The 230070-nt window shown below is 36.1% G+C and overlaps 27 protein-coding genes and 1 pseudogene across 46 annotated transcripts; 13 read left to right on the top strand and 15 right to left on the bottom strand.

Annotated features, from left to right (window-relative positions):
• Positions 1-764: 764 nt before the first annotated feature.
• Positions 765-2676, top strand: LOC110599637 (UDP-glucose iridoid glucosyltransferase). Its single transcript, XM_021736119.2, has 2 exons — positions 765-1522; positions 1650-2676. Exons 1-2 carry the CDS (start codon positions 1039-1041, stop codon positions 2519-2521), a joined length of 1356 nt encoding a protein of 451 aa, XP_021591811.1. The 5' UTR covers positions 765-1038; the 3' UTR covers positions 2522-2676.
• Positions 2677-2877: 201 nt separating this feature from the next.
• LOC110615770 (U3 small nucleolar ribonucleoprotein protein IMP3) lies at positions 2878-7172 on the bottom strand. The gene is made up of 5 exons (XM_021757867.2): positions 6856-7172; positions 4396-4537; positions 4191-4298; positions 3837-3911; positions 2878-3464 (listed from the first exon to the last, which is right to left on the bottom strand). Exons 2-5 carry the CDS (start codon positions 4527-4529, stop codon positions 3233-3235), a joined length of 549 nt encoding a protein of 182 aa, XP_021613559.1. The 5' UTR covers positions 4530-4537; positions 6856-7172; the 3' UTR covers positions 2878-3232.
• Positions 7173-8105: 933 nt separating this feature from the next.
• On the bottom strand, positions 8106-9611 carry LOC110620682 (lamin-like protein). Its single transcript, XM_021764500.2, has 2 exons — positions 9299-9611; positions 8106-8656 (listed from the first exon to the last, which is right to left on the bottom strand). Exons 1-2 carry the CDS (start codon positions 9495-9497, stop codon positions 8316-8318), a joined length of 540 nt encoding a protein of 179 aa, XP_021620192.1. The 5' UTR covers positions 9498-9611; the 3' UTR covers positions 8106-8315.
• A 1983-nt stretch (positions 9612-11594) lies between these two features.
• LOC110630502 (chorismate mutase 1, chloroplastic) lies at positions 11595-15981 on the bottom strand. The gene is made up of 6 exons (XM_021778028.2): positions 15579-15981; positions 14216-14438; positions 14058-14141; positions 13684-13827; positions 12127-12219; positions 11595-12025 (listed from the first exon to the last, which is right to left on the bottom strand). Exons 1-6 carry the CDS (start codon positions 15764-15766, stop codon positions 11789-11791), a joined length of 969 nt encoding a protein of 322 aa, XP_021633720.1. The 5' UTR covers positions 15767-15981; the 3' UTR covers positions 11595-11788.
• A 1759-nt stretch (positions 15982-17740) lies between these two features.
• Positions 17741-20652, top strand: LOC110620579 (pentatricopeptide repeat-containing protein At3g29230). The gene has a single exon (XM_021764376.2). It carries the CDS (start codon positions 17860-17862, stop codon positions 19672-19674), a length of 1815 nt encoding a protein of 604 aa, XP_021620068.1. The 5' UTR covers positions 17741-17859; the 3' UTR covers positions 19675-20652.
• Positions 20653-22286: 1634 nt separating this feature from the next.
• Positions 22287-23561, top strand: LOC110620920 (UPF0301 protein BF2109). The gene is made up of 2 exons (XM_021764870.2): positions 22287-22553; positions 22638-23561. Exons 1-2 carry the CDS (start codon positions 22409-22411, stop codon positions 23411-23413), a joined length of 921 nt encoding a protein of 306 aa, XP_021620562.1. The 5' UTR covers positions 22287-22408; the 3' UTR covers positions 23414-23561.
• Positions 23562-24779: 1218 nt separating this feature from the next.
• Positions 24780-27644, top strand: LOC110620883 (pentatricopeptide repeat-containing protein At4g21300). The gene has a single exon (XM_021764827.2). It carries the CDS (start codon positions 25001-25003, stop codon positions 27389-27391), a length of 2391 nt encoding a protein of 796 aa, XP_021620519.1. The 5' UTR covers positions 24780-25000; the 3' UTR covers positions 27392-27644.
• A 2476-nt stretch (positions 27645-30120) lies between these two features.
• On the top strand, positions 30121-34233 carry LOC110630493 (probable mitochondrial saccharopine dehydrogenase-like oxidoreductase At5g39410). Its single transcript, XM_021778018.2, has 3 exons — positions 30121-30643; positions 30749-31073; positions 33386-34233. Exons 1-3 carry the CDS (start codon positions 30294-30296, stop codon positions 34076-34078), a joined length of 1368 nt encoding a protein of 455 aa, XP_021633710.1. The 5' UTR covers positions 30121-30293; the 3' UTR covers positions 34079-34233.
• A 1201-nt stretch (positions 34234-35434) lies between these two features.
• LOC110630485 (probable ubiquitin conjugation factor E4) lies at positions 35435-43265 on the bottom strand. Its single transcript, XM_021778006.2, has 16 exons — positions 42278-43265; positions 40347-40551; positions 39968-40119; positions 39592-39871; positions 39245-39397; positions 38566-38769; positions 38358-38470; positions 38138-38252; positions 37580-37669; positions 37270-37473; positions 37091-37186; positions 36852-36974; positions 36611-36703; positions 36333-36497; positions 36069-36158; positions 35435-35961 (listed from the first exon to the last, which is right to left on the bottom strand). The coding sequence occupies exons 1-16, from the start codon at positions 43096-43098 to the stop codon at positions 35782-35784; spliced, it is 3084 nt and encodes a 1027-aa protein (XP_021633698.1). The 5' UTR covers positions 43099-43265; the 3' UTR covers positions 35435-35781.
• An 8966-nt stretch (positions 43266-52231) lies between these two features.
• LOC110619519 lies at positions 52232-56651 on the bottom strand (annotated as a pseudogene).
• Positions 56652-76110: 19459 nt separating this feature from the next.
• LOC110630465 lies at positions 76111-78651 on the top strand. Of its 3 annotated transcripts, none has more exons than XM_021777994.2 (2): positions 76111-76242; positions 77374-78651. In XM_021777994.2, exon 2 carries the CDS (start codon positions 77423-77425, stop codon positions 78215-78217), a length of 795 nt encoding a protein of 264 aa, XP_021633686.1. In that variant the 5' UTR covers positions 76111-76242; positions 77374-77422; the 3' UTR covers positions 78218-78651. The 3 variants fall into 3 exon arrangements, with proteins under 3 accessions (XP_021633686.1, XP_021633678.1, XP_021633671.1); XM_021777986.2 differs by having other exon boundaries at positions 76113-76242; positions 77359-78651; XM_021777979.2 differs by having other exon boundaries at positions 76125-76242; positions 77269-78651.
• Positions 78652-79914: 1263 nt separating this feature from the next.
• LOC110630441 lies at positions 79915-83762 on the top strand. 6 transcript variants are annotated; one of them, XM_021777959.2, is made up of 7 exons: positions 79950-80263; positions 80914-81082; positions 81209-81358; positions 82252-82510; positions 82592-82810; positions 82922-83064; positions 83269-83762. In XM_021777959.2, exons 3-7 carry the CDS (start codon positions 81284-81286, stop codon positions 83572-83574), a joined length of 1002 nt encoding a protein of 333 aa, XP_021633651.1. In that variant the 5' UTR covers positions 79950-80263; positions 80914-81082; positions 81209-81283; the 3' UTR covers positions 83575-83762. The 6 variants fall into 6 exon arrangements, with proteins under 6 accessions (XP_021633643.1, XP_021633651.1, XP_043812883.1 ...); XM_043956948.1 differs by having other exon boundaries at positions 80116-80263; positions 80914-81037; XM_021777951.2 differs by lacking the exon at positions 80914-81082 and having other exon boundaries at positions 79915-80263.
• A 2702-nt stretch (positions 83763-86464) lies between these two features.
• On the top strand, positions 86465-90289 carry LOC110630419. Of its 3 annotated transcripts, none has more exons than XM_021777925.2 (2): positions 86465-86668; positions 87889-90289. In XM_021777925.2, the coding sequence occupies exon 2, from the start codon at positions 87935-87937 to the stop codon at positions 89882-89884; it is 1950 nt and encodes a 649-aa protein (XP_021633617.1). In that variant the 5' UTR covers positions 86465-86668; positions 87889-87934; the 3' UTR covers positions 89885-90289. The 3 variants fall into 3 exon arrangements, with proteins under 3 accessions (XP_021633617.1, XP_021633633.1, XP_021633625.1); XM_021777941.2 differs by having other exon boundaries at positions 86465-86730; XM_021777933.2 differs by having other exon boundaries at positions 86465-86806.
• A 2784-nt stretch (positions 90290-93073) lies between these two features.
• On the top strand, positions 93074-97773 carry LOC110630396 (EID1-like F-box protein 2). 3 transcript variants are annotated; one of them, XM_021777883.2, is made up of 4 exons: positions 93074-93246; positions 93347-93404; positions 95161-95935; positions 96790-97773. In XM_021777883.2, exon 3 carries the CDS (start codon positions 95170-95172, stop codon positions 95914-95916), a length of 747 nt encoding a protein of 248 aa, XP_021633575.1. In that variant the 5' UTR covers positions 93074-93246; positions 93347-93404; positions 95161-95169; the 3' UTR covers positions 95917-95935; positions 96790-97773. The 3 variants fall into 3 exon arrangements, with proteins under 3 accessions (XP_021633575.1, XP_021633583.1, XP_021633592.1); XM_021777891.2 differs by having other exon boundaries at positions 93081-93264; XM_021777900.2 differs by having other exon boundaries at positions 93117-93268.
• Positions 97774-97897: 124 nt separating this feature from the next.
• On the bottom strand, positions 97898-101499 carry LOC110630415. Its single transcript, XM_021777913.2, has 6 exons — positions 100947-101499; positions 100710-100859; positions 99847-99920; positions 99674-99753; positions 98954-99105; positions 97898-98060 (listed from the first exon to the last, which is right to left on the bottom strand). Exons 1-6 carry the CDS (start codon positions 100948-100950, stop codon positions 98002-98004), a joined length of 519 nt encoding a protein of 172 aa, XP_021633605.1. The 5' UTR covers positions 100951-101499; the 3' UTR covers positions 97898-98001.
• A 148-nt stretch (positions 101500-101647) lies between these two features.
• LOC110630390 (chaperone protein ClpB3, chloroplastic) lies at positions 101648-107872 on the bottom strand. Its single transcript, XM_021777869.2, has 10 exons — positions 107389-107872; positions 107090-107308; positions 106556-106793; positions 105958-106153; positions 105599-105653; positions 105152-105302; positions 104596-104904; positions 103927-104192; positions 102739-103662; positions 101648-102346 (listed from the first exon to the last, which is right to left on the bottom strand). Exons 1-10 carry the CDS (start codon positions 107608-107610, stop codon positions 102020-102022), a joined length of 2907 nt encoding a protein of 968 aa, XP_021633561.1. The 5' UTR covers positions 107611-107872; the 3' UTR covers positions 101648-102019.
• A 3051-nt stretch (positions 107873-110923) lies between these two features.
• On the bottom strand, positions 110924-115072 carry LOC110630368 (membrane-anchored ubiquitin-fold protein 2). 2 transcript variants are annotated; one of them, XM_043956935.1, is made up of 6 exons: positions 114004-115072; positions 113854-113920; positions 113457-113719; positions 112108-112272; positions 111448-111531; positions 110924-111350 (listed from the first exon to the last, which is right to left on the bottom strand). In XM_043956935.1, exons 3-5 carry the CDS (start codon positions 113587-113589, stop codon positions 111476-111478), a joined length of 354 nt encoding a protein of 117 aa, XP_043812870.1. In that variant the 5' UTR covers positions 113590-113719; positions 113854-113920; positions 114004-115072; the 3' UTR covers positions 110924-111350; positions 111448-111475. The 2 variants fall into 2 exon arrangements, with proteins under 2 accessions (XP_043812870.1, XP_043812872.1); XM_043956937.1 differs by lacking the exon at positions 113854-113920.
• A 547-nt stretch (positions 115073-115619) lies between these two features.
• On the bottom strand, positions 115620-127162 carry LOC110630335 (probable galacturonosyltransferase 13). 4 transcript variants are annotated; one of them, XM_021777784.2, is made up of 6 exons: positions 126450-127161; positions 125169-125224; positions 124877-125035; positions 118035-118625; positions 117054-117356; positions 115620-116556 (listed from the first exon to the last, which is right to left on the bottom strand). In XM_021777784.2, the coding sequence occupies exons 1-6, from the start codon at positions 126664-126666 to the stop codon at positions 116272-116274; spliced, it is 1611 nt and encodes a 536-aa protein (XP_021633476.1). In that variant the 5' UTR covers positions 126667-127161; the 3' UTR covers positions 115620-116271. The 4 variants fall into 4 exon arrangements, with proteins under 4 accessions (XP_021633476.1, XP_021633485.1, XP_021633501.1 ...); XM_021777793.2 differs by having other exon boundaries at positions 124877-125032; XM_021777809.2 differs by lacking the exon at positions 117054-117356 and having other exon boundaries at positions 126450-127162.
• Positions 127163-148523: 21361 nt separating this feature from the next.
• LOC110619769 (pentatricopeptide repeat-containing protein At5g39350) lies at positions 148524-151514 on the bottom strand. Its single transcript, XM_021763320.2, has one exon. The coding sequence runs from the start codon at positions 151255-151257 to the stop codon at positions 149233-149235; it is 2025 nt and encodes a 674-aa protein (XP_021619012.1). The 5' UTR covers positions 151258-151514; the 3' UTR covers positions 148524-149232.
• A 1189-nt stretch (positions 151515-152703) lies between these two features.
• Positions 152704-154761, bottom strand: LOC110618620 (BAG family molecular chaperone regulator 8, chloroplastic). Its single transcript, XM_021761831.2, has 2 exons — positions 153911-154761; positions 152704-153823 (listed from the first exon to the last, which is right to left on the bottom strand). Exons 1-2 carry the CDS (start codon positions 154547-154549, stop codon positions 153014-153016), a joined length of 1449 nt encoding a protein of 482 aa, XP_021617523.1. The 5' UTR covers positions 154550-154761; the 3' UTR covers positions 152704-153013.
• Positions 154762-155048: 287 nt separating this feature from the next.
• On the bottom strand, positions 155049-158398 carry LOC110617038 (zinc finger RNA-binding protein). Its single transcript, XM_021759623.2, has 2 exons — positions 157875-158398; positions 155049-156163 (listed from the first exon to the last, which is right to left on the bottom strand). Exons 1-2 carry the CDS (start codon positions 158220-158222, stop codon positions 155606-155608), a joined length of 906 nt encoding a protein of 301 aa, XP_021615315.1. The 5' UTR covers positions 158223-158398; the 3' UTR covers positions 155049-155605.
• Positions 158399-160407: 2009 nt separating this feature from the next.
• Positions 160408-164738, bottom strand: LOC110630323. 2 transcript variants are annotated; one of them, XM_021777771.2, is made up of 3 exons: positions 164448-164738; positions 162914-163059; positions 160408-162464 (listed from the first exon to the last, which is right to left on the bottom strand). In XM_021777771.2, the coding sequence occupies exons 2-3, from the start codon at positions 163047-163049 to the stop codon at positions 161197-161199; spliced, it is 1404 nt and encodes a 467-aa protein (XP_021633463.1). In that variant the 5' UTR covers positions 163050-163059; positions 164448-164738; the 3' UTR covers positions 160408-161196. The 2 variants fall into 2 exon arrangements, with proteins under 2 accessions (XP_021633463.1, XP_021633456.1); XM_021777764.2 differs by having other exon boundaries at positions 164163-164737.
• Positions 164739-168686: 3948 nt separating this feature from the next.
• On the bottom strand, positions 168687-171559 carry LOC110630317 (UDP-glucose 6-dehydrogenase 1). The gene is made up of 2 exons (XM_021777752.2): positions 171404-171559; positions 168687-170452 (listed from the first exon to the last, which is right to left on the bottom strand). Exon 2 carries the CDS (start codon positions 170428-170430, stop codon positions 168988-168990), a length of 1443 nt encoding a protein of 480 aa, XP_021633444.1. The 5' UTR covers positions 170431-170452; positions 171404-171559; the 3' UTR covers positions 168687-168987.
• An 18000-nt stretch (positions 171560-189559) lies between these two features.
• LOC110622571 lies at positions 189560-192942 on the top strand. Its single transcript, XM_021767131.2, has 8 exons — positions 189560-190732; positions 190853-190898; positions 190980-191072; positions 191170-191289; positions 191533-191631; positions 192100-192159; positions 192244-192338; positions 192671-192942. The coding sequence occupies exons 1-8, from the start codon at positions 189750-189752 to the stop codon at positions 192783-192785; spliced, it is 1611 nt and encodes a 536-aa protein (XP_021622823.1). The 5' UTR covers positions 189560-189749; the 3' UTR covers positions 192786-192942.
• Positions 192943-194121: 1179 nt separating this feature from the next.
• Positions 194122-196633, top strand: LOC110614068 (40S ribosomal protein S19-3). Its single transcript, XM_021755533.2, has 4 exons — positions 194122-194341; positions 195169-195259; positions 195381-195564; positions 196311-196633. Exons 1-4 carry the CDS (start codon positions 194258-194260, stop codon positions 196381-196383), a joined length of 432 nt encoding a protein of 143 aa, XP_021611225.1. The 5' UTR covers positions 194122-194257; the 3' UTR covers positions 196384-196633.
• Positions 196634-198880: 2247 nt separating this feature from the next.
• On the top strand, positions 198881-204794 carry LOC110630301 (probable mitochondrial-processing peptidase subunit beta, mitochondrial). The gene is made up of 9 exons (XM_021777728.2): positions 198881-199631; positions 200033-200197; positions 200354-200491; positions 200588-200739; positions 201048-201156; positions 201731-201829; positions 202992-203057; positions 204271-204378; positions 204471-204794. The coding sequence occupies exons 1-9, from the start codon at positions 198972-198974 to the stop codon at positions 204555-204557; spliced, it is 1584 nt and encodes a 527-aa protein (XP_021633420.1). The 5' UTR covers positions 198881-198971; the 3' UTR covers positions 204558-204794.
• Positions 204795-205233: 439 nt separating this feature from the next.
• On the top strand, positions 205234-207731 carry LOC110630307 (biotin carboxyl carrier protein of acetyl-CoA carboxylase, chloroplastic). Of its 2 annotated transcripts, none has more exons than XM_043956899.1 (7): positions 205234-205663; positions 206386-206439; positions 206558-206691; positions 206805-207126; positions 207268-207339; positions 207422-207487; positions 207583-207731. In XM_043956899.1, the coding sequence occupies exons 1-7, from the start codon at positions 205535-205537 to the stop codon at positions 207604-207606; spliced, it is 801 nt and encodes a 266-aa protein (XP_043812834.1). In that variant the 5' UTR covers positions 205234-205534; the 3' UTR covers positions 207607-207731. The 2 variants fall into 2 exon arrangements, with proteins under 2 accessions (XP_043812834.1, XP_021633432.1); XM_021777740.2 differs by having other exon boundaries at positions 205240-205663; positions 206543-206691.
• A 400-nt stretch (positions 207732-208131) lies between these two features.
• On the bottom strand, positions 208132-224130 carry LOC110630284 (sister chromatid cohesion protein SCC2). 3 transcript variants are annotated; one of them, XM_021777696.2, is made up of 28 exons: positions 223622-224130; positions 221312-221421; positions 220251-220378; positions 220076-220169; positions 219737-219993; positions 218945-219049; positions 218665-218776; positions 218451-218547; positions 217836-218022; positions 217261-217692; positions 216628-217142; positions 216317-216527; positions 216194-216244; positions 215923-216081; positions 215598-215765; positions 214976-215275; positions 214749-214901; positions 213887-214056; positions 213026-213134; positions 211435-211596; positions 211253-211357; positions 210955-211188; positions 210196-210329; positions 209833-210123; positions 209323-209746; positions 208941-209033; positions 208710-208835; positions 208132-208615 (listed from the first exon to the last, which is right to left on the bottom strand). In XM_021777696.2, the coding sequence occupies exons 1-28, from the start codon at positions 223897-223899 to the stop codon at positions 208394-208396; spliced, it is 5427 nt and encodes a 1808-aa protein (XP_021633388.1). In that variant the 5' UTR covers positions 223900-224130; the 3' UTR covers positions 208132-208393. The 3 variants fall into 3 exon arrangements, with proteins under 3 accessions (XP_021633388.1, XP_021633398.1, XP_043812828.1); XM_021777706.2 differs by having other exon boundaries at positions 220251-220386; positions 221326-221421; positions 223622-224129; XM_043956893.1 differs by having other exon boundaries at positions 221326-221421; positions 223622-223668.
• Positions 224131-230070: the final 5940 nt, after the last annotated feature.

Below are 230070 nucleotides of genomic sequence, written 5' to 3'. Positions count from 1 at the left end.
ATTTCATAATAACCTTCATTTAGTCTCCATAATTTATAAAAAAAATTGAATAGTTAATAATTAAAAAAATATTCAGTTTAGTTTTTTAAAATAGAGAAAATAAATAGTATATATATTTTTAATAAAATAATTAAGTATTAGTTAAAATTAAAATAATAAAAATAAATGTACAATTAGCCTCGATTAAGAGTTTAAATTCAAGATATTTTAAATCCGCCATATTCAATATATTAGCCGTTTGACTAACGGTTAATTGTTTTAGCCGCGGTTAGTGATTAAATATCAATTTTTAGTAGTTAATTATTTATATATTATTTTAAAAAATTATCGATATAAAATAAATATTAAATTAACTATTAAATATGAAATAATAATAAAGAACAGAATATTTTCTCTTAAAAAATATATCTCATTATATAATTTATTTTATGTGAAAAAAGGTTTGAAATAGAAAGAATTTCAAATTTATTGCTTTGGCTGCAAAAATAAGAGTGATAATATTTAAAGCTGGATGCATGTAAGAATTATTCGATTCGAAACAAAAATATACAATGAATAATTGAGTCATTTTAACTTGAGATATAAATATGGAAAAAAAAAATAATTTCTAATAAGACGTTTAAACCAAAATCTGCTTGGCTTCTATCGTCTTTTTCTTTCTTTCTTTCTTTAATTTTTCTAAATTATTAAGTAAAATGAAATTTTTAGTTATAACTAATACAACGTGATTACATTATCATAATTCATAATGGGGTCCCTAATTAATTGTTTAAAGAGTAATAATGTCCATGCAATTTTGGGAGAAATTCAAGGAAGCTTGAGCTGGTCAGTAGGGAATGGTAAATCCGTTAATTTCTATCATCTTCTTACATGTTCTCTCAAGCTCCACTACTTCTCCAATGTCTATCACAATTTCATCAATGACTTCAAGCTATGCTTGTGTAACGATGAGCTCGTTGGATCTGACTTTGTATTCTTATTTTTCATATAAACTTCAGACTTCAAACCTTCACTTTCTACTCATGCAAGTCAGAAAAGATGGAAATCCAAGAATGGAGATTTCGCCGGCAATTGGTGCTGGTTCCATTGCCGCTCCAAGGGCACTTAAATCCAATGCTTCAGCTAGGAGCCATTCTTCACTCCAAGGGTTTCTCCATCACAATTGCTCATACCCATTTCAATTCTCCCAACCCTTCCGATCATCCTAACTTCATCTTCCTTCCCTTATCAGTTGGATTTTCTAGCTTCACTCCATTCCGTGATGACTTCATAGCCTTTCTCTCAATCCTAAATACTAACTTTGAAACCCCACTCCGAGAATTATTGACTCAGATGATTCAGAAGCAGGGCCAAGATGATAAGCTCCCATGCATTATCTATGACGGATTAATGTATTGTGTTGCAGAAATAACTCAATCTCTGAAGCTTCCAGGCATCGTCTTGCGCACTAGCTGTGCAGCTAATCTACTTGCATACTATGCTTTCCCTGGTCTCCGAAACGAAGGCTATCTTCCTGTGCAAGGTATAAATGTAATTAAGTGTGAGTTGTTAATGAAACAACAAAGTGAAATTTCATTTTTAAAATTCATGTTATATGCAACAAGTGAGCAATCTTGCAGACAACTTACACCATTTATGATCTCTACCAGATTCATCACTATTGAACATTGTGCCTGGATTTCATCCCCTCAGATTCAAGGATCTTCCGGCTCATAGCTTCAGCTTAGATGTGATGCTACAGTTGATGGCAACCTTACGCGATACAGGATCATCCTCAGCCATCATATGGAACACCATGGATTTCCTGGAGGAATCATCACTAGAGCAGATTCAAAAGCAATTTCAAATTCCAGTCTTCCCAATAGGCCCCATGCACAAGATCGTTACAGCCGCTTCTACCAGCTTGCAAGAAGAAGAAACCAGCTGCGTAAAATGGCTTGACAGACAATCTCAGAACACAGTTATCTACATAAGCTTGGGAAGTGTCGTTATCATAGATGCGGAAGAACTAGGTGAAATATCTTGGGGCCTGGCTAAAAGCAACCAGCCATTCTTGTGGGTAGTTAGACCTGGATCAATCCAAGGTTCAAACTGGATTGAACTATTGCCTGAAGGCTTCAGAGAAGCTATTGGAGAAAGAGGTTGCATCATAAAATGGGCACCTCAAAAGGAAGTTTTAGCACATGCTGCAGTGGGTGGGTTTTGGAGCCATTGCGGATGGAATTCAACTCTGGAGAGTATATCTGAAGGGGTTCCAATGATATGCAGACCGTGTTTCGGAGATCAAAGGGTTGTTGCAAGATATGTGATTCATGTATGGAGAGTAGGCTTGGCATTGGAGAACAAGTTGGAGAAAGGAGAGATAGAAAGAACTATTCGAAGCTTAATGGTTGACAGGGAAGGGGAGGAGATGAGACAAAGGGCAATGGACCTAAAGGAGATGGCTCAACTTAGCATAAACAAAGGTGGTTCTTGTTATAATTCCCTGAATGAGTTAGTAGAATTTATAGCATCTAGTTAATTGCGCAGCTAGCCTGTTGTATATTAAAATTGCCTTGAGGAATATTGTAATTCTAATAAAGCTAAAATCACATACATATATTTTGTTAATAATCTATAATTTTTCAGTGATACAAAATAATGTATAGTATCGAATAATGTTCTCGTGAACCTCAGATATCTTTATCGACTATCAATATCATTGTTCAACCCGAAAGTATTATCAAGAAGAATTGAAAAACAAAAATAAATAGGGAAACTTTTTTGTCAGCATCCATAAACCAAATGCCAATTAAACTCGCGGGAATAAACACTCATTTTCCATCCTCCTTTTGCAAACATTTGGCTTTAAAGGAACAGAACTACTTGCAAGCCAACTTACAAAACAGAAGTTTGAGAAGGACATATATAAAATACAATGTCACGTTCAGAAGCAGCAAAAAGCAAATTCTTGAGTATGTTTAATCTGTCATAAGATGCCATGGTGATTTCCTTTTTTTTTTTTTTCCCATCTTTCTTATGATCCGGAATAATGGTCAAGCCATTAAAATAATAAAGATCATTCATCGACAACACTTCAAAACTATATCAACTGAAAGCAACCTCATACATGAGAATCACAGATTGCGTAACACAAGTAATTTTGAAAAGAAGAGTACAGATCTGTCCATGAGATCACAAAATTTATAGCCCTGTCGCGGCAGATCATCATAATCACCCTAGAGGACTTTTTTCAGTTCATTACATCATAATCATCCAACTGGTCATTGTACTCGAGCACCTTTCTCTTTATCTTGGATGTATCTACCCAAGTTATGAAGTCTTCCATATTCCTCGTAACCAGGAATGCTGGGTCAGTAACTGTCTCTGGACCAACTCGAATGTGACCCTGCTCAATGTATGTAACGGCTTCTTTCAAATGTTCAGCAAACTTCAGTCGCACTAAAACAGTTGAAAGCCTTCGTCTACAATCAAACAACTAACAATTAGGAAAGTATACCAAAATAGAAGCGCAAGAGATATGGCAAAGAAGCAGGGTTACAATTGAATATAAGTTCATCTTTTAACAATTCAATAACCTTCCATTGTTACAATATTTTGAAGTTGCATTGTCACAAGAGCCTTGCTTCAAATCCTTGTATAAGTCAGTGATTTAATTTCACACCATCACGATTATCAATTATTTTCCTTTCAGCACAATGCTTTATGCACGCACAAAGGGGGTATGGATGTTGATACAAGTAATATAGCATGCGGGGTACATGTGTGGGACTATGTCTCTCTGTGTACAAGAGAGAGAGAGAGAAGAAAAGGGAGGAAGCAACGCATTTGTGCACCTGCAAAATGATGATACTGATAGGCGATCGCACAAAGCCAGACTTTTCCTGCTTGGTATCACTCCCATGTTATATCTGCCATTTGGAAAGAAGCAATAGAAATGTCAAATAACTCAATAATAATAATAAACATTAATCAATACATGCACTGAGATGGACAAAGCATATCTAAAAGAAACAAATTTTAGCAAACACAGTTGCGGGACATGTTATTAGTAAAATATTAGAAAATCAGCAATAAAGCATTCACAACTATGCCAACCAGCCACATTAACCAACCTCCATCAAACAAAGAGCACAAATTAACAACCCACCATATAAGTAGTTTAATAGAAGAAAAAAGAACAAACTCACAGTTTCTCCAAAAGCACATCGGTCATTTCAACTCGATAAGGGTCTCTAGGATCCATCTGCTTCAATATGTTGACCAACTTCTGCACCATCCGGCACAAACCCGAATACCTGCTTTTCCCATCATCCAAAATAATTACAAAATTACAAAATAAATAAATAAATCTAAAATAAACAGAACTAATTAAATAACCAAAAGGAAAATTACTTCTTGTAATCATCCCGCTCGACTATATGATAACGATGCATAACATTGGCTTCTCTGTGATCGCCCTCTCTCTTCCATTGCAAGAAATTTACCTTCTTCAGCAGCTTCTGCTCATGAAACTTTAGCTTCCTCATTCCTCAACCTGTGCAGTTCAGAAACCACAACAATTTAGAATTGTGCCCCAATAATAATAAAACCCCTAGTGAACAGCTGAAATAATGCATTTCAGCAAAGGCTATTTCAAGATTTTTTGCTTTGCTGTACCCAAAAGACTTGAACCCTAAAACAGATGGGCCTAGGGCTTAGCTTTGTTCAACAATTGGCTCACTTAATTTGAGTCTCATTGTCATTTGTCAGTACAATTGTTGAGAATGAGAATGAGAACACAAGGTTAGGTTCAAATTGCCACGTCAGGTATGACCTAAGCCCATTGAAAAATGTCAATCTAAACCTAGTCCAGCACATTCATTGAGCAAACACATTGGAGAAGATATAAAATATGATTCATTCATGGTTAATTAGTAGGCTTAAGGGTGAAGGACTACATCTAAATGAGGAAAGACCAAAATTTCATAATTAAAATTATTCCATCAAAATTCAATTAACATAAAAACTATTTAATGAAAGTTAGCATTTGCAGATGTTTCTAATTCTAAGTTGGCATTTGCTCAAAGATTGGTAAATGTAACATGCCGGTCTAAGAAAATGATAATGACAATAATAATAATGATAAAATAACAATAATAATAACAGTAGTAGTAGTAATAAATGTATATGTGTACATGTGTGTGTATCGCCTGATTCCAAAGAGCTATGAACCCAAACCCACTCACCCACAATGGATTACTCCTGTGCAACAGTGTTGAGGGGCAGGGGGATCTTTTATGCAGTAGAGAGAGCAGTGCTGAGCAGATGTGAGACTGAGGGGCATAGAAAGATTGGATGGCTATGATAAATAAATATATATATATACATATACATATATATCTATAGAGAGAGAGAGAGAAGGAGGAACAGATGGCAATAAGAGCACTGAGTGAATCGAGAACTAGAGTGACAGCAAGAGCAAGGACTAAGGTGCCAGAGAGTCAAGAGAGAGAGAGAGAGAGACCAGGGCCTTACTCTTAAAGAGTGAGATTGTCAGAAGAAGTTTATGTTAGATTTAGAAAATTTAACCTTCATAATTAACTAATATTTTAATCTAATGGAATACTTATAGTTCAAACATATAATTGATCTTTTTAGCGTAATTAATCAATAAATATAAACATTACAATAATAAGTGCATAGCTTATTATTCCTTCGGTCCCACAAAAACAGACTTGTTTTTTTATCAGTCTCTAATTATAGGCCACTTTGTTTTTTAAAATGGTAATTTATTTATTATCTTCCTAATATACACTTTCTTTAATGTGTAGTGAAAAAGTAAAATTTATTAGTCTTAAGAGTAATTTAACCACAGAGCAATATAATTGAAGGGTATAGCAGGAAAGGTAATATAAAATTTTAATACTTTAACAATACTAACTCTAGTGTATGTGAAAAAAAAATAATAACTAGGTCTGTTGTATAATAAAAAGGAATAGAAAATTGTGTGCTTTAGCTTTTTTGAATTTTGAGGTTTACGTTTCACCAAAGCCATTTGCATTATCTAATTTTCTAATGGAGCTTAAATGATACAGTTTCCTATCAAATTACTTGAACATGTAGTGGGTTTTGCTGGATCCAAAATATAGCATGACTCGGTCAATTATTTAAATAGGTTTATAATTCATATTTCCATACTTCCACCTTATGTTTTGGACATAGCATATATGCAGACAGTTACTATTTGGTCATTGTTTCACTATGTGTGTTTGAACTGTATAACTAGGGATAGCACTGGGTAGGTACCCACAAAATCCGAAACCCTTTACAAATACACTACTGAATCTATCCCAAATAGATTTAGAAATTAGATTTTACTGCCCATATCCGTCCCAAACCTGTTTCCCATTACAGGTATACTACCCAAACCTGATTAACTCATAAACACAACAGAAACAAAACAGAATTTCACACAAACCTCACATTAGCATTTCAATAAAATTCAGAAACCCATTTCAACAATCTCACAAAAACAACTCTTAAACCATTCACAATAGCCTTTATTTCAACATTTTGTCAATAAATCTCACAAATACAACCTCAGCACATTCAGATAAATCTTAGAATTTCCACAAATTTCAGAAACCTCCCATTAGCAATTCAAACCCATTTCAATGTCTTACATAAAACAACTACCAATCCATTCACAATAGGCTTCATTTCAAAAAGTTTTTAATAAATCTCACAAATACAACCCTCAGAACATTCACATAAATCTTCGCATTTCCACAAATTTCAGAAGCCCACATCAATAAATCTCACAAATTTTAGAAAGCACATATCTGAAACCACAATCTCAAAACCCATTCAAACCTGCAGTGACTGAGGACGTAGACGAAAGCGGCGAGGAGCAGCGGCGGCGTGACTTAGGACGAGGACCGGCGGCGAGGAGCAGCACCGGATGGCGGAAGGACTAGACCAGCGGACGCAGAAACAACGACCAGATGACGCGGCAGAGGAGAGCCACGACAGCAACCAGGACCAAAGACGCGGCTGTACCAGAGGAAGCGGGCGGAGGAACGTCGACCGCCTGACAGAGAAAAGAAGGGGCGTAGGGGGGTGGCGAGCGGCTGTGTTGAGAGTAGAGAGAAGAAAGTGACTAGGATGGGCGAATTAAGGGTTTAGTTTATGTAAGCTTTTTTTTTCTCATTAAAATTTTGTTTTTCTTATAGTTTATATTATTTAAAACATTTTATATTATATGTGTGTTAATTTATGCTATGTTTTTTACAATATGTCATATATTATACATGTATTAATTTATAATAATAAGAGTTTAAATTTTATCCTTTAAATTATGATTTTAAAAAAAATAAATAATATGGTTTGTAGTATTAAAAATATTTAATACAATATATCTAAATAAGAGTATTAACTTACTAGGATTAGAGTGAAAGAATAATATAAGTAATCTATATATAAATAGTAATAATGCATTAGCAACATCAAAATAAATAGTAAGTTATGAAATTTAAGATATAATATAATGAATAATATTACATTAAAAATATTAATTTGATAATTCCATCAAAATAAAAACTATTAATTCCAAACGGAAGAATTTGATAATTTTTTTTTTTTTGTGTTAATGGCCAATTTTGGTTTTATACTTTTGACAAGAAAAATAATGCATGTTTTTTGTTTGGTAAAGAAAAATCTTAATATAAAATACAACTATTTAATTCATAAATTTCTATAAAATATAACTCCTAAATTCTTACAAAATTTTATAAAAATATATACTTTTGATTTTAAAAATACAAGTATAAGGAAGGATTAATTAATAAATATAATTAATGATTAAAATTAATAAAATAATTAATTAATATTTTTTTTAAAAGATGTATTATTTATTATTTAAAATTAGATGACCGATTAATAAATTTTTTTATACCAATTTTTAATAATATAAACACTCAAATGGACAACAATTCCTACAAATGGAGAAATCATTTGAATGCATCATTTTAATTCCGTGATCAGTGGCCAATTCCTTGCATAAAATCTGATAACCTTGACCCACCACATGGTAGAGCCCACCATCCAAGAAATTGAGAAGCATAGGCACAAAGTAAGCGTTGAATTCTTTAATAAATACATGAAAGCAATCCTTAAATGTTTGATTCAGACAACATTTCTAAGGATGCAGATTAAATCAACACCATGCACAGATGAACTACCTTAGTCAACACAATCAATGAAGAAGAAAAAAAAAATGTGGAAGAACTCAATTTTCCTTCACAAATCCTCATAAGAAAGACTAGCAAATGCTGCTACCAGAAGTGGACAAATGCATCCCACAAAGCACCAGTAGCAAGAATAGCTGGGAGAACATACTGGCCTCTGAGATTGAAACTTGGAGAGCCACTCTTCTCATTCAGGGGGGCAGCTGTGGGAGGGGGAGGTGGGTTTTCAACATGAACAGCTACTTTCATTCCACCATAACAGAACCCTTTACCACTGATGAAGTAGTAGTTGCGAGTCACGTTCAGTGGAACCACGTCCCTGCCAGCTCCCCTAGTCCAGTTGTGAAGAGGATGATCGGAGTTGCAGGATTCATAATCTGTCTTGTTCACCTCTAGCACATTCATCTGGTTCCTATCATACACAAAAACTGGGAAAATGACTGAAATGAGATTTAACTTTAAGAAATTTTGAGCACTTAAACTGAGCATTCGGAAGGGCAATTCATATTTCTCCTTAATCAGCAAAGTGTATTCACAACTTTTAATGATTTGTGATAATGAAAGATGAATCTTAATGGGGTTTGACATAATTTCAGATAACAGGTTAATAAAATGATTCATTATTCTGTTTAGCAAAGGGAACCATAATGTTCTTTGCATTTTCCCGGCAGCAAACTCCGTTTCATTCAACGGATCTCATACAAAAGTGCACAAAGACACCAAAGATCTGATAATCTAACTAACCTACATCAAAATTCAGCATGTAAACTAACTTCTCCACTCAGAAACCTGCAATGAAATTCAAACTAGCAACCTAATCAAACTAACAAAGACACAGGAAAAGCTTGTGATTCTCAACTTTCAGCTCATTCCAAACACAACCCAGTAGCAGATCTATTCCAATTAACTCCAAAGCCAGTACAGATAAACTAAATTAAAAACCAAATCCTATCCTCAAGTATAAGTTCTGCAAGATAACAAACAGAGATAGAAGCACAAAGCTAGACAATAAGCACAGATCTGAAGCTAGGTACATAACGGAAGAAAAGAAGAGTCAGAAAAGAGCTTACAAAGCCAATCTCCATTATAGAAATGCTTATCCTTAGCCCAGATAGTGTAGTTAACATTAGTAGTCCAACCCATGTGAGCTCCAACAGTCCATCTAGTTGCAGACACTTCTGGCACCACAACAGTCATTAGCACCACCGCCAACACCACCACCATCAAGACAGGCGAGCCAAACCCACATCCTAGCTTCACCCGTTCCATCTCCTCCTTCTCTCCCTCTATCTGTAGCACGCTGCAAGCCGTTATGCTTTTGGGTTTTCGTGGATTGGTTTTATTTATTTATTATGGAGACAATAGAGCTGACGCTTATAAAGAAAAGGTTACTCGTCTATCTCTACCTATTTCTAATAAACTACTATGGATTATTTATTTTGAAAATCTTGCTGATGGGTTAAAGCAACCGAAATATCTCCATTAATTATTATTTTTTAATAAATATTCAAAAATTTTTAATATTTAATAAAATTTTTAATAAATTTTTAATTTTTTAAAAATTAATATAATTAAAATTTTAATAAAAAAATTATTTTTCTAAATATATGTATAAAAATAAGGTGAAGACTGAGAAAGTACAAAAAAAAAAAAAATGAAGCTGTGCAGAGGTGTTGAGGCCATGCTGTCGCTATTTAGCTTTTTAAGCTGTTCCTGTGATATTCCCTACTTTCCATTTTTGGCCCCTTTGTCTCCTTTCCTAGTACAGTATACTGTACCATGAAAATAAGTTTTTTCCAAAACTTTTTTCTTTCATTTTAATGGACATAAATTTAAAATAATTATACATTTACATGAACAATAATAAAATTTTAATATGTTTTTAAATTTAAAAATTTAATCAATTAAATTTTATTTTTATTTAAATAAAATCTTTAAATATTTTTATTTTATATGATTGATTTTATGTATTATATTACTTTTATATTATCAATTTATTCTTTTAATTACTTTTTTTCTAGGGAAATACTCGCTTTTTATGTATCTAAAATATAATAATTATAATGAATTCAAGATATCTTGAATTCATTATAGATTAGATTTAGACAATAATTATTATAAAAAGATTTATCTCAAATGTAAAATTTAGACAAATAGTTTAATTAGTGAATATTTTAACTTGGGTGAGCTAATGGAACATCCGAGCTCATATTAAAACAGATTTATTAGACTAAATATTTATATATAAATTTATAATTTTTTAATAAATAATACATAAATCTTGATAAATATATTTAATTTAAAAATTAATAAGCCCATTTCATAAGAAAAATAGAATTTTTGTAATTATGAAAAAAATTTTGTGTGAAGAGTCATACTCTTCTTTCTATTCTTTTTTCCCTCGTCCTCTAATAACACATAAACATCATTTTACTATAGCGTCAGCCAGAGCCGTACATACGGGCATACTTGTCTATCCATTCTCGTCGGACAGTCATTTAATTCTCCTCCGGCGCCGTATTGATAGGGTCGCAGTATAACTGGATCTCCTCTCTTATTTCCTGTCACGTTAAACGAACTAGACTTTTTTTTCTGTCCGAACTCTCAATCAGCTCGATATGCTTTAATCGGAGTTGGACTAATGATGCATAATCGTCATCCCACTACAGTATCACCCGTTTTTGTCATACAGAGCCGCACATACGGGCGTACCTATCTGTCCATCCTCGTCAGGCGGTCATTTAATTTCCTTCCCTTCACCCGTACTGATAGGGTCGCGGTATAACTCGTCAGGCGATCATTTAATTTCCCTCCGTCACCCGTGCTAGTAGGATCGAGTATAACTAGACCTCCTCTCCTACTTCCTGTCACGTTAAATAAGCTAAACTTTTTTTTGGCAAATCTGAACCCTCGGTTAGCTCGGCATACTTTATTCGCAAGGTGAATGGTGTGTTGTCCTCTCCTACTCCCTATCACATTAAATGAGTTGATTTTTTTTTGGCGAGTCAGATTCTCCGATCAGCTCAGCCTGCTTTAATCGCGAGTTAAATAGTGTGTGAACTTGCATAGTGAACTTTAATGAGTTTTGAACCTTCTACTGCCAGAGATCCAGCAATTATCAAAATTTATATTAAATAAATCATTTTAGCTTTCTAATCCAATTAAATAGTAATAATAAATATTGATTTTTTAATTATTTAAACGTATTTTTTAAAAAATATAAATTTCTTAAATAGATTTAGCTGTGGCAACCAATGGCTGACATAAAATTAAAATTTAATTGCTTTGAATTTAAAATCAAAATTAATTAAAATTATTTGATTAAAATAGAAGTTATACCATTTCAATTGAAAAAAAAAAAAAAAAAACCCACAAGCAAGTACACTTTTTCATGCATTGATAATGATTAATAAACAGCACCATCCTAGTGGAAACATATGCAACTGTTTAATGATATTTTACATAGCAATCGTGCATCTCTCTGTTATTTTGTAGCAAAAGCGTCAACCTGGCTGCTATCAAAAGAAACTCTATTTAATCATAAACAGCCATGGCAGAGTTTAATCTAACCTTCTCAACAAATACATAACTTGAACTTCTTTTGTCAATGGCATTATCCACTCCCCATATAAATGGGCAACCAAGCTTGGTTCTATTTTGTATGCTGGGTCATGCCTGTCATCCTCACTATATACCGTCACCTCTTGCCCGAAAGTCATAGCTTTCATCTCCACTCTCTTTGTTATTGCCTCTTCAACTTTCTTGTATGTCAGCAAATCCATCAATCTTTCTCTGTCCTGCAAATTTCACAAATTCCATCAAGATTGGCTGACTGCAACACATGAAACAATCATGGGAATATTTACAACGCTCACAAGAGGTGAGGTGTTGGGCATACCTGTGCTCTAATCGCAGCTTCATATGCATCTGGAGAGTCCCGAAATTTGGCTTCAGCTACAAACTTTCCATAGTGAATTCTTTTTGAGAGAACCTGCAATTATGACAATGCTCAGAGTATGAACTGTAATGAGCATTGCATCGACAAAATACCAACAATCGATGAATTGTGAGCAAGCACACACTTAAAAAAGAGAGAGAGAGTGAGCGAGCGAGATGGTTTTAGTGATCAGTTAACTTTTTTAACTCTCAAAACCTTGAGGTGAAGCACAAGTTGTTTTTTTTTTTTTTAAAAAAAAAAGCCAAAATAAAAAGAAAAATAATAAGCTACCCAGGACAGTTCTAACCAAAAAATTCTCTCTTTTTCTCTCTTGCTAACATAGCCAGCTCTCCTCTTCAATTTTAGGAAATAATAATAGAAAAATGTAGCCTAAAATTGTTTCAATTTTCTTTTCATAATTATTTAGCTTGGTATCATCGGTTGGAGTTTTGAAAAATTTAAATAGCAGACTTAAGACCCAGATGTACAACCTTTGTGCAGTAGCACAGTGCTGAACAATTGAAGCTTAATGAGATGCACAAATCACTATTGTGACATCTTTTACTTCATCTAATATTATAATTATTTTTCATATGTTAGACTTGCATTCAATCACACAAGCACTTCACCTCATAGCTCATACTTTGTGCTTAGACCTCATGACACCTTGGTTCTTAAGTCACATTGTGCTTCAAACGACATTGGATTCAGCAATTGAACGAGTTGCAGCATTACAATACCAGGTACAATGAACAGCTTTTAGAATTTAGTGCCAGCACCATACATTCCAATTTTGTGCACATCTACCATGTATGGAACAAAAATTCAACAACAATCTGTATGTACTTAACGAGATTATTAAGCTATGCCAGTTTACCTATAAGAAAACACCACAAAATGGATCCAGGAACAACAGGAAACAAACTTATGAGAAGAGTTCCTTTTGGAGATATAAATTCTTGAAACATGCCATAAAAACATGGGTTGTTATGGTATTAATTATGTTTTCTTACAATGTGTGAGAAAATGGAAGTGACAACCTTCTTACGACAGAGGAATAGTAGGAAGCTATGATGCATTTGTGGTCATAATAGGTCAAATGCAACGTCAATTACAAATATGAAACTTGCTCAAAATTATTTATGGCTTCAAAATACATGCAAAAAACACAAGCATATACACATTATACACATAAAGAGACATGGACACATGCATCAATGCATTTAAATGCACGAATTTTTATCCTTTCTAGAAGGAGCATGCTATATGCAACATGTTTCACTACCACTCATGATCTTGCATGGACAAAGCATGCAGTACAAAATGACCAAAAAGTATAAGAGAAACAGAAAATATCAAGACTTCTATCACACAAATTTGAAATCTCATACATCATTAGGGATAAAACAATTTGCATCAAGTTTGTGATAATCACAGAATATTCTCACTGACTGAGTTTCAAAGATGCCAAATATTAGACACAGTGATTACAAATACACAATAGTTAAAATGAATCACCTGCAGGCAGATTGTGTCACAAACGGCAGCAGATCCAGCATTGCCATCATTTCCATCCTTGACCAATCGTGGAAGAAGATCCCTGAAGTACATGTCCCAGACTCTCTTATTTATATTAATCGTATCAGCAACAGGATGTAGCACCTGTTTGACAAGAAAGGAACAAAATCAAAGAGGAAGGCAAAAAGTGAATAAACCAAATTCAAGAAGTAGCACTCATTCTATTAAAATCAATATGCCAGTACATTCTTATACTACCAGGAGATTATAAATTATTTGAAAGATTGTTAGATGGAGCTTGGTCCATGAACTAAGATAACAACAACCTTGACAGGAAACCACGTTGATTGTTTCTAAAGCATCTAATTTTGTACCTGTGGGTATTGCATAGGTGGCAATACTGGCTCTGGCAGGTCAGGGAAGAAAGGGTGCTCATCAGGGCTCTTGTATCTGCCAACCTAATGACCAGTTACAATTTAAGAAAATCAGCAAGACATTCCTACAGGAAGTCGAGAAGCATAAGTATAATTACCTGAGCATGAAGCTTTTCAGTTTCCTTGAGTATGAACTCTACTAAAGAGCCATGGAAACCATCCATTGCAAAAGCATCTGGGTCATAAGTATCAGCATTATAACAGTATTGTGATCTCTCTAAAAGGCTAAATATTATGCTATCTTCTTGTCGAATCAAGGAATGTCTAATATGTTCAAGGGTCAAATTCTGACTCTCATCAACCCTTTTCTTCTTTTCCAACCTACATAGCAAGAAAGCCTATTGTCAAAACTAGGAAGCTCATGGCCAATTAGTAATCGGTGTGCCAAAAGAATAAAAATAAAAAACTTCCAATGTATCGGCATCAATTTCAAAAACACAAACAATATAAGCTTCTGAAATTTAAAAAAAGGATATTGACCCAAACTAAAAAATGGAGGAGGAAAGACAACTCCTCTGCTCCTCTATTCTTCGAGGATTGGAAGGCGGGATGGCAATGCATGCCAGGAAGGCAGGATGGCAATGCATGCCATGCAGAAGCTCAGCTTCTGCTCTCATACCATGTTAAATTTAGATTAGACTTAACTCACCCAAAAAAGCTAACCTTATTTGAGTTAGGTCTAACTCACCCAAAACTAAACTAGCTCAAGGGGAGAAGTGCCTATAGCTCATATACCCTTTCCCAAACTGATGTGGGATTTAACAATATCAAACTAGAAGTTAAAGCTCGCAAGTGAAGGTCCAAGAATAAGTTTTATCACCTGTAGTAGGCCCCTCAAGTGAAACCTATTGAGCCTAGAGTATGGACTAGTACATCTACTCCTTATCATGTGTTGAATTTAATAAATAAGAGGAGCATCCCAAGATTCAAACTTTAGACCTTTTGATTAGGGAGGCTCGCTTAATTAATCCTAAAAGCACGGAGTTTAAAAGATCGAGTTTAGTAATGGAACTACTCAACTTAAAAGCTCGAACTTAGGGGGGTCCCAAAATGGGTTCCATAATCTCTTACAGTAGCATGCCTACTTTTGTTCTTTCGCAATTCATCGATCAATTGGCATGCATGATAATTTCCCTATCTGCTTTACTCAAATAAAATATGAAATAAAACAAAATCGTGTGCGTTCACAATCTTACTAATACTAAAGAACAGTCAACATGTTGAGGGAGGAAATATATTGCTGAATCAAGGGGCGAAAGGGGAAAAGGAGTTCATCATATACTACAACTAAAAGAAAACAGTACATTTCAAAATTGCCAAAGTAAGATATACCCATCTTAAAACAAACAGAAAGTAGACAACAGAGATATTGAAAACCAGAAAAGAAATATACAAGATAGCCACTAAGAGTTGCTAGGCCAATCGTAAAAAAATTAAGCAAAAAAAAAGGTTAATTTATACCCAATGGAAGAAGCAGATGCTGGAATAGATGGAATGCGGCTCCTTGGCAAGCTTAGCTGCGGAAATTTAAGAGGAAAATTCCCTGTTTTGGGAACAAAGCAGCAACTTGTCCTGAGAACCTTGGACACATGGGGAGAAGGCGCAAATACTGGGGAGGCAGGGGAAGCATTCAATAGCTTCGCCTCCATTGAAGAGTTGGTGCAAGGAAGAAGCAAGAATGGAGAAAGACGAGAGAAGAGGCGTGGAAAGAAAAGTCGGAGACGAGACAAATAAAGGTGGGAGCTTTGGTTTGGTGAGTGGGTGGGCGGTGGTGGGTTTGTGGTTGGTTAGGTGGCAAAGGAAAGTAAAACGGCATGCGGTGAGAGAGAATCTCTCTCCCTCTTTTCTGCATCGTCTAGACTTCATTGCCTTACCACCACAACAACTACAAAGTCTTTGGTTGCACTTCCAAGCTATTTGATTGGCCACTTTATTTATAATATAATATAATATAATATAATATAATATAATATAATAAATGTACGCTTATAATTAATTTTTATTAAATATAAAAAAAAATTTAAAAGATTTATTAAAAATAAAATTAAATAAGATTATAATGATAATTTAATATTAATAAATTATAAAAAATATGCACACAAGTTATAAAACAAAAAGAATATTTTTTAACTCATAAATAACAGTCAAATAACAATATAAAAAATAAATAACAACTCCAAAAATCACGAACATAGAAAAATCAAACATTGACCAACAAGTGGACTTAAATTATAATTTTGTATTTGCTTTAGTTTTAATATGAATAGTATACTAGTCAAACGTTACACAAATAATTATGAAATAATATTAAAAAATAATATTTAATATGTATTTTAATGAAAAATTAATTTGACGTCACATTTTGATAAATGTACGTTGACTGTTAGTGCCCAAACGACAAAAGAAAAGGTAAGTCCAGCCCAAGCTCCAGAGTCCCATCATCGTTTAAAGCTAATGGATCTCTAAACATAACAATTATAAAAAAAATTATAATTATGACTTATTTAGCCATTTAGTAAAATTAGAGAAATTTAATTAAAACATTAAGTTAAAATTATTTGATTTTTTTAAAAAATATAAAATTTAATTGGATTTATTATCGAAAAAATTCCTAATCGCAATTAAGTATGGTTTAGTTGCATGGTCTCTCTAGCTACTTATGATGAATCCCTTAATTGATGTTTTAATTCCAATCCCTTATCCTTAACCCATCAATATTTTTCAATAAAATTGGCAAAACTCAAATTATCAAAGAAATTTTAGTTTATTTAAGAAAATTTAATTTAATTTAATTTTAATTAAATTGATTTCATCAATTACTTTATAAAAATTTATCAAAAACTTGATGTATTGATGAATGCTCCATTCGTTGAATTATGAAAGTGTTTATAAAATGGTATAATTTAAAATTAGAGGTGATTATTATATATTTAGCTAAAATATTTATAAATGATTAATAGATATTTGATATATTTAGTAAAAAAATTTATAAATATATTTATTATTAAAATAAATAAAATAGATAGTGCAGTTTTAATTAAATGATATTAAAGTATTTAAATTATTTATAAGTATCAAAATAAAAAAAAAAGAAATTTCATCTTATTTTTTATTTTATATCTTTTTATAAAAATTAATTTATAAATTCAAAAAATATTATTTATACCTTAACTAGCTTATAAAACTAACTTTTCATCTATATTCCGCAAATTTAATCTGATAATAAGTGTATCTAAATAAATTTAAAAAATTTTAACTTCATAATTTTTAATTTTCATTTAAAAAAAATAACTTTTCACATTATTAACATTTTAAAAATCAGATTAAAATATAAATACAATAATAATAAATTTCATGAACAAAAACTAAAATTTGGGTAATTTTATTAATACAAATAGAAATTTAGTAGTTGTAATTTTGTTATAAAATTAGGATTAAATTCAAGAATTATAGTTGAAATTAAACTAAATATTGAAAAATCATCGTTTCGAACAGAATTATTATTATTAATTTTTAAATAGAATGGAAAATAGACATATTTGGTTAAAATGGTAATTCAATATTATTATGTTCGTTAAGTTATGGCATGATTGGGCCCGGCCCACATAATCAACGGAAAACTGTTAACCGACGGCCAGTTCGCCTTGGAAGTTCAAAACAATGAGACTTGAAACCCTGTCTTGTCTTAGCATCCTCGAACTTCTCAAACCCCTAATCTCTCCAACAATGCAAGCTCCATTTCATGTCTAAAACCCCACAAATGTCCGCACCAATTAGAGCCCCAACATGGGTTTCAACAAGAAGACTCTTTGAGCAAAGTCTTCAAGACCTCCACAAATGCACCAACTTAAATCAAATAAAGGAAGTTCACGCCCAAATAATCAAACGGTATCTTCACATAGACCTGTATGTAGCTCCCAAGCTCATATCTGCCTTCTCTCTTTGTCATCACATGACTTTAGCTGTTAATGTTTTTAACCAAATTCAAGACCCCAATGTTCATTTATATAATACTTTGATAAGAGCTCATGTTCAGAATTCGCAGCCTTCAATGGCTTTTGCTGCTTTCTTTGACATGCAAAAGAATGGTGTTTTTGCTGATAATTTTACATACCCTTTTCTTTTGAAGGCCTGTAATGGGCAGGCTTGGCTGCCTTTAGTGCAAATGATACATAGCCATGTGGAGAAATGTGGATTTTTCGGAGATTTATTTGTGCCTAATTCACTAATTGATAGTTACTCTAAGTGTGGTTCATTGGGCGTTAAGTCTGCAATGAAGTTATTTGTGGCGATGGACGAGAAAGATATTGTTTCATGGAATTCTATGATTGGTGGGTTGGTGAAGGCAGGGGATTTGAGTTCAGCTCGCAAGCTGTTCGATGAAATGCCTGTGAGAGATATGGTTAGCTGGAACACTATATTAGATGGGTATGCAAAGGCAGGAGAAATGAATGAAGCGTTTGAGTTGTTTCATAAAATGCCTGGGAGGAATGTCATCTCATGGTCGACTATGGTTTCAGGATATAGTAAAGCGGGAGATATGGAAATGGCGAAGTTGTTGTTTGACAAGATGCCAGTCAAGAATATAGTTCCTTGGACCATAATTATATCTGGGTTTGCTGAGAAAGGGCTTGTGAAGGAAGCAGCCAAATTGTATGATCAGATGGAAGTGACTGGACTGAGGCCCGATGATGGGACTCTTATCAGCATACTGGCTGCTTGTGCAGAGTCTGGTTCTCTTGGGTTGGGGAAAAGAGTTCATGCCTCCATTAAGAGGGCTAGGTTTAAGTGCACCATCAATGTTTCCAATGCATTGGTTGATATGTATGCAAAGTGTGGTAGCATTGACAATGCATTAAGTGTGTTTAATGGGATGTATAAGAGAGATCTAGTCACTTGGAATTGCATGCTTCAAGGGCTTGCCATGCATGGTCATGGCAAACAAGCACTTGAACTTTTCTCTAGAATGCAGCAAGAAGGGTTTAAGCCTGATAAAGTTACCTTAATTGGTGTTTTGTGTGCTTGTACTCATGCAGGCTTTGTTGATGAGGGCCTTTGTTATTTTAATACTATGGAAAGGGATTATGGGATTGTTCCTCACATCGAGCACTATGGTTGCATGATTGACCTTTTGGGTCGAGGGGGGCGTCTTAAGGAAGCTTTTAGGCTTGTGCAGAACATGCCAATGCAACCAAATGCTGTTATTTGGGGTACCCTTTTGGGGGCCTGCAGATTGCATAATGCTGTGGCACTAGCAGAGCTGGTACAAGATCGCCTGGTTACACATGAACCATCAGAACCGGGAAATTACTCTATGTTGTCAAATATTTTTGCTGCTGCAGGTGACTGGAATAGTGTTGCCAATATGAGGTTGCAAATGAAGAGCACTGGAGTTCAAAAAGCTTCAGGTGCTAGTTCTATTGAGCTGGATAATGAGGTTCATGAATTCACTGTATTTGACAAATCACACCCTAACTCAGATACAATTTATCAAATGATTGACAAATTGGGTCATGACTTAAAGCAAGTTGACTATGTTCTACAGATAGATTATTAGAATGTATGAGCTCAAGTAGTCAGGTGGTTAAGTTGCCATTATGTTGCAAGGTTTTTCTTGCTTGAAGTTGTAGGTAGGAATTTGAAGGACAGCATCCAAAATTGGCTGTACCTGTATAAACTTTAGTTGTGAATACATTCTTAGGTCAGAAATTGAAGGTGAGCTTTACCGAGTACATATCTGCACTTGAGCAGATAACTGTTGATAGAATTTATTATAGATAGCAAAATTTTCCCTCGCCAAGTTACATCTGCAGACTCAGATTTCAAGTGATAGCTCTTAGCTGCATCTCTGGAATTGATTGATCATCCATAAATCTGGAAGCAGCACCTACAAGGCCTTGCTATCTTCAACTCCCTTCCTTCTCTACTTTCAAATTAGCCGAAAGTCAATGGAGGATAAACATGTCAATTATTCCAGCTAGCTAGCCCCAGCCCCAGCCCCTGGCAGGATTTTTAGTAAAAAGAACTGTATGATGCACGCCCCTGCTAACGTCAATCAAGGAATGAGATCAATGGTGATAAATGCTGTGGGAACATTCTTGTGTAGCTCATTGTTCTTTGGTGGGCCATTGGGGGATGGATTACTTTGAGTAAGCACTAAGGCAGGTTGTGATGGTAACAAGGTGGCCAAGAGTGCGATTTTTATAGAAAAGAATGGATTGGTTAGATTGCAAGAGAGTACATATATTTTTGCAATACGATGGAGATGGTATCCGAGAGAAGGGGGGAGTGGGGTAGAGTGCTATCCGAGGAGAATGATAAATTGTTGCCAAGTTTTGCCCTCTGATGTAATTTATATTCTTAGAAAGAGACTGATGTTGGCTTCTGTGCTAATATGGGTTGTTTGGTGCCACCGTTCAGTTACTGAATTCTTTAGGATTTCCTGTTGGACGAGTCATTTGATCTCTAACCGTACTCAGGATTTTTGTAATTCAGATTTTCTTATGACGATAGTCTTCATGGATGAGAATTTTTCAAGTGCTCGGGATCTGTAATTTTACAAAGGAGGATCAAAGTGGCTTCCTCCTTTTTCCAGGAGTCGCAATATGACATTATGGAAATCCCTGCATTTGTTTGGTTTAAAATACACTACTTCCTAGTAAATATAGATATAATTGAATTTAATATATAAATTAACCTTTTAAGAAGTAAAATTACTAACACTCGGATTTCCAATTTTCGATTTTCAATTTAAAAAAGAAAAATTATTTTTAAGTGATAAAAAATAATAAAATTTATAATATAATTTTAAATATAATAAATTGATAAATTCAATATAAATTAAATAGGAAAGTGCAACTTACCAATTAAGTAAGTTATTTTTCTTGCATGAAGAAGATAGTTGTTAGAAAGTTGATTTAAAATGCAAACTGAATTAAGAGTTTTTTGGCACTTTTTAGGAGTGTCACTTCATTAGTTTATTTACCCTCGAATTACAGGAGCGGACATTAAAGAAAAGTTTATGATTACAATACAAGAATATACAATTCTCTGTAATTTTGCGCGACTTGAAGTAGTAAGAACTGAAAGCAAATTTCACTTTTCCAGCATTTGGATGGATCGGTTGGTTGCTTGTCTTCACATGAAGATCCCACAAAAAGATTGTGATAATGTTTAAATTTCTATCCACTCGACGATACATTGCACGTTTGTCAAACTTAAAAAATGTGGCATTTTAAGGTGCTTCTTCTAGTGCGAGGCTACGGTTCTATTAGTGATGGATTATGTTTTATAATTTTTCTGTTATTAAGTGGCTGCCTTGGCATAATGCTAGTGCTAGCAGATCACTGTGGATAATTACATTTAAGAAAAAAAAAATATAATATAAGATACATCTCAGATAGACACTAAAATGTAGTACTGCAAAATGTTAATGGGTGCTGAATTATTTTATTTTAATTTATTTTACTTTGCAATGGCATTATTTTTAACTGCGCAAATACAATATTAATGCAAAGTTTTGTATTAAAAAAAAAACGTTTTCATCCTTCTCCAATTCACACTATAATCACTTTAAATAAGAGATTTTTTTTAAAAAAAGATAACTTTTGTTTATTTATTTGTTATTGAGATGTTGAAAGGTACTAATTAATTTTTTTTTTCTTAAAAAAAAATCTTACATTATTATAAATTTAGATTTATATTATTTGGTCTTCCAAATACACAGGAAGGAATAAATCAAATCACCTCCCTACACATCTACTCCCTCTCCTTTTCTCCCTACTCTCATTTTCTCCCAGACAAAGCGTTATTAAATCTTCATACTTCTAATACCTATCAATAGCATCTCATAAACAATAGAACAGCAATCATAATATTTATCCTAAAAAACAACATATATCCAAAGCTACCCAATGACAGTATGCCAAATGGAGTAGCAGATATATGTCTGCACGTAGTTCAGTAAACAGTAAGTACAACTCACCGTTGAAGTTGAAGCAATAACTGGCTTCAAGAATGACACATCATTCAAAAGGTCTAAAGAAACCAAATCATTTCACATTCTCTCCTTTCCATTCATCATAGGTGTAGGCCATATCATATCCGTTGGCCATACTTTTCGTACTTTCCCAACTTGGATTGAACTGGATATGGCTCTGGGAATCAACTTGTGGTGCATATTAATCCTCACATTGGGCATATATTGGTGCCACCACCAGCCGTTTCTATCCATCACTCACACTTACTTCTTGCACTAGGGAAACAAGAAGAAGAAGAAGAAGAAGAAGAAAATGGAAACTTGCTTTCTCTCCTCCAACTCTTTTACCAAAACCATTGAGCTTGTCCCCTCCATCAAAGCTAGAGTATTCTCCTACCCCAAGAGAAGCCCTCCTCTGTTTCATTCCAAAAGAGTTGCTCTTTCATCTTCTATAACATGTAAGTTATTTTCTTTAATCATCTATTCTTTGCATCAGATATTCAATCAAACAGTCTTCATGTTAACTATTTTATCAAGTATAGGTTGTCATTTATCATCGTCGTCGTCATCGGCCGGTGATGAAAGTCAGCCTTACCTTGAAGCTGACTGGCGGTCATTCAGAGCAAGATTAGTGGCCAACGAGCAAGCATTTAGGTCCAGGATTGAGCCTTCATCAATGGTGGATCCTGATACTGTTGTGGAAACAGATTATCCTCCGCAAGTCAACATTGGGGAAAAATGGGCCCATCCTATCCATGAACCCGAAAAGGGCTGTCTACTAATAGCCACAGAAAAGCTTGATGGAGTCCACATCTTCGAACGAACGGTGATCCTTCTATTATCAACGGGGCTAGTGGGTCCATATGGGATCATACTAAATAGACCATCGCTTATGTCCATCAAGGAGATGAGATCAAGGGTGCTAGATGCTTCTGGGACGTTCTCTGATAGGCCATTATTTTTTGGTGGGCCATTGGTGGAAGGGTTATTTTTGGTGAGCCCTAAAGTGGGGTATGATGATGATAGGGTGGCCAAGAGTGGGGTTTTTGAGCAAGTAATGAAGGGATTATACTATGGGACTAAAGAGAGTGCTGGTTGTGCAGGTGAAATGGTGAAGAGAAATGTGGTTGGAATTGGGGATTTTAGGTTTTTTGATGGGTATTGTGGGTGGGAAAAGTGGCAATTGAGAGAAGAAATCAATGCTGGTTATTGGACAGTTGCAGCTTGTAGTCCAAGTGTAGTTGGGCTTCAAAATGAACCCACTCATGGACTCTGGGAAGAGATCCTTGGCCTCATGGGCCCAAAAAAAGTTTGGTGACACCATATGTTGTATAGGTCAGGGCTGAAAGAGGAGATTGTAAATAGTGTTCTCAATTTCTCACACCCATAACTGTTAGAAAAAGAGCATGAGATATAATTGTAATGTCACTTGTTATGTTAATAACATCTCTATTTCTTGGCTTTAATTTCAATCTTATCTTTCTACAGTATATTATTATATTTTTTGAGAATACAATTTTTTTCACTTAAAAAAGAGTGAATAACATGTTGCACTTATCGACTTAATTTTGTATTAAGTGCATTTGAATATATTTGAGAAATTTTATATTCTACTGTCTTAATCCTTAAAATTTCATTTTAATAATTTTTTTAGATAAATTACAGTTTAGTCCCTCTAGTTTAATAAAATATTTACTCTAGTTCTTATATTTTTAAAAACCTACAATTTAATCTTTCACATTTACAAAAACCGCAAAATAGTCCCTACCGTCAAATTTTCAGTTAACCTTAAATTTATTTTAATAAAAATAACTAAACTACCCTTTAAATAAAAAAATCCAATCAAACACTATTTTTCACTTCCAAATTAGCCCATCTCACTACCACTCCTTCCCGATTCTCTTTTTTCTTTTCTCCTCATCCTTCTCCTTTTTTTTTCCCGATTCTCTTCTTCCTTTCTCTCCTCATCATTCTTCTTCTTCTATGTTTGATTTCATGCAATTGGGCGAGATGGTAGTGGTGATTATACGAATATGGGTAAATCTAAAGAGCTTCTTCCTTCTCTCCTCATCTTTCTTCTTCTGTGTTTGATTTTATGCAATTGGGCGAGATGGTAGTGGTGATTATACAAATATTGGTAAATCTGAAGAGCTTCTTCCTTCTCTCCTCATCCTTCTTCTTCTTCTGTGTTTGATTTCATGCAATTGGGCGAGATGGTAGTGGTGATTATACGAATATGGGTCAATCTGAAGAGAAAAGAAGAACAATGATGATAATAAAATAGAGTAGGTAAGCGAGTAAGAGCAGCCGCAACTAAGAAGAAGAAGGAGAAGGAGAGGATTAGGAAGGAGAGGTAGTGGGATGGAGTGAATACTGTTTGATTGAGTTTTTTTACTTAAAGGTAAATAAATTGAAGGTTAACTGAAAATTTGACGGTAGGGACTATTTTGTAATTTTTTTAAATGTGAAAGATTAAATTGTAGGTTTTTAAAAATACAGGGACTAAAGTAAATATTTCATTAAACTAGATGGACTAAACTGTAATTTACCTTTTTAAAAAAAAAAAAAGAAACTGCTTCATATATTTAAAACTCTATTCGACAATAATTTTAAAATTATTTTTTAGTCAGTTTTCTACTAATGAAAAAACGCCGGACTCTGAACGCCGTCGTTTTCTACAAAAGATATATAGCAACGACTTTTAGCGGTAAACTTTAGAAATCGGTTGCTGGAGCTATATTAAGGCGAAAAAAACACCAAGTATTTCTGAACTTCAGTTTCTTTAGATTACTGGAAAAACAATGATTTCTCTTAGTAATATGAAATGCCATTTTACAATGCTTTATGTCTCTCGGATTGATCGTATCGCTTCAAAAACGAGTTTTCTTTTCTGCTTTACTTAAACATGAATTCATTCTTTAACCTGCCTGTCAAATCTTGTAAACGACTTCTCTGTACTTTTATCGGAGGTCCACTCTCCCATCCCATATCCATATCGGAGAAGTTCGCCTTTTGCTTAGAGAATTGCTCAGATATTCTCTCTCTAAAGAAGCTGCATGCTTCTATTTTTGTTTATGGACTCGGAGATGTCAGATTCTTGGGCTCTAAGCTTATAACTTGCTATGCGAAGTTTGATCTTTTAACTGAATCGAGATGGGTATTTGATAGAATCATCAATAACAGCCTCTTTCTTTGGAATTCACTTCTTGCTGGGTATTTTAGAGCTGGTCACTATAAAGAAGTTCAATGGCGGTATTTGAATTTGAGGCAAAGAAGTATATGTTTGGACAGTTCAGTGATTATAATTTGTTTGAAAAGTTGTATTGAATATGGTTGTTTAAATTTTGGAAAAGGTGTTCATTTGGATGCTTTTAAGTTTGGGTTAAACTCGAATTCCTTTGTGGGCTCTTCACTTATTGTGTTGTATGCGAATTATGGTGATATAGTTGATGCGTCTAAAGTGTTTGATGAAATAACGCAAAAAGATGTCGTTGTATATACATCGATGATAACTGGGTATGCCAAAATAGGTGATCACCGTGCTTATGGGGCTTTTCGGATTGCTGGCAATATGCAGCAAGAAAAGCTGGATCCTAATCGGGTGACTTTAGTGAGCTTACTTCAGGCAGCAGCACAGTTAGCATTGCTACACGAGGGTCGTTCGATCCATGGCTATGCCATTAGACGTGGAATTGGTTGCTCAGATGAGGTGCTCGAAACTAGTTTCACGGACATGTATATCAAATGCGGGGATCCCAAAAGTGCAGCCTGCATTTTTGGCAAAATGAATGTAAGAAACATAGGTTCTTGGAATGCAATGATTGCTGGTTATCACAAAATGGGGCAACCTTTGGAAGCACTGAATCTTTTCTATTTCATGGTGCAAGAAAACATCATGCCTGATCTGATTACATTAGCAAATGGGATTATGTGTTGTGCTGATTTGGCATATTTAAGAGAAGGGAAGAGCATCCATTGCTTTATCCTTCGAATGGGATTCCATCTTGATTTAGTGGCTATGACTGCCTTGATTGACATGTATTCTAAATGCAACTGCTTAGTCCAAGCCAGCAAATTATTTAACAAAACAGAACCAAGAGATGTTATATTGTGCAATGTGATGATGGAAGGTTATCTTCATAATGAATTTGCTAGTGAAGCCGTGAAGACTTTCAGTGAAATGGTTAGAGGCTGTATCAAGCCAAATATTGGTTCCTTCTTGAATGTACTTGGTGCATTATCTAATCTGAAAGACGGGAAACAAGGAAGGTGTGTCCATGGACATGTATTAAGACAAGGGTTTCACTTGAATGTAGAGGTTGCCAATCAAATCATTCACATGTATGCAAATTGTGGTTGTATATACTATGCAAGGCAAGTTTTCAACAGGTTAAGAAATAGGGACTTGGTGTCATGGACGTCTATGATGAGGGGTTATACACAACATGGGCAAGCTAATGAATCTATCTACTTGTTTAGGTTGTTACAAAGAGAACAGGTTGAGCATGATTCAGTTGCTCTGACTATTCTATTGCAGGCGTTTTGCCAGCTTGGGCATTTAAGCCTGGCAAAGGAAGTTCACTGTCATTTGTATCGTGCTCTTTTCAAGAGAGACATCCCCGTTACTAATTCTCTGATTACAACATATGCCAAGTGTGGAAAACTAAATATGGCGAGAAATATTTTTGAGAATGCAACTGAAAAATGTATAACATCATGGAATGCAATGGTTGCAGCATATGGAATGCATGGGGACTGTGTGAATGCTCTAAAACTGTTTGCATACATGAAGGAGGAAAACATAGAACCTGATGAGATAACTTTTACTTCCCTACTCACTGCTTGCAGCCACTCAGGCTTGGTGGAGGATGGTCTACATGTTTTTAGGTCCATGACTGAGGAATATTATATAAAACCATGTGAAGAGCATTTTAGCTGTTTGGTGGATTTACTAAGCAGAGGAGGACAGCTTGAAGAAGCTTATAATTTGATTAAATTCTTGCCATTGGGACAAAGAGCTCAGGCATTGGGAGCTTTGCTTGCTGCCTGCCGAGTACATCGTAATGCAGAGATAGGGTTGATGATAGGAAAAGACCTTCTGGATTTAGAACCTGAGAATGCTAGTGCTTATATATTGGTATCAAATTTGTATGCAGAATGTGGAAAATGGGATGATGCAGCCAAAATAAGATCTACGACCAAGGAGAAGGGTCTGAGAAGGACTCATGGATACAGTCTAATAGAGACAAATAAGCATGTGAAAGATGCGACCATTTCCCGGACTAGACTCTCTTAAATTTATAATTAAGATATAGATTTCTTTAAATACAAGTTCTTCATTTTTTCAATCCCCAGGATTAGTGGCACCTTTGATATTTCCATGTGCCATATGCTGCGGTTACGGGATGATGACTGCACGAATGAGCATACTAAAGTCTGTTTCGGGGTAAATTAGAGAGGTGGATTAATTTTTCGAATGACCTTTCCTATTATGATCCTAGAACAAATTATGAGTATATTAAAATTATGAGTATATTAATTTTTCGAATGACCTTTACTAGATTTTAAAGCCTTTAACCATGATCCTCTAGGTTTTATGAGGCCTTAAAGCTATAGCCATCACTTTCTTCCCATGTTATTCTTAAGTTAATTTTTTTTCTCTCTTTTTTTAGGTCTTCTACTATTATTTTTGGGTATGACATCTCCAGAGATACACATATTCTATTTTCGCCGAGTTTTGCCATCTTTGTTGCTGGTTTCCATTGTTATCACGGCCTCGATCTCCTCTACATGCGGGTTGTAGGGTAGATCAAAATGAAGCTTCCATTGGTGTTTTATTTATATTTGAAGTGATTTCCAAATTTTCTCTCCAGCTAAATCTCTTCCCTTTGCAGCAACAATCTCAAGACTAGTGGCATTTCCTAGGTGGTTTTCATCTTCTATTGATTCTCTTCCTTTGGATCAGGTGATAGCCATGGGTTCTACGGTCCTTTGTTTTAAGTTTGTAATCGGTTCTATTTGAGAGTGTTATCTGTTATATATGGGCCTGCTTCTGTAACCTTAATCCATCAACGGATAGAAATATAGCTTTTGATTAAAAAAATTAAGCCACATTCATCTGAAAATACTCTAACTTTATAAATATAAATTTTTATATTTATAGTTTAAATTTTTAATTTTAAATTAAAAAATTTCAATTTTTAAATTTGTTATAATTATAATAATTTTTAAATTAATTTTAATCATATTTAAATTAACTTACATAATATGTCATTATTTTTATTACATAAATAATTTAATTATTAACTGAAATTAAATTTTAATTAAGATTTTAAAACTCATAATTATATATTAAATTATATAATTAAAATACTTACTTCTCTCATACATAAATAAAAATTTTTGAGTAATCAGAAATTTAAGATTTTAATCAAAATTTAATTCAAATTAATCAAATTATTTATATGATAAAAATTAATTTAAAAGATTGTTATAATTATAATAAATCTAAAAATTAAAATTTTTTATTTAAAATTTAAAATTTATACTATAAATATAAAAATTCATAAAGTTTAAATTTTTTTAGCAAGAGGCCAAAAATTTAAAAAAAAGAGTTGAACTTTGTGATTTGACGGGAAAATGAAGTTGGAGCTGCTTTTGTATATTTTTTTGGAATGAACATACCACAAATAAGAACACACCTTTCACATTTTTGTCGTGGTAATGTTTCGGTCCATGTTAATGCTGCAAATCTATGAAAATTTGTAACTCGTTATCATTCACATTCATGCGGAACTTGGGGATTTTTTTTAATGAATTTTCAAAAATCATGTGCTTAACTTTTTAATTATTAATTATATATAAAACTTGATGTATTCACAATAAAAATATATTGTCATTGATTTTTATGTATAATCAAATGTTTAAAATGATAGTATTTAATTTGGTCCACAATTCACTGCTATTTATTAACTTTCAATCAATCCCCATTTATCGATTTATTAACTAGTTTACTAACATCGATTTATTAACTAGTTATTAACATAATCACTAATATTTTATTTAATCGTTTAATTATTTTAAATATAAAAATAAATAAGAAATAATATAAGTAATAATAGTAGCAATCCAATAAATTGACGCAAATAAAAAATATAAAAAAATACATATGTAAATAAAGAATTTTTAATCAGATCACAACAATTTAAAAAAAATGATCGTAGAAGAGACGATATTACATAGTCTTAACAACGATGATAAAATGATTTACAGTTGAATTAGTATGGTTTCAAGGCGTAGTGTCACAGCATAAACTATACTTTTGAAATCAAAAGTCAAGAAGTTCACTCTTAGAATGCAGATCCAGAACAACTACTCCTATTGAAGCAATAAAGACCTATAAAAATAAAGTAAATATAAAATTAAAATAAAATTATCACCGCCAAAAGTGGAGTAATAGATAACCTAAAAACTGATTAATAATTTTTCTATTCAAAGATAAAAGAGAAAAAACAAACAAATGAAAAGAAAACCAAAGAAAGAAAAACTCAAACAAAATCCGCAAACTCCCCTCATCACGTGCACAACATTCTCTTCCTTTTTCTACTTTTTCTATTTATGGTTATAAGATGGGAGCGAGATGGAATTGAAAATTGAAATAGCAGTGTTGGCGAGAGAGTACTGCCCACAATATAAAAACAAAAATAAACCACTGGTAGTTCAGAACTCCATTGCAAGTAATTAATAAAAGTAGTATCATAAAATTTATAATTATTAATTTATTACATTGTATCATTCATTATATTTTGAAATAAATACATAATTATTAATTTCCTATGTTTATATAATTTTGAAATAAATATTTATCGACTATCGAATTATATATTTATAGTTTAAAATTCTATTTGCTTGTAAAAGATAACTAATATTTTTTATGAACAAAAAATAACATCCGCTTTAGAAATCTTCTCAGCAGAGGTAAAAGTTTTTTTTTTTTTTTCTTAAAAAAAAAGTTTTAAAAAAACCTTTGAGATCCTCCGTCCCTCCTCCCAGCATTTCCTTGCTTTGCTTGTAATTTGTAAATGATGAGCCTCCACGCTTCCCGAACTCCCTAACTGGCACACATTTCTACACTCAACCGATCTCTCAAAACCCTAATAAATTTCTCAACTTTCCTCACCCTCTGTCTCACCAATTTCATGGAAGAAGCTCAATCCCTACCTCCATCTCCTCCTTATGACCTAGTAATCTTGGGAGCCTCAGGTTTCACTGGCAAATATGTTGTCAAAGAAGCCCTCAAGTTCCTCAAAGTCCCTTCTTCTCCCCTCAAATCCATTGCTCTAGCAGGTCGCAACCCAACTAAACTAGCCCATGCCCTCAATTGGGCTTCCCTTCCCAACACTTCTCCTCCCATCCCTATTCTTAAAGCCGACATCACCGACCCTTCTTCTATCCGTCATCTCTGCACACAAACCAAGCTCATTCTCAATTGCGTTGGCCCCTTTCGCCTCTATGGTGAGCCCGTTGTTGCTGCTTGTGCTCAGACTGGGTACGTTTTTAAACTATGTATTAGTGCTTTACTCTGTTTCTGTGTCACTGTGTTTTCATTTTCAATGCGTCTATGTCCTTTACTCTCTGCTTGAAATTCCGTTAGGTGTGATTACTTGGATATATGTGGAGAGCCTGAGTTTATGGAGAGAATGGAGATGAAGTTCCACGAGAATGCTATGGAGACCGGTTCTTTAGTGGTTTCGGCATGTGGGTTTGATTCGGTTCCTGCTGAATTGGGATGGATGTTTCATTCCAGGCAATGGGTGTCCCCGGCTGTACCAAACCAAATTGAGGCCTATTTGAGTTTGGAGTCAGAGAAAAGGATTGTTGGAAACTTTGGGACATATGAATCTGCAATTTTGGGAGTGTCTAATGTTGGAAAGTTGCAGGAGTTGAGGCGTTCAAGACCTAAAAGGGCAAAGCCAGTGGTAAGGGTTTATCTAGTTTAAGCATGGGGTTAATGCATATTAACTGTTAGAAATTGATAATATTATAAATGTTGTTTTTATTTTTTTATGCATGATGTATCTATCTTTGTGTATTATATTAGTGGGCTGTAGGCTGTAGCAGGTACAAAATGTTTTCATTCTGGTATTTGAAACTCAACTAATCGATTACATCCATTGTAGTTCGATTGGAGTGAGTGGATCATTATCCCAATGTTATCAAGGTGAGAGGCAACACTAAGATAACCTTAGGCGAGAGACAAGACGACGCCTTTTTTAAGTGCGGCACCATAATTTTATATATACATATATGCGTGTATGTATATATGTGTGTGTATGGATATATACATATACATATTTGTACTAATATTGTATTAATTCATCCTTAATTAGTTAGCATAATTATAAGATATATATTCCTAATTAGTTAGCTGAATTATAGGCATTCTTATATATAAATATATAATCTTTTTCAATATTGGAATATACTTGAATATTGGAAGTCAACTGTGTAGATATTATATTATTTCTTTCCTAATTAGTTAGTATAATTATAAGGATATACATCTCTAGTTAATTAGCCTGATTATGGGATATAAATCCCTAATTAATTGGCATAATTATGGGGATATATTCTCTAATAAGTACCTAGAATTTAGTTCTCCCATCAGTTGCTTCAAAAATAAATATGGATTAGGTTTTGGTCTCTATAAAGAAAAGGAAAAAAAGCCATGCATATTATTTTGGTCGTCTCTTGATGATCTAAGATCCAGAAGAGGGTAGAATTTTGGTATGTGTGAGTGAGTTTAGTCTGAATGGTTCACGCCTTCTTCCTTTATTCCTTTTTCCATTTGTCTTCTAGTGATGTAAAATCGCCACCTTGCTACAGTGCCAAATATCGCTATCATACAGAATCGTATGTACGGACGTATTACCCCCTTTCTCCATAGTCAGGTGGCTATTTAATTTCCTTCGACGCCCGTGCTGATAGGGTCTTGGACGTAGACGGGTCTGTTCTTGGATCCCTCTTTGTTGGGCCTAGGCCCCGGTCTACCCGGCCTGCCAAGCGTGGTCTGGGTCGCGTGCTAGTGGACAGACTTGCGTAGTGGGCTCTGATGGGTTACGGCCTGACTCTCCTACGAGGGCTCGACTTTGGCTCAGGTGACAGAGGCCCAACGATCATCACCTCACCTTGCCCCGTCCCTCGAGCCAGGTGAGAAAAGGTGCTTGCCTCTTGTAAGAGGCCTCGTCTCGCGCCTTTAATAACGCTACATTATCCTCTTTGAAGTTTAAAAAAATGGTCCTAGTGTAGGCTGAGATAGTGTGATTATTGTATTCCTATTTCTAACTGAATCTCTGAAACAGTTCTTATAACCTTTGCTTTAGTTTATCTTCTTGTTTCTATTTTCATTGCCGTAATGGACATTGTTGGTAACTGAGCGATTTTAACTTCGGCAATAATGCTGGAATTAGATGGTGTGTCAATGATAGCATCTCTATTCGAAGTCCAACATTTGAAATCTGTTTTTTAAACTTCTTATACTAACAATGAGTCCATGGTCTCTTTTTTGGTTGCTTTGCCTTTCTATGGTCCCAATAAGGTCGTAAATGGATTCTCGTCTTTGGTCGTTCTTGTGAGGAAAAGGGTTAAGAAAAAGTAGAGCATTTTGGTCAAAATCAGGTTGTGAAGGGCTTCTTGCCTTTGGTTATTGTGAGGAAAAGGTGAAAAAGTAATGACAATTTTCACATTCTCTTTTTCTTTTTCAACTATGAAAGAGAATCAAGTTTGAAATACCATGATAAACATAATAATGTGTTGTTAAACTGTTGCATGTGGTGGTAAAACTTTCACCAAGTAATCAAGTATAGTTATCTCATTAAGAGGTTATTCAATCCCTTGTTGAAAGGTATTGATTGCACTTAGGATTTCGGATTTCTCTAATCTTGAAACAAATTTACAATTTGATCGTCTTTAATTTCACATTCTTAGTCCAGTCTCTTTATCAAGATGGGTAAGGTTTTCGATGGTGTAGCAATATGAGTGGAGGGTATATTAGAAAAGACAATGCAAATTTTTAAAAAAAATATATATTAACTATATTTTCTTAATCAATGTGAACAAAATAAATAGGCTTATTTTTGTGGGACGGTGGTAGAAATTTTTTTTTTCAATGGAGTTGGATGTTTTTTTTCTACCTTTAAAATCCCCAGGAACTTTCTAATCGCATTTGTTTTTGCCTTCCTAGTTGGAATTGGACTGAACTATGTTTAATGATTTTCATTCGCATTTGCAGATTCCTGGACCCTTTCCTCCTAAAGGACCAATTATTGAACACCAAAAGGAGATTGGTCTTTGGGCTGTGAAGCTACCTTCAGCAGATTCTATTGTTGTTCGAAGAACTCTTGCAACTCTGACAGAAAACCCCCTCGGTCTTCCTGGAGTTAATGAGAGTGCTGAATGGATTTCAAAGAGAGAGGCTTTCTGGTCAATGATGAAGCCTGCTCATTTTGGGGTAAAACTAGCCTCTAAAACTCTATTGGGTGTCATTCGGTTTATAACAGTTGGCGTGTTCATGGGGCTGTTGGGTAGAAATGCTATTGGGAGATGGCTTCTATTTAAATTTCCATCTTTTTTTAGTCTTGGATGGTTTAGGAAGAAGGGCCCCTCAGAGGAGGAGGTGAGAAGTGCTACATTTAAAATGTGGTTCGTTGGACGTGGATTCAGTGATGGGAATCAAGTTTCACAGGCAAACATGAAACCAGACATGGAAATTGTAACAAGACTAATGGGACCTGAGATTGGCTATTTGACCACCCCAATAATCCTACTTCAATGTGCTCTTATCCTTCTAAGTGAACGTGAGAACCTGCCAAAGGGAGGAGTTTTGCCCCCAGGGATTGTATTTGGCCCTACTGATCTTCAAGAACGGCTTCAACATAATGGAATATCTTTCGATGTCATCGCAAAGAGAGCTCTTCCTGCTTAACTGATGCAGTCTTCATCTATGCTCTTAGGAAATATAATGAAACTTATGAACCGTTTTACACAAGAGTGATAATAAGAAGATACTTTTCTCGACTATTTTGTATGAAAAATGAAAATGCTATGAAATTATCTCAATTTGAATCTGGTTTTCCAATATATTGTCGCGTGATTGTTCCCGTTTGTTAATTTTATGATGTTTACATGTTATGTTTGTAGCTATTTAAACAAAGAGAACAGCTTTGCGCTTAAGAAGATACTTTATTCTCATCTACGAAATGTATGGGCCTGTAGGTACGATTCCAATTTCCAGATGCAAGACCAACAAAACTGGGATGTAAAACTTTCACATGAACTCAGATCTTCTCATCTTTTCTGCTGTTCCCATCCACTACAATCTCATCACACCCCCTCACCAAGTTCCTAATCCAATTCTCTCCTCAATATCATCACTGATTTTCATCTCTCCGTGTTAGGGGCCATGATATATGCCACTTAGCCTCCAACTGAATTTCACCCCCAATGAGTCAAAAGTTCAACTGCTGGGTGGAATAATACATCTTGTTTTAAGCCAGTACTTAGCCTCCAATCCCTTTCCCTTCGTTGTCTCCAATCCATTAACCCACTTCCAATATCTGATCCAAGCCGGCTTCATTTTCTCAATCAAATTTCTTACTCTTCACCATCCATAGAAACCCATAAAACCTCCTTGTCAACCCTTCACCCAACTCTTTGAGTTGCTCTCTTGACATGGCTTTTGCGGGTGATTCTTGCTCAATGTTCTCAAATGTATTTACTAGAATCCCACTTGACTCGCCATTTTCTTACCATTTTCCAAGAAATAGGTGTTGAAGGAGATCACAAGTTCAATAGCAGTTGTGAGGGAATCTATGACCTTGGAATCGGTTCAAGGGTTGGCATTTTAATTCCAGCTGAAGGGCCACATGAGCAAGTTAGAAACCCATAAAACCTCCTTGTCAACCCTTCACCCAACTCTTTGAGTTGCTCTCTTGACATGGCTTTTGCGGGTGATTCTTGCTCAATGTTCTCAAATGTATTTACTAGAATCCCACTTGACTCACCATTTTCTTACCATTTTCCAAGAAATAGGTGTTGAAGGAGATCACAAGTTCAATAGCAGTTGTGAGGGAATCTATGACCTTGGAATCGGTTCAAGGGTTGGCATTTTAATTCCAGCTGAAGGGCCACATGAGCAAGTTACGAGCCATGTTCGTCTTGGTGGTCGAAGCCGATGGATCTAATTCTCAACTTAAACATATGTGTACGTGCGTAAGCCTTAGTGCAATTGTTTTTTCAAGACAATGAAAAATTATAAATATTTAAAAACCGAAAAACCTTATTTTGGAAAATACAACAAAGTATTACTAGCAAAGATGGGTAACACCTGTTGCACAATGAAAGCAATTTACTCTTCCGAGTTCCAAGTTTGCTGTAAATAATAAAAAAAAATAACGAGTACTTAAAAGAGCTCGTGTTGGAACCAATTTTTGGCATTTTACATTTTACATTTTAGCAGTGGCAACTCTCCAAGGAAACAGCTCCAATAAGCTTCCATTAAAATATTATCTTGCCTCCCAGTTCATACAATGAAAACCTTAAAGCCACTGCTAATACTTCACGATTAACTTGCAATATCATTGATTTTCGTTTCACCACTCCAAATCCAATAATCTTAACAGCAACGGCCTAGTCAATTAACATGTCTCCAGTTGTCCTTTGTATTGTCGCTTTAGAGCTCTGCATGCTGAAGTCATCTCCGTGCCTTTTTAATTCTTGGGATCTAATGAATTCCTCAATTCTCACCTTCAGCTCAACATTTGGAATCAGCATATCCACGGTGAGATGGGAGCGGTTGAATGGATCAGTCTGCAGTTCAAATTAAATCAATTTGGATGACTGATAAATGTACAAGTACTCTTGTGATAAAAAAAAAACAAAATGAACATAAAAAAATGAAACAAGTGGAAATTTACAGTGTCACTAAGAAGATGCCTTTGAATGACAGGCCTGTCTACCGTGATTCTTGAGGAAGGTAAAATCACTGGATCCTTCATCAAAGTGTACTGCAAAACAGAAAAATATATGCACAAAAATATTATCGTCTTGTGTTAAACATCCTTAATTCACCGTCATCCTTCCTAAAAGGCAGAATCACAATCATGTCTCACTCACAAGCTGTTGGCCTTGACAGTTTCAGAGAAACAAACAAAGAAACAAAAAAAATACACTGGACATACTTGAATTGGGTCAAGGAATTCATCTGGTATCTCTCCAAGGGCAGCTTCAGTATCCATTGCCTCAGAAGCTGCCACTTTGGCTCTCGCACCAAGCTCAATGAATTCCTGTATAATTCTTCCGTCTTCACCAATCCTCCTAAGTACATCAGCTGCAGCACTAAATAACTAGAGCAGGCAAATAATGTCAGATTGTGTTCAAACAACAGATTCTCTCATCAACTCTGGATTCTAATTGCACATAAGAAGTTTGTGGAGAAGTTTCACAATAGTTGCACTACCTGCTCATTGTATGATCGACCATCCTTAGAGATAGCAGCTGGGAATATGTTTTCTGTATCACCCCTTGCCAGATGAACATAAACATGGACAATCTTCAAGTGAACCAAAAAAAAAAAAAGAAAGTAAATAGTGATACCAAAACAAAAATGCAAGCATCCAAGGATTAATAATTCACTACAGTAAATGCATACCAACACATGTCAATGGATTCAACAAAATTAATTATAGATGCATGCTAACCTGTTTAAGCAACTGCTTTGGGCGGAATTCATACTTTTCTGGGTCCTTGAGACTTAGAGATTTTCTTTGGGGACCTACAAGTTGTAACAAGAAGTAATTGAGCATGCTGGCCACTCTTTCAACCTGTAAACAGAGAAACATGCATTTAGCAAAAGAATGTAAGAAGGGAGTAACATTCAGCCATTCAACTGCAGGTTGATAGTCACATTAATAAGCAAGGTGGAGAAAAAAGAATGTACCATCTCAGGAAGTAGAAAAGGTGCAGTAATTTGCTCTGATGTAAATGCTAGCATGCTCACATCTTCATTTGCCAATTTCATATCAATTCGGATGATCTAAAACAAGAAACATTAACCTAAGTACTTTAGCTTTCTGAAAGCTTCTTCATAAAAATACATGCATGATCACATATACTGACATTCTCTTGGGAATGGAAAAGACGGGTCCTCTCCTGCCTCTCTTGAGCTGGTCTCCGCTCCCATTCTGTAGTGTTTGACATCTCAGCTTCCAACTCTTTCAGTTCAAGAATTTTGTTCAGACTTTCATCAAGAAGAAAGATGCTATCGTTTATCAGGAAGTTTAAGAAATTCAGATAGACACCCTTTTCCTCTTCCTTAGCAATCTGGAAGAAGACAAAATAGTGAGAGAGAGAGAGAGAGAGAGAGAGAAAGGATGCTTTCAGACTAAAGAGACATGAACTAGATATTTCCATGCCCCTGCTACTATACCTGTCTCCAAGCATTTCGATGACTAGGGACCTGCCATAGGTACTCAAGAAGTTCTGCAATATTATGTCGGATGTTAAACTTGTCATAAAACTGCACAAAATAGAAAACAGAGCAATTATTGTCCATAGAAACCAAAACTCCCAAATCTGACATTGAAGAAGATCATAGCATTGCTTGATGATTCAATTAGATAACAGAAAAGGATAAACTAAGAACTGGTCCCCATAAGAGGAATGAACAAAATGCCTAATCAGCATATGCAAGAAACTGCATAGATCATATTCCTCCTGACATATTACAATACCAGACAAAATCAAGGGAACCAGTCCACCGCTGCTGACTCTCTAGCTTGTTTGTCAAGACTATGGGCGATAAAAGGAAATGACTGCCTTTGGATTTAATTAATATCTAAAACAAATGCTTAAATCCAACAGTACAATAAACAACATTTACATAAATCAGCTAGTTGCAAAGAGTTAATGCTACAGTTCGCATCTTGCCAAGCATTGGAACTTGGAAACAATTGTCTCTCAGAATATCAAATGTTATGCAAATCACCTGGGTGTGAGAACCAGTAAACTCAATGTCAACATAAAGCTTCAAGAGGTTCCTGACAAGATACTCAAGGGACAATTGATGCCCTTCAAACAGAGTAGCTGTAGCAGATGAACCACTGCAATTACAAAAATAAAATGTTGTGACAACCGATATTTCCAGGTTCTAAATTGAATTGATAAGCAACAATCTATGTATGCAAAATGAAAAACATTAAAACCACCTTCTACGAGGCATCCAGCAGTTCAATACTTCAACCATCTTTGCTCTTAGATAAGGGTTTCTAATGTACGTTGGACTTGCCATGAACATGATAACGAAGTTCATAAAATCATCCTGCCAAGCAAGGATCACATGCAAAATTAGATGTGAAGTTGGGTGAAAATGCAAAAGGTATAATTCAGTATAAAGAGTTTTAACATAAATCCTACCAACAAGACCCCATCCAAAGCTTTTGGAATTCGGGAAGCAAATATAAGCAACTCCATGGCATCTTCCACAAAATGTTCAGGCAAGGATGCAAACTCCATAGAGCATGCTGGTGGCAGAGGCATTTTAAATCCACCAACCAGACCAACCAACCAAACCACCATTAACCGGTAGAAAGAAAGTGCACGCTGAATAAGTGCTTCATCCTTTTAAAAAGAATAGAAAGAAGACACCATCATAATCAGAAAGAAAAATTAGCCACTCAAATCGGTAATTTTCGTACACAAGGGATAAAAACATTGTTTAGAGGACAGTAAAGCAGGAAGGATGACAAAACACAAAGATGGTATGTATCCTGACAAAGTGCTACATAGGGCTTAAGAGTTGGCCTAAAACAAAGAGTCCAGTAATAAAGAAGAAAGTCATAACACAGCAACTTCCTTCACTGATCACACTCATTCAGTCTTCTTCCATAATATCAATATCACCCTTTAGCTCTTGGCACAATAATCCTCCACATGAGAGCCACATAAAAAATAAACAGGGGGCATTAGAAGATGTCATTGCCTAGCACATTTTGCGTGAATGTGTAGTGCACATATGTAGATGCATTTTGAAGAGGAGGTCAGGGGAGGGTTGGGGTGGAAGGGGAGTGAAAAATGGAGGGAGGAGACCAACTACCCTTAGTATCTGAGCTTCATAGCAGAGCTTTTCCTGTGAATACAACTCTAAATCTTTCTCAAGGCGAGCAATATCCAGCTGCAGTTGTGGAGAAGGTGACTGCTCTTGCATAGCTTTCAACGTGGAGAGAGTGTCTTCACACCTTGAAATGTCCTGTAATGATGTTTATTGGTAAAGATAAGTCTCTCACACACTCTCTCTCGCTCTCTCTCTCACAAACACAAACAAAAACATAAACGCAAACATACATGTATAAAGATGCAAAGCAGATCAAATGATATATAACAGAAAACCGACAATTACAAATGTGGCATGCACTGCCTAGGTATAACAGATGTATCCTTTACCTGAACTAGATGCTTAAAGTCTGAAAATGCTTTCAAAAGACCCAAGTTGAGCACTCTTGCAGTCATAAAGAAGCATTCACAAATAAATGTGTATTTAGCCTGTTTACCACTACTTGATGCAGGGTTATAAGCACCACTACCAGAACTGGTGGCTTCTTGAGATTGAAGCAAGCGACTTTCACCATCACTAGAATGAGCAGACACAACTGCTTTACCAGGATTTTCTTTATTAATCCACTCAGTAACTTCTTCTGATGATGCATGTAGAGCCGTCAACCCTCTACAATACATTGAAAATTAATGGAAAACTAAAAAATAGGACAGGAGGATAACCAATAATGTTTTGACAATTAAACTGAATTAATAAATGCATCACCTTATATCCAAACGATTACTATAGAACACATATTTTGGATCAATCTTATCTCTTTTTGTCAAATTTGGATCCAAAAATGGTTCACAAAGTCGAAGCATGACAGCACTTAGATTAACAAACATGCCTGAACTTGCACAAGATATAGGATCAACCTGTAACAAATGGAGAATAAAATGTCAGAGTAGGGATGGAGGGAAAACATTTGTATTATCTAAGGAATACTATTACATGCACGCCCAGGTTAGAAAGGGAAAAAAATTGCCTAATCAATAGCATTTTGATTTACAGGAATTATTATTGTCATAAATAATGCATGAGATAAAATTCTTGTTAAATTGTAAGCATTGCATAAATAATTCATGCATTAAAGAAAGTTTACCTGTATATGGGCTCTTGATGAATTTCTATTGATCACCTCAGCAAGATACTGAAGAACATTTTCACGGGTATCACTGTTTCTAAGCAAAGTGAGGAGAACCTTTTCTAGATCATCATATAGGTTATTCATAAGAGTCTTGATTGTGGTGAATGAAGATAACAAATCAGCTGGTCGACGAGTCGATACTTCAGAGAAGCACTGCTGTCTGGTGTTTTCAGAAGATCCAGGATCAATGAGATACTCTTATTTGGTAACAAGCCAAGAGCATTTGACAAAATTTTCTCAAATAAAACCCAGCATAAATGACAGGGTTCTATAACCTACATATCAGAATAACTTTTCTTTTTTGCACTCAAAATTGTAAAGGGCAAGAAGAGAATGATTAATGTATCTCATGATAAGAGAACATAACCTCAATTATGATTAAAGCATCTAAAAAAGCTCTTTAATAGCCCTAACTGGATATATCTAAGAAATGAAAGAGATCCTTTCACTAGTCACTTAAATTAAACCCCAAAAATTCTCAAGACAAAGGTGATTTTAAATAAACCAAAGAAAAGCACCCAATGTCAGCATCCCCAACATATGCCTCCCCCATAACAAAACCTATAAAGCAGAAACAGCGAGAAAGGAATTGGAGGGAAGAGGAAGGGAGTGGTTCACTATGTGTAAAGAAGAAAAGGCCTAAGCACTTCGCCAATCAAGCATTAGAAAGACTGCCGAGTTTGTGAAGAATAGTAGTTGCTCCTTGCCCCACCCCCCAAACCAATGAAGTGTAATGCAAGAGTTTTAAAGAGAAACTGAATTGGAAACTATCCAAGTTAAACCTTACCATCACCTCATTTCTGATAAACATCAATATATAGACCCACTTCACCAAATACAAAAACAATCAAGAAAATTATAACAAATACAAGAAACAAGGAACCTAACAGGAGGCTATGGTGCATTGCACCTAGGTTGAACAGGCAGATGCCAATGAAAATGAATAAGAAATGGCACAGTTATGCTTACAATCTATGAAGTAGGCATCAAATCTCAAAATGTTCCATGAAGACTATATTAGTCTTTGTTATGCTCCGCTAAGTTTACTTCGTCACAAAGTCATGGAAACAAACTACCAAAACGTCCAACCAGTCACATAAGAAGGCTATAATTTACTGAACACCTCAAGACCAGTAAAGCTCCTCCCAGGATTGCAATTCTAGAACAAACAGAGATGATGGACATACAACACCATTATTTATAGTGCCAATTTGAAACCCTAACTTAGTCTGGGTGGAATTAATTATTTCAAGGATAATATTTAGTAATATTCTAAAGGCAGGCAAGATAAAAACTTTACTATTGCATGAAATATGAGATGGAATCGATGCTCTAAGCTGTGTTGTGAGAGGCACCTAAACTAACTTATCACTGCAAGTAATATTGACTTGATTGACTAATGATTGATGAATATATAGCAAGGCAAGTAAATCTAATTAACATCATTACTGAACTTCTGCTTGGTAAGATTATTTCATTAAATCAAGAGCGTTTGTTGTGGCAGCATGTTCCATTTCAGAATTCAGTGCCACACCTCCATGTTAAGCAGCAAAATGAGGTCTGCCTTGACTTTATCTTATAGAGACCTTAAAATTAAAGGGGGGAAAATCCAAACCTTTGATCAAATTTACTAATATGTCCAATCCTAACTAATTTTGTCAAACGTAGACACAGTCTTTCAAATTGGTGAGGATTACATCAAATCAAAGCTAACTTCACTTGATACTTCCCTTCACTTATAGACATCACATGTCAAAATTCTATCCTCTTCTCAACAGCTATATATATATATATATATATATAGAGAGAGAGAGAGAGAGAGAGAGAGAGAGAAAGAGAGAGAGAGAGAGAGAGAGAGAGAGAGAAGAAGAAACTATTCTACTCACCCAACGTCTGGCTCGCTCTTGAAAATGGTGTGATCAGGCAATGCACTAACATGAAAAAAGGGGCCTAAAATACTGGTCATTTCGATAACTCTCCCATTTAAATAAGCCCCTTTAGGAATCCACCACGGATGATTCACAAGGGACTTAACACCCACAGGAAAAGTAAGTAGAAACAACAACGCCCTTAACGGCTGCTGAAAATTCCCCAGCACTGATACCTTTATAACATTCCCTCTCAAATCCTCGTAAAGCCCCTTCAATATTGGGTCCAAGCTATCAAAATCCCCTTCCTGAAACAAATCCTCCAAAAACCTCGGAGGCGGCGGCAGTGTTCCGCCGCTGTTAAACCCATCTACCGCAGCGAAAATGAGAGGCAGAAGCGGGGAGACATTGGGTTTTTTAGGATCAGAATTAAAAGGGAACATGTCCGGATTCCCTAAATGAATTCTACAATAGGAAATGAACAACTTCTTGGCTTGCTTAATTGAAGATTCCAATTCCAATTTGACATTTTTGTCCTTCATATTAGCAATTTTCTTCTCCTCTTCCGTAGCGCGGCGATAGCAGCCAAGGAGGTACTCGAACGGAGGCTCGACTCCGGGAAATTGTCCCGATAAGCGATCAATCAGAACGCGTTCCACCAAGTCGCGATTCATCTTCAAGTCTTTCCCTTCACTAAGGATCTCCGCTGCGGTCATCTCCAAGTAGATGATTCGAGAATCCGCAACCATGGAGTCGGTGAGGGAGACTAGCATGATTTTGCGGAGGATTATGTCCTCGATTTCCTCCAGGGATCTTTGGGGCTTATTAGAGGAGGCCATGGAAAGCAAATAACAAAATTATAGAGAAGAATGCCAAGAATAATCAAGAAGTGGTGATGATTTAGAAAATTTTCTCGGCAAATAAACAGGAAACAAGGGTTTAGGGGTGGCAGAGGGAGGAAGAAGAGCTGAAGGGAACTGCACGCAGTTGACCCCTTTTATAATGGTTTTCGTTTTTACACGCTCTTGTTGTCTTTGGGCTTATTATGCCCATTCTAATAAATATTTACATGCATGTAAATTATTTATAAATAAATTCTTTTATTTGTGTTTAAAACAAGTTTTATAAAAATATAAATTATAAATTTAATTTCGTTAGAATATAAGTAAAATTTTCCCTTGTATATTTTAAAAAGTTTTAGAAGGAAAATAAATCAAATTTAAATGATATTTAATGATCTGAGATCCAGAAAACAGGGTTTTATAAGGGTTTTGTAAAACTGGAAAAAGTTTAGACCTAGAGGAGAATATTTTTCTTTTTATATGTTTTCTTTTGTCCGCTAGTGACGCGTAATAGAATGTGTGTCATTGGGCCACCTGTTCCTGCTACGTTGATACGGACATACGAGGGGATCAGATCTCTATCCCATACGTAACGGCCCCTGATTCTCTCGGACGCGCATGCGGGTGGTCCCACAAGGCGGATGGGCTGAATTCCTTCCTGAGTCCGAGCTGGGCCGAGAGATAAGGTTAAGACTAGACCCCGAGGGAATCTGTTCATTAGGCCGGAAGAGCTGGGCCGGCCTAGGAAAACTTGATTGGAACCCAGTCTTTGAGCTGAGGGGGCTGGACCTGGTTCTTGGGGGGCTTAGAAGCCTTTAGACTATGAGTTGTCCTAATGGGCCCGGCTTTAGACTAGGGCGAAGAAAACCAGCGGTCATCAATTGCCCCTTTACTTTCTCGTCAGTTATTGCTCAACTGATGAGGGGGTAAATACCGAAAGTCATCATGACCGTACCGCCCAAGGACAAAACTGTTCAAAACATCTTTTCAGCTCTTTATTGTTTCAAATTTCACTTCCCGTCAGTCTCCCCAGAACGTTGGCTCTTCTCTGTTCTACTGCTCTCTTTGCTTTTCTCTGCTCATTTGCCCTAATCACTTTTCAGGTACGCCTCTTCTTTTACCATGGATAGTTCTAGTCTCCCCAATATCGTTAACCAGGAGTCTAACATCACCCCGTCTAACATTAGGAATTTCATCTCTAGGGAATACCTGGATACCCCTCTTTACCATATCTGGGCTCCTTACCGAAATGAGAGGATCGTTCTTCCTGATCCTTCTCCCCCTGGCTTAATCGACCCTCAAAGGGACGTCAGTTTAGTCTTCTTCATCAAACAGAGGGAATACAGTCTGTCCTTCCCCTTTTCTCCTTTCTTCAAAGAGGTCTTCCAGTATTTCGAGATCACCCCTCAAATGCTAACCCCTAACTCCGTTCTTTTCATGTCTTGCTTTGAATCTGTGTGTCTGAGCTGGGGGTTTACACCCACGGTTCACCTGTTCGTCAGCTTCTTCCGGCTAGTCAAAGCGAGCCAGAAATTTTATTATTTTGCCCCCGCGGAGGATTGTCCATTTTCACGGGCTACAAGGACTCCATCAAGGGCTGGGTAGAGGGTTTTCTGGTGGTAGAACTGAAGAAGCAGACAGGGTTGGCTTGGGAGCTCAACCTCCCCTGGGAGGGGGTCTCTCTGGGTTGTAACGACCTGCCCCAGCTGAGCCTTACCGAACAGGTCGGGTTTCTTCGTCTGACTTCTGTGGACAAGAAGTACGACGTCGAGAAGTGTATGTTTGCCTGTAATCTTAAAGATATCCAAGATGCGGGTATTGTGCTTTGTTCAGCCGTTTTGCCTTTTCTTTATGATTTATACTAGGGATTATGCTAACCTGTTCTGATTTTATATTTTTTGCAGCTTCTGATACCGAGATGGACCAAATTAAGCCTCCGAAGAACTTAGTTCTGTCTAGGGAGAGCATGAACGCTGCGCTGGACACCCTCCGAGCTGGGCGACGCGTCTCAGAGGCTACTGAAGAAGTGGCCTGGGTTATTTCTTCCAGGATGGTTAGCCAACCTCCTGCCCTAACTTTTTCTCGAGCTCCTAAGCCGAGCTCCCGAAGTACCAAATCTTCCAGGCCATCTAGCTATAGCAGGCCGAGCTCGGCCAGTCAATCTTCCCAGGCTCCAAGATCTACGCAAGTTGTTATTCCTAGGAAGGAGGGGACTCCCCCGATCACCGCTGGGTCGGTTGAGAACATCGAGCTGGCGAGGGAGGATCTGGCTATGCCTTCCGGGGGTATTTCTGAGGAGGTGCCTGGGACACACCCTGCCGACGTTAACGCCCCCGAGGGCGAGAAAGAGACCAGCCTGGCAGGGGGAGATATTCAGGGGGCCGTTACTGAAGCTGCCCCTGTCATTGAGGGAGTAGGACCCAGTCCAGTTGATGACGAGGCCGTAGTGGAGGAGGTCGGGAGTAAGCGTCCTCCTCCTTCTGATGCACCTGCCCCTGCTCCTAAGAGATCTCGTGCTTCACAAAGGCCTGCTCCAGCCTTGCCTGTTATTGAAAAAGAGAAGGCTTTTGTGGTGCCTCTACTGTCTGCCCCAGATAACGACATCCTGAATGCAGAGGACATCACTCACTAGTCCCCGGCAAGCGTGGTAGCTGAGTTAATCCGGGAGCGGATGTTTGGCGGGGTCATGAAAGCCTCAGACCCTCGCTTGCTTGCTCTCACTGGCCTTCTGGCCAGCTCCACTCATGAGCAGGCAGCATTCCGATCTCGCCTTCGGGGGGAGCTAGGAGATATTATCAGGGAGATGCTCCTTATGGTAAGTTGTCCTTTCCGATTTCTGTCCATACTTTAGTTTTCTTCATTTCTTTGTTCTGACAGTTTTCCCTCTTTGCTAGGTGATGGGCCTCTTCACGGAGGTAAATGCTCGTGACCACGCTCTCCAGGAGTCAGTAGATCGCCGGGTCGAGGAGGCACATTTGGAGGAAAACCTATCTGCCACCAGTGACGCCCGAAGCAATCTCGCCGCAGCTCGAGAGCATTCCAAGTCCTTACAGGCAGAGCTAACATATGCCCTGGATGCTCTCAAGAGAGCGGATGAGAAGGCAGCTGAAGCAGATATTCGTTGTAAAGAAGCCCTAAAACAGCTGTCTTCTCTGGAAGAGGTCCAAAGGGAGAGAGACGAGGTTTGCCACCAATATGAGGCTTTGAAGGCAGATTCTGAGGCAGCCCAGTTCCAATACAAGGCCGTGATGGCTCAGAGGGAGGAAGTCCTGGCTCGGGTAGTGGTCCTCGAGCAGGAGCTGGTCAAGCGGGCAGAAAGTTTTAAAGACCTGACCTTGGAGGCTGAGACAACAAGACTCCAAAATCAATATCTCAGCCAAGAGGTCGAGGCTCTGAAGAAGAGATGCTCAGCCCTGCTTGAGGATGCTAAACTGGCTGAAGATAGGGTTCAGCTGGAGTGCAAGGAGCATTTAAGGGAGTATAAGGAGTCCCCCGAGCTGAAGAAGGAGATCCAACAGGCCAATGAAGCTTATCTCCAAGATTATAAGAATTCTTCTGAGTTCAGAGCCGAGATGGCTGAGGCCTGCGAGAGACGACTTGCGGAATATAAGGCTTCTGACGAAATGAAGACAGCAGTATGGAATAAGGGCTTCCGTATGTTCGTTTCGGGTTTCAATCGAGGCTTGAGGGAGGCCAGACATAACCCGTCCTTCCCATTGGCTAAACTCCGAGCTAAAGAGGAGGATTCTGATGGTGAGGACGTGATTTATAGGGAGGACGCTAGACCTTTGCCAAAAAGGGCTTCTCGAGCTGCGGTTGGACCTTCTGAGGCAGACACCGAGCTAGATGGAGAAGATGTGGAGGTCCTCAAACCTGAGGGGGACGACGTCGGGCTTCAAGAGAAGGATGTAGAGTTGGGAGAGGAAGGCACTAGGCCTCAGGGGCAGGAGGTGGTGCTTTTTGTAGGTACTGGGGGGTTTGAGCGAGGGGAGGCCAGACCTCCCGTAGACAGCAATGTAAATATAGGTAGTGTGAATGATAATGATGTAAATGTAGATGATAATGCACCCAGGCATGTAAGTCCTTTAAGGACAGTTTTTCCTTCAGTAGAGTAGATTGTAAAGCAGGTTGTATTTACTTTTCTTTTAATGATATTTGATTTTTGTGTTTGGTATTTTGAATTATTTTGATTGTTATCTATTTCTCTGGCTTTATTCATATTTGAGCTGTTCTTACCTCCTCACCGGGCTACTTATTCTGTCTAATCAGTCTAATTTGTTTAATTTCAAAGATTGGCGAAGTAAACATTTAGGAGGTGTTTAATAAATCTTATAAGGAACTGCTTATATCGTTTCTCATTTCTTGCCCCTTAGTTAATCAGGGCTGAAAGCTTTAGCAAGAGACTTAGTCTCTGACTTATAAATTTATCTATTTTACTAAGGCATTCTTATTTGTAGGCTCTTTCCGAGCTGGACTAGCCGTACCCATGAGCTCTGTTTTTAATATTGGGCTAGACTCTCGACCTACGAATTTTTATGATTCTTGAAAGGACATCCTCATTTTTCTCTTATTACTTTGTTATTATGAGCTCGGGCATACAACCTTTGTTTAATAATAATAAGTCAGATCATGTACCTTTAAAGGTGATGAGCAGGGCTGGCCTTTTTGCCTTTACTTCTGATTTGATAAGAGCTGAAGCTGGGGTCTCATCTGCTCATGTCCTTGGATTTCTCCTCGAGTTGCCCCTGTTACCTCCTCAGCATTTATTACATGAGTGGTGAGGGGGTAAATCCCTAAACTTCATTTGGAATGGCGCTGCTTTATTTTAGACGATTTTACCTCTCTGTCTGGTAATGAGCTCGGATATCTGGTCCCTCTTGAGGTGATCCGTTGTCAGTTGGTGCGGTATGGGCTGTATGCCCCACTGGGAGGGGATTTTTTTTCTTTTCGAAATGAAGTCAATACTTAATTTTAAGCCTTATACGGTGTTACATACGGGCTGTGTTTTTGCTCCAGGAGATCTGACGAGATCCTGGCCGTTTTTGCTCTGGGGAGATATTGGTGATCCCGCCGGCCGTTTTTGCTCCAGGAGATCTTACGGGATCCTGGCCTTCTACCTCCCTGAGGTCTCTATGTCTCAGTGAGGTCTTCTAATGCCAGGAGATCTTGGGGATCCTGGGCTTCTACCTCCCTGAGGTCTGTATGTCTCAGTGAGGTCTTCTACCTCCCTGAGGTCTTCTGATGCCAGGAGATCTTGGGGATCCTGGGCTTCTATCTCCCTGAGGTCTCTATGTCTCGGTTAGGTCTTCTACCTCCCTAAGGTCTCTATGTCTCAATGAGGTCTTCTGATGTCAGGAGATCTTGGGGATCCTGGGTTTCTACCTCCCTGAGGTCTCTATGTCTCAGTGAGGTCTTCTACCTCCCTGAGGTCTCTATGTCTCAGTGAGGTCTTCTGATGTCAGGAGATCTTGGGGATCCTGGGCTTTTACCTCCCTGAGGTCTCTATGTCTCAGTGAGGTCTTCTACCTCTCTGAGGTCTCTATGTCTCAGTGAGGTCTTCTGGGATCTCTTTAGGTGCTGGATATTCCAGGCGCGAGGCTCAGGGTTTCCCTACACGTTTTTTATCTGATAGACTCCCGGTCCGACCACTTTCGGTGTTTTTTCGGCCCGAAAGACATGGCCTTATAGCAGTAGGTCCCATCTTCTGTTATGAATGAGGTATTCTCCTCATCTGACCTGTCCGTTGGGATTTGGTGATCACTAGACATTGTGTCTAAGGACGACATGTACTCAGAGCCGGCCATGGAGTCGACCATTTTATTAATATCAGGGAGGGGGTAACAATCTTTGGGGTATGCTTGATTGAGGTCAATGAAGTCTATACACATCCTATATTTTCCATTGGCCTTTTTTACTAATACAAGATTTGCTATCCACTGTGGGTACATAACCTTTCTAACAAATCCAACTGCTTCCGTTCCCATTCCCAGCTAAACAATCATGTTGATGGTCCCACTGGACCCATCATTCACTGGTCCGGCTCCCGTTCTCCTCGGTGCTTGGGTTGCCAGGTTAGGCTGAGGCCTCTGTCCCTCAGGTTTCTTCACGAAGTTCTTGAGGTGTCCTCTCTTTATCAGCCTCTCGATCTTAGCAATCAATTGGTAGCAGTTGTTGGTGTCATAACCATGTGTACGATGATACTGACAGTATTTGTCAGGATTTCGCTGATCTGCTTCAGTTCTCATAGGTTTAGGCCATTGTAGGAACTCCTTGTCCTGGATGGCCATGAGCACTTCGGCTCTAGAGGCATTGAGTGGGGTCGGCTTCTCTGGAACCCACGGGGGGAGTGGATTCTGTTATGAGATCCGAGGAGGGAGGGGTCTTTGGTCCCTTCGGTCCCAGGGCTGTCTGTAGGGCTCAGGCCTTCTGCCTTGTTTTTTCTCCTGCCTTTCCGGCCTCCTTTCTTCCGGGACTTTTCCCTTATCTGTCGTTCCTTTGGCGAACCTGCTCGTCACCAAGGCATCATCCTGCCTTATATATTTTTTCGCCCTCTTCATTAGCTCTGCTAGCGAGGTAGGAGGCTTCCTGCTCAACAAGCCGAAGAACTCGGGTGAGGTCGTCCCTTTCTGCATTGCCTCCACCGCTCTGCCCTCATCCAGCTCGGGAATCTGCAAGTCCTCCACATTGAAACGGGCAACGTATTCCCTGAGCGATTCTTCCTTTCTCTGCCTAACTGTCTCCAGATAGCTCGTCTTTCTGTCTGCAGGCACCCCGGCAATGAATCGACTGATGAAGCGAGTGGCCAGATCTCTGAAACTTCTGATACTTCCGGTCTCAAGGCTGTTAAACCACGCCCGTACTGGCCCTGAGAGCGTCGTAGGGAATACCTTGCACATCAAGGCATCCGATAGAGTTTGCAGCTCCATGAAGGTTTTATAGTTCAAGACGTGCTCTCTAGGGTTTCCAGCTCCGTCGTAGGCCGTCATCGGTGGCATCACAAACTTTTTGGGGACAATCTCCTGCTGTACCCCTTTTGAAAAAGGCGAAGAGGTAGGCAGGAGAGTTTGGCTGGGGTCCTTCGCCCCCAGCTCGGCGAGGAGCTGTTCTCTCATCTTTTGCAGCTTTTGGTCTACAATCTCCTCCTCCTGTTTGGATTTCTTCTCCAGGCAATACTCCTCCTCCCACGTTTCACTTCCTGTTCTTTTTGTTGTTCTGGCAGAATAACTGTCGGCCTCATCATTCTCAATCATGTCCTTCACCCTCCGTCCATGAACCCGAGCTTCCGGTTCTTCCACTTCTCCGGCTCTTCTCTCCCCTTCTCTGGTTTCTCGGCTGATGGTTTGGGGATGGTTGAAGGTGGGTTGAGGTTCAGTGGTCCGGGGCTCTTCTACCACTGATAACACATTTATTGGGGTACTGAGGCTCCGCTGTTGCATCATCTGCCCCAGCCAGTGGGCGGTGTTTTGTAGTTGGAGGGCCATGGTTTGGAGGTCTGGGTTGGACAAGGTAGCGACGGAAGCATTCCCTACCAAGCTTGGCGAGGGGTTGAAAGGGATTAGTGTTTGGTTGTTTGGTGTTGTAGGATTAGAAAAGGAGAACTGCTGCCCCTCTTGGGCAGAGCTCAGGTCATTTGGAGTGACGTTGTCTTCGTTGTGGTTAGCCATTGTGGATCTCAGTGGGTATTATAAGAGTGGAACTCCGGCGATAAAAAGATCTCCTTCGTTCCCCACAGACGGCGCCAGTTGATGATCTGAGATCCAGAAAATGGGGTTTTACAAGGGTTCTGTAAAACTGAAAAAAGTTTAGACCTAGAGGAGAATATTTCTCTTTTTATATGTTTCCTTTTGTCCGCTAGTGACGTGTAATAGAATGTGTGTCATTGGGCCACCTGTTCCTGCTATGTTGATACGGACGTACGAGGAGATCAGATCTCCGTCCCATGCGTAACGGCCCCTGAGTCTCCCGGACGCGCATGCGGGTGGTCCCACAAGGTGGATGGGCTGAATTCCTTCCTGAGTCCGAGCTGGGCCGGGAGATAAGATTAAGACTAGACCCCGAGGGAATCTGTTAATTGGGCCGAAAGAGTTGGGCCGGCCTGGGAAAAACTTGATTGGAACCCAGTCTTTGAGCTGAGGGGCTTAGAAGCCTTTAGACTATGAGCTGTCCTAATGGGCCCGGCTTTAGACTGAGGCGAAGAAAACCAGCGGTCATCAATATTCCTCTTATATTAAGATACATCTAATTGAGTTACAACAAACTTAATGACTATTAAATTAACTTTCTAAATTCAGATGTATTCATAGATGTGAAAATTTAAATATAAGTATTTGATCTAATAATTTTAAAATTTAAGCCAACTCTTTTAAAAAATAAAAATATTCAATCCAACAATTATATATAATAATTAATAACTTAATATAATATAATCGATTATATTCTAAAATTAAATTATATTTTAATCTTTTAATTTTAATATAATTAATAGATCAATCTCATAATTTTAAAATTAAATATTTAAATTTCACCATTATCGGTACATTCAAATTAAATTTCTTCCTTTTATTTTTATCATTAAAAATTATAAAAATATTTTTATAAACTTTTTTAAATGGATAAATTACATCTTAGTTCTTGAGTATTAATATAATTAATAAATCAATTTTTATATTTTTAAAATTATTCACTTAAATCTCTTTATAATTGGTCGTTCCTCATCTATTTTGATTATTCATTATTTATTTAAAAAAAAACTTAAATTTTCATTAATTTTTATATATAATATATTATTTAACTAATTTTTAACACTTTTAATTTTCAATTTTCATTTATTAAAATATTTTAATATTTATAAATTAAAAATTTTAAAAAAATATTTATAATTTCAGTTATTTTTAAATAGATTATAATTCTTTATAAAGAGTATTTTAGGAATAGATTGTAATTTCAAAAGAAATTTGACCATCCACCAGATTTGAAATAATGTCTATGATTGATTGAAATGTAATTTTAGAGAGATTAAATACAGAGATATTTAAAATTTTAATTTTTAAAAATTAAAATATAATTTATTCTAAAATTAATAACTCAAAAAAACGAATTTCAAAAGCAAGCAGATTCCATGGTACGACGATAACCATAAATAAAAATTTTATTATTACCTTGGGAAGAATGGGACAATTTTTTCCAATGCTCATATCATACAATAAAAAAATGGAAGTGTCTATCCCCAAGGTTTACCATGGAGAAATTTTGTGCGATAAGATTTACAATGGAAACAAGTGAAAGTGCATAAACAAGTTCTTATTCGAGGTGGTCATGTGGCCTGATTGACATGAACATTGCAGCATACTGGAGTAACCGACGGTCAGTGTCGCAAGTTTCTGCCGCAGGACTCACCAGACCTCTAGTCCTCGTCCTATATCGCCGCCAAGCAATTTGTACGTTCACAGCTGCCCATGTTCGCCAATTCGATGAATAATATCTCGCAGTTCTCTTAAGCCTTTCATTAGCAAATTTGTAACGGAAGTGATCTGTGATGTAACGAAGATGTTGAGCATCAAGACCATATGCTTCTGTGGATTCTACACAAACAAATGTAGCTGACGAGGCTGGAAGCCTGTCTATAAATGGGCGGCGAAGGCACCAAGAGAGCAGCTCATCACCCAGAAACCCTCCTGGTTCAAGCACACTTGTAGCAACAATGCCTTTGCTAAGGCTTTGGCTTCTCTTTATACGCCCACGGACGATGAACACCACCCTTTGCACAGGGTCTCCTTCTCTAATTATCTGCATCACAGGCCCATGAAAATTTGTCACACACTTGCAAGGAAGTGAAATAAAGATAAACTGAATCAGGTCTGCACCTTTTCATCTTTAGAGAACACGAGGCTTAACGCGATCACAGATGTTGTCCAGAATAAGGTCCTCCAAGTTTTGGAAGAGAGGCACCTGAAGGGAACGGTGGTCAACAAGATTGATATAGAGGATTAAAGGTTTCAATGGGAATGGTCATGTCTGTTACCTGCTTGATGAGGTCTAAGCAAAGGTGTCGTTTGATATCTCTTCGGAGTCCTTCAGGCAAGTCCTTGATTAATTCCATCTCATCATCTCCTCCCATGGCTGCCCATCTTTGTCGTTCGAAATGGCGAACTCTCTGCCTCAAACGAGACGGTAACTGTCTCCGCCTCATCCACCATTCCATATCTCTGCATCTCAGCTGCATTTTCCTCTTCTTTGCCATGACCGCATGCAGAAACACCTTCATTGATTACTACCATTAGTTTGAACCAAATGATAAAAAATTGATAACAAATTCAACATGCACAAGAAATGAAACTCACCTGGATATTCCCAATCAGCAAAGTGAAGAGCAACAAGCCACTAAGCACCATGCATATACTGAATATCACTTCTAGCCAATTGCTGGTAGGTTCAAGGTCATTGCCAAAGGTGCTGCAGATTAACAAGGACAAACTCATTAACTTCGGTTCTATTTTAGTTTTCATAGACAAAGAATTGCTAGAAATGGCTTTCAGTGTTATTTTATCAAATACCTGAGAGTCATTAAACCCCAGAATATGGGATAAAGTGTCTTGACAGCCAAAGAATTACTAGAAATGACAGGAAGAGCAGTCTTATAAATTCCATATTTGAATGGCCCCGAAATATCCAAGCACATTGGCTGTCTGAGATTGGTAGTAAAGTTACCACCACATGGATTTCCAATTGTGTTTGTGGGTATCAGAAACTGATAACAAATCTCCTCTGAGCAAGACAGAAAGAGATCACACTTTGGTTTTCTTTGACACTGCTGCCTGAGGCAGGAAGCAGCTCGTTGAATAGCAAGAGCATACCAACATCCTCCAGCAATCTGTAAACAAAACATATTTCCTTTTCATCCTAGAATTTGTCACACTTAGCAAAATATTTTCAGAAAAAGAAGAGGAAGATTGATGAACATACATGAGATGCAATGAAGTAGGCAATGAGATTGAGGCCAAAACCCCACCAAATAGTGCCGAAGATATAACCGGTGACCTTCTGCATTTTTCTCATCAGGTAAATGCAGTGATACACTTTAGGGAGGAATTGGAATATGAAGATCAATATCAGCATTGTCATTATCAGCTTAATCTGCTCTTCCCTGATCAATTTGGGAAGAACTAACCAGAATACAGCCTGCAAGGACAAAATGATTAAAACAAATTGAGAACTCAGCAGACAGAGATCACCAGCTTGCCATAAAATCAACAAAAGATTTGGCTGGTGGTTTCATGGTCCAATCAACTTAAGCTAGATAAACATTAAGTAGCTTTTCTTGTTCTATAATCAGAGGATTGGAATCTGCAATCTATTATTTCACACGTTACTATTTAAAACTAATAAGTATTTAAAATTTTAGATAATTATATATTTACTTAAAATATTTATAAGTGACTCATTATTATTTAGTAAAAAAGTAATTTATAAATATATTTACTATTAAAAATAATATTAAATAATATATGTAGTAAAATTTTAAATTAAATAAAATATAAAAATTTGTTTAGTTAAATCAACTTATAAATTTATTGTTTATAAGTAATAAAATAAAAAGTTGGTTCTTTATTTTTTTTTTACTTTGATTTTTAGTTTATAAGGTGAAATTATAAATTTAAAAAATAATATAAACAAATAAATATACTTATTTTTTAAAAAATTTATAATCTAATTTGACTAATTTATTTAGTTAAAACAAATCCTCTCTTACTTTTTTTTTTTAAATTTTAAATCACTTTACTTTTTTTAAATAGTAGTTTGTTTATTAGCTTTTTAAATATATTCTGATCCAATTGCAATAAAAAAACATAGAAGTTTTAATTTAGTAAATCAACGGTATAAGTGAAAGATATGTTATAAAATATTAAATCAACTTTTTGTTTTAATTATAAGCGTCTGTCCGTTTATGGAAAATAATTGTATTTGAAAGTATTTTTCATGAAAAATTATTTTTGTACAAAATATTTTTTATGAAAAATATTTTTAATAAAATAATTTATTTTTTATTATTTAATTATAATTTCAAAAATAAAATTTATTAACAAATTTTTATTTATAAAACTTAATAAAAAATCTTAACGTATGAAAAATAATTTTATCTTTTAGAAAAATATTTTTTAAAAAAAATAATTTATTTTTTAATCAGATAAAAAATATTTTTTATTAATTAAATTTTTTAATATTTTAAATATTATAAAATATAAAAAATATTTTTCGTAAAATAAATGAAATTTAAATATATAAATAATTATAAGCAATATTGTGAAAAAATATATATCTTTAAAATAATTTAAAACAAAAAAAAAAGAAGAAAAAAGACCTTTCATCTATTCATGCAATAATCAATAGCCGAAAAGACGAGCATGTGCTTTCCTCAGTACAAAACAAATAAAGCCATACACGACATTATCACCATGCACCTATCGCTTTTCATTTGTAGCCCCTCGAAAGCCCAAACTGGCGTTGACGTGGCAAACAATGACTGGACAAGTTTAAGTATGTAGAAACATTCAGGAAAACAAAACGGAGCTCAGCAAGTTCACTGACCTGTGGGACTGGCAGTATCACAAATACATCGAACCAGAACCCTCTCACGGACCGCACGTAATGGGAGGCGATGGCACCAGTGTCCCACACCAGTTTCCCACACCCAACCACCAGTGACTCCCGCGACACGTACGCCAACCTAAACTGCAACCAAAGGTGGCACAAATGCACAGCGTCCACGCACGTCCGAAGAACGGTTACTAATGCGGCTAACCCACCGTCCATGTACAGGCACGGAGCACCACCTCTCCCAATTGACAACGCATAGAAGAACAATGGATCAATCGCAAGGGCCATTCCACGTGCTAGGAGGAACGCGCGGTTCCAATTCTGGACGCGCTTGCTACGTGGGTCAAGGACGGTTCCAAACGGGCCTGTGGGTAGGCGTGATTGGGTCCGGGATGAGGGACACTTCTTGGGGGTTGGCCGGTTCTGAATAGGGACAAGAGAAGAACCGGCGGAGGCCTCCCATTCGGGCTGATGGTCGTGGTCGCAGCTGGTGGAATGGAAGACAGGGACACCAACCTGGGTGCAGGCATAACATTCTACAGAGTTAGTAATGGGATTGTCATCGAAGTTGACATTGCTGCTCTCGTTCTGGTTGTTCCTCCTGTAGCAAAGCAGTCCAATAATCCACCTACCATGTGCAATGAAGAACTCTTAATAAAATCAATTATTATCAAACTCACTCCACAGAAGAATTTATTCAGTTAAAATAAATAAATAAAGCATATATTCATACCTTGGCAGAGAGAAGTGGAAGTTGGGGTGAGAAGGCATGATTGGAAGAGTGGAACCATGGGAGAGAAGAAGGTCGTGAAGAGGAGGAGTTTGGGGAGAGAGAGAGAGAGTTGGTGAAGCGACGAGGGGAGAATTATGAGGGGGGATTATAATAGGAAGAAGTCTGTCAAGTAGCACATGAGGAGGCGAAGTACCAGCGGCATATACAAAAAATGGTGGAGGTGGGGTTGATGTGTCTGGTGAACCCCGGCGCTGGGTCCACCATATGCACCTTCAAATGGCGAATCATGCTAGTGCATGCAGTGAGCGCTCCGTCACCCTTCAGTTTGGACCACACACCTCCTTATCTCCTAACAGTGTGTTGATGGAGTGAACCAAGGATTTACAAAATAAACATAACCTGGCACTTATCACAACACGAAATTATAAATATAAATTAATATTACTTTAAAAACCCTAATATTATCTCATAATATATATACACACAAAAGACAATTGTTTCTGTATCAGCAAGCTAAGTACGAGCAAATGGAAAGTATACCCTCGACCTCGAGTATCCTTTTCACTACGTTCCACTCTTATGGATTTTCTGCTATTACTTTCTACCAAAATTTGCAACAGAAATTCGTAACAGAGAATTGGTAATTTAAGATAAAAATATAATTAAACTTTTATAGTGAAGACAAATTCAACGATTTTTTAACCATTACAGCTGAATTTGAACGCAACAGTGATCTATACAAGTATGCATCTCCTAAATCAAATCAGAAAAAAAATATATTTAGTTTTTAATTTTATTTTGTTATTTAAAAAATTAAAAAAATTGGATATAATTAATGAGTTACATAATGAAAAAAGCTTTTTATATTTACTATCAAAATAAAAATTTTATAATAAAAACATTAAAAATATTCAAATTCAAGACAAATTTTTATTTTTTTACGTGAAAAAAGATCGATTAGACAAATCTCAATTCATATTTTTCAAAAATAATTGAACACCAAGAGAATGAAATATGAAATAATTGAAATAGAAAGAGCCAAAAGGATCTATTGAATGGTCTTTTGTCCCTTCCAATAATGACTGTATAATTATAGGAGTACACGTGGAATATTCTAAACTATGTTCATTACACAAACGAAATTAAATTATTCTCTTTTCTAATCCTTACGTGGGTCTGTTTGCTGATGATTGGAACTATTGATTCCAAGAAAAATACTTTATTAAATAAATTTTTTAATTATTTAAATGGGATCCAATCAATGTAATTAAACACTAGATAACAAAACTAATTATCTTCCTTCACAGTTTTCTTTATAAAAATAATAAATTTAAAAATGTATGGACCATTTTTTTTTTTTTTGCATTCTTAATTTGCAATAAAAATATCATGAAAGCGTAATTAAAATATTTTTTACAACAACAATATTTGAAGAGCTACCATAAAATTATAAATATTTTACAATAAAATTATAATTAATATTAAAAAAATTATTAATAACAATAATTATATTGCAAAAAAAATTATTATGTATGCTCATAATTTTCATTGCTATAAAATTTTTACTACTGATTTTAATATTTATTGTAGTTAATTACTTCTCTATTAATTTAATAAGTACTATAAAAAAATAAATTATCAGTGCTGAAATTTCAGATGGATTTAAGTAACATAGTGTGCTCAAAATAAATTTTTTAAAATATTTTATTTAATATAATTCATTTTTGCAAAAAAAATAATTTTTTAAAATTAAAAAATAATTAAATTATTTCATTTAAATAAAAAATAATTAAATTGAATTCTTAAAAAAATTTTCGTTCCAACTAAGGATAAAATTATTATATGATGAAAGAAGAATGCATATATTCTCTATTTTTTTTATCGCAATTTTTTAAAGTAAAATGAATATTTACACTCATAGAATATCTTCAATGACAATTTTTTATAATGGAAAAGTAAGAATTCTTTTAATTTCTATCTAATCAATAATTTGAAAGAAAAATATATATACAATATCTTTTTTGTCCCATAAGTAAGGATTCAGAAAAAAAAAAAGTTTCCTGCCATGGTAGGAAACATTTACTCAAATCAGTTTATATGAAATTATGAATCCAAAAAATAAACACTTTTAAAAGACGACACTCACAAATTTAGTATGGTGATAAGTGTATTTGAGTAAACACTTTAAGTTCTATTCTCCCAATTCTCAATTTTCATTTAAAAAAATATATTTTTAAAATAGCGAGATTGATTAGAAACTTTGGAGAGAAAGGGGGAGTGGTTTTACTTGTCCTCTCTTAATAATAGAACCTTTGCTAGAGCCAAGTTCCATTTGTAGTTTTGCTTCAATTGTGCCCCTCATGTGTCCAACCACCTAAGCCAAATCCACACCCTTTGAGCACATCCTTCTTTTCATTATTATTATTATTATTGTAATTAATTAAGGTTAAATTTTATTCGCACAAAGAAGATCATCTATACTCCAATGCCTTACACTGCCTTCAACAACAATCGATCGAAGAAGATAATTGAGACAGATGCCAAATATGTCAAAATGGGTGAACTCATTTTAAATTTAGTAATATTTAAATTTATTATAATAAAGTTAACTAAATTAAATGTCACTATGTAGGTAATAATATCCAGAATATTCATATGAAGGAAGAAAATGAGCAGAGTCATGTACAATAGGACCCACTTCCTTTCGATTATTGAGAAGATTATATCTCTTTCTCTCCTTTTCTCACCTTGTGTGATCGAAATTAGAGGATCATAAGCGTATGTGATTGACGGTGAAAAGATTTATCAAATGTCTCCTGCAGCAATTTAATTGGCTAAATTTATAATTTATCCCATTATTTTTTTAAAAAAAAATTACTTTATTTTTTAATTTTATTTTTCTTCATATTTTCATTTCTCTTTTTCTTCGATATTTCATTAAATATATATTTTATAAAAATGGTGTGCGTAATTAATTAAAACTGTCTAAATCGAAAACAAGAAAACGATATCACTTATAACAAACAAGTTAGTTGCATAGCACGAAAATTTATTGAAGAAGTTGAAACTGCTGTTTTCTGTCATGAGCAGAACACGTGAAAAACCATTTCAGCAAAAAATGATTCTCCAGATCTTTCCATAATACTCCATGCTTGTGCATATATAGATATACCAATGCATTGTGAAATATATGAAAAATATGAGACAAAATTTCTCAATTTATATCTTTTGTATCTCTTTTAATTTTTGTTCAATATTCAATAATTTACTTTCATATTATAAGTGCATAGATCTTATTCAAATATTCGAAAGTTATAGGGTGAATATTCGAAATTCAAAACTTTCGTACCATATTTGGAATTCAAAATCAATACAGTTTTTTGAACTTTAGAGATCAGCATTCAAATACAATTTCAATAGTTTTGAACCTATTTGATGCTATGAGATCCCATATGAATTTGAGTTTTGGTAAGTTTGTCTTAATTTGATTATTTTTTTCTTTTTATTTCTGTTTTTTCTTATTTTTTTCGAGCATATTCTCATTGTTCTACACCCTGACCTTACGGCTACTTTCACGTGGATAGCCTAATCGTGGATATAAGATTTTAATTTCTCTTAGACGGCTATTTAATTTCTTTTGACCCTTTTAGAATATGATGCTTATTATTTTGGGCTTTTCTCATACACGAATATTAATGATCAATCAAGTCTGACTACCCATGAACTCTTTTGAGCCCTATTCAGTTCATAAAATCAAATCTTGATTAATCCGAATTTCATTTTACGTGAGTTTATATTATATTGATTTGAATTTTTTCCATATGAATCGCTGTGTGTCTAGCGATTCAGTATCCATTTATCATCACTATCATATGCCTATTTCAAATATACTTTCTATTTTAAATAACAATAATTTGTCCAAAATACAAGATTGCATATTACATTAAATATTTTGTAAGTCAAACAGGATTGATCAGAATTTCCTAATTACATCGGGAGTGAACATCTGATAACTATATGAAAATAATCTATTTTACGTTTATCATTTTTTAGAGTTATTATTGACTTAGTTACATGTCAAAAGTTTTGCCATCAAACCATATGATATTATTTTTATTTTTCATATCTAAATTCGTACGAAACATTTACAACATCAATAAAATTTTTTTTAAGAGATCAATAAGAATTAAATTATTTACAATTAAAACATTTTTAAAAAATATATATTTTTTTAAAAAAAGCGAAGGAACAAATTATACCAACTTACTCAATAGGCTCAATGTTAAATGAGGTTAGCCATAAACCAAAGACATTTATGATGGTGCCTTGTCCAAGTGACACGTAATTTATATTTTACCTAATTAATTAATTAAAGTGTAGGACAAGGCCATGCCCTTCAAAAAAATTTTCTACTTGCCATGACCCAATACATTTATTGCATATACATTTTTTGTTTCCTTCATTTCTTTATAATAAATTATATATATATTAAATAAAAATATATTAACATCTAAAAGAAGCGAATAACTTAGGTTAAATAAAAATTAAAAATAAATATATCTTTATGGAATCAAGATTATATTATTTTAGGGTATTATTAATGTGAAACAAAGCTTTGCAATGAACATTTTTTTTCTTTATGGGTAATGCTTAATTAATTTGTAATAAACATATATATTAGCTTTTGGCTTTGTTTTATTATAATTTTAAAAATCCTAATAGCTAAAGTTTGAAATTGTTACTCAAATTCATAATCCATTAGTTAGGAGCTCAAATGCCTAAATTTTAGTTGATAATTAAGAATTAAATATTTCTCACCACATCATTAATGATTAAACATATATAATTATGTGATTCCCACCAAAAATAGAGGAAATAAATAGTAATTGCATTATTATTGGAAATTATTTAGAGGAAAACATGAAATTGGCCTTGCTTGTATAGTTCAAGGATGAATTTGGAATTTTTGAGATTCTCATCTATAAATTTTAATTTCTTTTAATTGAATTATTAACAAATAATACAAAAAAAAAATAATACAAACTTGAAAAAAAAATTCAAATTGTTGATATGCATGAAAAGAGCAATAATTACGGTATATTATTAAGCGGTACCTCCCGGCTAAGTTTCGGTGTCGGAATTCCAACCTTTCCGTGGAATCTCCATTGGAGTCTGGAATTTTTGAATTGAAACCTCCTTAAAACGGTAAAATAAGGTTTTTTATAAAATGAATTTAAAAATTTTAAGGTTTTGAGTTAAAAGAAAAGAAAATAGTTTTGAAGGTAAACCCCAGTTTCGACCGCCGAACATTTAAGTTCGCCCGTCGAAGATAGTGCCGCCGCGGGACCTCCCCTTTCGGCCCCCGAAAATGGTTTATTCAGCCACCTATAAGAGGCCTTCAGCTTGAAAATGAGAGAATTTTTCTCTCCATTCTCGGGCAAAGGTGAGTTCTTGCCACCCTTTGATACTTTTGTGGTTTTTCTTTTAAATCTCTTAAGAAATTCATAAGTTTTGTCTTGTTTTTGAATATTTGAGCTTGAATCCAAATTTTTAAACCTTGGAGACCTCCGGAGACCGTTTTATCTCATTTTTAAGTTGGGGTTGTTGTCACCCTTTAGATCTCTAAGAGGTAAGCCTAGATCTTTACTTTTTCTATGTTTTAATCAAGTTTTAAGAGAGGGTTAAGGGTTAAAAATGCATGAAATAGTTAGATATAAAATTTTAGGGTTTGAGTTGGGTTGTTAATGAATATTTACTCTTATGAGATTTTTGTTATTGTTTATTGGGGATTAGGCTAGTTTGTATGCCCCTTATGCTTGATGAGTGAGCATGCATGTGTTTGAGGAGTTGGGTGTGAGGATTGGAGTGTTTTGGTGGCTATGTACATATAGCAGAATCGGGTTCTGCCTTGCTGGAGAATCCAGGTTCGGCTGCCGAAATAAGGTTCAGCCGCCGAACCTGCTAATGAAGGCAGCCTTTTGGCCACTTAATTTGCCCCCGAAAGCATGGACTTTCGGATCTGTGAAGGGGTTTCGGCCGTCAAACCCGCCTCCGAAAGTCCCTGACTTTCGGATCTGTGAAGAGTTTAGGCCGTCGAACCTGCCCCCGAAAGTCCCTGACTTTCGGATCTGTAAGGGACCTTCGACCGGAGAAAGTCCCCTGCCCAACCTTCTTTTACTTGTTTTGTATGCATGCTTTGGTATGTTTTAGGGGGTTTTGGGGAGTTGTTTAGAGTCATGTAATAGTTATGTTTGGTCCTTCATTTGAGTCCATCTATGTAGGACCGGACCTGGGAGACTGTAGAGCTCTGCAATGAGATAACTGCGTCAGTTTAGGCGAACGTCAGCCAGAGGTGAGTAGAACTAAACTAATCTATTGTTTTAAAATAATCAAATTTTTTAAGTATGTTTACGCATTACGAATGTCATATTTATGTATTAGGCTGTTGTATTAAAATTCACGAATATGATGCATTGCATTATTTACTGTTGATGTTGATGGATATTGAATGACCCACTAACCTTCTAGTATAATATGTTATGGCGGATATGGAAAGACCAGGACTTGCCCTTTCTATGCCCCTAGCATTATGGATATGTTATGCTATGTTTAAGCGAAAGTCCTGAGGAGATCCGTCAAGAGCCGGGCACATTGGATTATGTAGAGGGTTATTGGTGATAAGTCCATTTTGATGTGAATTGTTTGTGTTTGTGACGCATTTCATATGAGCATATGTTTATTAAATTGTTTTTATGTTTTGCTCACTAGACTCTTGTAGTTTATCCCTTTCTCCTAATTCCAGGTTTGCAGAATCAAAGATAGCAGGGAAATCGGCATAGTAGCTGGTAGAGCCTAATGTAATAGAATAGTTGTGGACATGTATTGTTTAATGGATTAAAATTGTATTTTGCCTTAGTTTTTATCTTTGTAATCCATGTTAACATGATCTTTATGTAAAAGTTTTAATTATGAGTTATATTTGAATCAAGCTTGAGGTATGTAATGTTCACCATACTAGAGCATTTGATGAGGCATCTAATAATGAGTTTTATGTTTCAGTTTTTGATACATATACAGGTTGAGCCATAATTCATAGAATGTTTATATTTATGTTGTCTTGTATTATCACGTATGAGATTTTATCAGGTATATAAGATGTATAGTAGGCTTGCTACGGACTCCGCAACTTTAAATCGATCTGAATTCGAGCGCCGGTAGCAATCCGGTTTCCGGATCGTTACACCTCACGGTTTTTTTAATAAATTATTTGGTGTTTAAAATTAAATAGTTGGATTAATTTAGATTTATATAGGATACCTCCATTAAAAAAATAAAATATTCCTTTTTAAATTTTAAAAATATTTTATATTTAAAATTTAAATTTGAAATCTTTAATTAAAAAAAAAAAAAACTGCTCTGTTTCATTTCACGCTTTGGAAGTGATGATGTCTCACGTTTTTTATGCTATTGCCGTGATAAGACAACATTTGTTTCCCTTTTGAAAATTTTTGCTTCCCTTTTACTCCATTTTCATTCTCTTTTCTTTCTTTTCAAGTAACTTGAAAAGAAGATTATATATAGGCTGCTTTCCTGTGATTTTAACTTAGATAGCTAGAAAAGACAATAACTTCAATCTATTTTCTTTAAGATTGAGATAATTAAATTTAAGATTTTTTAATTTAATTTTAATGCAATTAAAGACAATAACTTCAATCTATTTTCTTTAAGATTGAGATAATTAAATCTATTTTCTGTAACTGTCAACTGCTTACGCTTATCTTTTCTCATAATAAAATTTGTATTACACATAGAATATTTAATTGGGCGAGAACGATCCAACAATTCTCTAAGGACCCATGCACTTTGATATATTTATATCTTTTTTAAGACTTTTTGAAGGCACTGGATCCTCTTCCTTATCTTGGATTGTTGTTAATCATGCATTTTTAGAACAGTTGCCTCCTGAATCCTCTAGGAACCTTCCACTCATTTTCAACAACAGAAAAGAACGCACCCTTCCACATCAACCATACGTACATATATCCCATCAATTTCTTGGTAAATTATTAGATACTCCAGGTCTATTATCTCGAAATAGTATATTAAATTGATAGTATTAAAATAAATAATTAAAAGAAATAAAATTTATTAAATTCACTTCTCTTTAAATATAATTTTTAATAGTAATATAAATTTAGTGAGTAATTTTTACTTTTTTATTTTTCAAAATAGGAATTGAGAGTTGAGTGATTAGAACATGAAATCTCTCAGATTTACTTAAATGTACTTACCATTATTTTATGTTTGTGAGTGTTTATTTTTTTAATTATATATTTTAATATTATTAATTTGATGTATGGTCATTTTAGAGTAATTACTAACGTCTCTAATTTTAACCGATTATAATGTAAAAATATTAGATTAAACTCAAAATTCTTGTGATTTTGGGAATATTTTTTCCTTTTACCTAAAAGATGGTGACAATTTTCTTGAAGATTGGTGGGATTTTAGTTTTGTTTTTCTTTCGGCCGGATAGGGATCAGAAGGTGACAACCCAAGAAGATGAAAATGCATGCAGGTACTGGTGGCTAGCAGCTCAGCTCAGGCCCCATTAAACCTGTTTATTCACATGTTGTTTATCATTTTTTTCGTCAAAATTCACATGTAGACAGCTACATGGACATAATATAAATGTATTGCATTTTATGTAGATTCTATTTACATTTTAGACTAGAAATGCTCATACAAGAAGGACATCTTCTAGGTTGTCCCCATAAGCAAACTTTTAAATAGACATATATGAATATTTTGTAGTTTAGCTAATTATATTTCTTTTTCAGAAGTGACCAATTAATTGCTAGCTAATAGACAATAAATTTACAAGTTCATAATAATTACATTGGCAGGTAAGAAAGGAAAGAGCAAAGAAGCTTCTGCCCTTTTGGATAAAGAGCAACGAAATGAAAGACACGTGCATGCTGTTAATTAACTCTTATAATTAATCAAAGCATATAGTTAGTAATGGGTTAGTAATTCAATCAAGACACTACTACAATATTACAGACCTTTCTGGGTAAAAAGAAAAGCTATAAATTCAGACCAATCCAAAAGTCTAAAAACTTGATCCAAGAGAGATTCGATGGCTGTTGATTCTAGAAGCAGGTAACCAACCACCACAAAAATGCCATCCACAGTTGGGATAGTCTCCACAACTGAAGCCTACAAGGCAAGGCTGAGTATGGGATTATTTGAACAAGGCCAGAACTAAAGAGGGCCGGCAGGGAAGAAAAGAGAGAAAAAAAAAAAAAAGCAACCAACAGAACAAACAACCCTCGAATCAGGGAAAGGATCTCGATCTACTATAGAGTTAGATGTGGCCATGTGCCTACATAGAGTTTCAATAATAAAGGAAAAGGGGTGTTTATAGTATTTCATTCGCACGAGCCATAGCTCCATAAGCTGCAAGCACCCATCCATAGTGGGCTTGAAAAAAAAAAAGCACACCACCGAGAGTCTCCATTTGCAAGTAAAGAAGAAAGCACATCCACGAATACAAACCTAAGGAAATTTGGTAGATCTGAAAATACAAGGCCTCCTATGGATTTAGTTGCATGTATTATCATGGCTAGACAACTATATTTTTATCTGAATATCTAAAATAAATTTTATTTCAAATGAGAATCAGTTTAATAAATAATTATAAATTAATATATAATGTTTTATAGCTATTAAATTATAATGATATCAGAAAATTATTAATTAATTTATAAATTATGTAATTGATAAATTTAAAAACCTAATGATTTATTACTCAATTGTGTTGTGGAAATTTTAACTTTCTAACAAGAGAGAGACTAACTGGCCAAAAAAAAGTTTTTCCAAGGTTAAATTTCATGGGTCCTATAATTCATATGGGGTTGGATATAATACCACATGTATAATAATTACACTGAATAAGTTTTTAATATAATGGCAAACAAAATAATAATTTTAATTTATTTCACAACATAATTTATACATAAAAGATATTCTTCAAGGATATATATTATTTTACAATAAAATAATTTATTTTCTTTTATTTAGTTGCATTAGTAAGAAATAAAGTTTAATAACATTAATAATACACTTTTCAAAATCTAGAAAAATGAATGAAATTAAAGAAGTCATTTACTTTAAATGAGATAAAAAAGCTCAACAAGAATAATATGAACTTTCAATCAAAATTGATTTTCTACCCAGAAATTCAAAAAATAACATTATACATATAATTGTGCGCGTTGTAGGTCATGTGCATTCTTACTTAGTTTTTTTCTTGTTCCTTTCTTTTAATGACAGAAATATAAATTAGAAATTGGTGTAGTCGAAATAGAATTATGTTATAATTGATCAATTCTGTAAAAAAAAAATGTGAGGTGATTGACACTTACGCTATCCACTCCGACATTAAAGTATGTAAGAATTATGTATCTTTATTTTTATGATCGTTAACTTTTATACTGTAAGAAAATAGAGTTATTTATATAAATTCTTGAGAATCCGACATATGCTGGCTAATTGATTGGGAGTTGTAGGCATAAATGGAATCTGTTGGATTGTACCTGCTAATGCTAACTTTACGTGAAGACTCGATCCATTCAGGAGAGGGTGAGTCTTGATGAGAAACTAGGTGCTACAGTGTTCGAGTCTTGCTGTTCTCGGGTGAGACCGCATATCGGATTATCAAATTCTTACCATATAATCATATTTTATGGTGGCAGCTCATACCTTATTTTGGGTGATTGTTGTATAACATCAAAAGTCTCTCACTGGTCTTCGATTTTTCAGATTCAAAGATGACAGTTGTGTTCACAATCATGGACACGTCACCATATCTAGATTGACTTTCCACACTCGCTTCACTCTGTCTGCCCCTGATCATAAATGACGATTGCCTTGTGGCTATGGAATAAATAACGTGAAAATAATAAACCGAACTTAACACCCGATTATTACAACGACTCAAATATTTTATTAATCAAGACTATCACCCAGTCGTTGGCCTGGCGAATACCTGTCTCGAGGCGTTTTATAGCAGAAACTCGCATTTGCCTTTTCGGACTAGCACCCGAAAACTCAGCTGGCAGTTATCCGCTTTGTGGCGCTTTTTGGCAGAAAATTACCTCTGTCTTTTGGGCCTAATACTCGAAGACTCATATGGTCTCATCTCGTGGCCTTTTTTAGTGAAATTTGTCTGTCTTTTGGGACTAACACCCGAAGACTCGCCTGGCGATTACCTGCCTTGTGATTTTTTGCAAAAACTCGCTTTCTTTTGGAACTAATACTCGATCATGTGGCCTGACATAAAATGCCTTAAAAACTTTTTTGTGAAGCAGAACCAACATCCAGTTGTAACGACCCGAAAATCGGACCGCTACCGGCGCTAGGATCCAGATCGGCTTAAGGCCGCCGGGACCCGTAGCAAGCCAAACATTCATCCTGTAACCTGCTTAATTCCATACATGATCAACAACATACATAAAAATTTTGAACTTTTCTTTCCATTCAATCACCAAACTCAACCTGTGCATGCACTATTCATAAACATAAACATTAACCCCACCTTGGAGTCCTCATCAATGCTCCAATGGGGTGACATACATACATTAAGTTTGGTTTTTCAATAATCATCATTAAACATTTGAGATCATGTACTAAAAAGGGATTAACAACATACTATGGTCAAGCACAGCTCTAAACTTCCATAAACATTATTACATAACATTCAATACTATACTTTTACATTACATCATATTCATGTCCACATCTAGCTATTACATAAAACAAGACTCTACTCTTGCTGACCTCCTGGTCTACCCTGTACCTGCAAACCTGGGGGTTAAGGGAGAGGGGTGAGCTATAAAGCCCAGTGAGCAGAATAATTAAACATTCAATTTAAATTTCATGCTTTCATAAAATGCAACATATCACAAACAATTCACATTAAGGATGAACTTGTCACCAATAGCCCACTACTCATTCCAATAGTGTCAGGGGCGTAGACTGGGCCTCACTGGTCTTTCTCTTACATTACATTCATAACATAACATTCCAATATGTCAGGGGCGTAGAATGGGCCTCACTGGTCTTTCTCTTACATAGTGTCAGGGGCGTAGAATGGGCCTCACTAGTTTTCCATACCGTATCACATCATATCATAACGTAGTGCGGCTAAAGGATCATCCAACATTCATCCACATCAACAACATATTATGCAATGTAACATATTCGTGAATTCTAATGCAATCACCCTAGTATATCTTATGGCATTCATGATGCGTGTATCATGCTCAGAATTTATTTATTTACTTTGAAACGAAATAAGGTATTCCACTCACCTCTGGCTGAAGCTCTAACAGACTCAGAAGCAGCTGAACTCACTGCTGGGGTCCTCGGTTCCTCGGGTCCGAACCTATACAGGTGGACTCAAATGAGGGACCTAACATACATAAACATGACTCTAAAATACTCCCCAAAAACCCCTTAAAACACCTTAAAACAATCACATAAATCATGCAAAGGAGGGTTGAACAGGGCACTTTTGACGGCAGGTTCGGCGGCCGAAAGGCCCTCCAGAGCCGAAAGTCATGCACCTTTGGCGGCACTTTCGGCCGCCGAAGGTTCCCTTCAGAGACGAAACTCATGCATGTTCGGCGGCACCTTCGGCGGCCGAAACTCCCTTCCAGAGCCGAAAGTCCACTTTCGGGGGCAGGGTTCGGCAGCCGATACATGCTACCAAAGGCAGGTTCGGCGGCCGAAAGAGCCTTCGGCTGCCGAACCTGAGTTCTTCCCAAAGGGCAGAAACTCAGCTCAACATGCATAAACGTCTCCCAACTCATTCAATCATGCATTTTCCTATTCTACAACATGCATACTCAAGCATACAAGCTCCTAGGGGCTTCAAACTATCCTAAACCCTATCTACAACACATCAAACATGAATATCCAATATACATTGTTCATAAACGCACAATAAACCCATAAACTCCACATAAACCTACACATGCATTTCTACCCCAAGAAACTTCAAAAAACTTACTTAAAACATTAAAGGAACTATGGATCTACTCTTACCTCTTGAAGAACGAGAGGAGAGACAATCCAACTTGGAGATGGGAGAGATCTCAACTCTTTGGTCTCCAAGCTTCCAAAACTCTCTCTTTTGTTTAAATATCTTCAAATCAACATAAAGCTTGTTAAAACATGAAAGATCGAAGGAAAAACGTCTAAAATGAACCATGGGAGAGCAAGAACTCACCGTGGCCGAAAATGGGGAGAAAACTCGCCCGTTTCTGCCATGGAGCTCTTATATAGGGGCTGGCAGACCACCTTTCGGCAGCCTAAAGTGCCTCCAAAACTCATGCAAGTTCGGCGGCCGAACCTGCCCCCCTAAACCATCCCACGTTCGGCGGCCGAACCTGGAAATGTCTCCTTGGTCTTTTTCATTTAAAACTCAATTTCCTTTTTGCTTAAAACCGTAAAATACATTAAAACATTTATGAAAACATGCTTTTACCCTTCTAGAGGTTTCCGACATCCGAGATTCCACCGGGCGGTAGGAATTCCGATACCAGAGTCTAGCCGGGTATTACACCAGTCATGTAGTCTAGCGGATATCTGTCTGGTGGCCTTGGCATCAGATGCCTTGTTTAGCGGGGCTAACACCCGAATTATGGTATGGTGGAACCCGCCTTGTGGCCTGACATAAGATGCCTTGTTTAGCGGGACTAACACTCGGATTATAGTTGTAACGACCCGAAAATCCGGACCGCTACCGGCGCTAGGATCCAGATCGGCTTAAGGCCGCCGAGACCCGTAGCAAGCCTAACATACAGCCTGTGAACCTGCTTAATCCCATACATGATCAACAACATACATAAAAATTTAAAACTTTTCTTTTCATACATTCATTCTTTCATTCTTTTACCAAACTCAACCTGTACATGCACTATACATAGTCATAATCATAAACATTGACCCCTCTTTGGAATCTCATTAAAGCCCCAATGGGTGACATAACATGTGTTGAGTTGGTTTACATAAACATCATAAAACATCTAAGATCATGTATTAAAAGGGATAACAATATTCTATGGTCAAGCACACCTCTAACATCCATAAACATCATTACATTACATTTCTATACTGTACTTACACATGACTGTATTAAACATAACATCTCAACATTAATCATGTCCACACTATCTATTACATGACCATGACTTCATTACTCTTGCTGACCTCCTGGTCTACCCTGTACTTGCAAACCTGGGGGTTAAGGGAGAGGGGTGAGCTACAAGAGCCCAGTGAGCAGAATAATAAAATATTTAAAACACATGATAATATGGAATGCATCACATCACAATCATATCACATCAAGGATGAATTTGTCACCAATAGTCCTCTACATGGTCCAACTGTGCCAGGGGCGTAGAATGGGCCTCACTGGTCTTTCTCTTACATGGTGCCAGGGGCGTAGAATGGGCCTCACTGGTCTTCCATACCGTATCATCATCATATCGTAACATACGAGGACTAAAGGATCATTCAACATTCATCTGCATCATCAATATATTATGCAATGCAACATATTCGTGAATTCTAATGCAAACACCCTATTATATCTCATGGCATTCATGATGCGTGAATCATGCTAAAACTGATTTATTTACCTTAAAGCATAAAGAGTTATTCCACTCACCTCTGGCTAGCTCTGACAGACACAGAAGCAGCTGAACTCACTGCTGGGGTCCTCGGTTCCTCGGGTCCGAACCTACACAGGTGGATTCAAATGAGGGACCAAACATACATGAACATGACTCTAAAATACTCCCCAAAAACCCCCTTAAAACGCCTCAAAACATCCATGGAAAATATGCAAAGGAAGGCTGAACAGGGCACTTTCAGCTGCAGGTTCGGCGGCCGAAAGTCCCTCCAGAGCCGAAAGTCAGGCAGGTTCGGCGGCACCTTTGGCGCCCGAAAGTGCCCTCCAGAGACGAAAGTCCTCTTTCGGGGGCAAGGTTCAGCAGCCGAAAGGCTTGCCTCCCAGGCAGGTTCGGCGGCCGAAAATCCTTCGACTGCCGAACCTGGTTTCTGCCAAAGAGGGCAAAAACTCGGCTCCTCAACCTCAAATGCCTCCCAAACCTTCCAAACATGTATTTTCCTATTCTACAACATGCATACTCAAACATACAAGCTCCTAGGGGTTTCAAACCATAAAAAACCCCAACTACAACACATCAAACAACTCACATTGTTCATAAACATACATAAACCCATAAACATAACAATAACCTAAACATGCCTTTCTACCCCATAGATCTACTTAAAACTTACTTAAAACATGCAATGAGCTTAAGATCGGCTCTTACCTCTTGAAGATCGAGAGAAAGACGACCTAAACTTAGAAACCAAAGGAAAAGAGCTCCTGTGTCTTCCAAGCTTCAAAACTTGCTCATATGCTCAAAAACTTCAAAACAAAGTGAAAACTCATGAAAATCTTGAAAGATTTGAAGGAAGAAACTTAAGATCGGTGAGGGACGGCGGAGAGCTCACCTTGGCCAAAAATGGGGAGAAAAGCTCGCCCGTTTTCGGCTAAGGGACCCCTTTATAGGTGGCTGGCCAGGCCACATTCGGGAGCCGAACGTGCCTCCGCATGCATGCCATGTTCGGCGACCGAACATAAGGTTCGGCGGCCGAACCTGGACTTCCCTCACTTATGCTTTCGGGGGCCTAAAGCACTCCCGAAGTGCATGCATGTTCGGCGGCCGAGCTTGGGATTCGGCGGCCGAACCTGGGTCTTCCTCCAAGGCTATATTCATTCAAAACTTAACTTCCTTTTTACTTAAAATCATAAAATACATTAAAACATTTTATAAAAACATGGTTTTACCCTCCTAGATGTTTCCGACATCCGAGATCCCACCGGATGGTAGGGATTCCGATACCGGAGTCTAGCCGGGTATTACAATAGTATGGCAAAACCCACCTTGTGGCCTGACATCATATGTCTTGTTTAGCGGGACTAACACCTGGATTATGATATGACGAAACTTGCTTTGTGACCTAGTATCAGATATCTTGTTTAGTGGGACTAACACCTAGATTATAGCCTGGCGAAACCTACCTTGTGGTCTTGGCATAAAATGTCTTATTTAACGGGACTAACACCCAGATTATGGCTTGGTGGAACCCGCCTTGTTGTAGTGTTCTTGTCTCCATGCTTTTATCCGTATCCTCGCCTCTCAAGCTTTTGGTTTTACTTTTAACTCGTCCTATTGTCCTCTCTCAACGCTTGGACATCATCCAACCTGATGTATTTCTAGGTTTTGTTCATTAGCTATTAGTACATAGCAGTTAAATTCTTGATTAGGGAATCCATGAACTTGAGATTACGCATTTCTTTTTTCAATACTTCACATATTATCTCATGATTTAATTCTTCCACCTATATTGCTTCTGCATTGAACTGCGAGATAAAACTCCTTAAAGACTCGCCCTCTTCTTGGCAGATCTTTCGCAAGGTAGATGAGAGCTTTTTAGGAGATATACAAGCAATAAACTTGAATTTAAATAACATAGCGAATTGGGTAAAGTTCTGAATTGAACATGAACTCAGATGTTGGTACCATTTCTAGATCAAACCTGTGAGTGTTGACAGAAACACTTGGCACAGCACGAAATCGTTGATATCTTGAAGCTGCATTATCATCCTAAAGATTACCAGGTGACTTTTGAGATATGTTGTTCCATCGTATTTGTCCAAATTTAGAAGTTTGAACTTGGCGGAGATATCTTGCTAAGATTTCTTCTAGCAGGGACGAGACATCGTCCAACCCATGATCCTCCTCCTGCTCCTTCTAGTATCTCTGCATGGCCCATATCAGCTTTCAGTGGACATCCTTTGGAGCCTCGTCCAATGGCTTCTCTTCCTCCAGCTTTGCCTTCCCCCTAGACTGCGTTTGAATTGCCTCTGACCGAATCCGTGGGGTGTCAATTGAAGTTTTCTCCCTTATCATGGGAGACATGAAGGAGGCCTCCTCCCAAACTTTATACTACTCGAGAGTGGTCTGTAGCCTTGTTATGTATTGAAGAATCTACTCATTGTTTAGATTACTTAAATTAGCTTTATTGACCATTAATGGAGTGTTTAGTCCATTACTAAGAGTGGAGAAAATGATTACGCCCTTGTTGGCAGCAGTCTTAGCAGTAACTCATGAATTGTCAGCCATTTTAGCGAATAAAAAAGTTAAAATAACCCGTTTCTAATCCAATTGAACAAAGATAATCCGATGAATTTTTTGACAATGGAACCAAGTAACGTGGCCGAAATAGAGCTGTACTGTGATTAGTCAATACTGCAAAAAAGAAATATGAGGTGGTTGGCGCCTACAGCAGCTACTCTGATACTCAAGACAGTAAACTGAAAAATAGGATGAGTATAAGAAATTATTTAGAATTTAAGAGTAGTTGTGTAAAAATTACGTATTTTAATCTATAATTGTTAATTTTTATACTATAAGAAGATGAAGTTATTTATAGGATTTCCTGAGAATCTAATGGGTGTTAGCTAATTGATAAAAGATTCTATCGGCTAATTGATCAAGAATCCTGTAATTATAGGTGTAATGGAGATTTGCTAAATTGTTCCTGCTATGATAATTTTACGTGAAAACTCGACTCATTTATGAGAGGGCGAATTTTGATGAGGAACCGGGTCCTATGGTATTCGATTCTTTCTTTCCATGGGTAGAATCGCATATCGATTTATCATACTATTAGTACGTAATCCTATTAGCTCATATTTATTTAGGCAATTATTTTCCAACATCACAAAGTATTATAATATTTAAATAAAAATAAAATAATTAAATTTAAATATTACATTTCAAATAATAAAAAATAAAAAAATATTTAATTAATTTTATAAATTATACCATATTAAAATTTGTAAATTAAAAAAAAATTAATTTCAAAAACAAAAATTTTAACTTGAATTTTAAATTTTCAGAAACAAAGAAAATTAACATAATTTCTACATATCATTTTATTTTTTTAAAATGTGAAAAATTTTAATTTTATATAAATTAAAAAATAAAATATATTTTATATATTATTTTAATTCTTTTTAAAAACGTGAGTACTTTTAAATTTTATACAAACTAAAAAATTAAAATAATTTCTACATATTAATTTAATTTTTTAAAAAAATATGAATAATTTTAATTATATATATATATATAAATAATTTATATATATTAAAAAATGTGATTAATTTTAATTTTTAAAAATTAAAAAATAAAGATAAAACTAGAATTAAAATATATAGTTAAATATAAAATAATTCTTTATTAATTAATCAATAAAAACTATATAAATTAGATAAAATCTACAAATCAATCTAATATAAAAATTTAGTTTGCATTGAGTTGAATTAGTTGGACTAATTTATCAACACCTCTAATATTTAGCAATAAAATAAAAAATTATCAATTAGAAACAAATATTATTTTTCCCAAACAAAAATAAATAAATAAATAATAAGAAAAGCCTATTTTGGGTGAAGGAGTAGTTGTAAATCCCATATTAAAAGTATATTTATTCAAAACAACTCAAAAAATAAGCACCTTATTATCAAACATGACAGTCAGATGATGTACTTGATCAGCTGAAATTTCATATTATTTTTTTTATTCTTTAATTTTGATTAAGTGAATTTTTTTATTTTTTTCAATTTAAATATTATTTTAATGTTGTAATTATGAAATTGAACTATTTGAATGAATTTAAATTAGAATTTGTATATTTAAATTAATATATTAATATTTATCTTAAATTTATTGATAAGTCTCTGTATATGCATTTTCGAAATTAAATTGATAAAAGATTATCAATAACTTCAAATTTTATATTTAGACATTATGATATTTGGAGAACCTTCATTAAAAATGAAAAAAAAATTGACAAGAACCTTTGGTAAAAGCGATTTTGAATGTATCAAAGGCAATAACTTTTACAAGCATGAGTACATGTTAGAGATTGATGCTTCAGAACTACTTAGATCACTTGCCTTTTCATCATTAGCATGCATAATTGCTCAACTTAACTTCAATCTGAATCTTAATTTGGACAGGAATGTTAGAAATTAGAAATGTTAGTTTTGGCATGTCTTTGGTAATTGATGCATCACCTTTTAGGGCTGATGCTCATTGGCTTGAACTTTGAAGCCTAATTATGTGCCAAATTGAGGAAACTTACTGAACAAAAATAGAAATTTTACTCTCTTCTTTCACTTTTATTTGTCACTTTTGAGAAGTTGATTTGTCTAAAATTATTTTTTTTTATGCAGTAAATAATTTAAAAATAAAAAAGATTAATTTATTAATTATATTAAAATTTAGGGATTAAACTGTAATTTATATAAAAAAAACTTACCGTTTGGCTTCTTGTGTTGGGAAACTGAGATGAATTACGACGTACCGGTTTGGACCAAAACTGTTGGTACATCATTACAAATGCAGACAACGACGTCGTTATCAATTTCCATGCACAGACCGACCACAATAACTCTTCCCAACCAACAGAAGCCACGTAGCCCACTAAAATAACCTCCTCATCCGCAGCGTTTTAAACTGTTACCCAAGATTCCAAAACCCTCTAAACTAACTATTTGTCCAAATCTTTATAGGTTCAGAGAAAAAAAGGAGAGGAAGAGTGGAGGGTTTTATGTGAATAACCCACTTCTTTTTCCTCTTTTCTTCTTCGATCAAGTATCACCGGTAAGATCATAGAGTATCACTTTCTTTTGATTTTTTATCATCTTCAAGTTCATCGCTTAACCTTCTTTTTTGGTAACTTACTCGCTCATCAGGCTTAGATCTGAACGGATTGATTGTTTTTATTTTCCCTTTTTTATTTTTTCTTGTATGTATAGATCTTGATTTCTATGTATATTGATTCTTGTAAAGCGAGGGATTGTTTATTATGACTTGCAGCTTCAGTTAATGAAGTCTTTTTGTTGATTTAAATGTAAGCTGAGAAAAAGATTGGTTTGGATTATATTGAAACGGGTGTTTCTTAAACTGATCATATATGCTTTGTTCTCCCTTTCTCTGCCTCTGTTTTTGAGGTTCATGTTAACTGAGAACCTTGAGTGGTTGTTAGGATAGCGCGAGCAGATTATTTAGATGTTCAATTACAGAATTACAGTCACATCCATCTATATCTGCATTCTAATATAATCAGCTCATCGATCCGTTTATTCTTTCTTCTTATTGAAGCCGCTAGCTAGCCTATCATGTAGCTAATGCAAATCTTCCAAGGATACAAATTGTGCAATTGAAATAGAAGTGACTAGAAGGTAAACAATCTAAGAGTAGTACGTTTAATCAAAAGAGCTGTCCCATTCTCATTGTTATTGATGAATATGCCCTGTTGTGGATTTCCTAAGTCCTTAATTTTATATTCTTATTTGTGGTTAGAAGCAATGGTATCTGTTTTGGACAAAAACTGAAGGACCCTTCATCATGAAGTTAATTTTTTTTTTATTGTGCCCTTTTTGGTCATGTTCTTCTTTTTACTCAATTGATTCAATTCTCCATTTTTCTTTTGGAGATTTTTGCATTAATATACTGATATTCTCTGCCTCTAGTAGAATTGATCAGGTAGCTAGGCTATCATTTTAACATATTATCCACTTGCACTTTGTCAAGTTACCATGAAAAATTGGATGCCACTGAACTTGACTGTCCTAAATCGTAAGAAAACCAGTTTGATTCTCATGCATAATGCTATTTTTGTTCCAGGTCTCCTTCATAAAATTGTTAATGGTGCTAATGATAGCAAGGGGAGACCTTCATGGTATGAGTTAATGGTTAATGATGACCAGTTTTCAGGTTTGGTTTCTGTAGGCATAGAATGTGATTCTGCTTTCTCAAGTTACTTGCCTTTGCTATCAAAATGTGGAATTTTGCGTCCAATTGCTTAGCTGGAAGTGTCGGTTTTAACCCTACTCAAAAGCTAAATCAAGTTGCAGCGGATGACTCAGATGATGAGTTGTCCTCAGTTATTAGCAGAGAAGAAGGCTTAGAGTGCCCAATATGCTGGGAGTCCTTCAATATTGTAGAAAATGTGCCTTATGTTTTATGGTGTGGCCATACGCTTTGTAAGAATTGCATACTAGCACTTCAATGGGCGGTCGTGAAATTTCCCACATTACCAATTCAACTTCCCCTCTTTATTTCCTGTCCCTGGTGCAATTTGTTATCCTTCCGTCTTGTCTACAGAGGGAGCTTGAGATTTCCTCGCAAGAATTACTTTCTCCTTTGGATGGTTGAAAGCAAGAACGATGATGGACATAAGTCTCATAATACCTTCTGTGAAGATCGTCAACCTCTATGGTCATCAGACAGCAATTTAGCTCCCAGAAATGAGTCAAGTCACAATAACATCAGAAGGGGTCATCATCCAGAACAATCAAGAATGGATCATAATCATAATCATAGCAATATCATCCTCGATTTCGGGAGAATTAAATCTTCCCTTCAGAAGTCACTGTTTTTCTTCATTCATCTGACAGCTAAGTTTCCTTTGGTCATTATATTCCTTTTGATCATATTATATGCCATACCTGCCAGTGCTGCCATTTTGGCCCTGTACATTCTTATTACAGTTCTGTTTGCTATCCCATCATTTCTAATACTGTATTTTGCTTATCCTAGTCTGGATTGGCTTGTCAGAGAAATCATCACTTGATAATGACAAGGCAATTAGCTTCTTAGTCTGTAATCTTGTGAATAGAAGTTTTCACGTAGAAACTGGCTTCTATTTATGTAGATGCGTACACTTAGTAATTTGACGACTTTCCAGTTTCCAAGGCTGCCTCAATTCTTTGCTTCCAGGTGGTACATGTTCTTTAAACCTTTCATTTTCAGAAGCATGCCTGCTTTCTGTAGAACTTGACTGGGATCGAGGTTGTGTGTGTTCTGGAGTTTTGGGGACAAAGAAGGCCACCACATGGAAACCATGCCACCAATTTAGATTTGCTTTGCGGATTAGCAAAGCTATTGTAATTACACAAATATCTGATTTGTATGAGAACTTTTAAGAAAGAGCTGGATTTCTTCTTTGTACTGAGACCCATGTTTATAGAACGATTGAATCTAGATTATGCTTCTGCTTCCCATGTATATAATTTTCTCTACACGAGTTATGATAGATTCTGAAGGCTAAAAGAAAAAACAGTATAGGTGCTATACTTTAATGTGTCTTCAATGTCCAAACTATTTCAACCAAATATTTTCTGATTTTTTATGTTCTTACACTGCGGAACTCATTTGGTATCATATCAAACAATGATGCTGTAATCTGTGGTTTCCACTACATTGCTCGCGTCTGCTCTTCAACGTGATTATTTTGCTGCTTTCCTTTGTCGGTGGAAACTAGAGATGAAATATTTTTGCAATCTGCTCGTCAATCCGTTATGATGATGTAGCAACTTTTGATTGCAAACCCAGTCAGGAGACAGAAATAGCAAAGCAATTACATTTACTGAAGAAATCTGATTAAGACATTTGGGTATTGATCGGGGAGCGGATTCATCCAACAGGCTTCGGAAGATTTTTAAATCTGTACTGTTAAAATTAAATTATTCGAATTTGAATTTGATTTATATTAGTAATATTTAAATTATTTTTAAATTTAATTAAAAATTAATTTTAATTATTTAAATTTATTTTAAATTTAATTATTATAGTTGAAATAAAATTTTAATCTGTTTAATTTTATATATTTTAATTAATAATTTATATAAAAATTATTTTTTATTAATAATTTTCATTTAAAAAATTTAATATTTTTATAAAATATTTAATTTTTAAACGAAAAAATATAAAAAATTTATAAATATTATTATAAAATATATTTTTATATTAAATTAATTATTTATATAAATAAATTTAAATACTGAATACTTTAAAATTTCAACTCGAATATTGTAATAGATATTTTTTTTAAAATTTAAATTTATTTTAAATTTAATTATAACTATCTAAATTCATTTTATTAAAATTCGATTCAATAGAATATTAAAAAATATTCTATTTATTATCATTCTTAATCTCTATATATTTAAGTTAATGGATTAATTTTTTATTATTAAAAATAGGTAAATAAGAATTAAAAATATAAAAATATAAACGTGGGTGTGTGTATATTTATGTATACATATATATGTGTATATTGAAAAAAGGGTAAAATAATTTTCAAATGTTTGCTTCCAGACAATGGTATTCACCTTATTTCTTTTCGTTCCTGTGCGTCTTCACGCGCATATTATCCACAAACTGGAACAGAAAAAACGTCCATGTTGGAATATCAGACACAGACAGAACTGCACGTGTCACAGCCGCAGCCACGGAAGATGCAACTATAGATTCTGTTAAACTTCAAACTAACCCCACTCGCTTTAAACTTGCTGGTTTATTGTAAAAACAAGAGCAGTTTCAAAATATGGTGGTAGGGATCACCATTTCCTCCCCCAAATCCACCATCTTGCAGAATCCAATATCCTTTAAAGAATCAAATTCTAGTTTTCTCGGTGGTTCCTTGAAGGGTCTTTCTTTACCGTTAAAACCCAGAAATAAAAGCAGGGATAACGTCGGTTTGGTGGTGGCTGCAGCAAGGAGTACCCCCTCCGCAACTAGCACCGACAGCACCAGTCTCGGCAGGTTTTATTTTAACTTTACAGGGTTTCCTTTTCCTCTTGGTCCTTTCCTCAACAGGCGTACTATAAGGACTGAGGTCAGTATCTTTGTTTTATCTTCAAGTTGTAATTTCATTCACTTGGAGTTCTAGTCTCCATCTTATTGAAATTTTCATAACTAGAGAGAAAATTTGTGATCTTATTCTGTATTAGTGTATTAATCTGTCATTTTATTCTTTATTTCCCCATATGCAAGTTGGTAGGTTTCAGATGGGCTTATATTAATTTTGCATGTATTATTGTTGTTAAAATGTGTCTGTGGATTGAACCAACATTCTTGCAAATGTCTTTTGTCTGTAATTCAACTGCTGTCACTTTTATCTATATTAACCCATAAATTATTATTAATATATGGCTTGAATTGGGAAGATGGAGAATAATTTTGTAGTTCTAGGTAATGGCTTTATTTTGGTCCTTTTTCTGAGGCAGTTTTTTCCGATCTTTTCCATATTATAATTCTCAGATGCTATGTATTTTGTGTGCCATTGCTCAAACTTACAAGTTATTGTATTCACATACCCTGGTAAGAATGTGAGAGAAGCAAATCATTTCAAACTGGATATGCGTTGCATTTCCTTTCCTTTCTGTGCTAGAGTTCTTGATTGACACAGTAGCTTTATGTTATCATCTACGCTTCAAAAGTGTCTTTGAACTGGAGATGTATGACATTGTGGCTCATTCAATGTAGATTGAAGAACAGCTGAGTATAGACAACCACAGGATGTACCAATACAAACTACCCCCGAGAAGTTAGCTAGAAGATAGGACTTATATGTGATTTCTACATGATTGATTGTGTTGTCAACTTGTTGGTGGGTTTGTAAGAAGAGTTTCATTTGATTGAAGGAGAAAACTAAGTAACGTTAAGGACAATTTTTTATTTTATAAATTAATATGATTTGTAAATACAAGTTCTGTCTTTCTTATTTCAGTTGATAAAGTTTTTTTTTTTTTTTTTTTTTTTCTATTAATGTATGTCTTAGGTAGTGAAAGGTTCCATATGGCTATTCGAACAAGAGCAAGCATTAGGCTTCAGCAGTGTGTCAACAAACATTCGAATGACAGTTATCAAACTGAAAACTGGAGGATTATGGGTCCACGCACCTATTGCTCCAACCAAGGAGTGTATTCAGGTTCTATCTTGTTTTCCAACTTTAACCATTAACGAGGATACTAAATAGTCAGTTTTGCAGTACCATTTGGAAATTGTGCACCTATGATTTTTTGTTTATTTTCACGACATTTGAATCACAACTTTTGTGCCGATCTCTTCTTTTTAATTTGCAATTCACCATCGAGTAAGGCCTTCAAAGTTTCAAATCAAATATACTTTTGAATCTCTGTTTATTATATATTTTAATCTTTACTGGGTTAGTTACTACATTTGGCTTGCACTTCATTTGAGCGTGCAGAGATGATCCTTTTAAGGACTTCCCAAGAACAGAGCTTAGAAATCAAAACACAACTTTTCTGACAGAGAACAGGCAAACCAAAAGCCTTCTGTGTATTTTTTCTTCTTCTCGCTCCCTCTTTTCTCTCGTGTTTGAAAATTTATGGCAGGAAATTTTACCTAGAGGTGATGTGCACAAAGGATCAGTATTACCTTTTGGCCTGCATCCACATAATGCAGAGCCTTTAGAAGGAGATCTGACCATCATCATACAAGAATTATCACAGCAGGGTGGTAGATCTTAACAAGAACTTCTCGTTTAATCATGCAGTCAACAATATGAAGTACCTGCTTTTAATATGAATACAACCTAATTTTCCCTCTTAAAGGTTAGAAACTAAGAAATGGGCATAAAATAGCCCCTCAATTGTTAGTTGCCTAAGAGTGACCTGAAAGAAACACCATCTAGTATTCATAAGGTTGATATTCTGTGATTTATCAAATTTGTTTAGTAACAGAATTTTTCTTTATAGTTTTTAATCCTTTCTATTAACTTTAGCTCTCCATCTCTTATTAATTCTGCTTGGTCTGCATTTTTGCTCTTGGGTGCCTCTAACAAATGGTCTTTCATTCCAGCTTGTGAAGGAGTTGGGGGCTCCAGTAGAATACATTATCCTGCCTACATTTGCTTATGAGCATAAAATTTTTGTTGGTCCATTTTCAAGAAAATTTCCACGGGCCCAAATATGGGTGGCACCAAGGCAATGGAGTTGGCCACTGAACTTGCCACTTGAATTTTTTGGGATTTTTCGTGCCAAAACCTTAAAAGATGAAGATTTATCTACTCCATGGGCTGATGAGATCGAACAGAAAGTTTTAAGCTCACCAGAAGTTGGTATGAAAATTAATTGCTCACCATAACAAACTCCATTGGGATGAATATGTTACAAACAAATTTTCTTGTGGATTGTTTCAGGAATTGGACCATATGTAGAGGTAGCTTTCTATCATAAGCGTTCAAGAACACTATTAGTAACAGATGCTGTGATTTTTGTCCCAAGAAAGCCACCTCAATGTATTAGCAAGGAATCCTTGTTAGCATCAGCAAAGAATGGGTTGGCTGTAAAACTTCTGAGTAAAGGAAAGGAGGTGCCTCAGGAACCAGTTGTCGACAATCCGATGAACCGTCAAAAAGGTCAGTCCTTTAGTCCAGTTCCAATATTAGAACCGAGTATGCTGGTGGTGCGACTGGAGAGGGAACTTGTTTTATTATGGAGAAAATGAAGAAATTTGGTCTTTGGTGCAGGGTGGGAAAGAATGGTTCTCCAGATATTGTTTCTTGGACCATCCAATCTCTTGGAACCTAATGCTACTTTTGCTCAAATGTCACAGAAATTGATTGTATCCCCTATTGTAAAGACTCTAGTATTCAGCAAAGTGCCTGAGAAGGTAAGAAATGATTCTGATGCAAAATTCCTTGTAGACCCGTTGATTTACATGATTATAAACAAACCATAGTGTCTGGAGACGATTTGCTATGAGTCATAACTGTCAAACCAAAGGAATGTTGTGAATTTTATCCGAAATGTTGCCTTTCAGTATGGCTAACATTCTTCTAAACTATGCTAATCTTTGTTCTTGTTAAAACTTCAGGTCAGGGATTGGATCGATAGAATTGCCCGCGACTGGAGATTCAAGAGAATTATCCCTGCTCATTTTGATGGTCCAATAAATGCAGGCGGGTCTGAATTCTTAGCAGCATTTGCTTTCCTAGATGACCTTTTGGGTGAGCGTGAATTTACCTGGCCTTCACTTTCTCTTATTTTCACATCACTTATGGGAAAGGCTGCCAGTTACTTCCCTCCTGATGACATGAAGACTTTATCATCCCTCGATCAATTTTTAGTCTCAGTGGGAGCTGTAAAGAAGACCGTCTCAGGGCGAAAAAGAGCAGCATGACATATAAAATTTAGCTACAGAATTTTCACCGACTTAAAAAACTTTTATGATCATTGTATAACACGTTCATATATGAATAGAAAAAGTGTACAGCTTTGAATTTTGCTGCCAACAAGTGTTTAGATATTCAGGATTGATGATACCCATAAGGTAAAAAAATAAAGCAGAAAGTTATTTTCTTCTTCTAATGCTTTGCCAGGAAAAGGAGATTCATTAAAGCAGGTACTCTTGATTTCCAACAGCTTTAACTTACCAACGAAGCAAAGAACAAAAGTAGTTGCAGGCTGGAGGACCTTCAATGGGGTCACTTTGGTAAGGCCTTAAGTTTCTAATATTCTATGCATCTATTTCACCTATGGGGGGCCTGAAAAGCTTGCAATGCTTAGCTGTGATGATATTCTCTGCCCCATTAACACGTTTCTTCCTTGTCTGTTGATATTAATCATATGCAAATTCCTCATAGAAAGAGCAGCAGCATGCTTAGGGTGCTTGTTTTGCTTGTGGCTTTGTGCTTTAGTGAATATTTATAAATGGGACAAACGTTTAAAAGCTGCTCTTTTCTTAATAATCTCTTACTTTTTTAAAATTCTCAACATTGCATTCCAACCATTAATGAACAAGTACAATAATAACAATGACAATAGTCCTTGTTTTGGTGAGGAAAGCCTCTCTTCTTATGGATAAACTTAGTTGATTATCCTAAACAATATTATATATACCTAAAACTTTGGTTGGAAGTTGGAGGGTCATGGGTCATTTCCCCAACTAAGCCACCAACTATATTGAAATTTCATTCTCACACGAGCACAAATGTAGGTAAGTGCACATCAAGCCCAAAAAATCAAAATATCAACTCTTTGTTTAATATAATTTATTGTTTAAGAAAATAATTTAAAATTTTTTTATAAAATCATGTAAATTTCAAATTAAAATTTTGTTTTCATAGGGTAACTGAAGAAGAAGAAATTTGATGTTTCGTTGTGGTCCACCACCTCCCTTTGGTGGGGCGAAGACTTTTTTGCAAACATAATCAAGACTGAAGAACATGGTAGATTTGAAGCATGGGCCATGAGAGAGTGGGTGTTGGAGAGAATCCAACGTGAATTTTTATTTTTTTTTTCTTATTTCTCAATTGTCTTTTTCTCTCTGCTCTTATCTTTTGGCCCATAACTTTGACATAAACTTAAGGCATGCTTCAATACATTGATGCAACCATCTTTGTATGTTCACTGTTCCCCATTTGACAAATGATTCAAGAAAAACATCACCTTTTCCCCATAAAGGAAGCCAAAGGCTTTATCTTGGAAAAGCCAATTCTCCACACTTTAAGCTTCTCAAATTCCAAGCACAAACCCCTTCTAATTTCCTTTTCCTTTTGAGTAACAGTATCCTAAAACTGCCCAACAAACATGACAATATAAGATATTTCTTTATTATTAAATTTTAAAAATATTTAAAAAATGTAGGATAAATAAATTTGGTTTAATATGGAAGAATGAAGAATAATTGGGTAATTAATCTAAGGAAGTTTCCAATGAAATTTCCAAGATATAATGCCAAGTCTTTGTAATATATAACTGATGAATTTTGCCTATTCAACTTTACTATGTGAATTGGAAACTGACACACCAAGAAAGGCATTTCTTTTGTTCAAGGAAGAAAAAAATAATAATAACTAGATAAATATATTAACATTAAAAAAAAATTGATAACATGGGTGACTGATTCTTAGTTTGGGTTGATTAACAAATGAGTAAATCATTAAACAACTCAAATAATAATAATTATTATTATTATTAGAAACCGACCAAACAATATTATATACAAAAGTCATTAGCAGATGTTATCCAATATCTAATTTCATATTATTTTCTCATTTTAATATTAATTAATTAAGACTAAGTATCTATTGACATACTTTTTATTATTCTCGTTTTATTTAATTAACTATTTATGGCCCATTATTTTAGATAATTTTTTATGATTCAGTTAATATTGTCTAAATTTTATAATAATTATATTAATTTTTTTTAAAAAATAGAAATTAAAGGAGATGATCTGAAATCTCAAATTTATTTAGATATATTTATTATAAAACTAAATGTGTAAATGTAATTATATTTAAAATTTATATACCCAAATTAATAAAATTAATTAATAATTTTAATTTTATAAAAAATTATAATAATTTAATTAAAATACTCTTTAAATGATTGTACTTTTTCATATATTAATATTAAATTAATTAAAAATTAATAAGAATAAATATAAAAAGTAACCGATTAATAATATATTGAAATTTTGAAATAAAAATAATTTTTAAAATTAAAATTATTGCGAGACAAAGATAATATTTTATAGTAGTTTTATATATATATATATAACTCTTCAAAATGTTTCTAACAAATATTTATTCCATCGATGAAAATTAAATTCTCAATTTTATTTAATGAAATAAAAATATAAAATTATTTATCTCAACTCTAATTAATGATATTTAATTAATAATTATTTAATCACAAATAAAAGTTAAAAAATAAACAATATAACATAATAAAATACCATTTCAAAAAAAATAATTTTATACATTTATTTTCATAATTTAATTAAATAATATATAGGATTAATAGCAAAAAAATTGATATTAATGTATGTATATATATAATAAAAAAATGTGAGATTAGTTTTATAATTTAATAATTATTAAGAGATTTTGAACAGTAAAAAACATAATCTTCTTTCCTCTTTCAGCCAAATTAAATTAGAAACTGTAATCCTGATTAGATTCCCTCAATCCATTCCTTGGTTTGGTGGATGTTGGCTTCCAAACAAAACCAATTTAAAATATCAAATACAAATATTCTCTCTCTATGTAGTCCGCCAGATGTATATAAAGAAACCTGCAACCAACGCGTATTTAGCAGATAATAGCGCACCAAACTCCGATAACTCATAAACAGTTGCTTGCACGATCTCTCAACTCCTCAACCAAAATATATAATCAATGACTGAAGCAAACCTGATTCCATAGATTTCAGTTACCTTTTTCCTTCGCTTTCTGGTAAAGGACAGTTGAAGTTTTGGCACAGCAAAGGTAACAGATACCTTGCTTTTACTTCTTTCTATTAAAGCTCTCTCCTTTCACACGAAAGCAAGGTGGGTTCTTGTTTCCAAATGGGTTAGCTTCAAAATGGGATTTTGGTGATGGGTTTTTGTGTACTGATTGTTTTTGGTGCGTTCTACCACTTGTTCTTTCTTTTTTGGTTTTTCGATTTTTTTTGTAAATTGAATTTTGCTTGATATGGTTTTTTTTATGTTAGTTACGTTCTTATTTGGATTCTTCTCTGTTCTTAGTTTGATAATCATTGTGTTGTGAGTTTTATAAGATTTAGGAGTTTTAATTTTGTAGCCTGTTTGGTATATATTGATTTGCATCTGAGATAAATTCTCCTAATTGCCGTTATGCTAATGCATATGGTGAGAAGTGATTAGAAGCATATGGTGTTTAGAGATAAATTTCAGTTTTCTATTCGCTTGTTTGAATCAGCTTGTTCAAGCATATCTGTTATGATTGCTAAGGTTTCTGTAATTGACTTTTCAGAGTTTTGGTAGTTTTCCATCTCCTTGTTCTAGCATACAAGTTGTGACCAATGATGTGATTTATATGCTAAACTAAAATTTGTTTGTTATACTAATTTATCGTGAACTTAGCTTCAGGCTGTTATTCATTCCCCCTTGTAGATAGCTAACTCATTTGGTTAAAGCTTTCACAGTTCTTGATTATTTGGCTTTTAGTTGATCCAATCCAAAAGGAGACGGTGCTTCCATTTTCCCGTCAAAATGGTCACAACCATATTATTCCCGCTTTCCATTTTCCCCCATTCTTGCTTTAGATTTTTACTAGACATCCTGATAATCACTAGAGTTTTGATATTTTAAGTTCAAAAAATAGAATTATTTGAGGAGTTCTGGTTATTTTTCTATATTCTATCTCAAACCTTGTAAAATTATCACAAATTTATTTAATTCACACCTCATTAGAACTGTGATAATAATTCAGTATTAATGACATTATTAACATCCAATGGTGCATATGAATTGATATTGATCTCAAGAGTTACATGATTGTTTCTTCTCACCAGGCTGAGGATGAGAATTTGGACCAGTTTGAAGTTGTTTTTAACTTTCCAATGTCTTAGGCTAGGATGCATCTAGTTGAATTCTTTTTCTTGTCAATATTAATATTAATTTTCTGAATTTTGTTGCATTAATAATCCAAATCCAACACTATGAATGGCTATGCTTGGTTTTCAGGATTGTGTATTCCATCCATCGTTTCTGTCCATTTTGTACCTAATTGATGGCAAAGCAGAGCATTGCTCTATCAGTGACCCCCAATTCAACAGAGTCAGATGTAAGTAATTCAAGAAGACACTCCATAGGAAATGCTGGTTCTTCCAGAAGTGGAGATAATGTTCTTCCTCATTATCTCCGAGCTTCTACAGGTTCCTGTCATGATTTCTGTAAATATGGGAAGAAACATGCATTTGAGGAGAAAGCAAGGCCTCCATTTCTAAGGAGGAATGCAAAGAAACCACCTGATGAACAAAAGTCAGTAGAGTTTCAGCCAGAGAGAAATATGACATCAAAGGATAAGCACAAAATTGGTCACAGTACTCCACCAAATACTCCAGAGATCATGAAGGGGGAAATATCAAAAAAATTACTCAGCAGACGAACTCCTGCAATTAGTGAAGTTGTGTCTGAGAAGAAGGCATCATCAGGGGTATTGTTGACAAAGTCAGCTGACAGGCAAAGTCCTGTGTTGAGGGAAGTTCTGGCCAAGAAGAAGACAGTGGCAAAGGACATGTTAACAAGATCAGTTGACAGCCAAAGTTCAGTATCAAGTGAAAATTGGGCTGAGAAGAGGAAGAAATCAACCCAGCAGAGGAAGAAGACATCAGTGGTCGAGCTCAGAGCTTCATCTGAATCTAAAACTCGTTTATCCCCAAAAATAATAAAGCAGGAAATATCATCATCTTCTGAAAAACCGGACATCTCTTTGAAACATTTTTCATCAAAAGTTAAAGAAGAAAACATGTCTGCTAAACCGGTTAGTTTTCCAAAGCTGAAAGTATCTTCTCCTGATTCTTCAAGGGTATTCAATGTCAGAGAAAACAGAGACAGTAAAAGAGGGCAGAGGATAGTGACATCAAAAATAGCTATAAAGAGAGAACAGACACACCCCAGAGCTTTGTTGTCCTCTAAAACTTCCAGTGGTGGAAATGCAAGAGGACTGGCATCCGCAAGAGCCTCCTTGTCTCTCAAGTCTTCTCCCAGATTACAAATTTCTCCGCGAGTTTTGTTGTCCCCTAAAACTTCCGGTGTTGGAATTGTGAAAGAACTGGCATCCTCAAGAGGGTCTTTGTCCCTCAAGCCTTCTCTCAGTAGGGTTGCAAGCCTAAAAGCAAGAAAGCATAGAGGTTCAGAAATCACACCTCCTCTGAAGAATAAGAACAAGATTGGCAAGGCCAATCATGAGCATGCCAATGTTAAGAATGCTGATTTCGACCAATCCACTGAAGGACTTAACAATGATAATGATGTGGTCCAAGAGAAAACATTGTACGTCATCCAGACAGAAACTGAAAACAAAAATTTGGAGTCTGATCATAATAAAAATCATTCTGCTGAATCATCTCCACCTCCAGTTCAATCAGCCAATTCTCCTATCCTCCCAGAATCTCCAACGTTTCCATCTCATAATGCAGAAGATGAAGAGGAATCTGAGTATACTGTAACTGAAGCAGAAGATGACCCTCTCTCTGAATTTGATGAAACCGAGTATATGGAAGAGGCTGATACTTTGCAACGGGAACACAAAGGATTTTACAAGAAGGGTAGGATGGTTCCTTCTCAGGATAAGGATGACCAACCTGTGAAATTACGGTTCAGGAGAGGAAAGGTGATTGAAGTTCAGACTAATCATAATGGTCCTAGGAGGCTCAAATTCAGACGAGGAAGAATGTTGGAGGAGAACCGAAATCTCAAAGCTGATGCCCAAAGAAGCTTCAAGAGGAGAGGAGCTGAAGATGCAAACAGTGAGAAGCCTAATTCAGAAAAGGTGGTTTTGAAACATCAAGATCTGCATGGAAAGAAAGACGCGCAGGGCCTGTTTAATAATGTGATTGAAGAAACAGCTAGTAAGCTTGTTGAGACCAGGAAAAGTAAGGTTAAGGCCTTGGTTGGTGCTTTTGAAACAGTAATATCCCTTCAAGACAGCAAACCACCTTCAAACGCTGTCTCTTGAGTTGGAAAGCAAAAAATAAAAGAAAAATAAAATTTATGAAAGTCAAAAAAATAAGACAGGAAAAAGAAAATGATTTGAATTGAATGTTCTTTCATTAACAGTCGATTGGTTTTTGCGAAGGATTGGCTGGAAAATAATCCTGAGCTTGTAAGGAGAGAAGTGCAAGTTTACAAGCTTATGGAGCATTTGAAAGGTAAACTGCTTCTGTTTACATTAGACAACCTGGATGTAAAGTTTGACAAGAAGTCCTGTGAGTATTGATCTTGACATGGTTCCCATATGTTTTTGTTGAGGGTATGCATCTTCTCCCTTCTAAACTATAGTTAATGTGATTGTTTTCTATCTGTGAATAAGACAAAGATGTAGTTTGATCAGGAAAAGAGAGCTGCACAACCATTTTTATCCTTGTGTGACTTGGGGGATTTTGCTTCTTTTTTTTTTTTTCATTTAATTTAATGACTACTCCTGCTTTGGTTGATTACCTTTTCTTCATGATTGAATCTGGTTGTAGTTTATTTTGATTTGTTATCACACAATGTGTTAACAGAAGGCGTATCAATTAGCAAATACTTGTTGCATTTTCCTAACAACATCAGGGAACCAATGTATGTAAAATACCATATGTAGCAATTTTGCCATTAGATTTTCTTTTATCAAATTCTCTGTCTGTCTACTAGCCAATAAAAGGGTCATTGCTTCTACTTGTAGATAATTTCAAAACATAAACATTCCTATTATGTTTTATCCAATTTGTGTTTGAATGATCCCTCCTTTTAGGGTAGACAAGGTAATAATTTATGACTCTTGATTTTGACCTATTTTTGTTTGTGAAGTTCTGTGCCGGCTTTAGCATGGCAAAAGAAATCTGACTAAAAGAGAAATCATTGTTTCTCTTACCTGTAATGAGCCCTTATAGTCTTGAGGAAACAGTGAAGACTTGGGTGTATCCTACAGCATGTGACATGAGTCTTATTTATGAGAACAGGATATGGGACCTGAGTTAAGCAAGCAGTGTCCCAATTCAGTAGGTACACCCACCTTTCCCTCAAAGTGGGGTGACATAGCACATCAACCTTTTAGTAGGAGGATGCAGGGCTTCAATCAACAGATTGTGGTAACAGAAATAAGAGTAAGAGCCAGTTTGGCTCTTTAAGTGGCCTTAATGCACAGAAGCTGAGGCCACTAATCTTTGAGGATCTCATTCTTCTTCTTTCTTTCCTCTATTCTAGATTTGAAAATTACTTTTGTAATGTGTTATCTTTCATTAATTATGTTCAGTATGTCAAGCTTAACTTTTGGCCGGTTAACCATCCACCCATTACACTCAATTTTGTTAACATGAGAAGAAATTGGAAATGGTCTGAAACGTGAATTTTAGTAGTGTGCGGTACCGGAATATTTCGGAAATCGAAAGTAGATTATTTGAATTTTTTGGAATCAGAATTCGAACTAAATTTTGGTATAGTTTCATTTTATATGTTTTCGGTTTTAATATCGATTTTTTTTTATCGATTTTTTTTAATTTTAATTTCGGTATAATTTTCAATTTTTATAATAGAATTTAAATTTGAACGAAATGATTAAATATTTTTAATATAATACTAATATTTTTATATCAAATTAATAAAACATGCATTTTAATTTTAAAATAATATTAAATAATCATAATATTATATAATAATTTTATTTTTTAATATAAAAATAATGTTTAATATAATCTATTTAAATATAATAAAATATAATTAACGAATTAAATTAGTTGAATTATACTTTTATAAATTTTTAATAATGAATTAATGACTAATATATATATATATATATATATATATATAACTATCCATAATAATTATAAATACATATATACACATATCAATCTATATATAATTATTTTTGTAATTTATATTTTATTAGTATAATTCTATTAACATTAACGTAGTAAATATACGTAATTTATTTAAATAAAAAGAATTTTAATTAATTAATTAAATTAGTTAAATTATACTATTATAAATATTTAATAATTAATTAATAAAAAAATATAATAATTTTTGATGAATTTCCTTAAAAAGACATTGCTCTTTAAGAATATATATAATAATAATAATTATTATTTTAATTATCATAATATTATAAATAATCATTATAATAAAAATAATTTTATTAATAATAAAAAATATTTTTAATATATCATAAATAATATAATGATAAATATTTGATTTATATACTTCAATCAACAATACAAATTATTTTCATCGAAATTGGCATTTAAATGATTATTGTACTTGTTTACATTGTTATGTGAATTTTTAATTTTAAAAAATTTATATTTTCACAAGAGCCAAACAGAATTTATCTTTTTTCCATTATTTTAAGTAAAATAGACATTAATTTTATAAAATTAAATGATAAAAATATTAATTTGATTACTTTTTTATTAAAATTAGTTGGCTATTAATTGAAATAAATCTTTAAAATTAAGTTACAATTATAAAAATGAAAAGGTTTATTGGACTTTGTGTCATGTCAACAATTATAAATAATTATGAGCAAGTTATTTTTTAAGGTTTAAATGGTTATTTTTAATTTATTAATGCAGATTTAATGAAATTAATATTTTAAATTTAAATAATTATTTTAAAAGGTTTAAAAAATTAAATAATTATTTTTAACCATTCAAAATTCTATGAAAACATTTTATTTAACTAAGACTTAAAAAAGTCCTTATTTCTCAAGTTGAAGAGTTATAAAATACAAGGATTTAATTTTTATAATACCTGTAGCCAATGAGGGGATGCCAAATAAGCAAAATAGTAGCAACCCAATTATGAACCCGAAAAATATGCACCAGACACGTGGACAAATTTCTTAGGGTTTTAGAATCTTTCTCTGGACGGTTCACTGCTTTGGCAATTTACAATTGGCATTTCCCTTTCAATGTCCCAACGCAAAATATTTAATTACCCACACTAAAACTGGCCGGCTACACTTAAATCACCTACTGTCATTTTTGCCATAATCTCCCCCAATTAGTTTTTGACACATCATACAAGCTAGTCCCCGTCATCTTCCATGCCAGGACACCTCATTATCCTATCTCTTACGTGATGACGTGGATTAATAATATTTGTCCTTGTTTTGAATCACGGACAAGGATGTAACTTTATTTTGACAAAAGCAAGGCTGTAAGCCTTGTCAGTTCATGTATTATTTTTATTACCATAAAATTTTATTTTTTGGATACATTGAAACCGGAAGCGTTCTCTGCCATTTCTCAAATTCCATCTCTCAGCTTTCGCTCTGTATCCGTCTCAAGCGTTTTATATTTTTCTTTGGACGAAAATATCCTTCTGGGGAAAGCCGAAGTACTCTATTTTTAGCATGCAAGTATTTATCTTTGATTTTTTTGTTGGGATTTTGTTGGCTGATAAAACACTAATATGTTTTCGTTTTTCTTTCATGCAGAGGTTTTCCCTTTTAAGGGTTTTTGAGGTTATGAGGAGAGGATACTTCTTTTTCTGAGGTGAGAAATTGGGTTTGTTTCGAAGAAATTATGATCCAGTCCAGTCTTAGTGTCTTTGTTCTTGTTTTTCAGTTGATTTTGATGTGGGTTAGGGTTTTTTCAGTTCTTCATTTTCAGTGCTGATTTTGTGTAATCTGGTGAATGCGGGTGGTGGGTTTGTTTTGAATTTAGTGAGTATCAAATTTTGAAATGGGTGTTATCAAAATGCGTTGAAGTTTGATAGTGGATCTGAAGTTTAGGCACTAACTGATATGCAGTGAAAAATCTTCCAAATCTGACTATGTGATTGAGTTGCTATGGATGCTGGTATTAGAGATACTTTTGATGCTTTGAATGGATACTAAACGCTAGTAGTGCTGCTGCTGCTACATATTTTTGTTTATTTCCCTTATTTTTTTTCTCACAAAACAAATGAAGGAAAGGAGATGGCATATAAATTTTTCTAGGAAAAAGGTGAATATGTCAGTGTCATTATTTAAAAAAGTGCTTCTGAGTTCAGCCGCAACCACGGAGCAGCCTTGTCTCTTTGTTCCTGTTGTGAACTGGGGCAGCTTCTCTTACTTTTATCTTTGAAATTCCATGGCTGGCGATTATAGAACCTGAGTACTACGATTCTCTGCTTAATGGGTTTAAGCTCTTCAAACGGTTTTAGCTGTTGGGGCAAGTTTGAAATGTGAGAAATACCACTGGCATGAATTTCCGGGGAAATGCAATAATTTGAGATTTTATTGAAATTGAAGTCTAGCCAGTAGCTGCATGAGTGCATAAAGCTCTCAAATATTAACAATTCATACAGGCATGTTACAAATTTAATAGGCTTGTTATGAAATAAGGGTGGTTGAACTTTAAGATCAGTTATCATTGAATAAATGGAAACTACAAAAGAAAATGAATTTGTGACTATATGGAGGCTGTTACGACTAAAGTGACAGTTAGCTTTCTTATTTGCTAGATCCTGCAATTTTATTTTTCAATATTGCTATCTGTGTATGTATTTATTTCAATTGTCATTAAATGACTACAATGTGCTCAAGTATAATCAAATTTGAGTCTCACTGAATTTAAATTTTTCTACTTTTGTTAATTTTGCCTATTTCTTTAATGAACATAATAAATGTAATGACTAAAGACTTGAAATTTGAAAGCATTTAATTATTGTTTGCCAGGTTTAGTCCAGGAACATGTGTTGATCACTTTACCTTGTAAGATGCTTTAGTTTGAGTCTGTGGTGCATTATGTTATTTGGATATCACACATAGGCCTTTATTCAGTCAAATTATAAAATTTTCTAGTTCAGTAAATGATCTTGGCATTAAGCCTCATCATTATGAAATCATCAGATATACCTTTTAACATTATACGATTGAAATTGTTTGGCAGTTTTTTAGCTTTCTTCATATTGTCATTTCTTGTTCTCCTATTCTGAACACTGGCAAGGTTCACTTTATTCAGTTTTCTAACAACTAAATGGATTTATTTATCCTGGAATCAGATAAAGGTTTTTCCAAAATAAAGACTGATATAGGAAGCATATTCATTACTTGTTTTACTTCGATTCTGAGAAATTTGTGGACTTTGGTTTACTCTTTCCATTTGCACGTGTCTATGTGTGTGTGTGTATATATTTGTCATGGGCCTCGACTGTTTGGTTGATATTTGAGAAATTGAAACTGCCATAACTATGATTATAGACTGTTGATCCTTATGGGAATCTGCAACAACAGCTTGGTATTATTGTTTCTTTCTTTGATACTAGGTGGAGACCATGATTTTAACAAAGCAATATCGTTGCATACACTCGTCAAGCTGTCAATGCACAAAAGGGCATCTAAGTGAAGATGTGATTTTTTTAGTGTTTCAGCAGCTGAACTGGAACCCTAAATTGATTGCCACTTTGTCATGTGTATGTAAATGGTTTGATGATTTGGCCAAGCGAGTGCTATGGAAGGAGTTTTGCCGGGCAAGGGCTCCAAAAATGATGCTCGATCTGCAATCTAGCGGAAGTCACAGTGTCGATGGGAATTGGAGAGCACTTGGAAAGTTGCTTATTTACTGCTCAGGATGTACCAAGGGTGGCCTGTTCAATAGCATTCAAATCCCTGGCCATTTTGTTTACAGGACTCGGTTTTCCAGGACTTCAGGGAGGAGCTTTCTTTTGCCACAATGCAGAACAGATGTTTTATATGTCTCTGACCCTTGTGAACATCTTGACCAAGGGGAAGAAGGTGATGTTGGTTTTTTCCGTGGAATTTTTAAGTCATTTTCGATATCAAAGGTTCGGAAGATGCTGATTAAAAGGAAAGCTCAGCTTCATCCAACAGAGGTATGCCCCTATTGCAAGGCAAAGTTGTGGAGCATGCTGCAAGCTAAAATGATACCACAGAGTGCCAGCTGTAGGTTGGGTGCCTATGAAGATTGTGTTGAATATTATGTGTGCCTCAATGGACATGTGCTTGGAATCTGCACCCTCTTACCCTTGTCTGATTCAGAAGAGGCATCCGAGTTGGAGTGACAGTTGGCATAGAAACAAGGTATCATCCTCCACCAAGCATTTCTTTTGTTGTTGAATCAAAATATAGTAACTTTTAGGAGCCCTTGAAAATGGCAAGCCATTCAAGTGAAACAAACTTTTGTTTTGGAAGCTGGAAAGGCTGGTTTCAGTCTTTTGGCAGTCTTGGTTAGTCAAAAGAATTTGAGCCCATTTACTGTTGCCTTATTCTGTTGGTTGTTTATTTGTTGCATTTCATGGGCTCTCCAGTCAGAAGTATAAGCAATTATAGATATGGTCAAATGAATATATACTGAATTAGAAGGATATAGGACATGGCTTCTAATTATGGCAAAAAGGGATGTTTTACTTTTGTGCCAAAAAAGAATGGAATGCTGATCTTTTGAACGAGATACATTGTGTTTTGCATTATGTTGAAGAACATTTGGGGGAGAGGTGGCTGAACAAGACATCTATTCTCTGTTGAAAGTTGACATCTAGATCTTAAACCTTTGAATAACTAGCAAACTATTGGTGAGATGTTAAATCAAATCATGCCTTCTGGTGGTCCAGAATGAAATTTGACAATAATATTGAAACCCCTATTCCGCTTGGTAATAGCTGAAATTTAATCCTTTTAACAGTAAGAATGAATTGTGCTAGGACAATGCCGATGGGATTTGATCTCACATAACCCTTTATTGGTAGTCAGTAGCATGTATAATTTCCTAATTCCTAATTGAGGGAAATGATAATTTCTCTGGCAATGTTTGGTCCTTGTCATGCTTTCTCTGCTATGCCCAGCTCTCATATTACGGAATAGCCCACAGAGCAATTTGATGTGCTTTTCTGTATGAGAAAATTGTAACTGACAAAATATTTGTCCTTTTCTGACAGTTTCTCATTGTTGGCATGGATTTTGCTCAACAAACGTGGGTGAAACACGTGGTAGGCTTTTGGAGCTTTGCTGAAGCTGAAACCATTGCCATCTCATCCAAAGTTTCAACTTCACTGCTTCCCAGTCTTACCCTGGCTAAATTTTTCATATTGAATGAAATGGTTGGAGCTGTTTCTGACCATCTTGTTTTAATCATCTATTTATTGCTGTGAGCATAACTACTGTGTACATGTTATGTATGCACCCACATATATATTATATATATCTGCGGAGCAGATAGATATCTACAATCATTCACTATCTGTTTATGATTAATTAGTTGCTTTACTTGTTTTTATGAAATTTTAATACAATTTAGAATATTTAATCTTCAGACATGCCATTGGCGGATGGTTTATTTGCATGAGTTTCAGAGATGCATACAAGCCATTGTGGTAAAAGTGGTTGACAGGAAGTTAATGTATCTTCTCGAAAACAGCCTGGTCGTTCTTATTTATCGCTGCTGTGAATAGTGTGTTCTGTATTGCTCATCAACTTGTATAGGCTTCATTTTCCTGTCATCTGTTCTTGCATCAAAATCTGAAAAAAAGAAGAAAAAACAAACTGCGAGGGAAAAGAATGTGAAAAGTAGACATTGGTTTCATATATTCAGAGTCCTGTAATAACCTGTTGGATCCCGGACAAGGAAAGAGAAGGTGAACCGTGCTAAGTGGAATGTCTGTTTCAGTTGATGTAAGGGCGCAAGTATCAAGAGCACTGGGCACTTGATGCAAGAGGTCGACAATGTAGGGCTCCTTATTCATCCCAGTTTAGTATTTGTCCCAAAATTTCCGAATTCAATCGATCACTATTTCTTTCATTTCTTGACCAATGGTGTTTGTCTGTTACATTTAATTTTGTTCAGAAAAACAAGTGATTGCAACTCTGATGACTGGTACTGCTTTTAAAATATTTAATGCCGTGATAAGAGTTTTGTTTATTGAGTTTCTATTCTTTAGTGGTGTGTTATGAACTTCCAATTTATTAAATCGTGGATTTATTTAATATTAAAGTGAAGAAATGGGGAAAAATTTTGCACATGCGGCATTAAAGCAAATAAAAAAGAAGTGCATTGCATATTTCATTACCCAATATTTTTTTTTAAAAAAAAAAGAAAAAACCCTACTCTAGAAAAGTAATATAGTAACAGTCACATGCATATATTGACTGTTTCATTGCTTGTCATCGGCTTCGAAGTCCAACCCTGATATCTTCATTTGCCCAATATTGACTGCATGTTTCAAACATCAGCAAGCAGTAACAACCAGCTTCAAAGAAAGTCACATAACAGATCATCGAGAGCACGGATCATGCCATTATTGCAAAGAAAGAGACAGTATTCGTGCGTGTGTGTGTGAATACAAAAAGTGAACTGTAATGGCCAGTTTTCCAATTCTTTGAACCTTAACCCAACCATTGACATTGGTTAACTGATTAACCAGTTAATTGGCTTCAACAGCTTGGTTAACCATTGAGGTTTTCAATAAGCCCTATAGAAAATAAGCTAATAAAATGCCATAATTAACAAATAAACATCAATAAATTAGATATTTTCAATAGAAATCATTGTATAAGAGTTTCAAGTGATAAACTAAACTGGAACCAGAATTATAAAGTAATCACACCAAAAAATATACATGCGTGTCTGCATGTATGTGCACACGTGCGTGATTTGGCTTAGTTAACCAATTGGCATTAAAAACCATAACAAACCTGATCACTGGCTTTCTAAAATACTCTGAACATAAAACAAACCTAAATGATTCAGTTCTTATTTTGTGGTTCAGTTTCAACTGGTTGGTGAGTTTTGTAATTTTCTTTGCCCGCTCCTAATATAAAGCCTTAGTACACCAGCCAGAATGGTCTATCTAGTTGTGATCAATTATGAGTTTCTATTCCAGAAATACTCCAAATAAATGATTGTATCATTTGTAAGATTTATATCACAACGTGGACTAACACTGATATAGTGTTAATGTATAAAATATTGCAGCACGGAAATAGAAATAACCTTTTCAATAAGTAGATCTAAACGAGAGTAAACTAAGCAGCTGGCCACACAGAGCAGGAAATGCTAGTCAATAAAGTTTTCTTAAAAAATCAAATGGTTTGAGAGTTACTTACCAACAGCATCTAGCCCAGCTAATTTTGGCATGAACTTCCTGATATGCTCTTCTGCAGCTTTCTCAGCTTTCAGTGTCTCACACTCGAATGAAACAAAAATCTTTTGCTTCCCATGCTTTTCTTCTGCCATAGCTACAATGTCCTCTTCCCAGCTGTAAGACAGCATGCAGAACAAGGAAAAAAAAGGCTGAGCAAAGTGATATGAGAACTACAGTGGATGCTTGCCTACTGCTAAGACCCAAAACAACAGAGGTGAAACCTAAATTGAAATTGGCTCATATGGGATGAAGCATAACCAGTAATTTCTGAGATTGAAGCTTTTTAACTGCTATTCTGTTCAAACTGTCTGATCACATGATTTTTCTGATATACTGCTTGTATCGACCTCTTTTTCTCTTACAGGATAATAATTTCACTTATGGAGTTATGGACAACTTGAGAAATAAAGAAAAAGAAATAAGTTGCATCATTTACAAACTGAGCATGAAGCACGACATACAGTAGCCTTAACATAAATTACCAGTATAAACAAAATATCACAAAGTTTTCATTCTCTCTCTCTTTTCCCCTGTTAAGGAGTGCAAACGGATTTATTTTTTCATTTGTTATCATAGTACGACTTTTGCCTACTGATAGAGGAAATTACTGTAGATGCAAGAAAACAAGTGTTATAAACATTTTAAAATCAAGTAGTAAAAGTGTAAAACTGAGATGGCTTACCCATGAGCATGATCAATGTTATGGAAGCGAGCAGCATCGTGACCTCTACACTCAACAATAACAGCTTTTTCTTTCCCACGCTGTCATACAAAATAAATAACATATTACAACAGGGTCATAATAGGGGGAAAAGGCAGGAAAAAAAAAGGAAACAACTGCAAACAGCCCCATACATTGTAGTCAATGATTGTAAGCTTGATCAAGCGATAATCCTCGCCCCTGCTGCACTCTCTTTCACAAGCCAACTCTTTTCACCACAGAGAAAAAAAGGTTCAGAGAGGAAAAAAAAACTTAAAAAGAAAAGCCCCTATTTTTTCCTCTTCTTTTTCTTGAGCAAGAATCCCTACATTTTTACTCTGGTAGAATGGCATGTACCCATTGAATTTTGTTTTAGTAAAAGACAAAATGATGGAGAAGTGAACCTATTCATAGCCAAGCACTATCCAAATCCCAATACTACTTATAGCCAACATTTCTAGCAGGAAGGCTCACACGTCAAATACACTATACATAACCAAGCTTCTTGAGACCAGAAAATCCATTTGACTGAAGAAATCAAAGCTTTCAGCAATTGTAGCAGTACAGCATACACAAGCATGAGTGTGGAAGCATGAGCACTTATTAAAAGTTGGAATGCTCACTGAATTGATAAACACATGTGCATATAAATACAAGTAAGCACAAGGAACTCTCAGAAGTAGAGTAGCGTGACAACTAAAGTTGCAAAGCTGCATTTCATCTTGGTAAAACTTTTACAGGTCTCTACTGATAATTGTCAAAATAGGACATATACGACTGCATAATACAGAAGGAACATTTTTTTTTTTGACACAATCAATTATATGGAGAGAAATGGATAAAATAAAAAATATGAAACTCGAGGCATCACTCCAAGTTCGTAAACTATTCATAAGCCAATGCACCTGTACATATTCACTGCACAAATGCATCCTAAGGGTACCATCAAATTTTCATCAGCGCTTCCTAAAATATTTGTTGCAAACAATGCTACAAAAACCAAATATAGAAGAAGTACCAGTGCCATGAAGACCATAGCAAATGGATTGGGGAAGCTGGATGAAGTGGCCAGAGATGGACCCACATGGCAATAATGCTATTGATGCCACTCCTTCCTTCACCTCCTCCACTTTCTCTCCATTTGATTCCACTTGCTCTCCTCCTCCTTCTACAGACAGACGGACATATGGTGTAAAATGGTCAATTTGGAGGAGACCCTTTTAGAAAAAAGAAAAAAAAGAATGAATGAACTTACCCATCACTTCGAATCTCTCACGAAACTATCCTGTGTGACGCAGCTTGCCAATTGATAATCGCCGTTCTTCTGTCGCATCGGAGGCAAAACACAACTTTTGCTGAATCCTAAGAAGTCAAAACGCTGAGTTTTAACCGGAAAAGCTACGTCAATTGGACGTGTGGAAAACGACTTTCACTTCGAACATCAAGCCATTGGACAATTAACTAGACGACTAGTCGTTGATAATCATAAATCTTTGAACTTGGGTTTTCTCTTGAACGACATGTCATACCAGGGACCCCTTTTCATACAAAACGATGGTTGAATTGAATGCATAAATTGGCGACACAAAAAATGTACTCTCTGCACAGTTTGATAATATATAAAGACAAATCTACTGCGCTCATTTTGAAGATCAAGAGTAACGGAAGGGCCAATTTTCTCTTGTTTCGACTTTTCGGAAAACAGTGGCAGAAGTTGCACTAGGCTTAAACATCTTGAGATTTGGTGTTATCAAATATGAATTAGATAAATAAATCACAATGTTCCAAAGCTTGTGGAACCAATTAACCAAGCAATGAAAGCTGGGTTTCAGCAGCCAGAGGGTATCTGGATCAGTTTTAAGTCGCTGGAAGGCTAGCTTTTGCTGAGGAAGTGGGTCATCAGATTTATCATCAATAATTGCTAACACTGGCTATAAATAACTATTGTAAACAAAATTAACCAAAATTAAGTCATTCTGATATTTTTCCATCCATAAAACGTTAACATAAATTCTCAAAAAAAGGCATTACTTGATTAGATTAATAACACTCGTGTCACTCTCTCTACTTATTTGTCGTAGTATCTACAGTCAAAAGCAGCTCCGAGGCTCGAGTTCAGCGACTCCTCCAGATAAAAAGGAACTACGTCAATGTCTTGAAGCAAGTCAACCAATAAAATACTTCCAAAAAGTAGCAACATTCCTTGTGGCTTTATATTTGCTGCGGGTGACACTGTACAAGACAAAGTTCCTCTAGTATCCTGCTTAGTATCGTAAGCAGAGAACCTGTTTATACCAGCGTTATAATTTGCATAAACTAAAAGACGTTTCAAAGAGCCTGTGAAACAGCTTGGCTTTCGGCAGCTGAAGCATTTGCATCAATTTCAAGCCGCTGGAAGACTAGCTTTTGCTGGGGAAGCTGGCCATTGGAAAATGCTGTAACCTCTGTGTCTATAAATACAGTGTCCTCATCCTTAAATTCCCCTCTTAATATACCTTTGGCAAGTTCATTTTCAACATACTGTTGAATCACCCGCTTAACTGGCCTAGCTCCGTAGTTGGGGTCATATCCAAGACTCCCTAAAAGCTCCACAGCTGTATCTGTCACCTGCAGTTTCATCTTCCTATCTGAAATCCTCTGCTGCACACGTTCTAACTGCAATGCACACGTAAACATGATGTAAGAATCTGAAAATACAAAATAAAGAATCACCTCATGCTGAGGATAACATCAGTGAAATCCAAACCAATCGCAGAAACAAAACCTCAATCATAATTTATTAGCCTTAAAGATAGCTGCAATTAATCAATTAGCAAAAAGACCAACCAAAAAAATTTAGTACACCCAAACAATTGATAGCCTTTCAATCATTATAGACGGTGAAGTAAATGAGATTTCCAAAATGATATAACAAATATTGGGTAGACAGTAGATCAGATGCTATGCTGATGCTTTTATCTCCAAAAATATAATCTAAGACATTGAAAATCAAATTAACTGAACTAAATGACTCCTGCCAAGCAAACTTCAAAATGGATCAAATTTACCTGTAATCTGACAATACTGTTTATCTGATTGCGATCCAGCGGCTGGAAAACTATGTATTCATCAACCCTATTCATGAACTCAGGTCGAAAGATTGATCTTGCAGCTTCCAACACCCTCTTCTTGATAGTTTCATAAGCTACCTCCTTTGGCATGTCATCATCTGTGTCGAGTATGTATTGTGAACCCACATTGGAAGTCATGATTATGACAGTATTAGTGAAACTAACAGTGCGGCCCTGTGAATCTGTCACCCTTCCATCATCTAAGATCTGAAGGAAGACATTGAACACATCAGCATGGGCCTTCTCTATCTCATCAAAGAGAATAACGGCATATGGTCTCCTGCGAACTGTCTCTGTCAACTGTCCACCTTCCTCATATCCCACATAACCAGGAGGGGCACCTATCAACCTTGAAACTGCATGCTTTTCCATGTATTCACTCATGTCAATTCGCACAAGGGCCTCTTCGGTATTGAACATATAAGAAGCCAGAGCTTTAGCTAATTCTGTTTTTCCAACACCAGTGGGACCCATGAACATGAAGCTAGCTATTGGACGCCGAGGATCTGAGAGACCAGCACGAGATCTCTGAATTGCCTCAGCTACTGATTTCACTGCAGGATCCTGACCCACCACACGCTTATGCAGCTCTTCCTCCAAATGTAGAAGCTTCTCTTTTTCTGATTGTTTGAGCTTGGAAACAGGGATACCAGTCCACTTGCTGACAACTTCAGCAATATCATCTCCAGTAACTTCTTCTCTCAGCATGGACTTTCCAGATCTCATATACTCATCCAACTCTTTCTCAGCAACTTCAAGCTGGCGTTGCAAAGAGTTCAGGCTACCATACTTCAGTTCAGCAGCACGATTAAGATCATACTCACGCTCAGCCTGCTGAATCTCAAGATTTACCCTGTCTATCTGCATAAGCAAGGAGGAAAGAGTTAGATCTGCAATGCTTGCATTTACCATTTTATATAATTTGGTATGAATATCCTTGAGTGTTTGTTAAGACTTTACAGAAGCCAGCATAGTCAAGTCAGTTTTCTGTTTTCAAAATTCATTTTGTTCACCTTGCTGACCAATTTTGCACTGTTTATACCACAGACTGAAGAAAAAGGACATTTCTATGAAGCACTTTTATATAAGCTAACTATATAGTAGTAGTAGTAGTAATAGTAATACCTCTTCCTTAATTGATTGAATTCGTGTCATGACTGTCTTCTCGTGTTCCCATTGCTCCGTCAGCTCTTCTTGTTTCTTCTTTAACACTGACAACTCAGCCTCAAGACGATTCAACCGATCTTTTGAAGCTCTATCTGTATCATTTGCAAGAGAGAGTTTCTCCATCTCCAATTTTAATACTGAACGGTCAATTTCATCAAGGGCAGTAGGTTTTGAAGTGATCTCCATTTTCAGCTTTGCAGCTGCTTCATCAACTAGATCAATAGCTGCAATTTGAAAAATGCATGAGCAGTCCATTGAACTAGAAGTGCTTAAAATGTGTTCCGCAGACAATCTAGTGTTGATGCAAAAAATGCAGCTGGAAGCAAACATTTTCATCTAAACCCAGAAATTCTACTGGAAATTTTTTTATAAAAAAAAGTGAACCAGATGAAAACGAACTTTTTAAAGAAATAGTACAAAATGATTTAAAGATCCCTCCTCCATCTCATCTCATTTTTAATACATTATGCTTATTATATTGGTACTTTGACTTGGTTTTAATTTTTAAATCCAATGAAAGTTTCAGGAGAATCAGAAACTGATGAAATTCACAACCATTTTATGGATATCATGAAACACAACCTCCAATGCTTAATGCTCCAATACATCTATATGCACTAGTCTTACCTTTGTCAGGTAAAAATCTTCCACTGATGTAACGATCAGAAAGAATTGCAGCTTCCACAAGAGCACTGTCAGAAATGCGAACTCCATGATGCAGCTCATATCGTTCACGTAGTCCACGAAGAATGGAAATTGTATCTTCAACTGAAGGTTGATCTACATAAACTTGCTGGAAACGACGTTCCAAGGCTGGATCCTTCTCAATGTATTTTCGATATTCATCCAGTGTTGTTGCACCAATACACCTTAACTCTCCACGGCCAAGCATTGGCTTCAACAGATTGCCCGCATCCATTGCACCATTCGTAGCACCTGAAACAGGTAATAATATATTATTCATTGTTATCCAAATTATCATCACCACTCTGTCAATAAAGCTAAATTCCATAAGCTACAAGCAGCTATACTACTGCCATGCTGCTGTCCTTTAAACTTTACATGCATGTCACAAACAGAAATTTCCACTAAATATTTAATCCTTGATTTAGAGACCAATTTGGTAAACTCATAGAATCTCGATGAAAAGAGAGAGAAATCTGATATTTGACATGCATATTACCTGCCCCAACAACCGTGTGGATCTCATCAATGAAAAGAATAATCTGACCATCTGACTCTGTAACTTCCTTAAGTACAGCCTTCAGTCTATCTTCAAATTCTCCCCGATATTTAGCCCCAGCAATGAGTGAACCCATGTCAAGTGATATTAGCTGGAAAGAAGAAGTGAACAATGTCAGCACCAAATTTAAATAGATAGGATAATGTATACAGCAAAATCCCCTGGTTCATAGCAATATCTCCACAACACAACAGAGGGAGACACTGCAGGCCAGCAAGGAGAGAGCTAAAAGAGGAAGTGAACAGTGCATAGTGTAAACAAACTAAACTTGTACATTAAGACTGTTTGGTAGAGTGTGGTGAAAACTAATGCAGTAAAACTTTTTTATTGAATTCAATATAAAAATTGGTTGCATTACACCCAGCCAATCATAGGATAAGAACACACCTTCCTATTCATCAGAGCTTGAGGTACATCCCCTTGCACTATTCTCTGAGCCAGCCTGTTCAAGAGGCACATTTAGCTTAATTCACATAATAGAAATAAGCCACCAAGGTAAGGACGCTAAAGTAGTTTGACTTATATTAGACCAAAATAACTCTGTGCTCAGAACTTCTCACTAAATCCACAACCTCAAACCATGTCCTTAACAAGCAAGCAAGCAATCAGGACTTGGTTCATAAGCATTTATCCCACATACAAAGGATACTAAACTCCAAACTTGAAAAAGATTAGGGGATACTAACAGTGTGAGCACAATGTCAAACAAACAATGGCTAAGCAAACAAGTGCTTAGTGCTTCTTACCCTTCAGAAATTGCAGTTTTCCCAACACCTGGTTCACCAATCAGCACAGGGTTGTTTTTAGTTCTTCTAGAGAGTATCTGAATACATCTACGAATCTCATCATCCCTTCCAATAACTGGGTCAAGCTTTCCTGCTTTTGCCATGGCTGTCAAATCTTTTCCATATTTCTCTAGAGCTTCATACTTCCCTTCAGGATCTGTAACACTAACAACTAAAAACGTGAGACTTGCTTATATTATCAAGTTCCAACACCTTGAAAGCAACAAAAATCAACAGACAAAAATGATGGAAACATATCAATAAATAAAACAACCGAGTAACACATATGAATGAAATCCAATTTCTTTAAGAAACTATCTGTTTTTCTATGCCAAAAAGATCCTTGCCCAAAGCATTATAAATGTATAATGGCAGTGGTTCAAGCTTGATGATTAAATTTTAAAGCCTGCTGCAGTTCAAATTTGAAAATGGCAAAAGCTTCAATTGGCTTGTTACTTGACAGAAACAAAACTTTGAAAATGCACACACAGATCTGTTCATGTGTTCATCTACACGTAACACATTCATGTTCACAAGCTTAACAAGAAAAAATTTCCACCTTGGTCTATGACTGATTGACGGCCCCTTATTGATTCCACTGCAGATTTCAGTGTCTGCAGAGATATCTGAAAATCCCTAAACAACTGCCTCCCAAACCGTCGATCCTGAGTGAACGCAAGGACCAAATGCTCAACAGAAACAAATGAATCACCATAGTCTTTCTTGTATTCCCTGGCTCGCTGGATCAAAGCCTCCAAATCACGTCCTAACATTGAACCAGCAGATTCACCAAGAACCTTATGTAATTCAAAAGACAGACAGGTGGACAGGTCATGCAATCAGATAATTGTAACAAATTGTGAACTTATGGAACCAGTGAACCTAGTGCATGCTTGAATATTTCAACAATTTATTAAAAGAATTCAAATAAATTTGCATAACTTAACTTCTTTCAAAATAAAAATTTTTTAAGTTAAAAAGAATTAAATTCTTTCATTCCAAGAGAATTGCTATAAAAAAAAATCAATTGAATTGAATTCTTGAGAAATTCTTGATTCCAAAAGGAGAGTATATAAATAAACTTGGGAAGTACCTTGGGTTGCCGTTGGATAAACTTATCAGTAGCTTCCAAAAGACGAGTATTATCAACCCCAATTTTTGAAAAGATCCGGCGAGCAAGTCCATTCTTCTGCTCCAATAGAGCTTTCATCAAGTGCTCCGTCTCCACAATCTGATGCTTGTTCTCTTTGGCCACGTCTGGAGAAGAAACAATTCCTTGCCATGCCATCTCTGTAAAATCTTGCTGAGAAATCTGCTTAAGCCCCAGAAGCTCAAGTAAGACAAACCACATCACTCGTAATGCAAATCCCAGAAAAGCACCAGAGAACTTACCTTTCCAGTAGAAGAAGCATCACACCTGACGATGAAGGACCTTTGAGTTCTCGAAATCTTCTCATAACCAAAGCCACTCCTCTTCAATAAAAGCGACTTGAGAGAATTCCGTTTTGCAGTGAAGCTTAAAGACTGCGAAAACAACCCACTCCTATTGCTCTGACGTGAATAAGGAGGACGGAGACTAACTCCACTAAACGACGCCGTAGTTGTCGCTGCCATTGCCGGAGCAGCAGCCAGAAGAAATCAAAGAAAACAAAATAGAAAAACAAACACAAAAGGAGAGATGATTCAAGGAGCAAGGGAAGGGATTTGTTAGCGTGGAAATAAGGAAATTAAAGAGAGAGAGGGAGAGAGAGGCAGCCAATGTTGTGGAAATGCGGAGACTTATGTTGGATTCACCATGTGCATACACGTGGCTGCCTCTGTGTATCGAGCTTCGGATATCTGTTGTAGAGGTGAGCGTCTTCTGGAGTTCATTGGAAAATTCTCCTAGATACCATTCTCTTACTGTAATTTGGTTACAAATTGTTGGCTAAATTTTAATTAAGGATATTTTGATTTAGACAACGGCTCGGCTGATTTCAAGTATTGGATCCGATTTAAATCTAATCTCGGATTTCAGTAATACATGATTGAATTTGAACATGTTGAAATTTAAAAATGAAATATTTGTGGCTGATTTGATTTTATATATGGAGTGATCATTAGTTTGAATAGATTTATATAAATAATTAATTTAAATTAATATATATTGTAATAATATTTATAAATTTTTTATGTGTTTTCATTCAAAAATTATAATTTATATATTTTTTAGAAATATTAATTTTTAAAATAAAAATTATATTTTTATACAAATTATTAATTAAAATATATAAAATTAAATAAATTCGAATGAAAAATATCTATTTGGAGTGGATCAATGGAGCGCTGGAGGGTGATTACTTAAAAGTAAATTGCGTTTTTTAAAAATTACTATTTCATTAGTTAACTAATCATGTGTTTGAATTTAATAAATTTTATGTTTACTGAAATAAACTTTATAGGCATTTCAAATAATAATAATAATAATAATTAAAATAATAAGTAATTTTATTTTTTTTATTTAAACTATATTACTCTTTTAAAATTTGTTAGTTATAACTTTTAAAATTTAAAATTATAAGATAAAATAATAAATTAAATATACTATAAATAACAATTAAAATAATTATAATACTCATTATTATATAATTTAAATTATATATATGCATAATAAATAATTATATTCTAAAAATTATATTTTTAAATATTTTATATATTCTGTTAAAAAAATATTTTATATATTATATAATAAATTAATATTTTCATATTTATTTTATTAATATAATAAATTGATGTATACCTTATCATCAGTCATTTTTATATACTTCCATGACAGTTTGATAAATATCAAACGCTGAATATATATTATCAATTATCAATTATTTAATATATTTATTTATCATCCATTGTTTTAAATTTTTTAATTTTCAGCCTTTTACTTTTATTTGAGAAATTTAATACAAATCCAACTCCATTTTTATTTAAGACTTTTAAATAAATAATATCACATTAATACTCTGAGATCCTGAGAGATAATATGTGTAAATTTAATTTGAGTGGTCACATATTTTCTCTTTATTTTTTTTATTTTTTTAATGATGTATAACTGCTATACTGCTATGGCTACCGTATCATCTATCTTTGTCACATAAACCCGTACATATAGACGTATTTATTTGTTACGTTTATTTAAATTTTCTTCGATACGCATGCTAATGCGATCAAAGTATAGTTACGCATATTAATGGGACCAAAGTGTAATTAGACATGCTCTTTTACTCCCGTTGCATCACACGAGCTAATCTCTCTCCTGATGGATAAGTCTTAAATCAGTTCAGTCTATTTTAATCGGAGGCTAAATGACGCGCTAATGGATCCACCTTCATAATAGATTTTACCGAATTTTAAACTTTTTTTTTTTAAAACCTCAATTTCAGCTCGAATAAAACCTACCGGTGGTGAAGTTCATCAATCCAAATATAGGATTTATTTTAATCGGAATCATCAACCAAAAAATCTCCACTGGTGTACTGAGGTTAAACTTATTTAATAAAATTTTTTTTATAGTTGCATGGTAGTGGATGTCTTTCCCTTTTAAAATAAACTATTTTATCAGTTTTATTTTCCTTTTTTGAGGTTTTTATATTAACTTTATCATAATCATAAATTTTATCTTATTATAATAAACATTATTAAAATATCATATTCAATATTATTATAATAGTTTCACTTTATGCAACTATATATATTTATACAATTTTTTTATTATATAAATTTGAAAATATAAAGTAAAGTCCATAATAATAAATCCAAATAAAATTTAGGATGAAACCTTTAACATTAGGGACAATTTGTATATTTGGCAAAGAAAAAAGCTATATTTCCTTTCTTTATAATAATTTTTAGAATTGGACAAATTGAAGTCTAATGAAATTTTCAATTCTTTATATATAATTCAACAATTTTAATTTCAAAACATGCAAATTAAAGTGTAAAATTTTGATTTGGTATCATCATTATCCTTATATTTACTTGCAAGTTTACAAGGAGATTCTTCATGGTGATTTGTTAAGGATTAGCTACTAAATCTCTATTTATTTTCTATTCCTTAAGCACCAAAATCACAGAAATTTACTACATTTGACAAATTCTTACCCACCCATTTGCAGTTTTCATTTGTAATAAATTATTTGGAGAAAAAAAAGAATTCAATGAAATTTTTTCAAGTAAAAGAGGATTGAATTCTTTCATTGCAATCATAAGAATAGACAAAAAAATAATTTGAGTTGAATTCTTGCACTTCTTAATTCTCAAAGATGGGGCACTGTTTCCTTCACCAGAAAAGGGAAGAAAATTAGTGTCTCTTGGCTGCATTTGACCCATTAAAGCTAACAATTTAAAAAGCATTGCCAACAATCAGAAAAAAATAATCCCACTCACATAAATAATTTGTATGAAATTCAAGGGATTGTCCAGCCTGGAAGGAGTCGCATAAAATAAATAAATCAAAACTCTCTCCACACATGGTGATATCAACCAATCAAATTTGGTAAGAGTTGCTGGCAGTTCAAAATGGTTAATCAACAACTAATAATCCTAAAGTTTAAATAAGGGTATTGGTTTTTGATGTCTGTAGCAAAATTTGATTTGTTTATTTGGGCATTTGGTAGAGAACATGTCATCATCTATAATTTATATGCTGATAGAATCAGTTCACATTATATATTCAGAAAGAGGAACAAATATAGAAAGGATCAAAGAACATTTCCTTTCTTATGGAATAAAGAATCTAAACTTTTCATTTTTATATTGCAGTATACCATTTGACCAGCATGAAGACATTTAAATGCAAATGACAGCATTCAAATATGAGTTCAGAACAGTGTAAGCACTTTAAATGTGGTTAAAAATACCTGAAAAAAACATGAACTCACCTTGAAATCCTCTCTGAAAGGAAAAGAAAAACTAAAGTTCCTCCAGTGTTCAAATATAAAAACATGTTTGTCCAGTACAAGCCAACAATTTTATTGCATGTTAGAAGCTGGGAGCTTTCAGAGGCTTGGTAAAATAAGGACTATGGACATGACTTGGAATTGGAATACATTTGGATTCTGCAAATATGAACGATACAAGACAACAAGACGCGTGTTTTAAATGAAAAATATGAGAATACGCTCCTACCAGTAATTTTCAACATATAAATCTAGATCTAGTTGCATACAAGATGAGTCAAATTCAAACCGGGTAATAATCACCGTATATGAAATGGATTGAAGCTCGTATTACAAAGGCAAAGAATGGCACCAAGATCACTGGAGATGAATGAGCATTATGCAATCACCAGCTGTCATCTAAATCAGCTCTAGATTCTTTACCTGTGGAATAAAAAATGAAAAACAAAAAGGGAAAATTAACTTCAAGAGCCAAACACCTCCAATGATGATGAAAGGGATATCGATCAACTAAATTTACCTAGTTATCCAAGATCATGGAACTGTAGTTATAGTATAACACAAACGCATTTGTTCTGCTTTGATTGGCTGGTTGATTTCTTTTCTGTTCCAACAGAAAGAGATACAATTACAATAAGAAACTTTAATAATTATTATACCAATTCAACTAAATGCATTTTAAAAAGGAACTAGTGGAAGGATCCATTCAAAAAACTCAGGACAATGAGAAAAAGCCAATGCAATTATAGGATATGCAATTGGCAATATTTAGTGCTGTCCTTATAAGGTGACCGATAATGGCATGTTAACATAAATTATTGTATTAAAGAAGATTTTTGGCGGACACACTAATATAATAATGTCTACTCACTGTCTTCTAGCCCTTAACATTCTCGTAAATGCCTAAATGGGACCAAGAAATGAAGTCATCATTTGACATAAACCAGAAAACGGAAGAAAATAATTGGTTAGATTGCATTCTTAACACCATTAAGATGGCTTTTTCTCTCCTCGTTTTTTTTTTTTGGTTAAAAAAACAGGCTATTGGGAGCTATTCAAAAAAAAGGGGAAAAAATAAATTCAAGAGGCTGAGGCTCCAGGAAACAGCCAGGGAAAAAAGATATATAACATGAAACTCTTTTGGCTATAGTTTTTGGAAGGTTACAGAGATTATCAGTACCTTTATCCAAGGAAGATGGTTGAACAATTACATGCATTGTTGTAACGCCACCAGGGATATCACACAGGGGGCTTTGGCATTCCCCTAGAGTTCTGTTGTTCTCCAGTATTTTTCCTGCACTGATTAACTTGACATCTTTCACAGTCCTTGGACCATTCTCCTTCTCTGTTCAAGCATATTTTACCAGGTTTATATTTCTTTAATGATACAAGGCAGAAAGTACTCAATATTCGACAAAGCATCAAAGTTTAGAGGAAGAAAATTGATAAAAACAGAGACTAGATATTGCTGATCTAGCACTAACAAACTGCGCAATCTGAAATTGTTTAATCATATTTCCAGTTCATGTTTCCTGGTTCTCAATTAGCTGAAAATTAAAAGGTCATCATACTTGGGCTATAAATGGACCTAAAAACCAATATGATTCACAAACTATACTAACTTCTGCTCTGTCCACGGTTTTATTCTATTCTACGCCATGTGAATCTCTCAATTATTTCACCAAAGATGTACTAAACACAAGAAATTAGAAACTCCAACAGAAAGAGATGAGATGACAAAACAAGTAAAATAAATTATTATTTTTTCGTTCATTCGCTCGACTGGTTATTGCAGTACTGGTATCCATAACAGTTCTCATCAAATAGCAGTACTGAAATTTATTACAGGTCTCTTCAGTATGCATAAGAATTCAATTGCATACAGTTCAAATATTCCCACAATTGCAACCGAAAAAACAAATATTTCCATGAAATCAGATTGCATCCAGTAATTAACAGGTAAGGCAACTGAAATGCAAATTCAAACAATAATCATCATATAACCACCATAACATCCTTTTGCTGCCTGCTTTTTATGGCTATCAAAAATTTCAACCAAGCCTACAATCTACTTTCACAGATTTCATAGTAAGCATTTCTATTTCTATCCACAATTGAGTGAAAAAAAAAAAAAACATGGAAAGGAGGCAAAGCAAAAGGTGATCTAGTCTAGGGCCCCAAATACTTCCACTCTCCATCATTTGCTGCAATAACAAGACCATGAATGCCTTTTGAGGAATCCGAGTCCAGGTAAATGTCCTCAGACGACAAACCAGAAATCAAGAATCTCATCTAGTATGCTAATTCAATAAGGCTAATACTAATTTGATGATCTTATAACATTAACCAAAGCTTTATTTGAAAGGTTGGTTGGCGACAGCACATATCATTCCCGGCACACGTGAGAATTATGATATATGCAAAGGTTCTCACTTCTGAACTTTCACCATTTGTTGTCCTCTAGAATACATGTTATCACCCGAAAAATAAGTATTGAAATTATTCAAAAGAAATAAAAACTTAACTCACCTTTAGGCCATTGAGTAAGAATACTCTCCTTCAAGGTTGCAACACTTGTAGCAGCAGCAAAGGTTTTGGGACCAATATCAGATCCATCAGTCAGTCGAAACTTGATCTCTAGTTGATCTTGCACCCCAGCCATCTTTAGAGAATCACCAACTCCCAACCTACAAAAACCCAAGCGGAATTTTCTATCCCAGTTGAATGCCACCTAAACAGTTGGTTTTGGTCCTCTCAACACCAAGGTTTCACCAAATTCTCAATCAGTTAACCTGCCAAATAACATAGAAACAGAATTAGCTTCAGCCCATAAATTTGGTACATATAAGCCGCAGAAGCATAGAACTGGAAACTAGAGTTAAAAAAAAAAAAAAAAAAGAAAACACCGGTAAAGATTTAGCTTTACCTTCGGAATTTCCCAAAGTGAAAATTGGGAACCAAGCTTGATCAGCTGAGCCTATCCAGAAATAGAACTATATTCTTGCAACAAATCATGTTTGAAAAAAAAGGGGAAAAAGTAGATAGAAAAACACATACAAGTGACACAAATACCCACCACCAGTGTACAAACTCTGAGCTCCAACGATTCACCAAAATCGCAAAGACCTCCTATGGTCCTGACCTGGGCCGCCTCCACATCAATTCAAAGAATTGTGGAAATATTAAAGAACCTGCATGAAAAATCTGCAAAATCTGTAACAGCCACTTGCAACAAACACCAATAAGAACCTCACCAAATCACCAAGTTGGATGCCCTCAGGAACACCAAAGTCAACTCAAATCGACTTGGTCATACCCACACTAATCAAAACCAAAACAAATAATAATTGGAACTCCTTAATGGGTCAGCTTACTTGGCTGTAAAGCTGATCTGGGTCAATTTCTTTTTGGCTAAAATACCCCACAATTGAGAAGAAGAAACAGAGAAAAGTGAAGTGCACATCAAAAGCGAATGATAAGTGGAGATAAAGAGATCAAACAAATCCCCAGAGAGGAGGCTATTCGAGAGTTTTCTAAGTCTTCTAAATCTATGGTCAATACTTCCATTCTGGCTTCTCCTAGCAATCTCCTACGCCCATGGAAATAGACAGATTTCTCTCTTATTAATGCAAGGACTGAGGACTGACCTTTTCGTTTTGGCCAACTTTCCACCAAGTCACTAAATGTTAAAGTTAGACCTTACAATTGGGTGCTTCAAAATTTTGTTTATGCAACATGGTGGGTAGCCATTGATAATGATCAAGATCCACTGTTCTCCCTTTTTATACAAGCCAAACCAAAGTCACAATGAAGTGAACAAGTATTAGATTAATGGGTTTGAGGAGATATGATATTAAAGTATTATGTTTAATAATTTATTTATTAAAAACAGGCTAAAGAAAAGACGTGCTGAATGAGTATATGATACATGATTAATATCTAAAAATCGTATACTCTCCCTGTTTATTAATCATTAGATTTATAGTTCAATCATCATGCGTTTGTTTTATGATGCGGTAAATTAAGTATTCAAACCCTAACAAGTCACTCCAAAATTTCTTTTCATAAATATATAATTTTTGGGGATGGTGGGTTGGAGGTGATTATCATGTGGTTGTTGTATTGTGAAAAAACCCTTTTGAGATTCTTCAGTTCTAACTTTGTTAGAATCAAGTAATATCTTATTCGTTACAACTAAATGACAGGAATCCAACCCTAATCATTTAATTAATTTATTGATTTAACAGTAAGAAAAGCAAAATACAAAAACAAGGTCCAATCAAAAGTGGGACATCTGAGATAATTAGGAATGTGTCAAAGCACATGAAATCCTCCACCTGGAAAGATGAGAAACTCAGAATGCTGTTGGAAGCTTAAAGAAAGACAATTATAGTTAATGGATTTCTTGTCATCATCAACTCAGGAAATTCCAAGAATAAGAATAATTTTTCTTGTTTCTAAAGACATTGTGATTAAAGTCTCTCACCATGTCAAGGTATGAAAATTATTCAAAATCCAATCTGTGTGCAACACATGGCCCGCCAAAGCATATATTAATATTTCCCTGTTCTGCAAACGAAACTATATATAAAGAGGACGAAATGAAACAGGGAAGATGAGCTTTTCTGTAATGGAAGATGATAAAGAAAAGGAACTTGGAGATTTGACAGCATTGTTGGAGACATGATAAGAGGTATGGAAAAAGAATTTTCTGCACATTTTAAATGTATATCTCGTGAATCGTACATAACAAATACTCCTACAAACAGTTCCTCCCCAATTCAATGGGACCTGTAACAAAGCAATCTCCATTACCTACTCCTAAAACTTCACCATCATCATATCAGAGTAACAGGGAAAAAATGGGACATGCTAACAAAAATGAAACGACAGGAGAACAAAAAAATGAAGGGAGAATATTTTTGGGCTAAAATGGCAGCCCTCACAAAAGATCCATCCTAGCCTTCCTCTTCCTTGCATGTATTCACATATGCACTCTGTATATATCACTTTATTCGAATTATATGTGCAAGAAATCAGGCTAGACATCCTGCAGGAAGACCAATAATAGTATCCTTTTTTTCCAACCAAAAGATTAACTGATGGATTGCTATGTTACAAATCGAAAGAATGAATGTCATGCCTGTGCTAGTGATGCAGGCCTTTTCATGAAATAGCGAGGGATGCCAGTGAATTCGGACCTTAAACTCTGGCCTTCGTGACAAAGTTCTGCTTGCCTTCTCAAATAAATCTCATCAAAAATCACAAGCCATGAAATAACTGAAAAATCACTTGTCCTGTTCCACCTCTAGTTTCTAGCAGCTATGAACCTATGGTTGATCAGCTATGACTTCAAGATGTGGCAGTTTCTCACAAAATCATTGGTGTAATTAACATACTTAGTCCAAAATGGCCGGAGATGCTCAAAACCAATCTGCAGCCATGGTTTTGACTGGCCATTATAGTGAATAACAGCAGCCTTTTTCACACTCTCAATGTTGGTCTTGTTCTGATAGCCCAAGCCGAGCATATGCCAAGATGGATCTATTGGGTGAACATGACCTTTAAATGCAATTAACGCTGGTGGTAGGGTACCAAGTTTCCACATTGTCAGGTCTGACTTCAAGTTCTGCAAAGAAAAACCCAATATTATACAATTTATTTATCAACAATAAATAGTCGATGATGAATATAACCCAAAACAAAACAAATACTAAAAATTTGAGGATTTGTCATGTTAAATACTGGACCACGAAAGAATGCAAGACTTGGGAAAGTGCAAGAGTTTGGAACTTCTTCAAAGGAAAACAACACGAAGTGTTTTACATTAATTACTATGTAACAGAAACAGAGCCAACAATAAAACTTCCAGCATATGCATATGCATGGGATGGCCCTTTGTCAAGTAGATCGAGAAAAGAATTACGGTGATAGAAGAATATCGGCAAATTTGATATGTCCATTTTCATGCAGGAAGTGCCAAAGGAGATCAGGCCAATGATAAAGCATTTGCCAAATTCAACTTAGCTCTGTTGTCTTAATCCTCATTACAATCCCATGAAAAGGTGAATAAAGAAGGCAAAAAGAATTATACAATGAGCAGGACAAGAGTAGTGAAGTCCTTACATCTTTCAGCCAAGAATGATAGGTTTCTCTAATATTTGTTTTCCTCCAAGCACGGAGATCGAATATATTCATCCCGTACGCCCATGCACATTCATTAGGGTCCAAATTCTTGGCAACCAGGGGATGAGAAAAATTGAAGTAATTTTTGAAATGCTTAGACATTACCCAATCATCTTCTCCTTTACAAGTTTCAACGGCTCCATTAACCTTTCCCCCAAGGTCAATTTCCCAAAGTGGAGACAAATCACGCTGAATGACAACATCATCATCCAAGAAGACCACCTTGTCAAGGTTTGGAAAGAGCTGTTGAATATGTGCATAATCAGAACCACAAATTTGGAGCAAAGTTGAAAGGAAGAAAGAATGAATGACTGAATATCCAAAATGCACCCATGGACACCCTCACAGGTGTAACAGATTATACTGCACACATCTTTAGGAACCAAAACCAATGTCCTTGTAAGTAAAAACAGAAAACCAACTATTCTAGTCGGCAAAATCATCAAAATTAGTGTATTTGCTTGTTAAATCACCCTATGATTCACATCTTATCCATATACCACCTTGTTTAGCTGACAAAAATCAGGCTTAGTGTAAAATTGATTTGAAAGAATTTAGGAAATTTTCAGTATATTCACATTATTCCTATCTACACAAATTGAATGTATGTTCTTATAGCATTTCAAGATCTTGAAGTGTACCAAACTTATTTTCTGACTTATTTGGCTGGTAAGAAACTAGAAATCTCTGAAACACATCTTCAATGACAAGATGTGGGCCATAAGAAATGACAAACCATAAATCCATGCAGACACAGTAACTGCTCAAAGGCAGAGTCTAATATCAAGCATCATAAGCTTTTTTCCACTGTTCAGTTTTTCCTTTGTAGTTTTTCCCTTTCTGTCCCTAGTTCATTATGATAGCCATCATACTACATTTCCATGCAGGTTAAATGAGATGCTTCATATTACATCTGATTACCTCAGGTAAATAAATGCGGAGATGGTTGAGCAAGGATATGTACTTCGGACTTCTAGCCTGCAATTTTGAAGCAAACATTCGTGGAGTTGTAGTACTGAGATTGGTCCCTGCAATGTGATTCCCATGGTAGTAATTCCTGATACCAGTATGGTTCTCAACAGCTTCGAGCACAGGAACATTCTCCCTTGTTAACCAGTCAAACTGGTGAACACCTTTCACTTCAACAATAGCAGGGGCAACTGAATTTAGTGCAAACCATGAGTGCATACCCGCGTAAGTTTTCTTGTCAGTAATGACATGAAAGACTATCTTTTCAGGTTTTAGAGATGACTGGACAGTAGAAGATACAACAACTGAAGCAGCTAAAATGTTATCAGTGGACAGAACAAAATGATGGTAAGAATTATCAGAAAGCAAAGGAAGCAACTCTGGAGAAGGCAATTGTTTCCGTGCATGAGCATTGGAGGAATATTCATCAGTCAAACGTAGAGAAAGACAGTGGATGCCTTTGGGAATGGAACTTGCGGCAAAGTGTTTGTTCATCAGCTCTGAAAATTTAGATTCCCTGATTTCCCTTTCAAATTTCTCCATCTGTAGCAGGGAAAAAAAAAAGCATTAGTTGGAATTTTCTTTTCTTGTCACACCAACAGTTATTTTCTCCAGTTTCCTTACAGAGAAAGGGTAACCACATTCCCTACATTTATTTATCTATTAAATGCAACATGACAACATAAACAACTAGAATCGTGACATTAAATAAGTACATATATGGATATATATGCATGAAATATTGAATTGATCTGCCATTTAATCACCCAGTCAGTGGAATAATCAACATAGACAGAAAGACAACATAGATACAACTTTTTCGCCTCACCTCTCCCACCCCAACTATATGAAATACCAAAACAATATTGCTCAATAGATCTAATGCAAAATATTCAGTTATCCACCAGTATTAACACTCATGACTATATCATTTAGGCTCCACCAAAGCAAACCATTAAATTAAATATTGAAAGATCCATTTATAGATTTATTGACTTATTTAGTTTGGGGTATGCGGGTTTAGGTAGTACTTCCAAGGAGTTGCACCAACAAACTTTAGATCTCTAAAAAAATAAGAAACCCACCCCCTCACCCACTGTTTCTTCAATCCCTCCTTCCCCTCCCTCTCAAAATTCACTACCAACCACCAACACTGCTCATCTCCCCCCACCTCCTGCAGCCCCCCACCCATTAGGTCAAAGAAAAGAGAAAAAGAAAAAGAAAAAAACAGGAAATGAAAGAGAAGAAAGACAAAGAGGGGGATCATTGGGAATAAGATGAGGAAGAGAGCTGCAACTGATCTTGAAAATGTATTTTATATAAACAAAAATTCATATTTGTTTGATGGTGAGGGTGTTATTGCCTTTTCGGGCATTACTTCCCAGGAAAAGGTATGTGAACCAAATGTTAGGAAAAAAAAAAGACCTAACTTGGTAAGAAGTTAGCAAATGAACCGAATACACCAGGAATTGAACTTCCCAAACCCTGAAAAGTATATCATTTTGAACCAAGCATAGCAACACTTAAAGTCTTCTACTAAGAATTCATCAAAAAATATACGAGATACAAACAAGCAGAGAGATAGTACAGAAATATGATATTTTCCCTTTAGCAAACATAGTGATAAAAGGCTACAAAAAATGGAATAAGAAGTAATATCACTTTTTTATTGATAAAGATATCTCCAAACACAGTAATAGAAGAAGAGACTCCACCTAGTCAAAGATAGAGGAAGATAATTCACTACTGAATTACTGATAGATTAAGATAGATTCAAACTACATAAATGTGTCCTTCCCTTAATTTATGACATTAACCAGTTTCATAATATCCTTCCATAGGCCCTAATACGATCATGACATCATAGAGGTGCAAGAATCCTGCTCATACTGTATTATGACCTAGAGAATAGAGAAAGAATGAGGACACGCAAACAAGGGAAATCCCTAAACATTAAGCAATGAGCAGAGATGTACTAAACAAAGACGCCTATACAAAGCATACTTAGTCCCCATATTAAGACCACTCATTTATGGAAGTATCCAAGAAAAAGAAAGTTGGATGAGCAATTCTGAAGCCATGATAAAATGCTTACAGCCTACAACACAAGTTATATGGAAATCTGTCCTTTGAAGGAATCTTAGATTTAGGAGAGCCTACAAAGATTATGATATGTGATATATGAGATGGATGCATGTGATGCTTGTATGAATGTGAAAGTTCTTTAGTTTATGAAGATTTGAATTGTACATAATATGCGTGTCTTTATAAATTGGGGTAGTTATAAAAAAGTGCCTTATGATTTTATTCATTTCTTAAATCAGGATTTGAGATTTACCTTGTAACAAAAAGGACCATATTTTTTTCCCCTTACTAAAGTGAGAATTTTCCATTAACACCATTAAATTTTGATAATATGTAATTGAATACTTAATTAAAACAAAAATATAGCAAAAATGTATCTTATGGTTTCACTTATTTTAATTGAGGGACTGAGATTGATTTTGTGATGGAAAGGATCCTCTACTTTTTATCATTAACAAAGTAAAACTTTTCTATTAATCCCATTAAATTTGATGATAAAATATTGAATATTTAATTTAAAATAATATTTAATTCCGAATATGTGTCCCATTTGAGAAAAAAAATAAAAGTAAAAAAGGGTCCAATTCAGGTTACTCCCAAATCTACTCCTATGGATAAAAGTTGTTGATGCTCGTAGGTTCATTCACAGTGAAACGCTATATGCTAGCGAGTTCTAGGGCTTAGTTCTCGATTCAACACACTCTCTCGCTACTCTTGTTTTTTTATTGAACCACCGCTGAAGCTTCTAAACTTGTCTTGCTGGTGGTTGTGAATTTGTCCCTTGGAGGGCTGGAAGAAAGGAAGAATAAATAAGGAAGGGAATAAATTAGCAAGGGTAGATCACTGGTTCCAACCCTTTGTATTATATTTTTTAATTTTTAATATAAGTAGAATCTACTTTGATAATTAAAAAATATTTTAAATTATTTATTTAATGTCACACCATTAAAATTTTTAGTCCTAATAGAAAACACAAAATTCATGAAAGCACAACACTTCTTTATAATTTTTTTTAGCACATCAATAATATTTACGATGTTAAACAAAAAGTCTTTATTTACTAACAATATGCAACCGCAAGGTATCACTTTGTCACAAACTTAATCTCAGACTCTGATCTGAAAATGCATGTAACCATAGGATAGGATTTTGTAATTTCCCATTATAAAGTATGCTAAATGTATGTGTTTTTCTTTTAAAATAATAACAAGATATGCGAAATTTATATCTTAATTAGTGTTTGGGTAGAAGAATATGGAAGAAAATAAAAACTAATAGGAGCAACCAAAGGAGATAAGCCATGCACATCATATAAGCACCCAAAAAGCGTTGTGTCAAGAATGTCCAAAATTGTAAAGAAGAAAAGTTGTGGACATTAGAGTTAGAAAGGCACAACTAAGTTCACAGAAATACAAAGAACGGCCAGAAATGACAAATGATCTTAAGGAGAAATCATACAAGCTACTTAAAAATATCATAATCTACAAAACCAAAAATCAGGCAATAGTTTCACAAATGAGATTGACAAAGGTCATACAAGCTCCTTCAATAATACCATTATCTACAAAACCCACAAATCAGGCATTAATTCAGTTTAGCTTGATAATTCTACTATGGGCATAATAGAAATATGAGCTTGAAGAATAAGAAACCAGGTACCTTAAGGATTTACGAAAGAAGGTTTAGAAGGTCTGAGAACAAGGAGCTGGCACGAAACTCTAGAAAGCAGATGTTTGCTGGAGGGAATCACAAATAACAGGATGCATGTTGCATGTGAATCTACATGTTGGAAAATTATAAAAAAAGAGGCAAGAAGAAAGGAAAAATATATCTTTCTGATTCTGCAGTATTTCTTGGGCTAGAGAATTTCATTTGTTAGGAATTTCCCTTGGATTCATCAGTTATTTCTTTGTTGATTTAATTGCTGAGTTAAGTGAATTGATTATTAGAAACAGAAGAATAATTTGTCAATGATTGTAAATTTTTTTGATCTCTACTTGAAGTGCTCATTCAATACAATCATTCTCACTCAATCTTCAAGTTCTTCACACTATCAATTTGATCCAACCAGCCGGATCCAAACAAACACAGTGAACGCCCACCTGCGAGAATGGAGTCTAGAGTAGAGGCAACAGAGAGGAACTTGGCAGCAATAGAAGGACTAGTGGAAATGAGTAAAGAAAGAGAACAAGATTGAAAGATTAATGTGGCACAGGAAGAAATGCTCAAACTCAAAATAGATTAGAGAAATTGGATGTGATAGGGCTAGTGTCATTTAAGTTATACTATCCCATGTTGTTAGTAAGGAAGAAAATGGCATTGGAGCCTTGGAGATTCTGCATTGACTATTGCACTTGGAGTGTGAGAAAGATATAGGGTCTATTTGCATAGATTTTACTGATATTTAATGAGGATCTCACTTGTTTTATGCTAACGATTAGTTAATTTGCTAATCTTTGTCTATTATCTTCTCTTTATTTTTCATGTGTTTATGGGAGCAATTGAAGCTTAGGAGTAAGTATTTGAACAAGAGATAAGAAAAAGTTAGGCTGATTCTTTTTTTGAAGAAGAAGAGAATCTGCTTGGCAAAAGTTTATGCAGGCAAGCCATAAGAAGGCTAGGGAGATACACGGGTTAGCCATGGGAAGATGAAGACTTTGCCAGAGAGTTAAACAAGTCAGCCTTGTTAGAAGGAATCATACAGCCAAGCCGTGTGAAAGTCATGAAGGGACTGAAGGGAAGGCACTGTCTCACGCAGCTTCTAGAGGCAAAAATACATGACTGTCATGACCATGCAAGAAGTGCTAAGTTGATCCAGTACATCACACAGCAAATTTCTGTGGCTGTATGAGTGCCCACGTATATGAGAAGCAAGAATCATACAGTGAACAGAACAACCTAACCATGTGAATGACCCATGAAACATGGCCTGGCTGCATTGACATAGCTTCCCGCTTAATATGCCTTCCTTTTTATTTCTATAAGAGAGAAGTTTCCTAAGGCAGAGAGGAGTCCCAAACACTCCTAATAACACCCATCTACTTGAGAAAAGAAGATCATTCTTTTGGCAAGAACAACCTAGGACCACGAAATCAAGAGGGCAAATGAAGAGGGCAAATCATGAGCTCAACGGAGAAAACAAACATATCTGCAGAAAATCAGGCTCAAAACCAAAGTTCAAGCTGCATTTTTCTGGGTTTTTCTAGTTGTTAAATTTCAAATGTTTGGTCTTACTCATTTGATGTTTTCTATCATCTCCGGAAACATGAGCAAGTAATTTCCCTCATTCTAGGGATAGGGATGTAGCACTTCAATACAACTTCGGCTATATTTGATTTTCTTCAATGAATAAGGATTTTGCTTTGATTTAAGTTTAAGGTTTGCCTTGTGAATTGGTACCCACCTTTGTAGTATTATATGTCAAGTGAAGAATTCGAAAGATGAAATCTGGTTATTATACATAGCCTAGAGATAGACCTGAAACCTTTTGAGGAATTTAATATAATTGATGAGCTTAGCGGGTTTTAGTCAACATAATTGAAATAAAATTTTCATACCTTGAGAAGACATTAGACTGCAGTGCCCAGGATTATTCTCCTTCAAAGTGATAAACCACCCATAATTGAATAAATAGGATCATTAATTGATGTTATGAACCCCTAACTCTAGAATTCTTTTATTCATTGGTTGTTAGAATTTACTGATATTGATTGATCAGTATTATTTGATAATTTAGATTCCATCAATGCAATCGTCTAAATAATTGTAGTTGTTATAGTCTGATACTCAACATGGTCCTCTAGGAACAATATTTTCTTATACTACGTATGATTTATGCACTTGTGGAACACTAATAGTGCTCTCAAAAGGGTCCCCATTTCAGATATATTTCCTATTCCAGCTATATAAGAAATGTTGGATGAACTCAATGGGAGGAAAATATAGATACCAAAAAATCAGAGTGCGCAAAGCTGATAGCATCATGATTTCAGCCTCATAAAGTGTCCAAGTCCCAGCTACATTTCAAGCTAAATGAATGACCTATTTTGTCCTTATGGAGTTGTACTCTTTTTTCAGGATATACTAATCTACATTAGCACTTGACAAGACTCTGTGTGTGTGCATGGAGTGTTTGTGTGTATAGAGACAGTAAGAGAGAGACAGAGACAAAATGGATCGCGTCTCGTAGACAGCTAAACCTGTGACTTTAGCATATTCACCAGTAAGTTGCCTCTTTGCAACCCCAATGCAATACTCAGGTCATTTTGAAACCAAATGGCCCAAGCAAACAGTTTAGATCTGATCCCTTCAAGAAAATCATAACTTAAGTATACAAAGGGGAAAACTTCGAGCATCTTCTAGACTCCATCTTTCCTTCTTGATAAAACTCGTTAGTTTTGCAGATAAAAAGAATAATCGCTGATACTACTAAGTGCACAAACAGTACATATTTCTGGGTATCATTCCCACAGTAGAAGACCATGATCAACAAAGACACAAAAACAAAAGCTTCCAATTTCCATCTACCCTTTGCAGTTAATTAGGACCTTAGTCAATAAAAAATGCAAGCTTAAAACAACATATGAAACGTGCATTTAGCAGAAGTTCAGAACAATGAGACAACATTAACCCTACTCCCCTTCAAGAAATTCCAAGGCAAAAACAAAACAAACAACTTGAGCATCTACAAAGGATAACATTAGACGTACCATTGCCCTCAGCATGAAAGCAAATGTTTTTGCATCATACTTTTTGCTCATTATTTCAGATACAAGTTGGTTATAAGAATCTGGGAGCTTTAGACCATCTGGGATTTCCTCATTGTTCACTTGATTGAGAATCTTGTATAAGTCTTTTTCCAGTCTCTGCTGCATCATCACCACCAGTACCAGAATTCAGCTAACTAACTAGATTAATAAATTATTAGCCAGGAAATTATCCAAAAGTACAAGTTTGATATTATCCGTGAAACAAATAACATAATGGGATAAAGTTATTTACCCCTGAATCATCCACTCTACCCAGAAACCTTGGCCCCAGTCGCCTACCTAAACAATCTGAATCATGGAAGCATACTCAGAATCAGGACAATAGGTCCACCACAACACAGTCAATCACAATGTAAGAGAATTATAGATCCTGATCTAGTAAAAAGACACTAAAAGATATAGATGTGGGATATCAGATGAAATTAATACACACTTGAAAGTTGGAACCAGAAAAAGAAATATCATCAACAAAAGAATTTCTGGAAAATAATTGAAATGGGGCAACAAAAGGAATGAAGAATAATTTTCACAAAATGTGGTTAAGAAGTGTACAAAATCAATTTAGAACTTTTTTGTCTGATACACTGTAAATTAGGATAATCTTCCCATTAACCACATCTGTTGCTGTGCTAGGACTGAAGAAATTAATCCATCCAAATTGTAGTTCCATGATTTCAGACATAATAATATACAAGAGGAAAAATCCGTCAACAAAACCTTCATTTTTTTACTTAATAATTGGAGCCTAATCTCCCAGCATATAGATATCAAGGAACTTGAAAACCCATCGCAAATCAATTTACAATGGCTGAGACTCATTGTTTAAACCAGTACATGTTGCAATGTATGAAAAATCAGATGAATGAATTAAGATTCAGCTATAAATTCATCATGCTAAACACAAGAATTAAATCCAATTATTATACATCAAATGAATACAATTGACAACAGAACATTAGAGTTGCAACAAATAAAGTAGAGCACATAGTACCCAAATCAAATCACAATTAAACGAATACAGTTCATACATATGCATTTCAACAAATGTATTAGGCTATTAGCAAAAAGAACATATTATCGGGGCTGAAGGTTTGATAGTTGAGACTTGAGACATACCAAGCCAAACATCAAACGAATATAACAAGCATAACCTGTTATTCTATTACCATCCAAGGTTTGTAAGAGATTGCAAAACACCAAGTGCATTTCATACCAAATGCAAATCAAATCAGAACAGGATGTATCCATCAGATAACAATCATAAACATAAGCATATATGATACATAGATTAGCAAAAAGAAACATGGGAATTGGAAAGTAATACTGAACAGAGAACTTTGATAATATGGGGATAATACAAAACCAGATCAACCAAGATCCACCCTTTCATTCATAACATAACTACTACATTTTTAAATTAATAACTAACCATAAACATGCATAAAGAGATAAATCAACCAAGCAAAGGTAAATAATAATAAAGAAGAAGATGATTAAAGAAGAAAAGAAGTACCAAATGAAGAACACTTGTTGACACCTTCAAGGGTAACAATTGCGGTGAGAATGAAGACAAATGGCAACAGAAAAGCGAGAATAAGGATAGTATGAAAAAGGGTTCGATAAGAGATGTGGCGAGATGCGACCTTGATCTTCATCAAGTCAATAAACCCATTGCTGCTGCTGCTCGATATCGTGATGCTTCTCATGCTAGGCGAGATGTGAAGCTGCATATTCCTTTCCAATGCAGCCCCACCACCACTAACCTAGCAGCACCACCTCCACAACAATAAAGTACCAGCTGCTTGACTCCTTCCAATCCCAATAATGCCCCACCCACCATCAGATCCACGCCCCTTGTTATCTAATCTCTCTATTCCTCTCTGAGATCCACCACTGCTATTTCCTTTCTGGGTTGTGTTCCTATTGATGCTATGTTCTTGTCTCTGTGGTCTTCTCAAAGACCGCATTGGAGATTCGGCAGACAGCAAAAATGTTTTTCAATACCCTCCAAGAAACTAAAGATTTTTTTATTCAAGAATCAATTACAATCAATAAGGGGCATATGGGTTTTTTAATGTTTTCCTCAAAAACCACACAATACCATGGAAATGGATCAAGAGAGGAAAGAGATGCAGAAACCAAAAGGCAGGAGGAGAGAGTAAAAGAAAAAAAGATTGTTTTTTTTTTTTTTCAGTTTCTTGTTTTGTTTGAGTTTTTGTGCAAGTTTTTCTCTTTCTTCCTTGTTTTTCTAATTTTATTTGCTTTCTTTCTTTGATTGGTGGATCGTGCGATCAAATTTCCATTACTTTCAAAATAAATAACTAAATAATAAAACAATTAACATAATTAAACTCAATAATTTAATTATAAAAAAAATTACATATTTAAAAAAATAAATTAAAAAAAAAAGGAGGAACGTGTTGGGGGTTTAGAGAGAGAAAGTTTGACCTTTGAGTGGGTAGCCTGTGATCTTAGTGATCTAAATTTGGATGTCTCCTAAGTTTATGGGCAAGCATTTGCGTCGCCATCTCCTTAATTTTAGTTAATCTTTTCACTTTCCATCCTCTCTTACATGGATTTTAATTTTACACTTTTATTTTAAAATAAAATAATTTATAAAATTACCATAATTTGGAGTTGAATATTTTTAGTTAAAAATTAATTTTTTATTAATTAATATTAAAATTAATAAAAAAATTAATTGAATTAAAATTTTACAAAAATTTTATATTACAAATAAAATAAATATATGATTATTAAGAGGCAGAGTTGTGCATACAAACTCTATACGACAATTTTAATAATAATAATAATAATAATAAGAATAATAATAATAATAATAATAATTTTCAACATAGTAAATAAACTTTTTTATTTTATAATTTTTATTCATTTTATTTTTTATATATATTAAAAATTTAATTTTTTATTAACTTTTTAATTATATTTATCTTAAATATATATTAAAATAAAAAAGATAATAATTTTAATTTAGGTCTATTGATTCAAAAAAAAATATAATTTTTCACATTTATATACTAAATTTTTTATTTTGTATTAAAAATATCAATTTTTAAATTTATTATAACTGTAATAACTTTTAAAATTAATTTTAATTAGATTTAAATTAATTTATATATGTTATTATTTTTATTTTATAAATAACTTGATTAATTAAAATTAAATTTTAATTAAAAATGTAAACTTTTAACTAGGTGAAATTTTAAAATTATATAATTAAAATATTTAATTCTCTCATATTTAAATAAAAAAATAAATTAAAATTTTAAGTAATTAGAAATTTAAGATTTTAATTAAAATTTAATTCAAATTAATCAAGTTATTTTTATAGTAAAAATAATAACATGTGAGTTAATTAAATTTATTAAAATTAATTTAAAAAGTTGTTATAATTATAATAAATTTAAAAATTTGAAATTTTATTGAAAGTTAAAAATTTAGAATATAAATATAAAAATTTATCAAATTTAAGTGTTTTTGAACCGATGTTTGATGATTTTAGATTTTGCTAAATATATAATTTGGCTTTTGATCTAGATCAGTGGCCATTTTAATCTTTTTATTATTAATTTTAATATTTAACTTTTATAAAAACGTAATTTTTTATCATTAATTTTAATATTTAAAATTTAAGTTTTAAAGAAGTATATTTTTGTAAAGATTAATGATTAAAAAATTGATGATTAAATAATTGGGATATTAGTTAACAAAATCAGAAGTTAAATTGTAATTTGACTTTTTAAATTTCAAATTAAGTTATGGGAGATAATTATGCAACGGTGATTTTAACGTTTCTGGCTTTCTTGCATTATCGGCAATTCACCGATAGGGCACACCGATTCCAGAACGCTCTGAGGCAGGAATGGGTTGGGCTCCGTTGCATTTTGAGCTAGGTTTGTTATTCCTACTTTTTCACACAAATTAAGTATAATTTTTTATTAACTTTTTAATTATATTCATTTTATACATTATTTTCTATTAAATATTAAAAATATTTTTAAATTTTCAAAAATAAAATAAAATTAAATAGAATTATAATAATAAATTTATATATTATTATAATTAAAAAAAGTAAATAATAATTTTAAAACATTAAAAATAATATTATATTTACATAGTAAAATATATTATCTAAAAATATTTAATTATAAGGCAATAAAATTTTTTAAAAAATAATTTTTACAAAAAATTTTAAAAAAATTAAAAATTCAGTAATTGCTAACTTGATTTTAAAAAATATATTAAAATATTTCTAATAGTCTATTATTTAATCTCTCTATTAATTTTAAATGTGTAAAAAAAACTCCTTATACAAAATGAAGTAATTAATAAACTTTTTTAAATACGAGAGATTAATTAATAAATTTTTTATAATTATAAAAATTAAATAATAAAATATTTAATGATAAAATTAATAAAAGGATTAATTAATAAATTTTTTAAAATATAAAAAATATTTTAATGTATTTTTTAAAATTAAAATATTAAGTAATATTTTTTTATATTATAAATAATTAAATAATAATTTTTTAAAAAAATTATTCATGTAAAAAATGATATGTTTTTTTAATCAGAAGAAACGACATTCTAAAAAGCAAATATCATAAATGGAGTGGAGGAAATAAATTACCTAATACTCATTCTGTTTTATAAATTTTATCTATTTTTTATTTTTTAATTATTTTAAAATTATTATTTAATTTTTATATTATAATAATATATAAATAAATTATTATAACTTTATTTAATATTATTTTATTTTAAAAAATTCTCTCAAAAATATTTTTTATATTTAATAAAATTTAATATCTTTAAAATGAATATAATTAAAAATTAATAAAAAATTATCTTAAAATAAAAAATTATAAAACAAAAAAAATAATCAATATTTGTTATTAATTAGTTTAAGGAAACCCTTAAATATTTTTGTTTTTAAAAACTAATTTCAACAGCAGTAATAAAAATGGTTAAATTTCTTTTTTGAAAGGATAAATGATTAAATTTTTAAATTTTATTAAACTTTCATTTAAAAATAAAAACTTTATTTTTTAAACTTATTTATAGCTATGATTATGATTATGATTGATAATTTAACTTGTGAAATTCAAAAAATAGGGTTTATAAAGTGTTCCGTAAGCTTAATCTAATAGGAGAGAGTTTCTCTCCCTTTATCCTTTTTTATTATCTGTCAGTGATGTGTAATGGCCCTACTGCCATTGGGCCACCTGTCCCAGCTATTCTGATACGATCGTAGAATATCAGATATTCTATTTCATGTGTAACGACCATTTAATTTTCTTTTGACACGCATGCGGATGGTCTCACCAAATGGATGGACTGATCACCTTCCTTCTTCCGGACTGAGTTGAAATATGAGATTAAGGCTGAGCTAGAGGTGGTCTGATCATTGGGCCGACAAAGGCAGGACTGGCCTAATTGGAGAAATCTATATAGAATCTGGTCTTAAGACTGAGCGGGCTGAATCTGACTCATACGAAAAATTTAGAAGTCTCCAGATCATGGACTTTTATCGTGAGCCTGACCTTAGACCGGGATAGTGAAATCCAGCGTTCATCAACTTGATAAACTATTCCATCATTTTAGTTTGATATCCATTAATTATCAATTATTGGTCGGATTTTATAATTATAGCCATGTGGTTATTGAATTAGAATTAGACTTCACAATTAAAAAATAAAAATAAAAGTAATGATATTAATTGCGTGTTTTGTGATGTATGCAATTAAAAGACTCAAAAAATCAACGACTGGGTGGTCAGAAAATGCTGTTTTGGCACCACCGACAAAAGGAAAGGGAAAAAATAACGGCCCAAAGAGAATCTTTTCGCTTCTAATCTTTGTATTAAAAAAAATATTTATTAATCTCACTTTTAATTACCTGTCATTTGATATTTTAATTTTATAAAAATATAATTTTTTAAAATTTTAATTTTCTTAATATCAAAGTACATAACAAAATAAAAATTTTGTTAATTAGATCAAATCAGTCTAATCAATAGGGAAACTATTGTTACGACACTAATCATTTCAGTGTTCAAGCAACCTTCCCTTTACATCTCAAACTGTCACTTTCAATGTGAAAGCCTCCTGTTGATTTATTATACATCTATGTTTATATATATAATTATAAATTACAATAATTTTTTTTAATATTTATTAATATTAAAACTTTAATTGATTTTGTTAATCAGTTTAAATTTTCAGATAATTAAAAGGATTTTTCTTTTTTAAGTGTTCATATCATAGCAATAAAATCCTTAATAAAAAAGCAAAAAAAAAAAACACAAATTACAATAAATTAAAGAAAATGCTCTGTCTGCAGAAAAAAAAAATCTAGACGGACAAAATAATGTGATAATATCAAAAGAGCATCTAAACTTGAGGAAGAAAAAAGAGAGGCACATGAGTTGGAGACTGGATTTCCTTATTCTAAAACCAACTAGACTATCACACAGTAGCCATTAATAAAAAAATAAAAATAAAAATATATATATAAAAAAAAAAGAAAATAGATTTTTTTTAAACATTATTATATAATGAATTAATAATTATATACTTATTTTAATAATAAAAATATTATATAATATATATATTCCTATTAGTAATTATATACATCAACTACAACAACTATATAAAGTTTTACTACATAGTCAAACATTTTATATTTTAGCTACCATCAGCTAATGAGAACAACTATCAATCAGTTTTCAATCATATCATAAAGTTAAGCTAAACATATCCTTATGTTTTATATACATAAGTTAGCCCAAAAAAATACTGTTAGTCATAAGTACCCAAAAGAATATATATTCATATGTGAATCATGTCAATGGATAAACTTTATCGTCAGATCTTTTGAATGAATAATGTCCTTTTCCCATAGCAACGGGACAACCTAAATCCATATGCCAGACTACAAGCGCTATGTATTTGACTGTGTTATATCATTGAGTTTTCAAGTGCACACTTACCATTGGCATTTTCATATAGCTTAATTTAACTAACTTAGAGTTTGAAAGATGGATTATCATATTAAAATAGAATATCAAAAACGCATCTTCTAGCCTAAACACCATAACCAATTATGTCTAGGGATGTCAGGCGGGCGAATTTTCACGGGTACCCAATCCGCCGAAACTCTATTAAAACGGATTTGGGTTTTTACAAAATGGATTTGGACGGATTCGGGTTTAAAAAATTTTACCCGTCTCGAATTCGGATAGGGTTCGGAATTAAACTATCGGATACCTGTTACCCGAACCCGATTAGTATATAACAAAACTAACCCTAACCCTAACCCTAATCCTTAATTCCTTTTTTTCATTTTCACTTCCCTCTCTCCGTCGAGCGCCTCTCCCTGTTTCCCTTCCCATAATTCCCAATCGGCCTCTCTCCTCCACTTCACTGACGACTGTCGGCGTAGGCCGGTCGGCACCAGCACCGACGACGTCTCCTTTCTCTCCCTAGCGACGATAAATCTTCTTCTCTCTCAATCATTAATATCTCCTTCTCTCTCTAGTTCGGTAACATCTCCCACAGTCCCGCTTTCCAGTCAACGCCTCTCTCCCCCACTTCACTGACGAGTGCCGGCAGCCCAATCGACACCGGCGATATTTCCTTTTTCTCCCCAGTCGATGATAAATCTTCTCTCTCCCGATATCTCCTCCTCTCTCTCCAGTGGCCACATCTCCCACTTCTCAATCGGAGACAACTCTTCCCTCTTCCCTTTCCCCGGTCAGCATCGGCGACATCTCCTTCTCTCTCCTCAGTCGGTGACATCTACTCTTTTCGATTGACGCTTCTCTCCCACTTCACTGACGACTGCTGGAGACAACCCTTGCCTCTCCACAATCTGCGTCGGCGACATCTCCTTTGACTGGAATTATCTTTAGGTTTGCAATCAAATTTTTTAATAATCAAGAGTTTTTATGTGCATGTTGTTAAAGAATTTTTAGTTGCTGTTAAAGAATTTTTAGTTGCTATTAAAGAATTTTAGAATTTATGAACTATTAATTTGATTATTTAGATATTTGCTATTTGATTATTGTTCTCCAATGTTTCTACTGCTGGGCATTCCTCGAATATTTCTAGTTTTCTACTGTTGGGTTGTGCATATCTTAAGGATAGTTTTACGTTGAATAGATAATTGAGATTGATATTTAGATTGTGCAAATTTTCTAATTCAGGGTTTGATATTTGGGTTATAATATCTAAATTTTTAAAATTTTTTCATTGAATTGAATTTTAAAAAATCGAGTTCGGTCGGGTTCGAGTATTATACGGGTATTGTTAAACGGATTTGGAACGGATACGGATAGTAAAATTAAAATACTAAACGTATTTGGGACGGGTTCAGAAATTTTATATATAATCGGGTTCGGGTTTAAATACTCTCTGATGACCGCTGGATTTCTCCATCCTGGCCTAGGGCCTGGATCATAGCCAAAAGCCCATCTTGCAAAGGCCCACACACCTGCTACACGAAACAAGCCTGGTTCGTGCCACCTTCAAGGCCGGGCTCAACCAAGCTTCTTCACTTAGAACGGCCCAGTCCGTGACTAGTAGGCCCTCTCCTCTCAGACTCAGCGTCCGGCCCGACTCTCGGCTCAGCCCAGTATCCAGAGCCATACTAGGACAGCCTAGCAGATCCGCTCGAACGTACGCACGAGGAGAATCAGAGGCCGTTACGCATAAAGCAGGCTGCTGATACCCTCGTACACCCGAATCTGTATGTCAGAGACGCGTGTCCCAATCATGGAAAGGCCTTTACACATCATCAGCAAGCATAGCGAAATGGATAAAAGGGGGAACCCCCCAGAAAGTTTAAGTTTTATCTTTTAATACAAAAACCCTTGTAAAACCCTACTCTATTGGATCTCAGATCATCAATTGGCGCCGTCTGTGGGAAACGAAGGAGATCTTTTCATCACCGGAGTTTTCACTTTCAAAACCCACTGAGATCCACGATGGCGAACCACCAAGAAAGTAACCTTAACATTCCAAATGACCTGAGCTCTGCCCAAGATGGGCAGCAGTTCTCCTTCTCTAGCCCTACAACGTTGAATAACCAAACGCCTATTCCTTTTAATCCCTCGCCAAGCTTGGCAGGGAATACTCCCACCATGACTCTGTCTAACCAGGACATTCAAACTATGGCCCTCCAGCTACAGACTACTGCTCACTGGTTGGGGCAGATAATGCAACAGAGGAGCCTTAGCACCCCAGTAAATGCACTCCCAGTAGTGGAGGAACCCAGAACCAATGAACTCCGACCTACCTTTGACCGCCTCCAAACTAACAGCCACGATGCCGGGGAAGAGGAAGAACCGGAGGCCCGAATCCATGGGAGAAGGGCAAGAGAGTTGATAGAAAATGAGGAGGCGGACAACTATTCTGCCGGAACAACCAGGGAAACGAGAACTGAAACAGAGGAGGAGGAATACAGCTGGGGCAAAGGATCCAGCCCGGAAGACGAAAAAATGAACCAAAAGCTGAAAAGGTTGAAAGAGCAGCTCTTAGCCGAGCTAGGTAAGAAAGATCAGAGCCAAACCTCTTTGCCCACCTTTTCTCCTTTCTCAAAGATAGTGCAGCAGGAGACCGTTCCCAAGAAGTTTATGATGCCGCCAATGGCGGCCTATAATGGAGCTGGTAACCCGAGAGAGCATGTCATGAACTATAAGACCTTTATGGAGTTGCAAACCCTGTCAGATGCCTTAATGTGTAAGGTGTTCCCAACAACACTCTCGGGACCGGCGCGGGCGTGGTTCAACAGCCTGGAGGCCGAAAGCATTAGAAGTTTTGGAGATCTTGCCACCCGCTTCATCAGCCGGTTCATAGCGGGGGTGCCAGCTGATAGGAAGACGAGCTATCTAGAAACAGTGAAACAGAAAGAAGGTGAATCACTCAGAGAGTATGTTGCCCGCTTCAATACGGAGGCCCTGCAGATTCCCGAGCTGGATGAAGGAAGAGCGGTGGAGGCCATGCAAAAGGGAACAACCTCTGCCGAGTTCTTTGGTTCTTTGAGCAGAAAACCTCCGACCTCACTGGCTGAGTTGATGAAGAGGGCGGAGAAATATATAAGGCAGGATGACGCCTTGGTGACGAGTAGATTTGCTAAAGGGATGGCCGAAAAAGAAAAAGCCCCGGAGGAGAGAAGGCCGGAGAGACACGAGAAGAAACATGGAAAGAGGCCTGAGCCGTACAAACAGGCTTGGGAGAAAAGGGATCAAAGGCCTCCACCTCCTCCTCGGGCTCTTGAAACAAGAGTGCTCCCTCCTTGGGTTCCCGAGAAACCAACCCCCCTCAACGCTTCCAGAGCCGAAGTGCTCATGGCAGTCCAGGATAAGGAGTTCCTCCAGTGGCCCAAACCCATGAAGTCGGAAGCAGATCAAAGAAATCCTGACAAGTATTGTCAGTACCACCGGAGCCATAGGCACGATACGAATAACTGTTTTCAGTTAATCGCGGAGATTGAGAGGCTAATAAAAAGGGGACACCTCAAAAATTTTATGAAAAAACCAGAGGGACAGAGGCCTCAGTCTGGTCCGACAACTCAGACGCCTAGAAGAATAGGACCTGGACTAGTGAATGATGGGTCCAGTGGGACCATCCACATGATTGTTGGAGGAACGGGAGGATGGATGAGCCGCCGAGGAAAGAAGAGAAACCGGGAAGGAGAGACTAGCAGTAGTGAAGTCATGCAAATCGTTAACCACTCCCCCATGATCATCACCTTCTCCCCAGAAGATGCTCAGGGTATTCAGATGCCCCATGATGATGCGTTTTTCATTGAAGCTGTCATTCATAATTATCGGGTAAAGAAGGTCTTAGTGGATGATGGGAGTAAAGTCAACTTGCTACCATACCAAGTGTTTCAACAGATGGGAATTCCAGAGGAACAGCTGGTTCGGGACCAGTCACCAATCAAGGGGATCGGAGGAGCACCGGTTCTTGTAGAGGGAAAGGTAAAGCTGGCTCTTACCTTGGGAGAAGCACCCAGAGATCGCACCCATCATGAGGTGTTTTTGGTGGTCAAACTCCCATTGAGCTACAATGCGATTTTGGGGAGATCGACGTTGTTTGACTTTGAAGTTGTCACTAGCATCAGGTATTTAGCACTCAAATTCCCAACGGAAGAAGGAGTGGGAATGGTCCGGGGCAGCCAGGAAGAAGCAAGGGCGGTATACTTGGCCGCAGTAACAGAGCCGAGCTCAGCTGGAGAAGGACTCGACTCGGAAGTTCTGGAGGTCAGGGATGAAACAAAAGAAGCCCGGACAGAGCCAGTTGGAGAATTGGAGACCTTCCCCTTGTCAGAAGCAGATGCAAACAAGGCCTTCAGTCTTAATGCCAGCCTCACCAAAGAACAAAAAGGTGAAGTCATGGCCCTGATCCGAAGTCACGCGCCGACCTTAGCATGGAAGCCTTCAGACATGCCGGGAATTGACCCCAAAGTGATGACACACCGATTGAATGTTCTCCCCGAGACCAGACCAGTAAAGCAGAAGAAGAGAGTAGTGGGAAGAGAGAAACAGCAGGCCACCCGGGAAGAAGTGCAGAAGCTAGAAGAGGCAGGCTTTATTAGGGAAGTTATGTACCCACAGTGGTTGGCAAATCCTGTGTTAGTCAAGAAAGCCAATGGCAAATACAGGATGTGTATAGATTTTACCGACCTAAATAAGGCCTGCCCTAAAGATTGTTATCCCTTACCCGATATTAATAAAATGGTCGACTCAACGGCCGGTTTTGATTATATGTCTTCTTTGGATGCTATGTCGGGTTATCATCAAATCCCAATGGAAAGGTCGGATGAGGAAAAGACCTCATTTATAACTGAAGATGGAACTTATTGTTATAGGGCTATGCCCTTTGGATTGAGAAATGACGGGGCAACGTATCAGAGGTTGATGAATAAAATCTTCAAAAACCAGATCGGTAGAAATCTGGAAGTGTATGTAGACGATATGGTGGTCAAAAGTTCCACTTTCCAACAACACATAGCAGATCTGAGGGAGGTATTCGGGGTGTTAGATCAGTACAGAATGAAGTTGAACCCGGCAAAATGTGCCTTTTTCATTAGGGGAGGAAAATTTTTGGGGTACATGGTGAGCGGTAAAGGCATCGAGCCTAATCCGGAGAAAGTGGAAGCCATACTGAATATGCCAGAACCGACCTGTGTAAGAGATGTTCAGAGACTAACCGGGAGAGTAGTAGCGCTTAACCGATTCATGTCGAGGTCGGCAGAGAAATACTTGCCATTCTTCAAAAAGTTGAGAAAAGTACTGAATTTCGAATGGACAGAAGATTGCCAAAAGGCCTTCGTAGAGCTTAAAAAATATCTCAGCTCGCCTCACGTGCTCAGCAGTCCCATAAAAGGAGAAGAACTTCTGATATACCTGGCGGCCTCAGAACAAGCAATCAGCGCAGTGCTAGTAAGGGTGGAAGAAGAAGAACAGAAGCCTGTTTTCTACGTTAGCAAGGTACTCAGAGACACTGAGGTCAGATATTCGAACATTGAAAAATTGGCTTACGCCTTATTGTTAGCAGTCCGAAAATTCAGAGTTTATCTAGAAGGCCACCAAGGAGTCGTGATGACAGACCAACCCCTAAAGAAAATTCTACATAGGCCGGAAACCTCAGGGCGGATGTTGGCATGGTCTGTAGAGATTAGCCCTTACTGTCTAGAGTACCGACCTCGAACAGCTATAAAATCCCAAGCTCTGGCTGACTTCATAGCAGAATGCGCATTCAATGAGGAGAAAGGAGGATCATCCTCAGAGTTATCAAGAACGGAGGAAGAAAGAGAGCCCCCCCAAGAATTTAGCTGGAAGCTGTATGTAGACGGAGTGTCAGGCGCTGAGGGTAGTGGCGCTGGGATAATGCTTAAGGGGCCAGAAGGTTTTAAAATATGTTATGCCTTGCGTCTAGAATTCACGGCTTCTAACAATATGGCCGAATATGAAGCCCTGGTAAATGGAATGTTGGTAGCTTCGGAGGTCGGGGTAACAGACCTCGAGGTGAACAGCGACTCTCAGTTGGTGATCAACCAGGTGAAGGGAGTATATCAGGCTAGGGACCCCATCATGCAGAATTATCTCGATAAAGTAAAAACTATATAAGCCGAGCTCACGGGTCGGGGAGTTATAGTCAAATTTCAAAGAATACCCAGGGATGAAAATAAGGAAGCAGACCTGCTTAGTCGATTGACCAAAGAGGAGTTAGAACAGCTTCCCGATGAAGTATATATACAGCATGTCCGCACACCTGCTTTTAAAAAGACAAACACGGTACTACAGGTAGAACAGAGCCCAAATTGGATGACCCCATACCTGAGATACTTGGAGGAGGGCAAGCTCCCCGAAGATAAAGATGAAGCCAGAAAGATAGCAGCTCGTGCTGCCAACTACCAAGCAATAAGGGGAACCCTATACAGAAAAGGGAAGTCCAGCCCATGGCTCCGGTGTGTGAGTCCGGAAGAAGCTGCAAAGGTAATGGAGGAAATACATAGAGGCCTATGTGGGGCTCACGAGGGAGCAGGGACATTAGCCAACAAAATATTCAGGCAAGGGTACTACTGGCCTACTGTCAAAAAAGAAGCAGAAGAGTTTGTCCGGAGGTGCGACGTATGTCAGCGATTTGCTAATGCCATCAGAACCCCCGCCACTCCTCAAGCAAGCATATCCAGTCCATGGCCTTTCTCACAATGGGGAATCGACATCCTGGGACCTTTCCCCAAGACTACGGGGCAAAGAAAATTTGTCGTGGTGGCTGTGGAATACTTCTCAAAATGGCCAGAGGCAGAGGCAATAGCTACAATCACGGCTCGAAAAATGATAGATTTCGTGTGGGGACATGTCATCTGTAGATTCGGCATACCTAGAGTGCTTATCTCGGACAATGGCAGACAATTTGACTGCAGTACCTTCAAAACCTTCACGACGAACATGGGCATATGGCATAAGTTCTCCTCCGTGGCTCATCCCCAGACTAATGGCCAAACAGAAGTCACTAACAGAGCTATCCTTCAAGGATTAAAGAAACGGCTGGATGGCGCAAAGGAGAATTGGGCAGAAGAACTCAATAGCATACTATGGGCACTCCGAACCACTCCCAGAGCGCCCACTAAAGAAACACCGTTTGCACTTGCTTATGGCATAGAAGCCGTAGTCCCAGTTGAATTGCAGATCCCCACTCATCGAGTCCAATTCGTTAGCGAGAACACTAACGAGGACAAATTAAGAAGCAACCTGGATGCTCTTGAGGAGGTCAGGGAAGAAGCCCAAGTCCGAACTGCCGCTTATCAACAATGAGCAGCGAGATATTACAACCAAAAGGTCAGAGAAAGAAACTTAAAAGTGGGAGACCTGACCCTAAGAAACCTGGAAGCTACAGGAAAAAGAGTGGCCGCGGGCAAGTTAGCACCGACCTGGGAAGGTCCTTTCAAGGTGACGAAAGTGGTCAAGCCAGGGGTATACCGAATCGAAGATATGCAAGGAAACCCCGAGCCCCACGCTTGGAACATCCAGCACCTAAAGAGGTATTTTCCTTGAAGTAATTGTAAAGAAAAACATTGTATTTTGATGAATATGAGTAAATAAAATTGTTTATTCAACATGATTGTCTCTATGAATAATATTCTTCCATAAAAAAGAAAAGAACAGGGCTCAGAGAGATCCCTTGAAAAAACAAGACCTCAGTTAGGTCCAAAACCAGCTGAGATGACGAAGCGACAGTAAGGCCAATGAGCCTGAATCTTGCGCAAAACCTCAAAGAGGTACAAAAAACAGCCGGCGGGGCCCCGAGGTCACCCCGGAACGGCCGGTGAGGATCATAAAGATGCCTCCCGGAGCATGAAGACCGGGATCCCCTAGAACTCCCGGGTAAACAAAGAAGACCGGGATCTCCCAGAACTCCCGGGAATACAAAACAAAACAAAAAACAGCCGGCGGGGCCCCGAGGTCACCCCGGAACGGCCGGTGAGGATCATAAAGATGCCTCCCGGAGCATGAAGACCGGGATCCCCTAGAACTCCCGGGTAAACAAAGAAGACCGGGATCCCCCAGAACTCCCGGGAAAACAAAACAAAACAAAAAACAGCTGGCGGGGCCCCGAGGTCACCCCGGAACGGCCGGTGAGGATCATAAAGATGCCTCCCGGAGCATGAAGACCGGGATCCCCTAGAACTCCCGGGTAAACAAAGAAGACCGGGATCCCCCAGAACTCCCGGAAAAACAAAAACTGCGGGAAGGGCCCTGAGGTCACCCCGGAACAACAACAGCCAGGATCTCGTAAGATCCCCTGAAAACAAAAATGGTCGGTAAAGGGCTTAAAAGCCTCTCGAAATGAAAATTTTCCATGCAGGGACAAACTCATAAAAATACAGTTCCGACCTCAAAAGAAAGAAAGGAGCCCAGAGCTACCGAGGTAAAAGCAGGTTCCGACCTCATGAAGAGGTTCGGGGCACAATAGTTAAAGAGGCGCCGACCTCAAAAACAGATGCTAACGCTAAAAGTTTGGCTATCGAGCAAAAGGCCGAGCTCCCAGCTCGGATAGACCTATTGTAACGACCCGGAAATCCGACCCGTTACCGGCGCTAGGATCCAGATCGGTTTAAGGCCGCCGGGACCCGTAGCAAGCCTACATACCTCCTGTAAACCTGTGGAATCCCATACATAACAACATATACATGACCTGTAAAAATTTTTCTTTCTCTTATCCAAGCAAAACCTGTGCATGCACAACATCATACATAAACCCCACACTGGAGTCCTCATCATATACTCCAATGGGGTATCATCATCATACATATCAGCTTGGATAATCATAGTCATTAACATCATTACTCATTAAACACTCTGTACATAATGGGGATTCACACACCTCTAGGTCAAGCACTACTATAATCCTCAATACATCATCAAATCATTCATTACATTACATGGTCATAAATACTCATTACATCATGTTCATGTCCACTACTATCTATTACAACATACAGGACTTGACTTCACTCTAGCCGACTTCTCGATCTACCCTGTACCTGCAACTCTGGGGATAAAGGGAGTGGGGTGAGCTACTAGAGCCCAGTGAGCAGAAACTAAAAACATTTGTTTTAATTCCTCCATTTTTAGGTACATTATTATTCATTTTATTATTATTATTATCATTTAACTTTTTCTTTCTTTTTCTTATTCATGCTTTCATGTATGCGCCATAACACAAACATTTCACAACAAGGATGAACTTGTCACCATTTAGCCCCAGTCTTTCTTACTTATACATGCCGGGGGCGTAGAGCCGTAGCAGGCACACCCGGACTTCCATAATCAGTCATAGTGCCAGGGGCGTAGAGCCGTAGCAGGCACACCTGGACTCACATAGGCTATCATGACATACAAGGGCTAATGGATCATTCAACATTCATCCACATCAACAACAAAGTATGCAATGCAACATATTCGTGAATTCTAATGCAAACACCCTAGTATAGCATGGCATAATGATGCATGGGCAGTGCTTTATGATTCATTCATTTATTCGTTTACTTTAAAGCTTAAGGGGTTGTTCCACTCACCTGGTAACTGAAGCTTTAACAACGAACTCTGAACGACTATCTCACAACCGGGGGTCTCGGTTCCTCGGGTCCGAACCTACACAGGTGGACTCAAATGAGGCACCAAACATACATGAACATGACTCTAAAATACTCCCCAAAGACCCCCTAAAACATCCTGAAAACATCACATGAAAACATGCAAGAAATGGCTGAACAGGGCACTTTCGGCGGCAGGTTCGGCGGCCGAAAGTCCCTCTGCAGCCGAAAGTCATGCAGGTTCGGCGGCACTTTCGGCGGCCGAACCTCCCAGACAGAGACGAAACTTGAGTTTCGGGGGCAGGCTTCGGCAGCCGAAACTGCCTCCACAAGGGGGTTCGGCGGCCGAAAGTCACTTCGGCGGCCGAAAGTCACTTCGGCGGCCGAACCTGAGTTTCTGCCGAATGGCAGAAACTTGGCTCCCTTGTGTCCACAGCCTCCAAAACGCCTCAAAACATGCATAAACTTGTTTCTACTCATGCATACACATCATACATCACACCTAGGGGTCTCAAACTATAATATACCCCATCTACAACACTTCAAACACACAAACATCAACATACATTGTTCATCAAAGCATACATTATACCCATACACATACACATAACCTAAACATGCATTCTACCCCATCAACTTGCATAAAACTTTCATAAAACATAAAAGAAGCATAGATCGAAGCTTACCTCTTGAAGATCTAGAGGAAGAACGACCCTAACTCGGAAAATGGAGGGATTTAGCTCCAAGACTTCCAAGCTCCAAACTTGCTTAAAAACACTCAAAAACTTTTGTGGAACCTTAAAACTCAAAGAAAATGGTGGGGATTGAAGGAAAAACACAAGATTTGGGAGAGGGAGGTCGGAAGCTTGCTGCGGCCGAAATGAGAGAAATTGGAACGATTGGTACTCACTCTCACCAGACTATTCCCTTAAAGTGGGAGGTCAAGGGTTCGAGCAGTGGGGGAGGCGACCTAATTCCCAGAGGAAGGAATTGGGCCAAATTCACTCGGGCTAGGGCGGGCCGTAATGGCTCCCCCGAGGGACAAATCCTGCCCGGAACCCGTGAGGGTGAAGGGATGTTAAGAGCTGCTCACGACGCCAGTGGAAAGCCCGAGGTGGCAAAGAGGCCAGGCGAGGGATAGCCCTGGGCCGTGAGTGGTAACAGTGCCGTGCGAAAAGGGCCGGGCTGTTACACCTATATTCTCGAAAGCTCAAGGTCGAGCTCCCCATACAACACTGGCTCGCCATCTGAGTCCGCTTCGTACTTGCGAAGCTCGGCCAAAGGAGTATCAGGAGCGTGTCTGGCTTCTCTTAAACCACGATTATAGCCGGTCACATACATGCGGAAGGCTTTCTTAAGAATAGTCGCTCCCATTTCACTAGAGGCTTTATACTCATTAAGATGTGCTTCGCAGGCCTCAGCCACAAATTCCTTAAACTCAGAAGAGTCTTTGTAGTCCTGCAGATGAGCCTCACAGGCCTGCTCGATCTTCCTTTTTAGCTCATCAGACTCCTGATACTCCGCTATGCATTGCTCGCGCACTAGCCGAGCCTTATCTTCAGAGTGCTTTACTACCTCAAGCAGGGCTGAGCACTTGCGCTCCAAGGTCCTGACTTCGTGATTGAGCTGTTGATGGCGAAGGTTGGACTCTTCAGCCGATGAAGTCAGGTCTCTGATACGGTCAGAGCTCGTGCTCAACTCCTGCTCAAGTACTTGTACCCGAGCTAGGGCCATCTCTCTTTGAGTTTCCACTTCATTCAGACGAGTCTGAAGTCCTTCAAGATCTGCCTTTAAGGCATCATACTGGCGCTGGACCTCAGCTTTTTGGCTCAAAGCCTCATTCCTCTCTTGAAGAGCATCTGCCATAGAGGACAGCTGCTCCGAAACTCCTTTGCAGCGAACCTCCAAGGCAGCTGCCCTCTCATCAGACACTTTGAGGACCCCACGAGTCCGAGACAGCTCTGCTTCTAAGGACGAGGTATGCTTTGCTGTCTCAGCTGCTTTTTCCTCAGCCTTTTTTAGGGCTTCCAGTGCAGAGTGCAATTCCACTTGGAGGGACTGGATCTGCTCCCGAGCGGCTACCAGATTCCCCCTCGCGTCATTGGTTGCAGATATGTTCTCCTCCAGACGCGCCTCTTCAATCCGGCGGTCTACGGACTCCCGGAGGGAACGATCACGGATATCCACCTCCATAAGGAGGCCCGTCACCTAGTACAGGAGAACAACTGTCAGGAAAAAAAAAAAAAAAGGGGGAAAAATGATTTACCATCAGAAGCATTTCCCTAATCGAGGATCCGAGCTCCTCACGAGAACGAGACTGGAAGGATGCTTGCTCCTTAGTAGAACTGGCTAAGAGACCAGTCAGGGCAAGAAGGCGAGGGTCCGAAGCCTCTGTAACTCCACCAAACATTTGCTCTCTGAGAAAGTCAGCAACAGCACTGGTCGGAGACTCGGAGGTAATGTCCGATGCTTTCAGAGAATTGTCAGAAGAAAACAACGGAGGCTCGGCAGCCACACTTTTTCCTTTCCCAATGGAAGGAAGAGCCGGAGAAGACCCTGCAGCAGCCCTGGACTTCTTCCGAGCAGGAGATGGGGCAGCTGTTCCAGAAGGGGCTGGGCGCTTGTCCCCGGTCTTTGACGGAACGCCCTCAGAACCCTCAGGTTCAGTCCTCACAGGGGCAGGGGCATCTTGGGTAGGAACCTCTGGAGCTGAGTCCTCTATAAGGACGATCTCCAGCCCTGTCCCTGAGGCCTCTTTGTCTTCAATAGGGGACTTAGATTTTCCCCCCGATACCTCTCCAGAAGAATGGGCAGTACCCCGCTCCACTTGTTCAACAACGGAGGTCTGCTCCGCAATAGCCAGGGAAGCTTCCCTCGCGCCCTCTGAGGAGGCTGGAGCAGACCTAGACCCTTCAACAGGCCTAAGAGCTGAGCTCGACCCACCACGGCTAGATGGCCGAGACGACTTGGTGCTGCGGGAGCTCGGCTTTGAAGCTTGAGAAGAAGCTTTGGCGGGAGGTCGGCTAACCTCCTTGGAGGAAGCAGCCTGAACCAACTCCGCAGCAATCTCAGTTACCGAACGCCCATCCCCAAAGGCATCAAAAATTGCATGCATATTGTCCCGAGAGAGGACAAAGTTCTTGGGAAACTTTATGTCGTCCATTTTTACTTCGGAAGCTGCAAAAATACAAAATTATGAAGAGTCAGCATACTTTCTGATATTACGGGCAAAGAGAAAACAAAATAACTGGACAAAGTGCTATACCCATGGCCCGGACGTCCCTACGATTGGACACGAACAAACACTTCTCGACGTCATACTTCCTTTCAACGGAAGTCAGTCGAAGCAACCCCACTTGCTCAATAAGACTCAATTGGGGCAGGTCGTTGCAACCCGTATAAATCTCTCCCCAACTTAGATCCACCTCCCACGTCCGAGCGGACCCTAATTTCAGCTCCGCCACAAGGAAATTCTCTACCCATCCCTTTATAGAATCCTTGTAGCCCGTGAGAAGAGATAACCCCCTACGGGGGGAAAAGTAATAGAAGTTTTGAACCGCCTTAACCAAACGGAAAAAAGTAACAAACAGACATGCTGTGGGTGTAAAACCCCAACTCAGGCAGATGGACTCGAAACAGGACATGAACAAAATAGAGTTTGGGGATAACATCCGAGGAGTCACCCCGAAGTATTCAAAAACCTCAACAAAGAAAGGGGTAAAAGGAAGCGATAAACCGAATTCTCTCTGCTTCAAGAAAAACACTATACTACGATTCTCTTGGGGATCCACCAAACCCGGAGGGGGAGGATAAGGAAGGACTATCCTTTCGTTTGAAAGGGGGGCTCGAATCAGATACAGAGGAGTATCTAAGAGCCTCCGAGAAATGTACTTAGTTATGTTGGAAGGAGTAATACGTGATTCAATGTTAACAACATCAGGAAGCTCTGAAAGGACCATGGAAGAACAAGGAAGCGTACCTGAAAATGCAATAAGGTGAAAAAAGCAGAAGGAGTTGCAGGGAGACAGAGAGCAGAAAAGAACTTGTTTCTTCAGAAGACAGAAGGAATTCGAAATGAAAGGCAATAATGAGACGGAACGTTGATCTGAACGGTTTTGTCTTGGAGCGGCGCGATCATTAATTACTCTCGAAGTTTACCCTCTCAACGGTTAGATAAATAACTGGTGAGAAGGTAAAGGGGCAAAGAGATAATCGCTAGACTCCTCCACATCCGTTAAGGGCCAAATTCGTGATAACAGCCCATCACTCAAGAGCCCATTTGCTGTCCACAAGCCCAACTCGGCAATCAGAGCAACTTAGCCCACAGATGGAAGCATGATAAAGGTCAGACCTGCTTGCTATTTAAAAAGTTATAAGTTCTGACTCGATTGTTATTGAACAAATACTGCGAGATCGGAGGCAATAAGGGCACCTCAAAATCATACAGAGCTAAGGGCTCTGAGTTCAACTTATAGAGCTCACAAGTCGGTATTCTAGCTCGGAAAAAGCAAACCGAAATAGAGCTCACAGGTCGGCCAGTCCAGTCCGAAAAACGAAACTTGAGAGCTCAGCCGGCTAAGGAGGTTCAGAGCTCAATCCATCAAATAAAGGCCGAGCTTACAGGTCGGTTGGTTCAGCTCGGAAAAGCAAACTGACCTCCCAGTTGGCTAAGTAGGTCCAAAGCTCGGCTCATTGATTAAAAGCGAGAGTTCATAAGTACGGTCAGTTCAGCTCGGAAGAAACGAAACAAAGTTTAGTTGGTTAAAACTACGAAGAGAACAGTACCAATACTTCATCCACAACAAAGAAAAGAATAAGCTCAAGTATGAACGGAAAACAAGAATTTCATTAAAGGAAAAGTACATTACAGAATGGAAGACTATCCTTAAAGGATTTACATGTCCGGGCCTACATTACAGAATGGAAGACTATCCTTAAGGGATTTACATGTCCGGATATTTCACCACCTATCCTACTATTCTAATCTTCAGCTCGGAAGAACTCTCGCAGCTCGGAATGTGAGTTTGGCAGAAAAGGCCAAGATCTGTCTCGCTATCATAGGGGAATTGAACAAGTTGATTCCCATAAGTATTTCTCACTGTTCCCCTATAATAGGTCGACACCCTGATTGCCCAGATGTGATTCACGATGCATACGGACAGGATATAATATCCGAGCTTGTCCGTATGTACCATGAAAACACGAGCTTTCAAGTTACGGCTCCAAGGAGATCGCTGAGCATACATTCGAAGGTATCGCCATAAGCTTGACTGAGCGCAGCAGATCTCAGTCCCGCATAATACTGGTACTTCACACCAAAGTCTTGCATAATACTGGTACTTCACATCAAAGGGAACAATAAGTTGATCATTCTCTCCACTTCCATTTATATCAAAAGAAGGCGACGGGGGCATTAAGGAAATTTCCTTTTTCTTCTCGGAAGAAGGAGCAGACCTTTCATCGGCCCAGAACCTCTTTGGAGCTCGGACAGCAAACTGAGGAGGAGGCCGGCCAGACAACCTGGGTAAAACAGTTTCCATAGCTTGCCGAATAATCCCATACATCGGCCGTCCTACCAGCAGGATCTCCGAAGCATCGTCCAGACTCCTTAGAGGTAACATCAAATTTTCAAGAATTTTGAACTGACCCATTCTTATCTCAGGTACTGCAAAAAGTTTCAAAACAGAGACAAGTCAGAAACAATTCTCCATCAAGATGATAAAAGCAAGATCAACCTTTGGGGCAACAAAGCAATGCAAACTCAAACTCACCTCATTTCGTTTGAAGAAGGCGTCAAATGGATCTTTTGCAGAGAAACGGAAAGGAAGAACCTCTTGTTCCAGCAGAAGATTTGAGAATGAAGAAAAGCTAGCGTTGATATACATCCAGAGCTTGAGACCTTAGCACGGAGCAGAGCTATGCTCTAAGCTAACGGTGTCAGAATTTTAAAAGATAGTCAGGGAAAAGGAAAGAAAGGACATGTCCAGATAATGATGACAGGAAAACAAAGACAGCAAAGAACACGAAGAATGAAGAAAAGCCAGAAAAGGGAAAGAGCAGATAGGACTCGGAAACTGCACAACGACAGAAAGATGAAAGAATGTTATTAAGGCACCTGACCACGAACAGGCGCGGTCATAATGGTTCTTGATATTCACCCCCTCGGCAGTAGGGGCAATAACTACCGAGAAGGTGAAGGGGCAATTGATGACCGCTGGATTTCTCCATCCTGGCCCAGGGCCTGGATCATAGCCAAAAGCCCATCTTGCAAAGGCCCACACACCTGCTACACGAAACAAGCCTGGTTCGTGCCACCTTCAAGGCCGGGCTCAACCAAGCTTCTTCACTTAGAACGGCCCAGTCCGTGACTAGTAGGCCCTCTCCTCTCAGACTCAGCGTCCGGCCCGACTCTCGGCCCAGCCCAGTATCCAGAGCCATACTAGGACAACCTAGCAGATCCGCTCGAACGTACGCACGAGGAGAATCAGAGGCCGTTACGCATAAAGCAGGCTGCTGATACCCTTGTACACCCGAATCTGTATGTCAGAGACGCGTGTCCCAATCATGGAAAGGCCTTTACACGTCATCAGCAAGCATAGCGAAATGGATAAAAGGGGGAACCCCCCCAGAAAGTTTAAGTTTTATCTTTTAATACAAAAACCCTTGTAAAACCCTACTCTATTGGATCTCAGATCATCACTCTCAATTTCGTATCCTACCCATTTACATCCCTAATTATGTCAGCAAAACCATCTTTTTAAGAGGTGAACAATGCTATGGTTTGGTTTAAATCCAAACATGTTCATCTCTAACATGTAATCTTGACTTCCATGTTTGTTTCTAGTAAATACCTCCAAAACAAGCATGACATTCAAAAGTATGATTTCATTTTGTCAAGTTATTATATGGTACAAAAACATATATACTCTATGAAGACATGCATACTTATTTAAAAACAGGAAAAAAAGAGGTTCATAAGCAGATATATTGTAAGAATACTTGACATACATTTCAGTTCCCAAAGTAATTAAGGCAGGGGCGCTGGAATAAAAATAAAGGAAAATCGGTAAGTTGAAACCTGCAGGGTGCTCACATCAACTTTATCATGATGAGATCTATATATGGTATAAATCACCTCAACATATTGAGACAGCTAATCCGCATGAATTTAACATGGTCAAATCCTGCTCAACAAGCATATCATGCAATCTACTTACCCAGACTCAAGTTGTCTAGACATTCTATAAAATCACCCATGCTTCCGCTCAAACCGGTCCTGTTTATAATAATATAAGTGAGGAACCCGTTCCAGACATTAAAAGTAGTTGAAGGAAAAGATAAACATGAATTGCTTCAGCAAATGTTGCTAATATGTTTGACCAATGGATGCTTCTGCACTTGCATTGCACCATTGAAATATCTGATTCACCACAATCATATGCTAAATAGAAACGCATTCCTTGATCTCACATGAATTTTTAAGTTCGATCCACCTTCAGATAGCTCCTTTGGTTCAATAAAACTTTTATAATGACACGTGATTACAAGATCATATGTTCTTCAATATGGAAGTTTGCCCTGGCTTTGGATGGAGCATATATTCATCTATGCACGAACACCATAGCAAGCTGATGGTTTTTCTATTTGATTAACAAAATGTTCCCATTTCAAATATTTATAGCGTCAATCAGACTATGGGCTGGTGCTTTTCTTAATCCTATGTCATTCAGCATATGTCTCACGTTTTCTGCGTCTTCCCATCTTCCAACTGCAGAATAAAGTTTTGCCAGCAGTATGTAGTTTCCCGTGTTTTCTGGCTCAAGCTCAAAAACATGTTGTGCTGCAACTTCACCCACTTCAACATTACCATGTATTACACAAGCACCAAGCAGTGCCCCCCAAACAGCATGACTAGGTACAAAAGGCATTCTTCTAATAAGATTACATGCTTCATCTAGTCGACCTGCACGACCAAGCAGATCAACAATACAAGTGAAGTGGTCATCAGTAGGTTGTATCTCATGGTCTTTGATCATGAATTCAAACAAAAACAAGCCCTCATCCACCAAACCGGCATGACTGCAAGCATGCAATACAGAAGTAAAGGTAACTTCATTTGGTTTCACCCCAGAGCAAACCATTTGTCTGAAAAGTGAAACAGCAGTCTCACCATGACCATGCATTCCATAACCAGATATTATTACACTCCAGACAAAAATGTCCTTGACATCTATCGGAATAGCATTGAATAACTGATGAGCAGATTCTAGACTTCCACACTTGGAATATATATCAATCAGACATGTAGCAACTTCTATTCCTGAAAGAAAACCAGATTTTGTTAGGTAACCATGGATGTTCTTCGATGGCTGTAAATCAGCAAGAAAGCCATATGCTGGAAGTAGACTGTTCATTGTTGCACCATCTGGTTCAACTCCCTTCACTAGCATTTGCTTGAAAAGTCTTATTGCTTCAGTTTCAAGACCATTATGAATGCACCCAGAGAGCATAGCATTCCATGGAACTGTTCTATTTATTGAAGTTCTTGTGAAGACTGCAAAGCTAAGGTCCACACGGCAGCATTTTGCATACATGTCAATCAATGAAGTAAGTATAATAACTTCTGGATCAAGATTTTGCCTTATTGTCCACCCATGCAAACAACGACCATCCCTCAAATCATTACAAGCTGAAAGAACCGAGGCTATAGTCACAGAATTGGGTCTTATCCCTTCAACCTGCATGATCCTACAAAGCATCAAGGCGCTTCTCACATCACCATCTATAATGTACCCATTAATCATGGAAGTCCAACTGATCACATCCTTTTCATCCATCCTATCAAAAACCAACTTTGCTTCAGCCATGCTACTGCATTTCGCATACATATCAACCAATGCGTTCCTCACTGCTATTTTCTTATCTAAACCCTTATCTTCCAGCAATCCATGAACCCTTCTTCCCAACTCCAATTCCCTCAAATATCCACAAGCTGGCAACACAGAAACCACAGTAGCACAATCAATCTCAACCCCAAAATCAACCATCTGGTTAAAAACCATCAAAGCAGTCTTGGCACATCCATTTTTGAAATAGCCGCTAATCATAGTATTCCAAGACACCACACTCCTCTCTCTCATCCCATCAAAAACTCTCTGTGCTGTCTCCTTCTTCCCACAATTCATATACATTGCCAGTAAGGAATTCTGCACATAGGTGTGCGAACCATACAGGGACACCACTATCTTCCCGTGAACCGCTCTACCCAATCCAAGCATTGAAAGCTCACTACAAGCCTTGATAACAATAGGATACGTATAGTTATCAGGCGCGCAGCATCCCGATTGAAGCATTTCAACAAATGCTTTCAGCGCATGAAGATATAATGCATTATTTACGTACATAATCATCAAGTTATTGTATAAAAGTGCACTTCGTTCAGGCAATTCGTCGAACAACTTGCGAGCGTGAGGGACATACCCGCAATGCATATAAGCAGCAGCGAGGCTTGAGCGAAGGCGGGCGGAGCCCGGCGAGGAGAGGACGCCTGCAGTGATGGTGAGAGCATGGAGTTGTTTAGTCTTGGTAAGGGATCGAGCGGGTGCATAATGCTTTAGAAGAGATAGGTATTGGGTTCTTGAGGCGGCAAGCAAATGCTTGGTTTTGGATAGAGTTTGAGAGCGGCCATTCATGAACTCCTTTTAACCGTATTTCGAAAGTCACCGTTGGCTTGGGCCGGAGGACATAAATACGGCGGGCAATTTGAGCGAAGTTGTGAAGGAGAACCATTTCAATCTCCAATTTTTAAAAATATAAATTATGAACACTTCCAACGACAAGACGTTTGCCAAGTTATTTTAATTACATTTTTTAATTTTAATTTAATTTGCTTATAGTGTAATTTTAACCTATCAATAAAATTTGATCATTTTAATTTATTTTACTTTGATTTATAAACTGGCCAAACTAATTTATAACTTCACAAGGAATGATTTGATTTAAAGAACAGTTTAAGCAGCCCATTCAGGAACTGGGAGATAGGGTGAGACGCTTCTGCATCAGCGAGTGATATGATCGAAAATAGTAATCATATTGGCAAAGTGGTAATTTAATACCTAAAATGGTATTTACTTTGCTTCTACTGAATGTATCTGGCAAGTGGCACATCATAAGCAAAACGCCAAAGGAAATGGACGTGCATTGCTTTCGACGACATCTCAAGTGGAATTTGAAATGTGCATAAATAAAACTGAGACATGAAAAGTTTGAATCTGCTCGGCAGCTCCTCCTTTGATAAGTTTAATCTTTGAGGACTGACCGTAAGTTACGGGTCCCAGACTCCCAGTCTATATAAGATGCACATTCTTTGCAGGCATGTATGCTGCGCAGCAAAGTGGAAGAGCGTTGATGGTTATGTGATTGCAAGGACTACCTTACAAGATTTTGCTGAGTAATATGAGAAAGGCTTTGGAAGATTGATATGAAAAAAGGCAGAATTTGAGTGTTTTTACACTAAAACATATATTCAAGGTACCGCTTCCTATGGGAAAGCAAGCAGCAGAAATTTACACGAGAAAATTACTTCACTCGTTCTCAGTGTCATCCATGCTTGCATGTGCTTGAAGGATTTGGACCAAAACATTTCACTGGTGAGCTCAATATATTCAAGTGTAGATGATATTTTATTAAACTTAAGAAACTACTATTGACGTATGCAGAGTTGTTTCTTTTACGTAGAACAATGAAAATCAGAAGCTTTCCTATGCAGCTGATCCACAGCTTTGTTCCCATTTTTTCTTTTCTGGTCTCTGCTGTTGTGACTTGATATTATGAAATCTTTGTAGTTCTCAGATTGCAATTTTATAAGTTCATCATTGTCAACTCTTTCAATAACTCACTTCCATGGATTTGTTTTACCTGAAAATCTGTAATTGTATTTCTTACCATCATTGGTAATTATATCTGCGTCATAAGTACTGGGAACCAAGCTGTGAAAAGTGATTCCCTGTGATTTATATCATCTCCAGCAAGAAAGGAATTTTAGAACATAAATTTTGTAAGGTGCTCTAAATTCCCAACAATCGCTGCTGTTATAAATATAGTTCAGATAAAGTATGACGACGTATATACAACAAATGTAACAACTAACAAGAGTTCTCATCATTCACTAAACGTCAAAAACTTTGGTTGAAGGTAAGCAGGTAGCAAATTACAATCACAGTCCCATATAAATGAAGAAAGGCCTACAATCAGTAGTGTTACCCACCAGATACAGCCCTCCACCTACACATCCTACCTGGAAAATTTCTTGATCTCTACCAGCAACTGAGTGATTGACAATTGGAAAAACAATGCGGAATGGTACTACAAATCCATTAAAATTTGCAAGATTTTGATAATGCAAACCCAAGAAATGGTCCTACTTAACTATTTTATCTGTTCTCATCATCAAGCAGCTCTGGATTCCATCTTCACCGGCGCAGGAGCCGAGAAAACTAGATTTCCATATTCATCCTGACAAAGCAGATTTCCATATTCATCCTGGCACAGCCTATGATTTTCAGAGTCACTGCCCCTCCTTGCATTCCTTGTAGGATTCCTCTCACCACCACTGCTCTGTGTAGATGCTGCTTTTTCATCCTTAACAACTTCATCATCCACAATACCTTTAGAGATCCCTTTTCTCCCTTCAATTTCATTGTAATCCATAGTCTCTCCATGATCATCACTGGAATCGCTCCCCTCAGTGAAACTACCATCTCCATTTAAAACTGACTCATGGTTGTCACTGATAATCCTATACACATTCCCATTCTCAGAAAAGCTGACAGTTTTCTTGACTCTAGGTTTACCAGCATTGCTTTTGATCAAAACTCCATTTCTAACTCCGGAAACACCTTGATTTACATTTGGGAACAACTTGGGGCTTTCATCATCATAATCTTCATTATCAATGAATTGCTGAAACCCCTCAAGCTCCACATCTTCCTCATGATAACCAGAAATCTTATAAGACCCACGAATCTTTTCAACTCTGCCATTCCTCACTGTTTCCTTTGGATGTCCAAATAACTCTCTACATGCTGTAGTATCATTCAAAGCCCTAGATTTGTTGCTATTCCGAATAAATCTCACGTTTTTTGCAGGTTTATACAAATATCCATACCTCATAGCTGAAAGCCCATCAACGAACTCCAAAAATCTCACTATGTCTCGGCTCATTGACCTTTTACCATCTCTGACCATAGGATCACCGCCCTATAAACAGAAGCCACTGAGAACCACAATAATAAATATATTTATATAAAACTGGAAAAAGTGGAGAACGAAAGGTGCGTGATGTACCTGAATAGAGTCAAGTTTGTCCAGCAAGTCCATGGCTTTGTGGGAAATAACCTCAAAATTGAAATGGGTTTTATTCGAGATAGAGGATTTGAGGGAGTTGAAGCTGGCTTTAATAAATGCGAGCTCCTGGAGATGACTTAGGGTTCTTGATCTACGAACAAGGAAGGCACGGAAATGGGTTTGAATAACGCGAGCGGCTGCCTCTCTCAGAGAAAACGATGAATGACAATAATTATTCGAAGCAGAAGAAGTAGAAAAACGGTGAAGAGAGGATTCGAGAAAGTTGATTCGTTCAAGAAGAGAAGAGAGAACAGACTGAGTTTGTTGGTCACCACCCAAGTGTTGAAAACGAAGATCTTGTGTGTGAAAATCTATGTTGTGGAGATTACTTTTCTGGGTATGAGGTTTGTTACAGCAGGGAGGGTAAGGATTGGGTAGCTGCTGCTGTTGAAGGAGAGAGCCAAGAGCACGGAGAAGTGGGTGGTCAATCGGTAACTGTTGTGTTGGTGGTGAAGGATGGATGCAGCAATGGTTGTAGTGGCAGCTGCAACAGCAAGTGGTGGTGGTGGAGGTGGCCGTGATTGGGGAAGGGCTTTGGCAGTGGTGGTGGAGGGGAGTATGAGGATGGCGAGAAGCCATTTTGTTTGCTAGTGAAGGGATGTGGAGTGGAAATGGGGAGGAGAAAGTGAGGGTTTTGCGAGGGAAGTAAGTGAAAGTGAGGATAAAGTGGCATTTTATGCGATTGGATCAGCAAAAATCCCGAGCGGACCGGCAAGGCATGCCGCTCTGCCAAAAATCCACGTGCGCTGATCCGAGTTGTCACGTGGTTTTATAAGCTTTGAAGAATTGAATTGATTTTCTTCTCTCTTTTCATTTATCAGACCACCTTTTTCTTAAAAAAAAAAAAAGTTTGAAAAAAATGCTATTTTCTTTCATTTCTCATATATACGGGCGATTTATGATTAGAGGTACTTAATAAATTTAAAAAAATCAAAATACTACATAAATTCATCTTCGATATTTATATAAAAAAAGCCTCATAACAACGTCAACTAGTAATTGCAACAGTCACTTAACCCCACTTTTCGAAAGTTAATGTGATAATAGGATGTTCTTTAATCTTTGTCCAAGTAAAGATGAGAGATAAATATGCTGTCACATAAAAAAGAAAAATAAGAAACATCTAAATTCCTAACCAAATGTAAACTTGATCTGTTTGAAATTAACTTGAGAGTCTCTGACTGGCACAATCTTAAATAGGCCTGTCTCATACAGATGATGACACTCACACCCCTTCCAACTGATACAAATTAACTAGCAACAATACCATTTAATAGATAACAATTAAAAACAATGGAAAAGGGGGAAGTAAAATTGAAACCTACACCTGGTATGCACAAGATTCTCGGTCTCCCATGCTGTGCCAGTGATTCACATATGTTCCTCGAAGGTAATGGCTATTTGTATAGGATGGTAGGATTAGCTTGAGATTTCTCAATGAAGGCCAGAAGCTTTTAACTTCAATGAATGCGTCCTAGGGAGTCAACAAGAACATTCCTCAAATTTCTGCACGAAAGTTTGTTCTCTAAAACAGCACCAATGCAAAACAGGTAACATCTTCCAATTAGAATATGGACATAGTAAGCACTGAAAATCACAGGAGTGCTAGCTTTGCCAAATTCCAGATATTTTATTTTAGGAGGCAGAAACCATTCTTACTCCATGTTTCTTCAGCATTGCAGCATGCTTGCGTCCAGTGAGATGATAATTGTACACATTCTCACTATTGCAAACCACATTACAAATTGCACATACTCTGATTGCCTCTGCTGCTGCCCCACCTTCAACAATTTTTCTTCTCTTTGTCTCTAAATCTTCTGCTGGTGCAGCTGCTTTCCTCTTTCCCTTTTGTCCCTTTTGTCCATTGCCAACTTTGACCTTATCCGGGTCTTCCTTTGGCCCAATAATTAGATTACACGACACTGATGAAGCACTGGGGCCTGCAGCAGCCGCTTGTAATTTCTCCATGTTTTTCCTGTGCTTCTTTCCCAATTTATGCTGGTCAAGTACTTCATTGCTGTTACAGTCTACCTTGCAAACTTCGCAATAAGCAGATTGAACAACCTTTGTTTTCTTTTGGTGTTTCTTCAAAGCTCCATTTCCCTGAAGCTGAAATGCTAAGTTCGTCCACACGGTGGACTCTTGATGTGCAACGGCCAACTGTTCAGTTGCCCCTTGAGGTATCATGACAGCCTGAAGATACAAGAGAATAATTAATGAATAGATTATAATGGAAAAACACCAAAAAAAAAAGAAAAAAAAAAGAGCAAATAGATAGAAACATAATGATGTTTGACAGCAAACAATCTGGCGCTCAATTTCAACATGTGCATGAGCAAAAGAGTAGAAGCATGCATCTACTGATCCCAAAATCACTGAAACAATAACAACTACATCACCTCCCAAATACAACTTGATTGAAGTATTGAACTAATTCTAGATCAGAAATCAATTTGAAGTCAGCTTCACGGATCACCTTCTTCCATTACCTCTCTTGAGGTAGTCTCTGTTTTAGCTGTCTCAATATTATGCCAGTATTCTACCAGAGTCAATATCATAACCAGTTCACTTCTTCATCCATCTCTTACTGCCTGAAACTACTGTTTTTTCCAAATTGCTCCCCCCCATAGGTTTATGTTGGATTAATTAACCCAACACAGAAAGCCGTCCCACTGCTTATTTTCACCATAATATGTCCTATGTATTGATGCATTTGTCCAGGTACTCCACGTGTTCTCACACATCCATATCACCTCTCAAAAGCTACTCATAGTAGAATCCACAATACTTCAGTAACATGGGAAATAAATGATTCCAATTAAAAGATATGCAAATGCCAAATGCAGAGTTAGGAAGTGACATTTTCTACTCAACAGAAGCCCGTCTCTTGCATTGGGTTAAATGGATTAGGATAAAACATGCCAAACCCCACTATTTTCCCAGTTCAAGTTAGTTTTGCTTTGTTGTAAGTTGGAACAAGTTAGTTTTACTCCTCTGCGGTATAATTAGTTTAGAATAAAACATTTCAAATTTCTCTGAATGAGTGCAATAAAAGATCAAGTGCACATTTTAGAATTTTATTATAAAGTTTAGTAATTACAAAGGTTCCTGCCATGGCAATGGCATTCTTACTGCATATGAAAGCATTTTACTAGGGTGGGGATACGGCAAGAACATCACTGCCAAATTATAGCATCCAGAATTTCTTGCAAGGATAGAAACCAGTATTAACTTAAAAATGACACGGCAATGGCATTATTATTATTCTTCACTGATGACATCCTTAGAAGGGAAAATAGCATATTATGTACGATGGTATTGTTCTCTTCAAGTTCATTACTGGATTCTAAAATTGTGTTCACAAAAAGACAATCTATTCATCACTGTATTTTAGTGAGAAAAATAAGTACAATCGTAAAATTATGACCAGGGTTGTCCACATGAGATTTTTCAATAGCTTTCTGCGGCACTATATATAAGTTTGGTCCCATATCCTCAACGACTCCCAAAACTTTACAGTGAAAACTCTCAATGGAATGTAATATAATTAAATATTTTATTGAATTCAATAGAATATTTGATTAATTTGTATCACATTACGCCCTACCAAACAGATGCTCAGTGGCATCTTCGCTTAATTGCTCCCCCCAGCACTTGCATGAGAAAGAAACCCAAGCTGACTCAGTTAAGGCCAGAGCATTTCTCTTTTATAATCAACTGGTGCGACATAAAATGATCACGTTGGTCCGAGACTGGTGAAATTATCGGAATATTCCGACATAGACAGAATCTCCGGTTATACAGTAACTAAATATTATAGTTTCATTCCAAGTTTTCCATTTCTGAAAAGGAAAAAGAAAAAAAGAAATGAAAAGAAAAAAAAAAAAGAAGACCAACCACTTACAACAGCGCCTCCATATCCAGCCGGGTCCGTACCATACTGCTGGATGGCCTCCTTGGCAGCCCAAATCTGCAAATTGGGATCCAAATAGTACCCAGAGGCGTCAGCTTGTACATAAGAGAGGGGGTTGGGTTGTGGGAAAGAGGTTAGGGAGGGGTAGGAGTCCACTCCAGGTGGTCTGAGCGCGTTGGCGGAGGAAGCGGCATCGGAGGGATTAGTATAGACATAATGGAGTGGCTGAAGAGAGAATTGAGTATTGGGGTTTTGGGCATAAGAGGAGTAATAAGGGTCAATGGGTGGTGGATTAGAATTAGGGATAGGGTTAGGGTAAGGGTTAGGGATTGGGTTCATTTCAGGCGGAGGTTGTAATCCTGAAATTAAATTTCACATATACATTGATTTTTCCTCTTCCCTGATGGTTGTTGGTTCAGTCCAGCGAGAGAAAGAGAGAGCTTACAGAAGCCAACGAGGAAGAAGAAATTTGCTTTATTTTACGCGAGATATTCGCAAGTCTTCTCTCACTTTGGGTTTGTATAAACTGGGCCCAACTTTACAAGCTCCCTTTTTTTACACGTCTCACAAATGTTTCCAATATCCATTTCTTTTTTTAAAAAAGAGATCATTACTATTATGCATGTACATCTCACTGCAATGTTTCCACTTCTTCCCTAGTTAACAATTATAAATGCATCAATTTAGCATAGGTGCAAAGGGACAAGTCCAACGCCCTGGGTGTGAGAAAGATGTACTGGAATAATTATTTGGGTGTTGCAATTGTGCATGGAACCTGGTCGTGCCATTTGAAGTACTTGATCAACAGATGATTCCTTTGCCAAACTAAAATATTTCGTCTCCTTCATATTGCCCATATCAACATCAAGACTTGCTGAAAGTTTGTGCCATTAAGATTCATCACATACATAATAAACCAGCCATGAAAAGGTCCTTCTTGTCCCAATCTTGAAATTCCCAGAGCTCTCCGACATACTTGAGCAAAGGGACAATGTAATAAAACATGGCAAACTGTTTTAATATCAACATTACACAAGGGACATATAGAAGGATCCTGCTTTGGAATTGGCTCTTCGTCTTAGAATCATCTACAGTATCAAAATCTGAAATAAAGCATATCATCTCAGTAGAAGAATCCTTTCCATTTCTAGTATCACAAAAGCTTCAAGAATAGCTTTATTGCTTGGAGTGCATTTCTACATATCCTACACAAGCAAAATCTAGTCCAACTTCTTTTGTGAGCTCTTGACTTGGTTCTGATTTAGGGGCGCTGTTATTCATTTCATCATGAATTGCCTTCTCAATATCAGTATCCCACGAGCAATTTAGATTTCACTCTCCAGTTTTGACTTGTTGGAATCAACTTCCCAAAAGAAATTCTTAATGGGAACTCCAAAAAATAATATCACCTTCATTTCACTACATTCAGAAGTCTTATTCTTAGTATCTAAAGCATAAGTATTTGAAGCACAAGGATCTAACTTCTGGGGACCCTATACTTCTTAGAGTGAAGCCTTATGTGGCCAGTGAGAGATCTTTGTGTCTGAAACCCTTTCCCACATTCTTTGCAGCGAATTCTTTCCTTTTAGACACCGAGCGATGCCTCACGTGACCATGGAGATATCTAACAAACTTAAATTGTTTGCCGCGTACTCTACATTCCAAACTTTCTTGAACGGAGACAATATCATTGTGGTTAAAGCCTGAGGATTTCCAAGATTTATTGGGGTTTTCTCTTAGGCCATAACCTTCATTACCCATGCTGTTATTTTCAGACTTAACCTCTTCTTTACCTGAATCTCAAGCGGCGTGAACCCCCGTGTGACCTCCTAAGATCCTTCCATTTCCATTAGACAAGTAAAAAAAAATTTACATAATCTCATCTCATTTATTAAAAGTAATTTATCTCATTTATTAAAAGTAATTTGTGCTATACATTATTATCCACTTAACAAAAGATTTAGCTAATTCGACTTTTGAAAATAAAAATAAGAGTAACTTCAATTATAAGATATTAAATTTTAATTCTAATCCAAGTTTAATAAACTCCGTTAAATTGATGACCTATTTAGAATTCCTAAAGGAACTATCGAATTTTTTAACTCACTCTTTCACATTATAGATTATGAGACAGGTATCTCGTGCATTTAATTTATTTTCTTAAATCATGATATCACTAGCAATTTGATTGCTAAATCACCAAACTTCTATGCCATGATTAATTTCTATAAAAAAAAATAATTCAAAAAAAAAAAGAATCATCATTAGTATCGATCAGGTCCCAAAACCGGGCCGTGATTACCTAAACCTATCTTCTGATTATTTCCTTGAATCACCATGAACATGCAATCATCACAATAATAGTTTCTATTTATTATACATACATACAAATGACGTGAACTGCTTCCATGCATTGTCTACCATATGTAGAAAGTACATAGTTTCGCTAATAAATTAAATATTTATAAACCGTTTTCGTTATAATTTTAAAAAATGAAGTTTAATAAATACAATTTAGATAATATTATAAATAAAATCAAATAACATATAAAGGCATCAGCCCTAATTCATACAACTATTAAATAGTATAGTACATGAAATTGCCAATAAATCCTTGTGCAGTGTTTCTCTTCTCTTCACTAGCAATTTTAGTTCAAATAGGAACAAATTACACATTAGGAGACGAGACTCCAAATCCCTCATGCTTATAATAAGCAAAAGCTAACAAAATTTTCCTATTAAAAAAAAAGAATTAAAAGAAAAAGAAAGAAATCATCTTATCGCCACTGCCAACTTTTCTTTTTAAAGAATGCCACTGCCAACCTGTTACATTGGCAATTTGGCATCATATTTCCAGAAATAGAGGATAAAAGGGAATGAGATATTGGATCAACGTTGACGTTGAAAACACCAAAGAACATGTGAAGGGGAAATGTGAACCTCTTTGAGATGCAACTTACTCCCGTGGCCTCCTGATCGAGTTTTCCACTTTGAAGGATACTTGCTTCCAGAAGACTGATCTAAATGATTGAAAAAAAATATTCAGGTAATGCCAAACAGATTAGCAAACTGCAGCTTGGTGAATTTCCATTGAGAGTTCCTTTGGCCCACCCGTGAAAATTCCAACATAATTTGGCAGCAAAAAGTAGCCCAGTTAGCTTTCACGAAGCCCCTTCCATAAAATTGTGGATGTGTGAGCATCAATTCCTTCGCAAAGGATAGTATGTCCAAGCATAATAGCAAGGAAATTAATTGTACACATCCCCAGCATCCTCTCGCCGACCATCAATAGCCTGCTCCCTAATTGGATCACTCATTGACCAGAGTGTCTCCCATCAGTTACAACATCAAGAGGGCCACGGGAATCAACATTGTCTCTCTGATACTCATATGATGTACATGAATCATCTTCAATATCAAAGTCATCCCTCTTGTTACTGGGAATCCCTTTGAAAATTTCAAAGCCACCATTACCACCGCCAACATTGATAGAATTACTAGCATGTGCTTCTGCAATATCATCTACATCTCCCTCATACTCCTCATCAGTTGCATGTATCTGAACATCGTCATCAGCGCTCTCTTTGGAAGCATCAATTTCATCCTCATACTCATCCTCAATGTGTTCATTACAATCATCTACATGATCCTCCTGATAATAAGCTGGGGCATCTTTTCCACTCAGAGATTCCACTGCAGAATCCTCATCTCCCTCTTCCATTCCACCTTCACTTCTTTGCCACTCATCATTATCACTGTCAATGTCTAGTGGTTCTAACCTATTCTGCTCAGAACGTATCCGAAGTATGAATACATTGAAATAATAACTGACCAGTTCCCTTTTTGTTCGGGAAGGGAATGCTACAGCCAGATGGTCCCAAAAGTTCTTGCCCAGTGAAGCGGGATTTGATAGGACAACATCATGGAAGACTTGCTCCTCCTCTTCGGTCCATTTCTTTGCTACCTCTTCCCCCATATCATAAAAACCCAGCGCCTCAAATTTTTCCTCCCCAAGGTCGTCCCTAAGTTTCTGCCTAACTTCCACAATGTGCTGTTTTACACATTCAATAGATCCCTGATCAAGGCAACTACAGACAGTTGTGATGTCCTGACAGCAATGGGTTACATATGCTTCCAAATCAGGCATAGGAACAACACAAACACCCATCATCCTCTCCTCGTAACCATCATCAACTATGATACCGGGTTTGGATGATTTTGCACGCCAAACTTGAGGATTGGACTTGTCCAGCTGATTAGAAGAGGTGGTTGGACCTTCCCACTCTGGAACAATAGCTTGATGCTCTGGACCAATTGAAACTGGCTTCCATAAAGGATAGTCAAAAGATGAGAACACCTCATCAGGCTGAAGTAAAGCCCTTAGCTGGTGTCCGTGATCAAAATACTCTGGGAAAAATGAGAGATTATCTGTTTCAAGAATTCCATTGTCAATCCATAGAAAATGGGGAAAACAGCCAGAAGCACCACTTTCAAAGTTGTTGTTGTCATCTGAGACCGCTATCACTGGCTCGTATGAAGACCTCCCAACAGTTTGACAGCTACTGAGACTGTTACCACCATCTTCAAAATAAGAATGTGTCAACTATAAGAACTAGAATATTGAAGATTATTCAATTAAACCATCATATGCAATTACTGGAACATATGCATGTGAAGAGGAAACAGAGTTCAGTATACACATGAAAGATCTGTAAGAACAGAAAACCATAAAGCCATATCAACTGTAACATCAAATGAAACCAGTAAAGCAGTCAGCTGAATGCAATCTGATATATATATATATATATATATATATATATATATATATATATATATGTGAGCCCGTGTGTGCATATCAAAAGGACAATTTCCATGTCAAGTGAAGTAGGCTAGGGTAAATCATTTGAAGAAAAAAGCTGGAGCATTGGCTAAACATTATGGCTAAATTTAAAGGATAGCAAAAATATGACTCCTTTCTCCATCCAAAGAAATTAAGCAACCCTTTAAAGAGATTGTGAACTATTTGTTACCTGAAGTAGTTGTTTTTGGGTGAGAATCATTAAGAGAAGCAATTAGAGTAAGTTGATCAATGTGTTCCAGGTGTCTAGGGTGCTTGCAAGCAAGCTCATAAGAATCATCATCAACAAAAGGCCTTTTTTGAATCATTTTCTTTTACCTGCAAGTCAAAATGATTTCTATTCTGAATTTTCTTTTATGAATTAGCAAAGAAAAACAAAAATGAAAAGTAAAATACATTGTAATATAATAAAGAATCATCATCTACAAAAGGATCAATATGATGGTAGCAAAGAGAAGAGAATGCAGTTTACAAAGTTCATGAAAAGTGAATTTTTTACATTTTCTATTTCAACTATAATATAAAATAAAAAGATTTTAGAAGGCAATAGAAATCGTGTACCACATAACCATCTCAAGACAAACTGTGTATCCTCAAATAGAAATAGGTATCAACAATTAAAGACAAAAGTATATTATGAAAACTTGATTGATTTCTCCAAACACTTGCCACTACGACAAAAGACAATTAGCATCTAATTTTGCAAAAGACTCCTTGTATCAATTGGCTTCAGCAAAAGCACTAAAAATTGATTTTCCTTACTTGCAACACATTACTTCCCTACATCTAAGCAGATTGACGAACAGCTAGATTAGCCAGAAAAAAAAATCATCTACACATAAAACAGAAAAAGAAGAGATAAACGGTAAAATTGTAGCTTGTTATTATGATTCAAATGTACTTCTTTAAAAAGCATAATTTCAAATGTCATTGAAAAATAATGTTAATTTAACTTCTTTAAGCTTCAACTAAAACATGTAAAAATAACTTACAGTTAATTTTTAATATCTTCTAATTAGTAGATTCAAATGGTGCTTTTCTTGAGCTCTACAACAATGCCAAACAGCCCCTCACTCTCACAAGACACATCAAAACAATGACACAAAGTACCTGTAGTACTTCCTTGGGCAAAAGAAACAGTAGAAGAGAGCTCACACATGGCACAATATTTAACAATGTATATGGTGCTCATCCCATATGTATCCTATGAATTCCATTTCCTAACTCCCTAATTCATCTTAATTACATTGTCAATATGTTCCCTCTTTGTTCCTTCAACTTCTATTTACAGAAAGTGTATACATATAAGATAACACATGACAAAAAATACATATATAATCAAATTAATCACTTGACAGATAATCATAAGAATATTATCACATGCTTCAGCCAGAAGAGTTCATAGAAGAGCTTGAACTCACCTAAATAATTGCCGACGGAAAATCGATAAATTCACAGGATCGGCGAGGGGACGATGAAGTTACAATGTACAAATTCAATTCACAAAATCAAAATTCTAAATCCCTAATTTTTATGAAAATTAAACACCCTTTCCCAGGAATCAGAACAAATTCAACGACGTCACTCCCTGTATACAAATTGAATCGAAAACAAATTCCATAGAACGATAATTTCCAAAACTTTAAAATCAAATAATTTAGACCAACCCAGATGAATCGACCCTACAAAAAAATAAATATACACACCTAGATTTAGAGATCGAACGAAAACTCCGGTTTGAAAAAGCAGAATTATTGAGGACCTGAAAACCCTAACCCTAGAAATGAATCCGAGGCCCGTCGAAAGATAAATTTAGTATCAACATAGAGAGAAGAAAGCGAATCGAAGCAAAAGAAGATCAGATTGAAGAACAGAGACAGCGACAAGACGAATTTCTGATTGCAATGTCTGAAGATTTGGGAAGAAATTGGTAAAGTGAGGGTCAGATTTAAAGGAAATTTGAGGAGTGCGTTCGGTGATCCGAGGATGGAAACCATTGGCACTCAATGGCTACGTGGATACAACTGAATTACCAAAAGGGGAAAGAATCTCGTTATAATTACGTGAATTGCCATTTCAGGATTCTGGGATCTTGAGGACAAATTAGGAAATGAGCTTGTCAGAGGTTAATGTTGATGTAAGAAACTTCGATGAGGTCAAGCTCTTTTTGAAACGTGGAAGATAGTGAATGGACATTTGGGTGTTCCAATAATGGCACGTGGAAATAGTTTGGTTGTTTGTGCAGAGAGAGCAAGGCCATGTTTGGTTAGGTGTATGATAACTATGACGATTAATTGATGGCTAAAAGCATGTTTTTGTCCCTCATGCTTGCAAAAATAGAAGGCGAAGTATATAATTGGGAAAACTACACTTTAATTTTTTAATTGTGAAAAGTGAGAAAATATAATATACTAAAATATATTTTTTTCCATATAATTTATAACTTATATTAAAAATTAGTTAGCATTTTAATTTTTTTTATTATTAACTTTTGATCTTTAACATTTATAAATATATTAAAAATTATTTGAATATCAATTCAAAATTTTAAATGGTAGTTTTTTATTTCAAAATAGGAAGTTATGTCTTAAATGAAAGGATATGTACTTTCATTTAAATTGGTAACTACTTTAGTTTTAATAACTTCCAAATTTTAATTTTTATTGCTTTCCTAATTGATTTTATTCACTATTTGCTTGGTGTAGAAATCCTAAGGCTTGTCATATCCACTAAAGCTATTTGCTTTAATCCCACAGCAATCTCAAGTGAAAGAGGCTGCAAATATTGCTTTTAGAAAAACATTCTTTTAACGTGTTTCAAGCCTATATATTTTTCTTTTTTCTTTCTCTAGTAACATTTAACATTTAAATTTTATAAACTATAATTATTTAATATTTAAATAAAATATAAATATTTAACCATTAAAATTTTAAAGTGTACATTTAAAAATTAAATGGTTATATTTTATAAAAGTTAAATGTTAAAAATTAAGAATCGAAATATTAAAATATAAATTATTTTTTTAAATAAAAATTAAAAATTAAACTATATATTTAGTTAGAATAAAAATTATTTTACCGTTTTTACCTTCATACTATTATTAATATTGAGGTTAAATTAGAAACTTTTTTTCTTCCTTCTTTTCTCTACTATTATCTACCGTTTTTGTTTATTTTTTAAACTTTTTTTTTTAATAAAACATAAATTTTGTTAAGTTTTAAGAACGATCAACGCAGAAATATAATTAAGAGGTGAGGAAAAGAATTCAATAGACCCGAAATACCATGATTAGCTCGAACAAGCCTATAACCTACACCATAGTTAGATCTAAGAATAAAATTAATAAAAATAGAAATCATTTCTGAGATAAGAGACTTATAATAAAAAACAATATTATCAAATAATGACAAATCTTGATAATTGGGATCAGTTATAGTTCGAACAAAAAATTGAGCGTCTGACTCCATAATAATCGAGAATCGAGAACCAACTTAAAATTTTTCTAAAAGTTATTGTCTCAGCAGTAGAAATATCAAAATTACTAAGAATTCGATATTGACGTGCTACAATAAACTCACCATTTCATCCCTTAAGATACAATCCACTCTCATAATTTGATATAGAAATAATGCAACATCAACATTTAACTTGAAACTTTCATTCCATTCCATTTCTAGCATAGAATACATATTCTTTTATCCCACCCTTGAATTAAATTATATATGTCTGCTTTTACACGGATGTGGCTATTGCTCAATAATGGTGATAGTACTGCTCAATTTTGTAGGAGAGATGCCCTATGTTTTCTCCCCTCTATGGTGGATATGGTCGTGTATCCAATTCAGAGAAGAAGCAAAAGTTATTCCTGTGCTTCATTATGTTTTCATCCTAGGTCTTGCTGTGCTTTTAGGGTCAATTTCTAGGTAACTCTACCATTAATGTGAAGTTTGCTTTCGTTATGGAGTTTAATTATTTGTCTTCTTCGTGCTCTTGTTGCCTCCCTTAATGCTTTTTCTAGTGCTTCTCTGCAGTTTTTTTTCAAAATCACTACGAAAAACCTATTAGATTAGTAATGGGTTTTAGAAAATTAAGTATAAATTGTTACTAATTAGTAATGTATGAAAATTTCTTATTGAATTCATAATTTAGTAACGAATTTTAAAATTTATTATTAAATTTAATAATATGTTGAAATTCGTTATTAAATTATAGAAATTAAAATTATTTATAAATTTACTAAAAAATTTTAAAATTTTTATTAAATTAATATTAAATCGGAATTCATTTCCATTTAGTAACCGACTAAACAATTCAGTATTAAATTTGGAAGCATTAAAATTATATGCAAAATGGATTTAATAATGAATATTAAATTATTGAAAAAAATATTGCATCATTATTCTTGAAAAGGTTATGCTTTTTTTTTTCTAAATATGTAATAGAATGAGTTTGTTTCTAAATCAATTACTTATTTACTATTGAGTAATGGATTTTAAAATTTATTATTAAATTTTAGATAAAAATATCACATTTTTATTTTAAAATTTCGCATTTTTCTTTTAAATTTAATCTATTACTATTCACATAGTTAGGTAGCTAGGCACTATGTTTCCTCTTCTCCTTTTCCTCCCTTTCTCCTCATTTTATTTTTATTCTTTATAAATTATTTTTTCTGTCTCTAATTTTCCCTTTCTTTTTTTTTTCTCTCATTTTATTCCCATTTCTTTCATTGTTCTCGTTTTTTCTCCCTTATTTCTTTCATTTACTTTAATTTTCTTCCATTTTCTCTTTTTTTTTTCTTTTTTCTTTTATTCCCTTTTTCCTTATTTTTTAATTTTTATCTCATTTTCTTCAATTTTCTCTATTTTATCATTTTTTCTTTTTTTTTTCTTATTTTCCTTAATTTTCTTTCATTTCTCTTACTTTCTTTCATTTTCTTATCCTTTTCACTGTTTTAACTTCTCTTTTTCTTTCATTTTCTTTCATTCCTCTTCATTTTTCTTCTTTTTTCTAAATTTCTTTCTTTTTTCTCCTTTTCTTCCATTTTAAAAATTTTCTCATTTAATTTATCATAATTAATTATCATAAAAGTATGGATTTTTATTATAATATGTATATTTTTTACACATATTATATATAAAATATATGAAATTTAATATTTTATATAATTATTAAAATTTTAAAATATAATATAATTTTTTAAGTTATAATTATATAAATTAATAAAAAATTTATAAAATTAAATAAATGTCTGGATATTTTTCGTATAATAATAATAATAATAATTATTATTATTATTATTGAAATAAATTGAAATAATTGTACATTGTAATTAAATTTAAGACATATTCAAATATTAAATGTATTAATGGATTCAGTTATAATAATTTCCGCGAAGGTACTGGCAGCTAACATCCTAGTAGCCTCTAAAAATATTCAATTACAGCCCAATCTTGTTAGCACCTGTATAACACATTCTCCAGTCCGAGGCCTCTATAGGTTGCGTCTAAATTGGAAAAAAGCCTGGCTAGAGGACCCTGCCTCAACATCTTCACCCTCTCCTTTCAGTTTGTGCGTAGGTAAATTATTATTAGATTATTATATTTTATTAAAATTAATTATTGTCCTATTTTTATTGTCCAATTGAAAAGTTTTTGCATTTTATAATATGAAATCCTTTAATCTTTTTCGTTAAAGAAAAAAAATACTAATGAAATCTTATATAAATTAAATACTATAAAAATTTAAGACAAAATTAACAATTTTCTCTTAGTAATAAAAATAACTTGATTTACAAAATACTCAAATGTTTTTATTGTGTTCTCAAAAGATAAGTTTTAAGTAGTTAAATTTAATAAAATACCAAATATCCATAATTATTTACCCTCTAAAGTTTAGGCAACAAGACAAAAAGGACACAGAAGCAAAGACAAAAGTTTCCCACCTTTCTGGAATTCACCGTCTAATTTTTATTGAACATAAAATCACATACAAGCCAGATCAAGTTTTCTAAGAACAAATACCAGTAACAAGAGATATATTTGAATGCAATGTAAGGTATGGCAAAACATAAAGCCTCCTGCTTCCAACATGAAAGTCATCCCAATTGTCCCAGCAACCTTGGAAAGCAAGAAACAATAACAATACTTCCAAAAAAAAAAAAAAAGTAACGAATCAAATTGCTAGCCTCTAACTGCAACCAGTTGACCCGCAACATGAGCAAACCAATCACATCCAGCCTGTCTTTTAAGCTACAGCAGGCATGTCCTTGAGCCATGCATCCAGTGGCTTACCAATCGAGTATACAATGAAACCAATCTCCCTTAGCTTCTCCACATTCACAACGTTCCTTCCATCAAATACAAAAGCTGGCTTCTGCATTTTATCATAAATCTTCTGGTAGTCGAGAGTCTTGAACTCATCCCACTCCGTCAAAATGCAAAGACCATGGGCATCTTTTGTTGCCTCATAGGCATCCCAAACTACAGAGACTTGCTTAACAGTGGTCGGGCTCATCGGCTGGAGGTGGAGAGGATGGTCCCAATCAAACTTCTTCATGGTAAGATCCCTTTGAATCTGATCATCAGTCACTTGGGGATCATAGATGCTCAACCGGGCCTTATCTCCCAACAGTCCCTTGCAAACATCTATTGCTGGGGTCTCCCTTGTATCACCTGTATCCTTCTTGAATGCAAACCCTAAAATGGCAATTTTTTTATTTGAAACTGTATTAAACATAGAGGATACAACACGGTTTACAAATCGGTTCTTCTGGTAGTCATTGATCTTGATGACCTGTTTCCAGTACTCCGCCACATCAGGAAGGCCATTGCACTCACAGATGTAAACTAGATTCAGAATGTCCTTCTGGAAGCAGGACCCACCAAAACCAACACTTGCATTCAAGAATTTGGGACCAATTCTAGTATCCTTGCCAACAGCATATGACACCTCGGTAACATCAGCGCCAGTTGCCTCACAAAGAGCTGACATAGCGTTAACGGATGAGATCCTTTGAGCCAAGAAGGCATTGGCAGCAAGCTTGGACAGCTCTGCAGACCAAAGGTTGGTTGTTAGAATGCGATCTTCAGGTACCCACTTCGCATAAACATCCTTCAATGCTTTGATGGCTGCCTGGCCTTCTGGGGTTTCCCTTCCTCCAATGAGAACCCTATCTGGGCTAAGCAGATCACGGATTGCAGTTCCCTCAGCAAGGAACTCAGGGTTTGAGAGGATCTGGAATTTGATCCCCTTGCTGTTGTGGGTCAAAATTTTTTCAATTGCCTCTGCCGTCTTAACAGGAACTGTTGATTTCTCAACAACAATTTTGTTAGACTTTGACACATCAGCAATCATACGTGCTGCACTCTCCCAATATGTAAGATCAGCAGCTTTACCAGCTCCAAGCCCTTGAGTTTTGGTAGGGGTGTTGACAGAAACAAAGACTATATCAGCTTCTGAGACATGTTTCTCCACGTCAGTGCTGAAGAAGAGATTCCTGCCTCGGCACTCCTTCACCACACCATCAAGGCCTGGCTCATATATGGGCAGCTGGTCACTGTTCCATGCGTTGATCCTGGAAATGGATATATCAACTACAGCTACTTGAATTGATGGGCACTTGAGTGCGATGACTGCCATTGTAGGCCCACCAACATAACCTGCTCCAATGCAGCAAATCTTCACCATTTTCTTGTTCAAAGTTTACAACCTGAAACATTGCAAATTTATATGAGGAGAGATGAAAAAGAAAAAGAAAACGAATACACAGAATAGCTTCCAATATGCTCCATGACAGTTAACTTACCTGTCCGTGCATACAACAACAAATAAGGGAATGGATATAGATTTTGCAAAGTTCCAACAGAATGGGTGAAGAAATCAATGCCAAGTAACGTTTACTTTTTTACTTTTGAATACTCAGGACACTATAATTTTCCTTTTCTTTTCCTTTTCTCTCTCTCTCTCCTTTTTTTTTTTGACCAGATAGTTGTATCCTAGACAGAAATTGAGTATCCATAGTTTGTTCTACCATCAATTTAGATATGTACTTTGAAGCATTACTAGATCTAGACTTTTGGACCCTATACTGGACCGGAACATGAATGAAACCTTTACAGATGATCACACAACATGGACTCCATAATGGATAATAGCACGACCAAAAAATCATGCTTGTTCTTTCAAGCTTCCTCTTCCAGACACCTAACTAATACAACTAAATCCAAATTAATAGTTCGTTCAGTTATCGTCATTGAAAGGGAATAAAATTGAAGAGGAAAAGGGGAGAAAATGAAACCTTCCGTTAGCACACAATAAAATAACTAAAGCTGAGAAAAGTCAAGATCCAACCAAATCATAAAATTATCCTCGAACAAAGCGATAGATCCAGCAGAATTGAAACAAAAACAACTATAGATCTTGCAAATCTCAAAAGAGAAGCACATGAACAGCAAATCAACTACTGGACATTTGAATCAGATCTAGAATACCACAATTAACACCATAATTGGATTACTAATCTCAACTAATAAACACAGAAGTCACAGTTACAGAATACAAAGAAATGCCAGCAGATCTGCGAGAATCAGCAACCAAAGAAGAAGAAACAAAATCGAAATTGAAGAAATTGAACAGTCTAAGAACTGAGAGCAATACTTACGCTTTTATTCAATGCAAAATCGAGCGAGAGAAGAAGAAGAGTAGAAATGGAAGAAGGTCGTATCTGCAAGAGCGCGTTTGGGTCGTTGCAGATGCACGAAGCAAAGAGAGCAGAGTCGAGATTTAAATACTGGCTTCAAATCTGGGATCGGAATGTATTAATTATAAAATGACCAAATTGTTACGGTTGATGTGGCGCTCTCAATCTACAGGCCTCCTGAACACCGCCATCAGTCGGGTGGAGTCGTGGAGATGGGGAGGGGTAGAAAGGTAAAAGTGAAGATAACGTGGAATTTTAATTTGGCCGGTAGTATTGATGAATTAAGTTACGAAAATGCCCTTGGACTGCGGAGCTGTATTGTTCCTTAATTCCACGCGTTTTTGAGTCGGAATGAAAAATACACGGTGGGAGGCTATCTGTAAAGCACAGATCAGTGAACCTTCTCTGTTTGTTCAGTGTTGATCAGTGTGCTTGTATTCTTTTTTTTTTAATTTTTAATTGTATAAATTTAAAGGCTTAGTTATTTTTAAAAAATTATTTAATTATAAAAATAGGAACGTTAATAAGGTTTTGAGAATTTATCCCAAAATAAAACTACAAATAGTGTTTACTAAAAGAACGGTAGGAAAGGTAAATAACACGTGAATTATATTGTGTAATAAGTAAACGAGTCAATTCCATGGGCAACGACTCCTTTAGTGTGGAAATAAAATTTTATCTCTTAAGATCTTACAGATTTGCTGCAATACACTTATTATAGAATTAAACTCATGAGTGCGTGAAATTAAAATTTAAAAGCTGTAAAACAAAAGCTTAGAATAGAATAATTTCTGGTATGTGCAGAGAAAACTTCAAAACGAAGCATAATTTGCTTGAGGATTCAGGGAGATGTTGAGCGTCTTTGCTGCTATATGAAGTTAGGACTGCAATAATGATTTCTCAAAAGTTCATGATAATGATTAGCCGCTAATCATATGAGAGATTTAATTTAGCTATTATTATTAGTGTTATTGGGAAAAATGGAGAGGTATTGGGTGTTTACTTATGAAAAACATATTACTATTTTTTATTTTCTGAGAAATCGGTAATTTTTATTTTTTTTTTAAATTAAAAATATAAAAATATATTTACAGGTTAATAATGAAAAATCGTTTTCAAATTTAAAATAATAAAAAATTCATAACTTTCATAAATAAAAAACAAATCATCTAAAATTTTTAAAACTCAATTAGTTGTACTTTTATTTTTTTAATGTATTAATATTTTTTTAATAATATAACTAATTTAAGTATTTCTCAAAATAATTATTTAATTTTGGTCATAAAAATATTATTATATATGTTTTGTAATGAAAAAGTAATTGTTTTCTATTTGGAAAACGACTAGAAATCAAATTATTATGTAAAGAAAAACAGTAGAAAACATCCTAAAACTGTTTTTCAAATTATAGTTAAATGTTAGAACTGAAAACTGTTTTTTCAGAATAGAAAACTGACACATGTAAATACAAAATTCTATTTTTCATTTTTTTTTTTAAAAAAAAGGAAAATTCTCCAAGTTTCTGTAAAACCATCCGTTTAGCTTAGGGGATGAATTGTTTATGAAGAATAAGGCTCTAAGTTTCTATGGAGAATTGTTTATGAAGAATAAGGCTCTAAGTTTCTATGGAGAATTGTCTAAAGGAAGTAATAAAGCATAGTGAATTTATTACTAATGTGGTGAGGGTGCGAACAAGGTATTACTAATTTTAGGAGGTATGAGATAGCATTTAAGGAATCGTGGCTGGAATATACATTGTACAGCTTGTCACGTTACATGTCAACGCATATATTTCATTTAAAAAAAAAATCATTAAGTCATTAAATGGTGAAGGGAGAAGGATGTAAGTGTAATTAAATACATATATTTTTATTTAAGAGTTAAAAAAATTTAATTTAATTATTTTGATTAATTAAATTTTTATATTTTTATATTTTTATTTAAGAGTTAAATAAATCATCATTTAATATAATATTTTTATTTAAGAGTAAAATATATATTTTTTATAAAAAAAAAATCTACCCAGAAGTTGACTTCGACATTTCCAACATAAAAAGCATTAGTTAGTAGAAAAATAGCCAATCTCCACTTAACTTTATTCTCGTCACTCAACTTTATTTTAGTAAAATTACTCAATTTTAATATTATTTCTGAAAAAATTACTCTAACTTATTAAAATAAAATTTTAAATTACGAAATGAAAAATAATTACTCTAGATATTCTCTTTTATATATTTATATCTCTTTTTTTTTCATCACTCTTTTTTTTATCTATAAAAATTAAAGATTAATTAAAACTAGAATCATTTTATTTTAAATAAAATTATAATTTAATACAAATTTGTGGCTAATTTACTCTTTTATATTTATTATTGACCATTTTATATTATTTTAAATTCTATTAAATTAATTCATGCAAATTGAATTTAGGTAAAACTTAATTTTAGGATTCAATTTGTTCTTCTCTGATTAATAAAAAGTTGCTATTGATAAAAAAAAATTAAATATCTCAAAATATAAAAAAATATTTATTATAACCTTCTCTACTATTTTTATTTTTATTTATTTTTCACTCTTTAATTTATTTCTGCCCTAAAAGGTTATCCAAACAAGGAGCCAAGTGTACAAAATTACAGCAGGACCACAATATACCGTAGCAAATTAGATCTAGGGAGATTTATAATTTAGTTTATGAGTATTGCCATTATTAACAAGTCAGTCCCTATATTTTTAGAAATCTATTAAAACGTCCTCATCTTTTCTCTCCGTCAACGAAATAGTCATTCTATCTATTTTTGCCGTTAAAAATATAGTAAAAGACCAAATTATCATCTTTTCTTTTCCTCCTCTTCTTCTTCCTCCTCCTCCTCCTCCTTCTCCTTCCTTTTCTTCTTCTTGCTTCTTCTGCTTCTGCTTTTTCTTCTTCTTCTTTTTCTTCTACTTCTGCTTCTTCTTCTTCTCCTTCTTCTTCTTCTTCTTCTTTTTTTTCTTTTTTTTTCTTCTTCTTCTTCTTCTTCGCCTTCTCCTTCTCCTCCTCATTCTTCTTCTTCTCCTTCTCCTTCTCCTTCTCCTTCTCCTTCTTCATCATCATCTTCTTCTTCTCCTTCTCCTTCATCATCATCATCTTCTTCTTCTTTTTGGAGGAGGAGGAGGAGGAGGAGGAGGAGGAGGGACTATTTTGTTGACGGAAAGAAATAATAAGGACATTTTAATAGATGTGAGAAAAGATAAAGACGTTTTAATAGATTTCTGAAAATATTGGGACTAACTTGTTAATAATGACAATATCTAAGAACTAAATAAGAGGTTTTATTTGAGAGTAAAATTGGATTTTAAAAATTTTCTCTCTCCTCCTTTATCTAATTTTAACGGAAAAAATGACGAAAAAACTATTTCGTTGACGGAAAGAAAATATAAGGATGTTTTAATAGGTTTCTAAAAATACAGGAACTGACTTGTTAATAATGGCAATACTCATAAATTAAATTGTAAATCTCCTTTAAATCTATCATTCACTTTAGCACGCAGACATCCGCAATACACCTAATATAAAACTTTTATTTTAAGAAAAAATTTAAAAAAATTACCAAGGATGAGTTATGAAAAATAATTTTCATTTTTTATTTTTAAGAAAACTCCAGTTTTTATTTTCTATGAAAAGTAAGTAGAAATATTAAAAACATGTTCACCGGTTAATAATAAAAAAGTATTTTTCAAATTTAAAATAATAAAAAATACTCATAATTTTTATAATTAAAAAATAAATTATTTACAACTTGATTAGTTTACTTTCACTATGTACTAATAATTTATTTTCTAATAGTATAATTAATATTAATTTTTTAAAATAATTATTCAATTTTTCATAAAATATTATAATATATTTTTTATTATAAAGGAGTTTTTTTCTTATTTAAAAAATAATTAAAAAATAAAAATTTTACTATAAAAAATTTTACTATAAAGAAAAATCGTGAAATTTTTCAAATTATAATTAGGTGTTAAAACCTTGAATTAAAATCGGTCTCTTGTTTTTTTTCTCTTATAAATAAATCTCTCTTTTATCTCTCTTGGGATGTCCGATAGTTCACAAGCTGCTACTAAAGTTGCTGCCAATGAGGATATCGTCCTCTTAAACTCAAACATAAGAAAGCCGAAAAGCGCAACAGGACTAAGTACTGCATTGTTCATAAAAACCACGGACATGTAACAAAGAAGTGCCGACAATTGAAAAACGAAATCGAGAGGTTAATAGGGAATGATACCCTTTGAAAATTCATCAGAAAGAGTAGAAAATGTTGATGGATCATTTTAGAATGAATAACAACAACAAAAAAAAAAAGGCAAACTAATTTGGTGCTAGCTATGAGGAAAAGAAAAAATTATAATATACAAAAGAAGAGAGAGAGAGGTCGGTCTCTTTGCACAGGTCTACCTCTCTATGAAGGTCTGCTTAGGTCGGCCTCCCCGCACAGGTCTATTTAGGTCGGCCTTCCCGCACAGATCTGTTTAGGTCGATCTCTCCGCAGGTCGATCTCTCCACATCGTTTCATTGTCAAGAATAAAATGTTGTCGCCTTGCTTCTAGTTATGATCTTTTCAAGGCTAGAGCTAGAGATAACAACTCCTGAAACCACCCATGACAGTGAATCTGTGGGGGTTGTTTATATAATTGCAGAATGACCGAGTATTAATAGGGTAGCAACAGAGAGAAAGTCATAAATGTTCAGCTTCTAGGTCAAACTCTGCCTTTTGAAATTGGTCAAGCCAGATGATGGAATCTTTTATTTTATAAAAATATTTGTGATTTTATGAAAATGATGGGATGTATTCTTCAAACTTCTTTTTTGACAGGAAAGCCAGAAACATTGGATGAATAAAAGTGTGAAGACATGAATAAAGGTCACAAGGCAGATTCAGCCATACCATAATCAGGGCGTTGGTCCCATTAAAGGGCCACAAGGCCATCCGAACATCGGTCCCGCATAGCAAGACATCTCATGTCAGGTCACAAGGTGGAAATCTACCAAGTCATCTGGGCGTTAGTCTCAATAAAAAGTCATAAGGCCATCCGGACATGAGTCATGCATATAATTCGGGCATTAGACCGTGGAATCAAACAAATTCATAAAAGGCCACAAGGCCATCCAAGCATGGACTCAACATAACAAAATATCTAATGTCAGGCTGCGAGGTGGCTATAAAAGCCAGGCTGACCTACCAGATATTAGTCCCGCTTCACAAAAATTTTTTAAGACATTTAATGTTAGGTCTCAAGGTGAGTATAAGCCAAACCGACCTACCGGGTGTTAGTCCCGCTTCACAAGAAGTTTCTAAGGTATTTAATAACAAGTCTCAAGATGGATATACACTAGGCCGACCGATCGGGCATTAGTCCCACTTCATAAGAAATTTCTAAAACATTTAATGTCATACCTCAAGGAGAGTATAAGTCAGGCCGAATTACCGGGTATTAGTCCCGCTTTACAAAAAGATTTTAAGATATTTCATGCCAGACATCAAGGCGGATATACGCCAGGCCAACTAACTGGGTGTTAGTCCTGTTTCACAAAAAGATCTAAAACATTTCATATCAGGCGGGCTAGCTGGGTGATAGTCCAACTTCACAAAAAAATTCCAAGGCATTTCATGCCAGGTTGCAAGGTGGGTACATGCCAGACCGGCTAGCCAGGTGTTTGTAACGACCCGAAAATCGGACCGCTACCGGCGCTAGGATCCGGGTCGACTTAAGGCCGCCGGGACCCGTAGCAAGCCTAACATGCATCCTGTGAACCTGCTTAATCCCATACATGATCAACAATATACATAAAAATTAAAACTTTTCTTTCCATGGAACATCAACCAAACTCAACCTGCATAAACATAAACATAATCTTGATCCCTCAGTGGGATCTCATCTGTGCCCTCAATGGGTAACATACATCTGTTGAGTTGGTTTACATAAACATCATAAAAATCTCTGTGATCATGTAATAAAAAGGGATACAACATTCTATGGTCAAGCACACACTAATCATCCATAAAACTCATTACATAACTATATTGTACTTTTACATTACAATTTGATCATGTCCATTGCTAGCTATTACATAAGCATGACTTCTTTATTCTATCCGGACTCCCGCACTATATCCTGTACCTGTAAGCCTGGGGGAAAGGGGAGAGGGGTGAGCTAAAAGCCCAGTGAGTAGAGCTAGTAAAAACACATTAACACTATGCTCAAATGGAATGCATCATAACACAAACAATTCACATAAGGGTTGGGTGAACTCGTCACCAAATAGTCCAAGTTAACTCTGTGCCAGGCCTGTAGAATGGGGCCTGGTCTTCCTGTCATAACATACATTACTTACCATTTTCCAGGGCCTCCTCTGGGCTCCTGGTCTTCGAGTCCCATAACCGTGCCTTACTCTGTGCCAGGCCTGTAGACTGGGGCCTGGTCTTTCTTACTCTGTGCCAGGCCGTAGCATGGGGTCATGGTCTTCCTGTCTTGGACTAATTGGGTCATCCAACATTCACCCACAACAACAACAATTTATGCAATGCGGCATATTCGTGAAAACTAATGCAATCATCCTATTGAATAATCATGATGCATGAAACATGATAAAACATTTAATTTAATTTAAAAGATTGAGTTTAGTTCCACTCACCTCTGGCTGACTCTGACAATACCGAAGCAGCTGAACTCACTGCTGGGGTCCTCGGTTCCTCGGGTCCGAACCTACACAGGTGGACTCAAATGAGGGACCAAACATATATAAACATGACTCTAATATATCCCCCAAAAACCCCCTAAAACATCATGAAAACATCACAGAAAATATGCATGAAATGGCTGAACAGGGCACTTTCGGCGGCAGGTTCGGCGGCCGAAAGTCCCTCCAGAGACGAAAGTCAGGCAGGTTCGGCGGCACCTTCGGCGGCCGAAACTCCCCGACAGAGACGAAACTCATGCATGTTCGGGGGCACCTTCGGCGGCCGAAACTGCCCGACAGAGCCGAAACTCCTCTTTCGGGGGCAAGCTTCGGCAGCCGAATGCTGCCTCCACAAGGGGGTTCGGCGGCCGAAAGTTCCTTCGGCTGCCGAACCTGGTTTCTGCCAAAAGGGCAGAAACTTGGTTCAAACATGCACATTTGCCTCCCATATCATCAATCATGCATAAATCTTACTCTACAACATGCATACTCATACCACAAGTTCCTAGGGGTCTCAAATTACCTTAAACCCCATCTACAACACATACACATTAACCACATTGTTCAAAAACACATATATCAACTCATAACTCAACATATACCCTAACATGCATTCTATCCTTTAAAACTTCATAAAACTTGTTTAAATCATACATTGAGCTTAAGATCGGCTCTTACCTCTTGAAGATCGAGGGTTGAGGAGATCTAAACTTGGAGATGGGAGAAGTTCCAACTTTTGGTCTCCAAGCTCCAAAACTCGTTCTAAGCTCAAAGATCTTCAAAACCAAAGTTATAAACTTGTAAAGATCATGGAAAAAGGAAGGAAAAACTCAAGATTGGGGAAGGATGGCGGAATGCTCACCTTGGCCGAAATGGGGAGAAAAAGCTCGCCCATTTTCGGCTAAGGGACCCTTTTATAGGTGGCTGGCCAGGCCACGTTCGGGGGCCGAATGTGCCTCCGCATCCATGCAAATGTTCGGCGGCCGAACTTGACTTTCGGCGGCCGAACCTTTACTTCCCTCACTCATGCTTTCGGGGGCCTAACGTGCCTCCAAAACGCATGCATGTTCGGCGGCCGAACTTGACTTTCGGCGGCCGAACCTGGGTTTTCCTCCAAAGACTTTTCTTGTAAAAACTCATTCAATTTCATACTTTAAAACATTAAAATTCATGAAAACATTTCACAAAAACATGATTTTACCCTTCTAGAGGTTTCCGACATCCGAGATCCCACCGGACGGTAGGGATTCCGATACCGGAGTCTAGCCGGGTATTACATTCTCCCCCCCTTAAGAACATTCGTCCCCGAATGTTCCTCAACTAGTACATGCATACCAAACAACATAACATACACACATAAACACATAGAGATTAACCTTAAAAGAGATGAGGATATTGCCGGAGCATGGACTCCCGTGTCTCCCAAGTGCATTCTTCTATATTGTGGTGGTTCCACAGGACTTTCACCATCGAAATTTCCTTGTTCCTTAGCTTTCTGATCTGGGTGTCTAAGATCCGTATTGGCTGCTCAACATAGGTGAGATCCTCTTGGATCTCCACATCAGGCTCACTAAGAACCTTGCCCGGATCTGACACGAACTTTCTCAACATAGAAACATGGAAAACCGGATGGATTCTCTCCATTGAAGCAGGTAAATCCAGCTTGTACGATACATTCCCAATCTTTTGCAAGACTTCGAAGGGTCCGATGTACCGCGGAGCCAGCTTACCCTTCTTCCCGAACCGAACCACTCCTTTCATTGGAGACACCTTAAGCAATACCAGATCCCCCTCCTGAAACTCTACTAGTCTTCTGCGGATGTCTGCATAACTCTTCTGTCTGCTTGCAGCTGTCTTGATTCTTTCTCTGATCATGGGCACCACCCTGCTGGTGATCTCTACTAGCTCGGGTCCTGCTAAGGACCTCTCTCCTACCTCTTCCCAGCAAACAGGTGATCTGCACTTCCTTCCATATAAAGCTTCATATGGGGCCATCCCGATGCTAGCATGATGGCTGTTATTGTAGGCAAACTCCACCAAAGGTAGATGCTGCCTCCAAGAACCGCCAAAGTCCAGCACACACATTCTGAGCATATCTTCTATGGTCTGGATGGTCCTCTCTGACTGTCCGTCCGTCTGTGGATGGAAGGCAGTGCTAAAATCCAATCTAGTACCCATGGCGTTCTGCAGACTCCGCCAAAACCTGGAGGTGAACTGGGGCCCTCTATCTGACACTATAGAAACAGGAACCCCATGCAGTCTAACTATCTCATCTACGTACACCTGCGCCAACTTGTCCACAGAATAGCCACTCCTGACAGGGATGAAGTGAGCAGATTTGGTGAGTCTGTCCACAATCACCCATATGGAGTCCAATCTGTTGGACGTCGCCGGTAACCCCACTACGAAGTCCATAGCTATATTCTCCCATTTCCACTCTAGAATGGGTAGCGGGTTAAGCATTCCAGCCGGCTTCTGATGTTCCAGCTTCACCCTCTGACATATCTCGCAGGCTGACACAAACTGTGCCACTTCTCTCTTCATAGCTGGCCACCAATAAACCTTCTTTAGATCCTGATACATCTTGGTGGCTCCGGGGTGAATGCTGTATCTTGCATTATGAGCCTCTCTCATAATGTCTCCTTTTAGCCCTATGTCATCTGGTACACACAATCGACTCCCATAGCGGAGGATCCCCCTATTGTCAAATCTGAACTCACTGTCCTTGCCTGACTGAACAGTCCTGGCAATCTTCACTAACTCTGGGTCCTCATGCTGTTTCTGAGCCACCTGCTCCAGAAACACGGGTGTCACTTTCATCTGAGCGACCAAGGCACCTGTACCAGACAACTCCAACTGTAGACCTTCGTCAATGAGCTTGTAAAACTCCTTCACCACTGGTCTCCTCTCTGCCGTGATGTGGGATAGACTGCCTAGTGACTTCCGGCTTAGAGCGTCTGCCACGACATTCGCCTTACCCGGATGATACTGAATCTTGCAATCATAGTCACTCAGCAACTCTACCCATCTCCTCTGTCTCAGATTCAAATCTCTTTGACTCAGGATGTACTGCAGGCTTTTATGATCTGTGAAGATCTCACATTTTACCCCATAGAGGTAGTGCCTCCACATCTTGAGTGCAAAGATTACTGCTGCCATCTCAAGGTCATGTGTGGGGTAATTCAACTCATGCTTCTTTAGCTGCCTAGAAGCATAAGCAATCACCCTCTCATTCTGCATAAGCACACAACCCAGTCCCACACGGGACGCATCACAAAAGACTGTAAAGTCCTCACCCCTAGATGGCAGAGCTAAAACTGGTGCTGAAGTCAACCTCTTCTTGAGCTCTTCAAAACTCTCCTCGCACTGGTCGGTCCACAGAAACTTCTGATTCTTCTTGGTTAGTCTGGTCAGAGGAGCTGCTATCTTTGAGAAGTCCTGAACGAACCTCCTGTAGTAACCTGCCAAACCCAAGAAACTCCTGATCTCTGTCACTGAAGTGGGTCTAGGCCAGTTAGCCACAGTCTCTGTCTTCTTGGGATCTACCTCAATACCATTCTCTGACACTACATGCCCCAAGAACGAAATGCTCCTCAGCCAGAACTCACATTTGGAGAACTTGGCATACAAGCCATGTTCCCTCAAGGTCTGTAGAACCAATCGCAGATGATGGGCATGCTCCTCTGCATTCCTGGAATACACTAAGATATCATCTATGAAGACAATAACAAAGTGGTCCAGGTACTGACTAAACACTCTATTCATGAGATCCATGAATGCTGCAGGGGCGTTAGTCAACCCGAACGGCATCACAAGGAACTCAAAATGCCCATATCTGGTCCTGAAAGCTGTCTTTGGTACGTCCTCTTCCCTGATCCTCAACTGATGGTACCCCGATCTCAGATCTATTTTGGAGAAACAACCCGCTCCTGCTAGCTGGTCAAATAGATCGTCGATCCTTGGCAAGGGGTACTTGTTCTTGGTAGTGACTTTGTTCAACTGCCTGTAGTCGATACAAAGTCTAAGGGATCCATCCTTCTTTCTCACAAACAGAACTGGAGCACCCCAAGGTGAGGTACTCGGTCGGATGAAGCCCTTGTCTACCAGCTCCTGCAACTGCTCCTTCAACTCTTTCAATTCTGCTGGCGCCATCCTGTAGGGAGGGATAGAGATCGGTCGGGTTCCAGGCATCAGTTCTATCTCGAACTCTATCTCCCTAGCAGGTGGTAAACCTGGCAGTTCGTCTGGAAACACATCTAAGAACTCTCTAACCACTGGCACCGAGGCGGGCTCTCTAACCTGACTATTAAGCTCTCTCACATGAGCCAAATACCCCTGACATCCCTTCCTAAGCAACCTACGAGCCTGAAGAGCTGAGATCATACCTCTAGGTGTACCCCTCCTGTCTCCTCTAAAGACAACCTCTGATCCATCCTGACCTCTGAACCTGACTACCTTGTCCCTGCAGTCCAAGGTAGCACCATGGGTAGATAACCAGTCCATCCCTAGAATGACGTCAAAATCTGTCAAATCTAGAACCACAAGGTCGGCGGACATGCATCTCCCCTCAACAAAAACTGGACTACACTGACAGACTGACTCTGCCACTGATGGATCACACTTGGGTCCACTGACCCAGAGAGGACACTCTAACTCAGAGATCATCAACCCCAACCTCTGGACGGCTCTCGGAGCAATAAATGAATGAGATGCACCAGGGTCCATCAAGGCATATACATCTGAACACCCAATAATTAAGTTACCTGCCACCACGGTGTTAGATGCATCTGCCTCTTGCTGTGTCATTGTGAAGATCCGTGCCGGAGCTGATGGACCTTCACCTCTGAAACCCGCTGAAGAAGAGGCTGCCCCTCTTCCTCTGCCTCTGCCACTGGCCTGAGTCATGGCTGGAGCTGCTGGCTGCACTACACTGCCTGAAGCTGTCTGCTGGGACTGAGCCATTGGGGCCGCTCTTGGACAGTCTCGAGCTATATGCCCCTCCTGACCACATCTGAAGCAGGTGTTCGTCCCAAACCGACATACTCCCTTGTGTGGCCTACCACACCTTGCACAAATTGCATTATCCGCACCAGAGCTTGAGCCACTCCCAAATCCCAGACTGGACTTGACTTTACTCCAGAACTTGTTCTTCTTACCCTTGGGTTTACTCCATCTTTTACTGCCTGAAGCTGCTGCACTCAAGGTAGAGGGATCTAACCTTCCCCCACCCGGAGTTTTAGAACCAGAAGCTTGTGCCACTGTCTGCTTAACTGTCCCCTGGATGATGGCACTAGCCTCCATTCTCCTAGCCATGTCTACTATGGCATGAAAACTCTCTCTATCTGCTGACTGTACCAAGGAGGAATACCTGGGATGGAGCTTCATGATATACCTCCTTGACTTCTTCTGGTCTGTGCTAAGGTCTTGCCCTGCAAATGGCAGCAACTCCATAAACCTGTCAGTATATTCGTCTACACTCATGTCATCAGTTTGCCTCAACTGCTCGAATTCTATCATCTTCAATTCCCTTGAACTATCAGGGAATGCCCATCCTGCAAACTCGTTTGCAAACTCTTCCCAAGTCATGCTGTCCACTCTCGGGTTCACATAGTTCTTGAACCACTCCCGTGCCTTCTTGCACTTAAGCGTGAACCCGGCCATCTGAATGGCTCTACTGTCATCCGCCCCTATCTCATCTGTAATTGCCTTGACCCGCTCCAAGTACACGAACGGATCATCGCCTGTCTCAAACTGGGGAGCACCCAGCTTCATATAGTCTGTCATCTTAACCTTGCTCCCACTGGCTGAGCTAGGTCTAGGAGGTTGAGCAACTGGGGCTGGTGGTTCTGTAGGTGGTGGAGGTGGAGCAACATTTTCTGAGGTAGGGTTTGCTGGATTTGGATAGTAGGGTGGAGGTGGATACATTGGGTACTGAGAGTACGGTGGGTAGTATGGTGGGTATGGCATCTGTGTGGGATAAGGGGTGAAACTAGGGTAATCCGATGTACCTCCCATCGAATACCCGGGATGCTGTGAGAAATGTGGGTAGTGAGGTGGCTGTACAAATCCCGAGGCCTGAGTGCCTCCTTGGGACTCTCCCATTCCTTCTTCTGGCATACTGACTCCCAAACTGCCATCCCTCCTCTGTTCCACGTCCATATCATCTCCCATATCCTCTGACGCTCCTCCCTGAACTGTTCCTCTGACTGACCTGCTTCTACCCAGATCCAAAGATCTTCTAGGGTCTCTTGCTACTCTGTCCCTGTTGGACCTGCTAGACATTGCCCTAGGCAATGCTGGAGGACGGGCGCTCATGCCCTCATCCTCAGGTGGTACTCCAGTCAATCTTGCTGATCGACGAGTTCCTCTCATCCTGTTTTCTGAAAAACAGTGCACAACACAAGCAACATTAGCATCATACGGTTCATGTGGGCACACATGAACCCTCATCACATACATCGCATATCATAGCATATCATTAATGCACATGCATAAAATCATGGCATTTCACATCATCATGCAAGACAGGACTCCACATCCTATCCTAGTGGACATGATCTTTTCCTATTGTGCTTGACCTTCTATAACATCTATGAGCCCGACACTCTAGGTCCGACCATATGAACCTAGGGCTCTGATACCATTCTGTAACGACCCGAAAATCGGACCGCTACCGGCGCTAGGATCCGGGTCGACTTAAGGCCGCCGGGACCCGTAGCAAGCCTAACATGCATCCTGTGAACCTGCTTAATCCCATACATGATCAACAATATACATAAAAATTAAAACTTTTCTTTCCATGGAACATCAACCAAACTCAACCTGCATAAACATAAACATAATCTTGATCCCTCAGTGGGATCTCATCTGTGCCCTCAATGGGTAACATACATCTGTTGAGTTGGTTTACATAAACATCATAAAAATCTCTGTGATCATGTAATAAAAAGGGATACAACATTCTATGGTCAAGCACACACTAATCATCCATAAAACTCATTACATAACTATACTGTACTTTTACATTACAATTTGATCATGTCCATTGCTAGCTATTACATAAGCATGACTTCTTTATTCTATCCGGACTCCCGCACTATATCCTGTACCTGTAAGCCTGGGGGAAAGGGGAGAGGGGTGAGCTAAAAGCCCAGTGAGTAGAGCTAGTAAAAACACATTAACACTATGCTCAAATGGAATGCATCATAACACAAACAATTCACATAAGGGTTGGGTGAACTCGTCACCAAATAGTCCAAGTTAACTCTGTGCCAGGCCTGTAGAATGGGGCCTGGTCTTCCTGTCATAACATACATTACTTACCATTTTCCAGGGCCTCCTCTGGGCTCCTGGTCTTCGAGTCCCATAACCGTGCCTTACTCTGTGCCAGGCCTGTAGACTGGGGCCTGGTCTTTCTTACTCTGTGCCAGGCCGTAGCATGGGGTCCTGGTCTTCCTGTCTTGGACTAATTGGGTCATCCAACATTCACCCATAACAACAACAATTTATGCAATGCGGCATATTCGTGAAAACTAATGCAATCATCCTATTGAATAATCATGATGCATGAAACATGATAAAACATTTAATTTAATTTAAAAGATTGAGTTTAGTTCCACTCACCTCTGGCTGACTCTGACAATACCGAAGCAGCTGAACTCACTGCTGGGGTCCTCGGTTCCTCGGGTCCGAACCTACACAGGTGGACTCAAATGAGGGACCAAACATATATAAACATGACTCTAATATATCCCCCAAAAACCCCCTAAAACATCATGAAAACATCACAGAAAATATGCATGAAATGGCTGAACAGGGCACTTTCGGCGGCAGGTTCGGCGGCCGAAAGTCCCTCCAGAGACGAAAGTCAGGCAGGTTCGGCGGCACCTTCGGCGGCCGAAACTCCCCGACAGAGACGAAACTCATGCATGTTCGGGGGCACCTTCGGCGGCCGAAACTGCCCGACAGAGCCGAAACTCCTCTTTCGGGGGCAAGCTTCGGCAGCCGAATGCTGCCTCCACAAGGGGGTTCGGCGGCCGAAAGTTCCTTCGGCTGCCGAACCTGGTTTCTGCCAAAAGGGCAGAAACTTGGTTCAAACATGCACATTTGCCTCCCATATCATCAATCATGCATAAATCTTACTCTACAACATGCATACTCATACCACAAGTTCCTAGGGGTCTCAAATTACCTTAAACCCCATCTACAACACATACACATTAACCACATTGTTCAAAAACACATATATCAACTCATAACTCAACATATACCCTAACATGCATTCTATCCTTTAAAACTTCATAAAACTTGTTTAAATCATACATTGAGCTTAAGATCGGCTCTTACCTCTTGAAGATCGAGGGTTGAGGAGATCTAAACTTGGAGATGGGAGAAGTTCCAACTTTTGGTCTCCAAGCTCCAAAACTCGTTCTAAGCTCAAAGATCTTCAAAACCAAAGTTATAAACTTGTAAAGATCATGGAAAAAGGAAGGAAAAACTCAAGATTGGGGAAGGATGGCGGAATGCTCACCTTGGCCGAAATGGGGAGAAAAAGCTCGCCCATTTTCGGCTAAGGGACCCTTTTATAGGTGGCTGGCCAGGCCACGTTCGGGGGCCGAATGTGCCTCCGCATCCATGCAAATGTTCGGCGGCCGAACTTGACTTTCGGCGGCCGAACCTTTACTTCCCTCACTCATGCTTTCGGGGGCCTAACGTGCCTCCAAAACGCATGCATGTTCGGCGGCCGAACTTGACTTTCGGCGGCCGAACCTGGGTTTTCCTCCAAAGACTTTTCTTGTAAAAACTCATTCAATTTCATACTTTAAAACATTAAAATTCATGAAAACATTTCACAAAAACATGATTTTACCCTTCTAGAGGTTTCCGACATCCGAGATCCCACCGGACGGTAGGGATTCCGATACCGGAGTCTAGCCGGGTATTACAGTGTTAGTCTCGCTTCACAAAAAGATATAAGGCATTTCATGCTATGTCGCAAGGTGAGTATACATCAGGTCGGCTAGCCGGGTGATAGTCCCGCTTCACAAGAAGATTCTAAGGCATTACATGCCTGAAAGCTCGTTAGGACTAGAGAAAGTGTGGAAACATATCACGGATAGAAAATAACTGTGAGCTTGTCAAGGCTAGAGAATGCTTGAAAGCTCGTTAGGGTTAGAGAAAGCCTGGAACCATGCAAGGGCTAGGAAATACTCGTGCACTAGTCAAAGTTAGAGAAAGCTTGGAAGCACGTAAGAGCTAGGAAATGCCTGTGAGCTTGTCAAGGCTGGAGAATGCTTAGAAGGTCGCAAAGGCTAAAGAAAGCTCAAAAGCTCGCAAGGGCTAGAGAAAGCTCAAAAGCTCGCAAAGGCAAGGAAATGCCCAAAAGCTCATCAGCGCTAGAGAACGCCCAAAAGCTCATCAAGGTTAGAGAAAGTCCGAAAGCACATTAGGATTAGGAAATGCCCGTGAGCTCGTCAAAGCTAGAGAAAGCCCAAAAGCTCACAAGGGCTAGAGAATGCTCGGAAGCACATCAAGGCTGAAGAACGTTCAAAAGCACATCAGAGCTAGAGAATGCCCAGAAGCGCATTAGGGCTAGAGAAAGCTCGAAAGGACATCAGGGCTAGAGAATGCTCGAAAGCATGTCAGGGCTAGGAAATGCCCGTGAGCACATCAGGGCTAGAGAACGTCCGGAAATACAGTCAAGGTTAGAGAATGCTTGAAAACTCGTCAGAGCAAGAAAATGCTCGAAAGTATGCCAGGGCTGAAAAATGCCATGAAACTTGATAAGACTGAAAAAGACCAAGGAGCTTGTAAGGGTTAGGAGATGCCCAAATGATCACTAGGGCTGATTGGTGCTAGAGAGAGCCCGAAAACTCATCAAGCCATTATTAAATCACTCGGATCGATTTTTTCCAGCCAAGATCTAACTGGTCGGCAGGGCAAGTAAGAAGAAAGTAAGGACATCGTGCACTTAGTCTAGACAAACAAGCCACATGCCCCAGATTATGAAGATAATTGTCATCATCGAATTTAAAGAATCGAAGACCAGCGGAAGGACCTTTGATGTTACACAATAATCGCTCAATGTAGGCAGTGAGCTGTCACCATAAGATAGGATCACGTGGTAAGAATTTGATAAATCAATATGCGGTCCCATCCATAGAAAGAAGGGCCCGGACGACTATGGTGCTCAAAACCGAGAGAGAAGAAGACCCGACCTTAGAACAACTCGGCTTCAAGTCGGACAGACTCGCCCTCTCAACTTTAATGTGGGGCTTCATAAGGAAGTTATCGTTAAAAGTTACAATCTAGCATATCCCTTTTGCATATGTGATCACGTGATTTCTAACCAATTAGCCAGTGAAAATCTCTTACCTATAAGTTGGTCTCATCATTGTCGGATTGCCGAAAATACTATATTTATCCTTACCTTCTTACATTATAAATGAAAAATAATTACAAAGGTAAAAGTATACCGTTTTTTTATCCTACTCAAATTATAAACAATTCATTACATTCGCCCTATTTTTTAATATATTGACTTAAGCGTCGGAGTAGTTGCCGTGAACACTCACCACCTCACATTCTCTTTTTTGCAGGCCTAGCTAATATCAGCACAGTTCTGTTTTTCGACAACATCATTTTTATTTTTCTTTTTTTTATAATATAATAATATATAAATTAATTATTATAATCCATTTATTTTTATTTTCAAAACAATCTCGTTAATTATTATTTTTTAAATAAATATTTAAAATATATTTTAATATTTAATAAAATTTAATATTTTTAAAATAAAAATAATTGAAAAATTAATAAAAATCTGTCTCTTTAATATATGTGAAAAAATAAAGTAGATAAAATTTATGAGATGAAGAAAATATTTATAATCAATTCAGTATAAATTCTCATATAAATATTTAAATTTATCTTTTATTAAGTTTGTTCTCATATTAATACTATGAGATTAGTTTTTTGTATTCTTAATAGTTTATAATCTCATTAACATTAGTAACTTATTAAAATTTTAAATTAATAAAAAAAACTATAAAAATATGTAGAATTATACATAGGCTAATAATCAACTATGAGGAAGGATATTTTAAGTATAATCTATGGAACAAAAATTCAAAATTATCAAATAAAAAAAATACAGATCTTCCATTTTTTTTATTGAACAATAAAATAAAGTATATATCATCATCACCGTATTTATCTTAGGCTCCTAGACATAACGGTTACAAATCAGAACCATCAGCATCTTCACGGTTACTTAATCGCCCAATCAGCCAATCTGACGGTCAAAAACCAAGCAATTATTCAAAATGATAATCCAATGCGCCGCATGCTACAACCCTACCACCAGGAAAACTAGCCGTTACAGAGAGCGTCCAAAATCTTTAACGTTCCTTTTCTTCATCTATTCCCCCATTCATTGTTCTTCCATCGATCCATCAAACAAACCCAATTCTCTCGCCCCTCTCTCTCCCCTCAATTTCTCATCAGACAAAAAACATCTCTGTTTTCTTTTCTTTTCTCTGCTGATTCATTTGTGTTCTCGCCGCTCTTCTGTTTCTTTTTTTTTCCCCCATGGATTTGAGCACCAAAAGTTCAAAATCAGTTACCCCGGTGAAAGATCCTCATGGGTTTCACTCCAAGGTTCAAGAAATCTCCAAAATCTCTGAGAATTTAAATCCCAATGTTTCACATTCAAGCCCTGTTGCAAAACACACAAACTCCCCACTGATCAAATCTGCAAAATCCCAAAAAACGGCATCAAAGAATCCAATTATCAACCACAATGCGGTCCCCTACTCCCCTAGAAACAAGATTAGGGAAAGGAAGTTTGTGGTGGCAAAGAAGAATTCACAGAAGGGGAACGTAAATTTAACTTCAGCAGTGGACTGCAAGTGCAAGGAGAGATTTGGAGGTAATACAATGAAGTGTTTGTGTGTTGCCTATGAGACATTAAGGGCTTCACAGGAAGAGTTTTTTAAGAATCGGGATGGAATTGAAGAGAAAGGCGAAATGGATAAAGAAAAAACCACTGGTTATAAAGCTGAAAGTGAAGCAGAAGAGGAGGAGATAGAGAAGGGATTTATGGCTCAAAAGGATGAGAGCGAAGGTGGATATGGTTCTGATAATCAAAGATTGTGTGAGAGTGAGCAATCAGGCCAAGTGGGCATTTCCACAATTAAAAGAAGGAGAGATAAGCTGCTTGAACAAGCAAGAAATAGTGTACCTGAATCTGGGATCGTGATGCATCTGGTTAAAGCTTTTGAGCAGCTGCGAACTATACCAGATGTGAAGGAATCTGATAAAAAGGAAGAGAAGATTAAGGATGAGAAGAAGAAAGCAATGCAATGGGCACTGCCTGGATTGCAGCATCCAAAATTGCCAGATATTCAAACTAATTCTTCATGTTCATTGTCTGTGTTCCAGTCTTCCAAGGTGGCCGAAATGCAGGATTCTCCTTCTTCATTATGCCCATCGGATTTGCTTCTGACTTCTGAGAATCTGGGTTTGGATCCAAGGCTTTCTGTTTCTTCATCATGGGACAGCAGTCAAGGCAGGTTAGTGATTATTGCTTAATTAGTTGATATGTTCAACTCTACATGCAATGACTTGTTTTTATGTTTTAGAAATTTGGATTTTGACTAGGCAGTTCATTTTGCTTCCCTGCAAATTTTCAGTATTTCCAGCAGGACTTCTAATGGAGGTCGTAGAAGCCGAAGAAATGTAAGATTTTCCCCCCTTCCAAATAACATTGAGGGTTTATCTTTCAGTTATTGGACTTATGTCACATTGTTTATATTTTAGAGCTCTGAGTCATGTGGAACAATGGGTGGGAGTAGATGGAAGAAGAAGCAATTGAAGATCACACGTCAACAGCCATTTAAGCTAAGAACAGAGGTAGATATTAAATAATGGAAATTTCATAATGGAATGTTAAAACCTTGTTTATTTGATGAATTATATTATAAATTGTTGCTACTGGTTCTCATTTTAGCAAAGAGGAAGAATGAAGGAGGAGGAGTTCATGAAAAAGTTACAGGAAATGATGACTGAGGAGGAGAAGCAGCGGATTCCTGTTGCACAAGGCCTTCCTTGGACAACAGATGAACCAGAGGTGAGTCTTTCAACTGTTAAAAACAAATGGGAACATAAAATGGGGTTAACTTATAAAGCTAGACAAGAAGACAATTAAGCTTTCATCTCTTGTTCTGAATGGTATTTTGGTATAATGAGCTTATGTGACTCGTATGGGATGGAAGTGCAGCCTAGTCATAACAAATTGTGAAGCTAAACCCGTTGAATTTTTTTTTTTCCTTTCATAACTTCAATTACTTGAACATGGTCTATGTCATTTCAGTGTCTGATCAAACCTCCAGTAAAAGAGAACACCAGGCCAGTTGACCTTAAGCTTCATAGTGACATTCGGGCAGTGGAACGAGCAGAATTCGACCATCAGGTATTTCTTGAAGTATTTTAAAATTGCTGCACATGGATATCTCATATCTTATGCTGATCTGGAAAACATGTTTTGCTCTCTTCATGGTTAAGTTGCAAGTAGCTATTTAGAAGTTTGAATAGTTCCCTTGATACCTATAATGTGTATTGACATGGCTGATCCTTTATCCGAGTCTCTCTAAACTTAGAAGCTCATGATAGTTGAAATGCTTCAATCTTATGGCTGCTTATACATAAGTCTTTGTTTTAATTTTTAATCATAGCAACCTCTACTACTTGAGAGCTGACAATTAGTGTGATATCAGGTAGCTGAGAAGTTAAGTCTAATTGAGCCGAGTCTCTCTAAACTTAGAAGCTCATGATAGTTGAAATGCTTCAATCTTATGGCTGCTTATACATAAGTCTTTGTTTTAATTTTTAATCATAGCAACCTCTACTACTTGAGAGCTGACAATTAGTGTGATATCAGGTAGCTGAGAAGTTAAGTCTAATTGAGCAGTACAAGATGGAAAGAGAGAGACAGCGAAAGGTAAATAAAAAATAGAAGGCATGGTATCAAGTAGTTGGAGTGTCCTGATTTAAATATTTACACTAGTCCTTTTCCCCCCTATAGATGGAAGAAGAGGAAGAAGTACGCAGACTGAGGAAAGAGCTTGTTCCAAAAGCACAGCCTATGCCCTATTTCGACCGGCCCTTCATTCCCAGAAGGTAAATTTTTATATATACTTCGTTTATTTGTAAGTTGGTACTGTCACTTCAAGACACATGGGTTACAACTTTTTGAAACTATAATGCTTTTACCTCAAGGCATTCTGCTACTCTTGTTTTATTTCTAACACACACAACATAGTATCCACTGCATTAAAGCTGTGATATTGTTCTCAGAACAAATTTTTGTTGAGTGAAAATGCATAGTTATAGTTGTCAGACGATAAGGTTTAGCTACTTGTGCCTTTTGGTGAGCGAGTTCTTTTTCAATTCAATGAAGCATTTCCTTGAATAATACTTTTCATTTTTTTTTCTTTTGTGTTTGATTGAAGGTCTATGAAGCATCCAACTGTGCCTAGAGAACCCAAGTTTCACATACCTCAACACAAGAAGATTAAATCTTGTCTATCATGGAATGACCTCAGCACCTTTACTTACCAACAGTGAGGCGATAACAATAGAAGCATTCCTTGTCAAATCACTAAATGCTTACCTCCAATATTTGTACATGAAGCAACAAATTTAGTTGCCATTTTTGAGACCTTTGGTTTGTTTTTCAAGTACAGTGAAATTAATGAAAATCTTGTTGGCTACCAATTTCCAATTCGGGATTTGTTTGGTCATTTTCATTCTCCATATCTTCATGTTTAGTTGTTTACAGACTAAAAATGAATCTGTGTGTCGTTGGAATGTTCTTTGTCCAAAATATGGATAATCTACCCGCCTCTCTCATACATTCCAGAAATTATTCAATGCAGGTGCTACTTTTTCATAAAAATGTCGATTCTACCCTCAATAATTCAAAGAAAAACTGATTTTTCAAATAATGCGAATACATATGATAAAATTATACTAATCTTTCTGTTACATAATTTTTATCCCTATTTCTTTTTTATCGTCTCAAAACTATTATCAATTTTTTTTAACTATTATAAATTTATTTTATGTTATTTTATTTTATTTTATTTTAAAATATATTCTTTTTTAATATGTATTAAAAATTAAAAATGGATAAAAATTAGGAAGTAAAAAATATTTATAATTTAGATATTCAACCAAAAAAAAGAAGAAAGAAAAATAAAAGTACAAAAGCAAATGTGAAACAAATCACTTTACCTAATGAATTTCATAAGTTCAATCGATTAAAGAAGATTAATGAATAATCAAATTCATCTATTCAAAGTTCGTGATCAACATTTGCAATATAAAAGTTTAAATTTTTACATAAAATATTTTTCTATATTATTTAGATAAATAGCACTAAATGAAATTGGTATTTTAGCAACACCATATTTGTTTCAAATAAAATATCTTTTTAGTAAAATTTACATGACTTAGATCACAGAAGAAAAATAATAGTAAAAAATAATTTTCTAATGAAAGAAAGTATTTAACCTTTTATTTTAAAAATAGAAGTTATTTTATATACTTTAAAAATCTTAATTGATATCTCTTACTTTTTAACATTGTAACCAAATTCTTAAAATTAAGTTATAGAATATATTTTTTATAGAAAGTATTTTTATGGAAATTTTTTACATGTAAATTATTTTTCACAAAATAAATTGAGTTTAAAAATTGAATCACATAAAATATTCGATAAATGATAATCTTAAAAAAAAAAATACACAATCTCTTTTTTTATTTACCCAAAGTATTCCCAAGGCCATTCATGTAAGCCCAAGTTTTTATGGACGGACCCAAACACTCGAACCGTAAACCCTCAACCGGGCTGGTCCAACCGTCCAAAAGAAAACGAGAAAGAGAAAGTAGAAACCCTAATTATTGCTGCTATACATAAATAGATAAAGCGGCGTCGCAAAACCCTAGTGAGAAACGGTGCCAATCTTTTTACATTTAGATCTGCAGATAGCGCCTTCTGCGTGAATCAAAGTAGGCCTCTCGCTGTGACTTGAAAAATGGCCACCGCTAAGACCGTTAAGGACGTTTCTCCTCACGAGTTCGTCAAGGCTTACGCTGCTCACCTCAAACGATCTGGCAAGGTATGGCTCCTTCTATTGTTCATATTTCTGCCCATTCCATCTGTAATTATAGGTTCTAGGGTTTTTACCAATTAGATCTTATTTTGAAATTGCTGTGTTTTAATTTCTGAATCGCTATCTTGTGTTTGCGGGTCAGTCTATGTTTTCTTATTGATTGATAGATGCTAAGTCATGTTTCCTATGTGAGATGCGAAAATTATGCTGACACCTTGTGGGTTCATGAACTGTATTGCGAGAATGGAGTGGGTGGTTAATTGATGAGTTCAGAAAGAACTATGCCTTGAGCCTTAGTTAACTATATTGTTGAGGGTTTAAGATTACAAATACAGGGTGAACGGAAATATGCCCCTTCTCCTCTATGTTCACTCTCCACTGCATCTAGGCAAAATCTTTTGTTATAAAGAAAATCACATTATGCATGGATCTCAGCTGCCTGCCATATGATGAGGCCTGAAACCATGGTTAGGAGGATGCACTCTTGAAAATTGAGGGCTATGTTCTTCAGTGTTTTCGGATGACATTTGTGTTCCTAATTCTTGAAGGATAGCAAAAAATCTATAGAGCGCTGAAGGACATTATGCTTTTGACTTTGGTCCATCTTTATTGCATGATCCTAGCTTATCTTGAAAATAGAAGTTCATTGGTGATGTGGGTGTGAGAGAGTCAAGGTGAAATGTTTATATTGAGGACAAACTTTTTATGTTTATGACAAGAGACTGACCTATATTTTTTTTGAATTTTTTGTCAACACATTATGTATGGAACTGTTTTGTCTTTTGCATTACACTATACAATCTTTATTGATATTTCATGGTGTGGGTTTACAGATTGAGTTGCCTCACTGGACTGATATCGTGAAGACTGGTAGGCTCAAAGAGCTTGCACCTTATGATCCAGACTGGTACTATGTTAGAGCTGGTGAGACTCTCTCTCTCTCTCTCTCCACACATGCAGCTGCACTGGGTATATGGTTATAAAACTGTGTATGCACTGTCAACTCTGAGACTTTCTTTTATATTTGATGTTTATCTTGTTGCAGCTTCCATGGCTAGGAAGATTTACTTGAGGGGAGGCCTTGGTGTCGGTGCCTTCCGTAGGATATATGGTGGAAGCAAGAGAAATGGAAGTCGTCCACCCCATTTCTGCAAGAGCAGTGGTGCTATTGCTCGTCACATTCTTCAGCAATTGCAGAATATGAACATTATTGACATTGAACCCAAAGGGTGAGTTCTCGGTTTCTTATAGGCTTCATTATACCATACATCAAACTATAGGTTCACTGATTCTTTTCTCAAATTTTTATTGTTTCTTGAGGATGGATTTTGTTTTGCATTGCATTTAAATCTTTGTTCACATGTCTCTGTCTTTCATTACTAGGAAGATTGCTATGTGGTCCTGGAGTGATACACATGATAAGGTTAACGAATGGTAAATTTTTATAAGGGGTGTTTTGTTTTAATGTATAAGCTGGTTATATGAGCTCATAAGCTCTAAAATTAGTTTGTCAAACCCACTTATAATTCTAAACACAAGCTTATAAGTTCTAAATGTAGGCTTATCTATTTGTTTCTAAATGTTTTGAACTTATAACTAAGCTATAAGATATATTTGGGGGAAAAGGTGTTGGAGGCGAGCAATTTTTCATTTTATTAATTTGTAAGTAGTGGGATTATAAGCTAGTTTGATCAAGTAGTTCCCTTATTTTAAAATACACCATACTTTATTTAATACACCTTTTTATTAATTTTACCAATAAATATGCTTTGAAGTTATCTTTTACCAAACGTGTACTTGTTAGCCAAATTGTTTAAAAACTTTTACTGCTTGTAAACTTAAATGAACTTATAAGTACTAAGGTTTATAAGCCTGATGTTTTACTAGTTAAAGCCAAAACACTCTCACAGTGCCGCAATAATCTTGATGAATTATTATATTATTTACTGATGAACATACAATTGCTGTGAGGTAGTGGGAGGAGAATCACTTCAAGCGGTCAACGGGATCTTGACCAAGTGGCTGGGCGGATTGTGGTTGCCCCTTGATCAACCGAACATTGGCTTCTGCTACAGAAAAACAGTTTATTTTGGTAGTTTTAGCCTTCTGTTTTAATCTGTTTGAAGATATGTTACTGGTGCAATCAGATTATTATGACATTTTTTGGGTTTCATTTGTCGGTGTATTTGAGATGAACATGGTTCCTTTCAGTTTGCATTTTCTGACATATTGGGAATGTAATCGTTACGTCATCTCGTAGTCCTAAATTTTGTTACAAAGAGACGCTATTGTGATCCTATCATGATGTCTTTCAACTCTTCGCAAATTACTTGTGTTACTATTGGAGGTATAAACATTTGAAATCTTGGTTGTGCAATAACCGAAATCCTGAGGTTGCAGGCATATTCATCAATAACTAAGCAAATGGCTGTATCGTTGGCATTTAGGGGCAAATTAGTTAGGGCTTGTGAAGATTATGGATGCTATTTTTCTTCAACGGAAGTGTTTAAAACAAGGTTTCCAGAAAATGATCACAAGGCATACGGGGCAGGTGCTAGTATGCTGCTTTTTTTCCGTCCTCGATTTCGCTGTTGGTATTACAAGTTTTATAAATTCTTTGACTATTTGTACTTGATCAGTCGTTATAATAAGTCATGATAGTTTTCAGGTTATAAATTTATCTGAAGACTATTAATCCTTGTAACGCTGTGTAAGCCTAAAGGAGGCTACTTGATTTTTTTCCTTAATTTTTAAAAGTGCTCTCAGTAACGAATTTGAGAATTTTGTCCTAAAAATTAGAGAGTACAGTATTATTTTTTTGAATGTTTGGTCAAAGTAGAATATCTTTTAATAAGAACTTGAAAAATGAAGATTCTGAAAATTAACGTATGTATATATGTATGTGTGTGTAGTGTGTTTTTCTAATTTTTCATTGATAAGTAGGACCGTGAAAGATGCACTATATTATGGTGGAATAAGAGTTCATCTTTGGAGTTAGGTTTTTTTTTTTTTTTTTTTTTTTTTTTTCCCTTTCCGGGTCTTGCTGATGTTTTTGCTTCAATTGGAAGCTTCTCTACTCTTAACAGTCCCCCAACTTAGTTGTGGATTTTCCATCTCTACGGTTGGGTAAAATGTAAATAGGTTTTAGTTCTTTTGGCTGGATCAAACCTGATATTTCGGGTTCTACGGCTCCAATATTGAGTCTTCTCATATTAGGCTTTTTGTTTTTTTTTATATGTATTTAGGTTTCAGTGATGTTATTTTTTGTGCTTGTGCTAGTTGTAGGCATTTTATGTAATTTATTCTCTTTTAATAAAATTTCCGTCTATAAAAAAATTCATTGAAAGAAAAAAGTAAAATTAAGCAATTATTTATACTCATAACCGGTTTGATCAATGCTTATCCGCAATTCAGTATAAAATTTTAAATTTCAAACATGAATATGTAAGTAGAGGCAGATGTTATGGATGGCTGCATGCAAATATAAGTAATTTTGTAAATTTATTTTGTGTAAAATATTACATACCTCTCCCTCGTTTCATAATATTTATTTATTTTATTTAAAAATTTTGAGAGGTTTTATTTTATTTAATATTTTGAGAAATTTTATTTCATTTAATATTTTGAGAAATTTTTTTTGAAATAAAATAAAAATTTAATAATTAATTTATATATTAATAAAAAAGTGGATAATAATTAAAAAAAATAAATAAAAATTATAAAATGAAAGGAAATAATAAATTAAAAAATCACAAGAATACCCAGCGTATTAATTACTTGTAAATGTCATAAAATTTATGAGCCGGAGACCTGCATTAGTGCATTAGCCATTCTTCATATTGAAACAAAAATATTGATATAATCTTAATAATATATGAAATATTATTTCGTTTAAGATCACACCAAGTGTACCCATTAAAGTATTTTGAATATTATCATCCCTAACTCATTGTATGAGATGGTTGAGGACACTCTGAAAGCCTAGTTAGGATAATAAAGTTAGTAAGAAAGATAATGACACTTCCTCGTCATAATCCTTAATGTCTAAATAGACTATATTTAAAATCATTCCGAAGTAAGGATGACTTACAAACTCTAATACACTAAAACTTTAATATCTCTAAATAAAGCGTTAAATAATTTAATTTAAAATTGTGAGTTCAAATTTAATTTTAGAATATATTATTAATAAATTATTACAAAGAGTTTTTTAAAATATTTTTGAATTCACAATGTTTTGTAAATTATTTCAAATGTATATTTAAATATAAATATTCATCACTTTAATAAATTAAACAAAATATATATTTCAAATTCTCCAATCAAAATGGAATTTCATTTATAGGAATTGAAAGCACGTGGAAAGTCTTAAAAATCGTTACATTATTCTTTAGAATACTAAAAATAATATGAAATACGAGGAAACTTTAATTATGAACCATTACAAAATTATTTCGAAAAATCTCCCTCATTCTACTTGTACGACGCCGTTTCTTCTTGGCATGACCCAAAACCAGTCAAAGCTCCCTGCAACTCTTATAACTATCATCCTGTTCTTCTGTCACAGTTGTTGCTACTTTTCTCGCCGTCGTCTGCCTTCTCAACCCTAGCCCCAACACCCTTTCCCAGTCCAACCATGGCGTTGAAGCATCTTCTAGCTCTAGCCCGCCGGTCCCACAGACCTTCACCCTCCGCTCTTTCTGCCGTCAGACACTCGTCAACCGCCGTCGCCTCTTCCTCGCCATCTACTCCTCCCGCCCCTCCTCCTCCTAATGCCATGATCTACGACCGTCTCGCTGAATCTGTCAAATCCAAGCTACAACAGCTCGAGAATCCCGACCCCAGGTTCCTCAAATACGGGTCCCCTCACCCAACTCTCACGACTCACACCCACATCCTCTCCGCCCCTGAAACCCGAGTCACCACGCTTTCTAATGGCCTTCGCGTCGCGACGGAATCCACTCTCGCCTCAAAAACAGCTACAGTTGGAGTCTGGATCGATGCTGGGTCTCGCTTCGAGACTGAAGATACTAACGGTACGGCACATTTTCTAGAGCACATGATTTTTAAGGGCACCGAGCGGAGGTCTGCGAGAGACCTTGAGGAGGAGATCGAGAACATGGGTGGCCATTTGAATGCCTACACCAGTAGGGAACAGACTACTTATTATGCCAAAGTTATGGACAAGGATGTGAACAAGGCATTGGATATTTTGGCTGATATATTGCAGAACTCGAAATTCGACGAGAACCGGATTAGACGCGAGAGAGATGTGATTTTAAGGGAAATGGAGGAGGTAATGAGCTATTTTCTGGTTTATGTTTTTGTTATTCTGGTTAATTTTTGCGTGTTGTTGATATTCCAGGTGGGTTATATTTTTGGTGATTGCTGCGGAAATTTGTGTGCTTTTCATTTCGGTTGATTGAAAAGTGTGTTCTTATTAATTATGTTTGAATTATTGCCCTTTTAGGAGCTTGAGTTGATGATTGAAATTGTATATTTCTTTGGTTATAATGCTAATTCAATTTTTTTTTCTTTTTCTTGGGGGTTTGAGGGGTGGGGTGGTGGTGGTTTGTTGGTTGTCGAGGATGTGAGGTTCTACAATTTGTATTGATGTCGGTTTTTCCTGATTGGCTTAAACTTTTTGTGATCTTACTTCTCTTCTGACACCCAAAGTTGTCTCATGGGAATTTGTAGGTTGAGGGGCAAACTGAGGAAGTTATCTTCGATCATTTGCATGCAACTGCATTCCAGTACACTCCTCTTGGCAGAACTATTCTTGGACCAGCGCAAAATGTCAGGTCTATTACCAGAGATCATCTTCAGAGCTATATACAAACACACTATACTGCTCCCCGGATGGTACTCATAACTGATGAGATTTTTGTGTTTAATATAGTGGACTCTGTAGAATTGCTGATGTCTGTGTTTCTTTTCATATCTATTGTTTAATGTATTGGTTATACAGATTTAATCTTGAATTTCTCATCGTGAATATCAGTTGGACCTTCGTTGCAGGTCATTGTAGCTTCTGGAGCAGTTAAGCATGAAGAAGTTGTTGAGCAAGTAAAGAAGTTGTTTACTAAGTTATCAGCTGATCCAACCACTGCTTCTCAGCTGGTTGGCAAAGAACCTGCTTTTTTCACTGGATCTGAGGTGGGGGATATTGATTGAATTTCCTTAAAAATGTCCTTTATTTGACTCCTTTACCTGTTCTAGAAAACTTTTCTCAATTATTGATATGGAATTCAGGTTAGGATAATTGATGATGATGTTCCTTTGGCACAATTTGCCGTTGCTTTTGAAGGAGCTTCCTGGACAGATCCAGATTCTATTGCTCTAATGGTCATGCAGGCTATGCTTGGTTCGTGGAATAAAAATGCTGGAGGTGGAAAGCACATGGGGTAAGCGCTGCACTATTAGTTTCTGTCTACAACACCTGCTATAAGAAAGGGTTTTTATATAATCAATGAAAAGGGGGAGGGGGGGGGGGGGAGCTCTTAAACAAGGAAGCTCCAATAAGGACATTTGGGACTCAAACCTGTTCCACCCAAATTAAGACTGAAACTGACCTCAAATTTTATGATTGATTTTCAATGTTTTATACCTTTTTTGCTGTAAAACCACAATACTTTGTGAACTAGAAGTTCTCTCACAAGACAGTGTCTTCATTTTAGCTTGTGCATTAATTTAATTTGTAACCCTTAAACAGTTCTGAGCTTGCACAACGGGTTGGTATCAACGAAATAGCAGAAAGCATGATGGCTTTTAACACCAACTATAAAGACACTGGCCTGTTTGGTGTTTATGCTGTTGCTAAGGTGAGCCCACTATCCTGTTTTAATATCTTTGTTAGTCCTGAGGAATGCTTGATTACATAATAACATTGTAAACTGCATGCTGTTTTAGTTTACATTTGTAAGTGATAGATTTTCAATAATGTGATGGAGGGGAAAGATGAAAGTGCGGTTGTAGACCAAGTCAAATGTCTGAGACCTGTTGTGATTCTGTGGAAGAAAACAAAATCTTCTTATAATGGAGGCTCTTTGAAGATATCAGTCAGGGAAAAATAAATCCCAAGCATGATTTTACTGATAGGATAATATAATATTAGTGTATAGTTGATTGAAGCGTAAGATTGGAGCAAGCAGCTGTAGGGTGAACTTTGAACTCACATAACCTGTCTTAGTGCTAATTTGCCTTCTATGTCTCCATAAATGTGTTTTTAGATACAAATGCACTTCCTTGATTCTGGGTGTTACTTCACATTCAGAAGCTATTTCTTTTATGATGCATAGGATGGCATTTGTGTCCTTTGACACTTTCTTTATCTTTTTGACTCTCATTGATAACAACTTCCTTGTCTTTTGATGAAAAATTGTCTTATATTTGCAGCCAGATTGCTTGGATGATTTAGCCTGGGCAATTATGTATGAGACAACCAAATTAAGTTATCGAGTTTCAGAAGCTGATGTCACACGTGCCCGTAATCAGGTAGCCACTGAAACATATGTTTTCCCATGGAACTTGATATTTGTATTAAACTAGTTTGCTCAAAGTCAAGTTAGTTATATTTGTTTTCACTTTCTTTTTTGATAAAATGAAAAATAAATTGAACACTGTAAAAGTGTGGGCAGTTTTTACTTGACATGCTATTTATTATTAATTGTGTTATTTTCTGGTGAACCATTTTGCTGATTTTGGCTGGTAGAAATACTTTGTGTGTTAAATGATAATAAGTCGCATCATTGAACAAGCAATTAAGCATGCAAGATATAATATAAGCTTTTAATTTTTTTTTTGAAAAATCCGATGTACTGAATTATGGCATACTATTACTATCTGGCAGCATATTAAACTGAACCTTCAATTTGCAACTTTGCCGTTTGTGTAATCTTGTTTCTACATTAAAATGAATCACATGGTTACCATATATTTATGCATTTTAAACATTCATCTGCCTCTATATACTGTTATACAAGCTTGAAAATTCTGTATTGCACAACTATGTTAGTTTTCCGTATAACAAGAAAACAGTTTTATGAAAAATAGTATTGTTGGATAAATATGCTTAAAAAAGTACATTAACTATATTGCATAAAGATTTAGTTTTAAAATTTTGCAACTTCTATAAATATGACTATTTTTATATATGAATTAGTTTTCTAAGAAAGGCCGCAACTTTTTTCTTTTTGATGTTGAAAAGCTGTAACTTGTTAATCCAATAAATTGATTTTAATTTAATTTTTTACATTTTTTGATTCTATCATTTACATAAGCTAGTTTAGAATTTCGAAATATTTAGACTATTGGATTTGTTAATATACTTCTCGAGATCAAATGATTCATCAACGTTTCATTTAATTTAATTGAAGCTACATGCCTATTCCAAATTAATAATCTTCAAAAGAAATAAATTTAGGGATGGGAACACTGGCAAAGTTAAAAAAATGGGCCAAGAGTGAAAGCATCTCCCCCCCCCCCCCCTCCCCAAAAAAATTAAAAAAAAGGGGGGGGGGGGGTTGTTTCCTCAAACATGTAAATCTGCTAGGAAGATAGATTTTAGTATCTATATGATATATTTATTTATTGATACTTGAGCATGTCCTATGGACTGATTTAGCTGCCATCGACATACTGATATATCTGATTGCAGTTGAAATCATCATTGATACTTCACATAGATGGAACCAGTCCTGTAGCTGAAGATATTGGACGCCAGGTATTACTTTTTTTCCTATAATAAAACATACAGTCAGAGAAAAGAGAGTTGGATGAATTGGCTTCCATGTGAATTGTTAAATCTAATGATTGCGTGATTTCTATTAGCCAAATTCCAGTAGATTTATCAAGCAATTGCTTAGTAGAGATAATCCAAAAGTATATTTTCTATTTTTCCTTGTCAATTTACCTGGACTTACCTGGTGTATGTTGGATACCCAGAGTATGACCACTTATTGGGTGTGTTCTTAGTCTGATGTGTCAGTTTTGCTTTAAGCCTCGAAATGATTTCCTTGTCCATGAATTCTGCATTTTTAAGCGAAAAATATTCTGCTATATCAAGTGATGCATGTTAATTTAGCTGAGATATTTCAGTTTTGTTTTCTGTCCTCATTAATTTAAACCTTAGTGTACATATATAACCTTTAGTAACATTAAGAGCTTGCTGAACATGATAGTCAATCCAACACAAATCTGGAGTCATCTTGAAACAGAATATTGTGATTACTGAAATCTGGCGTTATTTTGTAGTATTGACGCACTAATTGAGCTACATCTTATGCTTTGCTATTCTATTAGCAAAAATTAAGCTTGGCATAACTGTGTATAAAAGATATAATGTTCTTATATCAGTTCAGTAGGCAAAACAAGGATCATAGTATTCATCATATGGTACTGATATGTTAGGCCATTTATCCTTATTGGATTTCATCATATGGTTGGAGCACATCTTGTGATTCCTTATTCGATTATCAACAGTAGCTATTCTCATGACTTCTTTTTTGATCCAATAGTCTAAAAGAATCATTGTCCGAAATTATGGATGGCAAATTGGCAATCATGTGTAGGGAGAGCAAGATTTACTGCTATAACAATATTATTACGTCTAGAAGTTCTATTTCAATTTTTTATTTATTGGGAAAGTTCAATTAGTTTATTTTCAACTTTTTGTTCCAATTGCATAGAAGTTTCAATTAAAATTTTGAACTAAAATTTCGTGATGTAGTCCAGAATCAAGAAGCTCAATTTCTTAATCTTCTTAATTTTTGCTACAATGAGTTTAAATTGAAACTTCTGGATAAAAAGTTGGAAATGAACTATGGAACACCCCAACAATTTCAGGGATGACATTAAGCATAAGGCATTTTACCGTCTAACCTTTTTCTTTGGGATAAAGTTGCTGCTAACTTTGTCATGTTTGTTAATGGTTGCAGCTACTTACATATGGCCGGAGAATTCCATTTGCAGAATTGTTTGCTAGGATTGATGCTGTTGACGCTAGCACAATTAAACGTGTTGCTAACAGATTTATTCACGACAAGGTAGCAACCAACCAAAGTGTTGTCGTTTCTTTTCTGACTACAAAACTGAAAGGAAAATTTCCATGTTAATGTATTGATTTGGTTTTTGACAGGATATTGCAATTGCTGCCATGGGTCCCATCCAGGGGTTGCCTGACTACAATTGGTTCAGACGCAGGACTTACTTGAACCGCTACTAGATTATCACTCTTGTTTTTATTACTGCATTGGCACATTACAGGGCGGATATAAACAACGTATTGATGGTTTTGCGACACAACCACCATCTTTTGGGGCTCTCCCGAAAGTGTGCATTTTCAAATCACTTTTTTTTTTTTTTTTCCTGTTTAGGTTTCTCTCTGTAATGCTATTATTTTTCAGTAATAAAGAATACATTGTTCAGAAAATTGTTGCTTTTAATAAAAGCAGATTTTGTCGATATTTCTCGACTGAGACCCTCGCTTGCTTGGGTGTCGTTGGCGGCGTTGTCTTTCATTGTTAATTCAACTGCCAACTCCTCCCCATGTGTGTGTCACTTTCCGACAGATAAGCACGCTCGTCTGTGCCAACCCATTGACTGCCTGGATTTCAGGATTTTTTTCTTTTAATCGTTTGAATGAAGTTTTATCTTTTATATATTTGAAAGAAGTTTATTTTCAAAATTTCTCCTTTGTTGGTTAAACGTCCACTTTCCAAGAGGCCACTTGTGTTTCTTTTCAAGTATGGAAGTGGAGAACGAAATTGATCAAACAAATAGCAAACGATCATGAACCTGTTAAAATTGTAATTGCAAGAACTAATCAAAATGAAGATAAGCCTTAAAGAAAAGACCCCACGCCATAATCATCGCTTGCACAAGTTGTTGAAAGGGTGTTTGTCTCGTGTTGTGAAATGGGTGAGATGGTTGTGGTTAGTTAAGAAAGTTGAAAACCTATGATGTGAAGTGGGTTTTTCATTGTAAATATCGAAACCCACTTCCGCTCGAACACTCCTTAAAAAATTTTAGCTATTGCCGTTGGCTTCCTTGGCTTTTGTGTTTCATTTTCTTGATTTACTATCAGCTTTCTTCGATCCCATCGCCGCCATTTCTCCTACAAATTTCCGCCCCCTCGCTTGCCCTCTCCATTATTTTTTCATCTGGTTTTTACATCTTGGTTTTGTGCCAAATTTATCAACAATGGCTTCCTTCTCGGTTCCATGCCCTAAGAACTCTTTGGTTGCTCGCGTTGGATCCAATGCTACAAACCCACATCCTAAGTCCACCATTTCTTTTACTTCTCGTGCTTCCAATCTTCTTGGATTTCAGGTTGGTTCTTGCTTGCTATTTCTTCTTTTTAACAGTAATGGTTGGTAAATATCCTGGTTTTATATGTATGTGTCTTGTTTTCTACTCTTGTATTCTCTTTAAGCTCGATTTGATTGTTTCACTGTGACAGTACTGGACTGAGGACCGCTTTTTCGATTTCTTGATGCTAAAGTTTTATGTTTATAGCTTGAATCTAGTGGTATTTATGGATACCAACTTCTATATTGGATTGGTCACAGTGAAACACTCAAATCCAAGTATAAAGATACCAACTTCTATATGGAGTGGTGATGGTGGCGATTAGTGCTCTCTTTGTTAGTAAAAGAAATCAAAAATAAAAATTATTAAAAATTATTTACTGGAAATTCAGTGTTAAATGAAACTGGAATTGTGATTTTCTGAACCAACATTAATCACTGCTGAACTCTAAACATCATCCAAAGTATTACATGTCAGCCTAGTTTTGATCCTAAAGAAATCACAAAAACATAATTGAAATCACTATCGGGTTCAATTTTTCTGTCTTCTTTTTAGTTAGAACTTCATCTGCTCAATCCTTAGTCAAGCTATTTTCAGCTTACTAAACGGATTTGAGCTCCTCTTTTATAATCAGTCACCAAAAGCCTAATAATAAGGACTTGCTTATCAATTTCTAGCACCCTAATGTCCCAGCGGAGATACTACTGCTCTTGATTGTTGAATGATCTGTTTCTATTTTGCAGTGGCCTGACAGGAAGCAATCTCTTGTTATAAAGGTGCAGGCACAGCTAAATGAGGTGAGGGGTTGCTCATATATAAGTTTTAAGAAAGATTACATGTTTAAATCATGAGCCGATTTTCATTAATCATTATCGTGGCTGACTAAATTTTGTATCCAAGGCCATCTTCGAGAAGTCTTCAAATTCTGCGCCAGTGCTGGACACTAACTCCAAAGCTACGTCACCTGAGAAGAAAGATGAGCCTGCAGAAAATATTCAGGACGCATCATCAGTTTTGGCATTCATGACGCAAGTGTCAGACCTTGTCAAGTAAGCAAAAACAACCTGCTTTTTTTTTGTCATGCCATTGTAAATTGCTGGTCATGCACATGAATCGATTTCATTGCTTAAGTTGAGAGTTCTTCATTTAAATTCATGAGCAGGCTTGTGGATTCAAGAGACATCACAGAGCTCCAACTGAAGCAATTAGATTGTGAGCTCATAATAAGGAAAAAAGAGGCTTTGCAACCACCACCAGCGGCAGCTCCTGTCACATTTGTCCAACCTCATTACCAAAATCCCACACTTCCATCTCCACCGCCAGCAGCTCCTGCTTCTCCCCCTCCAAGTTCCACTCCTCCAGCTCCTGTGCTTGCCTTACCTTCCCCTGCAAAGACAAGTACTTCATCTCATGCACCGCTGAAATGCCCTATGGCAGGAACCTTTTATCGATCTCCAGCACCTGGTGAACCTCCATTTGTGAAGGTCTGTGCTCATTACCACTTAAAAGCTAGTTACCCATCAGAATGCCTAGATCCCCAAAGAGCATGACTTAGCTTGTATGTACTTAAAAATTATCATGCCAAAGTAACAATATTTCCTCCATATATTTTGTTTCTTTCATAGGTAGGAGATAGAGTGCAGAAAGGACAGGTCGTTTGCATTATCGAGGCGATGAAACTAATGAATGAAATTGAGGTATGTTATTATTTTTCTCTCAAGAAATAATGGCATGGATGTATATTTCACTTTTTTGTCTAATCAATTGTTTTATGGTTAGGCTGATCAGTCTGGAACCATAGCTGAGATTTTGGTAGAAGATGGGAAACCAGTTAGTGTGGACATGGTAATCTTTCTTTATTTCTTTCTTTACTCCACATATGTCATATTCTCGTGTTTCATATTCTCAGATCTGAAGTCCTTGGGTTTTATTAAATGCAGCCTTTATTTGTGATTGCACCATGAACCTCTTACAAGGATCAGTATACTTAGCAGCAGCCAGTAATTGCAGAGAAGTAACTTAAAGAAGTTGCAATTTGTAGACACTTTTTGATTTTTGACTGTAATGTTTTAAACGAATAATTGTTCTATCTTGGTCCGCAGAAAGCTCTACTCATACTTTACCATTGTGTTTGATATGTAGAAGCAGCCTCAATGGGAGATGAGTCATTTTTAAATATTGTCAAATATTGATCAAAATTTTTGGAGTGAATTCAACCGAAATCCCTCATTGGAATAAACTTTCTTGCTGGATGAATAAATCATGTCACGTAAAAAACTGTAAAGAACGTTCCATTTCCATTTACAAATTACAGGAAGATTATGTTTTGTAGCATAATATACAACACAATTTACAATCTACAAACAAAATTTAAAAAAAAAAAAAAAAACCTCCTACTTAAGATATTGCGAGTTCCTAGGGCAGGAGAATAGAAGAGGAAAAGACTTGAGACGTTCGTTTTACCATTTGACTCCCTCCTAGAGGAAGACTGACGCAAAAATCTTGAATTTCATTGACAGAAAAGAATGTAGTCACAATATATTGAGCAAATTACAAAATGGAAACAGCTCCTGAAAGTTGCCCGCTGGCCCCACACCAACAGAATCTGTGCATATCCCAGGACCTCTTTTCTTTCTTTTCTTCTGTTTCCAGAATTCTTTACCTTTGTTTGCTGTCATGCTAATCTATTGCCTTTCTTTCTCCTAACTAATGTACATGTTAGCCTAACTATTTCATATTTACAAGAAGCTATCATCGCTGTCTACCTGCTCTACCATAGCTACCTCTCCTGCCACTACCACCTTGTCGCCGTACCCCTCCTTTCCAATCTGCATCATCATCATCATCATCACCGTCACCATCTCCATTCATACGCCCATATTTAGTCTTTCTAGGTGTAGGGCGCTTCCTCTTGATGTTCGCTGTATAAGTGGTGTAATCAACTGCATCTTCCTTTAAAGCACTCTTGAATTCCTGTACAAGAAAAGTGATAAAAAAAAAATTAGAATAGAAGTATCAGAATTGAGCCAAATGTCATTGCTGTCCTAGGAAAGGATGTCCATTTCACCTGATATCTCTGCACCAAATCTTGATACGTGGATGGCGCACTAGTTGATGTTTCACTGATGTCAAAGGGAATATTCTGCCTTGATAGAACTTCCCCCGGTTTTGGGGGTTCGTTTGGAGAGAAAGCCTGATAGTAGACATATAAAGCAAAGTTATATCTTCAACCATGCATCTCGTCTAATATAAATTTTTCTGCAGTACAGAATTGTAAGGGCAGAAACCAAATTTCTACCAGGCAGCGAGCATCATTCAGGCTATATACAACTTTTAGATGCCTCTTGAGTTTCAAAAGAAGCTGCAATGCAATTGCCCAAAGACAATTAACCTGCAAAAGCATAACAGTGTAAACGGAGGTATGCTGACATTTCTTCTTATACATGTAATAGTTCATCCAAAAAGAAAAGAGGGATAAAGATGAGGAAGGTCATAAACGCCAAGACATCAAATAACAATGTGCTCTAGCAAAACACCAAAAAGAAAAAAAGCAACGAAGGATGACAAATAAGAAAATCCATTTTTCCCTTCCCCAGATAAACCATGTACATGTTCAGATAAAACCTTTCCGCTACTCAAACCAAAGCTTTCTCCATTTGGATATCAGCTTATAAACATACCTGGATTTTCTCCACATCATCTACTGTGATGCTGAAAGAATCAGCTGAGCTCTTATCCATCTTTGGCTCTCTAGAGGCATTAGAGTTAAAGAACAGATGAGGCTCTTCCTGAACTGTTCCATTCAAATCAAGTGATGTCAAAGGAGTCAAATCAGGCTGTGGAACTGGCTCTTGTTGAATTAACCCATTCAAATCCATTGTTGCCATATGATGGAGAACAGGCCGCCCTGGCTCATGCTGAATTACCCCATTTTCATGGGGCGACTTCCCAGAATTTCTCTGTGACAAATGTAAAATTAAGCCCTTCATATTTGCTTCAAGTGCTCCGGCCCTAACCTGGATTATCCGATTTATAGCATAAATCAAATAAAGTGGTTCATCGGGAGTTGTAAACGGCAGCATTGCAAGTACTTCTGTGCAGTACCTGTAAAAAGAAACCGAGCAACCTCTGTAAATAATATACAGAAAGGGGAGAAGTGAAATCTGGACTGGCACAGAGAGAGAACTCACATCAAAAATGGAATAACTGAATTTGTCCAGCTTGGATTATCAAATTTACGCACAATTGAAGACATAAACTTGTTCCTTGAAACACGGTTTCCACGAATAAGCTTGTAAATCCGGGAAACTCCAAGCCTTGCTTGAATGAGCGAACCGCCTTCAGGTTTTCCCTTCAAATTTCCAGCAGTTCTAGCTTGGATTTTTAGGTTTAGATTTTCAGGAGAAACACTGCAAGACTGCATGAATATAAATGATAGCTGAAGGCCATCCCCCAACCGGCTTTCAAAAAAAGCAGGATACCTGGAATGAAGCTACTTGTAAGTTGACATAAAAACATTTAAAGTAAGGGGAAGTTTGATTGGAGGAGCCTACTTTTCATTCATATTCATCAATAAATGATGCGCCAACTTTGAGTTCAACTCCTGAGGATCCGTTTCTAGTGCTATAAGGTACGGAACACAAGTGATAGGATGAACCAGACCTTGACGTAGCACTACCTCCACAATCTGCATAAGAGTGCAGCAGAAAAAAAAATAAAACTTTAAGCCTCCGTTTTTCACAGAAAATAACTTATAGTTGAAAAAATATTTTCCTTTCCATTATTTGGCTGCAATGTTAAAAAATAAATAGAGTTAATAAGTTTCACGAATAGAACATCCAATGATATTAATAAGATCCTCAAAATCCATAAAATGACTTGCTCTTTAAAAAAAAGAAATAAAAGTCATTTTCTTAAAAAATATTTAATTTTCCTTTGACCAGGAAACTAATTTCCATTGACCAATATCTTCCAAGTGCCCCAAATGTTAGAAAGTTTTCTGGAAAATATCTTCCGCAAAACAAAGGGAGCCTTAAGGCACAACTCAAATTCAGTGAGAATATGTGCTCCCCAACAAGGAAGATAGGAGAAATCAGTCCACGAAATTTTTCATCTAGTTCCTATACTGACATCAATTAGAAGTTGCTGTTCAACCTGAAAACATTACACTTATTCATGTTCACAGCTTTCATTTTCTAAATTCCCTTAGGCAGTACAAAAATTGTTGATTGCTTCGCTTCCCATTCACGTGAGCTATGGTCAGGTTTATAGCACTGATTGATCATGATAAGAACAAGAATTGGGGTTCTCACCTTAAGTGCAGTCTGGCGAACTTGTTCATTAGAATCCAAACATCTTCCCAAAATATTATCCCAGTACAACTGAACTATACCCCCACAGATGTTAGTATCACCTGCACCAGCAGCAACAGGAACACTTTGGCCCCCCTCTTCAGGACGATGATTTACATCGTTACTGGCATTTTCTGTTCCCATTTGGCTTTCAGCATCAAGAAGATATTCATACATGTTTTGCAATGCTTGCATCTGAACAAAATAATAATTAGTACCCAGTGAAACATCGAATAGCAGAACAACAGGGACTTAATACCTTAAGACGAACATCAGAACCAGAAGATAAAGTTGCCTCTAATATTTTCCCTATGTCCTTTTCCAGCATATATTCCGGCCTAGCAATTAGAACAAAACCTAGCGCCTACAAGAATTAAAACTAGATAAGTACCACTTTAAATAAAAAAGGCTTCAAAAGAAATTAGGCCAACAACAAAATACCTGCAAAGATCTGACTTTTATGCCAAAATCCTCCACACGAAGATACTTTTTAAACAAGTTGAGGTTGCTGACAACATCAATATTTTTGTTACTAGAGATCCTCAGCAAAGAATTCCCATAGCGAATGAGCAATCCAAGACAAAACAGAGAACGACACACTAGCTGCAATTAGCGCAAGGGAAAAAGTCTAAATTAATATATTCTGTAGTTTAAAATATTTGTTGCATAAAGGAAGAATATGCACTAAACTAGTCAAATAAACCTCATGTGAAACTAATACAGAACAGAAATTCACCAAGGATAGCTGTTCTGAAAAGTGCCGTCAAGAGCGACAAATTCAATAGAGAAGAGCATGTCCTGGATACCTCAATTCAATTAAAAAAGCAAGTAGAGCACAATTGAACTGAACTGATGTTGGCATATGCATATTTGATTTATTTAATTTGACTAGATGTGAGCTTGGCTTTGTCTAAAGTCTAAACTAGTCAAAATCAATCTCCCAATCTCAGATAGTTCCTTAAAAGCATCAAAATGCTTAGAGTTGCGTGTCTATGCTTATGGAAACAGTAAGTTTGAAAATCAGTCTTTGCCAAACAAAGTAAAAAATGGCTTTGATCAGTCATGGCCACATGGAAAAGGAGTTGTTCACTTTACTAGATTGACTAAACTCTGAACTTTTAACAGAGTTGCAACATTGATGTCAAATTGAAAGTTGACTAAAACCGTGTTTAGATTTCAAACAAACAAAACATGATTAATTTTTTGGAATAATCACCCCCATGATGTCTGTTGTTTTTCAAATTTGTCATTTTAGTATAGGAACTCTCTTGCCAATCAAGTGTTTGAAGCATTTTTTTCATATATATCTAAGTGCAGTTGGCTGGATTCTGTACCATAATATGACAGAGACAATATGATCCAGTACCACAACATTTGAGAAGGAATCACAAAAAGTAATATATAAAAAGAATATTATTCTACATGATCATTTTCCCAGAAAACTGGAACTCGAACATTTTCATGACTGTGTGGATCATGGACAATCAACATAGATACTCAAACTTTATGTCATCAAACTCACATTGCATTCACAAATTTTGTCAAATATTGACATGTATATTTACTGCTACAGCTTTATAAGAGCACATTCTTATTATTCAATGAAGTTTTGGGATCATCCTTGCCATTCAATGAAGTTCTTTTCACAATTTTCGAGAAGAACTGAACCAAAATATTTTCTATTTGATCTTTTCTTAATGGTAATTTTTTAAGCAAAATAAATTTACTAATTTCTTAGATTCCAAAAATAAAATATAAATATTACCTAAGCAAGCAAGCACAAAGGAGAGCAGTTTGATATCACACCTATCTTTTGCTCTAAGTGCGAAACAATCTAGACAGTTCAACAATTTTGTCATCCATCCAAACCATTTTGTATCATCCACATGCATACAGCATAGAAATAAGACTACATAAAACGGAATGCAGCTTTTCATACTGTAGAGGCTTAGCTTCATAGCAAGTCATAAAATACAATATATACGAATATGGCAGCCAAATAATTAGATGAAAAACTTATAGAGCTGCCAACCTGCTTGTTATCAGTTCCCAGAGCATCCAGACGTTTGAAGAATACCTGAATAAGATACTCAACAATTGCAGCACCCTTTCCTGCTACTCTACTCAAAGAACAAAGACACCTGTCATGGTAAACAAGATCCAAACAGCTATAAATTTGAAAAGTTGAAGGGAATTTTTTTTTATAAAAAAAAAGTTCATCTAAACAATCACATGGGGCACATAAAAACAGATAAACGTCATAAATTAGATCCCTGTATAATCCTTTGTTTTCCTCCCAATCTAATATACTATGTTAATTGACAACATTAGAGATCCCAAAACCAACATCTTCCAAGATGCAATATACAGAAAGTTTCCATTACAAGAAACTGTACCACAACTATGAGAAAACAACATGTATTTGGCCCCATAGACCATAATAGAATTTATAGTAATGTACCAAAGCAAGTAACAAATTTGAAGGGGGTCAATATAATGCCATTAGTGCTCATTTCACATGCAACGCAAAAACATTGTGATAGATAGATGCAGCAGAGTCGTATTAAAGTACAAACAATTATAGCTCACTATTGACCTCAACAAGAAGCATAGGATTTGCTTCAGCACAAAATAGAACAATAGCTTTCCTCAACCCAAACTACCCAAACATATATTCAATTCACCTAATAAAAGAGAGAAAAACAAACGGGTTGAGGGGAAAGGGGCAGTGCACAGATTAAAGAAATCTGGTTATAAGTACAACCCTGACATTCAAAAGACTAACAAAAGAAAGCAACGAAGAAAAAAATAGAAAGAAAAGACTAGGAAAAATTATAAAAGGAGAGAAGAGAGAGAGAGAGAGAGAGAGAGAGAAGAGGTCAGTATAAATTACTTGATGCAAGCATGGACAACTGTTAAAAATGAATGCCGAACAATCATGTGCTTTAAATCTTGTTCAAGCTCTTCAACAACACTTTGAGGCAACTTTCGGATCAAAGGAAGAACAGAATCAATTATAAAGATTATACTCTCCAGTAACTGAGCAACTGCTCGGTTATCAACCTGGACACAAGAAAAAGCCAATTAGATCATACAAATGACCTCCACCAACAGACCAATATGCAACTAGGACGGCCTGATTTCAGATTTATCTATATGTATCCAAGATTACAACTGAAAATACAAACTGCCTACCATGACGAAGGTCAAGGGGCATCATTAGGTTGAGAAAATGATCAACTTGCATGGCGAGGTGGCTACTATTCACACCCTACTCAAGTCAAATAAGTGTAAATATGATTCTATGAGTTATTAATAGGCCAATTATTTTTAGAGCTAGTAAGCAAATCAAGGTACAAAGCACCCAGTTAAAACTTATAACCATGTCTAATAGGTCCTTCTATAGAAATCTAAATTGATAATAAACTTCAACAGTTTCACATGGTCAAGCTGCTCTTGATTTGCAATCACAGCCCTAAGACTGTTACCATTGCACAACATAATAGCCCCTTATTTAGCAATTTTCCAAGTGCAACCTCTCATTGCTCTGAATTATTTACTTGATATGGTAATGGCTCATTATTCAACAGTTCCACATTGGTTCCCTAAATAATATTAGAGGTCAAGTTCCGAAAGAGACAGTTACACACCATTTCCAATACTGTTATTTAAACAAAATCACTATAACTAGCACTCTTATGCCATCAGGCAATATCAGAAAAGCACAAATCATCACAAAGCAAACTTCAGATCACCTGACTCTTGAGATATGGCTGCAGTGTGACCACAAACTGGGAAGGATCAGAAGCAGGGGCACAAAGTGTAGCATCCACAACACAGAATGCATGCAATGCCAGCACATAAGGTAATGTGCGCACTTCCCCTTCCTCGCTGCTCATTTCTTCCACCTGACAGAACAAATTAACAAATAAGTTTCTCAAAACCAAATAAAAGCATTTGCATATACAAGCAACAACTTTACCTGCAATATCCTTTCCAGTAAGCACTTGCACATTAACTCACAGCGCTTACGAACTGATGCAAGTGATACAGGATTAATTCCAACAGCTTTAGCTGATTGTGGGAAAAAATCAAGGGCTAAGTTGCGTTTAATAACAGTGACAAGAAGCTGATGATTTGGCATCTTTCTCAGCATCTCAACAATTTGCTCAGTCTTCTTAGCCACCTCCAAGGGCACAGAACTACCATCTCCAAAATATTGTGTCTGCAAACCTGATGGTTCCTTGAACCAGAACTCATAAAATGTCTTGCAAACGAGATCCTAGAATAATAGACTTATAAAAATCAGAAATAGAATTAGAGAAATAAACAATTTTTCATGCAAGTGAATGGTATTCAAAAAATGAAATAGATGACATTGTCATGAACCATTATATACTTGGGTAACTCGTCGAACAATAAGATAATGCTCTGCTAACTGTAACAATGATAAAAATTGACAAGTGTAGTTCACAAGATTTTCACTAACCCAAAAGGCTAGATTAATTGCAGTATAATTATACAATATATGCAAAGAATTTAACATCAAGAGAGATGGACAATTATAATTATTTACAAACTCATTTCATTTGCTTCCAAATTACCTGAATACTCGACTCATCATCACTAATGCGAGATATGATTTCAATGCAAGCAGTTGTAAATTCAGAGAAGCTAGCATTTGAGGTGCACATATCTCGTATAATTTTGATGGCTCGTTTTCGAACGCTAACTCCTGTATCTTTTATCCTCTCAGCAACTTTCTCAAAATACTGCAACAACAACAACGCACAAGGCTTAATCCTAAACTAGTTAAGGTTTCTCAAAATACTGCAACACCACCAAAATTTAGAATGATGAGGATACAAATGTAATAATAAAACCATGTCCCACAAATGTACATAAATGAGTGAATTTAGTTTGACAAACCTTCAGTCCAACATCAGGATGTGATGCAATATGCCTACCAACAAGTTCCAGTGCTGCTTCTCTAACAGATATTGCAGAGTCACAGAATCTTCCTTCAACAGCCAACTGTACACGTTTGTCACATAATACTTCCGGATCAACTTCTACGATCATACTGACCTGATCCCATCATACAAAAGGGAAAGGAGCATTGATTACTTCATCAGCCATAACAGACAATTATTCCAAATTCAAAAGCCCTGCAGATAAACAAATGTAACTTTCCACTTACTGCTCGTAAAGCTTTGGCCCTAATTACAGGAGAGTTCTCCCTTAAACTTGCCTGGAAATACCAAAAATGTAAGATTCAAGACCATTGCTTAGAAAGACAGAATTAGTGAAATAGTTTACTGACCAGAAGCATATGAAGAATCTTATCAAACCCTCTACAGAAAGAACTATTTTGTCCCAGAGCTGAAGTAATCTTCTTTGCTGAGTCCCTCATTAAATTCAAATGGGTAGTCCCAGCATCACGCACGACAAGCTTTGATTTGAGTCTAGTAAGGTAGTACATGATCTTTTGTTGAGATTTTGGATCATCCTTGAACCACAAGCATAAATAAAACCTGCACAAAAATTCTCTGTACATGAACCAGAAAAAACAAGTACTCTCTACAATACCTATTAAGATATACAAACAGTGAGTATAGAGCTTCATGTACAAACCATCGAACAAAAAGATGCACATCATCAGCAGAAACAGAATCTTGGAGGTGATTCAAGAGCAACTGTTGAACAATTTCGACTTTGGTAATGGGATCACAAGCTTTAGAGTTATTCTTCTTCCCATTATCCTTGCTCTGTGATTTGCAGTATGATTGTAACACAATAAGTTGCTTCTTGCAGACACAAATCTGGCATTGCCAACTCCGATTAGGAGCCTCATGTTCCCTTACTCCCATGCAATCAGCATGAAACAATCTCTGACAACCTTGACACATAAACAGTGTCTTCTCAGCTCTTCCACCTAAGCAAACACAACATCCATCTTTAGGATAATTATGATCAACATTATCACCATCAGTCAATTCCATTAATATCCAAAATTTGTTCCTGCTGCAAATGACAGCATCCTGCTTCAATCTGGTTGCAATTGTACCAAGAAGATCAATCGCCAAGGAGCGCGCAGAAATGTCCTTGGATTTCAGCCCAGCATTCTGGAGTAGCAATACGCAAAGAACCTGCAACAAAGTTTCTTAGGTATCAGTCCAACAAGATGCAAGGGATATGCATTCCAACACCTCAGAGAAGAAAAAAAAATTTTATTTAATTTTAAGGGAGTGAGTGTGTGTATCTCACCTCCAGGATTGGAGCTGATGCAGGGTATTCAGGTAAGTTTAGAGTTGTTAATAGATCTATAACAAGATTTTCCATCATAACTTTCATTTCAGAAGCATCCTGATTCTTTACAGATGCAAAGCGCTGAAGAACCCGGGTCCAGAAAAGACAGCATGTCTCCGTGACTGCTTCATGGCATTTGGTTGGATAACTAGCATCCAAAGAGACTTCTAAAATAGAATTACCAGTTGTTGCTTCCCTCAAAGGATCAGGAAGATTTGCACTGCTGTGAACCAATTGAATTAACAAAGCAGTAATCATCTGAATCTGCCTCTGTTCTTCATCAGGCAGGTGGTAGGCTCTTACTGCTCGTTTTGAAAATGGTAACTTCCAGAGAAGTTGAACAACTTCATCGATAATATATGCTCGGTGTTGTGCATATGAATAGAATATCTGTATCACCATTAGAAAACCTAGAGACTCAGACCAAAGAACAGTATGATAAATATTCATTCTCGACTCCAAATATATATGCATACATGTAGAAACATCATGCACAAGCGCTCAAAGAATAAAAATGAAGAACAGATCCCCACCCCACTAATCAAACCAATTGCCTTCAATTGCAAGAGTTGGATATTATCCACCAGAAATGTAGTGAAGCTTGTCTTGACCAGCTGTAGAATGCAACTATCAGATAACCTCTCTATCAACAACAAATCCTTCAGCAAACCAAGAACAGTGCACAGTTTTTGTAGTATGGTATTCACAGCACCAGAGACCCTACCAAAGAAAAAAAACCCATCAAGAATAAGAAGAAACCTCACTTCCAAAAAATTATAAAGCATCATAATTGTTGAATCCCACATCGGTTGTGGAAAGGGGTAATGTGCCCCTTATATGGGCTATAGGCACTCCTCCCCCTTGAGCTAGCTTTTGGGGTGAATTAGGCCTGGCCCAAATTTAACATGGTATCAGAGCCTCCCCATCTGATGTTGGGCGCCCCATAAATGTGCCACGCACCAGTAAAAATTCTGGGCATGAGGGTGTGTGTTGAATCTCACATCGGTTGGTTGTGGAAAGGGGTAATGTGCCCCTTATATGGACTATAGGCACTCCTCCCCCTTGAGCTAGCTTTTGGGGTGAGTTAGGCCTGGCCCAAATTTAACAATAATATTCAATGTCAGGGAATAGTATATTGATAAGCACACTTGTTTGATATTGATTTCTTCAGTTTTGTACTCTTTTGAGTACGCCTTCTCTTGCTTGCTGAACCATATTCAGTCTCAATTTCTTCATCTTCATCACCTGATAATCAAGAGAATTAGATGTACAAAGAGCATAGAAAGTGAAGAACTAATTAATTTGATGTCAAAAAAAAAGAGGGGGAAAACAGCAGGCATGTTATAAACACATAAGATATACCTTCAGGTGCCACATTTTCATTTGGCTTATGCAATGCGCGATATGATGGATCATAAGCTGACATTACATCCATTATTTGATGCTTAGAGAACTCGAGAATTCTTTCAATGTTCTGATACGAAAATGCCATAATCAGTCATAAGAAGTTAGAATCATATAAAATACTAAGGCAGGCACACTGTGTGAAGAGAAAGGGGGATAAAAAACATGAGAACTATTATGATACACTGTTAATCTAGATTAGAAAGAACAAATGAAGAAATAAAAATATAAGATGAACCTCTTCTTTATACAGTTGCTTTGGCATGTTGTTATGAGCCATTACACCTAGAGCTGCATGAATGGATTCCAAGGAACAAAAGATCAAGGAGACTGCGTCTGAATCCTGCAACATTAGGAACGAAAACAATAACTACATCATACATCTGGGTGTAGAATATCATGAAAATAAAAATCTACATGGTAAGATTTAAGGGGAAATCAACAAATCAGATCTTTCAACTGAAACCTGATTAGATATTTATCCATCAAGAAAACCCTTGAAAAGAAAATTATACAGAAGATTCCAGTACTATAATTTTAATAAACAAAACATGGTTGATGCTGGCGATGCAAGTAAAAGGCAGACTGTAGAACTCATTGATTTCTAAGACATTTTATGACAGCAATCAATAATTGACATCCACAAAAGCTAAACAAGATCCCATATCTGGAAACATAAATTGATTCTCTTTAGTAAAATTAACCTCATAATCAGTTGAGGTTTCATTTAAAGACATTCTTTAAGGATTTTTGAATTAGTGCACAAAAGCCAAGATAAATATTCCAGTCAATTGGTGAATGGCAAAATTATCCTAAGAAACAACAGATAATGGACTACAATGCAGAAATATGAGAGATTTATGTTGGAAGACAATACCAAATAAAAAGCAAATATTACAATCTTAACATCTGATCTTCTAAAAACATTAAAAACGCCAGACAAAAAAGAAGGAAGCATAAGTACAGTGCCACAAATAAAACATAGCATAAAAAGGAATTCAGGACCAAAATAAGAGAACAAGAAACTCACGTGATCACATTCATCAACAGACAAACCCTCTGCTCGGTGTATCTGATGATCTAGAACCCGTAAGAGTCTTACAAAAATATCTACAGGAACCAAATGTAGAAGTTTTTTTGAACGAATGGACATTATTTCATTCACAAGCATTCTAATATCAGAAGCAGGCAATGAAAACCACTCTGCTTCTCCCCTATCATCACTCACAACTTCAGCTCTACCACACAAGTCCTCTAGCATGTCACAGAAGCCCCCGATGGTGGCATCTAAACAAAGATAGCACCAAAAATTTTAGCATAAATACGGAGAAGAGGAAAGAGAGCGTGAAATTATCATCATATTGCAAACCTTGAAGCTCAGCAGGATCTGGCTGTACCAATGGTGGTACATCATCAGTGCCCTTCTTCTTGACCTTTGGTCTTCTTGAAGATGATGCAACCTCCTGCAGTTTATCTTAAATGTCAAGAGTATAGAAACAAATCAATCATGCATAGCAAAGTCCTAAGTCCCACCGCATACATACATTAGGAATGGGATTGAACTGGTGATTTTGAGTTACAGTATAATCTCTTTGACCTTGACCCAAAACATGTATACTTGGCCCAATAGGCTTGCTTTCAAATACGGTACTTCCAGAAATTTGCTTCTTATCTGAGAAACTTGAACAAAGTAATAAACCATAAGCACAACACTGATTGTCATAAAAACAACAGTTTCACTAGCACAGGAAAAGAAAATTATGAAACAGCAAAGTCAAAAAGATTTTGGCATATCTAAATTAAACTTGAAAAATTATGATATAAATCTGACTTCTATTCTTTTTACTTATTTTTCTATATTTGATCAGCTATCAGCACTACATAATAATGAAGGCTATCCTTACTGTCTAATTATTTAAGTTCCAATCCTAGTTCCAAATGTAACCATGACATCATATTGATAGAATAAAATACCAAAAATTATTTCACCAATGAGTATGTTAAATAATAATTCATGGTCAATAGAATTACAATTATCTATTCCATTATCTAATTCACATACAAACAATTTACCACAATGTGTGGGTTTCGCGTGGCTTAGAAACACTTCAAGGACTAAGTCACCTATAAGTTATCACTGCATTATCACCCATTTTGTATGCAAAGGAACAATACAGGTTAAAATATAATTAAAAACACGATTGGGGAATTAGACAAGGCATTTAATCTTTAAAACAGATTTAAAAAATTACGCCCCCAATCTCATCCATTTCCAGAAGGCAAAATGATTAGTCTCAACAAGTATAATAAACATTAATTGGATTTTCTTTTAGTTTGTCATCTTGTATTGTGGCACAATTTACCTTGCCATACCTACCCTCATGCAACATAACCTAAATCTAAGAGCTTAACCTATGCAACATATATATCTCACAGCACAAATCTAAAATTCTCCTAGATGCACATCCCTTCTTCATCGATTGACAGTAAATCACATATTACTCAAATATACAGTACCATCATACCTGAATAGAGAAACAGAGATACTTAAGTGGGTAAGGGCGAGAGAACAAATTGAAAGAGCAACAGTTTGTACTTAGTTTACCGCGAGTTACATACTCAAATGCTACAGGATTGCATTGAAGAACCTGCTCATGGAGCTCCAAAGGCTCAACAATTTCAACTGAAATTGGCCTTATCTCGTCTCTAAGGTTCCTGTAAAGAACAACAGGTATAAACAAAATGCTGCCACTCAATGAGATTAAGATAGGATAGGCAAAACATGAACCTGGTAAACTGTTCAGACTATCTATAATAATTTGAAACAACAGTGCCACTTCAGTTGATATAATATTGGAGTATGTAACTTTTTTTAAAAGCTAAGCCAAAAATCTGAGCCAAAGCTAGAACGATTAATACTAAGCAGAAACTATGCATTTCTAGCATGTGTATCATGGATGAATAATGGCCTTTACTTTACGTAATGGCCATTATTTAAAGGGTTACTACCATCATTTAAAGGATTTTTAAATTGCAACAGTAAAGGCTGTTATAGCTGTTATACACAGGTAATGGCTGTTATCGACCATTATTTAAAGGTGTAATAGCTGTTACTTCTCCAGCTGAGGATCTTTTGGCTTAGTTAAAATTTTAAACATGAAATGCAGCAGAGAGGACCTTGTTTGTGAAAAGAAAATTATTTTGATTTTTTCATTTTAGCTCCTCTTCAATTTCTCTTTAGGCAACCAAGTCATTTTCTCTCAACTATCTCAATTTTCGCACAATCAACTCAAGAGAAAGCCTTTTTTTCTCTAAAAAATTTTGAGTTCAAGTGCATAAACCATCAAATAAATAAGGTTATTTTAAAATCAAGGAGGCAAAGTGTGAGTTTTTGTTTATTTTTTAATTCTCAGTTATTTTTTGAATCAATTTTTGGGAATTCATAAACAAATAGAAAATAATATCAAAGGAAGTGTTAGGCTTTAATATTATTGCTATGTGTAAATTTAAGCTTTGGCGAGGTACAATTTAAGAAAAATAAATAATCATGAAATTAACTCTTGAATTAATTTTAATAAATTAAATAGTATGTTTGAAATTACCTTATTTAGTTATCATAAACTAAATAGTCAGTTCTTTAAAATTTACCATCCATATGGTTATTTTGGTTTTAAATTGATTACTATCAATTATTTATAAGAGATGAATTTAATGTCTTTCTTTGATATATTTATACTTATTGTTTAGTTGTATATTTTAATTTTAATGGAATAATTTAATATTTATTTATTTCATGAACTTTGCAAATTTTTCAAAAGAATTTGCATAGGTATAGACCGTTACTATTATGTTACATGCCTGTTTCTACTATGCGTAACCAAGACCGTGAGCATGGCCATGACTGTAATTTGAAATATATGCATATCAACAGAAGGGAAAAAGAAAAAGAAGGATACTGAATCAAGGTCAGTGGTGCTTGTACTTGAAGCCTATGTTACTTGGACTTAGATACGTCTATGTTTGACTTGTCAACTTTCTAAACATAAAATAAGTAGACATCTAAATTTAGACACGGGTGCTTAGATATGTTAAGTTTATAAAATAAACTAGAATAGAAAAAAAGAAAGTTATATAGTAATAATTATAATCTAGACATGTGTCAGATACATATTCCATGTCATATCTCATAAGTATCATGTCGACACGGGTACAGAATGGTAAAATAAAGAGTCGGATTATCTGAGCTTGAAGCTGCTATGACTTTATTTGACTAAACTGCAGAGATCAAGAGATTAAATACTAAAAATGTTTTCTGATGTATTGTGATCATTTCAATGTAAGGTAGTCATGCAAATCACTGCAAAGTTGTGGCTTTTACAGTTCAGGCATATAATTGAAAGAAAGCTTAAAGGCTTGCTTGAGAAACCGCCAAAAAGAACAACCCTATAAAATTTAAGTTTGCTTCCAACGTAAATTCTCAAGCAAAACCGGTGCTTAAAATTCAGATAATTCAAACTATCAATTAAGAGGGAAAAAAAGTACAGAGAAAACTTCAACCGCATACTTTTACATTTCATCTAAGTTACTTTAATTCAAACTATCAATTAAGAAAGGGAAAAATATAGAGAAAACTTAAACCGCATACTTTTACATTTCATCTAAGTTACTTCCCGAATTCACAAGTTAAACCACAAATTCTTAGTGCAAATGAAACTTGCATCAATATCTCGATACCTTAAGCTACTCACAGAAATATAAACAAACTTAATTTCACATTTTCACAAACAGGGAGGTATGAAACCGCATTTTTCCACTTAATTTCACTAGATTCCTAAACTCAAACTCCAACCTGTACTTATAATATTAAAAAATAATTATAAAAAAAAGGTAGCTCAAAAATGATGGAAAAACTCACAGGTAGGAAACATCCGTTTCCCGAAGTAGATCAGCGATTCGAGCAGACTGAGCGAAAATTTCACTTCGATTCAAAGACCAAACACCTCTGATACTACTATCAGCAGCATCGTCGAATAACCGGAGGAGCGGATCCGATGCGCCACAGAACACCGGAAGCGAAGGCAGCGGCAAACAAGGCGCTACCTCCGAGTGTATTGTGTTGGATAGCCCTATGCCCCGTGGACCGGAGCTCCAGCTTGAAGCTGAGCCGGTTAGATTTGAATTTGAATAGCTCATCGATTGATTAACCGGTGAGTTAACAAGTGGCGAAGTAAAAGCATGAATAAAGAGCCACGTTAGTAGTGTATAAGTGGTAGTGATGTAATAATGGGGAAGTATGGGGCAATTAAAGAAGAATTAGGGTTTTATGAGTTGCAGAGAGAGTTGGGAGCCCTAGAAGGAGAGAATTGGGTAGAGAAATGAGGGATGCAAATGGCGGGGAAAGTTATTTTTTGGGTGGGGCTAAAGGGATTTAGTTTCATAGGTGTGGAAATTTTAGGGACCAAGGTGATTAAATCGCGAAAATGCCCTTGGTTGACCCCGCTTTACTTGCGTGGTCCGATGATCTATCTATGCTGTTTGAACTAAGAAGTTCGCCCAGTTCCGGAAATGCCCTCTTGTTTGATGTTCGTCGAGCAGCCAGCTTCTCGGAGAAGTTTTATTGGATCTTCAAAATTTTGGGTGAATTTGATGACGATACTTTTCCTTCGTCTTTGGGAAGTTATTTCTTGGACACGCCCGTTCCAGCTTGTAAGTCATAATTAAATTCGGATTGGAATATTTAACGGTTTTTTTTTTCTTTTTGAAATAACAGTTTTTCAAAATCATGCATAATTTATTTTACAAAGAATGATTTGTATGTATTTTAGTAAAAAAAAATTATTTATTATTTTATAAAAATAACTTTTTAAGGATAAAATTAATATTATCAGCAAAGATACTAGCAATGAGCAATAAAAACATTGGAAACATGCAAATCCTCCATTTAAATTGATTCATAGTGATATAAAATTCAGAATTAAACTGTGATAAATGGAATGGTTCTAATTATTAAATGTTAAAAATGTAGAAAATGTTAAAGTAAATTATTTAACAGGATGAACTAATTTTGCAGCGGTGCTGCGAAATTCTAGTAATTATTTTCAGACAGGTTTAATAAGGAAGGTCTTAATTTGGGAAAAAAATAATAATAATAATAGTAATTTGAATTGAGATTTAAAAAAAAAAAAAAGAAGGCTAATGCATTGTGTGAAGAAAATAATTTCCTGAGTTTGGATTGATTGTTTTCTATTATAGTAATTTATTATCTTGACATATCTTATTAATATTTTTTCTAGATTTTATTAATGAAATATTTGATTTAAAAAAAAGATATAAATTATCATGGAAATAGAATGAAATAAATGGCATTTAAAATCTATATTTAGGTTCGGGTAAATGTTAGTTAGTTGAGGAGAGTGGCTCTTTGTCGTTGAAACGGGAAGTAGATAACGACACATTGAAGAGGACATGTTTAGGATCATATATTGTTGCATGTTTAAATACGTTATATTATTTTAATTCTGAAAATTATTGTAGATGTATCATTGGATAACAGCCAAGGCATAACGAGTATAGGGTTGGTTGTCCGAGACCATGCAGGCTCATGCTTAGGAGGGAAGATGAAAGTGAAGGTTGTTGAATTACTAGCCGTCCGAGAAGCCTTAAACTGGATCAAGAAACAAGGATGGGAAAGGGTGGCACTAGAATCTGATGCCAGTCAGTTGTTATGGCCTTGAACTAGGGAGGGTATCCTAGAAATTGAGGTACCCAAATTCGAACCAGGTTATATATAAAATTTCCAAACCCATTCCAAATCCATTTAGTATTTTAATTTTATTACCCGTAACCGTTCCAAATTCGTTTAACAATACCCGCATAATATTCGAACCCGACCGAACCCGATTTTTTTTAATTCAATTCAATGATAAAAATTTAAATATATGGATACTCATCTTCCTTTTCTTATGTACCACATGAATTTAATTTCACAACCATCATTATACATATTCAAAAGAAATTTGAAAATTCAAAGTAATGAAGAATATAGCAATTCATACTAAAAATTAAGAAAAAAAAAAGAAAGAAAGAAAAAGAAAAACAACCAGAATATAAAAAAAAATATGAATGCTTATTATTATTATTATTATTATTATTATTTTCAATGTTCATATGGTTGCCGGAGGAAAGGAAGCAAAGAAGAGACGACGGATCAGAGGACGGGAGCAGGGTAGAAAATAATAAGACCCACTCTTTTTTTCTTTTCTTTTTCTTTTTGAGAATACTGTGGGAGATGTCAGATGTGTGGGAGATGTGGTTACCCGTGGAAAGTAGGACTGTGGGAGGAGATATCGCTGACTGGAGAGAAAGGAGACGTCACCGGGGAGAGAAAGGAGACGTCGGTGCCGATGCCGATGCCGATTGGGGTGCCGACAGTCAGTGAAGTGGAGAGAGAGGGACCCGTGGAAAGTGGGATGTGGGAGATGTCACCGACCGGAGATAGGAGATATGGCTGACTGGAGAGAAAGGAGACGTCGCCGAGAAGAGAAAGGAGACGTCGCCGGTGCCGATGCCGATTGGGATGCCGGCAGTCAGTGAAGTGGGGAGAGAGGGAAGGGAAGCAGGAGAGAGAGGCGCTGACGGAGAGAGAGAGGTAAAATGAAAAATGGAATCAGTAAAATGGAAAATGGAATGAGTGATTAGGATTAGTTTGTTAATATAGGTAATCGGGTTCGGGTAATGGGTATCCGATCACTTAATTCCGAACCCTACCCGAATCCGAGACGGGTAAAATTTTTCAAACCCGAACCCGCACAAATCCGTTTTATAAAAATCCAAATCCGTTCTAATAGGATTTGGACGGATCGGGTACCCGTGAAAACCCGCCCGCCTGACATCCCTATGTTGAACAGCTCGGGATATATTGATTTGATATCGTATGGCTTTATTATTTTGAAATGTCGAGCTATGTTGAACGAAATTAATTTCTCTTCATGTTAGTCGTTATGCGAGTGTGACCGCTCATTTGTTAGTTCGAGTATCCGAGTGAAGAACTGGAGAATGATTTAGTTATCCTCCTCCTGTAATTGCTGATGTACTTCTTTCTTTCTCAATGAAGTTACATAATTTTTCCTAAAAAAACAATGTTATATTATTTTAATTCTGAAAATTATTGTATACAAAGTATGTATGCGGGGTGATCAGTGTTCTATTCAAATCGAAAAAATCGATCGAACTGAATTAATTTAAAAATTCAGTTTGGTTTTTTATTCAATTCGGTTCGATTCGATTTTTAATTTTAAAAATTTCAATTATTTTAGTTTGTTCATTTTGATAAAAAAAATCGAAAAAATCGAATCGAACCGATTAATGATAATAGTATGTTATTTTTAATAATATAGAGAAAGTAAATCATATTAAAATTAAAATATTTTAATTAAATTTTAAAATACTAAAAATAAAGTATAAAAAATAAAAAAAAATTATTAAAAATCGAAATCAATTAAACCAAACTGAATTGAATCGAATCAAATTGGTTCGATTCGATTTGATTTCTAAACAAAATCAATTCGATTCAATTTTTATAAATACTCAAATTTTAATTTTTGATTTATTCGGTTCAATTCGATTTAAAACCGAACCGACCGAATGCTTACCCCTACGTATATGACATATTAATATTAAGGTTTTATGATATGAAAAAATTTATTAATTAATCTATCAATTTTTGAAAAATGTACTAAAACATCTTAAATATTTTAAAAAATTTATTAGTTAGTTCATCATTAATTTTATCCGTTAAGTATTTCACTATTTAATTATTATAATTTTAAAAAACTATTAGTTGGTCCTTTCAATTTTTAAAAAATCTATTAATTAGTCTATCCGTATTAGAGACATTTTAAATTTTAAAATTAATAAAATAATTAATTAATATATTTTTTAAAATTAAAAAATTAATTAAAAAATTTTCATTTATAATAACAATTCAACTAATAAAGCCTCTCATCGTACAAAAAATTAAAATAATCATAGAAACAGATTTATATACATAAAAACTAGACCAAATTAAACAAATATAATTATAATAAAAAAATATATATTCAAGAGTTTCGGACTCATATGAACGGAATAAATACTTAAAATTAAAAAGATAGTCATGTCTAACTAAATTCACCAATACTAATAAAATATTATAAATAGTACGCTATTTGATTCTTTATTTAGAGCCAAATTCAAATACAAATACACCTTATGTGTGTGTATTTGGGAGCCTACGTAGTCGATTTCTTCAAAAGGAAAATTGCACACTTAAAATGATTTTTTTTTTTTTTTTGAAATGGAGCACACTTAAAATGATAAAAGGCAATACTCACAATAATGAAGCAAGATCTAAAGTATTATAATACAAACATGGCCTTAATAAGCACTCCAAGACTTAATTTGGTGGAAAATGCATCCTGTAGCCTTGAAAGGTCTAAGGTTCAATTCCCCAACCCCCTATTTTAAAAAAAAAAAATATTGCCTTAATAAAGAATGAAATAGTTCAAGCCCTGTAAAAAGTCTAGCTACAAATGCAAAGTCCTCGTAATAGTATATAATAATTATAATATTATTTATAATAAATCATTTCTATATATGGACTATGGTCCATCTGGTGGTACTATATATTCTATTCTTTTTATTCTCACCAATCTTCAAAATATTCTATAAATGTTAAATCATTAGTTTATAAGAATTTAATTTAATTATTTTTTTTAGTTTTTATAAATTTAATAATTAATTGATAAAATTAAATATTTTATTTTACAATATGGGAAAATTTCTTTTGCACAAATTTCAGCAGGCTATACGAGGGTAGAATTGGAATTGTGGCGTTGCACGTAAATGATAAGATGGCGGTGTGCATCAAACGTGTGACAGGATCTTTGTCCATCTATAATTCTTACACCTCAGCATGTGATGTGAGGCAAAGTTGGCATCATTAATACAACAATCAAATTCCCAAAATCTAATTGAAAAATATGTTAAATTTACCCAAAAACGTTGAAAATGTCAAATTCATCTCTAGATCAAAATCTATTTTGGATTACAATTGATGTCAACACATGTTTAAATAAAATCATTGCCTCTTAAGTTCTTTTCAATCTATTTATTTTTATATATAATTAATTAAAACATATAAAACAAATCAACAAATTTAAATAAAAAATATTTAATTTGTATGAACCCTGAGTAATGTATAATTTTACTTTAATTATAATAAAATTTTGATAGGGAAGTGGCGACAGTGGAGGCTGCCTCATGGGTTGATTTTGTGGAGCAATGGACATGGACCTTACAGAGGTGGTCTGGGAATGAGATTGTAAAATCATCCTTCACCATGCCTGTGTCTGACTAGGAGTTATTTAATACTATGAGAATTCTTAATTAATAAAATTAAAATTTTATTTATATAAAATAATTTTAAAAAATATTAATCCACTAAATATTTGTATTCACCGTCACAATATAAATGGCTAGAAGTAACACCTGTTAATGTATTGTATTATTTTCCATTTAACTATGAGCTGGGGTTGATATATATTATTCCCCTTCTGCTGCTGCCTTTTCAAGTAAATTTCACTTTTTCCCCTTTTTTTAAGAAAAAAAAGTTTACTTTTATTATACATATGTATTCTCTCTTATATTTGTATTAAAATAATAAAATGACAGAAAATGGAAGGAAGTGAATTTTTAGAATTGAAGTTCCTCTAAGTTTAAAATGCGTGTGGGTACGATTGTATCTTTAATTGCATGGCTCAATTTCTGTGTCTTAGGTTTTCTTTTCGGCCAATTATCATCGTAAATTGTGTGAATCAATAGATTAATTAATATTAGAGTGAGAATCTGTCTTTTTATTACGGTTTCATGGCTATATGATACTGAAATACTATGGCATCGATTCTTTTTATTAAATTTCAGTCGATAATTCTAGTACAGTCGAATATGTTATTAGTTAGATAGATTTTGTTTGTTTATTTTCTTTGCTGTCTTCCCTATCTTTCCACTGTTTATCGTTTGAGATCATATTTTAATTTTGGATTGTTGACTTGACCTCTATTTTCGAAATATATTGTTGTAGGTGATTTTCTTTTACTTGTTGCATTTTGATGCAGAGGTAAAGAATAAGGTTGTGGAGAGCGAAGTTACAAATTATTTCAGTACGATTTCGAAATGAATTGGGTTCTCTAAATACTATCTCGAAATGAATTGGGTTCCGTTCGAAATGTGGATAAAAATGTGGGCTTTTTCTATTTCTAGACCAGTTATAATTTTCTAACCGATTGCCCTTTTAGATCTTCAATACAAATTAATTTGAATGTTTAA

The sequence above is a fragment of the Manihot esculenta genome, chromosome 1 (genome assembly GCF_001659605.2).
Source record: "Manihot esculenta cultivar AM560-2 chromosome 1, M.esculenta_v8, whole genome shotgun sequence".
NCBI classification, from domain to species: domain Eukaryota; kingdom Viridiplantae; phylum Streptophyta; class Magnoliopsida; order Malpighiales; family Euphorbiaceae; genus Manihot; species Manihot esculenta.
The sequence above is the reverse complement of the archived record's forward strand: the minus strand, read 5'-3'. Positions and strand labels throughout refer to the sequence as shown.

Excerpts from the sequence above, each read along its gene's own strand:
- LOC110615770 (XM_021757867.2), bottom strand. The coding sequence starts at position 4,529 with ATGAGGAAGCTAAAGTTTCATGAGCAGAAGCTGCTGAAGAAGGTAAAT. Across the intron at positions 4,299-4,395 it reads GAGCGGGATGATTACAAGAA|GTATTCGGGTTTGTGCCGGA; the intron begins GTAATTTTCCTT and ends TGGGAAAAGCAG. Across the intron at positions 3,912-4,190 it reads GATGTGCTTTTGGAGAAACT|ATATAACATGGGAGTGATAC; the intron begins GTGAGTTTGTTC and ends TCCAAATGGCAG.
- LOC110630465 (XM_021777994.2), top strand. The coding sequence starts at position 77,423 with ATGTGGAATTTTGCGTCCAATTGCTTAGCTGGAAGTGTCGGTTTTAAC.
- LOC110620579 (XM_021764376.2), top strand. The coding sequence starts at position 17,860 with ATGTCTAAAACCCCACAAATGTCCGCACCAATTAGAGCCCCAACATGG.
- LOC110630493 (XM_021778018.2), top strand. The coding sequence starts at position 30,294 with ATGGAAGAAGCTCAATCCCTACCTCCATCTCCTCCTTATGACCTAGTA. Across the intron at positions 30,644-30,748 it reads GCTGCTTGTGCTCAGACTGG|GTGTGATTACTTGGATATAT; the intron begins GTACGTTTTTAA and ends AAATTCCGTTAG. Across the intron at positions 31,074-33,385 it reads CTAAAAGGGCAAAGCCAGTG|ATTCCTGGACCCTTTCCTCC; the intron begins GTAAGGGTTTAT and ends TCGCATTTGCAG.
- LOC110614068 (XM_021755533.2), top strand. The coding sequence starts at position 194,258 with ATGGCCACCGCTAAGACCGTTAAGGACGTTTCTCCTCACGAGTTCGTC. Across the intron at positions 195,260-195,380 it reads CTGGTACTATGTTAGAGCTG|CTTCCATGGCTAGGAAGATT; the intron begins GTGAGACTCTCT and ends ATCTTGTTGCAG. Across the intron at positions 195,565-196,310 it reads ATTGACATTGAACCCAAAGG|TGGGAGGAGAATCACTTCAA; the intron begins GTGAGTTCTCGG and ends GCTGTGAGGTAG.
- LOC110630390 (XM_021777869.2), bottom strand. The coding sequence starts at position 107,610 with ATGGCAGCGACAACTACGGCGTCGTTTAGTGGAGTTAGTCTCCGTCCT. Across the intron at positions 107,309-107,388 it reads ATGCTTCTTCTACTGGAAAG|ATTTCTCAGCAAGATTTTAC; the intron begins GTAAGTTCTCTG and ends GGGCTTAAGCAG. Across the intron at positions 104,193-104,595 it reads AAGATTTTTACCTGACAAAG|CTATTGATCTAGTTGATGAA; the intron begins GTAAGACTAGTG and ends TTCAAATTGCAG.
- LOC110630441 (XM_021777951.2), top strand. The coding sequence starts at position 79,973 with ATGGTGGTAGGGATCACCATTTCCTCCCCCAAATCCACCATCTTGCAG. Across the intron at positions 80,264-81,208 it reads GGCGTACTATAAGGACTGAG|GTAGTGAAAGGTTCCATATG; the intron begins GTCAGTATCTTT and ends TGTATGTCTTAG. Across the intron at positions 82,811-82,921 it reads TCCGATGAACCGTCAAAAAG|GGTGGGAAAGAATGGTTCTC; the intron begins GTCAGTCCTTTA and ends TCTTTGGTGCAG.
- LOC110630335 (XM_021777784.2), bottom strand. The coding sequence starts at position 126,666 with ATGCAGCTTCACATCTCGCCTAGCATGAGAAGCATCACGATATCGAGC. Across the intron at positions 117,357-118,034 it reads TCCGCATTTATTTACCTGAG|CTCTTTCCAAACCTTGACAA; the intron begins GTAATCAGATGT and ends CATATTCAACAG. Across the intron at positions 116,557-117,053 it reads ATCATTCTTGGCTGAAAGAT|AACTTGAAGTCAGACCTGAC; the intron begins GTAAGGACTTCA and ends TTTTCTTTGCAG.
- LOC110630396 (XM_021777883.2), top strand. The coding sequence starts at position 95,170 with ATGATTTTAACAAAGCAATATCGTTGCATACACTCGTCAAGCTGTCAA.
- LOC110619769 (XM_021763320.2), bottom strand. The coding sequence starts at position 151,257 with ATGAATGGCCGCTCTCAAACTCTATCCAAAACCAAGCATTTGCTTGCC.
- LOC110622571 (XM_021767131.2), top strand. The coding sequence starts at position 189,750 with ATGGATTTGAGCACCAAAAGTTCAAAATCAGTTACCCCGGTGAAAGAT. Across the intron at positions 191,290-191,532 it reads GGACAACAGATGAACCAGAG|TGTCTGATCAAACCTCCAGT; the intron begins GTGAGTCTTTCA and ends ATGTCATTTCAG. Across the intron at positions 192,339-192,670 it reads CGGCCCTTCATTCCCAGAAG|GTCTATGAAGCATCCAACTG; the intron begins GTAAATTTTTAT and ends GTTTGATTGAAG.
- LOC110630368 (XM_043956935.1), bottom strand. The coding sequence starts at position 113,589 with ATGGCTGGGGTGCAAGATCAACTAGAGATCAAGTTTCGACTGACTGAT. Across the intron at positions 112,273-113,456 it reads TCTTACTCAATGGCCTAAAG|AGAAGGAGAATGGTCCAAGG; the intron begins GTGAGTTAAGTT and ends ATGCTTGAACAG. Across the intron at positions 111,532-112,107 it reads ACCATCTTCCTTGGATAAAG|AAAAGAAATCAACCAGCCAA; the intron begins GTACTGATAATC and ends CTGTTGGAACAG.
- LOC110630485 (XM_021778006.2), bottom strand. The coding sequence starts at position 43,098 with ATGGCCTCCTCTAATAAGCCCCAAAGATCCCTGGAGGAAATCGAGGAC. Across the intron at positions 36,975-37,090 it reads CTTTTCTACTTCCTGAGATG|GTTGAAAGAGTGGCCAGCAT; the intron begins GTACATTCTTTT and ends CTCTGTTTACAG. Across the intron at positions 36,159-36,332 it reads AATTCCTTGACCCAATTCAA|TACACTTTGATGAAGGATCC; the intron begins GTATGTCCAGTG and ends TCTGTTTTGCAG.
- LOC110599637 (XM_021736119.2), top strand. The coding sequence starts at position 1,039 with ATGGAAATCCAAGAATGGAGATTTCGCCGGCAATTGGTGCTGGTTCCA. Across the intron at positions 1,523-1,649 it reads AGGCTATCTTCCTGTGCAAG|ATTCATCACTATTGAACATT; the intron begins GTATAAATGTAA and ends GATCTCTACCAG.
- LOC110620883 (XM_021764827.2), top strand. The coding sequence starts at position 25,001 with ATGAATTCATTCTTTAACCTGCCTGTCAAATCTTGTAAACGACTTCTC.
- LOC110630307 (XM_021777740.2), top strand. The coding sequence starts at position 205,535 with ATGGCTTCCTTCTCGGTTCCATGCCCTAAGAACTCTTTGGTTGCTCGC. Across the intron at positions 206,692-206,804 it reads CAAGTGTCAGACCTTGTCAA|GCTTGTGGATTCAAGAGACA; the intron begins GTAAGCAAAAAC and ends ATTCATGAGCAG. Across the intron at positions 207,127-207,267 it reads GTGAACCTCCATTTGTGAAG|GTAGGAGATAGAGTGCAGAA; the intron begins GTCTGTGCTCAT and ends TTTCTTTCATAG.
- LOC110620920 (XM_021764870.2), top strand. The coding sequence starts at position 22,409 with ATGGAAACTTGCTTTCTCTCCTCCAACTCTTTTACCAAAACCATTGAG. Across the intron at positions 22,554-22,637 it reads TCTTTCATCTTCTATAACAT|GTTGTCATTTATCATCGTCG; the intron begins GTAAGTTATTTT and ends TATCAAGTATAG.
- LOC110630415 (XM_021777913.2), bottom strand. Across the intron at positions 99,754-99,846 it reads TTACAATCATTGACTACAAT|CGTGGGAAAGAAAAAGCTGT; the intron begins GTATGGGGCTGT and ends TTTGTATGACAG. Across the intron at positions 99,106-99,673 it reads AACATTGATCATGCTCATGG|CTGGGAAGAGGACATTGTAG; the intron begins GTAAGCCATCTC and ends GCTGTCTTACAG.
- LOC110618620 (XM_021761831.2), bottom strand. The coding sequence starts at position 154,549 with ATGGCTTCTCGCCATCCTCATACTCCCCTCCACCACCACTGCCAAAGC. Across the intron at positions 153,824-153,910 it reads ACAAACTTGACTCTATTCAG|GGCGGTGATCCTATGGTCAG; the intron begins GTACATCACGCA and ends TTCTGTTTATAG.
- LOC110630317 (XM_021777752.2), bottom strand. The coding sequence starts at position 170,430 with ATGGTGAAGATTTGCTGCATTGGAGCAGGTTATGTTGGTGGGCCTACA.
- LOC110630323 (XM_021777771.2), bottom strand. The coding sequence starts at position 163,049 with ATGATTCAAAAAAGGCCTTTTGTTGATGATGATTCTTATGAGCTTGCT. Across the intron at positions 162,465-162,913 it reads CCCAAAAACAACTACTTCAG|ATGGTGGTAACAGTCTCAGT; the intron begins GTAACAAATAGT and ends CTTATTTTGAAG.
- LOC110630301 (XM_021777728.2), top strand. The coding sequence starts at position 198,972 with ATGGCGTTGAAGCATCTTCTAGCTCTAGCCCGCCGGTCCCACAGACCT. Across the intron at positions 200,740-201,047 it reads GGAGGTGGAAAGCACATGGG|TTCTGAGCTTGCACAACGGG; the intron begins GTAAGCGCTGCA and ends ACCCTTAAACAG. Across the intron at positions 203,058-204,270 it reads CTGAAGATATTGGACGCCAG|CTACTTACATATGGCCGGAG; the intron begins GTATTACTTTTT and ends TAATGGTTGCAG.
- LOC110630419 (XM_021777925.2), top strand. The coding sequence starts at position 87,935 with ATGGCAAAGCAGAGCATTGCTCTATCAGTGACCCCCAATTCAACAGAG.
- LOC110630284 (XM_021777696.2), bottom strand. The coding sequence starts at position 223,899 with ATGAGCTATTCAAATTCAAATCTAACCGGCTCAGCTTCAAGCTGGAGC. Across the intron at positions 216,082-216,193 it reads GGGCCAAAGCTTTACGAGCA|GTCAGTATGATCGTAGAAGT; the intron begins GTAAGTGGAAAG and ends TGATGGGATCAG. Across the intron at positions 208,836-208,940 it reads TGAATGATGCTCGCTGCCTG|GCTTTCTCTCCAAACGAACC; the intron begins GTAGAAATTTGG and ends GTCTACTATCAG.
- LOC110620682 (XM_021764500.2), bottom strand. The coding sequence starts at position 9,497 with ATGGAACGGGTGAAGCTAGGATGTGGGTTTGGCTCGCCTGTCTTGATG. Across the intron at positions 8,657-9,298 it reads CTATAATGGAGATTGGCTTT|TTTTTGTGTATGATAGGAAC; the intron begins GTAAGCTCTTTT and ends TCATTTTCCCAG.
- LOC110617038 (XM_021759623.2), bottom strand. The coding sequence starts at position 158,222 with ATGAACCCAATCCCTAACCCTTACCCTAACCCTATCCCTAATTCTAAT. Across the intron at positions 156,164-157,874 it reads CTGGATATGGAGGCGCTGTT|GCTGTCATGATACCTCAAGG; the intron begins GTAAGTGGTTGG and ends TTGTATCTTCAG.
- LOC110630502 (XM_021778028.2), bottom strand. The coding sequence starts at position 15,766 with ATGGAGGCGAAGCTATTGAATGCTTCCCCTGCCTCCCCAGTATTTGCG. Across the intron at positions 14,142-14,215 it reads CTGAAAAGCTTCATGCTCAG|GTTGGCAGATACAAGAGCCC; the intron begins GTAATTATACTT and ends ACTGGTCATTAG. Across the intron at positions 12,220-13,683 it reads GTGACACAATCTGCCTGCAG|GTTCTCTCAAAAAGAATTCA; the intron begins GTGATTCATTTT and ends TCATAATTGCAG.